At 37.8% G+C, this 280,878-nt stretch overlaps 28 protein-coding genes, 3 non-coding genes and 2 pseudogenes across 43 annotated transcripts in view; 19 read left to right on the forward strand and 14 right to left on the reverse strand.

Annotated features, from left to right (window-relative positions):
* LOC131795297 (thyrotropin receptor) overlaps positions 1–9,240 on the forward strand; it is a 14,178-nt gene extending 4,938 nt beyond the window's left edge. For 2 of the 3 annotated variants that reach the window (XM_059112868.2, XM_059112869.2), the window contains exons 2-5: positions 3,515–3,699; positions 5,752–5,823; positions 6,288–6,359; positions 6,832–9,239. In XM_059112868.2, the coding sequence (XP_058968851.2) occupies positions 3,515–3,699; positions 5,752–5,823; positions 6,288–6,359; positions 6,832–8,278 (1,776 nt within the window). In that variant the 3' untranslated portion in view covers positions 8,279–9,239. Of the gene's footprint in view, positions 1–3,167; positions 3,308–3,514; positions 3,700–5,751; positions 5,824–6,287; positions 6,360–6,831 lie in introns of those variants that run through there. The other variant, XM_059112867.2, reaches the window with a different exon arrangement.
* A 1,023-nt stretch (positions 9,241–10,263) lies between these two features.
* On the forward strand, positions 10,264–17,653 carry LOC131795334 (ADP-ribosyl-[dinitrogen reductase] glycohydrolase-like). Its single transcript, XM_066174387.1, has 8 exons — positions 10,264–10,482; positions 12,056–12,343; positions 13,025–13,213; positions 13,943–14,086; positions 14,632–14,937; positions 15,804–15,962; positions 16,404–16,534; positions 17,393–17,653. The coding sequence occupies exons 1-8, from the start codon at positions 10,393–10,395 to the stop codon at positions 17,421–17,423; spliced, it is 1,338 nt and encodes a 445-aa protein (XP_066030484.1). The 5' UTR covers positions 10,264–10,392; the 3' UTR covers positions 17,424–17,653.
* A 227-nt stretch (positions 17,654–17,880) lies between these two features.
* On the forward strand, positions 17,881–21,922 carry LOC131795282 (probable glycoprotein hormone G-protein coupled receptor). Its single transcript, XM_066174388.1, has 2 exons — positions 17,881–19,088; positions 19,552–21,922. Exon 2 carries the CDS (start codon positions 19,679–19,681, stop codon positions 20,996–20,998), a length of 1,320 nt encoding a protein of 439 aa, XP_066030485.1. The 5' UTR covers positions 17,881–19,088; positions 19,552–19,678; the 3' UTR covers positions 20,999–21,922.
* A 761-nt stretch (positions 21,923–22,683) lies between these two features.
* Positions 22,684–30,284, forward strand: LOC131795296 (ADP-ribosyl-[dinitrogen reductase] glycohydrolase-like). Its single transcript, XM_059112866.2, has 8 exons — positions 22,684–22,904; positions 24,488–24,775; positions 25,455–25,643; positions 26,374–26,517; positions 27,064–27,369; positions 28,240–28,398; positions 28,840–28,970; positions 29,807–30,284. Exons 1-8 carry the CDS (start codon positions 22,719–22,721, stop codon positions 29,835–29,837), a joined length of 1,434 nt encoding a protein of 477 aa, XP_058968849.2. The 5' UTR covers positions 22,684–22,718; the 3' UTR covers positions 29,838–30,284.
* Positions 30,285–31,219: 935 nt separating this feature from the next.
* LOC131795281 (probable glycoprotein hormone G-protein coupled receptor) lies at positions 31,220–34,338 on the forward strand. The gene is made up of 2 exons (XM_059112850.2): positions 31,220–31,504; positions 31,968–34,338. Exon 2 carries the CDS (start codon positions 32,095–32,097, stop codon positions 33,412–33,414), a length of 1,320 nt encoding a protein of 439 aa, XP_058968833.2. The 5' UTR covers positions 31,220–31,504; positions 31,968–32,094; the 3' UTR covers positions 33,415–34,338.
* Positions 34,339–35,387: 1,049 nt separating this feature from the next.
* On the forward strand, positions 35,388–43,452 carry LOC136284068 (ADP-ribosyl-[dinitrogen reductase] glycohydrolase-like). Its single transcript, XM_066173851.1, has 8 exons — positions 35,388–35,611; positions 37,185–37,472; positions 38,154–38,342; positions 39,073–39,216; positions 39,763–40,068; positions 40,934–41,092; positions 41,534–41,664; positions 42,537–43,452. Exons 1-8 carry the CDS (start codon positions 35,522–35,524, stop codon positions 42,565–42,567), a joined length of 1,338 nt encoding a protein of 445 aa, XP_066029948.1. The 5' UTR covers positions 35,388–35,521; the 3' UTR covers positions 42,568–43,452.
* LOC131795283 (uncharacterized) lies at positions 43,438–49,288 on the reverse strand. Its single transcript, XM_059112853.2, has 10 exons — positions 49,173–49,288; positions 48,726–48,767; positions 48,083–48,268; positions 47,903–48,001; positions 47,384–47,480; positions 46,034–46,179; positions 45,418–45,459; positions 44,841–45,041; positions 44,013–44,114; positions 43,438–43,615 (listed from the first exon to the last, which is right to left on the reverse strand). The coding sequence occupies exons 1-10, from the start codon at positions 49,218–49,220 to the stop codon at positions 43,508–43,510; spliced, it is 1,071 nt and encodes a 356-aa protein (XP_058968836.1). The 5' UTR covers positions 49,221–49,288; the 3' UTR covers positions 43,438–43,507.
* Positions 49,289–50,686: 1,398 nt separating this feature from the next.
* Positions 50,687–52,640, forward strand: LOC131795331 (uncharacterized). The gene is made up of 5 exons (XM_059112910.2): positions 50,687–50,787; positions 50,949–50,990; positions 51,380–51,574; positions 51,902–52,000; positions 52,423–52,640. Exons 1-5 carry the CDS (start codon positions 50,743–50,745, stop codon positions 52,525–52,527), a joined length of 486 nt encoding a protein of 161 aa, XP_058968893.2. The 5' UTR covers positions 50,687–50,742; the 3' UTR covers positions 52,528–52,640.
* A 1,404-nt stretch (positions 52,641–54,044) lies between these two features.
* On the forward strand, positions 54,045–61,172 carry LOC131795329 (uncharacterized). The gene is made up of 10 exons (XM_059112908.2): positions 54,045–54,166; positions 54,723–54,767; positions 55,149–55,334; positions 55,869–55,967; positions 56,637–56,744; positions 58,539–58,628; positions 59,387–59,428; positions 59,532–59,738; positions 60,158–60,259; positions 61,053–61,172. Exons 1-10 carry the CDS (start codon positions 54,122–54,124, stop codon positions 61,170–61,172), a joined length of 1,044 nt encoding a protein of 347 aa, XP_058968891.2. The 5' UTR covers positions 54,045–54,121.
* Positions 61,173–61,945: 773 nt separating this feature from the next.
* Positions 61,946–78,458, reverse strand: LOC131795323 (FYVE, RhoGEF and PH domain-containing protein 2). Its single transcript, XM_059112903.2, has 16 exons — positions 78,319–78,458; positions 76,108–77,115; positions 74,314–74,381; positions 72,815–72,845; positions 71,855–72,003; positions 71,190–71,244; positions 70,486–70,587; positions 70,054–70,141; positions 69,240–69,290; positions 69,073–69,131; positions 68,228–68,299; positions 68,059–68,136; positions 66,785–67,471; positions 65,488–65,547; positions 64,623–64,720; positions 61,946–63,056 (listed from the first exon to the last, which is right to left on the reverse strand). The coding sequence occupies exons 2-16, from the start codon at positions 77,089–77,091 to the stop codon at positions 62,954–62,956; spliced, it is 2,685 nt and encodes an 894-aa protein (XP_058968886.2). The 5' UTR covers positions 77,092–77,115; positions 78,319–78,458; the 3' UTR covers positions 61,946–62,953.
* Positions 78,459–79,718: 1,260 nt separating this feature from the next.
* LOC131795277 (E3 ubiquitin-protein ligase ARIH2-like) lies at positions 79,719–89,070 on the reverse strand. The gene is made up of 14 exons (XM_059112847.2): positions 88,738–89,070; positions 88,526–88,593; positions 87,296–87,368; positions 86,954–87,095; positions 86,028–86,143; positions 85,031–85,140; positions 83,455–83,572; positions 82,726–82,776; positions 82,596–82,617; positions 82,122–82,273; positions 81,426–81,569; positions 80,931–80,996; positions 80,509–80,592; positions 79,719–80,110 (listed from the first exon to the last, which is right to left on the reverse strand). The coding sequence occupies exons 1-14, from the start codon at positions 88,966–88,968 to the stop codon at positions 80,039–80,041; spliced, it is 1,449 nt and encodes a 482-aa protein (XP_058968830.1). The 5' UTR covers positions 88,969–89,070; the 3' UTR covers positions 79,719–80,038.
* A 93-nt stretch (positions 89,071–89,163) lies between these two features.
* Positions 89,164–101,722, forward strand: LOC131795338 (protein artemis). 2 transcript variants are annotated; one of them, XM_059112918.2, is made up of 16 exons: positions 89,164–89,465; positions 89,698–89,749; positions 90,896–90,980; positions 91,099–91,158; positions 91,584–91,639; positions 91,966–92,006; positions 92,899–92,959; positions 93,682–93,754; positions 94,173–94,210; positions 94,680–94,782; positions 95,330–95,437; positions 96,152–96,288; positions 96,901–96,961; positions 97,418–97,509; positions 98,356–98,543; positions 99,503–101,722. In XM_059112918.2, the coding sequence occupies exons 1-16, from the start codon at positions 89,357–89,359 to the stop codon at positions 100,300–100,302; spliced, it is 2,064 nt and encodes a 687-aa protein (XP_058968901.2). In that variant the 5' UTR covers positions 89,164–89,356; the 3' UTR covers positions 100,303–101,722. The 2 variants fall into 2 exon arrangements, with proteins under 2 accessions (XP_058968901.2, XP_066030880.1); XM_066174783.1 differs by lacking the exon at positions 90,896–90,980 and having other exon boundaries at positions 89,387–89,465.
* A 700-nt stretch (positions 101,723–102,422) lies between these two features.
* Positions 102,423–124,109, reverse strand: LOC131795298 (uncharacterized). 3 transcript variants are annotated; one of them, XM_059112870.2, is made up of 24 exons: positions 122,333–122,500; positions 121,915–121,977; positions 119,892–119,919; positions 115,394–119,345; positions 114,975–115,064; positions 113,935–114,068; positions 113,194–113,248; positions 112,630–112,731; positions 111,183–111,270; positions 111,050–111,100; positions 110,556–110,614; positions 110,102–110,173; positions 109,455–109,523; positions 109,175–109,258; positions 108,965–109,044; positions 108,033–108,063; positions 107,509–107,586; positions 106,758–106,904; positions 106,090–106,189; positions 105,322–105,512; positions 105,001–105,126; positions 104,516–104,575; positions 103,732–103,817; positions 102,423–103,601 (listed from the first exon to the last, which is right to left on the reverse strand). In XM_059112870.2, exons 1-24 carry the CDS (start codon positions 122,364–122,366, stop codon positions 103,559–103,561), a joined length of 5,823 nt encoding a protein of 1,940 aa, XP_058968853.2. In that variant the 5' UTR covers positions 122,367–122,500; the 3' UTR covers positions 102,423–103,558. The 3 variants fall into 3 exon arrangements, with proteins under 3 accessions (XP_058968853.2, XP_066030351.1, XP_066030352.1); XM_066174254.1 differs by lacking the exons at positions 121,915–121,977; positions 122,333–122,500 and adding an exon at positions 124,008–124,109; XM_066174255.1 differs by lacking the exon at positions 121,915–121,977.
* Positions 124,110–126,127: 2,018 nt separating this feature from the next.
* On the forward strand, positions 126,128–128,868 carry LOC131795284 (ectonucleoside triphosphate diphosphohydrolase 1-like). Its single transcript, XM_059112854.2, has 2 exons — positions 126,128–126,227; positions 127,494–128,868. Exon 2 carries the CDS (start codon positions 127,494–127,496, stop codon positions 128,775–128,777), a length of 1,284 nt encoding a protein of 427 aa, XP_058968837.2. The 5' UTR covers positions 126,128–126,227; the 3' UTR covers positions 128,778–128,868.
* Positions 128,869–142,801: 13,933 nt separating this feature from the next.
* On the reverse strand, positions 142,802–144,492 carry LOC131795348 (G-protein coupled receptor 52-like). The gene is made up of 2 exons (XM_059112927.2): positions 143,553–144,492; positions 142,802–143,250 (listed from the first exon to the last, which is right to left on the reverse strand). The coding sequence occupies exons 1-2, from the start codon at positions 144,327–144,329 to the stop codon at positions 142,984–142,986; spliced, it is 1,044 nt and encodes a 347-aa protein (XP_058968910.2). The 5' UTR covers positions 144,330–144,492; the 3' UTR covers positions 142,802–142,983.
* A 2,142-nt stretch (positions 144,493–146,634) lies between these two features.
* On the reverse strand, positions 146,635–146,718 carry Trnal-uaa (transfer RNA leucine (anticodon UAA)). The gene has a single exon. It is a non-coding gene; the product is annotated as a tRNA-Leu (tRNA).
* Positions 146,719–150,660: 3,942 nt separating this feature from the next.
* On the reverse strand, positions 150,661–150,744 carry Trnal-uaa (transfer RNA leucine (anticodon UAA)). Its single transcript has one exon. It is a non-coding gene; the product is annotated as a tRNA-Leu (tRNA).
* Positions 150,745–154,694: 3,950 nt separating this feature from the next.
* Positions 154,695–154,778, reverse strand: Trnal-uaa (transfer RNA leucine (anticodon UAA)). Its single transcript has one exon. It is a non-coding gene; the product is annotated as a tRNA-Leu (tRNA).
* A 1,625-nt stretch (positions 154,779–156,403) lies between these two features.
* LOC131795317 (uncharacterized) lies at positions 156,404–172,182 on the reverse strand. Of its 4 annotated transcripts, none has more exons than XM_066174376.1 (6): positions 172,107–172,182; positions 170,911–171,092; positions 164,090–164,403; positions 160,898–163,040; positions 160,007–160,237; positions 156,404–159,861 (listed from the first exon to the last, which is right to left on the reverse strand). In XM_066174376.1, the coding sequence occupies exons 2-6, from the start codon at positions 171,086–171,088 to the stop codon at positions 159,560–159,562; spliced, it is 3,168 nt and encodes a 1,055-aa protein (XP_066030473.1). In that variant the 5' UTR covers positions 171,089–171,092; positions 172,107–172,182; the 3' UTR covers positions 156,404–159,559. The 4 variants fall into 4 exon arrangements, with proteins under 4 accessions (XP_066030473.1, XP_058968879.2, XP_058968878.2 ...); XM_059112896.2 differs by lacking the exon at positions 172,107–172,182 and adding an exon at positions 171,556–171,706; XM_059112895.2 differs by lacking the exon at positions 172,107–172,182 and adding an exon at positions 171,570–171,697.
* Positions 172,183–174,342: 2,160 nt separating this feature from the next.
* LOC131795337 (cysteine-rich DPF motif domain-containing protein 1-like) lies at positions 174,343–180,873 on the reverse strand. The gene is made up of 4 exons (XM_059112917.2): positions 180,744–180,873; positions 180,359–180,467; positions 178,825–178,908; positions 174,343–175,422 (listed from the first exon to the last, which is right to left on the reverse strand). Exons 1-4 carry the CDS (start codon positions 180,860–180,862, stop codon positions 175,390–175,392), a joined length of 345 nt encoding a protein of 114 aa, XP_058968900.1. The 5' UTR covers positions 180,863–180,873; the 3' UTR covers positions 174,343–175,389.
* A 78-nt stretch (positions 180,874–180,951) lies between these two features.
* On the forward strand, positions 180,952–184,809 carry LOC131795270 (uncharacterized). Of its 3 annotated transcripts, none has more exons than XM_059112836.2 (9): positions 180,952–181,053; positions 181,126–181,184; positions 181,847–182,036; positions 182,378–182,558; positions 182,756–182,817; positions 183,203–183,239; positions 183,359–183,409; positions 183,765–183,828; positions 184,207–184,809. In XM_059112836.2, exons 1-9 carry the CDS (start codon positions 180,952–180,954, stop codon positions 184,280–184,282), a joined length of 822 nt encoding a protein of 273 aa, XP_058968819.1. In that variant the 3' UTR covers positions 184,283–184,809. The 3 variants fall into 3 exon arrangements, with proteins under 3 accessions (XP_058968819.1, XP_058968821.1, XP_058968820.1); XM_059112837.2 differs by having other exon boundaries at positions 180,971–181,053; positions 181,122–181,184; XM_059112838.2 differs by lacking the exon at positions 181,126–181,184 and having other exon boundaries at positions 180,964–181,053.
* Positions 184,810–184,865: 56 nt separating this feature from the next.
* On the reverse strand, positions 184,866–211,350 carry LOC131795285 (Fanconi anemia group D2 protein). Of its 2 annotated transcripts, XM_066174482.1 has the most exons (46): positions 211,156–211,350; positions 208,609–208,740; positions 208,417–208,484; positions 208,270–208,322; positions 208,100–208,147; positions 207,414–207,471; positions 207,187–207,245; positions 206,542–206,620; positions 205,804–205,928; positions 204,637–204,724; positions 204,339–204,443; positions 203,956–204,056; positions 203,682–203,769; positions 203,510–203,545; positions 202,883–203,023; positions 202,450–202,584; positions 201,810–201,941; positions 201,179–201,286; positions 200,949–200,998; positions 200,660–200,719; positions 199,986–200,067; positions 199,477–199,596; positions 199,073–199,146; positions 198,076–198,201; positions 197,254–197,357; positions 196,752–196,867; positions 195,622–195,730; positions 195,424–195,541; positions 194,955–194,991; positions 194,142–194,281; positions 193,738–193,819; positions 193,052–193,168; positions 192,482–192,610; positions 192,059–192,177; positions 191,688–191,801; positions 191,458–191,591; positions 190,739–190,838; positions 189,963–190,088; positions 189,065–189,164; positions 188,462–188,533; positions 187,834–187,872; positions 187,051–187,125; positions 186,675–186,749; positions 186,136–186,213; positions 185,474–185,665; positions 184,866–185,005 (listed from the first exon to the last, which is right to left on the reverse strand). In XM_066174482.1, the coding sequence occupies exons 1-46, from the start codon at positions 211,205–211,207 to the stop codon at positions 184,934–184,936; spliced, it is 4,368 nt and encodes a 1,455-aa protein (XP_066030579.1). In that variant the 5' UTR covers positions 211,208–211,350; the 3' UTR covers positions 184,866–184,933. The 2 variants fall into 2 exon arrangements, with proteins under 2 accessions (XP_066030579.1, XP_066030580.1); XM_066174483.1 differs by lacking the exon at positions 199,477–199,596.
* Positions 211,351–211,407: 57 nt separating this feature from the next.
* LOC131795347 (coiled-coil domain-containing protein 9-like) lies at positions 211,408–215,353 on the forward strand. The gene is made up of 2 exons (XM_059112926.2): positions 211,408–211,486; positions 212,452–215,353. Exon 2 carries the CDS (start codon positions 212,479–212,481, stop codon positions 214,324–214,326), a length of 1,848 nt encoding a protein of 615 aa, XP_058968909.2. The 5' UTR covers positions 211,408–211,486; positions 212,452–212,478; the 3' UTR covers positions 214,327–215,353.
* Positions 215,354–217,518: 2,165 nt separating this feature from the next.
* Positions 217,519–218,621, reverse strand: LOC131795322 (uncharacterized). Its single transcript, XM_059112902.2, has 2 exons — positions 218,328–218,621; positions 217,519–217,812 (listed from the first exon to the last, which is right to left on the reverse strand). Exons 1-2 carry the CDS (start codon positions 218,532–218,534, stop codon positions 217,702–217,704), a joined length of 318 nt encoding a protein of 105 aa, XP_058968885.1. The 5' UTR covers positions 218,535–218,621; the 3' UTR covers positions 217,519–217,701.
* A 5,230-nt stretch (positions 218,622–223,851) lies between these two features.
* Positions 223,852–234,092, forward strand: LOC131795308 (uncharacterized skeletal organic matrix protein 1-like). Its single transcript, XM_059112883.2, has 5 exons — positions 223,852–224,209; positions 225,958–226,129; positions 227,136–228,138; positions 228,562–228,678; positions 232,431–234,092. The coding sequence occupies exons 1-5, from the start codon at positions 223,909–223,911 to the stop codon at positions 232,767–232,769; spliced, it is 1,932 nt and encodes a 643-aa protein (XP_058968866.2). The 5' UTR covers positions 223,852–223,908; the 3' UTR covers positions 232,770–234,092.
* Positions 234,093–238,694: 4,602 nt separating this feature from the next.
* LOC131795303 (uncharacterized skeletal organic matrix protein 1-like) lies at positions 238,695–245,393 on the forward strand. Its single transcript, XM_059112876.2, has 5 exons — positions 238,695–239,039; positions 240,578–240,749; positions 241,327–242,332; positions 242,757–242,873; positions 243,911–245,393. The coding sequence occupies exons 1-5, from the start codon at positions 238,739–238,741 to the stop codon at positions 244,247–244,249; spliced, it is 1,935 nt and encodes a 644-aa protein (XP_058968859.2). The 5' UTR covers positions 238,695–238,738; the 3' UTR covers positions 244,250–245,393.
* A 169-nt stretch (positions 245,394–245,562) lies between these two features.
* On the forward strand, positions 245,563–248,478 carry LOC131795287 (uncharacterized; annotated as a pseudogene).
* Positions 248,479–251,578: 3,100 nt separating this feature from the next.
* LOC131795316 (protein RD3-like) lies at positions 251,579–253,493 on the reverse strand. Its single transcript, XM_059112894.2, has one exon. The coding sequence runs from the start codon at positions 253,292–253,294 to the stop codon at positions 252,710–252,712; it is 585 nt and encodes a 194-aa protein (XP_058968877.1). The 5' UTR covers positions 253,295–253,493; the 3' UTR covers positions 251,579–252,709.
* A 1,191-nt stretch (positions 253,494–254,684) lies between these two features.
* On the reverse strand, positions 254,685–266,939 carry LOC136284323 (uncharacterized). Of its 2 annotated transcripts, XM_066174499.1 has the most exons (12): positions 266,707–266,939; positions 261,797–262,000; positions 261,171–261,339; positions 260,463–260,611; positions 259,955–260,003; positions 259,039–259,147; positions 258,856–258,938; positions 257,857–258,520; positions 257,201–257,398; positions 256,274–256,755; positions 255,681–255,756; positions 254,685–255,056 (listed from the first exon to the last, which is right to left on the reverse strand). In XM_066174499.1, the coding sequence occupies exons 2-12, from the start codon at positions 261,841–261,843 to the stop codon at positions 254,971–254,973; spliced, it is 2,112 nt and encodes a 703-aa protein (XP_066030596.1). In that variant the 5' UTR covers positions 261,844–262,000; positions 266,707–266,939; the 3' UTR covers positions 254,685–254,970. The 2 variants fall into 2 exon arrangements, with proteins under 2 accessions (XP_066030596.1, XP_066030597.1); XM_066174500.1 differs by lacking the exon at positions 266,707–266,939 and having other exon boundaries at positions 261,797–262,022.
* LOC131782970 (uncharacterized) lies at positions 262,799–264,801 on the forward strand (annotated as a pseudogene).
* Positions 265,206–270,837, forward strand: LOC131795321 (uncharacterized protein C3orf84-like). Its single transcript, XM_059112901.2, has 4 exons — positions 265,206–265,391; positions 265,491–265,604; positions 266,281–266,367; positions 269,328–270,837. The coding sequence occupies exons 1-4, from the start codon at positions 265,350–265,352 to the stop codon at positions 269,775–269,777; spliced, it is 693 nt and encodes a 230-aa protein (XP_058968884.1). The 5' UTR covers positions 265,206–265,349; the 3' UTR covers positions 269,778–270,837.
* Positions 270,838–271,613: 776 nt separating this feature from the next.
* Positions 271,614–276,430, forward strand: LOC131795325 (serine/threonine-protein kinase PAK 1-like). The gene is made up of 7 exons (XM_059112905.2): positions 271,614–272,509; positions 272,618–272,770; positions 273,054–273,183; positions 273,704–273,832; positions 274,082–274,167; positions 274,869–274,961; positions 275,394–276,430. Exons 1-7 carry the CDS (start codon positions 271,892–271,894, stop codon positions 275,607–275,609), a joined length of 1,425 nt encoding a protein of 474 aa, XP_058968888.2. The 5' UTR covers positions 271,614–271,891; the 3' UTR covers positions 275,610–276,430.
* Positions 276,431–277,949: 1,519 nt separating this feature from the next.
* Positions 277,950–280,878, forward strand: part of LOC131795340 (uncharacterized) — a 4,363-nt gene continuing 1,434 nt past the window's right edge. Inside the window, exons 1-3 of the mRNA XM_059112919.2 lie at positions 277,950–278,186; positions 279,801–280,001; positions 280,581–280,763. Coding sequence (XP_058968902.2) covers positions 278,049–278,186; positions 279,801–280,001; positions 280,581–280,763 — 522 coding nt within the window. The 5' untranslated portion in view covers positions 277,950–278,048. The remainder of the gene's footprint in view (positions 278,187–279,800; positions 280,002–280,580; positions 280,764–280,878) is intronic.

Below are 280,878 nucleotides of genomic sequence, written 5' to 3' on the forward strand. Positions count from 1 at the left end.
TCTTTACAAAGCCAGTGTTTTGTTTCTCAAATGTAGTTAAAGGCAAGTTTGGTAATTATTTGTCTGTGTTTTACCCGTAGTATCATCTCATTCAGTTTCTTTCATCAATCATCATTTTTTCTTCCCAGTTAGTTATTATTTGAACAGATTATCATAATACCCCGATGCAACGTAGGAAATGTTTTCGAATATTGTGACGTAACTTCCTTTCTACTTTTGTCTTTTTTCCCTTTTTTTAACACTGTTTCAGTGATAAATATTCCTTTTCCTGTGTAATTGACGTCTTGATTCTTTATTCATGTCTTCTAATGTAGTTCTTTCTGTGTTTCGTTCTCGAGTTTTGGGGTGTTTCGGTTCCTATTTTAGTGGCGTTCTATTTTATGGGGGTATTCCCTTTCAATTCCCAATGCACCTGGCTTTTCATTTCCGGTGATTCGATGTCCTGATTTTATCGGTGTTACGACTCAAACGTAGGTCTTGAAGTATCGCGACTTCCTGTTTCGACTTAAATTGTTTCTGTACCTGGATTATGCTATTTCGAATTTCGATTTTACGAACCCTAGATTTGTCATGGGTTCATTGTTTCAGAGTTTCGCTTTCGAACCTCACTGTTTCTTCCTGTTTCGTGGTTTATCCCATTATATTGTTTTATATTGTAAATTTTATCTTGTAATTTATTGTTCTGACCGTTTCAGCTTTCTTTATTTTGTTCTGTCTCGAGTTCCTGTTTACGGTTTCGCTGTTATTTTTAGCCATGTTTTGACGTCATATGTGATCTGTTACCGAATAGACTCACGGAACAGGCTCATTTTGTAATTTACAGGTCTTAAATATGCTTTTAGGCGCCGCAACGACGGCTTTTAAATAAAAGTTTATTATCAATGTACGTTTTCAATTGTATGCCTTTAATGTTTACGTGTGTTTTCCCACATGTGAAGAGATCAATCTGTAATTAATTACACGCTTTGGAAACGTAAGTGCTTGTAACTAAGATTTTAAGATTTTTTTCCAGGACTACGATAAATTTGACACCAACCGAGTTCTATTTACTCACTGTTGGGTTTGAGCAATATTTGGAGAGGAAGAACTAGGAAACTATTAATACAGACTATTGCAAATTTATTCGAACTGAACGTTGTTTATGGATTTCAGATGTTCGGATGTTCGCCAAAGATCGGTACTCGATATTATTTCTTTGGTCCACTCGTAACAAATTTTCAACGTCTTTGATTTTTAAGGCATCGCGGGCATAATCTGAACTTGTTATTTTAAGCACGCACATTGTTTAGCTCGAGAACAAGATTCCCTTAGAAACAACAGTACCAACAGCCTTTTTAAATACATAGAATTTGGGGATCCTTAATGCGTTCAGTAATTGTTTGGTAAGAAAACGACCGACACTAAATGTGATTAAATATTTAATTCTTCCCACTATCAGCTTTGCATTTGCTTGTCAATTGGTTGAGAGAAGATGACGTTTGATCAAGTAAATATGCATCTCGTCACCTGTTTGTCTAGGTAATCACATGATTTTTCTCGTGCAATTTGGAATAAATAAGCACGAGTAAATTTTTTCAAAGACAAACAAAATTGCATGAGCCCGTAGGGCGAGAGCAATTTTTGGTCTTTGAAAAAATTAACAAGTGCTTATTTATTCCAAATCGCACGAGAAAAATCAGGTGATTACACATCACTAATAAACATGAAGAAATACGAGATAACTTGTCACAATTATGCAGAACCGAAGCGCGCGCATCAAGTGCAAAAATAATTTATTCAAACCCTGCAAGTGACTTTGTCCGCTCGGTCAAAACAACCGCGTAAGATCAAAACAATAATATTTTCACATCTTTAAGGCGCAAAAAAGGTCAAAGTGCGGCTAAACAGTTCAAGGAATTGTTCAGTCTGTGTCCGAGTCACTTTCGATGAAATGGAATCGTTGTTTGCTAGGTTTAACCATGTTTGTTTTTAGTTTCGGCGTAGAATCGCTCGAGTTAAGTGTTTAGATGGATCGGCTCGTATTTTCCGATTTCCTTGGCAATTCCCTTCTTTAAACACCACTTTTTCCAAACTGACAACCAAAAACAATGTTTTTTACAGTGTTTTCGTTGCTAGAGCTGTTTCTCAGCTGCTTTATGGTTGTTGCACTGGCGAAAGAAAACCTACTTAATACGCCGGCCATTGTTTTGCACGCAAATTTTCAGCGCATCCAAATGTTGCGACATCTAAGGCTCGCACTTGACTGGCTATCTGTGAGTTTCTTTGATTATTGACCAATCAGAATGTCTGGTTTGTTATACTTCTTTGCACTGAATTAACCCCCTTCTGCGCTGAATTACCTGAAAACTGCATTTATCTTAACCAATCAGAAATGAGTAATTTTTTTCATGTATATTATTAACGCTGTTGTAGGGTGCATGCGCAAACGGAACGTTTTTTTTCCTGGAAAATTCTCTTTGCGTAATTTTTTAATTGATATTTTAAAATTTTACAGTTTGTAAGAGTTTGCTTATAGTATGAAAGATTAATAAGCATTTATTGCCCCGGAGATTTCATATATTTTGAGCTTTAAATCAACTTAAAATATCTCATGCACTTGACTTAGAAAGATATTAGCACTTTGTCATTACAGTTGTCACAGACGCTTGAAAAACCTCTCATCCTGTGCAAACAAATATCGGAGTAGAACGTAGTTACTAAGCTGCCAGAGTAAATATTGATCATTTCCTTTTTTCTCTGTGTCGCTTTATGAAAAGCTTAGGGGAGAAATCGTAACTGATCAGGCACACTGAGTACATAATTCGATTAAGAAAATTTTTCAGTCAATTCTTGATTCTCCCCAGAACAATATTTTCCAGAGGTATTTACTGTGTACAGTAAATATTATCTTGAGCAGTCAGACGTTAATTAAAAAGGTTTTTAGTTATAATAGCTTCGTAGAAAAATAATGGAACCGAGTGAATGTAAATGAAAGCCATTTAAAACCAACAAGATTTCAAACTTCTTATGTTTCTAGCCAATGAAACACAAATGAGGTTGTATTCCTGATTGACAGGTTATATTAAAAACCTTTTAGAATTAACCTAATTGGATGGATACAAATTGGATCTCACTTTGCAACCCGTTTTTCGATCACGTTGTGTGGTAAATAGTTGTCTTTGGGTACACTGACACGTTCACTAATCAATTTTTGAAACGAGATCAGCTAAGTGCAATATTTCAGCTCGTGTCAGCATGACCAAGCTACCAGTATGTTAGTACTTGATGGGTGATACAACATATGAAGCGAGAATTATCCCAGCCGCAGGTAAACCTTTCAAAATACTTCAAACAGATTTTATCTGTATAATTTCCTGTCCTTTACAGCGGTTGACACGCTTTTAATATAACCACTTGACACTTCTGGCCATTGCCGTTTATAAATTTGTGGGTAAATCACGAAATCCGCTGTTAAGATCACACAATATCTGCTTTAAACGATTACCTGACCCCACTTTTCAATACTTCTCCACAGATGGATCCCTGGCTTGTTCTTGCTATGATTTTTTTCCAAGCTTCTTTCCTCTGCGAAGCTGCTACAAGTAGGAACAGTTCGTGCACGAAGATCTACGGCGAAAGTGGATTGCACGCGAGATGTACTATCGAAAGTGTGGAAGAGCTGTCGACGATTTTGCATAACCCAAATGATGTGAAATCTTTGTGAGTAGCCTTTTTTTTTTTTTTTTTCGTGCTTTATACTCAAAAGCTGTTGCGCTGGGGGTTTTGACTATTCAACCCCCAAATCGGAAATTGCGTGTTTCTTTTTTCTTTTTATTCTCTGTTTATTTTGTTGTGTTTTGCCCCTCACAAGGACTTTTCATGTCTCATTGTCGAAAAATGTTTACCATCTTTCTTTTAGAAATCTAGTAGACTGATATATGCTTATCGAAACTTTATTACTAGAAATTCAGAGTGTTTATTTCATGTTGAAATTGTCTGTCTTTTTTAATACCTTGCAAAGTTTTTCAAGATTTTCTTGTTCCGTTTTGACAAGTGTTTACCATCTCTCTTTGAGAAATCTGCCAGTTTTTCCAAATTTTTCTTGGACTGAGATCTAAGATGCTTGCTTATGCTACCCCATAATAATTCTGATTGTAAACCTTTATCGAAATTTTTGTCGGTTCAAGGTCAGAAAATAGTGGCAATTAATCATCCATAACAACCGTAATATGCTCCTTACAATATCAATGCATTTTCAAGAGGAGAAAGGAAATATAATTGTCGACAAAGGAATATAATTTTATTCACACCAAATTCACAAACTCTCCAAAATGATAAGGAATTGTATCAAGTACAGTTTCCAAGAATGAGGAAAGAAATAAAATATTTTCTTGAAAGTCCAGAGTCAACAGTGGAGTTATTTCAGATGACTTTCGATAAGACATAAAACTATAACGCTACATCGCCATCAGAAAGATTTCCTCGACAAACTCGTTGTGAAAGAAAATTCTTTGAAGGAGACATTTAAGCAGAGAAAACTTCTCAGGACACGTTTCGGAAAAAAACATATTCGAGAAGAATTTTTTCCCTGAAAAAGTAAATTATGTTCTTGCGTGCCTTCTTTTTTTTCTTGACAAGTTTGGTTTGTTCAAAATTGGAATGTACGAGGAGTCGTGAGGTGAACTGAAACCAGTCTCTTTCTCAATTTCATCTACACTACCTAGGAAAAACTATCTAAAGTTTTGAAAGAAAACGTGCCGGCGGAAAAAGAAGAATTAAAAAAATTGTGCTTGGAGCGGAAAATCTATTCATGGTTTGTTTGGTTTGTAGATAGGAAGTCTTCGAAAAAATGTCAAAATTAAAAGCGTGGATAACATTTAACATTCGTATGACGTTTGCTGTAGTATCAGATTCACCGCGAGCCTTTCTGTTGTCAAGATACGTGTTTTTGAAATCGCTAACTTAAATAACTAAACCAATCCAGTTAGCAACGACGACCATGTACGTTTATTGAACAAAGATTTAAACATGGAGCATGGATAGCCCGTAATGCAGAACGAGTCAGCGCCGCAAGCTCGCGGTCGTCCAGGATACTGTTGTGTTTGATTTAGGCTAAGAATGGTAACAGGAAGATGGATCGATCAAAGACGAGGACTGTTGTCTCTTGCCCTGCCCTTCCGTTTTCTTTCCTCTCTCCTAACGCCCATCCTTTTAAAAGAAAATTTTTTCATCGTCTCAACAGTTCGTTGCTTAAAAAATCAAAACGGTGGGAAGCTTTACGCGAGAAAATATTAAGCGCTCGCTTGGTAGAAATACGCCTTCAGCTCTGACATAAGATGCGTGGACAGACCCAAAAATTGCCCTTATTAAACTCTTTCCTTAATTGGATATGAATCTGAACACCTGTCATTTTGAGACCAAACGTTTTGTCTGTGACCTTAGAAACCTGATTTTAAGTTGTTTAGCTTTTTTCGTGCCATTTTAATAATGGAACCTCGGCACAGTCGATTTTGAGACGCGCACGGCGGCCAAAGGAAGAGTGCAACTTCTTCTGGTGGACTTTGACATCAACCAGTGAATTGGAAAGCTATCTTTTTTTGGCATCTTACGCTAAGAGAATAAAGATCTGTAGCAAGCGTTAGGTAAAAGAATCCTCAACTTTGAGCTGCCGTCCGCATCACAACTGAAAGCATCTTTCCTTTTGAGGCGAAAGCGTCAAACTTCTTTCACTTAATTCACCAATTAATGACTTTGCTGCTTGCATTTTTGCAGGAGTATCTTCTCCAGTGACCTGGAAACAATTCCTGAAGGAGCCTTCAGGAATTTCACAAGTCTTGTCAATTTGTAAGTGCATTTTTTTTATTTGACATTTGTCGTTGCTGAAAAAACTACTCTTTTAGGTTTATCTGCTATATTTCACGATCACGCAGTCGTGCACACGACCATGATAATGCCCTAAAACACATCACGTGCGCGTCCTCGTGACTAAAAACCATTCTTGAAAGGCACATGCACATTCTCGTATGCGATCACGATCAAGTGCGCAGTCACGCACGCAATCGCGATAACGCATGTAATCACGATCATACTCACGCTCGCGAAATCCACATAGTCACGATTACGTGCACACACTGATCACCTGCACGTTGTAATTCCATTGAACTTATTTGCGATAAGAAATTTTAGATAGACCTTGCTGATATTCGTGTAGCTTCTGCGTGTTCAACAATCAGATTCGTGAGTTTGACTACAATCAGGTTATTACTTAGTCCAACTGATTTCACTGTCACTTTGTATTAAATTTCCAGGAGTTTACCCAATAACAGCATCCGCACCATAAAAGGTGGCGCATTCTCCGGTCTCAATCATCTGCAGCGTCTGTAAGTAAAATTTCTTTGTTGTCTGTTTAGCAGTTAGTAAAAAATTAAACTATGGCAAAAGCAGCAAAAAATACGTCACGGAAAACACGCGATAACTCGGTCTTACGACTCAGGGATAGGTCGCAACCAAAGTTATCATTGGGCGATATGGTCATTTTTCAGTGAAAATCAAAATTTCGTCACTGTCACAGAATTTTGTTACTGAAAGAAGTCGCTTAAAATCTAACTGGTTCAACTTGTGAGGCTGATCAAAGAATGCCATTTTAGAGTAATCTCGCGACAGTATCTTGCAGAGATCTGTCACACCGGGTATTCGTGTTGTGTGTGTGTGTGTGTGTGTGTGTGTGTGTGTGTGTGGTGGGAAATATATTTTTTGTTTGAATATTCGAAGACAATATTTTGTTTTTCCCAAACAAGAGTGGTGAACAATTTAAGTGATTTTTTTTTTACGTTCAATCTCTCTTGATAACAGAGAACTCTCTGGGAACCAGCTGATAGAATGGGAGGGAAATTTCACAAACAGTCTTCCGTCTTTGATTCTCTTGGATTTATCTGGGAATTCCAAGTTCGTTCTTCCGACCTTTCTGCTCAAATTGCGCATGCTCAAGGAAATTAAGGGAGTGACCTGGAACGACCCATGTGCTAATTGCTCTTTGGTGAAGAACCACACTCTGAAGGAAGGCGAGTTTAAAAACAATGGGGTTAATATAGAGACTTCCGAACTTCGAAAAGGAGATTACCTGGTTGGGAACATGGGACATTGTCGCGTAAACAGACTCGAGGCGAGCCAAGAGGTTGTGGGGTATGCAAAACATGGATTCTTTCCACGATGCCTCGAGATAAAAGCTTGTTTTGACAATGAAATTCGCGTCACCCCTTTACACCGTTGCTGGGACATCGATAACAAAATCTTAAGTATCGAGTTCCTAATCGCACCAATTGCCATGATCCTGAATCTTACAGTGATCGTAGTGACATTAACAACAAGAGTATTACGAAGGAATGTGACTATGTGTCTAACGAGCAATATGGCTCTTAGCGACTTCCTTGTCAGTCTCTACACACTTATCTTGGTCTGCACAAGACTGAAGCCCTACACAGAGTTTATGTTATTCATGAAAAATCTCTGTAATGCCCTTGGGTTTATTTGGCTCTCCAGCGCAATTGTTAGCATCAAGACGTCGCTCATTCTCACCGTGGAGCGGTATTTGGCAGTTGTGTACTGTATGCAACCCTCATTACGAATCACTCGGAAGATAGCGTTCATCCTTGTGTTAATCACATGGTGTTTGGGCGTGAGCATCGCTGTTTTGCCGTTGGTCAATATTTCTGTCTATGACGGCAATACATTCTGTATTCCTATTCGCCCGATCAAAGACATTCCCCATTCGTATGAGCTGAGTATTGGACTTTCCTTGTGGGGAATAGTCCTGTATTTCATCACCATACCCTTCTACATTAAAGTTTTTAAAACTGTGAAGAAAACGGAAAAAAAGGCTGGAATCAAAAGAGACGGAACCCTAGCAAGGAGAATCGGAGCTTTAGTCCTTAGCAACATGATCTTTTTCTTGGTTCCTATCGTCATCGCGTTTCTGTGGCTTACGACGAACATTCAAGAGGTGATGTCGCCGCAAAGTAGAGAAATCCTCACGGGCGTTCTACCAACCATCCTTTTCAGCTTTAATTCACTTATTAATCCCCTTCTTTACGCCTTCAGAGCAGAAAAATTCAGAAAAGCCATCAAGATTAAAGTAGATTATATATGTCTTCGTAAAGGCCGTAGCACGTCGTTGACAAGTTCGCTCTCGGGCAGACTCCGAGGCCCGACAGTAAGCTCCAACAATGGCGGTGGAAGTCCAGGCAGGCAAACCCCTGAGTTGAGGACTTCACGCAGTGTGTTAAGCTTGACGAAGATATAGTTTTCCAGTTGAACTGGCAGTCAAGGAAGGAGCTCCCAGAAGGTCAACTTCCTGGTATATCTAGGCGTAAAAATACTGCGACATCTCTTACGAAGGACCATCAGGAGAGAATATGCTTTCCTCTCCTCAACTCTCCTCAATTTAAAAGACACGGTAGCTTAACTTATTGAAGACTGGAAATGAGTCTGAACCCAATCCTAGTTAGGTGTGATTCAATAATGAAAAGAACAGGAAAATAGTTAATGATGAAGAAATGTTCTTAAAAAAAAACGTTTTGAGCTTAATTATAGGTTCCAAAATTGTATTTCGATTGCGAGACTATATCATGTTGGACTCACACTATGCGTTTGGTTTTCTCAATGTTGGATTTTTCTAAATACTGATTAATTCCAGGTCAAGGGCTTGTAATGATAGCACTGTATTGAATGTTTACCCGGAAAAGTATAACTTAGTCGGTTTCTGGCTACTATGCGCTTAGTTTGCACAAACTTTAGATGGAACTGAATACACTAATCTCTATGACAGCAAGGGCAACGAGTTTTCAAGGGGGTGTTAATATATCCAGCGAATTGAATAATTTTGTTAATAATTGTAAACTTGTGCAGTTTACATAGGTTTTCATTGGTCAAGAAATTCGTGCCTGTCTCCAAACCTTTCATTTGGCGAGTTATTACAGTTGAATATCGTTGATGGTAAATTAAGTATCGTTAGATGGACCAATCAGAATTCTTTTTGGGCTATATCGTGTATAAATGTTTGGGTCTAGTCTCCTAAGCAGCCGCACTTTCTTTAGGTCACGCAGCGCGCGCACCACCAATTACGTTGCGTGACATGTGGGAGCTTTGATGGATTGAGAAATAAAACTATTAATCATTGCATGCCATTAATAATCTGATAAATCAACATAATTAGAATTAATTAAAGTAGCATGGAAAAAGTATTATCTAACGGGCTCCTTTTATCTGCTGTTATTTTAAGAATTGAAGATTGAAAATGTGTTTGTCATCAAGTATTCAGTTGCGCTATTGATACGTTGCAATTAGGGACTGCAGCAAACACACCGATAAATTCTCAAAATTGAATGAAATAACCAGCGGTGTCCTAAATACATAAGAATTAATTTACAGTAATGACATACAAGGTCAATGAAAATCAAACGAAGAAAAGGCAGCAAGAACATGCCTGACGGTTAGGATACTAGTACGAAACCACACTCGAGGAAAAATTCTGACTGATCATAATTGACGCGAAAAGTATTTGATTATACCCATACCGTGCAAAGATTGGAGACTAGCAGACCGCTGACCGATATTGCAGCAGGGACAAAAAAAGTACTGTGATTGTTGACTTAAGGCCCAGTGGTGGGAGAGGGAGAGGTACTCGTTACTTAACCACGTTTTCTACAGGGACATTCTCCCCTTAGGTTTAAATCAACCTTAACATTTCTATCCACAGTCCAGTATCAGGCGGTCAGTTGTTAAAGTCCCGAATTTGTTTACCCATAATCACTGTAATTTTCAGCTCCATTAGCGGTCGCGGTCATCCTTTACCAGGTCCCTCCGGCCTGTTTTTATCGTTCTCGACCAGCTGTACTGAGGGTCACTGAAATTGGTACCACTCAAGTAATACAAAGAATAATGTTTCAAGTAATTTAAATCCATTTTTCTGTCCAAAAATCAAAGTAAGTAGTGTTTTTAAGCGAGTTTTTAGTACATTAAGTGGTAAATTGTATCGAGAATTCTTATTCATTGCATATCTTGAAAGTGAAAGGTTAAAAGACACGCTGTTGGAGGAAGTTCTTCTCTTTTCTTTTTTTCTGTCTTTTTGGAGCGATGTCTCTCTTTTCACTCTTCCTTCCTCCCTTCACCCAGCCGGCCTTCACGTCAATTGAATTTTCTGCAGGTTTTGCTTTTTTCCCCCCCACGTATTAGTTCACATTACATGTAGTCGAACATGACGTACTAAATAGACAATTTCGTTTCTCAAGGCGGAAGTTTGCAGACCATGTCTTCAATGGAAGCGTTTGGCTGCTTCTCTCGCAGTCGTTCGATTATTTGAGACACTCTCTCCATGGTAGATACTTAAGGCAGTCTGCAAAAAGATTTTGACGTACAATGGCAAGTAATCCCCAAGATAACTCCTTACAAACTGCCGATGTAGACTGCAGAACAGACTCTGAAAACGACACTGCAGAAATTACCAAGGCAAGTGACTTGATTTTTCTTTCTCTGTTAAGTAACCAAGCATCTATAGATTTGATTGCAAACGTATTGCTCTCTAGTTTTGACAATTTTCAGCTTCCAAAATCAGATGAAAAATATTTAGGGCATTTTAAGTATAAGCCTCTCGTATTTAGAGCCGTAAGTAAATATATCTACAGTGGAACATCACTCGCTCGATGGCTGTCTCCTCCTCGGACGAAAGTAACGAAATTAGAAAATTGAGTCAGTTGCCAGAGGGTTTCGCCACATGTGAATAAGCACGTAAACATTTTTTCCTCTAAGCTGCATCATTAAGTGTTTAAATTTAATCTTAAGTTCGGTGTGTAACATGCATGAGCAGCCTTTTCTACTTCATCTTTTTGATAAGCTTGTAAGTGCTACTGAAAGCCTTTTTTCAATTTTTGCCGCCAAGTGCCAATCTTTGTTGCGAAAAAAAGGAAATCTCAAGCAATCAATAATAAAAAGATACAATAAAATGAGATAAACAGATAAATCATCTACATTATGTTTTCGCGAAGGATTGTTAGAATTAAAGAAGAGAAAAATGCCAGTAATGAACAGTATGTTATATTTTAAAGAGGTGTGTGAAAATACAGGCTTATGAACTAGCTGGAGGATGTTATCTTGATGAAACCCAAATTCTCCAGTCTTGTTTAAGAGAAAATGTATAGCATTCAGTGTGGAGAATTACTCTATGGATCTTGAGAGTTAAAGCATAAAGATCATACAAGTCATTATGGTAAAAATTGTGGTAGCTTAAGGTTGTGTGCTGTTATCAGTAAAGGGTCCCAGAAAGTTTAAGCCACACCCAGATGGTTTCCCTCAGAAACTAGGGTTTATATTAACCCTTTCACTACCAAGATCTCATTGGTAATTCTCCTTACTGTCCTCCATACAATTCTTATGATATGAGCTTGGAGAATTTGATATTAGATCAACTAACAATCCCCCAATATATATTGTCTTTATTCTCATCTCAATGTCTGCCTGATATTACAGTTTTGATATTGTAAGGAGAAATTCTATCTTGGTCACTTCTGGGAGTTCAAGGGTTAAAACTCTGGTATTTTAAAATGCTAGTCTACCCCATTTTCTTCATGGGGTTTATTTCATTACAGTTTGGTGACAAAGGGTTTTGCTTATGTTATCAACTGAACCAACTATTCTTTAAATCCTTTTTCGAAAGAATTAAGAGTATGTTTCAAATAGAATGTTTTATAGCCAGAAAGAATAATAAACTTGAGATCCATTACAACAAATGGAAACCCCTCCTTCAACTGATAGAACAATAGCTGAACTAATTTATTATTCATATCAATACGTGATGCCTCTTTTTTTTTTTTTTTTTTTTTTTATTCTCGTAGTCCAGTGTAGTGGTATTTTCTTTGTGTAATAGAGTAGTGTAATGTAAATTTATGCATGTAGAAATTTGTGATATATCTTGTGTACTTGTAAAAACTGTAAAAACCCAAAAAAAAAAAAAAAAAACCAAAAAAAACAAAAAATCAACTGAAGCAATAATTTTTAAGATTTATCATTTCAATCTCTGTAACAGCCTGTTACTGCCAGCATCTCAGTTGAACAAGAGTCTAAAGTCACTGATACCAGCATACAAAATACTAACAAAGAAGAATCCTCCAATGTGGCTGGGTCACAGGAAGGTCAATCTTTAACAGAACAACAAGATGAACGAGCAACAGACCCACCCATTTCTTTCAATGTCAAATCTTCTTTGAACAAGAGGGACTTGGTGGATCGTATCAAAGGTGTCATTTATGGAAACTGTATCGGAGATGCTATAGGACTTTTAACAGAGTTTATGACTAAATCTGAAGCTGCAGAGGTAAATTGTAACTCAGCAAATAATGTCTCTATATGTATATATAAAATATATGTAAGTGTGTGTGTGTGTGTGTATGTATGTATAATTATGTATACCTGCAAAACTTCCAGTCAGAGTGAAATGCAAATAAAATTTTTCTAAATTTTATTACCCATATTTCTGAAAATCCAACCATTTCTGAACACCATCAAAGATTTTTCAAGGAAGGGGAAGCCATATATCTTGGTGTCATCTTGAAAACCAAGGTTTTATCCTATAAGGTCTCTTTCTGATTGCATTTAGTCATGCCTCACATGTTAACCATCAGTATGCATATTCTCCATACTGCTCTCTAAACATTCATTTGATACTGTTAAGGAGAATTTGTTTTTATCAAACTGTTGGGAGTCAACCTCCTTTAAGTGACAACTTTCACCTTATTTTGTTATAATTAAAATAAATTTCAAATGAAAAAGCAAAAAATCATTACCTAAGGTAAAGTTGTGAAATTGGAAAATTGCAGCAGAAAATAGTGGAATCAAAGAAAGAGTTTAAAAACTTAAGTGGTAAATCGGAGAATATTAACCCTAAATCAGATATGCCATTCCCTCTATCTAGCCATAATTGCACTTGTCTCCTTTCTTCACCTCCTCAGACTCTATTAATCAGTAATAAGCCTTTATTCTTGTATGATTCTTACAGATTTACAGTCGCAGAGGCATTGTAAATAAAGACAAGGGATATTTCAGTACAAGTCAGAAAAGGATACATTTGGAATATGAAATGAAGAACAATGATTCTCATCGGAGGAAATGGGAAACTGGAGACTGGACTGATGACTCAGATCAAATGATTTTGATTTTGCAGTCTCTGTTGGACAACAAAGGAAAGGTTAAAAATTTTAACATTAATACAGTCATATGATCCTCTAAATTTGGGCTGGTTTTAGAAGGAAACTGATTACAAATTAAATCCTTCTGCTCTGAGTGCCAGTGATCTTCTTTGAATATGGAGTGGAAGCTGTACTGGCCATGTGGTTTAAGTGCAGCTTGCACATTGGGCTCCAGACCAAGAGCTCTGGGTTTGACCCTTTGTGACATCAGTGTGGGGTGCTCTTGGACAAGACATTGCACTCGCACATTGTCCCTCTCTACTCAGAAATTACATTGGGCAGTAAACTGTCTGGAAACTTGATAAAATGCTAGGAGGGGGGCAGAGGGTATCCTGCAAACCTCCATGCAGGGAGGGGGGGAGTAATCCTCCTAGTCACCTCATTCTGTAACAACCGGGATAAGAGATGGACATTTGTAATCAGTGTTGGGGGAGGTTGGGCAAAGGTAAAATAAAACTAATTTTAGTGTAAAATTGTTTGACGAAATTAACATGCCCACACACTTCAACCAAACAAAAAAGGTTACCACTTAGGTGTACGAAATAAAACCACATCCAAGATGATGTGGTCCATCTTGAAGCTCTACTGCAAAGGGCCCCCCTGGTCCAAGTGAAGACTCTAAGACATAAAGAGCTCTAGAGTGACTGAGGTAAACCACCTTAAAAGATAAAATATGTGAAGTATATTTGAATACTGATTGGGAGTATTGGCTGTTTTATTTTTTGCAGATGGTCCCCCTTGATTTTGCCAAAAAAATGAAATATTGGAGCAGGAGGGGTTTTCCAGAGCTGGGTGATATAGGTGGAATGGGAATTGGCAGCACTACACGCCGTGTTTTACATCATCCTGACTTTCTTACTGATCCACACAAGGTACAGATGAATAATCATGAAATAGTCAGGAAGTTGCCCTGGCCTGAGTAATAAACCCTTTCATCCTCAAGATCACATTTAGTAACTCTCATTACTGTGTGCCATACAATTCTTATGATGTTAGTTCTGAGAGTTTGGTATTGGATCAACTGATGATCTCCCAAGTGATAGTTTTCTTTATTCGCATCACTTGTCTGCTTGATTTTGTATTGATATTGTAAGGAGAAATTCTGTGTTGGTCACTCATTGTGGTTTTAATGTTAACAAAGGTCTCGAAAACACAAGCCAGCAAACTATTTCAGAGCAAACTGGCATCACTATGTGCGATTGATACAAAATAAAGATGAAAATTAAAGAACAAGCTGCTGAGGCATCATGGTCTTACGTATCTACAGAAAAATGTACAACTGCGGAATGGACTTAACAACTGGTTGAGGAATAGCCTCAACAATGAAATGGAAGGAGAGACGGAAAAGGGTGGGGGGGGGGGGAAATTTTAGCTTCTCATATAAACTTATCGTTTATCCTCTGCTCTTTGCTCTCAGGCAGCCGAGTACGTTTGGGATTCTTCAGGTCGCTTTGTAGCTCCAAACGGAGGTGTCATGCGCACTTCAATTCTAGGGGTCCATAACTTTGGTGACATTTATGCAGTGATAGAAAACACCAAGGCGGCTTGTAAAGTCACCCATGCAGACCCAAGATGTATTGCGTCTTGTGTCGTTGTGACAACAGCCATTGCAATGATGTTGCAAGGAAAGTGCTTTGTGGAGGAGTCTGGAAGCTATGACGTTGAGGCATTGATAGAGACGGCTTGTAGTTATGCCAGTGCTACACTTGAAACTGAAGAGCAGGTAATTTTCGATAATTTGTTATGGAGCACCTCGAAGAAGCCTCGTGAAAGCTGGTGGGAAATGTAACCGTTGCGCATCCTGATTTTCATATAATGCTTTATGCTACCCATTGAAGGAATAACTAACGGGCTGTTACCGTAGCTTAAAGGGGGTAAGTTTCTAAAGAAACTGTGGTGCTGTGTCGGTGTGAGAGTACAACAAGGTAATTTAGTTTTATTAACTGAGTTGATGAAATTAACTGACCACCTTAAAGACTCTAAAGATGACGTTTGAAGCAGTAGCCCTTGGTCAGAGCGACTAGCTTTATTCAGCCCTTAGACAACCAGGGTATGCACTCCAATTTGTGCAATTTGCCATTGTCCAATTAAACACTCCTACCAGCTACTAAGGCTTCGTGGTTCTGTGGTGAACAGATGCGAGTTCCCTGAAGTACGCATGTAAGAAAAGAGTTAAACACTCCTTCCCTAAGCAATGCTGCCTATAAAAGCGTCTCCGAACCTCACGCTCGGCTTTCTTAGTGACGGCTATTCAGGCCTCTCTTGAAATTGTTCCTCTAAATGTGAATTGTACTCTCCAAACCAATTCATTTTTATTTCTGGCACTTAAAAGTATATATGAAATTATTACTCTAAATGCGTTCTGAGATTCGTTGGAGTAACTAAAAGTGGGGAATGTAGAGAATTGACGTCCAATTAAGTGCCAATGAGGGAGGGGGGGATAAGAAGCAAGTCACAGAGGGCTATTGGTTAATCAGGTAATATGCTCCGACCCCCACTCCCCCCCCCCGGCGACTTAGAGCATCAGCACGTTGCTTGTCAGTTGGTTAAAACCAGAGTGATGACCTTGTCTCGTAAATTGGTTTTTAGGAAGAGGGTTTGAAAAAGCACGTGTTTGCTAAGTCATTGAAAAATCTACAACTTGACGAACATGGCAAAATAGGCTACACTTACAAATGCTTAGGCGCTGGAATTTGGTCATTGAGGCAAGATGATTTTCGTGCTGCTATAGAGGATGTGGCATTTGAGGTACGTCTGACGCCTGGAAGCAATCAATATCTTATTGGATTTTTGTTGTTAAAAATTATCGTTTTGATGAGTGCAAATGAATTGTAGTTTCTACGGAGACTCTGTCTGAATTGCTAAGGGGAGTATGAAACATCCTCTTACTTTACGAATATTGTGTCTCTATGTGTAAAATATTTTAATCTACTACTCATACCACCACTGTACTTAGTTAAGAGAACTTTGGGAGTTTGTAAGAAAAATGTTCACGATACTCAGAAATTTTGTGAGTATCTTTGAAGATACTGGTGCGATTTTATTTGATATATATATAGGAAAGTCATTTAAGCGTAAATCTTGATTTACTGCAAAATTCAGTCAAGGTTAAAGCAACACGTATTTCTAACTGGTTCTGTATATTTTCTTTTTTCACGCACTAAATTACGGACCTACATTTCTTCTCAGGCTGGAGACGCTGACACAAATGGCGCTGTAGCGGGGGCGCTGTTAGGCTGTAAACTGGGTGCCAGTAAACTGCCGGAGTCTTGGCTCAATAACTTGCTAAATAAAGCGTGGCTAGATGAGAAGATTGAGAGGTAAGTAGTACGTTATGGAATCGCTGAAAGGTTCTGAACACTTTTAAAACAGAGCCCACACAATGCAAAGAAAATTGCTGTGCATTTCAGGCAATAAATCCCTCACACTAAATCTCGAATGGTGTACACGTGGAACAAGACAAGCGCGATCAGACGCGCGATCAGACACGCGTGCTGCTATAGCTGGTGCAGTACGTCACGTGCGATGTCACGTAAAAAGTGCAATTAATAAACTGGCTAAGCTGATAACATTTGATAAATCATCACAAATACTTCCGAAAATGTCTGTAATATAAATCTTTATAACTGTGTCAATACTGCCGTGTATACGGGGATAATAATTCGTACCTTACATAGGACGCGAAGTGTACTGTTCCTAGGAGCGCGGCTTACTAAGCTGCGAAGTACTCTTACAAATGGCTCTCGGTTGCGCGAGTGGTGGCGAGCGCGGGAAAAACGCCCAAACGCGGGAAAAATTGCGCTTGCACAGTGTAAGTTTGCGCCTTACTTAAGCCGCGATGCCATTAATACCAATGGTTTCGCGTCTAGTAAAAGCTGCGGCTTGTTAAGACGTTCTCAATCCTTCCCATCCTACATAAGCTACGGCTTTGAAAGTGGGAATGTACCATTTTATACTGTGAGTTTGTGAGTTTTTATGTATACTGAGGATTGTTGTCCGCGTAAAATCGGCCCTAGTGTTGTAAACCTTGCTTATTACACTTAGTTGGCGTAAAGTCGGCGGAAAGTAACGTTATATCATTTATATATATATATATATATATATATATATATATATATTTTTTTTTTTTTTTTTTTTTTTTTTTACATTTTCAAACAAAGTAATTTTACCTTTTTTAGGTTCCTGGCTCTACTTGGTCTGAGTGAGTGAAGAATGAAAAACAGCGCTTTATTGGACACTTAAAATCCAATTTTGGATTCTCTTCAAAAGTACTTCATATTAGATCCGAGCTGATATTTCTAAAATTTAAAGGGGATATGTTTTCTTAACTTTTGACATAATATTGTTTTTGTTTTTGGATTATTATGGAATGCGCATTGATACTATTCATATGTTGATTTGCGCAGTACAAGCCCTAAATTATTATTTACATTTCAAATTTTAACTTATAGGTGTAAAAAATAAAGAGATCAGTGCCTGCGCTAGAAAATCAAACAGTTTTAGCTTCATGTTAATGTTCTAACACACCTGCACACCCACACACATCCCCCCCTGAGAAGTATTATGACAGAAGTCATCAAACTCAGGTAACAGTTTAAGTATGTTCCCTAAAAATGGAACTAAAAATGCTAGATTAATGGGGGACAAAATACGTAAGTAGAGCACTCCCAAATATATATGGAGATGTAGTTAGTGTATGAATATATTAATAAAACTCTGGACGTAACCCAAAGGCAATTATGAAATCAAATAACTTTTCCTCAGTTCAGAAATTCCTCAGGTGAATTGACGACAGTCACCCAAGAAAGCAAAAGGCAACCTATCAAGATTGGTGCGTAATGAAAAGATGGCGCGCAAGGTAAAAGAAAATGTAGACATAGGCGCATAGAGGAGAAAAATAAATATAAATTATAGGCGCAAGAGAGAAGAGGCAATTCGAGGAAAAGCGCAAAAGGGGACACATTCATGGGATAGAGTGCACGAAAAAGAAAACCTTTTGAGCTCACGTTCATTCCATGTTTGCCTCAAGAAGCGCGAGAGAGTTGGGGACGAGTCACAGTCGCACGTGACAAAGGGTACGACGAGAAGGCAGTTATGCCCAGGCTTCCTTTCGGGAAGACTTAGGAAAAGTCAGTCTATGTGTAAGAGACGCGAAATAGAGAAACACACAGCAAAGAACCGTTTTATTTTTATTTTTCTTGCTCAAGCTACTACAGCACTTAATGGTGCTACGTAAATATACGTGTTTACATCTTGACGCACTGCTCAAGAGGAATCTTAATGCCTGGGAAAATTGTAATCTCTGCAGTCTTCTGGCATACTAATCCATCCATACAGCCACAGCGATGTAAATCCTGAAAAAAGGAACACATCCAACAACCTTTTCATGCGATTTACGAGGCGAATCAAAGTCATAGGCGAAAATATTCTAGAATAAGGCTAGCCGTATTTGTGCGTGCGCACTGTAGATGACTTAAAAATGATACCATAAGCGTGCGTTGGATATAAGATTGTAAATCGCCAACCAAGATTATTTGTTGGTCATGAAAAAGACTAATCGTAATAGGTTTTCCTCTCTAGTATAATGTGTCATTTTGTGTTATTGTGGATTAACCGTAACTGTAGACTTGCCAAAATTATAACCGTTAGCCGTAAAAGCCATCACCTTAGTGAGACCCCTAACAATGAAGGGTAACGATGAGAGAAGATTTAAAGAGATTGCAAAGAAAGCCCAGGTTTGGATTTTAGTACCTTGAAGTTGCAGGCGCCGTCTTCTAGGATTTTGGGGAGACAGCGCTGGATCACAATTGGACAACAGAAGTTTGGGGCGCAATCAACGTCGGATTGACATTTCTAGTTTACAAAACAACAAAAGTGAGCCTCGTACTCAATTATACAGTAGGATCTGGGTTTAATAATACCCTACATTAATAAATAGTTACCGTCAAACGTGCCGTTCAAAATGGGCGTGGTTTCTTCTAGGAAAGGAGCTGTTGATGTAGTCTTTATCAGTTCAAAATAGCAATGATTAGTTAAGTTTTTGGCTTTTATTGTTTTGATTTCCATTGGAAGGTAAACTGTCTTTTAATCTTTATTCTCTTCCCCTGAATTCGATATCATCTCGCACAATAGAGAAACACGACTGTCATTTTAGAGTAATCTCGCGACAGTATCTTGCAGAGATCTGTCACACCAGGTATTCGTGTTGTGTGTGTGTGTGTGGTGGGAAATATATTTTTTGTTTGAATATTCGAAGACAATATTTTGTTTTTCCCAAACAAGAGTGGTGAACAATTTCAGTGATTTTTTTTTTACGTTCAATCTCTCTTGATAACAGAGAACTCTCTGGGAACCAGCTGATAGAATGGGAGGGAAATTTCACAAACAGTCTTCCGTCTTTGATTCTCTTGGATTTATCTGGGAATTCCAAGTTCGTTCTTCCGACCTTTCTGCTCAAATTGCGCATGCTCAAGGAAATTAAGGGAGTGACCTGGAACGACCCATGTGCTAATTGCTCTTTGGTGAAGAACCACACTCTGAAGGAAGGCGAGTTTAAAAACAATGGGGTTAATATAGAGACTTCCGAACTTCGAAAAGGAGATTACCTGGTTGGGAACATGGGACATTGTCGCGTAAACAGACTCGAGGCGAGCCAAGAGGTTGTGGGGTATGCAAATCATGGATTCTTTCCACGATGCCTCGAGATAAAAGCTTGTTTTGACAATGAAATTCGCGTCACCCCTTTACACCGTTGCTGGGACATCGATAACAAAATCTTAAGTATCGAGTTCCTAATCGCACCAATTGCCATGATCCTGAATCTTACAGTGATCGTAGTGACATTAACAACAAGAGTATTACGAAGGAATGTGACTATGTGTCTAACGAGCAATATGGCTCTTAGCGACTTCCTTGTCAGTCTCTACACACTTATCTTGGTCTGCACAAGACTGAAGCCCTACACAGAGTTTATGTTATTCATGAAGAATCTCTGTAATGCCCTTGGGTTTATTTGGCTCTCCAGCGCAATTGTTAGCATCAAGACGTCGCTCATTCTCACCGTGGAGCGGTATTTGGCAGTTGTGTACTGTATGCAACCCTCATTACGAATCACTCGGAAGATAGCGTTCATCCTTGTGTTAATCACATGGTGTTTGGGCGTGAGCATCGCTGTTTTGCCGTTGGTCAATATTTCTGTCTATGACGGCAATACATTCTGTACTCCTATTCGCCCGATCAAAGACATTCCCCATTCGTATGAGCTGAGTATTGGACTTTCCTTGTGGGGAATAGTCCTGTATTTCATCACCATACCCTTCTACATTAAAGTTTTTAAAACTGTGAAGAAAACGGAAAAAAAGGCTGGAATCAAAAGAGACGGAACCCTAGCAAGGAGAATCGGAGCTTTAGTCCTTAGCAACATGATCTTTTTCTTGGTGCCTATCGTCATCGCGTTTCTGTGGCTTACGACGAACATTCAAGAGGTGATGTCCCCGCAAAGTAGAGAAATTCTCACGGGCGTTCTACCAACCATCCTTTTCAGCTTTAATTCACTTATTAATCCCCTTCTTTACGCCTTCAGAGCAGAAAAATTCAGAAAGGCCATCAAGATTAAAATAGATTATATATGTCTTCGTAAAGGCCGTAGCACGTCGTTGACAAGTTCGCTCTCGGGCAGACTCCGAGGCCCGACAGTAAGCTCCAACAATGGCGGTGGAAGTCCAGGCAGGCAAACCCCTGAGTTGAGGACTTCACGCAGTGTGTTAAGCTTGACGAAGATATAGTTTTCCAGTTGAACTGGCAGTCAAGGAAGGAGCTCCCAGAAGGTCAACTTCCTGGTATATCTAGGCGTAAAAATACTGCGACATCTCTTACGAAGGACCATCAGGAGAGAATATGCTTTCCTCTCCTCAACTCTCCTCAATTTAAAAGACACGGTAGCTTAACTTATTGAAGACTGGAAATGAGTCTGAACCCAATCCTAGTTAGGTGTGATTCAATAATGAAAAGAACAGGAAAATAGTTAATGATGAAGAAATGTTCTTAAAAAAAAAACGTTTTGAGCTTAATTATAGGTTCCAAAATTGTATTTCGATTGCGAGACTATATCATGTTGGACTCACACTATGCGTTTGGTTTTCTCAATGTTGGATTTTTCTAAATACTGATTAATTCCAGGTCAAGGGCTTGTAATGATAGCACTGTATTGAATGTTTACCCGGAAAAGTATAACTTAGTCGGTTTCTGGCTACTATGCGCTTAGTTTGCACAAACTTTAGATGGAACTGAATACACTAATCTCTATGACAGCAAGGGCAACGAGTTTTCAAGGGGGTGTTAATATATCCAGCGAATTGAATAATTTTGTTAATAATTGTAAACTTGTGCAGTTTACATAGGTTTTCATTGGTCAAGAAACTCGTGCCAGTCTCCAAACCTTTCATTTGGCGAGTTATTACAGTTGAATATCGTTTATCGTAAATTAAGTATCGTTAGATGGACCAATCAGAATTCTTTTTGGGCTATATCGTGTATGAATGTTTGGGCCTAGTCTCCTGAACAGCAGCACTTTCTTTAGGTCACGCAGCGCGCGCACCACCAATTAAGTTGCGTGACGTGTGGGAGCTTTGATGGATTGAGAAATAAAGCTATTAATCATTGCATGCCATTAATAATCCGATAAATCAACATAATTAGAATTAAATAAAGTAGCATGGAAAAATTATCATCTAATGGGCTCCTTTTATCTGCCATTATTTTAAGAATTGAAGATTGAAAATGTGTTTGTCGTCAAGTATTCAGTGGCGCTATTGATACGTTGCAATTAGGGACTGCAGCAAACACACCGATAAATTCTCAAAATTGAATGAAATAACCAGCGGTGTCCTAAATACATAAGAATTAATTTACAGTAATGACATACAAGGTCAATGAAAATCAAACGAAGAAAAGGCAGCAAGAACATGCCTGACGGTTAGGATACTAGTACGAAACGACACTCGAGGGAAAATTCTGACTGATCATAATTGACGCGAAAAGTATTTGATTATACCCATACCGCGAAGAGGTTGGAGACTAGCAGACCGCTGACCGATATTGCAGCAGGGACAAAAAAAGTACTGTGATTGTTGACTTAAGGCCCAGTGGTGGGAGAGGGAGAGGGAGAGGTACTCGTTACTTAACCACGTTTTCTACGGGGACATTCTCCCCTTAGGTTTAAATCAACCTTAACATTTCTATCCACAGTCCAGTATCAGGTGGTCAGTTGTTAAAGTCCCGAATTTGTTTACCCATAATCACTGTAATTTTCAGCTCCATTAGCGGTCGCGGTCATCCTTTACCAGGTCCCTCCGGCCTGTTTTTATCGTTCTCGACCAGCTGTACTGAGGGTCACTGAAATTGGTCCTTCCCCCAGGTATTAGTACACATTACATGTAGTCGAACATGACGTACTAAATAGACAATTACGTTTCTCAATGCGGAAGTTTGCAGACCATATCTTCAATGGAAGTGTTTGGCTGCTTCTCTCGCTTTCTTGTTTTGAGACACTCTCTCCATGGTAGATACTTAAGGCAGTCTGCAAAAAGATTTTGGCGTACAATGGCAAGTAATCCCCAAAATAACTCCTTACAAACTGCCGATGTAGACTGCAGAACAGACTCTGAGAACGACACTGCAGAAATTACCAAGGCAAGTGACTTGATTTTTCTTTCTCTGTTAAGTAACCAAGCATCTATAGATTTGATTGCAAACGTATTGCTCTCTAGTTTTGACATTTTCAGCTTCCAAGATCAGATGAAAAATATTTAGGGCATTTTAAGTATAAGCCTCTCGTATTTAGAGCCGTAAGTAAATATATCTACAGTGGAACATCACTCGCTCGATGGCTGTCTCCTCCTCGGACGAAAGTAACGAAATTAGAAAATTGAGTCAGTTGCCAGAGGGTTTCGCCACATGTGAATAAGCACGTAAACATTTTTTCCTCTAAGCTGCATCATTAAGTGTTTAAATTTAATCTTAAGTTTTGTGTGTAACATGCATGAGCAGCCTTTCTACTTCATCTTTTCGATAAGCTTGTAAGTGCTACTGAAAGCCTTTTTTCAATTTTTGCCGCCAAGTGCCAATCTTTGTTGCGAAAAAAAGGAAATCTCAAGCAATCAATAATAAAAAGATACAATAAAATGAGATAAACAGATAAATCATCTACATTGTGTTTTCGTGAAGGATTGTTAGAATTAAAGAAGAGAAAAATGCCAGTAATGAATAGTATGTATAGTATGTTATATTTTAAAGAGGTATGTGAAAATACAGGCTTATGAACTAGCTGGAGGATGTTATCTTGATGAAACCCAAATTCTCCAGTCTTGTTTAAGAGAAAATGTATAGCATTCAGTGTGGAGAATTACTCTATGGATCTTGAGAGTTAAAGCATAAAGATCATACAAGTCATTATGGTAAAAATTGTGGTAGCTTAAGGTTGTGTGCTGTTATCAGTAAAGGGTCCCAGAAAGTTTAAGCCACACCCAGATGGTTTCCCTCAGAAACTAGGGTTTATATTAACCCTTTCACTACGAAGATCTCATTGGTAATTCTCCTTACTGTCCTCCATACAATTCTTATGATATGAGCTTGGAGAATTTGATATTAGATCAACTAACAATCCCCAAATATATATTGTCTTTATTCTCATCTCAATGTCTGCCTGATATTACAGTTTTGATATTGTAAGGAGAAATTCTATCTTGGTCACTTCTGGGAGTTCAAGGGTTAAAACTCTGGTATTTTAAAATGCTAGTCTACCCCATTCTCTTCATGGGGTTTATTTCATTACAGTTTGGTGACAAAGGGTTTTGCTTATGTCATCAACTGAACCAACTATCCTTTAAATCCTTTTTCGAAAGAATTAAGAGTACGTTTCAAATAGAATGTTTTATAGCCAGAAAGAATAATAAACTTGAGATCCATTACAACAAATGGAAACCCCTCCTTCAACTGATAGAACAATAGCTGAACTAATTTATTATTTATATCAATACGCGATGCCTCTTTTTTTTATTTTTTTTTATTTTTTCTTTTATTCTCGTACTCCAGTGTAGTGGTATTTTCTTTGTGTAATAGAGTAGTGTAATGTAAATTTATGCATGTAGAAATTTGTGATATATCTTGCGTACTTGTAAAAACTGTAAAAACCCAAAAACAAATAAAATACCAAAAAAAAAAAAATCAACTGAAGCAATAATTTTTAAGATTTATCATTTCAATCTCTGTAACAGCCTGTTACTGCCAGCATCTCAGTTGAACAAGAGTCTAAAGTCACTGATACCAGCATACAAAATGCTAACAAAGAAGAATCCTCCAATGTGGCTGGGTCACAGGAAGGTCAATCTTTAACAGAACAACAAGATGAACGAGCAACAGACCCACCCATTTCTTTCAATGTCAAATCTTCTTTGAACAAGAAGGACTTGGTGGATCGTATCAAAGGTGTCATTTATGGAAACTGTATCGGAGATGCTATAGGACTTTTAACAGAGTTTATGACTAAATCTAAAGCTGCAGAGGTAAATTGCAACTTAGCAAATAATGTCTCTATATGTATGTATAAAATATATGTATGTCTGTGTGTGTGTGTATGTATGTATAATTATGTATACCTGCAAAACTTCCAGTCAGAGTGAAATGCAAATAAAATTTTTCTAAATTTTATTACCCATATTTCTGAAAATCCAACCATTTCTGAACACTATCAAAGATTTTTCAAGGAAGGGGAAGCCATATATCTTGGTGTCATCTTGAAAACCAAGGTTTTATCTTATAAGGTCTCTTTCTGATTGCATTTAGTCATGCCTCACATGTTAACCATCAGTATGCATATTCTCCATACTGCTCTCTAAACATTCATTTGATACTGTTAAGGAGAATTTGTTTTTATCAAACTGTTGGGAGTCAATCTCCTTTAAGTGGCAACTTTCACCTTATTTTGCTATAATTAAAATAAATTTCAAACGAAAAAGTAAAAAATCATTACTTAAGGTAAAGTTGTGAAATTGGAAAATTGCAGCAGAAAATAGTGGAATCAAAGAAAGAGTTTAAAAACTTAAGTGGTAAATCGGAGAATATTAACCCTAAATCAGATATGCCATTCCCTCTATCTAGCCATAATTGCACTTGTCTCCTTTCTTCACCTCCTCAGACTCTATTAATCAGTAATAAGCCTTTATTCTTGTATGATTCTTACAGATTTACAGTCGCAGAGGCATTGTAAATAAAGACAAGGGATATTTCAGTACAAGTCAGAAAAGGATACATTTGGAATATGAAATGAAGAACAATGATTCTCATCGGAGGAAATGGGAAACTGGAGACTGGACTGATGACTCAGATCAAATGATTTTGATTTTGCAGTCTCTGTTGGACAACAAAGGAAAGGTTAAAAATTTTAACATTAATACAGTCATATGATCCTCTAAATTTGGGCTGGTTTTAGAAGGAAACTGATTACAAATTAAATCCTTCTGCTCTGAGTGCCAGTGATCTTCTTTGAATATGGAGTGGAAGCTGTACTGGCCTTGTGGTTTAAGTGCAGCTTGCACATTGGGCTCCAGACCAAGAGCTCTGGGTTTGACCCTTTGTGACATCAGTGTGGGGTGCTCTTGGACAAGACATTGCACTCGCACATTGTCCCTCTCTACTCAGAAATTATATTGGGCAGTAAACTGTCTGGAAACTTGATAAAATGCTAGGAGGGGGGCAGAGGGTATCCTGCAAACCTCCATGCAGGGAGGGGGGGAGTAATCCTCCTAGTCACCTCATTCTGTAACAACCGGGATAAGAGATGGACATTTGTAATCAGTGTTGGGGAAGGTTGGACAAAGGTAAAATAAAACTAATTTTAGTGTAAAATTGTTTGACGAAATTAACATGCCCACACACTTCAACCAAACAAAAAAGGTTACCACTTAGGTGTACGAAATAAAACCACATCCAAGATGATGTGGTCCATCTTGAAGCTCTACTGCAAAGGGCCCCCCCTGGTCCAAGTGAAGACTCTAAGACATAAAGAGCTCTAGAGTGACTGAGGTAAACCACCTTAAAAGATAAAATATGTGAAGTATATTTGAATACTGATTGGGAGTATTGGCTGTTTTATTTTTTGCAGATGGTCCCCCTTGATTTTGCCAAAAAAATGAAATATTGGAGCAGGAGGGGTTTTCCAGAGCTGGGTGATATAGGTGGAATGGGAATTGGCAGCACTACACGCCGTGTTTTACATCATCCTGACTTTCTTACTGATCCACACAAGGTACAGATGAATAATCATGAAATAGTCAGGAAGTTGCCCTGGCCTGAGTAATAAACCCTTTCATCCTCAAGATCACATTTAGTAACTCTCATTACTGTGTGCCATACAATTCTTATGATGTTAGTTCTGAGAGTTTGGTATTGGATCAACTGATGATCTCCCAAGTGATAGTTTTCTTTATTCGCATCACTTGTCTGCTTGATTTTGTATTGATATTGTAAGGAGAAATTCTGTGTTGGTCACTCATTGTGGTTTTAATGTTAACAAAGGTCTCGAAAACACAAGCCAGCAAACTATTTCAGAGCAAACTGGCATCACTATGTGCGATTGATACAAAATAAAGATGAAAATTAAAGAACAAGCTGCTGAGGCATCATGGTCTTACGTATCTACAGAAAAATGTACAACTGCGGAATGGACTTAACAACTGGTTGAGGAATAGCCTCAACAATGAAATGGAAGGAGAGACGGAAAAGGGGTGGGGGGGAGGGGAAATTTTAGCTTCTCATATAAACTTATCGTTTATCCTCTGCTCTTTGCTCTCAGGCAGCCGAGTACGTTTGGGATTCTTCAGGTCGCTTTGTAGCTCCAAACGGAGGTGTCATGCGCACTTCAATTCTAGGGGTCCATAACTTTGGTGACATTTATGCAGTGATAGAAAACACCAAGGCGGCTTGTAAAGTCACCCATGCAGACCCAAGATGTATTGCGTCTTGTGTCGTTGTGACAACAGCCATTGCAATGATGTTGCAAGGAAAGTGCTTTGTGGAGGAGTCTGGAAGCTATGACGTTGAGGCATTGATAGAGACGGCTTGTAGTTATGCCAGTGCTACACTTGAAACTGAAGAGCAGGTAATTTTCGATAATTTGTTATGGAGCACCTCGAAGAAGCCTCGTGAAAGCTGGTGGGAAATGTAACCGTTGCGCATCCTGATTTTCATATAATGCTTTATGCTACCCATTGAAGGAATAACTAACGGGCTGTTACCGTAGCTTAAAGGGGGTAAGTTTCTAAAGAAACTGTGGTGCTGTGTCGGTGTGAGAGTACAACAAGGTAATTTAGTTTTATTAACTGAGTTGATGAAATTAACTGACCACCTTAAAGACTCTAAAGATGACGTTTGAAGCAGTAGCCCTTGGTCAGAGCGACTAGCTTTATTCAGCCCTTAGACAACCAGGGTATGCACTCCAATTTGTGCAATTTGCCATTGTCCAATTAAACACTCCTACCAGCTACTAAGGCTTCGTGGTTCTGTGGTGAACAGATGCGAGTTCCCTGAAGTACGCATGTAAGAAAAGAGTTAAACACTCCTTCCCTAAGCAATGCTGCCTATAAAAGCGTCTCCGAACCTCACGCTCGGCTTTCTTAGTGACGGCTATTCAGGCCTCTCTTGAAATTGTTCCTCTAAATGTGAATTGTACTCTCCAAACCAATTCATTTTTATTTCTGGCACTTAAAAGTATATATGAAATTATTACTCTAAATGCGTTCTGAGATTCGTTGGAGTAACTAAAAGTGGGGAATGTAGAGAATTGACGTCCAATTAAGTGCCAATGAGGGAGGGGGGGATAAGAAGCAAGTCACAGAGGGCTATTGGTTAATCAGGTAATATGCTCCGACCCCCACTCCCCCCCCCCCCCCGGCGACTTAGAGCATCAGCACGTTGCTTGTCAGTTGGTTAAAACCAGAGTGATGACCTTGTCTCGTAAATTGGTTTTTAGGAAGAGGGTTTGAAAAAGCACGTGTTTGCTAAGTCATTGAAAAATCTACAACTTGACGAACATGGCAAAATAGGCTACACTTACAAATGCTTAGGCGCTGGAATTTGGTCATTGAGGCAAGATGATTTTCGTGCTGCTATAGAGGATGTGGCATTTGAGGTACGTCTGACGCCTGGAAGCAATCAATATCTTATTGGATTTTTGTTGTTAAAAATTATCGTTTTGACGAGTGTAAATGAATTGTAGTTTCTACGGAGACTTTGTCTGAATTGCTAAGGGGAGTGTGAAACATCCTCTTACTTTACGAATATTGTGTCTCTATGTGTAAAATATTTTAATCTACTACTCATACCACCACTGTACTTAGTTAAGAGAACTTTGGGAGTTTGTAAGAAAAATGTTCACGATACTCAGAAATTTTGTGAGTATCTTTGAAGATACTGGTGCGATTTTATTTGATATATATATAAGAAAGTCATTTAAGCGTAAATCTTGATTTACTGCAAAATTCAGTGAAGGTTAAATCAACACGTATTTCTAACTGGTTCTGTATATTTTCTTTTTTCACGCACTAAATTACGGACCTACATTTCTTCTCAGGCTGGAGACGCTGACACAAATGGCGCTGTAGCGGGGGCGCTGTTAGGCTGTAAACTGGGTGCCAGTAAACTGCCGGAGTCTTGGCTCAATAACTTGCTAAATAAAGCGTGGCTAGATGAGAAGATTGAGAGGTAAGTAGTACGTTATGGAATTGCTGAAAGGTTCTGAACACTTTTAAAATAGAGCCCACACAATGCAAAGAAAATTGCTGTGCATTTCAGGCAATAAATCCCTCACACTAAATCTCGAATGGTGTACACGTGGAACAAGACAAGCGCGATCAGACGCGCGATCAGACACGCGTGCTGCTATAGCTGGTGCAGTACGTCACGTGCGATGTCACGTAAAAAGTGCAATTAATAAACTGGCTAAGCTGATAACATTTGATAAATCATCACAAATACTTCCGAAAATGTCTGTAATATAAATCTTTATAACTGTGTCAATACTGCCGTGTATACGGGGATAATAATTCGTACCTTACATAGGACGCGAAGTGTACTGTTCCTAGGAGCGCGGCTTACTAAGCTGCGAAGTACTCTTACAAATGGCTCTCGGTTGCGCGAGTGGTGGCGAGCGCGGGAAAAACGCCCAAACGCGGGAAAAATTGCGCTTGCACAGTGTAAGTTTGCGCCTTACTTAAGCCGCGATGCCATTAATACCAGTGGTTTCGCGTCTAGTAAAAGCTGCGGCTTGTTAAGACGTTCTCAATCCTTCCCATCCTACATAAGCTACGGCTTTGAAAGTGGGAATGTACCATTTTATACTGTGAGTTTGTGAGTTTTTATGTATACTGAGGATTGTTGTCCGCGTAAAATCGGCCCTAGTGTTGTAAACCTTGCTTATTACACTTAGTTGGCGTAAAGTCGGCGGAAAGTAACGTTATATCATTTATATATATATATATATATTTTTTTTTTTTTTTTTTTTTTTACATTTTCAAACAAAGTAATTTTACCTTTTTTAGGTTCCTGGCTCTACTTGGTCTGAGTGAGTGAAGAATGAAAAACAGCGCTTTATTGGACACTTAAAATCCAATTTTGGATTCTCTTCAAAAGTACTTCATATTAGATCCGAGCTGATATTTCTAAAATTTAAAGGGGATATGTTTTCTTAACTTTTGACATAATATTGTTTTTGTTTTTGGATTATTATGGAATGCGCATTGATACTATTCATATGTTGATTTGCGCAGTACAAGCCCTAAATTATTATTTACATTTCAAATTTTAACTTATAGGTGTAAAAAATAAAGAGATCAGTGCCTGCGCTAGAAAATCAAACAGTTTTAGCTTCATGTTAATGTTCTAACACACCTGCACACCCACACACATCCACCCCCCTGAGAAGTATTATGACAGAAGTCATCAAACTCAGGTAACAGTTTAAGTATGTTCCCTAAAAATGGAACTAAAAATGCTAGATTAATGGGGGACAAAATACGTAAGTAGAGCACTCCCAAATATATATGGAGATGTAGTTAGTGTATGAATATATTAATAAAACTCTGGACGTAACCCAAAGGCAATTATGAAATCAAATAACTTTTCCTCAGTTCAGAAATTCCTCAGGTGAATTGACGACAGTCACCCAAGAAAGCAAAAGGCAACCTATCAAGATTGGTGCGTAATGAAAAGATGGCGCGCAAGGTAAAAGAAAATGTAGACATAGGCGCATAGAGGAGAAAAATAAATATAAATTATAGGCGCAAGAGAGAAGAGGCAATTCGAGGAAAAGCGCAAAAGGGGACACATTCATGGGATAGAGTGCACGAAAAAGAAAACCTTTTGAGCTCACGTTCATTCCATGTTTGCCTCAAGAAGCGCGAGAGAGTTGGGGACGAGTCACAGTCGCACGTGACAAAGGGTACGACGAGAAGGCAGTTATGCCCAGGCTTCCTTTCGGGAAGACTTAGGAAAAGTCAGTCTATGTGTAAGAGACGCGAAATAGAGAAACACACAGCAAAGAACCGTTTTATTTTTATTTTTCTTGCTCAAGCTACTACAGCACTTAATGGTGCTACGTAAATATACGTGTTTACATCTTGACGCACTGCTCAAGAGGAATCTTAATGCCTGGGAAAATTGTAATCTCTGCAGTCTTCTGGCATACTAATCCATCCATACAGCCACAGCGATGTAAATCCTGAAAAAAGGAACACATCCAACAACCTTTTCATGCGATTTACGAGGCGAATCAAAGTCATAGGCGAAAATATTCTAGAATAAGGCTAGCCGTATTTGTGCGTGCGCACTGTAGATGACTTAAAAATGATACCATAAGCGTGCGTTGGATATAAGATTGTAAATCGCCAACCAAGATTATTTGTTGGTCATGAAAAAGACTAATCGTAATAGGTTTTCCTCTCTAGTATAATGTGTCATTTTGTGTTATTGTGGATTAACCGTAACTGTAGACTTGCCAAAATTATAACCGTTAGCCGTAAAAGCCATCACCTTAGTGAGACCCCTAACAATGAAGGGTAACGATGAGAGAAGATTTAAAGAGATTGCAAAGAAAGCCCAGGTTTGGATTTTAGTACCTTGAAGTTGCAGGCGCCGTCTTCTAGGATTTTGGGGAGACAGCGCTGGATCACAATTGGACAACAGAAGTTTGGGGCGCAATCAACGTCGGATTGACATTTCTAGTTTACAAAACAACAAAAGTGAGCCTCATACTCAATTATACAGTAGGATCTGGGTTTAATAATACCCTACATTAATAAATAGTTACCGTCAAACGTGCCGTTCAAAATGGGCGTGGTTTCTTCTAGGAAAGGAGCTGTTGATGTAGTCTTTATCAGTTCAAAATAGCAATGATTAGTTAAGTTTTTGGCTTTTATTGTTTTGATTTCCATTGGAAGGTAAACTGTCTTTTAATCTTTATTCTCTTTCCCTGAATTCGATATCATCTCGCACAATAGAGAAACACGACTGTCATTTTAGAGTAATCTCGCGACAGTATCTTGCAGAGATCTGTCACACCAGGTATTCGTGTTGTGTGTGTGTGTGTGGTGGGAAATATATTTTTTGTTTGAATATTCGAAGACAATATTTTGTTTTTCCCAAACAAGAGTGGTGAACAATTTCAGTGATTTTTTTTTTACGTTCAATCTCTCTTGATAACAGAGAACTCTCTGGGAACCAGCTGATAGAATGGGAGGGAAATTTCACAAACAGTCTTCCGTCTTTGATTCTCTTGGATTTATCTGGGAATTCCAAGTTCGTTCTTCCGACCTTTCTGCTCAAATTGCGCATGCTCAAGGAAATTAAGGGAGTGACCTGGAACGACCCATGTGCTAATTGCTCTTTGGTGAAGAACCACACTCTGAAGGAAGGCGAGTTTAAAAACAATGGGGTTAATATAGAGACTTCCGAACTTCGAAAAGGAGATTACCTGGTTGGGAACATGGGACATTGTCGCGTAAACAGACTCGAGGCGAGCCAAGAGGTTGTGGGGTATGCAAATCATGGATTCTTTCCACGATGCCTCGAGATAAAAGCTTGTTTTGACAATGAAATTCGCGTCACCCCTTTACACCGTTGCTGGGACATCGATAACAAAATCTTAAGTATCGAGTTCCTAATCGCACCAATTGCCATGATCCTGAATCTTACAGTGATCGTAGTGACATTAACAACAAGAGTATTACGAAGGAATGTGACTATGTGTCTAACGAGCAATATGGCTCTTAGCGACTTCCTTGTCAGTCTCTACACACTTATCTTGGTCTGCACAAGACTGAAGCCCTACACAGAGTTTATGTTATTCATGAAGAATCTCTGTAATGCCCTTGGGTTTATTTGGCTCTCCAGCGCAATTGTTAGCATCAAGACGTCGCTCATTCTCACCGTGGAGCGGTATTTGGCAGTTGTGTACTGTATGCAACCCTCATTACGAATCACTCGGAAGATAGCGTTCATCCTTGTGTTAATCACATGGTGTTTGGGCGTGAGCATCGCTGTTTTGCCGTTGGTCAATATTTCTGTCTATGACGGCAATACATTCTGTATTCCTATTCGCCCGATCAAAGACATTCCCCATTCGTATGAGCTGAGTATTGGACTTTCCTTGTGGGGAATAGTCCTGTATTTCATCACCATACCCTTCTACATTAAAGTTTTTAAAACTGTGAAGAAAACGGAAAAAAAGGCTGGAATCAAAAGAGACGGAACCCTAGCAAGGAGAATCGGAGCTTTAGTCCTTAGCAACATGATCTTTTTCTTGGTGCCTATCGTCATCGCGTTTCTGTGGCTTACGACGAACATTCAAGAGGTGATGTCCCCGCAAAGTAGAGAAATTCTCACGGGCGTTCTACCAACCATCCTTTTCAGCTTTAATTCACTTATTAATCCCCTTCTTTACGCCTTCAGAGCAGAAAAATTCAGAAAGGCCATCAAGATTAAAATAGATTATATATGTCTTCGTAAAGGCCGTAGCACGTCGTTGACAAGTTCGCTCTCGGGCAGACTCCGAGGCCCGACAGTAAGCTCCAACAATGGCGGTGGAAGTCCAGGCAGGCAAACCCCTGAGTTGAGGACTTCACGCAGTGTGTTAAGCTTGACGAAGATATAGTTTTCCAGTTGAACTGGCAGTCAAGGAAGGAGCTCCCAGAAGGTCAACTTCCTGGTATATCTAGGCGTAAAAATACTGCGACATCTCTTACGAAGGACCATCAGGAGAGAATATGCTTTCCTCTCCTCAACTCTCCTCAATTTAAAAGACACGGTAGCTTAACTTATTGAAGACTGGAAATGAGTCTGAACCCAATCCTAGTTAGGTGTGATTCAATAATGAAAAGAACAGGAAAATAGTTAATGATGAAGAAATGTTCTTAAAAAAAAAACGTTTTGAGCTTAATTATAGGTTCCAAAATTGTATTTCGATTGCGAGACTATATCATGTTGGACTCACACTATGCGTTTGGTTTTCTCAATGTTGGATTTTTCTAAATACTGATTAATTCCAGGTCAAGGGCTTGTAATGATAGCACTGTATTGAATGTTTACCCGGAAAAGTATAACTTAGTCGGTTTCTGGCTACTATGCGCTTAGTTTGCACAAACTTTAGATGGAACTGAATACACTAATCTCTATGACAGCAAGGGCAACGAGTTTTCAAGGGGGTGTTAATATATCCAGCGAATTGAATAATTTTGTTAATAATTGTAAACTTGTGCAGTTTACATAGGTTTTCATTGGTCAAGAAACTCGTGCCAGTCTCCAAACCTTTCATTTGGCGAGTTATTACAGTTGAATATCGTTTATCGTAAATTAAGTATCGTTAGATGGACCAATCAGAATTCTTTTTGGGCTATATCGTGTATGAATGTTTGGGCCTAGTCTCCTGAACAGCAGCACTTTCTTTAGGTCACGCAGCGCGCGCACCACCAATTAAGTTGCGTGACGTGTGGGAGCTTTGATGGATTGAGAAATAAAGCTATTAATCATTGCATGCCATTAATAATCCGATAAATCAACATAATTAGAATTAAATAAAGTAGCATGGAAAAATTATCATCTAATGGGCTCCTTTTATCTGCCATTATTTTAAGAATTGAAGATTGAAAATGTGTTTGTCGTCAAGTATTCAGTGGCGCTATTGATACGTTGCAATTAGGGACTGCAGCAAACACACCGATAAATTCTCAAAATTGAATGAAATAACCAGCGGTGTCCTAAATACATAAGAATTAATTTACAGTAATGACATACAAGGTCAATGAAAATCAAACGAAGAAAAGGCAGCAAGAACATGCCTGACGGTTAGGATACTAGTACGAAACCACACTCGAGGAAAAATTCTGACTGATCATAATTGACGCGAAAAGTATTTGATTATACCCATACCGCGAAGAGGTTGGAGACTAGCAGACCGCTGACCGATATTGCAGCAGGGACAAAAAAAGTACTGTGATTGTTGACTTAAGGCCCAGTGGTGGGAGAGGGAGAGGTACTCGTTACTTAACCACGTTTTCTACAGGGACATTCTCCCCTTAGGTTTAAATCAACCTTAACATTTCTATCCACAGTCCAGTATCAGGCGGTCAGTTGTTAAAGTCCCGAATTTGTTTACCCATAATCACTGTAATTTTCAGCTCCATTAGCGGTCGCGGTCATCCTTTACCAGGTCCCTCCGGCCTGTTTTTATCGTTCTCGACCAGCTGTACTGAGGGTCACTGAAATTGGTACCACTCAAGTAATACAAAGAATAATGTTTCAAGTAATTTAAATCCATTTTTCTGTCCAAAAATCAAAGTAAGTAGTGTTTTTAAGCGAGTTTTTAGTACATTAAGTGGTAAATTGTATCGAGAATTCTTATTCATTGCATATCTTGAAAGTGAAAGGTTAAAAGACACGCTGTTGGAGGAAGTTCTTCTCTTTTCTTTTTTTCTGTCTTTTTGGAGCGATGTCTCTCTTTTCACTCTTCCTTCCTCCCTTCACCCAGCCGGCCTTCACGTCAATTGAATTTTCTGCAGGTTTTCCCCCCCACGTATTAGTTCACATTACATGTAGTCGAACATGACGTACTAAATAGACAATTTCGTTTCTCAAGGCGGAAGTTTGCAGACCATGTCTTCAATGGAAGCGTTTGGCTGCTTCTCTCGCAGTCGTTCGATTATTTGAGACACTCTCTCCATGGTAGATACTTAAGGCAGTCTGAAAAAAGATTTTGACGTACAATGGCAAGTAATCCCCAAAATAACTCCTTACAAACTGCCGATGTAGACTGCAGAACAGACCCTGAGAACGACACTGCAGAAATTACCAAGGCAAGTGACTTGATTTTTCTTTCTCTGTTAAGTAACCAAGCATCTATAGATTTGATTGCAAACGTATTGCTCTCTAGTTTTGACAATTTTCAGCTTCCAAGATCAGATGAAAAATATTTAGGGCATTTTAAGTATAAGCCTCTCGTATTTAGAGCCGTAAGTAAATATATCTACAGTGGAACATCACTCGCTCGATGGCTGTCTCCTCCTCGGACGAAAGTAACGAAATTAGAAAATTGAGTCAGTTGCCAGAGGGTTTCGCCACATGTGAATAAGCACGTAAACATTTTTTCCTCTAAGCTGCATCATTAAGTGTTTAAATTTAATCTTAAGTTTTGTGTGTGACATGCATGAGCAGCCTTTCTACTTCATCTTTTCGATAAGCTTGTAAGTGCTACTGAAAGCCTTTTTTCAATTTTTGCCGCCAAGTGCCAATCTTTGTTGCGAAAAAAAGGAAATCTCAAGCAATCAATAATAAAAAGATACAATAAAATGAGATAAACAGATAAATCATCTACATTGTGTTTTCGTGAAGGATTGTTAGAATTAAAGAAGAGAAAAATGCCAGTAATGAATAGTATGTATAGTATGTTATATTTTAAAGAGGTATGTGAAAATACAGGCTTATGAACTAGCTGGAGGATGTTATCTTGATGAAACCCAAATTCTCCAGTCTTGTTTAAGAGAAAATGTCTAGCATTCAGTGTGGAGAATTACTCTATGGATCTTGAGAGTTAAAGCATAAAGATCATACAAGTCATTATGGTAAAAATTGTGGTAGCTTAACGTTGTGTGCTGTTATCAGTAAAGGGTCCCAGAAAGTTTAAGCCACACCCAGCTGGTTTCCCTCAGAAACTAGGGTTTATATTAATCCTTTCACTACCAAGATCTCATTAGTAATTCTCCTTACTGTCCTCCATACAATTCTTATGATATGAGCTTGGAGAATTTGATATTAGATCAACTAACAATCCCCCAATATATATTGTCTTTATTCTCATCTCAATGTCTGCCTGATATTACAGTTTTGATATTGTAAGGAGAAATTCTATCTTGGTCACTTCTGGGAGTTCAAGGGTTAAAACTCTGGTATTTTAAAATGCTAGTCTACCCCATTCTCTTCATGGGGTTTATTTCATTACAGTTTGGTGACAAAGGGTTTTGCTTATGTCATCAACTGAACCAACTATCCTTTAAATCCTTTTTCGAAAGAATTAAGAGTATGTTTCAAATAGAACGTTTTATAGCCAGAAAGAATAATAAACTTGAGATCCATTACAACAAATGGAAACCCCTCCTTCAACTGATAGAACAATAGCTGAACTAATTTATTATTACGCGATGCCTCTTTTTTTAATTTTTTTTTATTTTTTTTTATTCTCGTACTCCAGTGTAGTGGTATTTTCTTTGTGTAATAGAGTAGTGTAATGTAAATTTATGCATGTAGAAATTTGTGATATATCTTGCGTACTTGTAAAAACTGTAAAAACCCAAAAACAAATAAAATACCAAAAAAAAAAAAATCAACTGAAGCAATAATTTTTAAGATTTATCATTTCAATCTCTGTAACAGCCTGGTACTGCCAGTATCTCAGTTGAACAAGAGTCTAAAGTCACTGATACCAGCATACAAAATGCTAACAAAGAAGAATCCTCCAATGTGGCTGGGTCTCAGGAAGGTCAATCTTTAACAGAACAACAAGATGAACGAGCAACAGACCCACCCATTTCTTTCAATGTCAAATCTTCTTTGAACAAGAAGGACTTGGTGGATCGTATCAAAGGTGTCATTTATGGAAACTGTATCGGAGATGCTATAGGACTTTTAACAGAGTTTATGACTAAATCTAAAGCTGCAAAGGTAAATTGCAACTCAGCAAATAATGTCTCTATATGTATGTATAAAATATATGTATGTCTGTGTGTGTGTGTGTATGTATGTATAATTATGTATACCTGCAAAACTTCCAGTCAGAGTGAAATGCAAATAAAATTTTTCTAAATTTTATTACCCATATTTCTGAAAATCCAACCATTTCTGAACACTATCAAAGATTTTTCAAGGAAGGGGAAGCCATATATCTTGGTGTCATCTTGAAAACCAAGGTTTTATCTTATAAGGTCTCTTTCTGATTGCATTTAGTCATGCCTCACATGTTAACCATCAGTATGCATATTCTCCATACTGCTCTCTAAACATTCATTTGATACTGTTAAGGAGAATTTGTTTTTATCAAACTGTTGGGAGTCAATCTCCTTTAAGTGGCAACTTTCACCTTATTTTGCTATAATTAAAATAAATTTCAAACGAAAAAGTAAAAAATCATTACTTAAGGTAAAGTTGTGAAATTGGAAAATTGCAGCAGAAAATAGTGGAATCAAAGAAAGAGTTTAAAAACTTAAGTGGTAAATCGGAGAATATTAACCCTAAATCAGATATGCCATTCCCTCTACCTAGCCATAATTGCACTTGTCTCCTTTCTTCACCTCCCTAGACTCTATTAGTCAGTAATAAGCCTTTATTCTTGTATGATTCTTACAGATTTACAGTCACGGAGGCATTGTAAATAAAGACAAGGGATATTTCAGTACAAGTCAGAAAAGGATACATTTGGAATATGAAATGAAGAACAATGATTCTCATCGGAGGAAATGGGAAACTGGAGACTGGACTGATGACTCAGATCAAATGATTTTGATTTTGCAGTCTCTGTTGGACAACAAAGGAAAGGTTAAAAATTTTAACATTAATACAGTCATATGATCCTCTAAATTTGGGCTGGTTTTAGAAGGAAACTGATTACAAATTAAATCCTTCTGCTCTGAGTGCCAGTGATCTTCTTTGAATATGGAGTGGAAGCTGTACTGGCCTTGTGGTTTAAGTGCAGCTTGCACATTGGGCTCCAGACCAAGAGCTCTGGGTTTGACCCTTTGTGACATCAGTGTGGGGTGCTCTTGGACAAGACATTGCACTCGCACATTGTCCCTCTCTACTCAGAAATTATATTGGGCAGTAAACTGTCTGGAAACTTGATAAAATGCTAGGAGGGGGGCAGAGGGTATCCTGCAAACCTCCATGCAGGGAGGGGGGGAGTAATCCTCCTAGTCACCTCATTCTGTAACAACCGGGATAAGAGATGGACATTTGTAATCAGTGTTGGGGAAGGTTGGACAAAGGTAAAATAAAACTAATTTTAGTGTAAAATTGTTTGACGAAATTAACATGCCCACACACTTCAACCAAACAAAAAAGGTTACCACTTAGGTGTACGAAATAAAACCACATCCAAGATGATGTGGTCCATCTTGAAGCTCTACTGCAAAGGGCCCCCCCTGGTCCAAGTGAAGACTCTAAGACATAAAGAGCTCTAGAGTGACTGAGGTAAACCACCTTAAAAGATAAAATATGTGAAGTATATTTGAATACTGATTGGGAGTATTGGCTGTTTTATTTTTTGCAGATGGTCCCCCTTGATTTTGCCAAAAAAATGAAATATTGGAGCAGGAGGGGTTTTCCAGAGCTGGGTGATATAGGTGGAATGGGAATTGGCAGCACTACACGCCGTGTTTTACATCATCCTGACTTTCTTACTGATCCACACAAGGTACAGATGAATAATCATGAAATAGTCAGGAAGTTGCCCTGGCCTGAGTAATAAACCCTTTCATCCTCAAGATCACATTTAGTAACTCTCATTACTGTGTGCCATACAATTCTTATGATGTTAGTTCTGAGAGTTTGGTATTGGATCAACTGATGATCTCCCAAGTGATAGTTTTCTTTATTCGCATCACTTGTCTGCTTGATTTTGTATTGATATTGTAAGGAGAAATTCTGTGTTGGTCACTCATTGTGGTTTTAATGTTAACAAAGGTCTCGAAAACACAAGCCAGCAAACTATTTCAGAGCAAACTGGCATCACTATGTGCGATTGATACAAAATAAAGATGAAAATTAAAGAACAAGCTGCTGAGGCATCATGGTCTTACGTATCTACAGAAAAATGTACAACTGCGGAATGGACTTAACAACTGGTTGAGGAATAGCCTCAACAATGAAATGGAAGGAGAGACGGAAAAGGGGTGGGGGGGAGGGGAAATTTTAGCTTCTCATATAAACTTATCGTTTATCCTCTGCTCTTTGCTCTCAGGCAGCCGAGTACGTTTGGGATTCTTCAGGTCGCTTTGTAGCTCCAAACGGAGGTGTCATGCGCACTTCAATTCTAGGGGTCCATAACTTTGGTGACATTTATGCAGTAATAGAAAACACCAAGGCGGCTTGTAAAGTCACCCATGCAGACCCAAGATGTATTGCGTCTTGTGTCGTTGTGACAACAGCCATTGCAATGATGTTGCAAGGAAAGTGCTTTGTGGAGGAGTCTGGAAGCTATGACGTTGAGGCATTGATAGAGACGGCTTGTAGTTATGCCAGTGCTACACTTGAAACTGAAGAGCAGGTAATTTTCGATAATTTGTTATGGAGCACCTCGAAGAAGCCTCGTGAAAGCTGGTGGGAAATGTAACCGTTGCGCATCCTGATTTTCATATAATGCTTTATGCTACCCATTGAAGGAATAACTAACGGGCTGTTACCGTAGCTTAAAGGGGGTAAGTTTCTAAAGAAACTGTGGTGCTGTGTCGGTGTGAGAGTACAACAAGGTAATTTAGTTTTATTAACTGAGTTGATGAAATTAACTGACCACCTTAAAGACTCTAAAGATGACGTTTGAAGCAGTAGCCCTTGGTCAGAGCGACTAGCTTTATTCAGCCCTTAGACAACCAGGGTATGCACTCCAATTTGTGCAATTTGCCATTGTCCAATTAAACACTCCTACCAGCTACTAAGGCTTCGTGGTTCTGTGGTGAACAGATGCGAGTTCCCTGAAGTACGCATGTAAGAAAAGAGTTAAACACTCCTTCCCTAAGCAATGCTGCCTATAAAAGCGTCTCCGAACCTCACGCTCGGCTTTCTTAGTGACGGCTATTCAGGCCTCTCTTGAAATTGTTCCTCTAAATGTGAATTGTACTCTCCAAACCAATTCATTTTTATTTCTGGCACTTAAAAGTATATATGAAATTATTACTCTAAATGCGTTCTGAGATTCGTTGGAGTAACTAAAAGTGGGGAATGTAGAGAATTGACGTCCAATTAAGTGCCAATGAGGGAGGGGGGGATAAGAAGCAAGTCACAGAGGGCTATTGGTTAATCAGGTAATATGCTCCGACCCCCACTCCCCCCCCCGGCGACTTAGAGCATCAGCACGTTGCTTGTCAGTTGGTTAAAACCAGAGTGATGACCTTGTCTCGTAAATTGGTTTTTAGGAAGAGGGTTTGAAAAAGCACGTGTTTGCTAAGTCATTGAAAAATCTACAACTTGACGAACATGGCAAAATAGGCTACACTTACAAATGCTTAGGCGCTGGAATTTGGTCATTGAGGCAAGATGATTTTCGTGCTGCTATAGAGGATGTGGCATTTGAGGTACGTCTGACGCCTGGAAGCAATCAATATCTTATTGGATTTTTGTTGTTAAAAATTATCGTTTTGACGAGTGTAAATGAATTGTAGTTTCTACGGAGACTTTGTCTGAATTGCTAAGGGGAGTATGAAACATCCTCTTACTTTACGAATATTGTGTCTCTATGTGTAAAATATTTTAATCTACTACTCATACCACCACTGTACTTAGTTAAGAGAACTTTGGGAGTTTGTAAGAAAAATGTTCACGATACTCAGAAATTTTGTGAGTATCTTTGAAGATACTGGTGCGATTTTATTTGATATATATATAAGAAAGTCATTTAAGCGTAAATCTTGATTTACTGCAAAATTCAGTGAAGGTTAAATCAACACGTATTTCTAACTGGTTCTGTATATTTTCTTTTTTCACGCACTAAATTACGGACCTACATTTCTTCTCAGGCTGGAGACGCTGACACAAATGGCGCTGTAGCGGGGGCGCTGTTAGGCTGTAAACTGGGTGCCAGTAAACTGCCGGAGTCTTGGCTCAATAACTTGCTAAATAAAGCGTGGCTAGATGAGAAGATTGAGAGGTAAGTAGTACGTTATGGAATTGCTGAAAGGTTCTGAACACTTTTAAAATAGAGCCCACACAATGCAAAGAAAATTGCTGTGCATTTCAGGCAATAAATCCCTCACACTAAATCTCGAATGGTGTACACGTGGAACAAGACAAGCGCGATCAGACGCGCGATCAGACACGCGTGCTGCTATAGCTGGTGCAGTACGTCACGTGCGATGTCACGTAAAAAGTGCAATTAATAAACTGGCTAAGCTGATAACATTTGATAAATCATCACAAATACTTCCGAAAATGTCTGTAATATAAATCTTTATAACTGTGTCAATACTGCCGTGTATACGGGGATAATAATTCGTACCTTACATAGGACGCGAAGTGTACTGTTCCTAGGAGCGCGGCTTACTAAGCTGCGAAGTACTCTTACAAATGGCTCTCGGTTGCGCGAGTGGTGGCGAGCGCGGGAAAAACGCCCAAACGCGGGAAAAATTGCGCTTGCACAGTGTAAGTTTGCGCCTTACTTAAGCCGCGATGCCATTAATACCAGTGGTTTCGCGTCTAGTAAAAGCTGCGGCTTGTTAAGACGTTCTCAATCCTTCCCATCCTACATAAGCTACGGCTTTGAAAGTGGGAATGTACCATTTTATACTGTGAGTTTGTGAGTTTTTATGTATACTGAGGATTGTTGTCCGCGTAAAATCGGCCCTAGTGTTGTAAACCTTGCTTATTACACTTAGTTGGCGTAAAGTCGGCGGAAAGTAACGTTATATCATTTATATATATATATATATATATATATATATATATATATATATATATATATATATTTTTTTTTTTTTTTTTTTTTTTTTACATTTTCAAACAAAGTAATTTTACCTTTTTTAGGTTCCTGGCTCTACTTGGTCTGAGTGAGTGAAGAATGAAAAACAGCGCTTTATTGGACACTTAAAATCCAATTTTGGATTCTCTTCAAAAGTACTTCATATTAGATCCGAGCTGATATTTCTAAAATTTAAAGGGGATATGTTTTCTTAACTTTTGACATAATATTGTTTTTGTTTTTGGATTATTATGGAATGCGCATTGATACTATTCATATGTTGATTTGCGCAGTACAAGCCCTAAATTATTATTTACATTTCAAATTTTAACTTATAGGTGTAAAAAATAAAGAGATCAGTGCCTGCGCTAGAAAATCAAACAGTTTTAGCTTCATGTTAATGTTCTAATGATTAATGCTAGATTAATGGGGGACAAAATACGTAAGTAGAGCACTCCCAAATATATATGGAGATGTAGTTAGTGTATGAATATATTAATAAAACTCTGGACGTAACCCAAAGGCAATTATGAAATCAAATAACTTTTCCTCAGTTCAGAAATTCCTCAGGTGAATTGACGACAGTCACCCAAGAAAGCAAAAGGCAACCTATCAAGATTGGTGCGTAATGAAAAGATGGCGCGCAAGGTAAAAGAAAATGTAGACATAGGCGCATAGAGGAGAAAAATAAATATAAATTATAGGCGCAAGAGAGAAGAGGCAATTCGAGGAAAAGCGCAAAAGGGGACACATTCATGGGATAGAGTGCACGAAAAAGAAAACCTTTTGAGCTCACGTTCATTCCATGTTTGCCTCAAGAAGCGCGAGAGAGTTGGGGACGAGTCACAGTCGCACGTGACAAAGGGTACGACGAGAAGGCAGTTATGCCCAGGCTTCCTTTCGGGAAGACTTAGGAAAAGTCAGTCTATGTGTAAGAGACGCGAAATAGAGAAACACACAGCAAAGAACCGTTTTATTTTTATTTTTCTTGCTCAAGCTACTACAGCACTTAATGGTGCTACGTAAATATACGTGTTTACATCTTGACGCACTGCTCAAGAGGAATCTTAATGCCTGGGAAAATTGTAATCTCTGTAGTCTTCTGGCATACTAATCCATCCATACAGCCACAGCGATGTAAATCCTGAAAAAAGGAACACATCCAACAACCTTTTCATGCGATTTACGAGGCGAATCAAAGTCAGAGGCGAAAATATTCTAGAATTAGGCTAGTCGTATTTGTGCGTGCACACTGTAGATGACTTAAAAATGATACCATAAGCGTGCGTTGGATATAAGATTGTAAATCGCCAACCAAGATTATTTGTTGGTCATGAAAAAGACTAATCGTAATAGGTTTTCCTCTCTATGTATAATGTGTCATTTTGTGTTATTGTGGATTAACCGTAACTGTAGACTTGCTAAAATTATAACCGTTAGCCGTAAAAGCCATCACCCTAGTGAGACCCCTAACAATTAAGGGTGACGATGAGAGAAGATTTAAAGAGATTGCAAAGAAAGCCCAGGTTTGCATTTAGTACCTTGAAGTTGCAGGCGCCGTCTTCTGGGATTTTCGGGAGACAGCGCTGGATCACAATTGGACAACAGAAGTTTGGGGCGCAATCAACGTCGGATTGACATTTCTAGTTTACAAAACAACAAAAGTGAGCCTCATACTCAATTATACGGTAGGATCTGGGTTTAATATTACCCTACATTAATAAAAAGTTACCGTCAAACGTGCCGTTCAAAGTGAGTGTGGGTTCTTCCAGGAAAGGAGCTGTTGATGTAGTCTTTATCAGTTCAAAATAGCAATGATTAGTTAAATTTTTGGCTTGTGTTGTTTGATTTCCATTGGAAGGTAAACTGTCATTTAATCTTTATTCTCTTCCCCTGAAATCGATATCATCTCGCACAATAGAGAAACACGACTGTCTCTGGGAACGAAACTTGTGGTTGGGGGTATGGTATCTTGAGTCCAAGGTTCGTTCATACTTTCACCTAGTCGTCACTTTTTTTTCTACCCACAAAGGAATCTGGGACGGGGATTAGGGTGCGCTAAGGCGCTTGGGAAGGAGAGAGAAAAAGTGGTTCAGTTTCGCTTTCTCCTTCCGTCATTCCCTCGGTGGAACACGAGCCCGCTTAATCCTTCCCATCAATCACTTCACGAATAAGGAAAAGCGACTGGGTACGAGTCTGAGGCTCGTCACCAGAGCTGATCCACTTTGCGCTTATTCCCCTGGATGTGTTTGCGAACGCCTTGGGAGGCGGCTGGTTTCAATTCCTTCGTATCGCAATGATCTGAAGGAAGATCATTTATTTCATATGAGGTGGTATGTGGACACCCCTCTTAGCTACGCTCCAGTTACCGTGATAATTCCCAAGAAACGCTTGACTCTGTAAGCTGCGTTTGCTGCATTGTTCTGCTCCTCGGGGTCCACGTTGATGGTCTCGATATTAATCTTCTCATCGTCTCCCATGCATTGCTTGACTGGAACAGTTTTGCCATCCACTATCATTTGTTTGGTTAATCTGCACGATAGTCCGGGTTGGCAAGAGCAATCAAGCCCCTGTGGAAGAGAAAATAAACCGCAATCAAAGCTCATTAGAACAGGTGTCGCGGAACCGATTCATACAAATCAGTGCGCCACGACGGCTATTCGCGACCCAGGAAAATATCCCAATGAGAAATCAAAGTAACTTATTGTTAGCGGTCTGAAGCGCGGGAAAGCAGAGGTGTTCAAATTGCGATTAGTTTTACCTTTGGTTTTGATTGGTTGAGGAGATAGTGAGAGTTTCTTAGACCAATCACAGAGCGATGTGACGCATCACCAATGTCATACTGAATTCAGTTTCTTCTTTTTCCCGAAGAAGGAACAAATTTATAAATATCCATTTATCATTCACTTATCATTCTAAGATATTAACCCCCATTTTCAAACTCACCTCATTGTTGCAAGCCTCAAGCCTCTTGAGATTTTCACATGCCTGGAAAATGATGATAACGCAAACAAATTTTTTGTGGAGATAATTTGGCCACCGTAAAGAGTTTCGAGCCTAGCCCTTCGTGGAAGTCAAAAGCAGATATCTATATTGACAATAAAACCTGTTGCACTTTTGAAAAATTAGCAGATCAAAATGAAATATTTTACTTCAGTCCTATTTAAATATTTTGTTGTTAGATATGAATCAGCACGTGATAGAAAAGAAAAGGTTGCAATCTACAGGTTTCGCGTCTTAAAGGAAAAAATTTTTTTTTCAATCTATCTGTAATGATAATTTATTTAAGTCTATGTTCATTTTGCTTTTTCTTAAATGTTGAGGTTTCCAAAGTCTAAATTAGATTTATTAATTCTTGCGCACAATTTGTTCATCATAGGCTGAGCTATTCGATCATCACTATAGAAAGTGAAAGGGACGGATCTTGGCGGTTGTTAGTATTAAAGATAGCCAGCAGATACTGTAGCAAAAAAAGGGAAAATCATGAACTAAGTCTAAAGCAATTATTAGTTTTACGCTTCACAATTAGTAAAGTCTGACATAAAATGATCCGGAAACTTACCGCAGAAGCAAGGGCAAAGCAGATACTTAAAACAACAAAAATCTTCATAATTTCTGACTTGAAGAAATCAACGTAGAGCTTGATCTTGTTGAGAAATTCGCAATTGGTAGAGATAAGCTCTGAAAACTGTATATATAGCTTTCCGTCTCAAAACACAAAGTTGTGCGATTGTTTTTAAATACTAAATTCAAACGAAAAAAAATTTCAGTATGGAATGAAGTTTATACAACTGCCTGGAAAAAGCTATCGTAATTTGATATATCAACAAAACTTTCTCGCAATAATTTAATAACTTCATTGTTGTATTTTGCCACAACACACGCCTTTCACAAACCTTCTCGTTACACCACGTTAAAATGTGTTAGAAAATTGAGCGCTTGGTTTATTCTTATATTTCCAGTGGATTTCTCAACCATTTTAAGCCTTCGGTAATATTAAGCAAGGAAACTCTTCACAAAACAAGAACTTGAAAAACAAGCACTATAATTTTTAAAAGAAATATTAAAAGATAGATTTAATAAATACTTTTATCAGCTGGGAAAATTCAGGTCTTGCCTTCAAAGAAACCGACTTAAAATATACTTCGTGATACAAAGATAATTTTTATTTTATTTTATTTTCAACCCCAGTTTATGCTCAAATTTGTCCAACAATTGAGGATCAATACCATTTTGTTGACATAATCCAATGGCAATTTTGTCAAATCTTTGGTAAGTTAGCACAGATGTGTGAAACAGTTTACTTTTGAAACATTATTTGTTATCAAAAATTTCAAATGTAAATATTCATGATCAGCGATTATGATATGTAAGGCCATCCTTCGAAAACAGAACAGCTCTCTGAATTTTTAGGGATTCTGCGGCCAGAAATTTCATATTTATATCAGTCACACCTCCTTCTCATATATAAAAATATGCTTGGTCAAGTGATGGGTTTGCGTAGCTAATCAGCTGTCACATTAGTGCATCGCTTTATCAAACTTCATATGCTCCCTTTTGAAAATTATCTCTATCTGCGTTATGGAGAAAAAAGGTTTCTGACGAATTCCTCCGCTAAGACAGAAGCCCGAAAGACAAGATTGAAAGGGTATTCCAGTTGCTACTGTAGCTAAAAATTACCCTTGCTCATTTTGGGTTGAAACTCAAATGCGCACGTGCAGAAACGAAAATTGCACGAAACATTTTTCATTGCTCTGAAACTTAAACCACAGTTCATACTATCAGTGGGAAGGAAATATTCAGCCTTTTTTTTTCGGTTTAACACATTTATTTTGGGTTTAACAACCAAATTTTCTCTATCAGTGTTTACTCATCCACAACTCCAGCCAAGCGCCATTTTAAGCATCCATACACTGCCTAAGGGAGAGCTTCGTTCCTGTGATAGGAAGCGTGATGTGAGCAGTCTCCTTACATTCTAGTCCATCTGCACAGCCGCACTTATGTATGCCCTACAGAACAAACAAAAAGCATAATTCTATTACATCACAAGTTTAAGGAGGAAACATTTTGTTGTAGTTGCTATGAACCTTGTTACCATAGGATCAATATTGTAAATTGTGAAGCCAAACGCGAGAGAAACTCATAAAGAACGCGTTCTGCTGATTACTCGACCCAGACTTCGCGCAGAGAACGAATTCCACAGAGAAGCCAAAATTATCAGCGACCAGTTATAATTTATTGCCTGAGGGGGGGAGGGGGAGAGTAAGAGAGTTTGTTAGTTTGTTTTCTATTGGTGACGATTGATCCCCCTTCCCTTCCCCTTGAAAACCATGTGATCCTCCCAAACATTCTCTACCCCCCACCCCAGGAGATAAAATTTGACCGGTTTCAATACGTAAGGAATAAAAATCCTATTAAAGTTATCACTTACCGTTAAAACGCAGGTGAAGAATTTCTTGAGTTTTGGAACACATCGCTTATTGAAAGCGCAGCATCTGTTGTAACTGCAATCTTCTTCGGTGAGGCATCTCTAATTCATGAAGCAAAGAAAATTTCGTGACGAATTAGCGCTACTCCAAATGTTTTCGTTCAAGCCAAGTTTCAAACTTACGTTGAAGAATAGCCAGCGCTTTATCCTCATGGGTGCATCCGCTGCCTGGTTATCAAGGTCGATCGACTCCACTTCGATATCCACATCTCCCGGCATGCACTGCTTGACGGGAGTCTCGATTCCATGTTCTATCACTTTCTTGGTGAGAATGCAAGAAAGACCATCCTGGCAACTGCAGTCTCCTTCCTGGGCACAGAAGAGGAGATGCGAGAGAAAAAAAGAAAACAAAAAGAATCTCAGCTTATGACCTATACTTCAAGAGGAACTCGACATATCGTTCGTCGTATGAAGAACGAGCTCAACGAAGAAAGAGTGTTAGGAAGGCCTTTTCTGTGCCTTGCGTTGTTTCTCTATCTTGGAGGCATCGGTTTTTGTTGTCTTGCACTTTGAAGGTACAATTATAAGTCGCAGAAAAATGGCGCAAAACTATTGTAACCTGGGTCGCTAAGGATTTACTTTTTTATGGTGTTACTGGGCAGGACGCTTCAAAATACAGATCTCTTCGTGACAACTATATGAACGTAATCCGAGATAGAATTGTTGGTAAGTTCCTAAGAGTTGAAGCTAACAGACTTCTAAAAGACAACCCTAGCCTTAATGGTATTGAAAAATCTAATTTCATCTGACTTATATGTTTACTCACCGGCTTGTTACAAACTGAAAGTTCAGGAAGTTTTGAACATCCCTGTAAATTAATAAATATGTACAAATAAGTATGTGGAGGGACTGGAATGGGAAATTTACCAACCAGGATCAAACAAAAACAACAACCAAAACAGAACAAGTAGCATAACCGTTTTCCAAGTTTGCCCAAGTTTCAAAAAGAGTTCGTTTTATCGGTTTTTTTTTTCTAGTTTTTCCTCGAATGACTTCGTAAGATAAAATGGACAGAGTTCAAACGTTAATTGAATCTTTATAAAGTATTTAAAAATGAATTATTTAGAGATTTAGTAAAGAAGAAAAAAACGCGTCTTTCTTACAAACATTCTGATGCAGTTTGATAGAATCAAGCTCAGTTTTAGCGGTATTTGTCTAAAATTGATTTAACAGATGATGCAGAAACATATATCATAAATTCCTCGAAACTCACCAAAGCAAGTGAAATGCTTAAGCTAAAAATCAGGACAGTAGTCTTCATGTCTTCCCCGCTTGACTGGAAGAGCCTAAAGTATAGAAAGATTTAGTTCACACTCTAATGGGGCATTCTGACTGAGACGTTGTTTTTTATACTTCACTATTTTTAAAACAATCTGAAGGACAGCATTTTCACAGGAATCATTCAAAAGCAAGAGTACTTTAAACATCGTGTGTAAACGAAAATTTTTAATGTAACATTGTGTTTTTCCAACTGTTTGTTACGCACACAACGAAAGGGTCATCGAAACGTAAGCGTTTGGAACCGTTGATGTCAGACAAGTGTTTTGCATCGTGTCCGCGCATAACAGTATTATTTCATGTGTCGTAAGACAAAATTAACATTGTAAGGTAGTACTCGACACCTCTGCTATACAAACACATCTGTATATTGGAAAAAAGAGTCCTTTGCACGATAACCTTTGCACCGACTAAAGGTTGTTTAAGCCAAATACCGAAATCCACGGACTGCACTTTTTCAAAGTATCAATCCATATCGAGGAGGTTTTTTTTTTTTGTAATGTCAAGTAATCTAAATGTCTTCATCTGCTTTTTCCTTTAACTCTTGGTACAGAAAATATACTGACCACCAATATCTTTAAAGTAGTGATCATCAAACCTTCCGTGAACATTGTCGAAAACAGCATTCAAAAGGTCTATGAAACGAGATTTAAGTTTGGGCATAAGGATGTAAACGGTACTTGCTCAATGGGATACATCAATTCACATTCTCTTGTCTTCGTATCTGGCTTGTATAGTTTTATCTTTTCATTTTTACAGCATAAAAATGAAAACGAAAATTTGTTGCCACCAAACAAAGGGAGTGTACAACGTTCTCTAAAAAGAAGGAAAAGTTTTTTTAAGAAATAGAACTTTTATTATGAAAACATTCAAAATGGAGCGAAAAACTTCTTTTTTTCATCTGAAATAGGGTAGAGGATTTATGAAGCATGCAGCATACCCGCTTCCACCTAAAATATCCAGGAGTACCCCCACCCTCAGCCCCCTCAACCACTGGTTTTGCTGTATATGCTGCACGCCTACTCCTCAGCAAGTGCGTCTGGCAAACAATGTTTTAAAACTCTGCTCAGTCCCCTCGCCAACACATTTCTCCCCGTTTTTCTATTGTACCTTTCAACACAAAGTTTTGGTGTGTAAAGCTAAGAGGACTGAGTACAAATAACACACGACTGAGGTGGCATTGCAGCTGAACAACTTTGCATTGTTTAGAGACGCATTTTGCGAACATACACAATTTCCCAACACTAACAAACAGAATACGTTCTCCCAAAGTGCTTTACACACCACGCAGTTGAACAAGCTTCATTTCATTTTAGTTTAAACTTGATGTTTTAAAATACTTATCCCCGCTTTGCAGTCCTTGAGTAAACTACAAAACATACCACTTCAGGGTTTTTCTCGAAAACTTTAAAAGCAGGGCACAAGGGTCTCTAGTCACAATTTGTTTCATCAAGACTATAGCCTCTCAGTTGTGAGCGATTCTTCCATTCACTCAAACTCAAGCCATGAAGATCTTTATTTTGCTGAGCCTTTCTGTCACTCTCACTTTGGTGAGTTTTCAAAAGTTGAAACGTTTCATTTCGACGGGTTTAATAGTCTATCCTTCCTCTTCAGTAGAATGAAGAGAACTATTAATTCATATTTCCAACCAAATCACGCGTTTTGCGAACTTTATTTGGAGAGCCAATTAAGATGCATTTGTTTCTTTCAGGGATGTTCAAATCTTCCTGAACTTGCAGCTTGCAACAGAGAGGTGAGCCGAAATCTTATCTTTCAGGGCGTTGATTAATATTTATGGTAATAATACTGATAGTAACTTCGTATGACTGCGAAAATTTTAATTGAGTTATCAAAAGTGTTCCGGGAGTCCTTGCTTCTGTTTAAAGTTTGCTTGGTGATTAGTCCAGAAAACTCCAGCCACTAGTCTTAACAACTGAATTAGACCAAAACTAAAATGTGATGCGATGGGGCTCTTCCTTTCAAATTTTCGTGAAGCAGGAAGGGGGCACCACAGCCCGTCCCACCGCCACCTAAGCTTCTGCCTCAAGGTTGATACAGTATTTTTGTCCAAGAGGCTGTTAGTGCGGGCGTGTCTGTTCATATCGCATTAGTTACACTCACGTCACGTGATTCTTCTACCAGGAGGGAGACTGCAGCTGTCAAACCGGCTTGTCCTGTGTTCTGACCAAAAAGTTGATCTACCAAGGACAAATGACAGACGTCAAACAGTGCATGCCAGAGGGGATGGAGATTGAAGTGGAAACAGTCGATCTTGACGAGGAAGGTGCCGTTGCTCCCATGAAGAAGAAACGCTTTTTGTTTAATGGACTCCTTAAGGTAGGACGGATTGGATTGAATTAACTATATTAAATATAGAGTCATACTTCGCAGTTGAGTCTTTTCCTCTTAAGATTGTAAAACGGCTTTAAAAAAAACAAGGGAAGGCCAGGAATTACACTGAACGAGCGTCAAGCACGTGAAAAGCACGTGAAAATCATACGAAAAGCATGTACAAAGCACGTGAACGAGTCGTGTCTTGCGTCTAATTGCTCTATAAGATTAAGGAATGTTAAATCCGTTAAATTCACTTAATGATAAAGCCATGGTTCGTTCTTGTCTTAAACTTCGAGTTCAATGAATGTTACTATTGTTTTGTAAAAACAGAGATGCACAACTCAAACTGACTGCGCAGAAGACCAGTGTTGTTTGTTCAACAAAAGGTGCGCTCCAAAACTTCGGAAGTACTTCACATGTTATTTAACGGTTAGTATAAGAATGATGGTTGGCATTATTTCGTATAGACCAAGCATAGTATGAGCAAAAACATGGATGATATGAGTTACAATCTCGTTAAGACTATTCTTATCTTTGTTATTATTTTCAGAGTCCGTCTTTATCATGATTTCTCATGTAAATAATTTATAAATAATAACATGATTTCTAATGCAATTTGGTGTAAAGAAGCAATTATAAATTGTTCAAAGATTACACATTCCACTAGCCTTACAGGCTCGTGCAATTTTATTGTCTTTGAAAAACCTTTGCTCGTGCTTATTAACACCAAATTGCACTCGAAATCGTTTTATTACCAATACTTATCATTTTATCATTTTCATTATCGTTTTTATTACCATTTTTTATCATAATAATCATAACTATTATCATTGTCTTATTTATTTTTCCAGCACCTTCACAAGTGCGGTTGCCTTGATGGCCTGGTTTGTACCGAAACAGCCTCCTTCACCATTCCTCTGACTGGGATCAGGGTTGCCCTGAGGCAGTGCATGTAACTCGTACCAGCCTCTTGATCGAGACAAAGTATTCATCAGATGGGAAGACAAAACTAAACATGTAACGCTTAGAAGCATTTAAGTGAATGAAATAAAGAAAGTCTTCAAAATGACTTGGAAAATTATTTGCTGAAGTCTATTAACAAAGACTCTTTTACTTAGAACACTTTATTGACCTGCAGCCTAAGATCAGAACTCGATCGAGATTTTTTTTTCGTTTAGCAAACTAAAGGCGAAAATAGTAAATTTGTATGGGATACTAGTCATATAGTTCTGAGAACTCTCTCTAACTAATTCTCTCCAAATACAATTAAAGCCGAGAAAACGTATATTTTAGATTATGACATCATCGCTCGTTACCATGACAGCACATTCGGACCTAAAAATTGGTTAGAAAAATAAGGAACAGGTGTTGATATCAAAGCAAACTGGGAAGTAAAGTTTGCTGCATAAACGAAAGAAATAGAGGAGCAGATGAGTAACAGAAAAGCACACTTGCTAGATATTTTGATTTTTAATCAGGCAGGGGTTCCAACTAGGATTAAAAAAAACACGAGAAAGCTTTTCGTGGCAAATTACATCTCAAATAATGTACATGAAAAAATTACTCGATACAAACCATAACACCCACCATATTTCAACCATTTCTTATTGCTTAAAAAGTAAACTTTGATTGATGAAATAACACACACTGTTAACTTTTTCACTCCCATGAGTAACCAAGACAGAGTTTCTCCTCACAATACTGATACAGCTGAAAAGGTCGTAGATACATTAATTGACAAGACCAAACGTCTCATAAAATCTTCAAGATTTATATCATTCAATGGTTATGAAATGTTCGCCGTGTAAAAGGCCATAATTTGCCTGTGTGTAAACAATAGACTTTCCTCGTATTATTCCATTCGTCGAAGATTTGTCCAAGGACTTTTTCAGCCTCCTGTAATAGACACTTACGCATTATTATTTACTCTAGCACTAACAACTTAATGCAATAATGTTGGTTGAGCTGTGTTTGTAGACATACACTGTGAACACACCCATAAGTCGTATTGAAGTATTTAGAAATCTTAGAGCGGCCAATTTGAGAATTTTGTACCAGAAAAAAAGATTATAGAAAATTTTCCATGCATACAAACAATTGATTATTGAAGCGCGCTCTGTAAAACATTCGAAATTCTCTCCATAACAAATAGTTTCTTTTGTGTCATTTCTCTGATTCACCATGAAAATTTAAGGCAGGAATATAACTGAATTGTAATTGCGTTGGATATATTTGCCGTAGCTTTCAACATTCAGGGCAGAAAATGTTTATTCTGCTCGAAAGAACATATTGCAAATATTTCAGAATGGGCTCTGCATGTTTTCTCTAATCCTTTCAACAAACAGCTAAGCTAATTTTTATTTTACATGGGCAGTTTTTGTTTGAACGTGTTGTTTAAAGACACTCACATTATTAGTAATGTTGTAAAACCTACTACTTACTCAATGTGCCTCAAAGCTATAAAAGAGACAAGACAGCAGATCACGGCACTCAACTTTACCAGAAGTTTACTTGGATCTGAGAATTTCTATAAATTGTTTCACTGAAGTCATGAAGATTCTCATCATTTTGAGTTTTTGCGCTACAGCTGCTTTGGTAAGCTCACAGCAACTTGCAAAAATAATTAGGTTAATTTTCTTAACCCGTTACCTCTCAAGATCCGTTGTCAATTTTCCTCTCTAGCTGCTATACATTTCCTTGAAATTTATTAACCAGAATTTGGTGCTACATGTAGACCAAGATAACAACTTCTGCCTGATAAGTTTGAGAATTCTCATTACCTGTTTGCGGGATAATGTAAAGATATTATAGGGAGACGTTGTATGTTAATCAACTCTGGGATCTTCAATACATATTTCCAGTAAGGGGAATGTACTCTCTCTCCTAAAGCGGGAGAGGTTTTGAAACAATTCTGTTGGAGGCGTCACAGGAGTTACTTTTCTTTGTGTTATTAGAAGTAAATGTTTTATTTCTTTTTTCTGATGTGTCCAAAATTTCGATTTCCTCCCCTTGGATACATGCCATGTATGCGCGAATAATGAGAAAGAAAGATATTTCTGTGATAACATAGCGTTAGAAGTTGGTACGTACAAGGCAATCTTTCATAAAATCATGTTTAACTGAATGGTTTGCTTTTGTTCTTTACCTCTAGGGATGCGGTAATCTTCCCAAATTAGCGGCTTGCAACATTGCAGCGGTAGGTGACTGAATGGTACTAGAGGCTTTTCAGATTGTTTGGGTGGTTGAAAGTATCAGAGAAGAATAAAAATTTGTGTCATAATGAAAAAAAGACACAGTCTTGGCATGAAGAGGATGTCACGAGAAGGCGTGGAGGAAAAAACGCTTCAAAGGACTAAAAGATTACACAAAATAACAAACACAAAATTATGTGTATACATGAGAAAGAATGGACTGGATATGATAAGCTGAATTATACACACGTTTTGGTTGGTTTTTACCCACAGACGTATAGCATTTTGCTTTTTTATCTTATAAAACAAATTCATTCCATGTTGCCGTGGGTCTGTTTAGTAATAGATCACAGTTGACGTTAAGATGTGTTTTTTTGTTATTTCAGGGCGGAGGAGACTGTAGCTGCCAAGCCGGTTTGTCCTGTATGTTAACTAAGAACATGATCTACAATGGACAGGTTATTCCTGTGAAACAGTGCATGCCAGAAGGAATGGACATTGAGGTGGAAGAGGTTGATCTGGATAATCAGTCTGCAGACGAACCCATGAGGACAAAACGATTTCTATTCAACGTAAGAATTTTAATCAACCCTTTCTTTTTGCCCCAAGGGACCGAGGTTCTAGGAAGCGAGGGGGGGGGGGAGGGGGAAGAAGCTTGAGGGGGGGGGAGTGAGAGAGCGATGTCTCCCAAATTTACATAAAAATAAAATGCAATTTTTACAAAAATGCCCCGCACCTGCGTAAAAGCCTGAACTACCAGCATCGTTTAAGCACCCATCCCTTCCTTGGTCACGATACCGCAGTCCCTAAAATACTTCGAATTTCAAATTAATTCTTTCAATTAGCCATCACCAAAAGAAGGTTAGTGTAAGAGACTTGAAAATTCTTTATAAGAATGGACCTCACTCCAAAGGTTATTTTCGATTCAGGCATTATTCTTTCTCACAATTTGACACACGAAATTTGATCTTTTCTCCAACAATTATCTGTCGTTTTCCTTTGATGTTTCTATGGAGATCGAATTGGGACTGTGAAGGTTGTCCGCGCGAGGCCAAATTTCTCAGACCGAAACAAATTTTTATTCACGCCATGTTGCTTTTTTATAGCGTTGCAGCTCCGAGGCTGAATGTCAGGACAACTACTGCTGTGCCTTTGGCAAACGTTGTGCTCCGAAACTTGGGGAGTTCTTCACTTGCTATCTTGTGGTTAGTAACAATAAATAAGTCTGTGATTTTCATGGGGGTGAGTGGTTGGAAAGATAAGCATTTTCGTTTGCCTCACGATATAGAATCTTCTTTGTTTGGTTTTAGTGCCAGGGTTAATGTATTGTTAATAAAAAACCAGTGTTGTTATAACGTAAGTCACAATAGTTTTACCATGTTAGTGATTGTGTTGTGAAGATGTTGGTCACAATATTGGCACAGTATATTGAGGGTATCAATGGGATGATGGCTACTACATTTAACGGTTAAAATTTTGGCTGTTGTACGGCTAACGGTTAACTTCCTTCGTTTTTGATTAAAAGATAAATTTTTACGGTTAACTTTTTTTACGGCTAACGGTTAAAATTTGTCAAAGTTGATGCCTAACGGCTAAATATTTTGGCCATTTTAAGGCTAACGATAACCCCATGGAGACCATCTACATTGACGAAAGTAGTTCACAAGCAAGCCTGAAATACGACTCAGCTTAATATGGCGTTTTCTGTAGCTCAATAGGTAGAGCAAATTGGCTCAATTTACCGAGGGGAACCTCAACACTTTTTGTCTTGTGACGAAACAAATAACATCTAGTCTTTTGATCTTTCTTTATAATTTCACTATCTGTATGTGCTTCTCATTTTCATTGTTTGTTTTCTTCTTTTTTAACCATAGCAAAAGCACAATTGCGGATGCGGCAATGGGATGACCTGCAAAGTAACAACCACGATCCGATTGCCTTTCGGGATCAAGATCCCTATCAAACAGTGCGTGAAGCCCGAGTAAGCCTTTGAGCAAAAGTGTTACATCAAAGTTACAGAAAAAGTAGTTTTTAATTAGTAATGTAAAGTCTGTAACATCAAACGAAGGAATAAAGGTTCATTGAAAACCTCAAACAGATCTTATTTAGAGTATGACTTTGTCAGCAGGTATCAGCTAGCGACAGGCGAGAGTTAGCTCCACAGACCATATGGTCTGTATCGGGGAGGGGGGGAGGTGAGAAAAGTGGGGGGGTAGGGTAGGGAGACGTCAGTCGGTGGGAAATTTGTGCTGCGTGGCATCGTATAAAACCTTCTTAAGCTGCTAAACGAATCCTAACTTTCCTCGACAATCAGAATTAAACTATGGGTCGTTTGAAGACATAACTAGTTTTGCTTGATACGTTTCCCAGCTCTCATCACCCTTTCACAGTTAATATTTATAAATCGTGTGGAAAATTTCTGTGTTCATCGTTCCAAAGTGTTGACGAGTATGATTACGTGGTTTCCCTGGCTGCCTTCCATCTTGAAACGCCCCATTCTCAGTTTTTTAACCTTGTACACGTTAATATTAGTATGCATAGTCTCCATACTATTCTCTATAAATTTCCTAAGGTGTGAACAACGAGAATTTGTTTAACAATCAAAAGCTTAGTTGGTGATCATATCCCTTATTCTTGTGACCTTAATGTGTGACTCAGTGGTGATATTGTAAGGAGAAATTAGATGCTAGTCAGTATGGTTCACACTGATAGTAACTGAGCCAAAAATAAAGTGGGATTTCCTTGATTTTACTTCGCTTTTCTTCGCCATATGATTGGTCAAGAAACTCAAGCTACTTTCTCAGCCAATCAGATGCTTAAAACCTATCACGGAAAGGAACCTAAGAATCTTAATGGCTGAAGCAAGTTATTTAGTGCAAGGCATGAATAATTACACAATGTTGTTTGAACAACCACTCTCACCAATAAAGAAAGGGGTTAGGGCTCTACAGAAAATTTGGCGCCACGTCGCTAGGTGGTATTACAAAATAATGTGGTTTAATCACCGCAAAATTTTCGAGCCTAAGCCCTTCTTTTCGCTCTGACGAAGGGCTAACGCTCGTGGCTTGTTCAAATGTTTTAAAGGATACAACAGCAAAAGCTGCCAACAGATCAGAGACACTTTGCTTAGATGTGCTGTAAAGTGTTACTTCCACTATATAATAATGGCAACCACAAAAACTGCTTTAAGGTTCCATTAGATTGTTAAATTTGTTTGTTTCTTGTTTGAGGCGTGTTTTCACAGTTGCTCAAGCTATATTACAAGCTCTTTACGACCATGATTATAATTTAAACTTGCGCAAACAGGATACAAGCTGAATTAACAATCGATAACATTTTTAAGAGTTGGTAAGTTTAACTACTACGAAGAGTCTATAGTGATGTTGCTTTGAAAACATAACCAAAATTAAAACTGTTTTATGTTTTATCAACGGCCACTTAGAGATTCATAGCATTGAATCATAGTTATATGCCCTCCCCACTAATTTCTCCAAAGAAAACTAATACTCGAAAAGACATTAGCAATGTTTTCAGTTGTAGGCAAATAAATTTTTTGCGTAAGGCATATATGTACATTTCCTTTTGAAAAGGCTTATAAAAGCCCTGAGTCTCTCTCATGTCCCCTATTAGATTGACATGATCTAGCAGTTTTCACTCAAAAGCTTGTAAAACAGGTTCTCAATGGCGTTGTGTAAAATACCCCATCACGTGACAAAAAAGTATAAAAATAACTGACCTAGCGAACCGTAGATTTATCCAGTTAAGACTGAATTTATTTTAATCCTAAAAATTCACATTTCGATCAGATTCAAGCACTCAAAATGAAAAGCTTAGCAGTCCTAACTCTGTTTTTTTCGTTGTCTGTGGTAAGTTGTCTGTGCTGATTAGCAGCGATAGTTTTTTTGCTTCATTTCAGAAACCGAACGTTCTAAAGCAATCTCTTGGCTCCCCTTGACTCAAAGGAGTGACCGAAAGAGAATTTATCCTAGCAATATCAATGTCAAGCAGATAAGGGATAAGAACGGAGAAATATATCAATTAGGGGATTATTAGTCGATCCAATACCAAATTCTCCGACCTAACGTCGCGAGAAATGTATGGCAGATAGTTAGGAGACTTACTATTGTATTCTTGGGAGTGAAAGGGTTCAAGATGTCATATTTTAGCGGTAGCTATCGTTAACGCTAAGCAGTGCAATGAAACCAAATGCCCTCGTGTAATTCAACTTGAATAACTCCAAATTATTCGCATGCAAAGCAAAACAGCTGATGTATTGATATAGACAGGAAGAAAAGAAAAAAAAAACCAAAGCGAAATGACAAAAAAGATGAGAAATATTTTGCGGAAGGAAAGGAATATAGGGGAATTTCAGCGCAGTTAACATAAAAATTTTATGTACACTCTGACAAAAAACGGTAAAACAAAACAAAACGAAGAATAAAAAAAATTAATCTGTCTTTTTTATTTCCAATTATAAAGTGGATGATCAAAATTGGATTGGACGGTCAGATGTAACGGGGCTTGGAATCCCGGTTTAAATTACGATATTCCTGATCTAGATAAGAGTGAGGCGGATGGTTTAAAACTTTTTTTACGTAGAAATTAAACTTTTTATCTTTTCTAGGCTTGCTCCAATTTGCCAAAGTATTCAGCTTGTGAAACTATGGTGAGTCTCAGATTCATTCAAAATTTGAAATTTGCGAGGATATCGCCTTGTTCTAAAGCTTCTAACGTAAATCTTTTTTTTTTTTCCTTTTTCTCATGCTCAGGAAAATTCCCATTGCAGTTGCGCACCGGGCTTAGCCTGCAAAGTAACTCGGGAAATTGACATGGGAGAACAAACAGCTGAGGTAAAGCAATGCATGCCGCTCAATGAGCCGATCGTCGTCGAAAAACTAACAGAATACGACGCTAATGAAACTTTGGACCCTGGCAGTGCAGCATTGGACCCGGCAGCAAGATTTTATCCTGGAAAGGTGAGGAAAAAATAATGATCTGGGGTAAAAGGAAACTAGTTTTGGTACTTCGTCCTTGCAAGTTTTTCCTTTTCATTTCTCCTGGATCAAGAACTGTTATGTCAGACGAGGGGGACTTAAGTCTCGTACCCAGACCTTCTTCGGCCAAACGATGGTACATAGTAGGATCCAACATTTCAGTTGCACGGTAGGATCTGGGTACGAGATAAGGGGGACCTATTATGGCGAAAATTTGAATCTTTTCTTTCTTTCTATGAAGCGCTAAGGAGAACTTGAATAGAGAAATACGCTGATTGCAGCCAAAATTCTATCCCACAATATGATGCTGTTTCGTTGGATGTATAACAAATTCTGTTGTCTCTTCAAAAGTATGAATTTCTTAATAGTGATTTCGTGCTTCTATTAAACTTTGATTTCAGAAATGCACCACGGCAGCCGACTGTTTTTGGCCAAACACCTGCTGTCTGTTTAGCAAACGATGTAGCCTGAAGTTGCTGAAATACTTTACTTGTTACCTCAGGGTAGGTGTGGCAAGTGTGAATAGTTAAATGGTAATGAAATGTTGAAAGAAATATTGGATTGCTTTGATTTTTTTCAACATCCCTCTGTGATTGGTCCAGATACCTTGCCTATCTTTCTCGCTGTAATCAGATTCAAAACTATTGGTCAGCGGTTGATCACTTGCGTTTCCCGCGGTTCAGGTTGTTCCGTGTGGTGGTTGTTGTATTAACTCTAAGTTTCCTATTGGTTACTTGTAATATATCTTTTGAACACATTGGCTTTGACTGTAATGAAGCGCTCTTGGATGGCAGGCGTGCTCCCTGTGATGCTGATGCCTTTCCACGTGATCTGAGAACAAACTGAGGTCTGTTAACAGACAGGTTCGTGAGCTGAGGTAAAATCGGTTTGGATCAATGAGAAAGCAACATAAGAAAGTGGAATCTTCAGTCCCCAAGGCCCCCCCTTCCGAGGACTGTCCGTCAACTTCAACCATATGATAGGTAAAGCTGCTTTCCCCTAAAAAAAATTGTAACTTTGACCCAACTTCCACAGCTTAGTCGAACCTCCAAAACAAGTCAATGTTGTTTTGGACGCTCTGGAAGGGTGAAAACTTAAGTGGGCTTCGTTAAATGTGAACTATAGAAAGATTAAAATACGGTTTCAACAGTTAAAATGGACCTCTGAAAACTCATTCGATAGGAAAGAGGCTTTCACAATCCCCCGACCTACACCCCCTGGAGACTCTTCGTGTATTCCGCCATAATAAAAGATCTGTTTTCCTGACCAGACAATATTCTTTGGTTTAATTTTTAGAGCGTACATAAGTGCGGTTGTCAGGAACATTTGGTTTGCAAAACCACGACCCATGTGACACTTCCAATCGTCAAGATTCCCTTTCCAATAAGGCAGTGCGTGCCGGAAGACGAAGCATAATTTTGTTCGTGAGATTGCCAATTACCATGGTAAAGTGAAATAAAATCTGATGTGCTTGATTTGGTCTTTGGTCTTGGTCTTGTGACTAAGAATCAGTGCTTCGTTTAGTTCTACGTGGTCCTTTTGCGTGCTTCTCGCCCCTCACGCGCTCCTCACGCGTGTTTCCCGCCCCTTACGCTCTCCACGCGCTTTCCTCCTCACGTAAACCGCTTCTTCTCGCACTTATCTGCCGCTTTTGCCCCGCACTTTCCTGGCGCTTTTTACGCACTTTCCCACAATTTTCCCGCGCCTCACCCTTACCGCGCTTTCCCCCGCAAGTTACTCGAACTTTACCTGCAGTTTGCCCGCACGTTGATCGCGGTTTTCCCGTAAGTAACCCGCACTATTACCGCGCTTTTCTCGTAAATTATCCGAATTTATCCGGAGACTTCAATTGTACTGTACCCGCACTTTTGCCACGCTCTCCCCGCAATCTCCTCGTGCTTATCTTGCACTTCACCTGCACTTTCCTACGCTCGGCAATGACGGGATAAAGTAGGGACAGTTCAGCAGGACGAAGTGTTTGAAATCGAAGCTGCAAATTTAGGAATAGCCTTATTGTGACTCAATGATGGTTTCGAAGAAAAAGAATATAAATTTTTAGAAATTCCGAAAACTCGTGGTGGGATTATAAAAACGTTGAGTTTTTCAAAATGAGAAAAACATTACATCAATCCCCCCTTAGGTAATCTCCTCCAATCGATAATGAAGACATACAACAATCAAATAATAAAGCATTATATTTCTTTCGCATACAAAAAATTCCATGTTACAAAAACATATAGGGAAAATAACTCCACCCTTAACTACAGACACTTTTCTTAGTAAAAATTCTTATAGTGCCTCGACAATTTCAATTCTTTACAATAGCTCTTAAAAACATCTGAACATCTCTCGACGCAAGGAAAACTAATTACATCTTTCAGTTAGTACACACGCTCTGATTGGTCAATTTAGCAGGCCGTATTTCTACAAACGGCGCGCTAAGTTCAAAAGTTTGTTTGAAATTAAATTCTATTCCTCTATTTGAACCCAGATTCATCTTACTAACCTCGTTTTCTCGGACCGTACTGCAAGTTATGCTTTTTAACCTCGTTTTCTCCGCTCGGAAAAAAAACTCGGTTTGTAACTTACAATACGGAACTCGAAATCAGTTAGTAAGCGGTATTCCCCTTTCCACACAAAGATGATGCCTGTATGTAGCTTAAAGTTCACGGAATCATGATGCAACATTGTTTTTTTTTTTTTTTGGGGGGGGGGGGAAGGGAGTGGGCGAAACTTAACAAGGGCAAATCAGATAAAATTTAACTAATTGGGGGTTGAACAGGTCAGTGTCGATAATTTTTACGCCGATTGTAGATTTATCTATGCATAAGAGGATGTTATTGAAAGAAAAACCTCATCTCTATTTTTTTCAGTTTTAAAATTACAAGTGAGGAGAGAACGAGGGTTACATGTACAAAATATGCTATGTAGGGATCTAGAAAAATCTAACTATATTTGGCATATTAGTTGTGCCTTCCATTAACCTACTGGCTCTTGAAAGCATCCCATAATATTCCATAATTTGATCATGTCCCGTATGGGCTAAAAAGTCTCATAAATTTTGGGGAAAATTATGAGCGTGAAATAAATTTATTTAGAATTATTACCTAGTCAGGGGAACGGATGTTTTAAAACTCCTCATTTGAAATAAAATTATCCTGTTGTTAAATATTTTAAAACTACTTATATCGAACGGCTCAAATCACTGTGACTTCTACAGTCTCACTGCTTTCCTGACTTTCCGGATTTTTTTCCTCGATTCCCTCAGCTTTTATTGCACGAGCCAGAAGTTCCATCCACCTAATAAGAAACGAGCATCCATCATTTTCTTTGACTTAAGGTGCGGAGAATTTAACAAAATGCAGCCATTTTGGGTAGTCTAATCCAAGAATGATCACTTGGACAGTTTTCATTATCGACCTCCTATAACATTGCCATGGGTTGAGAAATTATTCCTCGATATATTCTTCTGTGTAAGGATACTGACACACCGCTCGAGATGATACCACACCTACGCACCTACCCCTCCCCTTGTCCAACAACTGTCAACTGATTAAAAAGTCAGGGTTAAAGTTGGGTTAGGGGAAGGGTAGGTGCGCAGTTGCCCAGATATTGACGTTGATCCCTAGTTTCTGTGCCAGATGGCAACAAGAAGCAGTACCAACCCCAGTCCCCCCCCCATCCGCTTCCACACGGGATTCTAATCTGTCGAGAGTTACCCCTCCCCCCCTTTCGTCAGGTTTTCTGACAATGTTCTGGTATATATTTGGGTGGACAGAAGCACTTCACCATTAAACTCACATGTAACTTCTTATAACATCCATATTTTTTACATAATTTGCGGAAATATTAGTTCATGCATTACGAATGGAAGAATAGATTATTGTAATAACCTTCTTTTCAGAGTGCCCGACATTCATTTAAAATAACCCGCGAAGAGTTCAAAATACAGCAAACAGGTTAGTTTGCATTGTTCCTAGATTCTGTCATATAACACCAGCTTTACGTTCTTTGCACTGGTTACCTGTTAAATTGAGAATTAATTTCAAAATTGAAGTAAATACTTTTAAGGCTATCAATGGCTTTGCTTCTAATTAAATATCTAGTCTTATTAAGATAAAACAGCCTTTGAATTATAGTTTGCGCTCTAATAATGAGCTTTCATTACAACCATTAATCACTGAAACGAAGAAAACTTTAGGTAATAAGGCTTTTGTAAGTGCAGCTCCTAAACTCTGGAATGGTCTTCCTAGTTTAATAAGAAATGCATATAACTTAATTAAATTTAAATCTCTATTGAAGACATATTATTTCAACATATTTTGATGCAGGACCGAGTATTTGAATTTTCATCGAGCATTTATATTTACATTTATTTTATTCTATTTATTTTATTCTATTTATTTTATCGCGCATTTGATCATATGCATATGTAAAATGCGCGTTACAAATAATAACCATTATTATTATTATTATTATTATTATTATTATTATTATTATTGTCATAATACATTATCCAGCAGATAGCTTATGAGAATACTCAAACTTATCAGGTAGAAGTTATCATCTTGATCTAACACCAAATTCCCGAAACAAGTTAACAAAGAAATTTGTAGCAGCTAGAGGGGAGAATTAGCAATCAGATCTTGGGAGTCAAAGGTTAAGGACTAAAGAATATTGACCACAACACCTTACAATAATCCTGTCCAGGACTGGAGTCCAGACCTCGCGATTTGAATTCTAGCGCGGAGACTAAAACTTGCGTATAAATATCAAGTCAAAGCGATCCCTGATTCACTGAAAATTCTCACGAGAAACGTATACAAATCATTAGGGAGAGTTTGACATTTTGTCAGTTATCATTACCTTCGCATGCTCTCCTCACTTTCGGCCTGGAAAAAAAACACTCGAATGTTTTTGTGATGCAATTTGAACACATTTTTCTGGCGGTCCACCTCATCTGCCTATAAAGGAAAATGTAAAAAGATACATGAAATAGTATCTGCTTAATACTGTATCTACAAATTACTTTTGAAAAGAACATTACATTGCGGCTTTGTCCAAACGTAGAACAGCACATGCGCAGAAAATTGAGACAGTAGTTTAGGTGAAACTCAAACATTGCCATCCTGCTAAGAGGCTTTGCAAGAATGTCGCTTTAGCGGAAAAGCAGGCATACAAGTAATAAAATCTTGTTAAAAACCGTGCCAAGTTTGTGGCTCAGAAAGAGAAAAACAGCACCGTTTCCACGATTTACATGCATTTTGTGCTCCGCTAAGAGACTTGCAGTCAAAATGCTGTAAAGAAATAAGAAATCGAAGAGGATCTAAAGCACTTTGCTGTTTTTTGGAAAAATGAATACCCAAGTGATCACTACGGCAAATCAGGATTTCATCTAAGGGGAGGCCAACAGCTGTTTTCGTTTATACTAAAACGGTGAGATAATATATCACAAGAAGATAATTTGCACTCGTTTCATGGGTAAATCCCACGCGCGTAGCTCGGAGGTGAACAGTAAAGGACAGTCGGGGTTTGAGTGGCCAATAAGAGTGCGCTTTCAACACTGTCCACTAGTTTATTATAAACTAAAGGAAAGCATCACGAGGAGCCAATCAGAACTTCAAGTAACAACAAGCCCAGCGCCTGAAGCGCGGGATAACGTGGTTGGCTCTGGAATTTCACTGTGCGGTCAACAGAATATTTTTAGGCAGCCATGACTACGATAACTTACCGGGGATAGCTTGTCTACATGATGGCCAGGAAGGGGTAGGTTGAATTCAGCTTTGGTATCCTGTATGGAAGGAGAAAACAAATTTCGCATTCAACGAATTCAACTCCAAGGCCCAATTGTATAAAGGTGGGATAACGTTATCCAACGGATAAATCGCTATCCAGCGGACAAATGACAGCAAAACATACTACACTAACCACCGAATAGAGATTTACCCAGCAGATAGCGTTATCCAACCTTCGAACAACTGGGGCCAGATAAATAGTATTACAGTTCTCAAGTAATTTAGTGTTAACAACTGAGTTAAAAACGTAAATTGGCCACCGTAAAGAGTAAAAAAGCTGATGTTTCGAGCGTTAGCACTTCGCCAACCGCGCTGACGAAGGGCTAACGCTCGAAACGTCAGCTGTTTACTCTTTACGGTGGCCAATTTACGTTTTCAACTCAGTTGTTAACACTCAATTACCTGCTATACTCTCCCACCGACGCAGCACCACAGTTTCTCAAGAAACTTACCCCCTTTTACAGTTCTTAAGTCTGGTTCTAAGAATTACAGGAATTGCTGAGATTGTTGGGAAAAAGTTCAGAGACGAATGCGTAATAATAGAGACCACTCTGTGGAGATCGCAGCAACTGCTCCCTTTTTTCAGTGGTACTCGTTCTCCAGGTGGTTATATCAAATTTAGACTTGAAACTTGAACGTTTGCGAAATGAGGGACTTCTGGCAGAATTACTTTAAGCCCTAAAAACTTACACCGAACTTAAGATTCAAATATATTTTATTCGCTTGCGTTTTTCAGTTTCTCTGTATAAGAAGTCGTAAACTCAATTAGAAAACCTTGCCCAACAAAAGCTTCCTCTTGGTCACAGTTATTTGGTAAAGTTCAAGGAACTATTGGATGTCACCAATACTGGAACAATGTTGTTACTGATACTGCAATAATGTTGGTATAAGAGCGATTTCCAAATTGAGTGTCGAAAGTAATCCGGGATTGTTTTAGTTTTCCTTTACTCCTCTCTATGATTGGTTCGGAAAACTCGCGTCACTTTCTCAACCAATCAGATGCAAAACTAAAACCAATCACGACTTGGTCGCCCGTGTTTTCCCGCGCTTTAGGTTGTTTTTTATTTGCACTCTCATTGGCTCTTAAAAGTATTTCCTTTCTTCTGATTGGCTGTTGTGATTGTTTTGATTTTGGTTTCACGACACTCAACCAAAAAGTGCTCCAATAATGAAGGTATCAGTTTGGTGCTGATACTAATTGCAGTAATATTTTCGGTCAGTATTTTCCTTTACCTTTTTGGCCTTGTACCGAAACATCACAAAGTCACTCGACAGCACAAACCATCTCTTCTGCCAGCTCCTATCACCTTTGGTCTTAAAATTCAAGTATCCACTGTGCCAAATCTTTGATTCTTGGCCGATTTTCAACACGCTCTGTCCTTTTCCTTCCGCTTCCTTCACCGCTTCCTCGCTGGAGCCTTTCATGAGAATCTTGTGACAAATTTCGCAAATCTTCTCCTGTTTCCCATTCTTGTACTCCAGCGGTGCTTTGAAACCAGAACAATTTCCGCACACCACCCTCCCACAGGCGCGACAATGGTGCCTCCGACGAATCCTCGTAAACAGGATGTCACACAACATGCACATGCTCACTGCTTCGTCTCGTACCCAGGCCGGCGCTTTCTTTCCGAGGTCTCCCTCATTCATGACTTCAAGCTTGCTCCCTCTTCGATAACTTTCTCTTTTTGTTGTCAGTTCATCCACGGTCTCTTTCAGTTTATTAATCCAAGCTTCTTTCTCCTCGGCGGACGCTGCAGTGAAATCCATAACTCTTTGTTTGCTTATGATACGAAAGGAGTTCTCTAGTTCCAGTTCCTCGTCGACGTCGTCAACTTCCATTCCATACAAGTCCATTTGTACTTTCACTTTGTATTTGTTGGCGCCAGGAAACTTTGCGCAGCAAAGGAGAATATCGTTGAACTGTAAAACAAATGGTCCAAATCTAGCTTCTCCTTCCCTTTTCCAAGGCTCTCTTTAGGTAGAAAAGGGCGAAAAAGCTGGGGAGCGAAACATTGCGAGAGCGTCGCAAAAAAATGGTTTCCCTGACAACCGCCAAACGTCGTTCGCCCGCTTCCGCTGATATATTTCATGAATGGAATATATCAAAAGAGCATTTTCCCTAGAGCTCATGTCTACGAATTCACTTACAGTTTACGTCACTTTACGCGGGACTTTCACCAAAATACACATTTATAAAAGATAGAAGGGACTTTTTTTCTTCAGATATCACGAATTTCGGATGCTAGTCCTGAATACAAAACTATGAACTTCTAGCCCTACAGGTGCGGGAGACGAGAGATATACTTTCAAGTTCTTATCGGAGAGAGCGACAATGTCTGACATTAAGCAGATGTTATCGCAAAGGCGGAGAATTCTCCACGTCGTTTTATGAGCCCGAGTGTTGGTTCGGTCCGGGGAACGATTCCGCGACATCTCCACGGTTGTCTACCGTTCAACTCGAAATGGGACTAACGCTAAAATTTTTCCTGGAAATACTATTTGCTTACCAACATCAGTGTTCGTTCCTGATGGCTGTCTGTCGTCCTAGCCGCAACTTTCCTAACTTCTCCTTCCATCACAAATTCCTGGAACAACAACAAAGATGCAAATTTAGTTTAAGCCATCGACAATCGATTGGGATAAACCTGTTTCATAACGGTTGAAAAAGATACTTACACGACTAGCAGTTATCAGTGGATAATCATCTCCTATTCTTTCTTGGATTTCCAAAAGAATCTTGAAGCGCTCCTGTTTTTAAAAGAAAATTACTAATAATTATAAATATTGTTACTGTTATTATTATCATCATTAGAATTATTATGGTATAGTGTGGTTTTATTTTATAAAGACATTAAGAATCTCATTTTTATTATTGCAAATATGCCGCTCGTTTATTGGCATTTTTTTCTTTCCTTTTTTAAGTTTAAAATTTATGAAGAAAAATAATGATGATGACTCTTTAATATGTGTAATGTCAAAAAGGCCTTTTTTCAAAAAGAATGAGTAAATAGGACTTGGATTTTAAATCACCGTTGTTATTATTGTTATCATTATTATTATTATTATCATCGTCGTCGTCCTCATCATCATCATCATCATCATTAAAAGACAAAAAATCCTTTGCAACGTGAAAACTGAATAATCTTCAGAGCCATGGAGGCAAAGTTATGTTAACCCTTTCACTCCCAAGATCTCATAAGTAATTCTCCTCGCTGTCTCCCATACAATTCTCATGGAGTTAGTTTAGAGAATTTGGTCTTGGATCAACTAATAATCGCCTGACTGATATTTCTCTTTATTCTCATCACTTGTCTGCTTAATATTGTATTGATATTGTACGGAGAAATTCTGTCTTGGTCACTCGTGGGAATGAAAGGGTTAATTTGGTAAAAGAGAGGAAAGGAAAGTATTCCACAAATTCGTCACGATGTAGAAAAGGTTGACACAGGTTTCATGAAAAAGAAATTACTGCTAACAGATCTGTGCTTCAGGACAGATTCCAGATTTTATTTAAGACTTACCGTTTTCTTCATGCTGTCATTGGCATGCTGAGCTGAAGCTGAGATGATTTTTAAGGCATCTAACAAAACAAAAAAAAGATTTTCAAAGCAGTTCGGCTCGGAAAAAAAGGAAATAGAGAAACAAATTGACAGAGAGGAAGTAAAACATGAAAGACAGGGGCGCATACCTGTAGTATTCTTCAAGTCAGGAGAATCTTCTGGGAGCTTTGCGACATAGTCTGAACAAAAAGATGAGAAGGAATGTTAACAAAGTACACGAACAGACAATTTTCTTTTCACGTCAGACTCGACCGAACAGGACTGAAATACGTCTACGTTTGTCGGGAACGTTTGCGGGCGCACGCATGAAACCATGGCAACACTATAAATACCAGGATTTTTGAAAAATTACAAAAGTTGTGCAGTTTTTTCTTCTACACAGGTTAAGACGTAATGAAAGAGGTAAAGCTTGAAACTTTCGCTTAAGATCCTCCATCATCAAGGGAAAAAAATATCCTTTGCACACCAGGTTTTAATCTTGCACTTTTGCCGCAATTTAGATGTACACTGTTGTATTTTGATCGTGAAAATGTATTCGCGTACATTGGCCTACAATATGCGATATGTGAGCGGGAGCTTTGGGACGGAAAAGATTTATTTTCACGCGCGGCTTCGCCTCTAAGTGCTTTAAAGCACACAAAAAACGCCAGCTACCAGGCAATCGGAGCGCATTTCAAATCACAGCAATAACGACGGCCCTTTACGACAAACAAAAATGTCAAAAAGAGAAAAGGTAATCTGCATAAAGCGCGGGAAAAAAACGAGTGACCAAGGCGCGGTTGGTTATGGTTTTGCATCTGATTGGTCGAAAGCGTGGTGTGAGTTTTCTGAACCAATCACAAAGCGGAATGAAGCAAAACCATTGTAATTCCGGATTATTTTCGACACTCATTAAAAAATTGCCTTATTAAGCTATTAGCAATCTTTAAGCACTAATATTACCTTTTAGGAGCAGTTTGTATCTCGGCACTCTCTGCACTGGTTCCAACATATGATGTTGAAGCGTTAAATGTTCACACTCCTCAGTTTTCTAAGGGGAAGCAGAAATTAAGACAGGGTTAAATTCTTCTGATAATCAAATGACAGCAAAAAACGACTTCAGTTTTTACACAAATTAGTAGTTACCTTATTTTTACGCGACAAAATTGTAAATAAAAATAGTTTCGTGGACATTTATGTGACAGAGTGCTTTTCGATTAGGCGTCGTAAAACTATAACCAAAACAATCACAACAGCCAATCATGGCAAAGAAAATGATGGTTAAGAAAGCGGCGCAAGTCTTCTGGACAAATTACGGAGCTAAATCAAAAACAAAAGTAAAGCAATCCCGCATTATTTTCGACACTCAATTGAAAATTTCGTTGCGTAACGTACTTGGATTTCCTCAATCACGCCTGCCATAGTAGGTGACTTTTTTATCCAAGATGCTAAAGTTTCTGTTGCTTTGTCAAAGTTTCCAACATAATGTGTATACAACTGAAAGAGCACAAAGTGACAAAAAACAACATTAATTGAATTAGCAAAGCTAAAATTATGTATTCTAGGAGACCTCCCAAAACGTAAGCATCAAGCTTGGGAAAATGGAATCAAATGATAGTTTAAAACAATGTCTGTAAGAAAGAATATATCTTTACGGATTCAAACCACCGATTTTTGTTACTGGTTACGAATTCATAATAATTCAAGACAATAACAGGACACAAAGCTATGATCTACTGTGTAACGCTCTTTAAACCTGAACACTCTAACATCAGTATGCATATTCTCCATACTGTTCCCTATACACTTCCTAAAGTGCTGACAAGGAGAATTTGTTGAATAATCAAGAGGTTCTTTCGTCAGTGATCATTCTCTGTACTCTCATGACCTCATTGTGAGATTTGAGAGTGATAATTGTAAGGAGAAATTAGATGCCAATCAATTTTAGGGGTCAAAGTGTTTAATTGAGTTAAGATACAGAACATAAGGGAGTGAGGTTTCATCATGGATTTTGAATCACTTTGAGAAATTATATGACCTAAGAATATGCCAAAAAGATATCAACAATGTATATGAAAAATAATTTTAAGAACACTTGCCTTTAAAAATGGAGCTAGCTCTTTGAGAATGTCCCCAATTTGGTTGTTGGTGCCCCTGATGAAAAAAGAATAAAATAACAATAATAATAATAATAATAATAATAATTATAACAGTTATGATGTAATGATTTATGAATTTAATCAGGCAAATTCATCAAATAATTGTTGAGAATGGATTCACTGACTGTTCAGTAACTGACTGACTGTGACTGATTGACTGATTAACTGACTGAATGTCTGACTGAATAGCTGACTGGCTGACTGACTCATCGACTGATTAACTGACTGACTTATTGACTGACTTATTGACTGACTTATTGACTGACTTATTGACTGACTTATTGACTGACTTATTGACTGACTTATTGACTGACTTATTGACTGACTTATTGACTGACTTATTGACTGACTTATTGACTGACTTATTGACTGACTTATTGACTAACTAGGTGATTAACTGACTCATTGACTGACTGACTGATCCACTCACTGCAGCATTGGAGTTGGGAAAAATTTCTTTCATCTATGGTAAAGGAGCACTCTGTTTCAGTTCACAAAGAAATGAACCTAATAAAGGCTTACTGTGCTTTGCTTCATTACATATTCAGTAAATATCTATTTTTTTAACTTCAGTTGAATACATTAAGCCAAAAAAAAAAACATACCACTCTTTCATCCTTGCCTCCAATTTAGGTAGTAAGAAATCTCTGTGCAGTTGGTGAATAGCTTGTATGTTGGAAAAAATGTCAGTGAGCACCTCCTTAGGTAAAATACTTTTTGCACAGCACTGATCATTAATTTGCAAGTAAAAGACCTAAAATTGACATAGAACAAAATGAATCAATAACAAATATATAGAGCCATTTTTTATTTACCAAAATCAGAATGAACAAAAGAGGTAATTAAAGAAAACTTTAAGGAATTTAAAGGGGAACCAAAAAAGTCTTCTTCACAGCCATTATTGTCAGTGTCTTTTCAGGCAAAGAAGTTTTTTCCCACTCTCTATGGAGGAGGGCATTGCCTGACATGAGTATTCAACAGTAGCAAAAGAGATGAATGACATCTCCCCTGTGTTCTGCTTTGATTCTTGTCTGCAAAGAGTTTGAGACATCTTTGTAAAATTTGTGAGGAAACTTGAATTTCAAGATCTCTCATATTAAAACTATATTGCTTTAAATGATGGTATAGGTAACGAATTAATCAAATGATTCACTAAATAAATGTACCTTGTAAAAAAAAATACTATGAAAAAACTGGTATTGCCTAATCACATTCCAAACTGAAAAGCTTAGTAGTAACAATTATTTATAATTAATAAACACTGAATGCAATAATGAAAGCCAGTTTCACAATAGCAAAAGAAGTTTTCTTAAAAACATGTTCCATACATTGCCATCAAAATGATTGCACATAATACTGACTGAAAATTGAACTAGAATCATATAACAAATCTACAAGATAGGATGTTTCAGCGAGAAACATTGTCCCTTTAAATTTTCCAACTGGATTTGACAGCGATAGATATATCAAGTCTGTTTTTCTCTTCCCATCTTTTTCCATTTTTGTTTCCAAATAGTGCAAATGGTCACAATAGACTATGTGTTACCTGTATTTTCAGGTCTTACCTGATCAAGTAGGTGCAGTCTTCTGACATAACTATAAATGAAATAAATAAATTAAGAATAATAAGTTTTCAAAAAAAAAAAAAGAAAAAAGAGAATAGTGTAGTTATATTTTCAGTGAAAAATCTCAAAATATATCTGAATGATTTTTAATCATTGTGGTAGAGCCCAGAGCTCAACTTTTTTCTGTTGCCATTTAAAAACCTAAAATCATAAAATGGTCCTTGGAAAAAACTCTAAAATCTTAAGAAAATAAAAGGGAGAAATTGGCAGATCTTCAAAAATTAAAACAACTTATCAAAATAATTTTCTGACTGCTACTGATGATAATTGTTTTCCTGGTTCAAACCTTGCTTAATTTCACCAAGAATTTTAATGAGGTCACAAAGTTAACACTTTAACTCCCATGAGTGACCAAGACAGAATTTCTCCTTACAATATCAATACAATATCAACCAGATAAGTGATGAGAATAAAGAAAACTATCATTTTAGAGATAATTAATTGATCCAATACCAAATTCTCTGAACTGACGTAATAAAAATTGTATGGTTGACAGTAAGGAGAATTACAAATTTGGTCTGGGAGTTAAAGTGTTAAAAGAACTGGTTCAATCCCTGATTGCTTGGCTTCAAGGGCCAAACCAACAGAAAGAGAAACAAAACATTTTTGGTTGCCAACCTTTTTGAGTTTGTAAAAGGCTAATGAAACACAAAACAATCCAGATTGACAAATCTACAGACAATATATCTAAACCCAAACAAAGTACAGACCTTTCTAGCCCAAGGGTGCCATATGGCACAGCATGCCATTACATGCTTAATATTTATTCATTTTTTCTGAAATTTTCACAACCAAAGGGTCATTGAAAGATCTGCACATTGAAGGCATAAAATCATGGCCCCCTCCAATACAAGACTTGGTTTACCACCCTTGCAACTTTTGGAACTTTTTGTCTTTGTACTGTTTTGGTTCAGGTGATATGTCACAACAATCAATGCTCTGAGAGCTGCAATTTAGGCTATAGTTTAGTGGTATACCCTATATGTCCAAGGCAATCAAAAATTTTCAACCTTTTTGATTTTCACTTTGGACACTTCTCTGTTTTTCCAGTGACCTCCTCTACACCTGTTGGTGCCCTTTATAGCATACCCCCAAAAAAATGCCTTTAAAATGATATATTATCCATGATCTAGTGGTTTATCATTATCATTTTAGAAAAATATGGCATTTCCCTCAGGCAGGAAAGGGTTGATAAGGAAACTGATTTCTCTCAGGGCTTAGTTCAAATCCAATTTTTTTTCAAGTCACCTGGATTGCACTTTTCTCCACATCAAATAATTAAGCTAGACTAAAATAAATTTTAGAACTATTGACTATAAATTCATTGTTGTTAGAGATTTACATACATACAAAGACTTGATAGTACCTTAAGAAAAATTATAATTCTAATTATTTCTCACAAAATGAAATAATCTTGCAAAAGAGAAACACTTTCTTACGCTCTTTCAGTGGTAAGAATTTCCATGGCAATATTGTAGAGCTTCTTACTTATGGCATCAGGAAATTCCTGTCCAAGGGAAATTAAAAATAGCATCATTTGTTTTGCATAACAGCTCAGTAGGGGATTTAATATCTGCACTTGGGAAACTAATTATCCTGTTAATTTTTTCACTCATCATGAGTTTGGAATGAAAATTCTCCTGTTTACCACCATAGATTTCTTTGTTAGCTGTTCATGAAAATTTGGTGTGATGTCTAAATATACTCCATTCATGAAATTTTTCTTGTCAAATTTCATGTGCTAATGTTTCCAGTCTAAGTGATGATCTGTTAAAAATTGTCAGGCCCTATAAAATTACTTTATTTCCATTCAGATACAGGTATGTCTGGTTTGTCAGATCCACTCAATGTTTGGATACAGGATACAGAGAGGTAAGGAATCAAAATCTTTCATAAATTTGGATAAAATAAGGACATAAATAAGCTTACTGCAGGAGCTAAATTTTTCAAGCTTGAGAGGCCTGTGTCAATATTCATTAGATAATAATCTAAAGTCAATATTGCTTAATAGGGTTTTTGATAATTTTTTCCATAGACAGCTGACAAATGGTCTAATAGGTGGCTGTACCCAGAAAAGGCAAAAACTCAAACATGAGCCTACTTCCAAGCTATGAACAGACAACAGTAGGAAGTCTTATGGGAGGCAATAAGCTGCTGGCAGCTGGCTATAGTTCAAAACCCTTGATATTACCCTTGGTTTAATAACACATTACAACTCTACTACTAATTCCTGTCATCAAAAAGTTTGCAATATTTTATGTCGCGATTTACAACCAAGAACAGCAGTTAACTTTTGATTGTTATGATGACTAAAATATCTCCTGAAAAATAAAATTTAGACAGGAATTGTAGTCTTTAAGAAAGACTGAGGCTAAACAAAGCCGAATTCGATATTGAGAGGGCAGAATACTGCACAAAACATTTCAACAACAGTAAAAATACTCGTCACTCAAACTCAGGTTGCATTTAGATAAAAAAAATATACTGTACTACTGAGAAAAACAGCATTTCATCAGGGACAACATGCACTTGTAAGGTGTGTAGTTCTGTTTGAACACTGCTGTACCATTTGGTCAATTGTGCAAAATTCCAACTCTGTATAAATCATGTGCATAATTTTTCTGCCAAATAGGATAATGTTTCAGCTTGTAGAATCATTTACCCTATTTAAATATTATTTATCAACTGTATATACAAAATACAAATTGAATAACATGATATTACAGTTTCTACAATGATATCATTAATGATTATCATGATATTTATAAGATAATGTTGCAAAAACTATTAAGTAGACCATTTCACTTCTTAGCATCTACAGCTAAGAAGTGAACCTATAACCTCAAACAAAATTCTGCAAAAGGATGAAAGCCTGAAATGTGTTAAATCATTTTCAACCCTTTAACTCCTTGATGTAATTAACAAGTCATTTATCCCTATAATATCCATACATCAACCAACACACAGGTAAAGAGAAGACTCAAACTTTTCAGATTTCTTATTAAAACATGTAGAAGTTGTTATTTTGATCTGACACCAAATTCTTGCAATTAATTTTCAAGGAAATGTATAAAAGATAGAGAGGTGAATCAGCAATCAGATCTTGAAAGTTAAAGGGTTAAAAAGTTGAAATGATTTACATGTGAAATGTGTGACATTCATGATTTTCTGGTTGAAAATGAAAGAGTAAAGTTACCATACTAAACAATTCAATCAAAATGAAAGAAACTTACAAGAGGCGCTGTATCACAAGAACTGTCATTGCTTGACTGTGAGTCACGTTTTAGTTCCTCATCATTGTCGTCAAAATCATCATTATCATCATCAAAATCACTGTCCCAGTCATCATCGTCGGATCCGTCATCATCATGATCTTCTCCTTCCTTGTTACAATCATTGGCATTTTCAAGTTTTTCAGTTTCTGACCTCTGTTGCACTGAATCCTCCTGGTTTGATTCCATCACAGAATGCAAATTATCCTGAGGGAAAGCAAGAACCCTTGACACTCGGTTCTCATCCAAAGGCATGGGGTCTGATTCACCACGAAAACGATTTTTTACATCTTTTGGTAGAGCTCTTGGAGGAGGTCGTGTTGGCATTTCAACCTTGTCTTGTGATGCTTTTGAAGAACACTCATCCATTAATTTAGTTTCTTCTACAGGTAATATTCCTGGCATTACCTGTTCACTAAAAGTAATTTTATCTTCCAGAATAGTCTTTGAATCTCTCTGTTTCTCTCTGTTGGTTTTACCCGTTAAGTTTTTGTTGACTTTGTGCAATGGATTCAAGAAATCAACAGCAGCTCCAATCCCTCTGTCACTTTCAACAAGTTCAAACCTCTTCCTTAGATCACATACTTTTGATTGCTTACTAGTAAGTGATGGGTCAAAGAACTTTGGTCTGCCCTCACTTGTGTCCATAATGTTTTTAGATGTTATCAAACTGTCAGATCCTGGTCTCTGTTCTGTTTTGTTCCTAATCTTTCCTTGAAACAAACCTTTGGCATTTAATATAACTAGTCTCCCAGGTATTTCTGGGTCAGACATGACTCGAGAATGTCTCTTGATATTGGTTTTTTCTTTCATTTTCGTATATGTCACAGGTTTACCATCTTGGCTACGTGCCCTAGAGAGGTTTGACTCCTGTTTCAGTGTCCTGATTTGTGCGGCCCTTTGTTGTGCAATAAGACGATATCTGTTTTCAGAAGACTTATCCATAATGTCTGTGAAATCTCAATTAATCTGAAAAAGGCAAAATGATAGATTACAGTAATGGAGCATTGCGTTATGCAGTAATTTAAGCCTGAATATTCTTATAACTCTCTATTGTAATTTCAGCAATATAGGAAGATGTTAGGAGACATGATTAGAATGATATTGGTCAACAGGAGACAGGAAGTCTTTCACCTGGGGTATGTATATTTACCTGAGGCAGAGATCTAAAGTTAATGAATCTTATTCATTGAAAATTCTACCAGAACTTTTGTTCAGTGAGTAAGAATAGTATATGCACCAATTAAACTTCAGAAACCAGCATATACAGAAGCCAGAGGTTTCTCTTTTAATCAAATCACTTGGGGACATAATAAATGTCTATTGTAAACAATGCCTAGATTAAGATAACACTTCAATTGACGGACTCGGAAATTTACAAACACGATCACGATTAGGACAAGTTGTGGCTTAGCTAGAAGTAGCAGCCTGAGAAACATCCGCTAAACAATCATAGGTTAAAGGAGATACCATAGAAATCATCAAAGAGAGAATTTTTTTTCATTCCTCTAAGGACAGAGGACAAATCCTTCAGTTATAGTGGATTGAAGCAGTGATCTTGTACAGAAACGTCAATAACAAAGGAAAGAAATTCGCAACTCTAGTTATGAAAATCCATCCTGGGCATATATCAAATTACCATTAAGTTACGGTCAACTGAAAGATCTGCCATTCGTAAGCGGGTTACCATGTGCTCATAATCTGACGTCTCGCAGAAATTCTTAACTCATCGAAAGTTGTTATCAGAAATATTAATATAAGCGTTAGTTCCCTTTCGAAAGGGCCTTTGTTCGTGGTTTCGATCACAAAATAACTTCCTCCTACTGAGACGCTCTTTTGTTTTCAAATCGAAGTTCTCGTTCGTTCCCGTCTGATCGAGGAGGGCGCCAAAATCGAAAAGTGAAATTACTTGTTTGATTAAAAATTAAAATATGCATCATTAAAAAGTCTGAAGATTTGAATTGTAAAATGTGTTAAATTAATTAAAATCTACAGAGTATTGATAAAAACATGCTGAAACACATTGTAAAGATGAGAGTGTTTTTCTTAATTGGCCTTGTTAGCTTGATTCAGCATCGCCACTGAAAACTCACACCTGATTTTCTGTATGTTTAGCTCATGATTCACATCATTAGGAAGTTTGGGTAAAAACGTAATGTAGGTGAAACCTACCTTTTTCCTTGTTAAGATGAGATCGCGACTTTATCGAAGAACATCATTCGTAAAAAGGTCACTAACTTGACGAATGACGACTTGTCATCTTGTGCCATTTTGAAAGTTATTTACCCATGTTGCATTTCGCCGGCTGAAATAATACCCGGAAGTCACCTTCGTCCCTGGGGTAGCTAACCTGTAGACGTACCCTCCTCCACAAGGTGAAAGGGAAGGGAGGGGCCTTCCCTCGCCTCCGTTTCATCTTGGCGGGGAGGGTGGGGGAAGGTACGGCTACATGTGGGCTATCCCCAGGGTCCTCACTGTGTTCTGAGGTGTTCCGTGGCCTTACAGGAAATAAAGAATGGAATGGCAAGAGCAGAAAACATTCTACTTGGGGAACGATATCTAATTAAAAGACTCGATTTCTGCCGTGTTATCGCCTCCCACACTAGTGAAAAGTTCGACTAAAGCACGGCGAAGGCACGGCCAGCGTCTGAATTAAACTTTTTAATTAAGTTCAGCGAAGCAATTAAGTATTTTAGTTCGACAAGCCCCGCCGTGTTACACGACTCTAGCGTGACAGTGAATCAGATGTTGGCAATGGGCTGAGGGTGCTTAAGCAAATGCTGAATTTCGCACGACATTAGCCCAACGTCTGAATAAGAGTCGTGCTTCCACCGATCCTATGTCGAACATACTTGCAATTAAGTTCGGCACGGCAGAAGCACAGCGTCTGAACTGTGCCTCTTCCTTTTTCTTCAGTACAGAGCTCAGAATTTACCATCTCTCCTTGTCCATTTACTCGATAACTTTGATTACAGCCGCTGGTCGGCCTGCACTCCTCCCCACACCGGACGCGGTTAAATGGCGGAAATTAGCCTATTGAAAACCATACGTACTCATTAAGACTCGGGGGTGGGTCCTGAAATTTTCATAGAGGGGGGGAGGGGGAGGGAGGGCGTCAAAAATCACTTCCTGGCCAACCCGCCCTCGCACACTTACTACACTCGTAGTTAAAGGGAAAAAAAAGGTTTAGTGGCAGTATGTGATCTAGTCTTTACACGAATTTTGGTGTCTGATTGATAGATTAAAAAAAAATTACATTAATAAAAACAAACAAACAAACGAACAAACAAAAAAGCTGGGACGCTGGGGCCCAAACCCCCTCGACTCTTCCTCTGGATCTGGCACTGAACCATTAAAATGAAAAACGAAAGAAGAACGCTTACTAGAAATTTGAAATACTGGACGAGAGGCTTTCTACTTTCGAGAGAGGGAGAGGAGAGGAAAGGAGAGGAGAGGGAGGAGAGGGAGGAGAGGGAGCTAATTAGAGTGTTTCCGCCAAGCAAACTTAACCATTGCTATTTTTGACGGCTTTTGGAAATAAAATGAGGCACACAATGTACATTGATGTTAGATACAGCATCACTAAAACCATGTTCCGTCTTATTTTATTGGAAAAAGAAACTTGCCAAACGAGGGAGTTTTACTAATAGTATAATCCATAAATTCAAAACTCCTAATTTGAACCGGTCGTACAGAAATATAAAACAGACCTTGACTGAAATTCTCTCCCCAATCTCATTTAAATTTTTCTCCTTTTTTCCCCCCAAATTATTAGCTTCCCAGAAGACCTTCAACCGCATTTATCGCGTGACGCTCATTTTTTCATGAGAGTTCTGGTCACGCTCACTTGTCACGCAAAGTTCGAAGAGAGACTGTCATCTCCGACGTTTTGTCACACCACCAGAAAGTCCTTTAGTAAAGTCAATCTTCTCTTTTCTGCTATGTCCATTTGATTTTCAAAGTCCTAGAGAGAGAAAAGAAAGCATCATCATGTTTTTGTGCCAGAGTGAGTGTTGAGAAAAATTGGTCTAACTACATAGTATGATAACCAGAGCTGCCAACCCCGACGACATCTGAAAAAAAACCCAAAAAAACCCCACAAAAAAATGGGCCCAGGGATGTATTCTCCTACCGGCAAAAGGTTGAGCAAGGGAACTGGTGACTAGTGGACAGCATATAGCGTGTAAATGTTGATTTATAGGCAATCAGATTCGATTACCTCGCTTAAAAAATATTTTCAAAGATGCAATATAAAATAACTGGAATCTTGATTTAAAAAAAATAAATCCCGCGGCGATCTGCCTACATCCCATAATTCTGGATCTCCGAATGCAATCGTCTGTCAAGCCAAGAGCAACTTACCCCTCTACAATAGAGTTCGTCTCGCTCCAGCTTCCAAGACAAGTTTTCTATTTCTAGTTCTAGTTGTGCTTGTTGGTACTCAAACTGTCGATAAATAAAAGGCGAAAATCAATAAAAGAGAAAATTTTGGATTACTATGACAAATGCAAGTTTTGAGGAAAAACCACCCTTAAGTCTTAACACCCTTATACCAGTATGCGTCTTCTACATACAGTTCTTTGTAAACTTTGTAAGGTGCTGATAAAGAGAATTTGTTTTACAGTCAAAAACTTATCTAGTTGGTGACTATTTCCTTGTAGGAAGAAATTAGATGCCAGTCACTCTAAGGGGTCAAACTTTTAAAGTTCTATAGAGTTTCACTTCTGAGTGAAACTCCTTGGAAGTCAAGTGAAAATGTACCGGGGTAAGAGGTGAATAATTACCAGTCTTTTTCTCTCATCCTCCATAAAGTAGGCATATGGATATGTGTACATCATCGTATAACGACACTGCAAACAAGAACATCAAACAGAGAAGCTACAATCACCACGGCAACTAATAATTCATAGTTTGCTGTGAATTCGACGACCGTTGGTGAGGTTCACATGGAGTCAATAGGAACTAAAACTAAAATAAAAAACAAATTGCTTGAGGCGCGGGAAAACGCCAATGACCACGTTGCACTTGATTTTCGTTATGAATCTGATTGGTTGAGGGGATGGCGCAAGTTTCCTCAACCAATCACGGAGTGAAGAGGAGTAACACTGCCCAATGCGCGGGAAAAAAGTGAATGACCAAGTCGCGGTTGGCTTTAATGTTGAATCTAATTGGTGCGAGTTTACTGAACCAATCACAGAGTGCAGTGAAGCAACACAATGAAATGACCGAGTACTTCCGACACTCAACTGGAAATTGTTCTGGACAAGTTGTTTACTTACCTTTGCTAGTAATTGCGCAGCATCTAGAAGATATTGCCAGTCGATCCAAGTGCCGATGTTATTGTTAACTTTTTCTTGTATCTTCTGGTTAATTTTTCGCTTTGTTTCTTCCTCGCGTTTAAGACTGTCCGCGTGATTTTGCCACTGGCAAAGAAAAGATTAGCATGTAAGACTCCTTGTGTATTGATCTCAGATGTATGCAAAAGTCTAAGAAATACTATTAAAACTAGCCTAGTTTCCCAGTATCAAGGAAATTAAAAAAGTTTGCGACAACTTTATAGAATTTCGCTTTACCAAAGAATTTGTGATATCGCGCTTCACGCGACAACCGCTTCATGAATACGTTCGCGTCAAAAGCTTCGCGTTCTGTAACATTTCACTCATGGCCACGCTAAACGAAGATATTCCAGCAACTTGGTAATGAAAGCAAACTAATAATAAAAAGAACAAATAGCTTCGCAAGTGAATTTTTTTAGCTTGTACCTTCCTGGTCGTTCCATGCAAAATAGCAATGTTAAATTGCCACTTGTTGTCTGAGAGCGGGAACATCGACAGAAAATTGATCACGTCTTCATTTGGTAGTCAATCACGGGCACGCGTAGATATGAGTGATTTAACACGATAGCTATCGAGATATCGAGTTGGACACAAGACTACTTAAGTTTCCTACTACTTATTTCGTCGACTAACACATACCCTTTCAAAATAGAAGAGATATTTTTTAAGCGCCTCCCTGGCCTGTATACCTGCGGACTCGTTTACAATGTTTGGATTGGATTTATATCGACTGCATTCATAATACTCTGAGCCATGACTCCTCCAGTCTCCACAACACATCCAGCAAAAATCTACAATTCAAATCAGGATGAAACGTTTTGACAAGAAAACACTACAAGGTACGGTTCAACAGTCAAATCTTGAAAGTGAAACACTTGTCGAATCTTTCAGTTTACTAAACACGCGGTGGTTGTTTTTTTAAGCAGGCTGTGCTCTATTGTACAGTCTATTTGCAGAAATTCTGCGCTGTGCAACTACAAATCGTTTCCTAAACCTGTCAGACACAGGGATGAGATGCAATAAATATCTTATCAACCTCCTAATCAGAGTTCGAGCAAAGATCATCCTTGTTGTGCAGAAGGTACATCTATGGACTACAAACTAACAACTTACCATGTTTACACTTGATACATTGCTGAAAATTGACATAGGAACACAAAATTAGTAATTGAATAAGAATTCCTTAACTGCCTCGATGGGAGTGCAGCAAAAACAACAAGACATCAAATGAAGGTAGAATTACCATATGATTACAGCCTCCATTCTTCTCGATGCAGCTTCCACAGTTTGGACACTGTGTGAAAAGCAAAAGGAGCACAGTGGTTAAAATACCAAATACTCACATATAAGCAATTTTACCTATCAAAGATTGGGGGGCAAAATTGATTTACAAACGTTTTGTTACTGAGTAATGATCTGATAAACAGTCTGTAGGGTACAAATAGTTATTGTTCAGAAAGGCTTGACAAAATATTTGCACTAGTGTAATAACTGATAAGATTAAAGCTCACTGCAAATTGAAGGGATCTATTGTAGGGGTTTCAATAACGTTTTCCATGAGTGGCTGCCAATGGTGTCATAGGCAGCTGTGCCCAGTCTCCAGTGCTGGGGGCCCCTCCCAGAGGAAAAAAAATTGACAACTACAAAGTGAAAAAAATAATTCCCAGTATTCTGGACATCTGCTTGCAGCCCTAACCCTTTAACTCCCACAAGTGATTAAGACAGAATTTCTCCTCACAATATCTATACAATATCAACCAGATAAGTGATGAGAATAAAGAAAAATATCAATTTGAGGATAATTAGTTGATCCAATACTAAATTCTCTGAACTAACATTATAAGAATTGTATGGTTGACAGTAAGGAGAATTACAAAATTTGATCTGGGAGTTAAAGGGTTCACAGACTACCTACACCTCCCTCCCTTAGCTACACCATGGTCTGTAAGTGAGTATCCTAGATTATACTTACATCTTTAGTATTGGCTGTGATATAATTAGCTGTCTCTGAATCATCTTCACATTTTGTAAGCCATTTCTTAATTGTATAGCAATCTGTTGGTGCATGGTATTTTTCACCACACATAAAACTAAGAGAAAGAAGGAAAATACAAAAGGAAATATATTAATTGTTGAATGGGCAGGGATTAGGAAGGCCGTGCGCCATGCGCGTATGGCGCATAAAGCTACAAAATGGCCCGGGCCTGTGATGCGCCCTGACCGCACAAAGCTAGTGAAATATACACTATTTTGTGAAAAGGATTTTAATTTGTAAAAGTTTCACTTTGGTGAGACAAACAAGCGAAAAACTACAGTGCCTTCGCTCTTCTGATCATGCTCACTTCATTCTTGTTCCCAGATCCTGAACTCGGACTTTGCATGCAAACGAGGCTATTGCTCGGAGTTTCGTTTTCGAGCAGAGTTCGAGCGTTTTCGTCGCTTTGAATGTATTTGCATCGATTAGCCTCATGCCTCCGAAAAAAACATCTTGAGATTGGACAGCTCGCAGAGAATGCTGTCTACATTTTTCAACACAACAGCGGAGCAGAATTGTGATACTGTGAGCGAAAACGACCGTGAAACGGACGAAACAGATATAGGTATAGACTGTAATACACAAGCAATAAACCTTTGTTAAAATTTTTACTGGCCCATTTATTTACCCTAATGGCCCAAACGTTTTATAAATGGCCCATAACTTTCCAATGATAGGGGCCATAGGCTCATTTGCCTGTTAAACCTTCGTAATCCCTGAATGGGTGGGAAAAACTATACAAGGTACTGCATATGCAAATCAACAGGCAGTCTCACTTAGAATTTACACTCCCAGACACATTTGTTGGAACAACCAGTGCCCCCCCCCCTCCCCTCCCTGCCCTTCTCCATAATAATCTGCAAGATGGCATAGAAACAATGGCGATTTACAACACTGGGAGGGGTAGAGGCGCAAAAGACCATCATAGATGCAGTTCTGGAAGAAGTGTCTTAACTAAATATGTAGCAGAATGTGGAATTATCATAAATTAAGTAACAAAACACACTCACAAGATTAGTAAATTGTTCATCTTTGGGGAAAAAAATTAATCTCAAAATTCTATGATTAAGAGTAAGAATATTGAATATTAGAGCAATGTCTTTTTTTAAAAGCCTTTTATCAATATTTTCTTCTGCCTCAATGCTCAAACATCAGCTAAAAAGTTTCCAATTTTCAAACAACCAGAAATTTTGACAAATTATAATTCAAACATTCCCCCACCTCTTAAACACAGTCATATACTGTGCATGACTTTCCCTTTAGCCCTTCAACACCTATGAGTAACTAGGATCTACTTTCTCCTTACAATATCATCCTTGATACACATATTAAGGTAATGAGAATAAAGGATATGATCACCAACTAAAGACGCTCCTGATTTTTAAACAATTTTTCTTTGTCGGCAAGTTAAGAAAGGTGTAGAAAACATTGTAAAGAATATGTAAGGTGATGTTAGGGTGTGCTGGGTTAATGTTGTTATAGTTATAACAGAGTGGAAAAAATTCTAACTCACCAAAATATTGAACTGCAATTTGAACACCATATTCTTTTAGCTTTAGGCTCCAACACCTTCACCAGGAAACCACAATCATTGCCAGGACACCATCTTATTAAAGGATGACACTAAAAAAAAGAAAAAAGCAAAAATTTATTTTTAGATTAGAAAACAAAGTCATGCTTGGACCAAAAAAATTATTTTCTTAATACAACTTAAATAATTTAACAGAAGTAGGGTGGAGATGACAATGTTTTACATGGCATGAGGTGCTTACAATGTACATATATACATACTTACTTTCCTAGATGGGATAACTGTCCATTGCAGGTCCCCCCCCCCCCCCCACCTCACCAACTCACACTCCTGGGTGGAGAGGCAATGTGACAGCAAAATGTTCTTCTGACGGCAGTCTCTACTCATGAAGCCAAGTGGCCCACCCAGCCCCAGCTTCTCCTGGTTTCCTTAGCATGAAGTAACTAGTAGGGCCATGGATGGGATGCTCATTACACAAGGTTACCCCCCAGCATTTGATCAGGTTCCCTGAAAATTCATTGGCATCCATATATATCCAGGGGTGGGAAGACACATTGTTAGAATAAAGTAATTTTCCCAACAAATTGTCCTGGCCAGGTCTTGAACCTAGACCTCCAGACTCAGAGTCCTTCTGATGACCACAATACAATAACCCACCAAAGCTCCCACCTGGATTTCTTGATCAGCCATCCATTATGAACACAGACCATTAAATATCCACTTTTCCCTTGCCCTTTTCAATACAAAGTGCTATTGCCAAATTTGAGTTCAGTTGCTTCAAAACTGAAGAAAACAAGTGTTGACCCATCCTTATTTGCTCTGATCAAGAGCCAACGCTCCAAACATAAGCTTGTAAACTCTTAATGGTGGCCAATTTACATTATCAACCCAGCTGATAATACCAAATTACCCTATTATACTTTCCCGTTTACGCAACACCACAGTTTCTCTAGACACTCACCCCCCGAGTCATAGTTACCTTAACTTCATCATTAAAAAGAAACTGTCTATATTTTTCTCTAGCAGCCACATTTTTTAGTATTTTAAGAGCCATTTCCTCTCCAACTAAGAGATTACAGTTCATACATTCAATGCCTGCAAAAAAAATCAATAATCACCGTATTAAATTCCTAATTGTTTATCACATAGGTGCACAGTAATTCAAACAGAGGTTAGGAGCTTTTTTTCAAACAGCAGTTTTCAGTTTCTGTATCAGTTTTAAAAATTCAACACCAACAGTATATTAAATTATCACAATGGATACTTTCATTGCTCACAGAAGGGAGCTACAACTGGACAAAAGAGTTTTTTATTGTGCAGGAGGGATGGAACAATTTATAAGAGAGTAATTTTTCCTCAGCATTATTGTCTACATACAATATGCAGATAATTGTTTTGCACACTAAGTAAACAATTTTTTTTGTGCCCCCAGAAAAAAGAAGATTTAGTACCTTCTTACCCTTTTCACTCACAAGGGTGACCAAAAAGACTTTTCTCCTTACCATATATTAAATACATTTCAAGCACAAGGTTTTGCCAAGAGAGAAAAATAACAACTGAGGAACATTGTGTGATTCAATACCAAATTCTCAGAACTAACAAACTAGAAACTTATTCCAGACAGATCAGAGAATTTATATATTGATCTTGGGTGTGAATTTGTTAACCCTTTAACCCCTGAGAGCGACTATCATATAACTTCTCCCTAAAGTATTACTCCTGCATCGCACATCAAGGTCATAAGAATCGAGGAAATGATCACCAACTATACATCCTCTTGATTGATAAACAAATTCTCCTTGATAGCACCCAAGGAAATATATAAAGAGCAGTAGGAAGAGTATGCATACTGATATGAGGGTGTAAAGGGTTATCGGACTATGTGAGTTACCCAACAGTACTTACCAGAAGATAAACCAATCTGTAACTGGGTAACACAATATAGCATCCAACAGTCATCGCAAAATGAATGGCCACATGATGCACTGCTTGTGTTGGATTTTGTACAACGCTGAAAGCATACTGGGCAGTAAAGAGATCTTGATGTCTGAAAGATGCGAGAAAATTCATTGAAGATAACATCATCCATACTATTACAACTCACACAATCTGCAAGATTTGTGGGAAGGATGCAAACCTACATGCATATATCATAGAGTACAACTTAAAATCTTTTAAGGAAGATCTGACAAAATATAGTGGCACAACAAAGTAACCATGACAACATATTCATACATCATTACTCACCGTTTGAGTGGCAACAGCTTTTTCTGGAATGATCCTTCCTTCCACAAGAAGTCCTACAGGATCGACTCTGTGCCTGTATGTACAATGACAAATGTTTTTTGAAATATGAGGGCACTCATAGTATCATATTTATTCAATAAATTCAATATTAAGAATTGGATCATTGGATAATGCAATCCAAGAGTTTTCATTGGCTAAGCCATCATGGGTCATGAGCTATTATACAATGCATGTGCATGAAGACAAGTTTATGCAAAGGTGTTTTTTTACATTGTAACATTCCATTTGTTCTTACAAATAGGGTTGGGAAGATTTATCTATATTTTTAGGTGTTTTTAATAAATTAAGAATTTGTTCATGCTTAGCATGCGTATATCAAGTTATGAATGCACGCAGGAAGTTTGGAGAGCACAAAAATTACATAAGAGTAGCTCAAGGTGCAGCCAAGAGCAACTCTAGCTTTTTGAGTGCTCTCTAAACTTCCCAGGTGCATCCATAACTTGATATACGCACAGCTAAAAGCATGAGCAAATTCTTTTCTAACAGAGCAACAATGAACAAAAAATGCTCACGTCATCTTATTTACGCACGGGTGTGCGTAAATAAAGATTTTGTTCATAGCAGCTCAATAGGACTTACATAGGGCAAGCATGCGCGCTATGTTATAAATAATTATTACACCTATGCTTGTTGGATATGAGATGATTCAAGCCTTATTGACTATATATCACATCATATCCTATGCATGCTCATGGAATAATTGTTTAACCCTTCAACCCCTAGGGGTGATGAGCATCTAATTTCTCCTTACAATATCAACCCTGAATCACACATTAAGGTCATGAGAATAAAGAAAATGACCACCAGCCAAAGAAGCTCTTGATTTTTAAACAAATTCTCCTTGTCACCATCTTAGGAAATGTATAGAGAACAGTATGGAGAATATGCATACTGATGTTAGAGTGGAAAGGGTTAAGATTAGAAGACTACAAACTTGTACAGTACCTTGTATGGCAAATTTTAAATAGATACAGATGTCACAGGAGACCAAAATGTTTTATTGAGGAATATTTGCCTTTTTAGAATAGTGGTGTTCAGCCAAAACATTTGGTTGTTTAATACGCTTTCGAGTTAATTATTAAACATGATATTGCCACCATTAGCCCTAATTAGTACTACCACAGAAATATTCCATTACGTTTTGATTGCGTAAATAGGACTGTATGTTACCTTTCCAATATCTTCTCTGTGTTCCAATCGTGTTGCATAAGAAGGATTCGAGACACAGATTCCGATACCTGGTTATAAATTCAAGAAATAAGTAGAATCGTTAAGAGCACAGAAATTGAAATTCTTCCAGTATTGGAAATCGCAATTTTAGTCAATGATGGAATTGCTGAACAATTTTCGTACGCATCAGCTAGTTTTCTTAGCGATTTTACCTTAATTTCCTGAGAGATCTTGGCTACTAAAGCGTCAAAAACTTCTTGTGCTTCATTAGGATCAATGATCTGGAATTCAAAGGCTTCAGGATCGTCCTCCTTGTCTGATGCCATTCCTTCGTCTTCATCACCATTATTATAATAATAATAATCATCGTCATCTTCATCTTCGTCATACTCACTCGATTCCGGCTCTACAGAGTCTTGAGATTCAGTATCAATGCCAGACATCTTTAACTACAGGGCCACGGTGTTAGAAATTGCAAAACACGAATAAAACTACTAGAAACTTCTTGAAGTCTTTTTCGTTGATCAGGACGGCAAGAGCAGTTGTTAATGTGATGCCATTCATCCAAATATGGCTATGATGGCCAAATATAGAAAGTAGTGGGACTGGGATCTACAATAGACAAATTGCCGCCATATTTGATTATTTTCGCTTTGAAATCAAAAGTTGGCAATTTTAGCCTAGTTTTAGGGTTTTAAAAGTTCCTGTTTGCCATAATGTCTCGTATCGTTCAGATATGTAAAAAGAGTTTTTATTTTTCTCGCTGAGAACACTTCAAATCATGGAAACTACGTGAGAAATTGAGCCTTGCAGTTCACCTCAGCAGAAACGATGAGTACTTTTGCGGGAAAGTTCAGAGAGTATCCGTTGATTTCGGCGGACAATTTTGAAAGAGAAAACCTCGATAGCTTGGCTTTTTTTCTTTCGCACTGCCATAAAGGTAAGGATATGATTATGTTCTATTTATTTTATTTCTGTGGTGGGAAAATTTATTAGAGCGATGTACAGTTTTCAGGAATTTATGCTAAGACTTGTGATGCAATTTTTTGTTAAAAAAAATATTACTTTGTGCATAGCATGCACACTTCATAAGTGTCTGTGAAACAAGAGAAAACCCCAAATATATGTTTCAAAAAGCCAAGAATTTGTTTCATTTTTGTATTCATTTGTAGATCACATGGTTGGATTAGATTCTGCAGCTTTACACCATAGACTAAAGGCCAGGTATGTGAATACAAGATTCTGAACTGGACTAAGATAGCAATCTTTTGATGCACTTCTCGATTCAAATTTCCATCATGTAAGCCTGACTCAAAGGAAATTTCTAAGCCACTTAATATGATTTTATGAAATGTTGGAACAATTTCCGCATAGCCTCATATTCATTATGCATGCACATCTTGCACTGAATAATAAAGCCCCATATATGTATGCATAATGAATGAAGTATGGCGCTGTGTGGAAATTTTGCCGAAATGTTTAGGACAAATGTTACTGATTAACTTATATTTTCACAAATACAAAACCCTTACATAAAATGCAAAAGGTACAAATCAAATAATACACAAACATATCATTAAACAGAGATAATTTAGTGTTATTTGCTGAGTTAGTAAGGTAAATAGACCACTGTAAAGAGTTTCTAAGTTGATGTTTTGAGCATTAGCTCTTTTTCCTAAAGAAATGTCTACTAAGAAACTCTTTGTAGTGGCCAATTTACCTTTATTTAGTCATCAACTCAGTTGATAGGACCAAATCATCTTGTTATGCTTCCTCGCTGATGCAGCACCACAGTCTCCTTAGAGATTCCCTCTATTCACTAAACGGAGTGGCTGTCTTATAGAAAAACCAAACAGATGCTAGAGACCAATGTAAGACAATACTGAGAGGGTTGGGAAGAGAAAAAAAAATGGCTTTGAAGAGTACAAATAAGCTAAGCAGTTAAGCAATAGAACTTAAATGATCCCTTAAGTATCTTGCATGACCATAATTTTTCTAGCTTTAGGAGAACTAACTAGCAGTACAAGTATTCACAAGTGAATACTTTGCTGATATTGAATTACTTGTACTACACGTACTGTAAGTGAGCTGGCTTTATTGCAAGTATGAAGTAAGAATGTTTCCATGCTAATTTTTTATGGTTGTAATTTAGAAGTACATCACCCAAATAATAGGTGATGATTTTCCTTGTGGATTATGCAGCAGCCAAAGCACAAACGTTTCACCAGTTATTTCAAATAATTAATTATAGTCATGTGCTCAATGGTCACTTTATTAAAAAGGAAAATTGAGCACTGCACATACTTTGTAGTTCTTTTTTCCAACAGTATTCCCCTCTCATTGGTTTCTTTTAATTCATTTTTTCAACAGCAAAACTGTATTCCTGTATTGTTCAGAAACTACAGAGAACTTGTTGATGTGCAACCCAACATACAGTCATCTCAAAGACTATATTGTTAATATCTAAAGTTTTTGTTTCATTACATACACTGTCATTTCTTTTTCAATGTTTTTCTCTTTTTCTGTTGTTAAACATAAGAGCATTGAACCCAATATCATTCTCCTTATTACAGCGCAGTATACCTGTGGACCAGCAGACAATGGTTCCACTCGTTGATGACAAGACAGGACAGGTAAATTGTTTCTTCCTGTTGTACACTTGCCCTTTAATTTATGATCTAGCTTTCCATTAACCCCTTAATCCTCAGAGTGACTGGCTTCTAACTTCTCCTTACCATATAGCCTTGAATCAAATGTAAAGGTAGTGAGAATGAAGGAAATGATCAGCAATGTGAGAAACTCCTGATTGTCAAACAAATTCTCCTTGCCATAGGAGATGTGAAGAGAGCTGTGTGGCTGTGTGGAGAATATGAATTCTAATTTTAGGGTGGAAAGGATGAACCACAAGTTCTGATATTTAAATGGTCCATTACAGATCTGAAGTTATTTGGTTTCTTTGTGTTTTTATACCAGATCAGCTTTTAGAATTCTTGTGGTTTTGAAATCTTATATTTCTTGAGGTAATAAGTAATTCCTGTTCGTCTTGCTCTTTTCATAGGAAAGTTCTTTTTGTGTAACGTTGTTGCCTGCTGGACATTGTGTTGGATCTGTCATGTAAGTAAGATTTTATGCATGTGTTAGTTAAAAAAACAAAGGTCAAGGTATATGTAGCTGGATTTCACCAAAAATTGAAGTTGATAACCTTTAATTTGAATCTGTGGGGAATTTTTCTCAGCCTTAAAAAATATTACTCTAAACAGAAGGACTTGCCTAAAAGTTACAGTGTTTGTGAGTTTGTAAGCTGGCTACAATAACTTTTACACTGGATCAAAGTTACCTTTGTTTCAACCCTGCCAAAATTACATTTCTTCTCATGATCAAATTGAAAGAGAAAAACTTTCATGTGTATTCACTACATCACTTATGTGTACACTCTGTAGGTTCTTATTTGAGGGTCCAGGTGGGAACGTGCTCTACACAGGTAATCTCAACCTTGGCTAATATAATAATTATAATTGAAAACTCTGATTGGTCAAGAGCATACAGTACAACAGCGTGGGAAATTAACATGATAACCCAGGATCTGTAGGAGATATTGAGTCATTATGTTGCATTAAGGTCTGCCTAGTTTCCAGGCACCTTTTCCATGTTGGGTTCTCAAAGTGTCTTTTGCAGATTGTTTAAAAAGTGTAGAATTAAGTAACGATAAAATTTGGTCCTCACATGATGTCATGATTTATCAAACCTTTGAGTCTGTGTTATCTGCCTCGGCCTTTGGCCTCAGTTGATAACTCAGACTGCAGTATTGATAATTCATGATATCATGTTCAACCTCATATAATAATTGCTTAATGTATGGATTGTTGGGTTGGAGTGGGAGTTGTAGTGATAACTGGTGAAAATTGAACTGACAGAATCCAAAGATGAGAACTGAATCCACTTGTGATTCCTGCATATATGCTGTATATGATCTGCTAAAAATTAAACTGTTGAAGCCATATGCATTTAGAGGGTTAAAATCATGCAGCAAGATTATATGGTTCACTGCTTATTTTGAAAATTGAAAATCCAGTTTTTCACTGGATCTAAGTGTTCAAATTGTTAGGATAATTGAAAAAATTTGATTCATTATCATTCTTTTGATTCCAGTACCATCAAGCCTGACTCTGCTTTTAACTTCAATTTTCAGCAAAGCATAATTACTCTTATGTCTCCAAAAACAACTTCAGTTCTGCGACTAAAAAAAAACAGCTCTCACATTTATGAAGGGAAAGATGAATGTAGTGTAGAAGGTGCATTTCCTTCAGAAAATCCAATATTTGGATTCTTAAATCATATGATACACTCTAGTTTTTTTTGTATCTGATTGGCAGGTGATTTTCGTTTATCCAAGGGAGATGTGAAGAGAATTTCTTTCTTTCATACCAAAGAAGGGTTTGTACGTTTACCTTTAACGCACTTAGCCACAATATTTTCAGTTATTTTTTACTTGTCTGTAACAAGTCATGGCAAAGAGAAATAAAGAAAACTTTATGTCTTTGAGGAACACTTTTTTTTCACTCCCTTATTTTTCCTGCAAAAGGTAGTAACAGATTCCAAACCTTACAATTTGTAAAGCATTATACACAGCAGTGTTCACATGGGAACTTCTTAAAAAACCTTTGTGTAGTTTACCACCAAGTCATCTGCAGCTCAGTTGATAATGCATCTGACTGGGAAATTATAAGTTCTCAGGCTTGAATCCTCTTAAGAAGCTCTTGGTAGTGTTCTAACTTTTTAGGGGAAGGGAGGTGGCTAATTTGGTTTTATCAACAGAGTTGATAAATAAAAGAAAACTGGCCACTTCAGAGAGTTTCTTAAGTTTCAGAGTGAATAAAATTGAAGGGCTAACACTTAAAATATCAGATTTAGAACCTTTCTGCAGTGGCACATTTACATCTATCAACTCAGGTGACAAAACCAAAATGGTTATGACAACTATCTTGTAATACCCTCCAATGTCTCAGCACTGCAGTTTCTTTAGAAACTCACCCCCCTTTTTTATTTAGTTCTTTTGGTTTGGGCTATTATCACAGTTTTAAACAGCTTTCATTTATCTCAATTTTGCTGTTTTCTGCTGTATAAACTTTTCAAGAAAAGCCTTTGTTTTTTTTTAGAATTAAAGACATCAAAAGCATTTACATTGACACAACATTTTGTCTGCCAAGAATGAAGAGCCTGCCTAGTCGGGTGGGTATCATGAAATTTTCTTTCAATTGGTTGTTTGTGATGTTAGAAGTGGCTCTATTTATTCCAAATACCTCAGTCATATTTATTGCACAATTAATTGTATATGTAAATGTTGTGGCTGGAAGCATAACAATTTGGAATTCCCGTTTGAGCCATGTCTAGGGTCCAATTTCTTGTGTTCTTAGGAAAGACACTTTACTCTCACTTTGTTTCTTTTGACCCTGGTTGGCGCAAATGAAATGTAACTGCATTTAGACTTTATTATTGCAAAAGAAATTCAAAGAAAATTGCTTCAAAATTATTGATGTTGTTTTTTAAAGTTGCATGTCAAGTGTGCACGTAATTCAAAGCTTTTTAGTGCTTGATTTTGATGCTATGGTTTCCCAAATAATTAATTCATTCTCTTTTAAAATTGCAGCAACAGAGTAGAGATGCTGTCATAAACCTCATAGACAGGTAAAGTTTAGGAGGTTGTGATTGATAATCTTAAGATAATATTTTGGAATGCTATCCAACAATTTAGGGATTCATAATTATTTATTGTGGGGGGGGGGGGGGAGGGACAGAGAATTTTGGTTGTGTCACAGTAAAATTTATCTGATCCCTCCCTTAGGACTCTGTATTATTCTACATTGGTAGTTATAATTGTTATGTGCCTTTCCCCCCCTTCCCATGGTGGTTATTATGGATAAATAATGACTAGTCCCTAAGGGTACAATCTTCATGAATTAAAATCTTCAGACTATGAATTAATTACTTGGTTTTGCTGGAAACAGTAAACAGAAGGAGACCAAAAACAATGACAGCAGCAAAGGTGGAAAAAAAATGTCATTGTTTCCTTGTCATTTGAAATCTAAGGAATGCTTTATGAATATCAGATTTATTATTTTTTTTTAACCATTTTAAATTTATGTCTATTTAACAGGTGGTTTTCAAGAGGTCCTGAATATGCTGTTAGCCTGTTATGCAAAGGAATGTATGGATTTGAATATTTATTGAAGGAAATAGCCATGAATTATAGAACAAAGGTGATTGTGTTTTTTGTCTTTCATTAAGCCTTTAACCCCTAAAAGTGACTGGCATCTAATTTCTCCTTACAATATCACTACTGAATCAAACATTAAGGTCACGAGAATAAAGAAACTGATCACCAACTAAAGAATCTCTTGATTGTTAAACAAATTCTCCTTGTCAGCACCCTAGGAGATGTATAGAGAACAGTATAGAGAATATGCATACTGATGTTAGGGTGTTGCTGTGGGGAAAAAAGTGTGAGGCCTTGAGCAACACAAGTTGGCGAGAGGTCTGCAAGGGGCCTGGCACTGCCAATGACTCATCATTTGTGCCAAACCCTTGGTAACCTCTCCCTGACTTGACACAAACCTCCCTGGAAGCAAAGAAACACACATTCTGCAGCACTATTAATGAGGGACTGCTTGCTGATTATCTTTCATTTTGAGAATTTTTCCATGATACAACAAATATGGAGCATTATGTTTTTAGGCTCTTTTGACCTTGATCTGGTTAGACTTTGAATTAACTTGTGTTTCTTGAAACCCTTTGCATTGCAATAAGATCCATGTCAGTTCTGAACGGCTGGCCATGTACAGATATCTGCCGGACATGACTCCTTATTTCACAACTGATGGTCAATCTACTAAGATACATGCATGCAAGTGGCAGGTATTAAATTACTCTGGATTTTTTTATCTTCAAAGTTATTTTTCTTTGGGAGTTGTTGAATATGGGAAGAGAGACTATCTCAATAGAACTCAAATTTGAAGAAACTTCTGTTATTGACACAAAGTGAACCATTGAACATAACTGCTTTTGTCACCAATCCTTAGTAGAATTTTGCAAACCTGGTTACCCACAGTGGCTGAGGTATATTGGTTTTTTCCTAGCATGAAGTTAACAGGAAGGGGAGGAAGGACTCTGTTTAGTCTCATTAACAGCCTTAACTGACTTGTCTTGGGTACGGTGTTCAGCACCAGATGCATTAGTGTATCCCATGCATCATTCCAAGCGGGAAAAGGTGTTCTCTGCGATAAAATTTTTTTTAGCTAGTTCAAGCTACAGAGAGTTTCAGAGCTGCCGTTTTGAGCGTTAGCCCTTTATCATTCGCTCCAACGAAGGGCTGACGCTCTTTACGGAGGCCAATTTACGTTATCAACTCAGTTGATAATACTAATTAATTTACCTTGTCATACTCTACCACCAAAGCAACGCCACAGTTTCTTTAGAAACTTACCCTTACCCCCTTTATTCAAGCTACATAGACTGAATCTAGAATAGATGAGACACAGTAGTAGGCCCTTGTTCAGGTCACCCATCTCCCCCACCTCCCTCCCCCTCCTTCAAATGCTGTTATCCATATTTCCATGTTAAATTCCTCAGGCCAACCAAAGGTGTGACTCAGACCTCCCTTGTGGTTCTTCAGTTCATCCCTCTCTCACGACAAAGGTTCTGCGTATAAAGCCAACAACCATGTGGGTAGCACGTAGTACAGAACCAATGCCGGAGGATTTCAAAAGGTGAGAACAAATACCAAAGCTTATTTTACGTCCTCATTGATCTGATCACCTTGTAGTTTTCACAATATCTTCAAGAGAGTTGCATTGGCAAGTTCCCAATAAATTTCCCTCTTTTCATTAAGAACCCTTCGAAGTAATTTCCCACAGGAAAAAATAGCCAAATATAAAACGCCGAAAAGATTTAACTCAAATAAAAAAAGCTTCATAGAAGCATAGGCCCCTTTGCATTCTTTCTACTTGTGCTCTCGAAATATGGCTATCCGTCTACTGTATGACCCCTTAGTACAACTCGATAAGGAATAAAACTTGACAAAATTACCTTCCCTTCCTCGCTAGTGTGGTGCTGTTTGAATAGAAAATCTCCAAAGAAGATTTTTTTCCAGGCGTAAATTTCAGTCATCTTGAAATGCAAAACAAAAACAAACACACACACAGAAAAATTGCTTTCTGTCCCTAAGTTTTTGCGGGTCGATGATGCTTACATTGCCGTTGTACACGTCACAAAAACTCAGCTCTTTTCAGTCAAAATAAAAGGTATCAGTGAAAATGAAGCACTTTTGGTGCTATCCACACCATGCGTGTATTTCAACCAAAGATTTTTTCCATCCTCAGGTATGACAAGGGGAAAAGGCTCTGGAGAGTTGTTCATTCAATGCACGCATCAATGGAAGAGGTACTGCAACCTTCAGTTGCTAATAGTTGAACTTCCTCTGAAGGGGTTAGGGGTGTTTGAAAAATATGCGGCTATGAAAATTTGGCCATAAAAATCATGTTCTGGGTTCCAGATTAAGAAAACCTTAAGATCGTTTCCAGGCTCAAAATCGCTAGCTCAGTCGCTAACGAAAAAAAAGGAAAGCGTGTAAAGCATGCGGAAGTTTTGTCGCTCAATGATGCTAAAGCCGGTGGAGTAGCAACGAAGGTTCTTATTGAAAACCTTGTCATTTTCCGACGCAAGCTTCTCACGGCTCGGCCGCTTAACGCTTCAGAGCGCCCGCAAAACTGCCAGCTGCGCGGGCTTAAATGAGTAAAGAAATGAATGAATTAATAAATGAGTAAAAAAAAAGGAGACTGTGTTATTTGAAGCTTAGTGAGGAGCAGGCTTTTGTGATACAACTTGGGTGTCTTTCAGATCGAGGATTTAGTAGGCTACTTAAGGCCTTATCATGTTTTCCCCAATGTACCGCCAGCAGGACTGGACACATTAGAAGATGCTTTTGAAAGGTAAGCTAACACCATGTTAGGTTTGGTAACCAAGTAAACACGAGCGCGGGCGTATCTTGGTAATAGTTGTTGCCAGTTTCAATTTCTGACCAGCGTGTTTTAAACGGCAAGGATTAGTTAATTAACTCTATCAATCTTAAGATCTCATTAATAATTCTCCCTATTTTTTACCATACAATTCATATGATGTAAGTTTGGAGAATTTGGTATTGAATCAACTAATAATCCCCTTACCGATATTTTTCTTATTCTCCTCACTTGTCTCCTTGATATTGTATCGATATTGTAAGGAGAAATTCTGTCTTGGTCACTCATGGGAGTTAAAGGGTTAGGGAGGTGTCGTGTTATCTTGGTAGCGTGTTACATATGAACGCAGTATGTGGCCTAGCTCACCATCCTGTTCTCTGTAGCTTAGTAGTGGAGCATTTTAATGTGAAATTTTAAGCTTTGGGGTTCAACTTCAAAAAAAGGGACCTAGCCTGATTTCTTTCTTTGTCCTCAGCTCGTTACAACTCGAATAAACAGTGTTCTTTATCCAAAGTTCTCGCTAGTTTCAGGCCCTCAGTCAGTGGAAAGGTGCTTAAAAGTGGGTGTGCGAAAACAGTAAGGGTCTGGAAAGGAAAAATATTACAGCCGTTTCTTTGACAACCATGCACAGCCGCCGTTTTTGTTCGCCTTTTCTTTAGCTGGCCTTCATTGACTACTTAAGGCCTGGAACAAGCCCTCGACGACTGAGTAGCAGTATTTTATTAGACCTACAATTTTGCCTTTACTTCAAGTAAATTTCCTAACAATGATTGAAAAATAAGATTGCATCATTTCGAAAATAATTTTTTTTAATCGCAGACTGAAGGGCCTCACTCGCATTCAAGATTGTGATTCCTGTAACCAAGAAGAGTCTGTTGAGGAGAGATTCAAACAACACGCTGCTCATCTCAGCGGAGAGGGTGTCACTAAAGACAAAAAATTATTAGAGGAGAAAGCTGCCTTGAGAAAGATTCAGCTTTGCGCCCCACCAAAGCCTGACGAGAGGGGTACGTAGAATTTCGTTCACGTTGGTCGATCTCCCTATTCATGTGATCCGATGAAATGATCACGTTGTTCTTCGCCGAGCAGTATGTTTCCAATTTATTTTTTCCCTCCCATCCTGTGTCTCACTTAACAGGATCTGTATATTAGATTAGTTTGCAATTCCAAGGTTTTATGTAGAATTAGGAATGAATGGCGGAATATTTCAGATCACTTCTCCGTAGCGTTGCAATGAAAGCCGCTGACCGGCACGGTACCTCCAACCATAAGACCTCTCACCACCGTCAGTTCTTTTATCATCCGTTTATAGGAAGACGTATTGAAATCCTAGCTTACGTCCCTTAAATCAATCAGTTGGATTTTTATTTTGTTCTTTTCGAAAATGTTTTTTTTTGTATCTTCTTATGAGCGCTGAAATGGATTTTTCCTCTTCATCCTTTCTGTCTCTTCCTATTCAGTTCTTTTCTAGCCGCTTTGTGTCCATTCTTCCCGCTGGTTATCACTCTCTGTGTCCTGCCAGTTTTATTATACCTTTCTCTCGATGTCTTTTTTTCCGACTGTCAAGTCCATCGTTGAGGTCCTCGTGTGTCATTTCTTGATTCTGTTACAATGTCATTGCCTCCATGAGCATTCAGGAGTTCTAGATCTGTATCGACTATCTTTTTTTTTCCTTTCCCACACGCAGTTTCCTTGTTTCCAGTTTGCTTTTGAACACTTAACGTTTCTCCGTTTGCAACAGAATTGAAATCTGCGAACAAGGATTAAGACTTGGAAAAAGTTCGAAGTTTTACCAGTTAACGAGCTACAAGTTGTCAAACCAGAGAGAGGGGGGGGGGGGGGGGGGGCTTGGGCAGAGTCCTGTCTTGTAGTAACGGGGAATGTTCACGAGCAATTTTCATTTGTAACAATGCTTTACATAGAACAGCCGCTATACATAAAGTTAGTTTCTCTATGTATTTACTAGTCCTTGCCCAGTGTAAGGAGCTGGGACTAATTGATGACGAGAACCTCACACCACCTCCAAAACGACGTAGAAGCAGACGTCAAGGTATAGCTCTGGAGGAGAAAATCACTGTGCCACAGGACACCCAAGGAAGCTCTTCCAGAAAGGTCATCATAAGCGTGTCACAAGAAATCCAAGGGAACTCCCTCGGTGAGATAAACACAACAATACAAAAGCAATCTAATGAGAAATCTTTTGGTGAAGTCACCACTGTTTCACCGCAAACCCGCGAGAAATCATCTAAAGATGTTGATAGAAGTGTGTCACAGCACGCCCACACTAACGGATACGAGTCCATAACAGAAGGAAAACCCATGATTTGTCCAAAAGTTGAAGATGTCCAAGACAGACCGACGGAATTTTACGAGAATTCATGTTGTCCTCCTAAAACTGGAAAGAAAGCTGAGGATGAAAAACCAGCGGAATGTAAAGTATCTGAAGTTTTGAGCAACACAGTTGTCTTGGAACGCACTAGTCATGGTCAAAAATCTTTAGATGGTATTGCTTCTAATAAAATTGACCACAATCGTACTTTGGACACGGGGATGACATCGAGTATTCCAGTCTCAGTTGTAGAGCTTTCAGGGTCAGATGAAAACTATGACCAGGGACCAGTGGGTGGGGAGCCAAGATCGAAACCAGACTTTGATATCCCTCCCTCCCCGGGGCATGTAAAACCACTCCCAGACAAGCTGTCTGCGATTCACAAACTGCTAGGAAATGGCGAATCAACGTCGATTACAAATATACTCAAATTTTGAGTCGGAAGTACGTCAAATCTCATCGATAACTATTTTTTTTCTTTGTTCAATTTTTTTCTGGCAATTTTTACGATAAACTAAGACCAGAAAAATAAGTCGTATGCATACGGCTCATCTACGAAAGCAACCAAAATTTTAAAAGCCTGCTTCTCTATCTACACATGAAGCCACTTTCTGAATATATGGAAGTTTTTAGGGACTTGGTATAGAAGAAAAAAAGGAATCAATATTGCAAATATATTTCTTATTGCCATCTTCTGTTTTAGACATGCAACACATACCCAATTTTTTTGACAGCAAAACGGAACCATAATCAGTACTACCAAAAAATTATCGTTATAAGCTTCCCGATCAGCCGTCGTTTGATTAAGTCACCCATTCGCCTCCTCTCCATTGTTTTTCTGAACAGCATAAAAGAAATAGTTTAGGTGCTTTTTAATTATCTGTCTTTAAGGATAGCCACACAACACGTTACACTCCCTAATGTGTACGTAACGACTAAAAAAAGAGTTTTAAAGAAAATAAGTTTTGCTAGAACAAATGCTACTGCTGTTGCCAAAGGAGATTAGTTAATATGTTATTTATTTATTTATATAGGAATTTATCACAGCTTAGTTTTCACATTGCATTACTTTACATCAATTTAATATAAATTTAGAGATATTTACAGAGTCGTAGAGATTTTAGTCTCTTATTATGGCACTTGTTAGATTTTAACGAAAATGTTATCTTAGTATGAGTTACAATGCTTATTCAGGTATCAACTTAATTGATTTCGGCAATGCTCGCTACACCTTGCGGATCAATGTCATATTTAATTTTTAATTATTTATGATAGTAAATTAATTCATATATAATTTACTATCATTTTAATTTATGAAAATGTATGTAGATTGTTCTAATACGTCACACATTGAACATATATTTATCGATTATTATCATCATGACTATAATTGTCGCTTTCATTATTATCTGTAAGAAAGTTCATCGTGTATTATATTTGATGTGTTCCCGTATGGCGCCATAGTATAATTTAACCCCCACTAAGCAGCACCTAAATAGCAAAGCTTGTTGACAATTGAGTTTATTTGGGATGGGCCTGGCAAAAACCAACCCAAAACACTGTGCGACAGTATAAAATCTACAAGAGCTTAATATGTGAATTAGGTAAAGTAAATTGATGAGTGTTGGTCCTGAAGTGGTATAACACTCTATCACGGCTACTTGGGTGACTTCCATGCAGAACTTGCCGTTATCTGCGCAATCTTTCCGTCCCACTGCCAGTTAAGCTGGGAAATCAACTACTATGAACTTAAATCTAAAAATAAACCTACGTGTATGATGAATCATGCCAGTTGGACTGTTTAGGCCATTGGGCTGATGAACCTGTAAATCAAATAAACCTGGCATACAAATACCAGTTAGGCTGGGAAGTCCTCTACTTGAATCGAAAAAAACCTTAATGTAAAGGTATACGAACGCAACAAGCCCGTTAGGCTTAAAAACAGCAAATAGGGCTTCTAAGCAAGTGCTTAGTAGTGCTATACTCAAGAGCAACGGTACCGATCAACGAGTCACCGAAATCGAAACACTTAAACTTAAAGATTTAGTTAAAGACGTAAAATACAGAAAACAAGAAATGTTGCATTCTTCTGGTAGACGGAGCTAAGTAGCCGCTAACAATAGAAGAGCGATTAAAGGCCAGAAAAAGCCTGCTCAAAAAACGCAATGAGGAAAAACTAGGCGGGAAATCTGAGTAGGGGCTGAGGATGTAGCCCCGGAAACTATTTGCCCATCCACCGGAGGCTTCACAAAGGCCGTGCAGTGTTTCGTGCCGACAAAACAGTAGCATTTCTGTAATACCGGGGCAGTGGACGGCAAATCCGGGGCAAACCGAGAAGCTTAAAATTACAGGGATTTGAGATAAAGGGGTGGGACCCCTAGGGATTAAAATGTCCCTCCCCCCTTGCTCCACTACCCGCCAGAAACCTCCCTGTGCTTAAGAATTGGAAGACGCTCCCTCTTACGCAGCCCAATGTTGCGTTACTCAAATTCCCAAAGAAAATTCCTCAGCTTTAAATCTCCTAGCAGACAAACTAATCCAATACTACTTGCAGTTCTGAGATAAACATTTATTATACAAAAAAAACTATATTTCTAACAATATAAAAACTTTGTCTATACAGAGGGTTGGTAAACAAAAAAAATAACGATCATTTAAGAGCAAAAAACATAAGTGGATCAATAAAAAAAATTAAACCTCTCCAACAAAAAGCCCTTCTATTTCCTCAAGTGAATTAATTTGATTAAACGTAAGTAATCCTCCAATCCATGCCTAAAGACACATATTTTTTGCAAGTGATAGAATATTCACAAAAAATAGCGAAAGATAATATTGACTTCTTAGTATATCTATAATTCCATATATTCTGCATTATTTGTCGATATTGCAAGCAATAGCAAATTTGATCGGTAAACCTCTACCGTCTTCTGATTGTCGAGAGCTTCGAGTTTGTGGTCGGCCGTTCGTAAGTAGGCCTTGAAAAAGTGATGGACACCAACACGAACTCGTCAAACATTGTACGAGTAAGTGAAATATTTGCAATAAGTTCGTTAAAAAATCGCCTGGTAATCGTGAATGAATAGGAAAGCTTTTAGAGAACCGGTAAAAAGTTCGTAATGTTTTGTGAATCGAAGACAAAGATGAACAAACGAGGAATAAAGGAGCAAAACTTGTGAGGCATGTTCACCTCTACAAATTCTGACCATTTACAACGTTCTTAGACTAGAAGCTTTTGACATTTTATCTAACAATTTTAAAATAGGACTAAACACTAACTATGGCCAGAGCTGTTGAGTGTCATTGTGTCCAAAATTTGTCCAAAATGTTCGTGAAAGCTTGGGTCTGCTCTTAGTTGCACGATTGAAATCGGAAAGTAAGCCTTGTTTACCCAACTGAAAAATCAAGTTTAATTATACAGCGGTAAATTTTTTCTACCAAAACTATACTTTTCAAGTCTTTCTCTATATATATAACGGTAAAACTTTGTAAATTTATAATAATTCTAAAGCATTTGATATTTTCCTAGGCACAGATAATATAAGGTATTCCAATTAGTAAAATGTCCTTCTTAACGTTCTCCATCTTTCGCAAAGAAACCTTGACATTACGTCCAACATCTTTGCGTGACTTGCACAGCGTGACTCGGACCTAACGCCCTGGACGGCGTTGCTTCAGTGCGTGACAACAATTATTTCATGATTGCATCGTGGTCGCTTTCTTAAGTTCGCGTACCCACCTGAAAAAGTCAAACAAAATAAAGAGTTATTGCACAACCTATAGTAATAGTTATCTTTATGTGACACAATCATAGATAGAATTGAAAAATATTGTTTCCGTTCGGAAAAGAGGTAGATCTGTTCATTTACCTTGATGCAGAGTTTTCGTTATCTGCCTTGAAAACTAACGGTGAAATACCATGGTGTTTGAGTTGAAATACAAAATCATTCCCTTCCTGAAAACCAGTGACACACATAAACACACGTGAGAAAAAAGTATCAATTCCATCTTAACGGATGCACAGAAAGTCATCGGTGAAGTCAGAGCGCTTTTCGATTGAGGGTCATTAAATCGAAACTAAAGTGATTGCAACAACCAATCAGAAGGAAGGAAAATACCCTGAAAAGCCACTCAAATCTCAGAGTAAAAACAAGCAAAAAGGCTAAAGCGCGGGAAAACGCGGACGACCAAGTCATGATAGGTGCTAGGTTTGCATTTGATTGGTTTAGAGCGTGGCGCGGGTTGTTTGGACCAATCATAGGGCAAAGTTAAGCAAAACCAATACGTCTGGATTACTTTCGACACTCAAGGTTATTGAACATTACTCTAACAGCGTATTGGTTTCAACTCGACGTTAAATCACCCCTCTGATTGGTTTATAACTGCGAGCCAATCGCAGCTTAGTGCACTACTATTAAGCCAATCACAGACGAGTGCTGTGTCAGTCATACCTTGACCCCTAGCAGTTTTCCCGCCCTTCTTCACTCGAGTTCACCAATAATTTTCATTGAAATTCACTTGACTTTCAGTTTCCATATCCCAGTACAATGATTTATATCTTTCTAAATTATCTCAATAGCTTAAAAGACAATGTCTGATTCTACTAAATTTTCATAAAGTCGCAAAATACTTAATTAAGATAAGTAAACGCACCTTGCCAAGATCTTCAATTTCATAACTCAAGACTGGTTGACTTTCCAGCGCCACAACATCCTACAATTTCAAATTGATCAGAAAAACCAAACTCAGTAGTTAGACACGGTAATCACACAAACAAGTTCATCAACAGCCAGCAACTATCCAAACAATTTATCCTTTCCTCTCTTGGGTATTCAATTATTTCTCCTATCTGCGTTTTAGTCTTGAGGTTTTTTTCACATTTCCTCCATCTCATATTTATCACATTCCCTGCCTTAGACGCGTACCACAGATTTCCCGCGCTAGCAACCTGCGTCTCGTTTCCCGCTTTTTTTCTACTTTCGAGATGAACACTTTTTTCCTTTTTTTTTTGGCTTGTTTATTTTTTAATTGTTTGTTTTCTCTCATAATACTGACTGAAAACGAGATTTCATATTTTTAGATGTAAACAAACGGTAACTTTTTGTGGTTTCAAAACTTCGTTAACATCTTTAACTTACTGAGCTGGCTTTGTACGAATACAAAACATTGTCCTTCAGCACAAACCACGACTTCTTCCATCCAAATTTTCCTTTCTTGTATTTTAAGTAGCCACTCATTTGACTTCCTTCCTGATTAGCGACGACCTATTGAGAGACAAAATATTTCAGATGTCAAATAAAAAATCCTTGTATCAAGCACGGGAAAAAGATTGACAAGGTCGTGCGCAATTCTAGTCTTGCATCTGATTGGTTGAGAAAGCATTTTTCTCCACCAATCAAAGAGCAAAGTAAACAAATTAAAACCAAAGCAATCCCAGAGTACTTTAGACATTCACTGACCTCTGTTAAGTGCGACGGATGCATTATTGTCGATTTTCTTTTTGTTTTTCTACTCTTAAATCGTCGCATCATTTCAAACTTGGTCGGTTTTCGTAGCAGCTTCTCTGCGTCTTCTGCCTCTTGAAGCAACGGGGGAAGCGTAGACGTAGGCGATTCTTCCTCTACTGGTTTCATTTCAGCGGTGTGGAAATCTGGAAAGGAGGAATTGGCGTTGTAAGCTGTCCTGCACAGAGTAAATTGTTATCCCGTGTGTTTTGCATTGGATTTCACTATAACGCGTGTTAGACACAATTAGAGTGCTTTTGGATTGGGTGTCGCAAAACCAAAACTAACGTAATCACAACGGCCAATCAGAAGAAAGGGAAATACCTTGAAGAGCCAATGAGAAGTCAAAGTAAGAACAACTAAACTGCCTAAAGCGCGGGAAAAACGCGGGCGACCAAGTCGTGGTTGTTTTTCGTTTTGCATCTGATTGGTTGAGAGGATGGCGCCAGTTTTCACAGCCAATCACTGGGAGTCAGAAAGTAAAACCAATGCAATCCCAAATTACTTTCGACAATCAATGGAAAATTGCTCGAAACTGCAATTCTCGCGAGGTCATTATTTTTTTCTTTTCGTTACATCGTGAAAGTTGACGAGCATCTTTATCAGTATCGCACTGAGCCAATTTGAAAAAAATCAGTTGTTGAAAAGGGGTGCTCAATAAGGGAAATAAAATGGCTGCCGTATAGGGAAGGAATTATTCTTAAAAACATTTCTTGCGCTCACCTTTTAAAAGCAGGTCATAGCACTTGTCGCAAACCCTAGCCTGGTTGTACTCCAAGTATGCCAGTGGAGCGGTACTATCCGAACAAGCCCCACAAACAACCTGAAACAATAAATAGACGACGTCCTCTTCTCAGTCCTAAATTTCAAATGAACCGTCACGCACTCGAAAATCCGAGTTAATATTTCCCATCTTCGACTGCCGCTTTCTTGTCGGTTTTCTTTTTATCGCTCAGGTGCGTTTCTAACTCAGAAAAAAAAGCAATTTTAACTCTTTGACCTCTTAGAGTAACCAGCATCTAATTTCTCCTTACAATATCACCACTGAATTGCACAGCACGGTCAAGACCATAAAGGAAATGATCACCTACGAAAGAAGTTCTTGATAAATTCTCCTTGCTAGCACGTAAGGAAATGTACGGAGGACAGTATGGAGAATATGCATATTGATGTTAAGGTGTAAATAGTTAAAGAATTAAGCGTAAAAAACTTAACATACACAAAACATGAAGTGTCTTTTTAGAGCCTAACCTGTCGTTAACTACGCAAAACTACCAAGCACAGTTTTTGTGGGGAAGAGGGTGAGGAGGTCATTGACAAAATACAATCCATGGAATCTTGAGTTCGAGATTGAACGATATGAAACTGAATTTTCAGCACCCTGTACTTACGTTTCCACAAGCTCTGCAGTGATGCCTCCTGTTGGTGAGAGTAAATGGAGACGTACAGCTCATGCACATTGTAACACGGTGATCCGGAATCCACACAGGGGCTTTCTCTCCGAGTTTCATGACCTCTTCGTCCCTCTCTTGCACTCCCTTCGCAATAACGAGAACATTAAACGGATTCAGATTGTAAAAATTATGAGACTACAAAGCCTCGTAAATGTAAGTGGAAAGATGGAGAAAATACCCCTCGTCAAGGAAACTCTGAAGCCAAAGAAAAACGGCTGAGATACTGAGGGGGTTTGAGTTATCCCAGGGGTAAACGAAAGCGATTGGGAAGTCAGTACTCGGAGACGCAACCCAAAATTTGGAATATTCAGGGTAACATCAAGCGAGAGGGGAAAAAGGGGGGGGGGGGGTTGTGGGGGGAGGAAATTGGGCAGCCTCGACCGGAAAACTTTTGAGAGTTGGGAAATTCAACTGAGAGATGGGCACTATTCAAGAAGTTTACTCTAACAAAGAAAAAAAATGAATCGCAATGTCGAACGAAATCGTTTGAAGTTAACTCTTTTTTTGTTGCATTTCACAACTTCAGTCCTGGAAATATGAGATCCGAAAAGACAGCGTAAGGGCGGGGAGAGGTTTCTTCATTTAATAATAAATTCTCTTGGCTAATTTAACCACTTGTACCAGTTAAAGTGTAGAATCCTGAAAACATTTTCAGAGAAAAAGCTGTAAAAGAACAAACTATTTTTACCACTCCTGTTGCATCTCTTGTCTTGTTAAAAAATGTGATTTTCCTTTTGGTGACAACGTCTATGGCGTTATTCAAAGTCTGAAAATGAAGTTACAAAGTTGGTTAATGATCATCACCTTAAATATCTAACTTGTTAATGTGTGTACTGTGTATTGTTGAAAAGAGCTCTAAGCTTGATACTTAATGTTAAGTCTGAATAGGACTCTGAGTCGCACAGGTGCAAGAGGTTACCCCTTCAACCGTTCAACTGCCAAGATCTCATTAATAATTCTCCTTACTGTCTGTCAACTAATAATCTCCTGATTTCTTTATTCTCGTCATTTCTCTTCTTGATATTGTTTTAATGTTGTAAGGAGAAATTCTGTCTTGGTCATTTATGGGATCGCGTTAAAGGGTTAACCCCAAGGAGTGACCGGCTTCTAATTTTCCTCATATTATCATCCTTGGAACAAGTGTTAAGGACATAAGATCAAGGGCAAAATATCTTTTATTCATAAGTTGCGACTTTTGGCAGTACTACCTACCTCGACCCACTGATCTCTTTCTTCTGGAGTGCTGTTTTAAAAAAAAATAGAACGTACTAATTATGCAATTTTGCACATACAAAAAATTCCCACAACACAGAAACTAACTTCAAGGCTGACGGTAACAACTAGAATTAGCATTTTTATTTATGGTCAAACAACTGCGAAATAATTTTATATTGTTTTTCTTTCAACTGTACTACTACTGACAGTACTGTGATGTTCCGTTACTATTCAATTAAATTGGCGTTTTTGCGTGAGGTTACGTAGGAATTACGTAACGCCGGTAGCTGTATATTTATTGCCAGTATGCGCGTTGTTTTCAATAGATAAGTATCACTGCTAGTCAATTTCAACCAAGTCAGTCGCTTCGTTAGTTTTTGCTCGCGACGTGTTTCTTTTATTTAAGAGTTTTGCTGCCTGACCTGGTTACGCCACAAATTGTAAGTTTGCTTCTTTTTCATAAAATTTTTGTCGTTGTTGTTGTTGTTGTTACATTTTGTACTCAGATATTTGTATTAATTATTCACTTTAAGTCGAATAACAGCTACACGTATTTACATCTAAATACACTTCTATCTGGCAAATATATTAAATGCGCATTCATTTTGTGGCGTTAAACGTATCTACATGTATTTACACTAACAACTTAAGGACAGGAGTCAAAAGTGCACCATGAAAAAATGCCTGCCCTCGAACAGTTTACCTGAAATTAAATGAATGAAAAATTCAAAGGGCTCTTAACTAAATTCTCCTTACAATAACAACCCAAAATTAAACATTAAGGTTACAAGGATAAAGGAAATGATCACCAACTAAAGAAACTCTTGATTGTTAAACAAATTCTCCTTGTCAGCATCTTAGGAAATGTATTAGGAGAATATGCATACTGATGTTTGGGTGTAAATGGGTTAACAACGTGCAGAACTAACCTCGCTGTGAGAGTAAATGATCTTGTGGTGCTTATGATACTAAATTCATTTACAAAATCTGGAGAATCTGGAACAGTCACCTGAAAAATAAAATAACACATATATCTGTAAGAAAGCATTGTTCCTATGCTGCGCTTTCTTATGTTATTAAAAACATCTTTGGTTAAAGGCAAAAGACAATCTCCTAGTCAGTACCAGTCCTACTCTTACCTGCATTCCCAACAGTGGGAGTGTTTTATTGAGCTTGTACTGATTACCGCCTACTGGGGTTGTGTACAACAAAACATCTGTCAGCTGAGAAAAAGTAACAAATAAATATTAATAATCTTTAATTTTGACCTCTACAGAGAAACGTGATTTCCTCAGAATAAACACCAACAGTGCACCAAGGTCAACATTTGAATCACTAAGTTATTATGAACATCGAAAAAGGACAAAAAAGCAAAATTGATCTTTTCTAGAATTAATAAATTAAGAGTTATTTACAAACCAGGAAAAACATTCTCTCTTGCATGTCTTTCCGACACAATTTCATCAAAGTCCCTTCTTTGATAAAGTCCTATAAAAGAAATATATAATTATAAACATGTGTAAGAACTACATTAGGAAAGAGTTGTTATCAATTGGAACAGAATTCCCCCCCCCCCCTTCCTTTCCTTATCAGACCTGCAGGCTTTGTAACAAAAAGTAGGTGCATTACTAATTATTACTCAACTGAATTATTTTTTAGATAACGAAAAGATGTTTAACCCTTGAACTCTCAGAAGTGATTAACATGTAACTTCTCCCCATAATATCCATACATTATCCAACAAACAGGTAGTGAGATTATTCATACTTATCAGGTATGATAGTATCTTGATTGAACACCAAATTCTTGCAACCATTTTACGAGGAAATGTGTAGCATTTAGAGGAGAGAATTAACTATCAGATCTTGGAAGTTAAAGGGTTAACAGAAAGTGAAGTAGGGGGTGAGGGTGGGGGTGGGGTGGTTGGTATATATTAGCTCAGACAAAAAATTCTGTGTTTCCAAATCAAAGTTTGAACTCCTTATTTGGAATTCATCAGTCTGCCCCTGAAAATGATGAAGCTCACGTTAAATGCTCTTAAGCACACAACGACTGTTGGTACATACCCGTCCAGCTTTGACAATCTCTGGGTGTCCCACAAGACTCCTCTGAACCTTAAGCATCTGCTCAAAGCTCTCCTGTTAAACAATAACAATGACAGTATTTATTTTGTGCTCTATATTGCCTGTTTTATAAATTTAAATAATTGTTCACATAATAAGCTAAACTACATATGCATCTTGACTGATTCTTATTTATAATCTTATGGAATGTGGACAGATGCATGAATGACTTCACCATTAACAGCATTTTGCCTTTTTTTATAAAACAAATCCATTCCATGTTGTCATGGGTCTCTTCAGTAAAAGATAACAGATGTCAAAGTGTGGTGAGAAAATCAGTGAAACACTCAGCACTTTTTGTGGCATGAAAAAAGTCCTGTTATCTCTAATGCAATTTATCTTTAGAAGAACGGAGGAATTTTTTCACTCTGATGATAACAGTACAATTCCAACCCACCATTTTCTTCATGGACTCATTGATGTGTGTCGCAACCTCTGACACAATCTTAAGGGCAGCTGATAAGAAGAAAAGAGCCAACAAATTATGATCAAATGTTATTCATAACAGTGCATATCATTAGGTGCTATTTTGTGTATTGAAAAAATCAAAAAGAGGTGTTGTTTTGTGTAGCAATTTGCAATTTGATAATATTTCAAGGGGTCCATTGAAAAATCCTTTCAGTGACTTCTGATCAGCAGAAAGATTCTCTTTCCAAATTGTCTAGTTTTCCCTTGCAAAACAGAGGGAGAAGTAGATATCCTATCAAGAGTTAAATGCATGCCTCTTTTCCACCCAACTTTAAAAAATTAAAAAATGTGCCAAAAAAGAACATGAGAATGCACTTGTTTTCAGTCAATAGGAAGCATATAATCTTTTCATGTACATTATTATACAGTTAAATAAAATACAAAATACAATTATGTATGATTGAGAGAAATCCTTTAAATTACCTTCTGTGTCCTTTGATTCCTCTGAGTCCTTTGGCAAATGCTTGAGATAGTCTGGGAAAAAGAAACCATCATAAAATATTCAAGCAAAAAAAAAATTTGATCATCGCTCTTAACAACAGAAAATTTAACTCACCAATAAGAAGAAGTCTGTAGCTTGGTATGCGCTGTACAGGTTTCAGCATATAAGATGACAATGCCATTCCATGACAACGTTCACTTGCCTGTAAACAGAAAACAAAAGTTACAATAATTCTTCAGATCAATGTGTTATATTTTCACCTCTGATTCTTTGTTGTTCTATCTACATTGTACATGAGTCGATATGATGCAGTTATCAACCTTCTGCTTTTCCACTCATCACTCCTGTTAACTGAACTTTTTATAAAACTTTCTCTAGAACATGTGAATATTTTTTCAACATCATATGGTCTTGACCATAGTTAAAATTCTTTGTCAATACCTTGAACTTAACAAAAAAGGTATCAACTATATCAGAATGTAAGATGTAAGTTTCTAAAAAAACTTTGATGCTACATCGCTGTGGAGGTGTTACAAAACAATTTGGTTATATCAACCAAGTTGATAAATAAAAATTGACCACCATAAGGAGTTTCTAGAACTGACATTTCAAGTGTTACCCCTTTATACGATTTATTTTTTATTCAACTCAACAAAAAAAAAACTGGTTGTTCCATTCAACATTTAAGGTGACCATCTGACACCTGCTGACAAAAAAAATACACTCACTTTAACCCTTAAGTCCTACTGGTGACCAAGACAGAATTTCTCCTTACATTATCAGTACAATATCAACCAAACAAGTGATGAGAATAAAGAAAAATATCAATTTGGGGATATTTAGTTGATCCAATACTAAATTCTCTGAACTAACTTTATAAGAATTGTATGGCAGACAGTTAGGAGAATTACCTATGTGATCTGAGATTGATTTAAGTGTAGAGGTACACCATACCAATAACTGGCTGCCACCCTCACAATACTACACCAAAGATTTTTCAACCTTTGACATTTTGGACAGCTGTCATTCAACAATAGGGTGAATTACATTGCAGTATTTAGTAGCCTTTTTCTCATCACCAGATTGGGCTTTCTGTGCATTTTGCTGCATATCTGCGCAATTAAATTTGCCCTGATGAAGGAGTAATGCTCGAAATGTCAGCTTTGAAACTCTGTACGGTGGCCAATTTAAATTATCAACTCAGTCCAAATTACCCTGTTATACTCTCCCACTGACAAGCACCGCAGTTTCTTTAGAAACTTACTACCTTTATTCAACTGATAACATGTCAGGGTTAATGCTAGATTAAGGGAGGGGTAGATGTGCAGTTGCTGAGATACTGACATTGATCTGTAAACTCTACTATTTTTTGTCTGATAACAAATAATCACTCACACTTTAGTTTGATGATGTTGTCCAAAATTTCATTTTGGGGTTATAAAACAGCATTTCTCAAGTAGTAAGAAATGATAGAGTCAGTATGTACATCAACAGATGCACAAAAGTTTGGTTACGATACAGAGTTTTGCTTTTAATAAATATTCTGCATATTATGTCCTACCTGAAATTTAGCAACCATATCTGCAAACTCTGAATTTTCTTTCATAGTGTCTTGAAACACACCAATAGCTTTGTCGTAGCCATTCACAAACTGAGTGTACATCTGTCAAACAAGAAATATAAACCCATCAAACTTTAATAAAAAAAATCCAAAAAGTTTCTCAATCGTGGAAATGGAACTGAAACCAAAATAAGATGACATTCAACAATTACAATTATTAAAATTTCAATGTTACAAACTGAAGTTTAACTCCCAGATCAAATTTGTAATTCTCCTTACAGTCAACAATACATTTCTTATAATGCTAATTCAGAGAATTTAGTATTGGATCAACTAGTTATCCCCAAATTGATGTTTTTCTCTATTCTCATCACTTATCTGGTTAATATCATATTGATATTGTAAGGAGAAATTCAGTCTTGGTCACTCATGGGAGTTAAAGGGTTAAATGAAAGGTTTATTACAAAACAGACACGCATTTCTCAGCCATTTTTACATTAAAAGATTTATTAGTGCATCAATAACTATTGATAACAATGTTAACATCAATAATCATTATGTTACCTTTAAGAAGTGGCTGTATTTCTTGATAATATCACCAATCCTCTCGTGTTCTTCCCTGAAGGAAACAAGATGCAAAAGTAAATTTTTGGTAAAGGATGACAAAGAGGAATTCCATCTTTTAAACCCATTGTTTGTAATGACCTGTACATTTTTTTCTCGCAAATAATGATGTTCTGTTTCTCTTCAAGCTGAGATAGAGGGGAGGAGAGGAAGTGTAACTAAAGTAGCATTCAGGGAGGGGTAGGTCAGGCCCAGTTTTTCAAAGGGCAGAAAACTCTATCCACATATAAATCATTGTCCAGCAGAAATGCATTAATAAAACTTAGTGTACTATCCAAGGAGTAGAGATTTATCCAGTGGATAGGAGTATCCACCCTTCAAGTAACCCAAGTCCTGGAAAATAACTTTTACATGTAATCCTATTGAGAGAACATGGAAAAATTCACTCTTAAGGGAGACCAGAGTAAGGAAATAGACAACATACAACATAACCCCCCCCCACCCTCCTCCTGCATGTTGTTGAATGAGGAAAAATATTTTTATTTTATTCCCAAGTGATTGGTAGAAAAACTTGAGTTTCCTATGAGGAATCAAAACTGTAGTAGAGCAAAACGCAAAGGGTCCGAGGTTTACTTCCTCACACAGCTCACTTTTTTCCCTGCTCCCATGCTCGCCACCAAATGGATAACAATTTCTTTGATTAAAATTAATTATATTTGTATGTTCGAAAGTCATATTTACCATGTTTTCATTCGTTCCTCTAGTTCTTGGAGGAATCTAGAATCCAGCAAATAAATATTCTCTAGGTCACAAAAGATGTCACCCAAAGTGCTATCAGCTACAACATTGGCTTGCTTTATTGTTCCATAACATTCCTACAGAGAGTTGAAAAAAAAAAGTCAAATTCCTAATGATCTAACAAATGTGTAAAGTGCATTCTAATGTAAAGTACAATGGACTATTTGTGGAAACAGTGCCATGGAGATGTCTGTATATTTATTGACAGTCAATATTCTTCTCTCCCTAAAGTAATTAACATGTAGTTTCTCCCTTTAATATCCATACATTATCCAGCAAACAGGTAATGAGAATACTCACACCTATCAGGTAGAAGATATTTCCTTGATCTGTATCTATCACCAAATTCTCATAACTAATAGGCCACTTTACAGTTATGTACTTAGTTGCCAGGCCTTTGATTTGGAGTGAGGCTGAAGGTGACCTTGTTGTGATAGAGACCTGTATCTAGTTAGCATGATAACAAAGTAATTTGCATTTGAAAAGCAGCAAGGTTTGTATCATCACAAGGTCACCCTCGGCCTCATTCCTGTTCAAAGGCTTGGCAACCAAGCACACAACTGTAAAATGGACTATTTAACACAAGGAAATGCATAGCAGCTTGAGAGGCTCAATTCACTTCCCCACCCCCCCCCCCCCCACTCCTTCTGTGATAGTATTTTTGTTGCCATCAGCAGTTTTAGCCAAGCTGCTGGCCAGGGTTATTGTCTCCAGTTTCACCTACTTTACATTATACATAGCTGCAAAAAACATGGCACCAGCTTTCCTGCTACAAAACATGTTACCACACATGCTTAAAATTATTAGATTAATGCCAATATCTGAGAAACTGCACACCTACCCCTCCCCTTATCCAAGTTAGAATAAATGTTGGGTTAGGGCAGGGGTATGTGCCCGTGCCCATGCAATTCCTCAGATACCAATACTGATCAATAGATACCAATACTAATCAAAAGAATCTCCCTCTTCCTTTTTTCCTTTACCTCAAAGACAAGTTTTAAAGCATCCACAAACGTCTGCTCAGTTGAGAGAATTTCATGTGCAATGTAGTATGTCTTTGACTTTGGTGGACCCTACAGAAGTAATCATGGCAATTATAAACATTAAACAAAAAGATAAGATAGCAATGATGCTATAAATATTAGGGTAAATAAATTTGGGGAGAAATTAGATGCTGGTCTCTCTTAAAATAGTCAAAAGAGTGACCAGCATCTAATTTCTCCATGCGATATCACATTTGAATTATTCATTAAGATTGTGAGAATAAAGGAGACGATCACCAACCAAAAAAGCTTGGATTGATCAATAAATTCTCCTTGTCAGTACCAAAGGACATGCAAAGAGGGGGTATGGAGAATATTGATATCAATGTTAGGATGTAAAGGATTTATTTAATAATTACCTTTGATGATGCCTCTTCTCCAACATCAGAATCCGTATCAGAATCGGCCTCGTTTGCAAACGGCCCAGGTGTCAGGGGAGGGGCTTCATTTTCATTGTTTATGATGCTTGTGCGGCTGCTTGGAGGAGGTGGGCGTGGCGGGGGTTTGCGTTTCAGGGTTTGCTCCTCCTCCGTGGTCTCCACCGTAGAGATGTCAGAAGATGACAATGTAGAGAGCTCTGATGAAGATTCATTTGAGATGGAAGGTTCAGGCTGAAGAGCATTCAGACGAGTACGAGGTACAGGAACTGGAGACTCGCTACTTTGAGTTGAAGTAGACTCGGTTGATGAAGCGATTTTCAAGCTTTTCCTTGGTACAGGAGTTGGTGAGTTATCACCACTATTAGTTGAAGATGAGTCTGTTGACATGACAAGCTTGGAGTTCTTCCTTGGTACAGGACTTGGAGAGTTTTCACTGCTGTGGGTTGTTGATGATTCTGATGATGCAGCAGTCTTTGAGCTCTTTCTTGGTACAGGAGTCGGTGAATTCTTCAGCTCTCTCGTCCTTGGGACTGGTTTTGGTGATTGCCTTGTTTCTGTCTCTGTGCTTGCTGAACTGGATGTCTCCTCCACACTTGCAAAGACATTAAACTCTTCTTTTAATAAGCTTGTTCTCGGGGGTTTTGGAGGTGGAATGGCTGACACAGGAGCTGACATCACTGGTTTTGCCTGAACAGGCACAGCATATTCACTATCATTCTCCTGTGGAACTGCCTGAGAGGGAAGTCTACTTGAAGAATCAGAGAATTTTTCAACCACAGGTACAGGTGTTACTTGACCAGGAACAGAATATATTTCTCTGTCATCAGCACCATGACTATCTGTTACTGCACATGCTTTTACTATGATTGACTTGGGCACTGCATACTCATCTTGCATAGTGACACTGCGTGCTCGAGATGAAATGGGAAGTGGAACACTGTACTCGGATTCATCAGTTCCAAAACTTTCAACTGGAATGACCTTAGCAGGAACTCTGTAAATAACCTCATCATCAGACACACGCTGAACAGGGCGTGATATTGAGAGAGAAGCTGTTTCATATTTACTGAAGGACTGAGTTTTTCTCAGGGAGTCTCCCTTAATTTTAATCTGCTCAAGTTGTCTTGAAGTTGCAGCAATATTTTCATAAACATGCTTTTGTTTCTTAGCCTTGCGACTTCGTCTCTCTGGGGGAACTGGCTGAGACTCTGGAGAAAGTGAATTGTCGCCATCTACATTTTCCTGCGTTGGTGGTTGCTCCACATTGACAAATTCAGATGAAGCAGTTTCTGGATCTTCCGCTGTAGAAATAGGGATGGCATTCACAATGCACACATTCTCACCCTCTTCTACTTCAACTTGCACAATCTCTTTATTGGCCTGTGAAGGAGGTTGCTCCACATCAACAAATTCAGATGAAGCAGTTTCTAGATCTTCTTCTCTGGAAACAGAGATGGCATTTACAATGCTCGCATTCTCACACTCCTCTACTTCAACTTGCATAACCTCTTTATCGGCCTGTGAAGGAGGTTGTTCCACATCAACAAATTCAGATGAAGCAGTTTCTAGATCTTCTTCTCTAGAAATAGAGATGGTATTCACAATGCTCACATTATCACCCTCTTCTACTTCACCTTGCATTACCTCTTTGTTGGCCTGTGAAGGAGGTTGCTCCACATCAAAAAATTCAGATGGAGCAGTTTCTAGATCTTCTTCTGTAGAAACAGAGATGGCATTAACAATGCATGAACTCTCAACCTCCTCTACTTCAACTTGCACAACTTCCTTGTTGGCCTTTGAAGGAGGTTGCTCCACATCGACAAATTCAGATGAAGCAGTTTTTATATCTTCTTTCAAATTAGGGATGGCATTGACAGTGCTTTTATCCTGATCTTCCTTCATCTCAAATAGCACAGCCTCAACATTTTCCTGTGAAGCAGCTTGCTCCACATTAACAAATTCAGATGACACAGTATCCAGATCATCTTCTATAGAATCAGGAATGACGGGGCTTTCATCCTGATCATCACTCTCCTTATGTATCAAACCCTCAGTGTTTTCTAAACTTGATACATCTTCTTCTACTTTAGGTTCCTCCTCATTGCCACTAGTACACGCAAATTCCATCTGGCCATCTTTTCTCTCTTCTTGACAAAAATTTTCAGGAATTGAATTCTCAAGCAACTGTTCTCCAAATTGTTCAGTTTTGTCCAATTCTACTGCCATGTCTTGGCAGGATTCCAATTCCTCTGGTTTAGTTGAAACAAACTCAAGTTCATTTTTCTCCATAAATCCTTCATTTTCATGTTGACCCTTAAACCCTGAGTGATCTTCATTCCTAACATCTTCTAATTTTTCTTCAGCAGGTTCCTCCGAATTATTTTTATCTTCATCCACATGTGAAATTTCCTTGAAAATGACACGATCAGTAACTGATAACAAAGTACCTTCTCTTATCGGTTCAGCCATAATCACCTCACCATTTTGGTGAGATTCATTTTGCCGTGCTTCTTCCATAGCTGCTTCATGGCTTTTATCAGTTACGTTTTCAACTTTGTTTTGTCCTGTTGAATCTACACAAATCTGTGAACTCTCTAATTCAGTTTCACACTTAACATTCTGGTTAACTGATAGTTCTTGTACTTCAACTGGAGAATCTTCCTTCATAGCAATTTCTTCTGAATCTTCACTTAGATTTTCCAAAACACTGTCCACTCGCTCTTCAGCTTCAAAATTAGACGCCATTTCCTCTTGATGATTGAAAAAATTAACCACACTAAACTCTTCTTCCATTTTTTCTTTTTCTACCTCATTAGAGGTTAGTGAAGCATTCTCCCCAACCAAATTTTCTGAAAGAAGGTTGCTGGCAATTGATTCACCTTTACCGACTTCTATAACTTCATTGTTTTCTGCTCTAATCTCTCCTTGTACTTCCAGCATTTTTGTTCCTTTTTCATCACTCCTCGTATCATTTTCTATCACAGTGACAGAACATTCTTCCTCAAGCTCAACACTGTATAATATATGAACTTTATCTTCTGGTTCTTCTACACCATCAACTGGTTGAAATTCATTGCAAACTCCGTCATTTGAAGCATCATCCACACTGACCTCCATAGGCTCAGAAAATTCCCCAACTTCATTCTTTCCCTCAGGTGGCATTGAAGAAATGTCATCATCCTCACTAATATCATCAACTGTTATTTCAAGACCTTCCAGAGGATCTGCCATGTCCTTTTCAAAATTTATGTTCCCAGGTTGAATAACAAGACGCCTAGAAGCTATCCCATTCTCATGAATGCCATTACTACCCACAAAGCCATTTTCAACATTAGTGAATTCACTATCTTCTGAAGCATGCTCAAACACAATATGTCCTTTTGAATTGTCTAACTCCTTAGTATTTAGGCTGCCTTTACTAGAAGTTTGTTCTTCCAAAGAGACAAAAAACTGTGAAGATCTTTTTGACTCGTGATTTTCAGATGATGCCACCTTAGAAGTGTCTTTATCTAGCGGGGCAAAAAACTGTGATTCGTGTGCACTGTTTGTGGGAGACTTTGGCACCAAAACAGATCCATCCTTTGCTGGCTGACTAACAATTTTTTTCACACTTTTGACACTAATGTTCCTTTTCACATAAGCTTTCTTAGGAATGTGATTCTTGGGTTTTGGAGGGACAGGAGGTTTTTTCTTTTTCTCACCTGATGACTGTAATCGCAAATTTGACAACAATTCACTCTTACGTCCCAAAGAACTTCCCCTTGGGGGTGGAGGAGGTCTTGGGGGTTTTTGACGCCCCTTGGTCTCCTTGACACTTGTTGGAATATTTTCTTTTCTTTCTAAACTTGGACTGTATTCTTCAGATGTTTTTATTTTGCCATTCTTTTTGGATTTTCTTGGTGGTGGTTCAGGAGTTTCAGATGATGATTCTCTGCATAAAAAGGAGGAATGTAATTAAAGTGACATTTTTGATGGTGAAATCTTGGATATTACACTGAGCAGCTTGTAATTAGAGTTGTGGTGATTTTACTGAGAGCAAATGACTGTTTGATTCCAGCAAATAATTATTATAGAGCTTCTAGCAACAAAAGAGAGTTTCCTCAACTCCCTTTTGGGCACATATGAGTCAGAGGAGACTCTCATAGAACACTCCTCAGACTCCTATGACCATGCTCATGCTAACAAACCTGTTCCTATGGACCAGAACACAGGGCTGTGCTCTTGCGGCATCTGGTAGTCCCTCACACCTGTATTCACTCTAGGGCAACTCGGAAAATATTAGTTTTTTCATAAAAAGCATGTGCTTGGCACCCTGGATTTCACAATTTCAGAGAAATGGGCTCCCTTTAATTTTTTTCTTGGAGCACAGCCCTGTGAACAGTTCACTTTTCATATCTTGCAGAATTCAACAAAGGATAATAGGAAAAGACCCTCATTCAAGGCGACCATTTGCAAGTTGTAATCTACTTGAACTCACCTTTCCAGGTCGTCGTTGCCACTGCCACCTGTGAAAAACCATTGAGAACCAAAAACAATTTTTAGATACAAGCCATGTAAATAAAGAACTATTAAATTCCACTTAATAGTCCATTTTACAGTTGTGTGCTTGGTTGCCAAGCCTTTGAACAGGAATGAGGCTAAGGGTGACCTTGTGATGATACAAACCTTGCTGCTTTTCAAATGCAAATTACTTTGTTATCATGCTAACTAGATACAGGTCTCTATCACAACAAGGTCACCTTCAGCCTCACTCCAAATCAAAGGCTTGACAACTAAGTACACAACTGTAAAATGGCCTATTGTCCTGTAGCTATGAAACAACTGCACTGAAAAAAATGTTCCCTTTTGGAGATGCTTGTGTTAGAGTTAAGCTTGTCCAGATTATTAAACAAACTTTTTCTTTCAGTGTGCATATTCTGCACACTGCTCTATAGACATTTCCAATGTTACTAACAAGGAGAACTTGTTTAACCCTTAAAAAACCCCTATGAGTGACCAAGACAGAATTTCTCCTTACAATATCAATACAATATCAAGCAGACAAGTGATGAGAATAAAGAAAAATATCAATTTGGGGATAACTTGTTGATCTAATACTAAATTCTCTGAACTAACATCACAAGAATTGTACGGTTGACAGTAAAGAGAATTACAAATTTGATCTGGGATTTAAAGGGTTAACAATCATGAACTTTTTAGTTGGAGATAAATTTCTCTATTCTTGTGACCCTAAGGTTAGATTCAGAAGTGAAATTACACTAAGAAATAAGATGTGAGCAATTTTTAAGGGATCAAAAGTTTTTAAAAGTCAAATCTACCCCAACATACACCTCCACAGACAGACATTAAAAAATTAAAAAACACAAGAGGGTTCACGACTTTTAATGGCATACAAAATCCCATGCCAAAATCATGTCCAATGTACAAGAACAAAACAATCTCCTAATGCTCCTTTAATTCCCATGAGTGACCAAGACAGAATTTCTCCTTACATCATCAATACAATATCAAGCAGGTAGGTAATGGGAATAAAGAAAAAAAATAAATAAGAGGATAATAAAAAGTAGTTGATCCAACACCAAATTCTTCACACTAACATGATAAGAATTTTATGGTGGACAGTAAGGAGAATTACTTATGAGATCTTGGGTGTGAGAGTGTTATGCACTGTTGTTTCCTTTTAGGAAGTGAACAGCCTTGAAAAGATTACATCACATTTAGTAGTGACTTGAATTGTGACCACACATTCTTTAAAAAAGTTGTGTTAGTAAAGTCTTCGTTTTAGTTTTTATTATTCATTTTTATCATTTAACACCAATGAAATAAAATTTGCCAATGAAGCCTTCAAGAGAGGCTTGCTTGATGAATATTACACACTAACACATCATACCATACATAGTAATGTTTTTTTTAATAAAAAATTTCAACAGTTTTGAGACAAATAGACACTCCATGCCTGTAAAGCTTCAGAATATTACTGACAATGACATGGTCATTGCACCTGCTAGCATAACAGATGTCTTTCTACAAAGAAGCTTCAATAGACACATCTCATTATGCATTGTTGGGCTTCTGTCATATTTCATGGAGTAAACTCAAGTTGATCTAAACATGATGTTTATGATAAAAATAAACAAAACATTGTTTTAAGAGTTTATCTGTAAAAGCGCAACATGTTGTGAGCATGAGGGTCAATTACATTGTCGTGAAGCATTTGGATAACTCGATTGATTTGCGACCGTGGGACTTGATATCAATCTTTATCGTTTCAACTGTCAATCAGACTATCTCTTGAGACCGGCAATCCCTTTTCCTTCTAGGAATACGTAATCGAATTGTGCGGAAATCAAACCGATTCAGGAAATGGGCGAAAAATCGTAGCTGAAATAAAACTAAACAGCCTAAAATTGAGAGGATCAGAAACCGCTCTTGGTGATCTTAATATGAATGGACCCTTCTAAGCGTGTTATCACAGTGAGTACATTAAGCTCATGTCTTACCGATGCGTTCTTCGCGGCTTTTCTTTTTCGGTGGCGGGCTTTCTCCAATCACAGAGGAACGTCCTTTTGTAAAACAGAGGAACATATGTCGAGAATAAGAATCTACATCCTTCCAAAGGAAAGATTTATTGCAACGAAACTCGATCTCTACATCACTTCGACAATACGACGACATGTTGATTCCAAAGACGGAAATGCCCAAAACAATATATTTCGCACGCTTAAACTTGTCATCGAAAACCACGTTTGTGCCGTGGTGTATTCTGATCTTGAATAAACTTAAACATTTTCAAATAAACTCTGAGTGTTTAAGAGACTAGTAAAGTAAACTCATCATGGAACACCCCCAAATATTCCAGTTATTTCTAAATCAACCGATCACACACAACATTGCGCTGAAATAATTCACACAGTGTACCTTCGAACGCCTTGGCCTTTTCCTTGACACTCATTCTAGCGGGAGCACCAGACAATCAACTTTCCAGTTATCATTTGTTGCGATTTCAATAGCGTTTCCCCGCATAGTATTGCTCGTCCTTTGTGATAAAAACAATATATATGGACTGCAGACTTCACTTCCTCTGAGTTGACATGATCACATGATTTGCATACAGTAGCCGCTGACCGGGAAATTTCGTGTCTTCTGAGAACCATTCAGGAAAATTTCTCTTCCTAATTCCCGCTCTTTTATTTTCACTGTTATTTTTTTAATATTCTGTCTTTTTATCCTCCTTTTCTCTACATTTCCCACCAAATTTATGTCTTTTTTTCTTTTTTACACTAGTTACCAAATCATGCGGTCTAACAATTCTATTTTCACAAACAGATTTTTGTTTGAAACGAATCAACGGAAGTTGCCGGAAGTTGCCTCCTCAAACGTCACTTCCTCTACATTGAAATTTAACGAAACCGCGGAAATTTCAGTGTACGTAATAAGCCTTTCCTCACCTCTGCTAGTGCGGAAAAGCCCTATATGCTCATATCTTATACGCAAAATACTTCCTGTCAGCTTTGTTAACAAAGAGTCAAGGCCCTTTTTCACAACTACTCCGACACAACCGCTCATGTGGAGTCTCGGGGTCAATTAGTCGTAATCAGTAAAGATAACGAAAATCATTATCATTTTCGTTATTTCTTGCTTTTTTATATTATTGTTATTACCATTTACAATATTGCTTTTTTGAATTTTTATATAATTTTTTTTCTATTTTTATTCTTTCCGAGTTTATTATGATTACTGCGTCATTTTTTACCGTGTATCGTTTTACGCAAATTGCATTCGGTACCGATTTAATGTATCTAACAAATTCTCTTCCTTGGTGATACAACAACCGAGGTTAACATGTAAATTTGAGTCTGAAAAAAAAAGTCCTTAGTAGGTCGCGTGGAGTTATGTCACGGTACCCAGAGTCAAACAACTGTCTGTAAAAGTATGGGTTAGATCATCATTTCTCCGATAATATAAGATAAACTGAATTCAAATATTTATTACCATCATAAAATATGCTTACTTGCTATGGGATTACTTTGCTGCATGAGCTACATGATAAATCAAAGTCGTCGTAGAATCAAAGAAAAAAGACTAAATAAGCATCTGAACAACCTTCTAAAATATTACAATAAATTTCAGATATATATTCCAGGGATTTTTTTCAGTTTCTTTCCTTATTTTTTATTTTTTCGTTTGATTATTTTTTTTTCCGAAGTCAACGGTCACGTCAGCGATGAAAGGTTGGCACTCGCGAAATATTATATTTATCTCCTTAAATGTTGGTTGGCATTTTCTGTATGTTTTCTTGTTTCTTTTTAGCTTTTCCCGAAACAAATTTAAATCATTTAAGTGAATATTTTTTTGAGAGAGACAGAGACCGTCTGAGACGAAAATCCATTAGTGTAGTGTATGTACTGCTTAGCGTTTGAGACCCTTTAAATCTCGTGATTACGATCATCGTTTTGTTGACGATTTGCGATGAACACACTTACCAACGCACGACGATCACCGAATCGAAAGCTATAATTTCTTAAGTGTCACCATAATTAACCGTGTAACTCTTAAAATTTTATAACCGATTTTACAAATATTATTGATTTACCTTCAAGCCGTCGCCGGTGTCTCGGTGGAGAACCAAGAAAGTAAAACGTTAAAATGCTTAATAAGTCCATAAATAACAACAGACAATCACTCAGTGGTTGTTCCAAACCCTTTGATCACCAAAATGATCTTTTTTTCCGATTTTCACGTGGTTTTTACACGTTTTATTAGATGTACCGCCTGATCAGTTGTTCGACAGTCACGTGGAATTTGGTTAAGAGGTTAAAGTAAGCTGTGAGATATACGGTACTCTTTTACTTAATGAAGATCGTATCTTACTCTGAGGCGTGAAGTAGACGATTAAAGGTCATCAGAAAACGACAAACAGGTTATCCGACACGGGGGGGAAATCGGGATCGGGGTTCTGAGAGAACAGCGGCACATCCCCAGCAAAAATTGATCCAAGTAATCCCTTATCCAATTATCTGATAAAGGTTTGACGGGAGAAAACAATTGCTAGGAGGGACAGCAACTACCTGGAAGTAGTATATCTTTTTAACTTCAGAATTGTTTCCACTTTGCCCATTGTGAGACATTTAACTGTTTAGGCTTCCAACGAGTGAAACGAACTCAGTGGCTCTCGACTACTGAACAATGGGTCTGAAAGGTGAAGAAAATTTGACGATCGAAGCACCATCTTGTCCACATAAACTGCACACTCTATATCTGTACCCTACCCCAAAGAACTGCCTTTTTTTCACGGTCAGGGCCGGGCTCCCTCAAGAAGCTGGAGCCCGACCACACCGAAAGTTTTTAGGAGTTCCCCATCAGGTGGGTGAAGTGGAATTGTAATGCTTCAATTAATTCCTCATGAAGAGCATTTCATCAAAGAGGCCTCAGAAAACGACATATTTTGAGAACAATTGCAGTGCGGTAATGAAGTTCATACACCATGGCAACAGGTGATTCTCCGTCACGGCCGTCACGTGTTCTCTGTCACGGGTGATGTTTGTCACAAGATAAAAGGATTGATGTCAATTATTTTTTTTTATTTTAATTTTTTAATTTTTTAATTTATACATATATACTATTCGTGTCGCTTCTTTCTGGATGCTGTGCGATTTCGGGGTTTGAGCGCCATCTCAGACTGGCTGATCACTCGCCTCGATTTCATGTAAGAACCTTGAATCCCGCTGGCTAAGTGGAAGTCCCATGGATTGACTCCGCCTCGGTCTGGATCATTTAATCGAACGAAATGATTTACTGTAGAAAAAGAGCTTTGAGCTGCGCCACCAATCGATATTCGTAGGTTTCATTATGAACTGGATTTTGTTGCGCCAGGACAAAAATATCCATTTTAAGCAAGATCGAACGTACGTTACTCAGTCATCTTTTACAATCACTCTTTTATTTAATTTTCACACACAGTGAAGCCACTTTCAACCTAAAGGACTACAAAATTTCATTTTAAGAAGATTTAAGGGGGGCACTGTAATGATTTTAGTTTTTGTGGGATGCGAATCATTCTTCTTGATGCATGAACCAGCAGGCGTCGGAAAAAAATGGCTAAAACAATACATTTCTTTTGGGGGTACTACGGCTTTGTTGATAGGGCAGGGCTGCACAGAAATCATACCCCTTTTTTCGCGATTGAGGAAAGTGTTTCTCAGTGATTCACCTTTTTTGTGTGCGAACTGTGACACAGATTCCTCGTAAAGCTCCTGGTTCGACCTTTCTATTGTAAACCTGTAATCTAAAGCACCCGACCGTTGATTTTGAACCAGGTCCAAATGCTGTTGGGTCAGTTCAATCCGAGGGAATCACTTTTTTTCCTTAATTATTAGTAGCTCTTGTGATTTCTTTTACACAAGTTGCCTTCAAAGAAAAGTCAAATTTTCTTGATTAACCGCATTCTAATTGACATCCTCAAGGGATTTCATTAACATTTATTTATTTCAAGTCGGTATTTCCTAGTCCTTAGTTTAATTTGCAAAAATACTTTTGTTTTCTACAAAATAATTCAGGCGGGATTGATTCGATTCTTTTCTGAGAAGCGGCCGTAGATATCTTTGGATCATGCTGTGCATTTTTTTCACAAGCATTCTTTTTTTCCCCTGTGTAATCAAATCATTTTTAAGTGGGCGAGGTTAAGACGGCGAACAAATTCGATGTTTAATTCGACAGCACCACAGCTAGAAATCACGTACACTTGCCAAGACAGCATTACAGAACTGATCACTCAGTATACATCAAAAGTCGTGCATAGGAATTCACAGTCAAGGTTTGTGTGAATCTTTTTTAGAGTGTTAGATATCCATCGTCACAGTTTGGATACGAAGTTGTGTACTTTGGATTGTCCATTTACTGATAAAATCACATTTGGTAAGGGAGTACTCTGAATAATGAAGATAACTGTCCAAACAAGTTTGCTGCGCTAATGCAGAAAAAAATTTGTCAGCGTGAGCACAATGCGAAGTCAAACAGAATGCACTCAGCGGCGGTTTTTTTGCTTTTTCTCGGTGTTAGGAAGTTTGCCTTACAAATCGGAGCCCCTTTTTAGCTGAATTCTCCGAATGAAAGCTACTACGTTGATAAAATGTTGTTCTTGTCGGCTCTCAGTTCTGATCTGCGTTTGATTTCCATCCGAATATAAGATTTGCTCATTATTGCGCCTAAATTGAGTATACAGCTCTCGATTATGTACATCCAAAACTAGCTGGATTCAAGTCTTTAAAAAAATTTACTCGTGCTTATTTATTCCAAATTGCACGAGAAAAATCATGCGATTACGTGTTAATAATATACATGGAAAAATACGAGATGGCTTATCATAATTAAACATAAGCAAAGCGCGCGCATCAAGTGCAAAAAATAATTTATTCAAACCGTGCGTTCGGCTAAAACAACCGCGTACGATCAAGACAATGATATGCAATGATATCTTCACATCTTTAAGGTACAAAAAAGTTCAAAGTCCGGCTAAACAGTTCAAGGAATTGTTCAGTCTGTGTCCGAATCACTTTCGATGAAACGGAATCGTTGTTTCCGAGGTTTAACCATGTTTTTTTTAATTTCGGCGTTGGACCGCTCGAGCAAAGTGTTAAGCTGGGTCGGCTCGTAATTTTCGATTTCCTCGGCAATTCCCTTCTCTAAACACCACTTTTTCCAAACCGACAACCAAAAAGCAGTGCTTTTTACAGTGTTTTCGTTGTTTAAGCTGTTTTTCAGCGGCGGTGGCGAAAGAAAACCCACTTAAAACGCCGGCCATTGTTTCGCTCGCAAATTTTCAAATTTCAATTTTTTTCTTTGCACTGAATCAACCCTCTTCTGCACTGAATTACCTGAAAACTGCATTTATCTCAGCCAATCAGAACTGAGTAATTTTTCCATGTATATTATTAATCATGTTAATTAAAACTTTCCGTGTGATTGCATATATTGTTTTGTTTATATTGTTTGTTTTTGTCCAATTTTGTTAAACGATTCATACCAGAAAAATGGAACGGTAGATCAATATTGAAGAATCAATTGTTTCTTTCCTTTCCAGATGGCACCCTTGCACTCTCTGCTTCCATTGGCTATTTTCGTTTGGCTCCAGGCCTCCTTTCCATGTCACGGCAGTCAGGTGCAGCTAAATTCAAATTCAAACTCCCCGGATGTTAGCTACGTAATTCTTATCGACGCTGGCTCTACTGGAAGTAGAATGTATATCTACAAATTCCACTTGAACAAACAGGAAAAACTAGAGAGTGTGTCAGATGTTGAGGAAGTGGACAACTCGCTTGGTAAAGTCAAACCTGGCCTGTCCTCGCTGAATAAATTGGATGGAATTTCAGAATACCTGGAAAAATTCATCACGGCGGCAGCAAGAATCATTCCTGAAGATAAACAGACTTCAACGCCTTTTCTTTTGCTGGCAACCGCTGGGATGCGTCTGCTAACCGAGGCGGATCAAGAAGCCATTATGAACTATGTGAAACAGGTCTTGAGTAGTGATCGCTCACCATTCCTCTTCAAAGAGGACTACGTGCAAATCATTTCAGGCAAAGAGGAAGCCATATACGCTTGGATTACAGTGAATTTCATCCAGGGAGTGTTAACCTCGAAAAGATGGACCCCATCATGGGGTGTGTTGGACATGGGCGGGGCCTCTACCCAAACCTCAATGCGCCTTCCCAGAAAATCTGAGCTCGCCACCATCCTGAGACTGGGAAAAAAGAATTACAAATTGTTCGCTAAAAGCTACTTAGATATGGGATTGGCTAGGATTCATGATCGCTTCTTGGAGTTTTTGGACGAGTGGGAAGACAAAACAGTTGATGATAAAGGATACATCAAAAGCCCTTGTCACCACAAAGGCTTTAGCGAGACCTTTAACGTTGGGGGCCAGGAGATGAGTATCACTGGGGAGCCTGACTCGGAGATGTGCCGGAGGCTCATCGACGATATGGTGTTCTGTGCGAATAAACATCCAAACCAGGAATGTCCCTTTGATGACCAACCGAAGCTCAATGGAAAATTTGTTGCATTCTCTGCTTTTTACACAATAATTGAGCGTATAGGCGCAGTAATTTGTGAAGATAAGCCCGTTAGTATTGAGCAAATCGGCTGCGCTGCGAAAAAGTTTTGCTCCAAGCCATACAATGTTGTGAAACCCATCGACGAAGGCTATGTTAAATTTTCATGTTTGTGGGGAAACTATGTGTACGAACTTTTGCAAAAGGGTTACAAGATGCCTGCGAACAAGAAAATTTTTGTCGAGAAGGAGCTTAAAGGTTTCTCGCTAAGCTGGATCATGGGCGCTGTTTTGTACAAAACCGACCTACTGTGATAGCCTACAGAACGTCAAAAGCATACTGCATGTAAGCCTTCATTAACTGTCATGAAAAAGTTGTTGTGAATCACAAACGTACTATTTCCATTAAAAAATATTTGACTGAATACTTGACCAGCGTCATCTTTGACTCTGATATGTTTCCTGTTTATAACTTGATCATGGTTGCTGAAATATGGTGGAAAGTGGTAACGTTTTAAGGGCGGATCCAGGACTATTTGATTGGGGGATGGTTACTTCTAGACCAATCCATGCGCACCCCTCCCCCTGCTCCTTCACTTGCCTTTACAAACACGAACCCACTCATGAACAGGAAAACGCATGCACTCGCACTCAAACTCACAAAAATTTAGCCATTTGATTACTAATATGCGATCCTGTTGTGGGCTTGTGGCAATAATTTGGAAATTTTAGATAATAGATAAGCTACAAAAACTCCCAGAGGTCAGATGGGAGGAGGGAAAAGGGGTCTGGACCCTAAGACCCTTCCCCGTGTCTCTCTTTTAAAACGCCATTCTTATAGAAATAGTTTTTCATCAGAGAATGGGGTTCAGAGGGCTCAAAATTCCTTTTTGCGTAGGAAAACGGATTTTTCAAAAACTCCACCACCAAAAATTCACCGCAGAGGATGGAAATTAGCTGAAGATGCCTCGAAACTCGCAAATTCCACCTCCTCCTCCCCCCCCCCTTTCTGAAGGAGACAACGCAAAACCGTGCTTTCGTCCGGTCGAAAAATGCCTAAACACAGCTGTTCGTCCATCTACTATGACGTTTTAACCTCGAAACAGATGCAACTTGAGGTAAAGAATAGCTTGCGAGAAGGCTCTTATTATTATTATTATTATTATTAGCGCTGTAAGACGCGCATTTCTCCCGCCGCGGGGAGATCTTCGGCGAGTCGAGGTTTTGCCGGGGGGTCTTGCAGTCATAGACCCCTTGCTGACTTCTCGTAGATTTGCATCGTTCAAGGCCTCAGACTTTCCCTGGGCGAAGAAACACTCATGCCGTAGCGTTCCTGGCCAGTTAAAGAAAAGCCCACCTAATTCAAAATGCAAAGCAAATGCAAATGAACGACAGATTAAATTACGAAGGAACTCTTCGAAGGAAATGTTTCAAAACTCAAGTTCATCTGGAGTGATGTTTCTACAATTACGAAGATATTTGAATATAAAAACAACTTCTGACAGGTCAACCTTTTTCGTATGACATTTTAACGAAAGCATCCGAAGGGTGTGTCGATCCGACATTCAAAGTCGGAAAGCTTATTTGAATAACAAACAATCGTTTAAATTAATATTCATGCACCAACTTGTCCTGCACGTGGAAAGAGCTTACAAACTACGAGAAATTCAGCGTCCTTTGCAGCTAATTTGGAACCAAGAAACACTTAATCTCAGAGTTATTAGCTTGGATATTATTGGTTCTGTCGTGGCCTCCGTTTGTTTCTTCGAAGCTGCTGAATCGAGCGCTTTAACTCGATGTCGAGGATTAATGCATGCCATAAGTCGCACATTCTCTCAAGGTAAATAATCGTACGAATTGATAGACCGTCAGAAATACAGTTTTCATATTCTAGTTTGTTTAATTGTGGCCCTTGAGAATCAAATTACAGAGTTAGATTTAAAAGGAGTAGTGCGCTAAACGTTGTGCGCTAAAAGACAATCTTCGATGGCAGCCGCCAAGACAGTTGCTATTGAACCTCGTCAGTTTAAAGCAATATCGAGGAATTCGCACTTATTATCCGTGCATCGATCGCTTATTTCTAAATTTCGTTCTTTTCTTTTTTCACTTTTTTTCTTTAATATACGCAGCTATTTTATCTTATGGAGTCTTCGAAATAAGTTAGTCATAAATCCGCATGTTTTATCGCCACTCCTTACCCTCCCCCCCAAAAAAAAATAAGGGGGGAGGGAAAGTGGTCGAAATGGGACATAAGACCCCCTTTTTCTAGATGCCAGACGTTTTTTTTTTCACACCTCTATGCAGAGGCCATGGATGATAGAACTTCTAGTTCTCTCGAATGTAGTGTCTCTCACCGAATTCTGGGCGGAAATGTCCTGGGTTGATATGTGTTGTGTTCTTAGGCGTGTCTTTACTCTTACAATTACTCTCTCCGCCTAAGAGTACAATTGGGTACCGTCGAATTGCCACGGAAACATGACAGGGGTATGCAGCCATGGACTACAATCCCACGTAAGGGGGGAAAGGGGGTAGCGATATGCCTCCTATACAGGAGGCATAACGACACTCCTGAGACTGGCACTAGTGCCAGACTAGTCTTTTTTTCACTCTTTCGAAGATCGTGAATATTACGGTTCTCTACTGTAACTGAGAGGCAATGTTTATGTTTAGGTTATCAACATGTTTAAGAAGACTCGCTTCAACCAGATTATCAATATCCAATTTGGGATTATGCAGTTTCTGACGGTTTTTTTTTTCCTCTTATAATAAATTGATTCGTATCTATAAATAAGAATACTTATCTAAAGATAATTACTTGATGTACGATCGCGGCCCCATGTTAAATCTCTCTTTTTCTCTCTTAGACATTAACCCTGATGAGATGGAAAAATCTAGAAATCAAGAACTACAGGGGAGGAAAGAAAAAAAGGATGACATTCTGAAAGGTTTGTTACGAAAATTGTAATATAGGAACGCAACTGTGCTTGTAAATCTCGTCTGCTTTTTACTCGTTCGCTTGGATTTCGCGAGCATTTGCAATTCAGAAACAGCCAAAGTAAAAAATAAAAGGGGAATAAGAAGAAGAAAATTAACCCTTTTTTCCAAGCTCTCAATTCTTCGATGTTCAGATAAAGATGACTAATCTTCGCAGAAATGACATTCGTTTGATCAAGGTAACTTGTAATTTTTTTCATGGCTCTTTTGCTTCAATGAAATAGTAGAACTACTTTTTGACTCATCATATGTTGGAATCAAAGAAATAATCAGTGATCGTTGTAATATTTTTTCTATTTTATGGTTGTCGTTGGTAACACAATAGTGTCCAAAAATATACTTGACAAATAAAGTTGCCATAGCAACGGTAAATTTTCCGATTTCAATAGCAACTGTCAATGATCAAAATGAGCTTGGGTGTTTTTATGAATGTGCACAAGAAAAAATTTTTATGGCACAGCTCTTTGGACGCTTTGACTGGCGTGTGTCTTGTCCTATCCAAGAGACTCTTTTGAAGCCTAAGAAATTCGTGATCGAATATAATTCCTCACCAATGTTCGAATCAAATCAAACTAATCCTGATGTTTATGATAAAAAAAATTAGAAAATTAAAATGTTGGTTATTAAAAACTCTCAGTGCCTCAGGTGCAGGTCACTAATTTTTTTTCACTCCTTTTTTGAGAGATAGAACCACCTTGATATTGAATAGTGAGAGGTTAAAACTAAACGAGTATGCTACAACTATCGATGGTTCTCGAATTGTTTCTAGCTAATCATTTTCAGATCTCTTTTTCTATACTTCCTTTTTTGTATATTTATCTTAGATAAGTGTAATGGTCTTCTACTCTTTTTCAAAATTATAAAAACTTTCTATTCAAGTCACTTGAAGGAATGGAGTTTATAACTTTCAAATATTTTAACTAATGAGACAGAAACCAGAAACATTTTTTTTTAAATTTCTGATAAGGTTGATGGTCGTAAACACTTGATTTTAGCTTTCACAAACTTTCGTTTCCAATAAAAAAATCTCTTTCAAATTTCCTAAAATTATCAGATTTAGAGATTAAGAGATTGTTTAGAAATTTCGAAATGATTACAAAAATTGGCCAGAAATAAAATGTATATATGTATATATGTCTATACATACATATATATTTAACAATTGGTTCATATGTCTGCGTGCGTTCATCGAGATATGAAGCACGCGGGAAGTTTGGAGAGCACGAAAGATGCGTAAGAGTTGCTCGAGGCGTAGCCGAGAGCAAATCTTGCTTCTTGAGTGCTCTCCAAACTTCCCAAGTGCTTCATATCTCGATGAACGCACAGCTGACGTATGAACCAATTGTTTTATAACATTTTCAACCCGAAGGAAAATTTTTTTCTCGAGGGATTTGTTTGCTGACGTCATGAGCGGGCACAATAGGAATATGAAGCACGCTCGCGCAATTGAATTTGATTACACAAATTTACTAGCTATGTTATAAATATATATATAAATGCTAACGTCGTGTGCTCATGCAAATTATTTCAAATTTTCCTCTTTTTCCTTTCTGCTTTTTTCCTATGACAACGTTGCTGCAACCAGGTGTACATTAAATTGTTCAAAATTAGAACTTTTAACGCCTTGAAATCTTCTTGTTCAATTTGCTTACATTTAAGGCCTAAGATGAAACTTAGGCCCGGTTCATACGTCGCATTTCTGCCGTGTCGAATTCAATTCAACGAATTAAATTCGGCAGAAATTCGACGTCTGAATCGGCTGCCGCATTTCTGCCGCACGTTCGACTAGTCTTGTCGCATTATCCGACAGAAATGCGACACCGATTCAAACGTCGAATTTCTGCCGTGTCGAATTTAATTCATACATTATGTTAATGTATTGAGCATGCGTAGACTGAGGCTAGCTATAAAAAGATGGCGTCACGAAGGGAAGAGACTTCAGATTCAGAAGAAGAAAGCTCTTTTTCTTTGTCTGACAATGAAAATTTGGCCCCGCCGAATAAAAAGAGACGAGGCAGAAAAGCGCAATGGCGAGATTGTCACGTCGCCGACAGGATCGATAAACTTGTGTTGCATTTTGATGAGACAAAATGAGAACAATCAACAGCAAAAGTTGAATTATTAGTCTATGCTTTTCCTGAAGACGATGCAGCATATACTGTTGCATTGTCAGCCTCCTCCTTCGCCTTCCTTCAAAAACTTTTTGAAAAATAAAGAGCCTCCGTTTAGTATCTTCGTCCGCCATATTAGATAGTTACGTAACCTTTGTAACATTTTTCCGCTGACGGACCTGCACCGCAGTATCAATTCAAAGAATTAAATTCGGTAGAAATTCGACGTATGAATCAGCTGTCGCATTTCTGCCGCACTTAATTGAATTGAATTCGACACGGCAGAAGTGCGACGTATGAACCGGGCCTTAACGAGCACGTTCCCCGAAAAAAATTTTAAACAAAATCTGGTTTTGAATGAGATTTAAAAAATCAGCAAATGATTAAAAGACATTTACAGAGAATAGATTGCATGACAGAAGAAATAGTTTACCTGATTTCATATCGAGGATTTTTCAAAAGATTTAGCTTTGCCGCCAAGAAGTCTCAACTAAAGCCTTTTATTAAGCACATTTCGTCGGAGCTATTTACCATAAGAATTAACACAAATTCTGTCTCTGAGATACCTCGCATCTTTCCAGTTTCAAAAAACTTAGCAGGAGGATTTAGCCTTTTATTAAGCAAATTTCGTCGGAGCTATTTGCCAAAAAAATGAACACAAATTCTGTCCCTGAGATACCTCGCATCTTTCCAGTTTCAAAAAAACTTAGCAGGAGGATTTAGCCTTTTATTAAACAAATTTCGTGGGAGCTATTTGCCAAAAGAATTAACACAAATTCTGTCTCTGAGATACCTCGCATCTTTCCAGTTTAAAAAAACTTAGCAGGAGGATTTAGCCTTTTATTAAACAAATTTCGTGGGAGCTATTTACCAAAAGAATTAACACAAATTCTGTCCCTGAGATACCTCGCATCTTTCCAGTTTAAAAAAACTTAGCAGGAGGATTTAGCCTTTTATTAAACAAATTTCGTGGGAGCTATTTACCAAAAAAATGAACACAAATTCTGTCCCTGAGATACCTCGCATCTTTCCAGTTTCAAAAAAACTTAGCAGGAGGATTTAGCCTTTTATTAAACAAATTTCGTGGGAGCTATTTACCGAAAAAATGAACACAAATTCTGTCCCTGAGATACCTCGCATCTTTCCAGTTTAAAAAAACTTAGCAGGAGGATTTAGCCTTTTATTAAACAAATTTCGTGGGAGCTATTTACCAAAAAAATGAACACAAATTCTGTCCCTGAGATACCTCGCATCTTTCCAGTTTAAAAAAACTTAGCAGGAGGATTTTGAATTATTTAAATTTCGCTGATTTTCAAGATCAACATTTCCCGCCAAAGAAGCCGCGGCTCAATTCCTTAAGAAACATCTGTTATTAAAAAATACATGCCAAATAATTTTATTTAAAATACGTGTTATCACTAAAATAGTTTGCAGCTTTTTATTTTCCAAAAAAATTGAAGAAGGATCCTATTTTGAATTGTTTGTAAAATTTCCCTTTTTTTTCAAGATTGGAATTTTTCCGCCAAAACACTGCAACCTTATAAATCGTTCGGGAAAAATTGTTCACAACAAAATGATTGTAGAAATGCATGTTGCCAGAATATAGTGCATTTTTTCATTCTGAAAATCGGTGATAGGGAATTGCATTTTTATTATACTGACAACAAATTCACCATTTTACGCGACGGGATTTTTTATTTTTCGTTTTTTCGTTGAGAATGGAAGCTTTTGAAAATAATTGTTTTTATTGACGAGGCTGGGGTTTTCGTCGAAAAGGAAAGATTGTTGTGAATTTTCATGCTTTTCAAGTAAAACGAAGCTGTAATCGCAAAGGTGGTCTATTATTTTCGGCATTTTTTTTCTTTATCCAAGAACTGTCTATGTAAAGAGGTCTGGGGATTAGCGGAAATCGTGCCGTCGAAATTAGAAACAAGAGCAACGCATTTCTTCGTCTAGCGCTCAATTAAAACAGGCTTAGCAAACGACACAAAATAAATGGTTCAACCTTGCACAACCTTAATTTCTACATTCGAATTCCGACTTGATCTCAGGAGAATTGTGCGCTTTACCAAAGCTATTTTCAATGTAGCGATTTTAAAAACGTGTGAGAACGGGAATAGCTTTGAAGTTGCATTCTTGGAAAAGTCGCTGATGAATTTCATTTTGAACTGTTGTTGAAATATTTACCATTTTTCAAGCAGCGTGGTTTATATCTATCTCCGCGGACAGAAGATTGCAAAAGTAATTAGATTCTTTAGCTTTTTGGTATTTTGGCATTGCCGTTACGAATGAGAGCAAGAGAGTGTTGTTTTCACGATTAAAATATTAATGTCAAGTGAGAAAAGATAGGAAATATCATAGATAGTTTTACAAACTTGAGTCATTATGCAACTATTTTCAATTGTTAGAATTTCATCTGTCGTGATCTCAGAGGAATTGCTGGCGAGAACGGAAAGTAACTACTTGTTTTGGCTTAACTGATTAACTGTAAAATGCCATCTTTGAATCAAATAGCTCAATTTTGAACAAAAGGAAGATAGAACTTGATGCTAGGTAATTTCGACTACAAAAGCATCAACAGATCCTCGAAATTAGTAAAAATTATTCATTAGCGATCGTTCTTAATTGTCAGTAACTCCGGCTCATTTGGACGAATATTGGACCAGATTAAGGGCATAAGTAGAATTCCTAAATAAGTTTCCCCATTTCTTTTTTTTTTTCCTTCCTGTTTTAAGAAATGCTCATTCTATCATTATCGCTTGAAAAAGTGAGGCTTAAGATCTATTTCATTTGTTGGTTTATTGTGTATCGATTTATTTTCTTGCAGACTGACCGGTGAATATCCCTGATGTTTCAAGTACAAACCAGACATGAAGGACTAAGCTCCATTTGAAAGACAACATTTATTCAGAGGAACAAAACAGATCGATGAGGCGCAATCAAGTCAAGATTTATTTGCCAAAATCAAGGACTGAAGCCAACCGTAGAAAAATATCATTTCACAATTTTGGAAGAGTTTAAAATTTTTTTTTTCGTAACTGGTTGTTTAAAGATGTGAAATTTTCCCGCTGAAAAACTTGGAAGAAAAAATGGGCGCTTAAGGTACACATGTGCCATATTTCTTTATTGATTCTGTAAGTAACATCTGTTTATATGAATGGCATTTTCCCGCCAAAAGACTTAGGGAAAATACAGGCGCTATAATACGCATGCGCCAATTTTTTTTTTTTTAAGTAAAACATTGTTATTGATAAAGTTTACAATTCTTTTCTGTGTCCTCTTGTGTTTTAAAGTTTATTATCTTACCAGTTTTCTGTCTCGATATGTGCTCAATAAACCACACGTGTTTTGATTGATACTTTATTTGTTTCAAATACTATTTAGTGATAAGTGAAATAAGCGATTTTCATTTTAAAAGGTGTCAAGAAAAAACTCTTCGTATATATACTAAGACTTTTGGCGGGAAAATTTGAAGGAATTTGCACAGCGTTTCCCCTGGCAACATTTTCGACAAAAATTTAATAGGAGTTTCTTCTATATTTCCCACCAAAAATTATCAAGATTAAATCTCGTGCCAAATAAAAATTGAAAGTTCCAATGTTTTCCTTCAAACATGATCTTACATCAGTTGTACCTTTTTCGAAATATTGTGGACAGCAATTCTTTTAGCACGAGACGAAGTGCTAAACAAAAACACCCTGACAAGGCATAGAGAAGTCAATCAGAAGTAATCGTTTTGTTTTTTTGTCGTTTTTTTGTCTGTTTGCTTATTTTAACCCACCAAATCAAAACTTTTTATCCTAGGACTTGCCATGGTGTTTTGCTTTGTTTTTAGAATAAAAGATCTTTAGTGAAGATCTCTGAGTGTAACACAGGATGGAAGATTTAAGTGAACCGAAAACATCATAAGGATTTAAAATCCTGAGGCAATTTGTTCGGTGAAATATAATCATAAATTTGAACCAGTTAACAGAAAAAAGGTTTACCTTGGTTTTTAGTCACATGGGGTTACCATATCCGGAATATTTTACTTTATCAGAGCAAAAATAGCTATTTTTCATGAATTTAGAAAATCCGGTGTGGAAATAATGTAGACATGAAATGATATGATACTCAACGGGTTCTGTTTTAGCCACTGGAACTTGGAAATTAGGATCTGAATGCTTAATTCCCAAAGAAATTTGAAAAATAATATTAAAGTATAAATATTGAAATAAAAAATTTCAGCTTCGAGAGCCGAGCCATTTTATATCAGGCTTAAATTTCTTTTGGAGATTCTACTTAATTATCGACGCTAGTTCAAAAATGTGTTAAGTGCTGGAGCATGGAACGAGATTTTACTTCAGCTGAGAGGGCTAAGAAATTTCACAATTAGGCTCCAAGTTCCGCGATGTTTTTGAAGATCAAAGCACAAAATTTTGAAAAAAAATTTCTCCTTTTTTCATTTATTCCTGTGTTACACCAAATAACAGCACGAAATATCTTTCCTCCACCTAATAATTATATAACTAGATAAACTACGTTTCGTTTTAAACCCAAATTCCTGGTCTTGAGTTCATAGTTGATAAGAGGTAGTCGTGTCGAGTATAGCCTAAATTTAACATTTAGCCAATTAACACTAATGTTCAAACAGTAGATAATGTGGTACATAAACCAGAAAATGGGCAAACATTTGATATATTATAGAGTTTGAGGACAAGAAAATTTTACTTATGAGTATGAAATTTGAATATACTAACTAGCATTTTGAATTGGCGTGCTTCACAAACCTGATGTGATTTTCTTCAAACTTTATCACGATTGCAAGAAATTCACAAACTCATTCAATTTACTCATTCTTCATTATTAATGTGTATAATATCGTACGAAATTTTAGCAGGTAATAAAATTTGAAGCTAGAGATGATTTGAATCGCGCTTATGTTTGATCGAAAACACACGAGTGCCCACGAGAAATTAAACACGGAAAATATTCCGTACAAACCACATACTACTCCAAAACAAAGCCGAAATCCCTAAGGCAATCTATTTTCTTCGCCATGAATTGTTTTCTTTATCCGAAAACTGTACGCAAAATGAAGGGCGGAAATCTTGCCAAAACACGCACCATCTCGTTATTTTGTTGAAAAAAATTTGAGAAAACACAATTATGCTCTCAACTGGCAGCATGCGCTTGAATTATTCATACTCACTAATTTGATTTTTAATGGTCAGCCAGCATAACAGCAAGAGTTGTGAATTTTGCATATTCTTTTCCATAAAGAGAGATGAAAATAAAGATTTATTCGTGATGAATTAACAGCCACAATCGCATTTCAAAGGTGTCATTCATTTTTTCATTAACAGATGAACTTGTTTAGATCGTTGCTCGTCCTAAGAGATATTCACCTTTTCCTCGATTTAGAAAAAAAATATTTACCACAAAATGAAATCAGAAATCACAAAAATCTACATTTCTTAGCCGGTGAAATGAATCCACCCTTACTGGTTTATGTAACATTAAATTCTGAATTGGCGATTCTATTTTAAAGAACTCAAGACCAGGCATCAGATTTTTAAAGATGTTGCTTCCAACGTCGCAAGAGAACATTGGTGCATACGTTTCAAACAACAGAAAAAAAATCTAAATAAAGCCCAATTACATTGTACTATTACTTAAATAATGGCCCCTAAGTTAAAGCCAATGTCCTCTTGCAAACTGGAAATGGCCTCAGTTGATGGGACAGAAGGCTTAGGACATACGAGTTTAGACGGCACTGTACTGGTTTCTATTTTTGAATTTGACAGCAAATGGCTCTTTTTCGAGCAAATTAATTCTACATTGATGTCGAGAATGAAATATCATTAACATCAATTCCGCTTTTATTTAGCCAATTTTCCTAAAATTTCTCAAGTAATGCTGAAAGTTGTTTCAAAATGAAAAAAAAATTATTAAAGACTGAAAATTTTCGAATATGCAGTGTGATCGGTGAGTGTAACTGTAAGTCTGTTTGTGAAACCAATTGGTGATTGGTGATAGAGTCCGTCCTGGGTTATTGTAATTTAATCAGCTTTCTTCACTCAGCCGTTGAAAACAGCTAGTGTTGCAGTACCCTGTACTGTCCCAATCAATAACGTGGTTTTTTAAATCGATGGTGTAACAATGCGATGTAAAATAAAATGAGTAAAACTAACTGATTTCAAGATTTAAGTTGAGACTTCTATTTGGTCTTTGTCGGACGTCTTTTGTTACAGTGCCACCTTAACAAATATCACCATTTTGCAACATCAACTGAGATGTAACCGAGATACTTCTTGTTCCGCCAACCAAAATGAGCGATCTATCCCACGAGATCAACAATTTTTTTTCCAGTTTTCAATTTTTATCTCGGTGTTCTTGAGCCAATTTTAATTTAATTACCAGCTGCTTCTATTGTAAAAGCATCGTCACGAAGTTTTCAGTGATAGAGAACACCAAATTATGGTGTGTAGCAAAATAATGTTCAACTCATACTGTCGCTCGTGGTCTGCAAAACAATCCGTACCCTTACAAATATATCCGAAAAAATGGTGGCTAATTATAAATTGTTACTATTCGACACTTATCATACCCAGGGACAAGACGGATAAAGTCAACCCATTCATGAATAGGGACTTCTTCTCACAAAAATAAGATACCTAGATAGCCACCATTTTTGCTAGTCCTACGTAGTAATTAAAAAGTTCTTATCTTTGTAGTATCCTCTTCAAATCCCATGGCTCTAATGTGTTCTTCTGATTATATCCTTTATCCTTCCATCCCTCTGTCAAAATTCCTCTTCCTGGAAAAAATAGATGTGATCAGGGACAGCTAAGTGGTTTAAGTCAGCTCTAAGACGAGATAATACCGCTTAACTCTTCACACCTTAACATTAACATACATAATCTCCACACTGTCCTCTCTACATTCTCTGTGGTAATAACAAGGAGAATTTGATGGACAATTGGGAAGTTCTTAAATTAGAGATCTTTTCCTTTATTCTCATAACATTTACATTGGATTCAAGCGTTACACTGTAAGGAGAATTTAGAGTCTAGTCACTCACGAGTGAAAGAGTTACGAGGACTTGTGACAAGGGAAATTTGAAATAAATTTTGAATCATTTTATTTTTTTGATTATTCACTCAAAAGTTTGTAGGGAAGGTATTTGGTAAAGAAGTGTTGAAATTTTTATCAAAGACCCAGTTTAATCAAAATTAGATAACATTAGCGCTGGACCTAAAGATAATTGTACATTTTCCTCAAAATTTTCCACAGCCAAATGCTCTGCTTTTGCAGAGGCCGACATCCTTACTCACTCGAACTACAGCTGAAGAAACGCTTAGACCAAATACAACTGCCACGTGTTGACTCGTGTAACCAAGATGCTGCAACTCGTTCAGCTTTTTGAAGGATTTTAAGGCAATATTTTCAAAACAAAAGCTCACCTTTTGTTAGTTTTGCAACGACTGCCTTCGTTGCTCTTCATTATCGGTCAAGCGTTTTATTTCTTCCAGAGGCTTAATTTTCTTAAGCACAAATGTACGACACATCTTCACTCTGCGACAGACAGCGTGGTTTGTTGAAAATTTTGCAAATTCTGATGAATATGGATTACCTATTCTAGCCAATCATGTTGACGGAACGTCACAGAGTTGGCGAAAAATTTTGTTTGCACGCTCAACCGGCTAATTAGGAATCAAGAAGAAAAAGAGAGGCATTGTTTGTAACTAGTTTGTATGTTAAAGGAAAATTAGTAGCAGTTTTCAAACTGCCTTGCAAAAACTACTCTGTTGTTTATTGAAGAAATGTAGAATGGTTTCCGTGTTTACAAAGCCTGATGTAAACACGTGGGAGGTTGGGAGAACACGAGATAAGCGTAGGAAACCACGACGCGAAGCTTTCCGAAGGTTTCTCGCGAAGGTTTCCAGCTTGTCGATAAGCTGGAAACCACTCCGCTTCGCGTCGTGGTTTCCCACGCTTATCTCGTGTTCTCCCAACCTCCCGCGTGTTTACATCAGGCTTTGTAAACACGGAAACCATTTTACATTTCTTTTATAAAATAACTAATGAAAGAGGAACGAAAACCGTGTTTACATACGCTCATGTAAAATGGTTTTATGGCCAATCAGAGCGCGCGTACTATTTGAATAATAGCGTACTATTTTATAAAAAGTATTCTTGAACTGTGAAAGGATTGAATTAATTCGCCATGTAGTCAGAATTGGCGGCTAGATTTCCGTAAAGCCCCACTCTTCATTATGCGAACGGCTTCTTGCTAACACAATAAGAGGAAGAAAACGTTAGACTGCCTATGGGATTAAGGATTTGCGCGAGATTTCCGCACGGCTAAATACTTCGTTAAGCACACAGTTCTTCGAATAAGAAACAATGGAAAAAAAGAAAAGTTTGCCTCTAGGACTACCGCTTTGTTTTACAATTAGTATGGATGGCACGAAAATATTACCAGGATTTTTTTTTTAGAATAGGTTGGTGTTGTATGGAAATCTCACCAGATCTTGCTTGTGATTGTACAGAAATCTTTTTTCTGACTTAACGCAAAAAGGGTTAAGGAGGAACAGGGTGCTTTGATTCCCTGAGAAAGGAATCCAAAATGAATAGATGGCTGGTATTCTCTCATTTGGGTAAATTACGTCGAGGGCAATCGGGTTCGTTGTTATTCCTCGTGTATTCTAGAACCAGGCGTATTCATCATTGTCTCAGGAGTCCTAAGAGCAAAGATTGATCAAAGGATAAAAAAAATAAGTAAATAAAAAAAAAAAAGGAAAATGCATAAGGAATAGTGCATACCAATTTTGGTCTGAATTTTTTAAAAATTCTGATCCACACACCTTTCAAAGATGGCTGCTCTTGTCCCATAAATCTTGTTACGAGACCAGGACAACAAGGTCTTCCCCGGCGAGAAATGGGCATCCGATGAGATTTCTTTGTAAGACGAAGATATAAGATGAAACTACACCGCGTCAAATAAAAGGCGTAAGTTTAATTTTCATTTTTATCTAATAATTTTACATAACATTTATTTTCCCGCTTCTTCCTGTGTGGAGGAGGTAGGCATGTGTCCCGCGCGTGTGAAGTACTTCCACCTTCCGCGCGCGTATTTTGGGTCAGTTTGGAGAATTTTGCGTAAAATCACAGAATATCCTGAAGTTAATATTTTTCTTTGGTTTCGTCACCACCCTGTTTGACATTTTATTAATTTCACAGGGAGAAATAACTTATCGGTCACTTTAAGGAGTGGAGGGTTATCTATTTTTTTTTTCAATGTTATAAAAAAGTAGTCTTTCCATGAAATCTCAAGTGTAGACAAACTTTGGGGTCCTTGTGCCTTCAAAGATGAACACTCGTTGCCCTGACTTGTTATTTTTAAGAAGGAGAGGGTTCTTAAGTTTTATTTGTTAAAAAACTGTAGTCTCTCCTTGACATCTCAAAGTGTGGACAGGTTTTGATGTCCCTGTGCCCTCATAGAAGTACACTCGAGTTATGCCCTTCCGCTGACCAAAACAAAAAAGTCTCAGTAGGCTCCGTCTGTAGCGTCTTCTGCAGGCGACGTAGATAAAGGGATTTGCCAAAGTGTTTAAGAACATCAAGGCCATTGTTAGGGTGTGTTCCAAGCCGAGGTCTTCATGAGAAGTCTGTTTAAATAAGTCTACCGCTATTCGTATCTGTGGGAGAAAAGAACGTTCACATCAGTTCCTTATAAGTGTGCCCTTTAAATTATTTAAAGTGAAATTAAATGGCTGTGTAGAATTTGGGAAATCGATGTTGCGATAGTATTGATAAATTTCTGCATGGTCGACCGACGCTCGAAATATTGTCGGCGACTTCTCGATGTGTGATAAGCATCGGATCACTATCGGTCGATTGTCGGTCGACCATCGACTAACAAATTCATCGGCTATTGTCCGATATCGACTTAGGATACCTACAGAGTGCATTATGCAGATTTTTTTGATACTTTACTTACCAAAAGGGGGATATTGCACAGACAGAACACGAAGGCCACAGCTTTTGTCAATGACACGAAAGTGGCTGTTGTGTCCTCCATTGCGCGCCTAGTGCTCCCATGAAATGGCGTCCTCCTTGTTTTTAACGATTCTACAACGTGTATATTGAAAACAAGGACCGCAGACACGCAAGTAACACCCTGCGTGACGAGTATTCCAAGAAAAATCGTGTCTGATTTTCCAGTTGGTGTCAAACTCAAGCTGCAAAATTGGCCTGTGTCGTAATAGACAAACGCACCTACGCCAAAAAATGGCGGCGTGAAGAAAAAGCAAAGCATAAAGAAAATAAAGACCACAGCAGTTTTAATTTTCTTCATCGTGAAATTGCGTTGATGTTGGAATGGAAATGCAGTCGCAAAAAATCTCTGAAAGCTTAAAAGTGATACGATCCAGGCTGACCATAGAATGAAAATGGCGTTGACGTAACCAAATATGCCGCAAGTAATACGACCTCCCCACCAGCCACAGTTTATGAACGAAGCTACAGGCATCACACATTGCAAACCCAGTGATGCAGTGTCCGAAACAGCGAGACAACAGATGAGCAGGTGAATTTGCTTGGCTGAGGTTGGCGTTGAAATTCTTGGTTTTGCCTTGAACACAGCGATGAGGGCGAGAAAATTGACCACGAAAGCAAACACGAACAAGGGGAAAATGTCCACCTTGAAACACACTTTTTCTTCTTCGAACTGTACAGGTGTTGTGTTGTTCATGTTGTCCACAGAATATTCGTCCATACAATGTTGTACACGGCAGATTTTTAGGCTTCTGACTTTGTTTCAGAGGAACATCGTCGAACGATTGCAGCCTCAACGAGTTAATTTTGATGCGCGCATGTTTCTTCACATTAATCTGCTTTAGAAGTGTTTTTTTTTTCACCCGGTCTTTTCGATCGTGACATTTGCCGCATTACTAAAAAGCATTCCAGGTACTTTACAGCTCTCGCCCGTGAAGTTTTTAAATTTTCATGATCTGTTCGGTTGCCGCGATAACAAAAAAAAAAAACATTTCGTTTAAAACTGATTTCAATAGAAATCTAAATAACAGATATGAATGGCATTTAACATCAGGATATCAAAAGAAGCCACCTGGATAGACGTTAAAATCAAGCCAAATAGTCCTTTTGTTCAACGTTTCCCATTATCGTTGTGATAATTCACACTATCTCGAGCCTATCTATAGTAATATTTAGTTCTGGAGTCCATTAATCGACGCGCGCACTGGCCTTACTATAGATGTGTAATCTTAGCTATTGTTCGGCCTGTGAGCCAGAGTTTTATTGCTCCTAAAGCGAGCGATAGTTCGCGTATTTGAAAGCAAAACAGTTCAATAAAGCGTTATGATTTCTCTATTAGAGGGACAAAATTTTCTGCTACCCGCCGCCATAAAATGAATTTTGTGACCTTTGAAAGAAGGGCCCTTGTTCCGAAAAAAAAAAAAAACCTTTAGAACCACCTTCAATTTAGAATTGTGTTTCATGGTTACTAAAGATTCATTTTTATGAAAGGAGTCAAGCCGGCTTACAGCTAACAATAAAAAAACTTTCACGTACTCAACCAGATGTCTCCTGTGAAGAATTTAATTTCCATTTTTTGTCAAAAGCTGAGCCCTAAAGTAGACTTCCTACTGAAAGTACTTGGAATAATCCCTTGGGACATATAATGGACGAGAAAAAACCAAAAATTAAGAAATAGACATATGGCCCAGATTTTTTTCTATGGATCAATAAGAATTTTAGGTTTTTTCATTTAATTGTGTCTCTAAAAATCGCAGGAAACCTATCTTCCTCTCGTTACCCTGGACTTTCAGTGAAAATAAAAGTTGCTAAAGTAAAATAAAAAATCGAATTGAGAGAAAATTTTTAGGTCGTTAAGTTCAGTAACTTCTGCAGATTTTACCGGATTTACGTGCATTTACGAGACTAATTGGCTTCCAACATTTCCACGTAGCTTTTCTTGTTGCTAATGACATTTTTTAGTCGTTTGAATGCACTTTTCAGGCCAAAAGTTGACAGAAATGACGCACTCATCTTTAAAATGCGTTTCCACGATAATGCACGAGGTAAATAGATTAAACCCTCAGTCAATGGGTTTCTCTCGCTCACACACTATAAAAGGCGACAAAAAAACATGATAGACAAGCTAAGACATTTTTCCTTACTCGGCTTTCAAAAAACTGAGCTGTGTAAATATATGTACTCATGATTCCGCTTAAGTGTATTTCAGAAGGTAATGAATATCTTCAGTGAAAAATGGAAAGGAGAAATGACCAAATTATACTTGTGACGTCAACTGGGTAAAAAAAGAAAATTCCAGAAGATTGAAATGGTTGATTTCGAAGGTCAATTAATGCTTAGAACAAATTATCGATGGAGATAACGAAACAGATAGGATTCTATTCAACTGGGTGCAACGGTAACAACAGAGGGTAAAAAATGGGTCATTTTCGAAAATCAATAATTCTGTGCCTTGTTCGCGTTCGGGAATACAATTGAAGAAATAATAGATCGAGAAGATAAAACATATATGACTAAATTCAGTAAGGCGCTCAGAAATCGTTTATGCCTTGGGAACGATTAGGATCTGTTTTGTGAAAATAGACCCCTCTGAAAAGAATGTTTCTAAAACTGCTTACATTCCATTTTCGTAGTGGCGTCCGCCATTTTGAATTTTTATGAGAATTACCGCTGTACCTTCGGCGTTCCGGTTTCCCATTCCATGTCCTTCGTTCTTGGTCTAAGTATATAATTTTTCAGAAGTAGATGATCCACATTGCAAAAAATAAACATTTCATATTAATGTATCTTATCCGTCAGACACTTCTACGAATAAGGTGAGGGAGGCAGACTCTTACATGAGGAGGCAGTATGATATACTGCTACTCATGCCGTCAATACGGTACTATCATTTTTTTTCCGAAATTAGAAAAAAAAAACCAGATTTTCTCGGCGGTCATATAACTTTGCAAGATGTTTAAATATAGAGTTTCCTTCCTACTTAAACCGTGAAATTATGCTAAGAAATTAAGAAGAAAAAAAAGACTTACCAGGAGTGGGGTTCGAACCCACGCGGACAATTCGTCCATTGGATCTTAAGTCCAACGCCTTAACCACTCGGCCATCCTGGCCCTGGTTGATAAAAACGGCACTTTGAAGATACGAATTTTAAAAAATATTATTTCGGAGAACGAGTGCTACCAAGGAGATACCGCGGTGTTAAATTAGTATAAAAAAGGTGAAAAACAAAATAATGAAAAAGGAAGAGTTTCACTACAGCCACACCACAAATTTCTGCCCGGTGTTGTCCAAGATGCGACTATATCTGTCAAATTACTCAGTTATCACACACCTTCAGCAACCCATTCATGTAATTACAATTTCTAAAATTGCCTAAAACTACGCGTGTGAAATCAATCCACTGAATAATTTACATGCATTTTGTGCATTTGTTCTCTCCAAGGAGTTCTCCCTCTAAGTGATGGTTAATGTTTTGACACACGCTCACTCGAACTTAACAAGGCTCTCCGATGTAAGTCGACTCGTTGTGGATTACGCAAAGGCAGTGCGATGTTAGGCCCTTCAAGCTCTAAGATCGACAAGCATCTAATTCCTCCCCACAAGATCACCCCCCTGAATCAGGCAAAGTCATATAAGGTTATCGGACGGAAATTATCGCTAACTCTAGAAGCTCTTGATTGCCAGACAAATTCTCTTTGTCAGCACCTCAGGAAATATATAGTATGACACTAAGGTCAGATTGTGAACATAAGTGTTCAATTTTAGACATTATGTCCAATTTTAGACACTAATGTTCGACTTTAAACACTAATGCCCGATTTCAGATACTAGTGTCCGATTTCAGACATCAGTGTCCGATTTCAGACACTAGAGTCCGATTTTAGAAAGTAATGTCCGATTTTAAACAATGGTGTCTGATTTTAGACTCTGGTGTCCGATTATAGACACTAGTACATGATTTTAGACAGTAGTGTCCATTTGTTCAAATTCGTAAAGAAAAGAACATTATTTGGCACTGCAGCTAACACCCAACCCCCAAGGGTGACAAGCATCTAATTTCTCGCAACAGTATTAGCCTTTAATATAACACTAGGGTCATGAGAATACTGCAAATGATCGTGAAGTCAAGAAGCTCTTGATTGTTAGACAAATTCTCCTTATAAGTAGTTTAGGATATGTGCTCAGAACAGTGTGGAGAATATGCCCTCATATGTTGGGGTGTAATGGGAGAATAACTTTGTGATCACTCTAAGCTGCTGCCCCATTTAAACTGCTAATAATGCGTCGAACTTCTCAGAAATTGTAAGGAATGCAGGCTTCTTGATTTGCCGACTTTTACACTCGAGATCTTACTCAGCGTGTTTAGGTTTATTGCTGCGTGAGTATCTCCAAATATCGCAATTGCAAAAGACCCCATGATGCCGTGTGAAAGGTATTCTAATGAAGAAATGTAAAATGGTTTCCGTGTTTACATAGCCTGATGTAAACACACGGGAGGTTGGGAAAACACGAGATAAGCGTAGGAAACCACGACGCGAAGCCAACTTGATGCACGTGACAGGTTCCACGCTTCTGATTGGTTGGGAAAATGGCGCGAGCGTTTCTGAACCAATTACAACATTTTTCCGACACTTCACTGGAAATTACTCTGGCTAAAACAGACTCAGGCGCATACACATAGTCGTCTTCCATACGTTTATTTAAATTAAGTTCACACTTGATACATAAAAACTCCACCTTTAGAATATTTTTCCTTTAGCTTTACAACTAGATCTCTATAAATACGACATTTGAAACTAAAATGCCAAAAAATAGATAAAATAATCAAATTACAAATATATTTGAAAATGTATCAACACGCTACAAACACGCTATCAAACCAAGTTCGTCTTATAGGGATGAATTCCCCTTTTCGAACTCATTGTTTTTGAATTGGTTACCGGGTGCTTTTCAGCAAGAATTTGTGTCTGCTTGAAAAACATGACAGTAATCGAATTAAACTCCTTTTAAAAAGCTCTAAAGATTTTACTGAGGTCAAGTTGGAAATTCTTAGGTTCCTTGTAACGCCTGCGCTATTATAATAAAATGTTTGAAGAACAAGGCAAGATGAACAGTTAGACACTGCTCGATAACAGTACGCCTTCGGGCAAAATTTCAAACGAGTGTCAAGAAACTCAAACCGAAGTAATCCCAGGGACCAATCAGAACAAAGGATGATGTTATCATTAGCCGATGAGAAATCAAACTGGAAACAAGCAAACAGCTTGAAGCGCGCGAAAACGCACATGACCAAGTCGCGATTGTTTTTTAGTTTTGCATCTAATTGATTGAGAGGAAGGCAAGAAATTTCTGGACCAATCAGAGAGCAAAGTTAAAAATTCAAAGCAATCTGGGGTTACTTCTGACACCCAAATGAAAATTGCTCTAAAATCATGAAATACGAACGTAAGTCAACAATAACTGCCATATTAAATCTACCCTTACTCAACTATAAATGATAATTCCATGAATATAACATCTTAACGTAATCACTAATTCACACGCAAGTCCTAATTGACTCTTAATTACATGACTGCATATTTCACTTATTCCTTAAGATATTTCATCTGCATATTGCCCTAAAGTAGACTTCCTACTGAAAGTACTTGGAATAATCCCTTGGGACATATAATGGATGAGAAAAAACCAAAAATTAAGAAATAGATATATGGCCCAGATTTTTTTTCATATGGATCAATAAGAATTTTAGGTTTTTCATTTAATCGTGTCTCTAAAAATCGCAGGAAACCTATCTTCCTCTCGTTACCCTAAACTTTCAGTGAAAATACAAGTTCCTAAAGTAAAATAAAAAATCGAATTGAGAGAAAATTTTTAGGTCGTTAAGTTCAGTAACTTCTGCAGATTTTACCAGATTTACGTGCATTTACGAGACTAATTGGCTTCCAACATTTCCACGTAGCTTTTCTTGTTGCTAATGACATTTTTTAGTCGTTTGAATGCACTTTTCAGGCCAAAAGTTGACAGAAATGACGCACTCATCTTTAAAATGCGTTTCCACGATAATGCACGAGGTAAATAGATTAAATCCTCGGTCAATGGGTTTCTCTCGCTCACACACTATAAAAGGCGACAAAAAAACATGATAGACAAGCTAAGACACTTTTCCTTACTCGGCTTTCAAAAAACTGAGCTGTGTAAATATATGTACTCATGATTCCGCTTAAGTGTATTTCAGAAGGTAACGAATATCTTCAGTGAAAAATGGAAAGGAGAAATGACAAAATTATACTTGGGACGTCAACTGGGTAAAAAAAGAAAATTCCAGAAGATTGAAATGGTTGATTTCGAAGGTCAATTAATGCTTAGAACAAATTATCGATGGAGATAACGAAACAGATAGGATTCTATTAACCTGGGTGCAACGGTAACAACAGAGGGTTAAAAATGGGTCATTTTCGAAAATCAATAATTCTGTGCCTTGTTCGCGTTCGGGAATACAATTGAAGAAATAATAGATCGAGAAGATAAAACAGATATGACTGAATTCAGTAAGGCGCTCAGAAATCGTTTATGCCTTGCGAACGATTAGGATCTGTTTTGTGAAAATAGACCCCTCTGAAGAGAATGTTTCTAAAACTGCTCACATTCCATTTTCGTGTTGGCGTCCGCCATTTTGAATTTTTATGAGAATTACCGCTGTACTTTCGGCGTTCCGGTTTCCCATTCCATGTCCTTCGTTCTTGGTCTAAGTATATAATTTTTCAGAAGTAGATGACCCACATTGTAAAAAATGAACATTTCATATTAATGCATCTTATCCGTCAGACACTTCTATGAATAAGGTGAGGGAGGCAGACTCTTACATGAGGAGGCAGTATGATATACTGCTACTCATGCCGTCAACAAGGTACTATCATTTTTCTTTCCGAAATTAGAAACAAAAAAACAGATTTTCTCGGCTGTCATATAACTTTGCAAGATGTATAAATATAGAGTTTCCTTCCTACTTAAACCGTTAAATTATGCTAAGAAATTAAGAAGAAAAAAAGACCTACCAGGAGTGGGGTTCGAACCCACGCGGACAATTCGTCCATTGGATCTTAAGTCCAACGCCTTAACCACTCGGCCATCCTGGCCCTGGTTGATAAAAACGGCACTTTGAAGATACGAATTTTAAAAAATATTATTTCGGAGAACGAGTGCTACCAAGGAGATACCGCGGTGTTAAATTGGTATAAAAAAAGGTGAAAAACAAAATAATGAAAAAGGAAGAGTTTTACTACAGCCACACCACAAATTTCTGCCCGGTGTTGTCCAAGATGCACCTCTATCTGTGAAATTGCTCAGTTATCACACACCTTCAGCAACCCATTCATGTAATTACAATTTCTAAAATTGCCTAAAACTACGCGTGTGAAATCAATCCACTGAATAATTTACATGCATTTTGTGCATTTGTTCTCTCCAAGGAGTTGTCCCTCCAAGCAATGGTTAATATTTTGACACACGCTCACTCGAACTTAACAAGGCTCTCCGATGCAAGCCGACTCGTAGTGGATTACGCAAAGGCAGTTAGGGCTCTTCAAACTCTAAGATCGACAAGCATCTAATTCCTCCTCACCCCCCTAAATCAGGCAAAGTCACATTAAGGTTATCGGACGGAAATTATCGCTAACTCTAGAAGCTCTTGATTGCCAGACAAATTCTCTCTGTCAGCACCTCAGGAAATGTATAGTATGACACTAGGGTTAGATTGTGAACACAAGTGTTCAATTTTAGACATTATGTCCAACACTAACACTAATGTTCGACTTCAAACACTACTGTCCGATTTCAGATTTTAAACACTAAAACCCGATTTCAGACACTAGTGTCCGATTTCAGACATCAGTGTCCGATTTCAGACACTAGAGTCCGATTTCAGAAAGTGATTTTTAACAATGGTGTCTGATTTTAGACACTGGTTTCCGATTGTAGACACTAGTACATGATTTTAGACAGTAGTGTCCATTTGTTCAAATGCATAAAGAAAAGAATATTATTTGGCACTGCAGCTAACACCCAACCCCCAAGGGTGACAAGCATCTAATTTCTCGCAACAGTATTAGCCTTTAATATAACACTAGGGTCATGAGAATATTGCAAATAATCGTGAAGTCAGGAAGCTCTTGATTGTCAGACAAATACTCCTTGTAACTACTTTAGGATATGTGCTCAGAACAGTGTGGAGAATATGCCCTCATATGTTGGGGTGTAATGGGAGAATAACTTTGTGATCACTCTAAGCTGCTGCCCCATTTAAACTGCTAATAATGCGTCGAACTTCTCATAAAGTGTAAGGAATGCAGGCTTCTTGATTTGCCGACTTTTACACTCGAGATCTTACTCAGCGTGTTTAGGTTTATTGCTGCGTGAGTATCTCCAAATATCGCAATTGCAAAAGACCCCATGATGCCGTGTGAAAGGTATTCTAATGAAGAAATGTAAAATGGTTTCCGTGTTTACATAGCCTGATGTAAACACACGGGAGGTTGGGAAAACACGAGATAAGCGTAGGAAACCACGACGCGAAGCCAACTTGATGCACGTGACAGGTTCCACGCTTCTGATTGGTTGGGAAAATGGCGCGAGCGTTTCTGAACCAATTACAACATTTTTCCGACACTTCACTGGAAATTACTCTGGCTAAAACAGACTCAGGCGCATACACATAGTCGTCTTCCATACGTTTATTTAAATTAAGTTCACACTTGATACATAAAAACTCCACCTTTAGAATATTTTTCCTTTAGCTTTACAACTAGATCTCTATAAATACGGCATTTGAAACTAAAATGCCAAAAAATAGATAAAATAATCAAATTACAAATATATTTGAATATGTATCAACACGCTACAAACACGCTATCAAACCAAGTTCGTCTTATAGGGATGAATTCCCCTTTTCGAACTCATTGTTTTTGAATTGGTGACCGGGTGCTTTTCAGCAAGAATCTGTGTCTGCTTGAAAAACATGACAGTAATCGAATTAAACTCCTTTTAAATAGCTCTAAAGATTTTACTGAGGTCAAGTTGGAAATTCTTAGGTTCCTTGTAACGCCTGCGCTATTATAATAAAATGTTTGAAGAACAAGGCAAGATGAACAGTTAGATACTGCTCGATAACAGTACGCCTTCGGGCAAAATTTCAAACGAGTGTCAAGAAACTCAAACCGAAGTAATCCCAGGGACCAATCAGAACAAAGGATTATGTTATCATTAGCCAATGAGAAATCAAACTGGAAACAAGCAAACAGCTTGAAGCGCGCGAAAACGCACATGACCAAGTCGCGATTGTTTTTTAGTTTTGCATCTAATTGATTGAGAGGAAGGCAAGAAATTTCTGGACCAATCAGAAAGCAAAGTTAAAAATTCAAAGCAATCTGGGGTTACTTCTGACACCCAAATGAAAATTGCTCTAAAATCATGAAATACGAACGTAAGTTAACAATAACTGCCATATTAAATCTACCCTTACTCAACTATAAATGATAATTCCATGAATATAACATCTTAACGTAATCACTAATTCACACGCAAGTCCTAATTGACTCTTAATTACATGACTGCATATTTCACTTATTCCTTAAGATATTTCATCTGCATATTGCCCTAAAGTAGACTTCCTACTGAAAGTACTTGGAATAATCCCTTGGGACATATAATGGATGAGAAAAAACCAAAAATTAAGAAATAGATATATGGCCCAGATTTTTTTCATATGGATCAATAAGAATTTTAGGTTTTTACATTTAATTGTGTCTCTAAAAATCGCAGGAAACCTATCTTCCTCTCGTTACCCTGGACTTTCAGTGAAAATACAAGTTGCTAAAGTAAAATAGAAAATCGAATTGAGAGAAAATTTTTAGGTCGTTACGTTCAGTAACTTCTGCAGATTTTACCGGATTTACGTGCATTTACGAGACTAATTGGCTTCCAACATTTCCACGTAGCTTTTCTTGTTGCTAATGACATTTTTTAGTCGTTTGAATGCACTTTTCAGGCCAAAAGTTGACAGAAATGACGCACTCATCTTTAAAATGCGTTTCCACGATAATGCACGAGGTAAATAGATTAAACCCTCGGTCAATGGGTTTCTCTCGCTCACACACTATAAAAGGCGACAAAAAAACATGATAGACAAGCTAATACATTTTTCCTCACTCGGCTTTCAAAAAACTGAGCTGTGTGAATATATGTACTCATGATTCCGCTTAAGTGTATTTCAGAAGGTAATGAATATCTTCAGTGAAAAATGGAAAGGAGAAATGACCAAATTATACTTGTGACGTCAACTGGGTAAAAAAAGAAAATTCCAGAAGATTGAAATGGTTGATTTCGAAGGTCAATTAATGCTTAGAACAAATTATCGATGGAGATAACGAAACAGATAGGATTCTATTCAACTGGGTGCAACGGTAACAACAGAGGGTTAAAAATGGGTCATTTTCGAAAATCAATAATTCTGTGCCTTGTTCGCGTTCTGGAATACAATTGAACAAATAATAGATCAAGAAGATGAAACAGATATGACTGAATTCAGTAAGGCGCTCAGAAATCGTTTATGCCTTGGGAACGATTAGGATCTGTTTTGTGAAAATAGACCCCTCTGAAAAGAATGTTTCTAAAACTGCTTACATTCCATTTTCGTGTTGGCGTCCGCCATTTTGAATTTTTATGAGAATTACCGCTGTACTTTCGGCGTTCCGGTTTCCCATTCAATGTCCTTCGTTCTTGGTCTAAGTATATAATTTTCAGAAGTAGATGACCCACATTGCAAAAAATGAACATTTCATATTAATGTATCTTATCCGTCAGACACTTCTACGAATAAGGTGAGGGAGGCAGACTCTTACATGAGGAGGCAGTATGATATACTGCTATTCATGCCGCCAACAAGGTACTATCATTTTTCTTTCCGAAATTAGAAACAAAAAAACAGATTTTCTCGGCTGTCATATAGCTTTGCAAGATGTTTAAATATAAAGTTTCCTTCCTACTTAAACCGTTAAATTATGCTAAGAAATTAAGAAGAAAAAAAAAGACTTACCAGGAGTGGGGTTCGAACCCACGCGGACAATTCGTCCATTGGATCTTAAGTCCAACGCCTTAACCACTCGGCCATCCTGGCCCTGGTTGATAAAAACGGCACTTTGAAGATACGAATTTTAAAAAATATTATTTCGGAGAACGAGTGCTACCAAGGAGATACCGCGGTGTTAAATTAGTATAAAAAAGGTGAAAAACAAAATAATGAAAAAGGAAGAGTTTTACTACAGCCACACCACAAATTTCTGCCCGGTGTTGTCCAAGATGCGACTATATCTGTGAAATTACTCAGTTTGAAATCAATCCACTGAATAATTTACATGCATTTTGTGCATTTGTTCTCTCCAAGGAGTTGTCCCTCCAAGCAATGGTTAATATTTTGACACACGCTCACTCGAACTTAACAAGGCTCTCCGATGTAAGCCGACTCGTTGTGGATTACGCAAAGGCAGTGCGATGTTAGGGCCCTTCAAGCTCTAAGATCGACAAGCATCTAATTCCTCCCTACAAAATCACCCCCCTGAATCAGGCACAAGTCACATTAAGGTAATTTAGTGTTAACAACTGGGTTGAAAACATAAATTAGCCACCGTAAAGGGTAAAAAAGCTGACGTTTCGAGCGTTAGCCCTTCGTCAGAGCCCTTCGTCAGTTTCTTTAGAAACTTACCCCTTTATAAGTCACATTAAGGTTATCGGACGGAAATTATCGCCAACTCTAGAAGTTCTTGATTGTCAGACGAATTCTCTCTGTCAGCACCTCAGGAAATGTATAGTATGACACTAGTGTCAGATTGTGAACACAAGTGTTCAATTTTAGACATTATGTCCAACACTAACACTAATGTTCGACTTTAAAAACTACCGTCCGATTTCAGACATCAGTGTCCGATTTCAGACACTAGAGTCCGATTTTAGAAAGTAATGTCCGATTTTTAACAATGGTGTCTGATTTTAGACACTGGTGTTCGATTATAGACACTAGTACATGATTTTAGACAGTAGTTTCCATTTGTTCAAATGCGTAAAGAAAAGAATATTATTTGGCACTGCAGCTAACACCCAACCCCCAAGGGTGACAAGCATCTAATTTCTCGCAACAGTATTAGCCTTTAATATAACAATAGGGTCATGAGAATACTGCAAATGATCGTGAAGTCAGGAAGCTCTTGATTGTCAGACAAATTCTCCCGGTAAGTACTTTAGGATATGTGCTCAGAACAGTGTGGAGAATATGCCCTCATATGTTGGGGTGTAATGGGAGAATAACTTTGTGATCACTCTAAGCTGCTGCCCCATTTAAACTGCTAATAATGCGTCGAACTTCTCAGAAATTGTAAGGAATGCAGGCTTCTTGATTTGCCGACTTTTACACTCGAGATCTTACTCAGCGTGTTTAGGTTTATTGCTGCGTGAGTATCTCCAAATATCGCAATTGCAAAAGACCCCATGATGCCGTGTGAAAGGTATTCTAATGAAGAAATGTAAAATGGTTTCCGTGTTTACATAGCCTGATGTAAACACACGGGAGGTTGGGAAAACACGAGATAAGCGTAGGAAACCACGACGCGAAGCCAACTTGATGCACGTGACAGGTTCCACGCTTCTGATTGGTTGGGAAAATGGCGCGAGCGTTTCTGAACCAATTACAACATTTTTCCGACACTTCACTGGAAATTACTCTGGCTAAAACAGACTCAGGCGCATACACATAGTCGTCTTCCATACGTTTATTTAAATTAAGTTCACACTTGATACATAAAAACTCCACCTTTAGAATATTTTTCCTTTAGCTTTACAACTAGATCTCTATAAATACGACATTTGAAACTAAAATGCCAAAAAATAGATAAAATAATCAAATTACAAATATATTTGAAAATGTATCAACACGCTACAAACACGCTATCAAACCAAGTTCGTCTTATAGGGATGAATTCCCCTTTTCGAACTCATTGTTTTTGAATTGGTTACCGGGTGCTTTTCAGCAAGAATTTGTGTCTGCTTGAAAAACATGACAGTAATCGAATTAAACTCCTTTTAAATAGCTCTAAAGATTTTACTGAGGTCAAGTTGGAAATTCTTAGGTTCCTTGTAACGCCTGCGCTATTATAATAAAATGTTTGAAGAACAAGGCAAGATGAACAGTTAGATACTGCTCGATAACAGTACGCCTTCGGGCAAAATTTCAAACGAGTGTCAAGAAACTCAAACCGAAGTAATCCCAGGGACCAATCAGAACAAAGGATGATGTTATCATTAGCCGATGAGAAATCAAACTGGAAACAAGCAAACAGCTTGAAGCGCGCGAAAACGCACATGACCAAGTCGCGATTGTTTTTTAATTTTGCATCTAATTGATTGAGAGGAAGGCAAGAAATTTCTGGACCAATCAGAAAGCAAAGTTAAAAATTCAAAGCAATCTGGGGTTACTTCTGACACCCAAATGAAAATTGCTCTAAAATCATGAAATACGAACGTAAGTTAACAATAACTGCCATATTAAATCTACCCTTACTCAACTATAAATGATAATTCCATGAATATAACATCTTAACGTAATCATTAATTCACACGCAAGTCCTAATTGACTCTTAATTACATGACTGCATATTTCACTTATTCCTTAAGATATTTCATCTGCATATTACTGTGAAAACTCTTGGGATTATTTAGGCAATACCAAAGCTTGTTGAATGAAGGTTCATGCGATTTTCGACTTTCGACTTTTTCGACTGCGCTGTATAGTTGGCTTTGAGAATCGGTCTCGACAAAAAACGCCCTAAGTATGTATCAGTTCTGGTCAAAGAGAAACTTGAAATTTCTTTTCTTTGAGAACAACCGCTTTGAATATAATCAACACTCGGGAAAGAGTTGTTTTTCTTTCTCCGTGCAGTGGACTTTAAAAATCTTTCAACTAAAAGGGTACCAAACGAGGCGTTTACTTGCTCTAAGGTTTTCAGGGTTTTTAAACGCAAACACTAGAAAAAAATATTCTTAATTAAGCTTACCAACACAACAAACTACACAAAGCTTCTTATGCGAAGGAAATCACGCTAGTGCAAACAGATGATAGACTCGTCCCAAAAGTAGCAGTATCGCTGATGTCACGGTTGTCACGTATGTCATTCTCGTCACGCACGTCCGATATATATCAAAAACATTTTTCAAGTTTCATCTTCAGCCATCCGAATTAAGTATCTCCTACCTAAACCCACCGAATCGCTTGTGTTTCTGATTTAAAATCGTTTCTTTTCGTGCTGTGTAAGAAACCTGCCTTCGTTGACAAAGTCTCCTTGGTTTTTTCCCGAACCTTAGTAACAACGACATGACTTCTTTGATATCAGTACACTATTCCGCTGGTCTTATTGTTTTTCAAAACTTATTTGGCAGTCCAACAATCTGCATTATCTAGACCTAAAATACTTTTTTAATATAGTTTTTTGACATCAAACCTGACATGACTGATCCTGAAAATTTTCGTGAGGATTTAAAGATCAAATTGAAAAAAAAAGGAAGGAATGTTTTTGAATAAGTTTCAAATTCTGTTTAATTTTCTCGTTCATGTTGCTCAGCGTGCGAAAATTCTACAAAAACAGCTTATTCTTTACTTCTAAAAAGTCTCTACGACTATCTGGACATTTATGCACATTAGTGAAATGCGATTTCGTATTAAATTTTTGCTGTAATCCCGTAGCAATCGAAAAAATACATCCGCGTGGAATACTGAAATCGTAGTCAAAGTCTCCTTTCTTTTGATACGTATCAAACACATTGGGTTTAAACAGTTCAAATCTGAAGACTTTCTTCATATTTAACAACAATTTCCATTGATCAAAAGACCTAATTTCAGCGTAAGGCGCCATATTTCATGAACATAACTACGCAATGAAGAAATAAATGTAATATAAAAGATTCGTAAGAACAACCTCGAAGCTCAAAGTTACCGGCGAAATTATGATGGCGCCAATAAGCTGTAAAAAGGTCTGCGAGTTCGGAATTAAATTTACTCAAAGCAACTCACCACATATTGTTAATCAAACTGTGTAAATAGGGATGTATGGACATTTAAATTAGACACTCAAATATAATCTTGCCATTATTCAATTTCGCCTTTGATTTAATTCATTACAATTTAGATCAATTGTTTTCGCTTCATATGACAAACCCGGAAGGTTAGCCTTTTTCTGTCCGGATCAAACCTACACTTGTTGTCATATATCAAATAAAACTTATTAATTCAATTTCTCCTTGAATATTATTAACCCCAAAATAAAAGCGAAATAGTATCAACGATATTAACAATCTCTGGATCAATATCAGTACCTGGGTAACTGCCCACCTACCCCTCCCCTAACTCAACAACAGTCAATTGATTACAAGTTAGGGTTAATGTTGGGTTAGGGAAGGGGTAGGTGGGCAGTTGCCCAGATACTGATATTGATCTCAATCTCTCTTGCGTATGTAACATCTTACTGACAATGGTAAGACTTTTATGGATAAATGGTAATCAAATAAAAGATAGGAATGTTTCATTGGTCTATGGCTGTTCATAGAGGACAAATTCGAACGCAGTATTCTTAAATCAAGACTCCCGTATATGACGATTTTCCTTGCAACTCGTGAATGTAATTTCATGTTTCCTTCCCTATACTTTTAAAGATTATGAGTTTTTTTTTTTGGTAAATTTGGGTTCGAACACATTGTTCTTACAAAGACGCCGCACTTCCTGATTTAGTCGGGCTTCGTAAACAGCCAGGATACATTAACTCAGCGATATTTCGATCGATTTTTTAACATTTGAACACCCGATAAAATAAGATTAGTGGACTGGACTGAAAGATTCATTTGAAACTAACAGATTACTCACAAATTACTTATTATGAGTTTTGAGGAGCGCTTCATATTTTCCTCTCGCTTTAACAAATCGTCAATTTTCTTGGTCTGTTCGTTGTTCCGGCAGATAGCAACAAACCTGGATCCATTTAGGGGTGCTCGACCGCGTATCTCCCGGAGGGCTTGGACCGGGCTTGACGGATCCATATGGAACACCCACTGGGGCTCCGGGAGGTCCAGTCCCTCCTCGGCTAAGCTTGTAGTGACGACAATCTGAAATTTTCCCTCGCGTGTTTGTGCGACTGGGTCTATTTCCAAGGGATAAGTCAGTCCTGTACGACAAAACAAGATATACAGTCAAAACATTTTTGTTTCCCTTTGAATTTTTGCGCGTGAAATTGGCGCCAAAGTTGATCTACTTGCACATACCCGACGTTTGACCGCGGAGATCGAAAAAATATGAGAACAAGCCCTCACCTTTATCCACTGATCTGCCAGCATTTATGAATGTGGTCCTTACACCGCGAGAAATAAGCTCGCCTTGATTTGAAAGATACTCCGACAAACATCGTGCAGTGTGTTGTCGTTTGACGAGTACCAGGGCAAGACAACTGCTTCGACCGATAACTCCGGTCCAGTTTATTCTCACTAACTGTTCCATGAGCCGCTCTGCTCCTGAGTTTCTACATTCAATGATCGATGGAAAACCTGCGGAAGACATACATAAAATTAATAGTGCATTCCGAATATTTAGATCATTTTGTGTGCATTGAAATATCTAGAACAGGCTATAAAATTTCCTGACTTTTCACGACTCTACTGGGGCCCTTTTAAACGTTTTCCATTACTTGCGATGGAGAACTAACAACCATTATAGCATTATATTTCTTTTCTAGTTGTTATAAATAAAATAATAACATTTCTGTTCATTTTCCAAGACTGATTCCACGCCTCTATGGGAGTGGGGAATGACGCGTCTTTTGTTCATATGTAATAAAAATGAGTCTTAGGCTCACGGTTCATGTCTATATTATAACCAGTACCATTACTATCATAATGCGATTCCTTTTTTCAAGTTTCCATAACGCTTACTGACCCTATTGCAATAGAGAATTTTCAATCGAGTGTCGACCGTAATCAGGATTGCTTTGTTTTTTCCAGGAAACTCGCGCCACTTTCTCAACCAATCAGAATCAAGTTCTCATTCAAGTTCTCATTGGTAATATTTTCTTTCCTATGATTGGCTGTTGTGATTGCTTTGATTTTGGTTTTACGATACTCAATCATAAGGCACTCTAATGGTAACAAAGGCTAGGCTAAGTAAGGCGATAAATAGTGATACCTAGAGTTAACGTTAGCACACTTCACCTTGTCTGAGATAATGCTCCAAATATGCCCTGACTTCGCCGCAGGGAAGACCCATACTTTCTGCCCAATGGAAGCCGTGAGGACACGCCTCTTGTGCAAGCTCTGTCATTTGATACAACGCTATTTGTTCACCACACTCCTGCAAAGTGCATACAGCCTCACAGAGCAGCTGGAAGTGAAGCAAGGCGTTCAACGCGTTGGACTCAGGTTGCGAGAGTAAGATATTGTCAATGACACCAAGAACTGGGTAGATGTCATCGAAGCTGAACGGACCACCAGAGGAAGGTTGAAAAATGTCTTTAAAGTCCTTCATGTCGCTCAAACGAACGGTCAGGTTGAACGCTTTAGTGACATATTTCACGAGAATTTCCAAGAGATTACTCTCTTGAGTGGTGTACGAAGCAGAGATGCAGTCAGGAGTTGCCCTGTTGGTCTTCTCTTCCAGTTCTAGCCCATTCCTCGTCACGACTAACAGCTCCGCCTCTCCGAGGTTTCCCAGTAGCCTTTGTAATCTTCTGGTGGTTTTTTCCAAAGACGTCTCCCCAGCTGGAGATGCTGTCAGTCCAAGGATCTTGGGTCGATGCCCCAGATGGACATCTTCCTGGAGATAAAAGTCCCGAATAATGACGTTGTAGGGATGATCCTTGTTGCAATGGTGTGCTTCATCCAACACAATCAAAGACACGTCGTCAAAGCGAAGGGTGCCATTATTCAGATGATTCCGATAGCAGTCGGCTGTGATGATCAGCACGTCCTGCTCGTAAATGCGTGCGTTTCCCTCCAGTTTCCTCATTTCCCCGCAGACCGCTCCAATGCGGATAGACCTGGTGCTCTCAAAAGACCCTCGCTCGTCTGCTACTCGAATATGTCCCATTTCCTTTCTAAGGTAGTCGCTTTGTTGGAGAACAAGGAGAACTCGATCCACCAAGAACACCACTTGTCGAGATGGGTTTAACTTCAGCATGTGGGCAATGACCTGAGCAGCAACAAGTGTTTTCCCCGTTCCAGTTGGTAAAAAGCAAACTCCATTGGTCAACATAGCTTTGCTATACAACTCTAACTGGTAGTTAAACGGCTGGGTGCTTGTGAACTGCTCCATGAAAAATTCCTTGGAGGCTTTGATCAGTGGCAGATGTTGCTGTGGGGGTGCTTTTTGCGACTTGGCCACAGTCTGTTCGTGTCTAGCGCTGTTGAAGTGCTCGTTGGCTTGCGACTCGGAATTCAGGTTCACGTTGCAGAACTCGCAGTACTTCTTGTAGGAAGTCGGACTAAACTTGGCCACTTTGTTTTGATGCTTCGTAGTGCGAAGGTGCTCCTCATATTGTGATTCCGAGGCAAACGAAAATTTGCACAATCTGCAGTAAGTCCAAGAATTCTTTTCAACTGGTGTTGGACTGTGTCCATTAGAACGCAGCCATACCTTCTGGCCATCGATGGCACGTGGGGCTTTCCTTGGTCTATTATCGTATCCAAGAACAGAAAAATTCCTCCTTGGTAGCCCGTAGAGTTCTTCAAAAGAACCTCGTCCAAAAAACTTCTTGTTTCTTTCGCCACCGATGACCCCTGGACTCGCTCGCCAATCACAGGTAGGTTGCGAAATCAAGGCCCATACTGTCGTCCCATTGGTTTGGAAAGCTTTGACACGTTCCTTGGTATGGAGTGCACAAAGCGCCTGGTGAATCTCGTCCCGTGTCCCACGGCCCAAAGCTTCGACAATCTGCAAGGGTGCCAGCGGTTCATGCATTTGCAACAGTTGAAGAATACTTTCTTGAAGGTCTCCAAGTTTTGGCTGGGATCCCAAAGATCCTTCTGGGACATTTCTGCGTAGAATTTGCTGACGTCCGTTCAGGTTGGAGCCTGATGAAACGACTTCGCTTTCGGAATGACTCCTGACGGACGCCCTTTGAAGGTAGCCTGGAGCTTTGCCATGCAAAGGTGGAGATTTCGATGAATACCTTTCAAAACTTACATCGGACCATCTTCGAGGAATTGGGTCTGCGATACCCTCCTTGCCACCAAGTCTGAAGGCGAATGATGAATTGAGACCCGAGAGCACTTGCGAGTTGATAACGTCGGCTGTGCCCTGTCTCTCGCTGGTCACACCATGTCTTGGAGTTTCAATTTGCTTCAGTTTGTCGCTTGTCTGCAAGAAACACACAAAATCTTAACGTTTGCGGAAGTGTTCTCTGTAATCGTCCAATCTCAGAGGACAAGTACGTCAACAAAAATAAATCGATACTATTCGCACCTATGAACTGTTTGACGAAATTGGGATCAAACGTATATCTATTGTTAGTACAATCTACGCTGCAATCTGATGAGCCAACTACTCACTATCCATTCCACGATGGATAGATGTCAAGTGAAATGAATAACCTAACAGTGTGACGCATTTGTATCATTATTCAATTAAAACACGAGCCTCTCTTATGCTTATGTTTTGAAAGACTAGTAGATTAATACGAAGATCATGATAATTGGATTATTCGCTTTTGATTTCTATGCGTGATAGAGGATTTAGGTCTCACCGTCTTCGACTATCACGCAATAGAGAGCTCGACTGAATTCATGATTATCGAGTCAAACATTTGGAACAAGTAGAATTTACATGAGCAGACACAAACATAATCTTGGTCACTTGAACCCTTTAACTCCCATGATTTCATCAGAAATTCTCTTTAATGTCTGCCATGATAGTTCTTGTGATGTTATTTTGGAGAATTTGGTATTGGATCAACTAAGAATCCCCTAATTGATATTTGTTTTTATTCTCATCACTTGTCTACTTGATAGTGTATTGATATTGTAAGGAGAAATTCTATCTTGGTCACTCACTGGAGTTAAAAGGTTAAGACATGTTCAGTTTTCATATCTGTACGAGGATGGTTGAATAATCTCGCCTGCAGCACCTTAGGGTCACTTTGAGATAGATTGTAGAGGTTACGTGTTGTGAAGGCCTTTTTAACCTGGAAGGGTGTGGGGTGCGAGGAGGCAAAGAGAACCCACATTTAGGGTTGAACCGCAATAGAAATCGTATAGAACAAGTTATGTTTCAAACTGTGGCCAGACAGAGAACTAAGCAAAGAGAGAGAGAGATGTAATGCACACAGCGAGGGCAATAAAGAGAGAACAAAAGAACCGCGCAAATTAAGCTTAAAAGAAAGCATCACAATGGAGATTCCGTGTATCTACCTCTGGAGTAAACGGGAATAAGCCGTAACTCAAATTCTCGCCATTTTCAAAATCTGAGCCGCTTCGCTTCTGTTGCCTCGGCGAAGACTTTGGTCTCCCGTGACCGACCGTCAATTCTGGGCTTGGTTCACGCTTCTCTGTTCCATGAATACCATTGCGAGATATCACTTGGTAATCAACATAACCATTGCTTATGGCTGTTACATCATGGGTCTTTCCGAGGCCATTTGACAGCCCAAAGCTAGGAATCCCATTTGTCGAGGCAAATATACCATTAGTGAAGAGCTCTGAATTGCTTGTTGGAGCAGAACGAGCTGTAGAAGGAGAAAAAAAAGTTGTACACTCATGTTGATCATAGATGTGTTCTCTGACTAAAATACACTCGACGCAATTTAGCTTGAGCCTAAACATTAGATCTTTGTTACCAACATTTTCGACCACTCTAGTCTCGCCATAGAGAGATAGTTCACCTTGGGAAGATTGCGACAATCGTGATTCTTCGTAATCAAGTCGCCTCCAGACTAACGGAGCGCTTTCACTTTCTGGTTCAAGTTCCGGGTTTCAGGAGCTAGAACTTTAAGATGAGATATCTAAACTTGGAACTACTGCAAACACAATGACTCTTTGTATCTTGCTAAGGGAAGATAATTTGCGATGGAGAATTCTGGTTTTGAGAACTGAACTACACAAACCTCCGCATTTCATGAGCGATAACATTGTCCTCTGACCTCACCATCCCTCCATTACATTTTTGATAATAAATTGTGCCTAGAACTTCCTATCACGTCTCAAAGCTCTTATTCCGACGAATCACACTTCCTGGTAAGCTGGATCTTTGCTTACAGATTTCGAAACATAAAAATAGCCTTTTTTAAGCGCGAAATTTCGCTCTTATATTTGTGCGCAGAACTGATCTGCTCTGAGAAGCGAATAGTAAACCACGAGGAATTGATCCATGCCTCCTAAACAATATAAGCGCATAATTCCGCTCCACAGGAAAATTGGTATGTTTACTTTCCATTAGATCATTCATGCAGAGCGCGAGAAGAAGCTTTCGCAAACAGCTTACCGTCAAAAATGTTCACAGAGAAAGATGTTGACCCAACGAAATGCTCTGGTAGCGCATTTTGAATAAACGAATAAGCCGCCTCTTCTGTTACAACAACAAAACGCTCTTCCATCTTATATCAACATTAAATCGAATAATTTCATTGTATTAGACGAAAGGCTAAAAAAATCGGGGAATTTAACATAGCTTTTAGAACAATTCCGCCCAAACAGAAGCATTTCATTGATTATGAAAATGAATGGCTCTCTTCAGCGAAGGCGGAAGTTTTACTTTCACTTTAAGTTCTTGTTTTTCCATTCATGAACGATTATCATTTAAAACTCGACTGGATCTCAAACAACTTTCCACGTAATTTAGCAGTAAAAGAACCAAGCCACGCCAAGCGGCAGTAAACAGGATTGTTTCAATGAATTGAAGTGTTCATGGCTTCATCGAACACGAGGCATCTATTAACTAAAGCGAGCCATATAAAAATACATCTTCCTTCATGGCTTGCGAGAAAACAGTAGCAGATAGGATTGTTTCACGCCGGTATATCGAATACTGCTCGAGGGTTTCTCTGAAAGTATGAAAGAAAAGGTACTTCAGAGATCTTCCAATTACCCTCTGGCGAGATCGGTAAATTTTGATGCAAACAAGCTCATCAAGGGTCTTTGTAGCGAGTGTGAAATTCACGCGACCATGCGATTTCTAATTTTTCTACAAAAGCCCTTAGTTTAAGGAATCCGACGAAACACGTTCATATCTTCATCGCTTCCATCCTAAAAAAGATCTACAAAGGAACACGTACGTCGACTGATTTAACAAGCGGTTACAATCTCACACGACAACAACGTTTTCCCACCCGTAGCTTAAAAAGGAAAATAACGAGGACCCTTGAAGAAGTCATTCATGGCAAACCGAGTTACATATATACTTACTAAAAGATTGTTGCTCATCTCTTGAAGAGCAAAAGGAGAGGGTAAACCTTTCCAAGTCCATGCTACCGATGTTTAACCCGGCCGATCGATCTGATTACGAATGTAGTGTTTGCGGAATTACACTCAGACGTTTCTTAGAAGACGCGGTTTCTGGGAAATATTATTCTGTATATTGTTACCAAACAAACATAAAAATTCAGAGAACTATTCAGGTGTGTAAGATTTATATTTCGCTGATTTTGATAACAATCCTTTACAGTAGCAGGAGCTGAGTTAAAAGATCCTAAAGCCGCGAGAGCTTTCCACTGTTAAACCAGTCGCTCACTCACAAATAAATCTTCTGATATAAACAGTACACACGCACCCACCCCCACTGAAGTACAACGATCTTTGTTGGGGAGGGGAGGGCGTATAACACATGGAACATCTAACAGCTTCATCCGAGAACATTTACAAACGTAGGATCAGAGCGAATCGTGCACCACAGCCATCTCTGGGGCCGATTTTTAAAAGACGATCAGGAATAATAAGGCAATTTAAATCTATTTTTGTCGGAGTGGATCAAATTTTCAGCTTGGAAAGATAACCTGTATTGGTAATAAGAGCATCGAAATTTACTCAACGATTTGTTGTCAGTTGTACATGGCTCATTATCATCAGTTCGCTCACCAGAATGAATTTTCAGCTGTTTAGAAGATTTGCGTAGGCCCCATTTCTGCAAGTTTCATGGTTTCAAAGATTTCCTTTTCCTATTGGTCGAGCAACGCAGCCAAACTCAAATGAAAGGAGTGAGATCATTTTCTTAAGAAGAGGAGCAATTTATCATTAGGTGCTAAGAGTGGAATAAGCGAAAGCACACGGATAATAAAACAGTTTGTTAACTGTTCCATAACGTGATTATCAATTTGCAAGGTACTTGGGCAATAGACGTCAAAGGCACAAAGAGCTAAATGTAAATTCACAACCGATATGATTCAAAAACATACTGATTAGTTCGAAAACTGCGCCTCATAAAAGCTTTTAAACGTCTCCTTAATCCTGTTTGTCTCATTCTATTGTTTCTACATCCGTATGACGCTGTCTTGGTATTTTGTTTTTCCTGTTAGATCAAAAAGATCTGGAACAGGCAAGGGGCGATCTGCCCAAATCTGGCATTTCCAAATGCATTCTTGGCTTGATTCCATTCGCAAAGTATGTACTCGTAGGAAAAGCAACTCAAGAAAGAAAAGCACTTGGAGGCCGGCATAGCTGAGAAGAGTTGAGCATGCGTAAATAACGTTATTCTGTCGCAGGGCCGACCTCTTCTGTCAATCAAATGGCCAAATAAGGAAAAACGTCACACGTTTCTCTTCATGCGTCACGTGAAGAGAAACCAATGAGGGCTGCTGCCCCACCCAGAACACAAAACAGCTTTGGGCGTTTTTATTCATGAAATTTTGCATTTAAAATTCATGCTAAATTTCTGCCTAGTGAATACCTGGACTGATCTGCATTTGGTTTAATGATAGCATACTTTGGCTCTTGGTAAACATGTAAAAGCTTTGCAGACCGAACAAACGTTGACAATTCAAAGAAAAGAAAAGTGACGCAAATTTGCAGGGAGTCACAGAGAAACTATTAGACATGTTTCACAGCTGAAACTCATAATTAGCATTTTCGTGTCAACTTTAATGAAGTACATGCTAAGAATTGCCGAAGGCGATGCATTTTGGGAAGGATTAAAGATGGCGTTTGCTCCGAGAATTCAGTTAACAAACAAGGCAAAAATTAAAACTATCCTAGATCCTTCTACAGAGTCTACTTGACGCGAAATAAACTGAAACATTTCATTTCACGTGGCAAGAAGGATAATTAATGCTGATTTAATTTTGCATGAGAGAAATTTTCGTATAGGCTCAAAACCGGAATAACTACACGAATATTTACGAAAGCAATCTGCTTTACTTATCGTGCATGACGCACCTTTCGTCTCCAATCGCAATAATCATGAAACTTCCATCGGTGTACCCGTAACACCTTCAAATCTTTTCTCCAACATTTCTCCCAAATCTTTGATCACCTTTGCAACGTTTTTTCCAAGGAAATTATGCCGGACGATAAACAATAAACTTCTGCACTGTCATTTTGTGCAATATTCTCTTTCAATCCGAGCAAATATCACAAATAACAAGCTGATTACGGTATTGTTAACGCCGTCTTAATTCATATTCTTACAAAAAGTGTTGTTTCCCAATCTCCGATCATTTTATAGAGCACAAACTATCTATGGCCTTATTCTACAACTTCAAATGATAAATCAGAGCTTAAATGAGATTTTAAGATGCGACAGACGGTTTTCGATAATGTTAATCTGTAATCGATAGAATAATTACGTTAACGTCATAACAAACATGAAGGGTTTGAAGTAATATGCAGGGAACTTTTCTGTTCGTGCGCAGCGATCCTATTATGTAAGACAATAGAAATCTTGACACCAATTTCAGTCAGAGAATGTTTTAGATAATTGTTACGTAGCGAACACATCTTCTGCAGTGGAGGTAACACCGAAAATATCCACAACGTAAACAACACGGGATTTTTCGAGATAAAAACTTCATGAGTGAGCTGAAGTCCTTAAATTCCTTGTCATAATTCAGAGAGAGGAAAAATTACAAGCTGCCAGGTTCGTTCCTCAAAATTATTGGTCGAAAGGTTACTAAACCTAGTTTATGAGCTTATTATGCTGCATATAAGGAGACCCAGGAACTGTGAGTTGATTTCAAGGCAAGGAGGTAGAGCTCTGAGATTGAGATTATCATTATAGTTAATATTTTTTTCGGTAGTACTATCACAAATTTCCATTATTATTAAAATCATTTTCAATATGATGATGTATCCCCATTACTTTTGTTTCAATACGGCCTCATCTCCCTCTGAACTGAAGAAGTCGAGGTACAAAAAGTCTTAGCATGAACTTCTAGAGTTCAGAGCAAATTTGAATTTTTGATACGAAGTTTTGAGACCAGAAACGTTTTGTACGCTTAGGAAAAAAAAACCAGCAACCTTGATTCTTATTATTAGGCAGACTTTTCATAACTAAGAGATACAAGTTTATAAAAAGATATACCGAAGAAATTGAAATTGAAACTAAAAACAAGATGTGTAAACTTGAAGGTCAAAGACAAAATGCTGATGGTTGCATACGGGATTCCTCGGTTCGTGACTACCCCGTGACAAGCTCAGAGGGCAACCAACAAAGAACTTTGGTATTTTCACGTGAAACAGTGATGACAAGTAGCTGGTAATAATGCTGATGCGTCCCAAGTTGTACGTGATGTCGTGATGGCTGTGCTATTTTGGCGGGAAAAAAAAAACTTTGTTTTGGTTTAGCTGGGTTTGTTTCGCCAAGAGGTCACGTGCCCATCCACGGGACTGAGTCATTAAAGGTCATCATTTTTAACATCAATTTTTGCGGAAAAAAAGAGGAAAAAAAGTCTTAATATCAGAATGAATTTGCAATTGCACCCAGAGAATCGAAATTTGTTCTTGTTTCGAACCAAATGCTACATCGTTCACTTTGACAGAACGGCAATATTTGTAAAGGAAGTGGAGATCAGTCTGTCTAGGGGATAACTTGAATATTAGCGCTCCAAGTAAATACAAATACGTTTTATCGTTAGAATGACATATAAGAGTATAAAATTGACTCTCTAACAATAACATGGACATTGAAACCATGAGATCTGTCTTTATGGACTAGGGAGAGGTTGCATGCATGCAATATCCTGGCATTTACAAGAGCAACTTGAAAGTATTGCACGCGTAATTCTCGAGGAAATTATTGCCAGTTAAGTCCTAATCACGAGAAGAACTCGAGTCGCGTTTAAACTATTGTTGAGTTTTTCCTGTTCTCAGTGTTTGATTATTCATTTGATATTCAAAGTTTCTCGAAAACCAACGTAACCCGCTTGTGTGAGGCGATTCTTGAAAACAAACAACTGCAGGCCACATGACCGAAATCGAATGTTTTGAAGCGTATTCGGTGTTTCAAATAGTTTCTATACCCTTAACACTTGCTGAATGAAAACGCTCCGAACTCACTCCAGGCGGAATATATGAAAAAAGAAAACCGAGCATTAACATTTCCGTTTCGAAAGACCTCACAATTCTAATAGTTATTTCAAAAATCGATCTTCATTAGATTTTTTTGAGAACTCCTACAGCTTTGAGCCTGTTCTACGCCTCTACAAGTCAGAAGTCAAACATTGAAGCTATTTTCAACTAAAGCTAGTAGCTTTAGAATGAAAACCGATGTTGTCAACGGGTTATTGAATAATCGAAGCCAATGTTGGGAAGGAATGTTTGCATATGATTGTTGTTGGTTTTTTTTTTTAACCAAACAGCCGCAGTGCCTCTTTACTTAATACAAAGTTTCTTCGGAGGTTCTGCCGTAGCCAATTGAAGTCAAACGAAAACGACGTCACAGACTGCTCAAACTAGATGAAACCGGCTTCAAAACAAGATAAATTGCGGTTCAAAATTAAACCAGTTCCAAATTAATTGAAAGGACCGCGATCGACAGAGAGATATGGCGTTCTCGCAGCCACTGAATAGCACAGACACTTCTGCGCTGAATTTTTAAAGCTTTCACAAATGTTGATTCGATTTAGAGCTCTTTGAAATCCTAGTCCGTCAAGGAAAGTTTGCAACTTAAAGCGGCGAACGAATACCGCGCGTCAACTCTGTGAGAACACGGAAGTGGAACTAATTTACCTCGCAAATTAATCTTAGGACGATACGGCACGCAAGCGGTTTAACTTAAACTCTTCGTAACATCAACCGGAGTAGCTCACCTTCTAAAATGTTCGCTCTATCGTCAAATCCAAACGGTTGAGGAAAGCCATTGAAAAACTTCGCCGTTTGTTGACCACAGCTCTTGTCAAAGAACGATGTACTCTCCATAAAATTCAACATCTTCAACTGAGAATTCGTGTTTACATCAAACAGTTGTGGAGAGTAATGCAGCGCCATGACTCTGTATTGAGAAAATAAAAGTGTGAAAACAGTTTCCCGTCCGCGCTGAGAACCGTTACAAAGCTGCTTATCGATTGCGCCGATTAACAAAACCTTCCTACACGAGACAGATTTTCCGCATTAATGCTCAAATTATTTATATCGATCAATTTTAAATTGCAAAACGTGTCTGTGACTTGAAATTAGCTGTGTAATCATTGTAGCAGCATTTTGGACTAGCGGTTCTGTGATTCTAAAGTATATTCTAGTTCGTTGTACGATCATTTAACTAATAGAACCGCACTAATTTAAATGCGAAATTTTGTGCCAAAAAGCTGTGTTCCTAAACATATGCCAGGTCAATTTTGCCTTCTTGTGTAATTATAAACATTGACTGTGAATTCTGCGACGCGGTTGTCACGAATAGTCGGCAAAATATTATTTAAAACCATGGCAATAATTCAGCGATTTTAGAAATTACTCACACAAAATGGCAGACCTTAAACCAACGTGAAAATCTCCTCGATCAAGTTGTTGTGCGTTGGTTTCGTTCTTTAAGAGAAAGGTACATCACATGAAGTACGCGTAGCATTTATAGAGAGTCGAAGGGCAACAGAGATCGTCACTTACTAGCGTTACGCTTTCCAAGAATCGAACTCAACTTCCGTTTTTCTCAGAATTTGGATGAAGCAAGCCATGCGTAATGAATTATACCTATTTCACACAATACAATATCAGGTTGTCGAGTACAAAACAAAACCTTCAGAAAGACAGGATGTCTAAATACGTGACTGGAAATTCGTTTTTTTATCGGTAAATTTTACAAAAGTAGCGTTTTGCTCGAAGGGTGGCTTTCAAGGGTACGCTAAAGTGACGCAATTCATTTTCATTTCTCAGAATCTTGCCGCTCTTTCAGTGGCAGTCATATTCGAATCACGAGAGTGAAATCGAAAGTCACACGACTCTTAACTGAAATTTTGCGAGGCTAGAAATTTGCCATTTTGTGGCCTTAAAGCAGTGAAAAAAACGTCCTAACCTTTACCGAGCGTTGTGCTCTCCTCTGGTTTTGCGAATCTCCCATGTCAACATTGTTTATATCAGCTCCTCTGGTTTCACTTTCATTTCTGTTGCGTTACTCTGGGCATTTCACCCAGATGTCAAAGTAAGGCGTGACAAATATTATGAAGAGCACGAGTGCATGTGATTAGTCGATTTCACACGTGCTTGCGTAGACTTCAATTTACTTTTGAAGATTAAAAAAATTTAAGCACGATCGCATGAAAGCATCATGCCTGATTTTTCTCAGAAAAGCCAAACTGTCTCATTACGTCAATAAAGTTATGTTCGGTAACCAGGGAGATCCCCCCCTTACCATAACTTTGCTCAAATGCAAATAATATGAAAACAAACTAAGCGTTGGAAATTTAATGTCCACTTGATGTCACATTTAACCAGGATAGAAGTAAAAAGAGTTGAACTTCAAAAACTTTAGGAAAGATTTTTCATATAAAGACACTAGACCTGGCTTTATAATCGTTCAACAGTCGGAATAGGGCAACGAGGGTTTGTAAAACATTAAACATAGGGCTATTAACCAAAAGATTCGTTGGAAATTTTGTTTCAATTTATCGGAGTTTCAAGTAAGTTTTTATAAGAATTTGTACAAATGCGGCCATAAGTATACTTTTGTCTTGCCACCTCTAACGGACGAAAATAACTTGTTTTCATATTTTTAATTTCCGTGACTCTGCGTAAGATTTTGTTGTGCCCAATTTGGGTTTTTCCTCACGCCCTAGCTAATTATCTCTATGTCTCTGGGGAGGATTTTTCGTCTTCAATCAGAGTGTGGCACTGAAAAATTTATCTCAGCTATTTTCAGCGGTATATATATATATATATATCTATACACCAACACTGAGGAGCTAGATTACACCTTGTATTACGAACTCACATATATGTATCCTTCGTAGAAAAACAGCTATGAACAAAGAGTCTGAAAATATAGCTTTCGTGCAGACAGTCGTAAATATCCCAGATGATTGGGAAAGAACAGACAGAGCTGTTCAGTTTGAACTTATGTACCCAACATGGGGTGTGAATTGTGGCTCACGTATGAAAAGCCCCTCTCTCTATTCTTGATTTTTGAGGGAGGGCAAAAAAAGATCTTCACAACTTAAATGAAAACAATTGATGACTGAAAGAATTTAACTCTTTCTCGGTTAAGGTTAACAGGAGAATCTTCTTTATTTTTGTCGAAAAAACACATGATATTTTATTTTTAGTCGGCTGTGGTGTTTACAAAAATTGATGACACGCGATGACTTCGAATTGAAAACTGAAAAGTTGTGGCAGATTGCTTTTCATATCCACAGATGTGCAAAATGTTGCTTAATTCAAATAACATGGAAGAAAAGAAGAAACTTTTTTCTTCTACGCAACAGGTACCTACTTAATATTAGTATATCGAAAGTAAAGCACTGTAGCTGACTTTGGAACCTTTTCGAGGAAATCGAAGGCCAAGTTCCGGTTTCGATTTGTGACTTCCGCTGGTGTCCAGGCCCTCATACTAGTATCGTGCCTTCTGACTTTGCCTCTTCGCGCCACTAAGAAATGGCTAAAAAAATTTAAACTTCACGCGTCGTGACTTGAGTCCATTCGCAAGAGTGACGAGGAGTTCTTGGATAGCACCGAAAGCAGTCGCTTAAGTTTCACCTTTCATACGCTGGTCGCAAGAATGATTTAATTCTATTTTCTGGTTGTTTCAGGGAAATGGGAAGCATAACGCATTTAGCTTCAAACATAACACCTGACTTTGAAGTTATTCGACAGGAAAAAGGTTCTAGGGATTTTCGGAAGGCTGATGAATGTCATTTCAGTCTAGTATACGCCATGAATATATATTCTCTGCATCAAATTAATCTTGCCTTGAGCAAAATTTGATACATTTAAAATGGTATTTTTTTCTTAGCATAAATCATGACCAATGTCTTCTCTTCACCCAGGTGTACAAATGGGTACCAACAAATGGGCTGGGGGTAACCCTGCGATGGATTAGTATCCCATCCAAGGGGGAGTAGCAATACTCCTAGCTGCTTCATGCTAAGAAAACCGGAGTTGAGCACCGGCCCTATGGGCCACTTGGGCTTTATGGGGGAAAAGGTTCTAAATGCAAAAAAAGGCTTTTGATCGCTGGAGACCTTTATTTATTTAGTTAATGTCATAAATTTCTTTCCGCTCCTTCGGTTATATTGTGTTGATTAAAGACCAATACACTTAGAGCAGGGCTGGTTTATTTAAGCAATTACTTCTTACATACAGCACGCCATATTCTCTATCATCAAACAAACACAACAATGTTACGTGCTTCACACTCCCTTTAAAAAACAAAAGCTCTTAAGCCCAAAAAATTGGCTAAACTGACTGATGCGACAACACGGCAATATAAAAGTTACAATTTTCCATGTGACCGCTGTACACAAGTCTTGGTGTCGGTCCCTGACACCAACGGTCCCACCTTGGGGTGATGCAGTGTTTTAATAAGGTAGAATAATCTCTAAAGGCAGTTTCCTACCCTGATGGTTGTAAAATTAGTTCATGTTATTCAGTGAACTTGTTATAAAGAATATTTTGTCAGTGTATGACAAACTGGAACATTACTTTCAATCCTTGATCGTGTACTCAAGACTCACTAAAAATGCAGATAGCTGAAATATTATTTTTGCACGACCGGTGACAATGTTCAACTCTGTCTTTTAAAAACCACCTCATGACTTTCCAATCCCTCAGAATCAAGGGAACAGATAAGTAAAAGTCCACGCAAATTTATGGCCGGCATTGAACTAAATATGCAATACTTCAGATTTACCTTAGACGTGCGAGAACATCACATAGATTACACCGTAGCTTGTGATACGCAAAGATCTGTAAGGAATCACTTACTACTACCACTACCTCTTCCCTTTAACCTTTGACCCCTGTGAGTGACTAACATCTATTTTCTCCCAACAATATCAGCCCTGAGTCACACATTAAGGTCACGAGAATAAAGGAAATGATCTCCAACAAAAGAAGCACATGGTTACTAAACAAATTCTCCAGGACAGCACCTAAGGAAATGTTTAGAGAACAGTATGGAGAATATGCATACTGATGTTAGTATGTTAGGGGTTAAGTACAGGTTTTTTTTCCTCTCAGAAGCTGCCTTTTTTCCACCTTCTCCCTAACTTCTCAGGCATTTCGTTTTTCTTTCCCTTCCATCCGGTTTGCGCTTTGTGTTTGACAACCAGTCTCTCCTCCCATTGCTTTCCATTGAATGTTCTCTAGCTACAAGAGGAATCTTTCTTTTGCAGATCCTACAGGTACAAGAAGAAATCAAATAACGCGTCAACGCAATTCTCTTACCGCCCGGAATTTACACAGCTCTCCAAAGCCTTGCGTTATCTTATCTGAATCAGACTACGCCATCTTATATCGACTCTTTAATCCCGAAGTGACTGGCATCTAATCTCTCCTTACAGTATCATTGCTAAATCAGTCATGATAGTATGAGAATAAAAGAGATGATTACCCACTAAGGAAGCTCTGGTTTGCTTAGCAATTTCTCCAAGTCAGTACCACAAGACATAATGAGAACAGCGATACTATGCTTAAGTCGAGAATCACCTTGTTACGGCGGAATTTTTAAGCCTTCAAACTAAGAAAAGAATCCAGTGAAGGATCCTGCTCTCGCTGGATACTTAATTGCAAGACATTTAAAATAAAGCATGAGCTTTATAAACTTTCTCCGCTAAAACATGTGCAGTCAACAATACAGTTATCGTGTCACGTCAATAGTCACGCAAGCGTGACACATGACGTTACAAGTGAATTTATTACATCCCTGCATCTTGTCAAGTCCTTACACCAGCTGAGGTTTTCCTATTTAAATTTCCTTCTGGAATTCGAATCAACTTTCAAAACTTCCTTTCCGTATTTTTTTTCAATCTCTACACGGTATTTTAACGTTCTGGTAACGTCGAAAAAGAAAACTTGTCCGCGCACCGTCTCTCAAATTTGGTTATTTGATGGTGGTTTTCAGGAAAATTGCAGTTCCTCATCGCATCTATTCCGGAAGCAACTCGTCAAGTTATTATCATAGTTTGCCAGAACCCGTGTATTCTCCACCCAGGAGAATACACGGTAGGCACTCTAAAGGCAAAGAACCTTACCCCCCCTCCCCCCACCCCTTACCCGAAAAAAAAAAAAACCATGACCGGGAAATGGTCGAACCCAGACCTCTTGATCCCGAGACTTGCAGGGATGGTCATAACCTGCGCCATTATTCGCGACACTGAACTCGCCTCTTCAGCCATGACCAGCGTTATGAGAAGAAAAAATTATTTACGACGAAGAATGCTACAATACGGTACAATTATTGAAAGGGGTTTAAAAAAAACCTAAAGAAATACTTCAATGTGGAAGTTAGCAGTTGTAAGCCTGGACATGACAAAACTTTCTCTCCAACTTTCTATCACAAAGGCTGGTCTTCGAATGTTCGGAAAAGAAAAATAAAAGACGATCGAGAACTTCACTCCTTCGCGATCACTTCAAATTTTGCAAACCGTAATGGAACTTGAAATCGTCACCATTTCTGATAGTTGGAAATGGTTGGGAAAAATTGGGTAAATTTGATTTAATTTCGTCGTGTCCAAGACTTTAGCCATGTTCGAATTCAGCATTGCTTCTACATTAAAACAAGAAAACCCTAGAAATGGTTGTTTTTCAGGCCGATAACCCAAAAATCAAACCCGTAAAAACAAATTTAAAGGACCGAGAAAAAAAAAACGGTGACATATGCGTAGTATGGATTGCGAAGAACGAAAGTAAAAAACTTAGCGACATTTCTTTCAAGTTGGATACGCAGTAAACCATCCCTAGGAAAGGATTGAATTACACAAGTGTTACACACTTTGAGATCAGAGAACTTCTACGATGGGTTTTTAAAATTTCTGGTGTTCTCTTCTAATTATAAATATATTGATTTTTCCAATAACTTATGTAACAAAATGCTCACGAGGCAATTTTGCCTTATTCAAGTCCGTTATATCACACCCTCATGATCTGCGCGCGTTTATTTTGGCCGTGTGAACTTCAACTTCCTAGCATTGAACCACATTTCACAAGTCCACGTGTAACAATGAACAACCTTGACCCTGTCAACTACTGCGTCACGAAACACGTGTGACTCCAGCAGCGAATCCTCTGGCTGCGCGTGCGAACAAGATAAGTGTACTATGCCCCTCTCCAGAAGGTCCCCATCTTTCCCGCCAAAAATAAAAAAATTTGATGCAATGTTTTGACGAATACTAGTCCATCAGTCAGTGCTGCTTGAGATGTAAACACGCGAGAATTATAAAGAAGTTTATCGTTCTCCAACACGTGTCAAGCCTCGGATATGTTTAAAATTCCCAATTTATTATATAACTCAGAATGCACGAGAGACAGGCCTATTAACCCATGATTTTCGCGCGCTGATAATAGTGACGTAAGCCGTGAGCATAGCCAAGTACGGAGCGTGACTTGAAACGTGCGATGGATAAATTCACTTCACGGCCAGACAATCACAGCGCGAGAGGTGATCCCTACGTCACGCACATGTGAAATATGTACCGGTATTACTATTCTGGGGAGCACACGCAAATCACGAGACACGTCTTAGCTTCACTTGCGCCTCATTTTTGGCGATCTTCAAAACATGGGGATTTGACCCACGGAGTCTACAACGTTGAAAACGTACTTTAGACTGCCTATGATATCTTCGTCCTGGCAACCCCTACGAACTAAGTTAAAACCTGTGCCCTTAAAAATGTTTGCATTTGGATTTTTTAGATTGAAATTAGGTTTCATCGTTTCAATTACGACTATGGTTTTCCCAAGTAAGACCTTTAATATGCCCTCCATCAGAGAAGGGAAAGATGGGGGAAGAGAGCCTGCTCAATGCTCATCGTACTGAAAAATGGTCAAATAGCCGATGAACCATTATTTATTAAAAATTTAATTTTTAATTCTTGTAACGCCAAATCGAGGTTAAGAAAGTCAGAGATTGTTATTGAGCATATCAATAATAAATAATTCAAAGTATTTACCAAGCCACACGATTCTTTGAAAATTCTATCGCTTCAGTTAAATTATTTCTGTTTATGTTCCTCGTCCCATAAGGTAATGCTACTTTTTCTGTATCTTGAAGACGTCACTCGTATGTTTTTGCATTTCAGTTTCTTGAGGGTCAATAACGTAGCTTGTTAAACGTTTAACCTTGGCATTAACCACTTGCCCGTAGGTGCTCTTAAATGAGTTTGGAACTTTCAAAACTTTCTGCTATCTACTTTCCATTTAGGGAGATCGTGCACAAGTTCAACTTAAACTTAAAGTGACCAAGAAAATTTCCAATTCAGTCCAAATTCAAACAACTGACCAGCAATCAAAATGGATAACATTTTAAGACAGTTGATCCAAATGTGTAAAGGAAACCTCTCATGTAACGACGATACTTGTAAATATGCACTCTTCCGGAAATTTTCAGACTATTCAGTAAAGGCAAAGTTTAAGCTTTTTAACAAACAAAGTAATTTACACAAAAGTTCTCCTAAACATCGATTCATTGTTAAAAACGCTAGAGTCGTAGTTTATCAGCAGGGGGCGTTACTTTGGCACTGAAATCCAATTCTCTTAACTAAGTAGGGAATGGATATTAGGCTGTAAACATCACAACTTACCTTGAGTATTTCATCTGGAAATTCTTCTTTGTTTTTCTGAACACACGAAATACAGAACCGCTCAGTGTAGAAAATACTGCATGTCTGATAAGAAATAGAAACAGTTTTCAGTTTTTAAAAATTGTCAGCTTGCAAGCAATTACAAGATACTCCTAAACAGTATTTGGTTACATAAACTCTGAGGGAACCAAACTTGAGTATAAATTCCCAGCGTCTCTTTAAGCAGAGCACAACAAGCCAAGAGCGCTAAAACATGAAGACTGCAAATAAATATAGAGTCCATCTCCTAACTACATGAAACATTCACTGAACTGTGAATCATCAGAGTTCAAAGTCCACCTTCTACAGCAATGCACCAATGTGCATTGCTCTTAACAGCATGCTTATATTGCTTCACCCCATCAATAAGTAAAAAGAATAGTTAGTTAGCTAAGTACAAAAATGCATTCCCTTCAAAGGGATTGAAATTCCCTGCAGGACAAAAGAGAGTGCAGAATAAGCTTATGCACAAAGTGGCAGATGCTGCTTAGCATGCTCATTCTACTAATAAATTGTTATCCAGCAGATAAGAATTAACAAAAATTTCTACTCTACCCTTAGGCATTAGCACCTAGGACTGAATCTTTTCCCCTGTATCCCCCCCCCCTTTCACCCCCTCTCGACTGGGGAACAGGGATACAGGGCAGTAAGAGGCCAATATAATGTCCAGCTTACCAGTCGGGGAGGGGGGGGGGTGTGTTATGGCTAAATCTCCCACTCACCATGACTCCACAACCTTCTACAGTTGACCTTCAATCAACTTTTTCCAATTAGAGAAGGCAGAACTAAAATAATGTTGATGCAACTACATTAATGCAAGTTCAAAGAATAGTAGAATTGCACATGTGGAGTAGCTTGAAGCAAACTGCATTTGTAAATACTTTGGCAAATTTTTAAAAGTGATGCACAGTTATTTGAGACTGTCCTCTAATATTCACACAAAATTCATCAAATTATACATATTCAGTTTTATTTTGGCTCATTAATAATCATATTTTTTTAATCAGCCCAGTCCCCACAGTTCCATTTAATTGAGGTTCAACTGTAATCGGGGATGACAATGCAGGGGCCTGAACATAGCTCTATAAATTATGCCCTTCTGAAGCTCTCCACCCTACAAAGCTTTCTTCTATTAACACTTAACCCTTTCACCCCATGATCTAAATAGTAATTCCCATTACCGTCTGCAATACAATTCTTATAATGTTAGTTTGGAGAATTTGGTCTTGGATCAACTAATAATCCCCTAATTGATATTAAACTTTCTTCTCATCACTACTGTGCTTGATTTTGTACTGATGTTGTTAGGAGAAATTCTGTCCTGGTCACTCATGGGAGTGAAAGGGGATGAAGCCCTCCCCGCTTCACTCCACGTCTGAGGGGATAGGGAAACAGGGACTTAGGACAGGAAAGCCTGCATAGAGAAAAGATGGGAAGGAAAAAAAAGTTGAAATTATGTAGAGTCAAACAATATCATTGAAATATGCGCATATACCTGTGAAATGCAAATGTGTCTTGTACACAAGCAGCACCGTCCACCTAATGTTAAATGCCCAGCATTTGGTGAGAAAGGATCTCGAATAACAAATGCATCTTCCAGAAGTCTGTCATAAAACAGAGGTGAAGAAAGTTATTGTTATCAAAGGAAAAGAATGCCACTTTCTATCTGTAGCCTTAATCACTATGTCGGCTGATAGTCATTCAACATGCTGATGGTCAGGAAAATCAGCTTGAAAGCTCTTGGGGTTTCCCTGAGGGGTTTTTGAAGCTTCGAATTGATTGGCGCGTAAGGGAGCGCGCAAATTGCGTCGTGACACGCGGAAATAACGTTCGGCAACAAAAAAATAAAAAACCACGGACAAAAAAAATAATATACGTACACCACTGATTTGGAGAAAGGCGGCTTTTTCCCAAAATATTCATAATTACATTCAAAACCACATGATGCGCACGTAAACGTTAGTTTTTCAGCAGTACTTTCACTCGTGTCGGCCGCCATCTTGATGTTCCATTCTGCTCTAAAGTTAAGCCCGCACCTCTTAGAGCCAGCTGCAAAATTGGTTCTTATTGATATTATATGAAAAATACATGAAATGTCCAGTTGGTTCAAAACGTAAAATGGCGGACGATCATCAAAAAGTAACCCAATTTAGACCGTGTATCGATCTACACGATGGAAAAGTTAAACAGGTTTGTTTCCAGGAACAGTGCATTTTGATTTAACTAAAGGTAAATTTCTCACCATTCTTGGGTTCTAGTCAGATTGTCGGTGGCACTTTGACAGACAACGAGGGGCATCTCCAAACGAATTTTATTGCCAGGTAAATGTTGAAGAAATCTGAGATAGATAAAATGTTGTTTTCAATCCAATTCACGTCTTCTGTCGCCTGAAATCTATTAAAATCAAGATCGGGATCATATCCTGGTGAGAATGAGATCTGGTGACCAAGATCCAGTATCTCCCAACCAGTTCAAACATGAATACATTGACCTTTCACTTCCAGAAGTGATTAACATGTTACATCTCCTTATTATATCCATACATTACTCAGCAAACAGGTGATGAGAATGTACAAACTTATCTGGTAGAAGTTGTTACCTTGATCTAACACCAAATTCTCATAATTTATTTACAAGGAAATGTGTAGTGGCCAGAGGGGAGGTTTAACAGTCAGATCTTGTAATTTTATATACTTCCCAATGCCAGTCTCCTGTTACTTAAAGTAAATTACAATCAAGATTTGGATAAAATCTCAGCAGGGATGAAATCTTTTGACCAAAATCTAGAATCTCCTGCCCAGAACTAGCCCAACTGTTATGCAGGGCATTAAGGAGAGTTTAGATGTAGGTATATTGCCTTCAATGTGTGGAAAGGCAGACTGTTCTGATGTGGCTGAAAAACCCTTGACATAAGATTTTCATAAGAGACACAGTTTGTCAGTAGATTTTTTTAGCTTAGACATTTGCATCTTCTATTTTACAGTCATAGGCCAGGTTACTTTGCCTCACTGTACCGAAAAGACAACCTTACTGGAGGTCATGTGATCAAACTGGGTCCTGGTAATGATGCTGCTGCAGAGGAAGCCTTGGCAGCCTGGCCTGATGGTCTTCAGATTGGAGGGGGAATAACCATTGATAATGCAATATCATGGCTTGATAAAGGAGCTTCTAAGGTAATGGAAGATTATCGTGAAATAGACAGGTATTCCTTGTGGTGAGAAGACTCACAAGAAACCCAGTGGTAGATCTAGGGGAGGGGCCTGGGCCCCCCCTTATTCTGGGTAAATAAAAAAAAAGAATCGCAGAAGAAGAAAAGCCAGCAGGGCAAGCGACAAAAAACAGGGTCCCCCCCTTAGCTCTAGGTCTGGATCTGCCACCGAAACCAGCTCAGTGGTGGAACAGTACTACTAATATCACGGTGTGTAAGGCAAGCTACTGTTATCCCCGCTACCACAGTAAACTGTTAGTCATATCAATAAATAATTGCTAAATGGCTTTTATGTTATAATTCCAGGTCATTGTCACATCATGGCTGTTTCCTTCTGGTGAATTTTCTATGGAAAGACTCCATCAGTTAAGCAGTTTAATTGGCAAAGAACAACTGGTCATTGATCTAAGTTGTCGTCGTCAAAAGAATTCTTGGTTTGTTGCCATGAACAAGTGGCAAACAGTTACCAGTTTAGAAATATCCAAAGGTGAGCTGGGTATTCTCAGTGTACAGTGAGATCAAGTTCATAACTTGTCTGCACCCTTGTTTCCCAAAGGGTCAAAGTTAACAAACAGACTTTCCAATAGTGGATCAAAAGATGCCATTTCTGATATGTCCATAAACTGATATGCATTGCTCGTACATACTAAGATCCTCTTTGTTTCAATTGACTATCATTTTTAGAAATATTACACAAGATGTCTCAGTTTGCATCAGAGTTTCTTGTACATGCTGCTGATGTAGAGGTAAGAGTTATGTTTGACAATTTTCGCTATCAGTGATTTACATGAAGAATAAAGGAAAGGTTAACAAAAAACTGCCCCTGTTGACCCCTATGAGTGATTAGTATCTTATTTCTCCTTATGGTCTCATCCCTGAATCAAATTTTAAAGTCATGAGAATTGAGGAGCTGATCACCAAATTAAGAAGCTCTTGATTCTTAAACAAATCCCCCTTGTCAGCACCTCAGGAAATGTAAAGAGAACAGAATGGAGAACTTAAATTTTAATTTTAGGGTGTAGAGGGTTGATAAATAAATATTAAAAATCAGCCATCGTTAGCAATGACACAAGAAGCTAATTTTACTTAAAACTAGAATTTTTACAATTTAATTCCTTCTCTCTCTTGAAGGGCCTTTGTAAAGGAATTGATGAAGATCTTGTAAAAGGTACAAATTTTTTTTTGTGTAAAAGATGGGGAATTCAAAGTTCATTAATTGCTTAAAAACCTTTAACTTTTGTGCAGTCTGTCATTCTTGCTCATTTCCTTTACTTTTTTTTCTTACAGCTCTTGGTCAGTGGTCTCCAATACCTTGCACTTATGCTGGAGGTGGGAAAGGTTAGAAATTTGAACCTTTTTGAAGGGATTCTTATTAGCAAAGTAGATGCTTAAAAAAGACCAGGCTGAAAGTTTGCAGCAAGCCTTGATCTTTTAGCCACTGAAAAAAAAGCGTTATCCTGAAAGAAATAAAGGTGTATGGAGAAAGGATGGGAGGGAATACCTTCTTCCTATGACTCCCATGATTGGTTGTAGTCTTAAATTTTTATTATTGAAACAAAGAGGTTTTGCTATTTGTCTACAGATATTGAAGATCATTTGCATTGGAATTTGTGCACTTGCAACAAAAATTCAAGAATGATTATTCTGTTTTGTCCACCTTAAAACCTCTTTAATTGATTTTACCCGTCTATAGACATCAGTGATTTGGAATTGGTGAACAGGCTATCAGGTGGAAAGGTGGACTTAACTTTTGGAAGGTAAATAAGTCATTTATTTTTGCCTCTTAATGAGACCCAATAGCATCACAATATGCCCAGATTAGGGAAATAATCTGCGATTCAGTTTTCCCTATGAGATTGAATTGAAAGTTGGCTTGTCTGATACCGAGAGGAGAAAATGTTCATTCACTGCATGGAAAATACTTTCCTTGAAGGAGAAGATAGGATTTTAACATTCAGAACAAGATTCATGTTCTCATTGGACTTTAGCTCTTTAACCCTTAATGGAATAAAGGAGTTAATTGCCAAATGAAGCTCTCCTCAGCATAAAGAGAGTGAAATGATTATTCAATGGGTTTCTTTTTCAAAGTACATAGCTGCTTTATGTTGAATCACTCTGTATTTTTTTCTTAACAGTGCTCTGGATTTGTTTGGTGGAAATGGAGTCAGATATGCAGACTGTGTAGAGTGGAATAGGATGTATTCAAGATAATATGCACATAATATTAGTGATATACACAGTCACATAGAGAAAAGGCTCATAAATAACATTTTCTGCTGTACTGTTAGCTATTCAATAGCACCAAGAGATATCAGCCATTGTATTTTGATCAGTCAGAGGCTGTAGAAAGATGGGCAAGAGTGATCTCTGTAATTAGGGTTCCACCTATTTCATAACAAGTGATTAACCGATTATCAGGGTTTACCATTAAGATGATGAACAAGTGTTATGCCTTGATGGCAGTCATTGCAGCAACAACCAAATACATATTGCCCCAAAATAAGTTATCTATTTAGTGTTTGAATAAAGAGGGTGAGTTTCTAAAGAAGCTGTGGGTATTTCAAACTAATTAGGTTTTATCAACTGAGTTGATAATGTAAACTGGCCACCATGTTAGCCCTTCATCAGAGCAAAATTATTTATTTATGGTGTTTGGCAATCATAAAAGCAACACCAATACTTGCCTTTGAATTCTAAAATGAGAAATAAAATTTGAACTGATTTTCAGTTTTTGACTATGCCAGTTCAAATTGTCATTGGTAACTTAGACATGAATGTACAGTTCGTTAAACACATTAATGATGGCAGTTGACTGTGTTATCAACCATCTCAAAACCGAATTCATTGTAATGCTGATCATGGTTAGAAACTTTCACTGTATGACTCTGCACCATCATGTCTTGATTCTCCATCGTTACTTGCACCTTCATCTCCCTAAAAACAAAGACAAGGCACTGTGAGAGTAAAGAAAAAAACACAATAACTTGTCTAATGCCCCATTCACACCAAAGCTTAAACATGTTTAAAAGTTGTTTTGTTAAACACAGTTTAATTTTTTTTTTCTTCATAGAAACTATTTAACCGAATATTTTTGACTTGAATGTAGCACATTCAAAATGCAAGTTAGCAAGTACTTGAATCCAATGGAAAATCAAGTTTTTCAGTTCTCTGTTTATAATTTTCATTCAATGAAAACCAGTTTAACAAAACATGTTTTGCTGGTGTGAATGGGGTATAAGTCTCCAATCTGGAAATCCTTGACCTGGAGTCCAGTCCAGTCCAGCACACTGAGTACCAGGCCACCATGTTATCTCTAATCAGAACTCCACAAAATTCCATAATATTTCTGGTGTTTTTGGTTTCCTGAGTGTGACAGTAATTGAATCATGAAAGTGAACTTACATTGTCTTTGTCAGCATCATCATCGTCATCATCATCCTCTTCCATTTCTTCAGCTTCGTCCTCATCCTCCTCCTCTTCTGTGGGTTCTTCTCCCACAGACTGCTGCGACATGATCTCTTGCCCATGTATGTCTCTGTTCTTGAGCGTCCCAACCCAGAAAGCCTCATGGCATTTGTTTAGTGTAAGCATTGCCTGCAATCCAAGAAAAACAATACAGAAGCTAGAGTCAGTCATTCATAGAACTGTGAGTATTTGACTTTATACATTCACCTCTTTACACAATGTTCAACATTCTGTAAATCTCAGACCTAGAGCCCCATTACAGGCAGATTTACAACCCTAATTCTTCCAGAAAAAGCCACAACGAGTGTTATGCTACAACTCTTGGTAGGAATGCTGCCTTATGCAGGCTACCTCCTGGCATTTCGTTGGGTTTCCCTGACAGATTGCTGGCACCCATTTATACTCCTGGGTGGAGAGATGTACTGTGAGAGATAAGTTTCTTACTACAGGAACACATGATCCACTTAGGGTTCAAATGCAGAATGTATTGACTAAAAAAAGGATGCTGAAAATGACTGCCAGAAATGGAAGGTTCCCACCTAATATTGAAGAGTTAGAACTTTGTAGTTTTAAATCTTAACAAACTTAAATATATGCACCTTGACTCTAAAGACAAATGTCTCCAGACACTTCTTGACTGCTGGGACATGATTAGTGAGGGAGAGATCTTTTGTTACCTGAAATAAAAAGAAACAGTATCATCAGATAAGGTGTCAGAAACTGTATACAATAATTTTATTGTTATTGCATGACACGAAGAGACTGGAAGCACATGAATAAGGTACCAGAAACCTGTGATTATGATCTTTGCTTTATTAGTGAAAACAATGGTCTTACATGCTCAGCTCGTTAGTTGACCTGCAGACATAAATGCTGAATTTCTAGATTATTAAGAAGGTGATTTCAAGGGAAACATGTTGGTCCGTTCTTGACAATGTTGTATCTTGCTCTCCTTTTGAAGTCCTCACCAGTTAAATTTATCACCTGTAGTACCTCTCATTACTGCCTAAACTCGCTTGGAAATGTTGAAAATTCAACAGGTAAAAAAATTGCACTACAGGTTTGAAAAGTTATTTTACTTGTCTGGCTTAAAATATGGGAGAACGCTCCATAAAGCACATGTTTAGGATAAACTGACCTTGCTGTGTCCACAAATGTGTTGAAGAGATCTTGTGCTCTGTTGCAAGTTTTTCAACATTCCATTAATGTCATCCTTTTGGGAAGAAAAATTTAAGGTAAGAAACTTAAAAGAAATGTCATTTTTTGTCACAAAAAACTTAGCAGTAACTTCTCACTATTTTCCAGAAATTCCTTAGCACCTATTGTACTAGGATCTATTCACACTGCTTTTAATTACTGTTTTCTTTCCAGTTTTAATCAAACTTTTGAGGGCACACAACAAAATATGTTTAAATTGATTTCAGATCAAGACTATGTTCCACTACTACTTAGTAATACATAAAATGAAAGGGCAGGGTTTTGAGAAGGGGTTCAATTTGTTGATTCACACTAACCTTGTGTGTCCTGAACATTAAATCCAGTACTGGCATTCCTAACTTAAGGAATGTATCCAAAAATAAACGTCCAAACTACAAAAGAAATGAAATGAAGATCAAACTTTTAGGTTATTTTGGATGATGTAGTCCTCAGGTAGTTCGTGTATTGGACTCCAGTTATAAACGTTTGGGCTCAAGCCCTGATCATGTGACTGTGTTGTGTTTTTTTAACACCACACCCTACCCCCACAAAGTAATTTGGTTTTAACAACTGAGTTGATAATATTCTAGTTTAAAAAAACCAAATTGTCTTGTTATACTCACCCACTCATGCAGCACCACCATTTTTTTAAAAGAAACTTATCTCCTCTACCTACACAAAGCCTACCTGCCTACTGTGGCAACCTTTCAAGGAAATGTGATGACTCACTGACTGCTTTCCCCCCCCCCCCCATGGACAACTGTGCTGTTAAAGTGGAGAGGAAATACTCATACATGTCATGTAGTTGTTCCATGATCATGTAACAAGTACATGTATGTGCTGTAACAAAAGAGGGCCAAAAAGCTTATGAGGAATCACCTTGAACAGCACATATCTAGTAAGCACCTGTCTTTAAAGTACAGCAAGTAGAACTCTACAATACAGGTAGCTATATATTTCATAGTGCATAACGATGAGTCTTAAATACTAAACTTAATTTACCCCTTTTGAAATAAGAGGGTGTAAAAACAATGCAACAAGCTGAGATGTTTGACAAAAATTATTAAAATAACTTCAGGAAAAATTTTAAAACATCGTACCTTCAAAGATGCTCCAATCATAGACCTTTGATCAAAAGCCTGACAAACATCAGGAAAAAAATTACATCATAACTCAGAATTGCATTCATGGCATCAGAAAGTGTTTCACTAATGTGTTTTAACCCTTTAACTCCCAAAATCTGATTGTTAACTAGATGTTAGATCACGATATTACTTTCTACTTGATAAGTTTGATGATTTTTGAGCTCACTACATGTATTTGCTGAATAATGTATGGATATCAAAGGGAGAAGTAACAAGTTTATCACTTCTGGGAGTTTAAGATTTAAAAAGTTATTCAAAGCAGCTTTTTGTCAGTAGTGTTTACCATGTTGAGATACTAAGAAGGGATCAATATCAGTATCTGGGCAACTGCCCACCTACCCCTCCCCAGTTGCCCAGATACTGATATTGATCCCTAAGCAGATATTAGGCTCATTTTGGGGGTAGTTGGTTGCTTTTCAACAACTGTAAATTATCCACAGACAGAATCTTGTGGTTTCCAATTCATGTATTTAAATGGCTCTCCTGGTTTTGATTTTCACTTGGTACTGAGAATGTTCCAGTATCTATTTATTTAACTTTCTTACAGCAGCAAAATAATCTGAAATCAATATCTGTAGCTCACCTTAACTAGATTTATAAGAATGTGAAAAAGTCGAACAGAAATGTTCAGTTTCACCAGCCTTTCATTGTGACACTAAAAGGACAAAACAGACAGATGTTCCATTTAGGGCCAACTCATTATTGACAATTAGAGGATCCACGGCATAACAAATTATTAAAATAATAAACATGTACCTTAAATGTTACAACCAATAAGATTTAGCCCAACGACTTTAACAAAAAAATTTTTAGTCACAACTGAACAACATTCCCATTTCATCTAACCGCATCCATGGACAAACAAAAGCCTTCTTTAGATACATCAAAATCTAGCTTATAAGCTAAATTAAGAAGTTAAAAAGAGGAAATAAGCATGCTTCTTTAATTCTACTTTGAAAAGTTTGTTTGTCACTTGCTTTTTGTGTTCTCCTAACATCCTGCAAGGGTAATTAAAGGGGTATTCTGATAAAAAGAGTAGTGTATTACTCGAATAAAACATGAAAGGAAAACAACAACAACAACAACAAAACAACACAACACAACACAACACAAAACAAATGTAGCTGAGCACTCATATTAACCTTCAAATTTACAAGAAATTACAGCTACTATATATAGTATATACCTCTGGAGAGTCTGTTTTTTTGAGTGGCACTGAATGAGTTTGTTTGAGGTTTCCTATTAACTCTTCCATCATTGCACGGTAGTAACAAGGCAATGACGATCTAGCCAAGTATAATGAATAGAAAAAAAAGTATGAGCAAGTGAGATCTAGAGTACTCAGTCATTTACAGGTACACATTTCAACTGCAAAGTTCAAAAAACTGTGAACACTGGTAAGAAACGTACATTTTGAATGTTATCATGTTGAATAGAACAGGCCTACCTGATACAATCTTAAATGAACACATCAACATTTACTAGCTTGGGGTTCTGTAGTTTGATTGCATATCCTTATTGCCAAATAGCATTGGTTGTAGTGCAATTAATATTTTGAACCTACTTCAGGCATCAATGGTTTTTCCTGAATTTCAAAGTAATAAAAGCTGAGTTTTTCATTTGTCTAATGATGTAGTCACGTGTGATGTAGATCGCAACGTTTTGACTGCATACTGCTAGTCTTCTTCAGGCAAGAAAGTAATACCAAGATCAAGCTGCAGAGGAAGTTACAATTTGGACATACTGGTAACCTCTTCTGAATATCATGAAGTCTTTGGATCAATATCAATATCAGACCAACTGCACACCTACCCCTCCCCTAACCCAAGAACTGATAGCTGAAAACAAGTCAGGGTTAAAGTTGGGTTAGGGGAGGTGGGGATAGGTGTGCAGTTGGTCAGATATTGATGTTGTGGTTCAATTTTATCCTTAGTTCAAATTTTATAATTATCTTTTGTTTTTGGGTATCATAATGTATGATAATGAGTTTGAAACAAAGGATAATAAAATTTGAACCAAGGATAAAATTGAACCACAACATTGACATTGATCCAAGCCTTCAAGCCATTGTTTAGGTTAGTCACCTTGTAAGAGTTTGATATGTGGTGGAGGCTGCATTTTTGTCGTCACTCTCAATAAGTTCTGTTACTGCTCCACCTGCAATTTCCTCTAATGTGGCAAGGGTGTCCTCGGCACAAGATAGATGAAACCTACAGAGAAATTAACAGTGTTCACCTTTTCAGGCTGTGACCAGTAAAATTTACCACCTGTACTACCCTATATTACTGCCTAAATTCACTTGGAATTCTAAAAACAGAGGTGAAAAGGATTGCTCTACTGGTTTGAAATTGTCTGTCAACCTGTCATGTTTAAATAAGGTAGAACATTGCCTTTTATCATACACTGAAATCTTTGTGATCTCAGTTTTAAAATAGTTGGTTCATTGTGTTGTGTTCTTGGGCAAACACTGTACCTTCACATCGCCTCCCTTCAACCAGGAATTTAACCCTTTAACTCCCAGAAGTGATTAACATGAAACTTCTCCCTATAATATCCATACATTATTCAGCAAACAGGTAATGAGAATATTCAAACTTGTCAGGTACAAGCTGGTATCTTGATCTAGCACCAAGTTCTCATAACTAATTTACAAGGAAATGTGTAGCAGCTACAGGGGAGAATTAACAATCAGATCTTGGGAATTAAAGGGTTAAATGGGTAATAATATTCTTCATGCTACAGAAACTGGCAGGATGGGCCACTTGGCTTGAGAGAAGACTTTACCTACTTACCCTTACATATACTTTCTCATAGATATCTCCCCTCCCTCCCCCCCCCCCCCAGGATATCCTCCTCTTACCTTAGTAAGAACTGCAGGGCCTCATTATATTTTGCACCACTCTCCCTTTCCCCATCAGGTCTAAACCACTCACGCTTGAGAAAATTACCGGTTAATTCAGCTACAGAAGAGAAAAATATGTACTTCAATGTTCACAAGATATAATGGAAATACTGTTGGAACTGTATTAACTCATGCAAAAGGACAATTGTTATCAAGTAGCCAATCAAAAAGAGCTAGGTACTAAGTCTTTGAGAAAGAGAAAAATGAATTGCATCCATCTCTAAGAAATAAACATGTCATGTTTTAACCCTTCAACTTTAACTTTAATTCCAATCAGTGACCAAAACAGAATTTCTCCTTACAATATCAATACAATATCAAGCAGATAAGTGATGGGAATAATGTTTCAATAAGGGGATAACCAGTTGATCCAATACCAAATTCTCCACACTAATATCATAAGAATTGTATGACCGACAGTAAGGAGAGTTGCTGATCTTGAGAGTGAGAGGGTTAACCTTTTGACCTCTAAGAGTGACCAGCATCTAATTTCTCCTTACAATATCACCCCTGAATTAAACATTAAGTTCACAAGAAGAGAATGATCACCACCTTAAAAAGCGCTCGATTGTTTAACAAATGACAATAAGTTTGCTAAAAAACCTCCAAAAAATTGAATTTGTTTACAATGTACACTTCTCTGCCATTCAAATGTCTCAAAATAAAAGTTTCATTACCTAGAGAAATGCTCATGCCATTGTCACCATCTCTTCCCTTCTCACACAAAACTACTAACAGTTTGGTAAGGCTAACAGCTGTTGCAATGTTTGGAATACTACTTTGGAACTGCTCAAGATAGTGGAAGCTTTGTCTGCAAGTACAAATGAAGTAATATGACGCAAACAGAAACAAGAACCAACAAACTTTTCAACTGAAAACCAAAACATGTATTTACAAAGGAGCTTACTCAAGAAGTGCATGAAATCCTGGCTGTGTCTTGCTGGAGAGTGTAGTTCTTGAGGACAGCACAAAAAGAGCTTTTTTGAAAAGGTTTTGTTGTTCACTTGTCACAAAACCACTCCTGAGAAGTATGTTAAAAAAAAAAAAAAACTTTTGAAATTATTTTTTTAGTTGTTACTCTAGTTCTACAGCTGTTCACAATGATATTAAAGCCCTAGGACTTGTTTATTCCCAGGCAGACATTGCATTAGTATTAAATAAATAGACTTTATAGACATGTCAACAAATTCCCAACATTTGCAGATGCATAATCCATTTATGATAACATTTAAGTTTTCTTCAGTAAGCTAGACAATCTTAATTTTTGGTGATACCAACCATGCAAATAGAGTCTGCAGACAGTTGAAAAGCAAGTGATAACATGAAGCCATCACTTGTGCCTCAGCAGTGTTGTGACCTGGACCATCCATCAGGCCATCATTTTGGGCAACTAAAGCCTGTAAGTTGAAAGTAATGAAAAAAATTAAACAACAAAATAGGGATCTAATGAACATTTGGACCATGCACTAGACATTTTGTTTCTAGGAGTGACAGGCAAATTTAGACAGAGGTATCAAAAAAACTTTTCTAAACAACAGAATGCAGGAAATTACATTTCCAAGCTTCTAGATTTCAAATTTTTTTTTCTGAAGATGGCAAGTTATGAGGTTCAATTCCTTGTGGGGGACACAAATGTTTTCTTTGTTCCACATCCATCCCCAGCATGCCAAAGACAGCTAGTCAGAATGTCAAAACAATTACCTGAAAGAAGCCACTGGTGGCTTCTAAATGCTCGCATAAGACTGGCAGCAGCTCTACAACGTATTTGGCCACTTCTTTTGCAGGATATCTGGACAAGTTAGAGAAACCCACCAGTTTATCCTGACGAACCTTTAAGATATAACAAGATGTCATTCACCACAGATTAAGGAATGGCTTAAGGCAGATCTCAATTAAGTTAAATTAATGCTTACAGTTCTTCCCTTTTTAAGAATCCCACACAGGTTTTTAAAGAGCACAGTTTACCATATTTACAAAGACTTAAGGCCTGGTTATCATTTAAATTGAGAGTAACAGTAAGGGTTAACTTTTTTTATTATGGTCAAGGTAGGCTCTCTTTCAAGGCTGGTTTTCATATGTTGCAAAAATCCCAGACAACCAGCTATTTCACTATTTCACAACTGTCCCAGATTTGCCAATTTACCCGAAGTACTAGTCCACCCAATGTTTTTCTTGGTGAATTAGAGACACCATTCTATTTGGGACTTGGAAGTACTGGAACCAAGCAATTAGAGAAATGATTACTACTAAGCAGACTCTTTTATCTCTTACCTTGAGAAAGCTCCTCCTTGAAGAAGCAGAAGCTGAAAGTGAATACTGAAGTTTTCTGGAAAGGTCCTCCAACAGAAACTCAAGCTGGGGAGCCTGAAGTTGCACTATAGTAGTCTCCTGCGCACAAACAACATGTTTTTGATTCAGGTGAATTATGCATATTTAAAAGAACATTTACCAATTGAAAGTGGCTCAAAATATTGTGACAAAAGTACCTAAGCAATAGTTGATTCTGTGCCAATAGACAAAAGACTAACTCTTTGTTTGTCAACATTTTGGCCTTGTGCAAGGGAAGAAAACTTGTTTAAGGTTTTTACTTTACAAACTCATAAACTTCCACAACTTAGCATGCCCTTTTCAAGAGTTTTTGATATTTTCCATCATCCATCATTAAGCTGTTCATTTCAAAACCATCTGACCCAAAATAAATCATTACATCATAGTATTTCTTGCTTTGTTGCTCACAGAAAAAAATCAATTAAAGAGATTTCCTTGACTATCCATGAAGCACAATTGAACTGCATGGGTTTCTGGGTCTGGAAATAATTTTGCTAAATTCCATGTTTTTCTGGATTTCCTTGACCAACTAGAACTCTGTTATCAATCAATAAAGATCAGTTTTCAAACATGACTCCAAAGTGACTTTTCAACTTCTTATGACTTGTAATTTACAGCTATCTACAAACCTCTGTATTCATTTCAGAATCCAAAACTGCACGAGAGACCAGTCCACATTTCAAAATACTAAATGTCTTGAGATCTAACTCTCTATGAAAAATAATTTAAAAAATTAAAGGAGAGACGAGAACCAGGGACAAAATCTACTGGTAATGAAAAGTATAATTATTTAGTTACTAAGCTATGTCTTGCAAATTGTACATAGTTTTATTACGCTGTGCCACAGTTTTACATAGCCACTTTCCATATGCCCATGCGCTGTAACCAAAAAATGTTTCAGTCATTCATTGAACTAAGAAATGAAAACACAAAAAATGGGTTGGTTCTTTATCAGGCCGAGATCTGTTGGTAAAATTAAAGCCTTTAGTCTGCATTCAGCCAATAGATTAAAGTATAGAATACCAGATTTTACCTGAGAAATGCTTGATACTGTGACATAGATATGGTCGCTGGCTTTTCCTTGTCCTTATCCTTTTCTTTTGCATCTTTGGAGCTTTCTTTTTGTGTTTCACTTTCTTTGTCATTGACATTTTCTTTTTCAAGATCTTTTATCTGCAACCAAAGTCAACCAACATAATATCATGTAAAACTCTAAAAGACCTATAACATTTGTTATACGTAAACACAGAAAGACAGAGTATTTTGGAAGATTTTCCAAGGATTTCCTTTACTTTGGAATCAATAAAAATGCTCACAAGGGTGCTTTTCAAGTGAGTGTCATAACACCAAAACCAACGTGATCACAATGTCCAGTCACAAGAAAGCAAAATACTTAAACAAGCCAATGAGAATCTAAACTAACTAAAGTATAGGAAAAATGCTGGTGATCAAGTTGTGATTGGTTTTAGTTTTGCATCTGATTGGTTAACAGAATGGACCAATCACAGAGTGAAGTAAAGCAAAACCAAAGCAATCTCAGATTACAATCAACACTCAATTCAAAATTTCTTTAACCCTTTTAACTCCCAGATCAAATTTGTAATTCTCCTTACTGTAAACCATACAATTCTTATAATGTTGGTTCAGAGAATTTAGTTTTGGATTGACCAATTACCCCCAAATTGATATTTTTCTTCATTCTCATCACTTATCTGGTTGATATTGTATTAATATTGTAAGGAGAAATTCTGTCTCGGTCATTTATGGGATTTAAAGGGTTAAGAGAAATATTCAAATGCATACATGGGCATTGCTGCTACCATTAATTCCATATCAAATTCTTTACCTTTTCTATAGAATCATCTGGTTTTTCAGTGCTTGATCTGGAAACAAGAGAAAAACAAATAAACGTGCTAGTTAGTCATACATATCATTTATGTTTTGATCCTGTCAATCCCTCGGAAAGTATAAATAACAATCATTATAATAACAATTCATTCACTCTTTATCATAATTGCTGACAGAGAAATAACTGTGAGTTCATGTGCATTTAAAAAGAAAAACTAAATTTTCTGTGGGGAATTAAAGTGGATGTCTAGCCTTGCAGCAGAGGAAAGTTTTATTTTTGTTAGCATTAAGGACCTAAAGAAAAATTATGGAATTCAAGAAAGGCAATGACATTATACATGTACAACCTAGCTACTGAACTAAACTGAATCCCAGCCAAACTTTAATGCTGAATTTTCCTGATTCTTGTAAAAAGGCTGCAATGTCTGGATGCAAAACAAAAAGTAAAGCAGGGTGGTATTGCTTACCTTTTACTAGTTTTCTTCCCTTTCTTAGCCTTGGACTTGTTCCCATTTGAATGAGGACTTGTCACCAATGAGTCTTCAAAGTCAAACGTAGCCAGTGGAGGCTTGAAGGAAGGCGTGGCTGTAATATTAATTGATATAAAATCAATAACTTATTCAACCTTTGAGCATAACAAATAACAAGAGAAATTTCAATCAAACCTGCAAGACACTTTTCTAAAACAGCACACAATGCTGTTATGCCTTGAATCCTTGCAATGCTTTTTCCTCTCAATTCAGGGCTTTCTTGGGATGCAAATGCATTCACAACCTACAATGTGAAAGGTTTCAGTTATTGTTCATTACCAATCAAATGGTTGTTACAATGACACAAGACTACAACTCAAGCTTTAAAAAATGCAGCTAATACAGTACTCTACTCAAAAAAGACTCTAATTGGTCAATCACATCAACCAGATATGAAAGGAAGAAAGAACCTTTGTTATTCAAGTTAAGCAGCAAGTTTCCTTGGGAAAGATTGTGAAAATTACTATTTTAACCTTACTGGTGAAGCAAATAAGTTCTCAGCCCTTAGGATACCATACTAAGTGGAGCAATATTGAGGTGCAAAAATCATACATTAAGCACCCCACAGGGAAGAGCACTTACTTGAGTAAAAACTGTAATTGTTTTAAACAACTACTCACCTTGGAAGCTTTGATTGTTAAAACCAATTCTCATTGTAAGTACCAAAGGAAATGTATAAATAAGAATGTTGAGAATTTGGATACTGATGTCATGTGGTAAAGGACTACATAGCTATACAAGGTACTACTGGTCAGTCTTTATATGATAGCCAGCTGACAAATGCAGCAACACAACAGTATTAACCCTTTACACCATAAAATCAGTATGCATATTCTCCATACTGCTCTCTATAAATTTTGCAAGGAGCTGACAAGGAGAATTTGTTCAACAATCAAGAACGTCTTTAGCTGGTGATCATTTCCTTTATTCTCATGACCTTAATGTTTGATTCATGGGTGATATTGTAAGGAGAAATTAGATGCTAGTCACTCTGGGAGGTAAAGGCTTAACTCAACTCCCAAGATCTGATTGTTACTTCTCCCTTCTAGCTGTTTGACATTCCCTTTCAAATTGGTTAGGAGAATTTGGAGTTACATCAAGATAGCAACTTTTACCTGATAAGTTTGAGTATTCTCATTACATGTTTGGTGGATAATGTATGGATATTTTAGAGAGAAGTTACATGTAAATCACTTTGGGGGGTTGGAGGGTTAAACACGTTTTCTGTAGTAAAAGGGTCATTCTTTTATCAAAAACATGCATACCTCTCTGAACCAGTTCACAGTGTGGAACAAAGTTCCACAAATGACTTCTCGATCTGCTTGGTCCAAAGAGGTTATTTCTTTGATCATCTCTTCTTTAAAACTAACAAGTGGACACCCTAAAAAAAAGAGATCAAGCATACATGTTCTAAAACATTTGCCAATTCAATTTTAACCATCCCCTGATTAAAGAATGCAGCTACACATTTAAACTACTGTCAGTCATAACAACTTTGGCTGACGTTGGTTTTGACTGAATTTTTGTTCTAAGAAGGTAATTGCATCAGATCTTTGAACTCTACTGGAAAAACCATTTCAAACAAGATTCTTGGAACAACTTTCTGAGGATTTTTCCCTGAGTCTTGAGAAAAATTAAAGAAATAATGAATAATTAAGGATTGTTTTAAGATTCTCCCATAGCTGTGAAAATCAAATGAAAAAAAATGTATTTGGTTCTGAATTGCACAATTTGTTGCATTCCAAAATCACACATATTGTAGTTTACCTAAGAGAGCATCAATTCCTTCAAGATCTCCCTTGTGTTGACTTTCTTCACAGACCCGCAGAAGGCGGAAATGGGGTGCAAGGCATATGAGTGAGGCTGGTCCACTATTTAAAAGAGAAAATGTTCAACCTCAACATCAAAAGTGCAAACATCCAAGTTGATATTAGTTGAAGGTCTTGGTACCTCAGTTAACAAAGTTAATAACGAATTTTAGCATAAATAGAATCTGAGAGATGGTAAGTTTTGAGCTCAGTTTAAAGAAATGGGGAAAGATGTTTTTTGTTTGTCACGAGTGTGGAACAAAGAAAAAATAATTTGGGGACTCAGAATTTTTCTTTATCCAATGCTCATAATAGATGAAAAACATCTTTATTTCTTTACCGAGCTCAAAACTCACCATCTCTCTTATTCCATTTACAAACATGATGCTATGGACATTGCTGATCCCAGCAGTTTGCAGGACATGTGTCATATGAACTTTGTAATAGACCTTGCTCACCACAGTGTCTCTGTGGTTCAGTGGTAGAGCATCAGAACACACAATCCAAAGGTATGAGGTTTGATTCCTCATAGGGACTCGGACTCAGACTCAGAATTTTTTCCCACACTCGTGACAGACAAAAACATCTTTCTCTAGATTTTAGCATACATGTAAGTTTCTTTTCTCTCACCTTCTCTGTGATGTTTTACAAGTAGTCCTGAGGAAATGGCTGCCCCAAGATAGGGGCTAATAAAATTGGGGAAAGCACCCTACCAAAAACTTAATGACCTAACCAATCCTTTCAATTGTAATCGTATACTTTCTTTCTTTCTTTCCCTCACCTGTCAATTTTGTACTTGCTTTTTGCACCATTTCTGGAAGCTAAAAGTAATGGCAGCATATTGACAGAAATGCTGCCTTCCTCTGCCTCATCCAAGGCATATGATAATTCCATGGGAACACCAAGACTAAAAAAATAAATATTAAAAAAAAAAACTTTGTTCATAGTTATAACTTCATTTATCTAAAAGGGGGGGGGGGTCAGTTTCTAAAGAAGCTGAGGTGGTGCACCATTGGGGGGGGGGGGTGGAGGGGGGATTACAAGATAATAAGGTTTATCAACTGAGTTGACAAATACATGACCCCTGTGGAAAGTTTAAAAAGTGTTTTGAGTGTCACCCCTTCATCAAAGGGATGCTCTAATGCAATGCAAACACTAAAAATGTCAGCTTTAGAAACCCTTTTTAACACATCACTGGCAGTGCTCATGGGGAATATGAAGGAAATCCTGTGTTCTGATTGGCTACCTCATTTTGCTTGCTTGAGATTGTCTGCTTTGTTCCCGTGCGTGAAAAATGTTGCACAGAGCAGACTCACAATGATGTAACTTTTGGACAATGTTGGCGATGGAGTTGCAAAAAGCAGCAGAAGACAGTCAAAACAAACAACTCAATCTCCTGGCTTTATAGTGTTACAAACACAATTGCCTTTCTTTCATGGCTCTCCAATTAAACAAGTCATTCTTAATTCTTGATAAAGAGAAATCTTTTTGCTATAAAATTTATCTTTTATTGACCAAGCTTGTTTGGTCATGATTGCTGGATATCAGCCTCATTCTTGTTTGTGTGTTTTTTAAAAACCTCAACTTCGTCTCAGTCCATAAAAAGTCACAAAAAAGAATTTGGCCAATATTCAGGCATCTTGACCTCACCTTTGGTTAATAATGCATATCTACCATGGCCAATTAACATTATCAACTGATAATAAACCAAATTATCTTTATTTATTTATTTTTTTAGTATTTTCCATAGATTGATGCAGAAACAAATAGTGTGTTACCTTTCTGTGGGTGGTTCTCTATCCACAAGGAAGTCATCTTGAAAATCAGCCACAACTGTTTCACTTATCCAGGCCTGCAATGAAATAACTACACTTTTACATAAATTGAACAAAATTGAGTTCCAAAAACCCTAATATCTTGTATCAGAAAAAGGAGCAAAACCTTTGTTTTGAAAAATTAGTTTTATTTGCAATACTTAAGCTAATGTTTGAATATCAAAGGTGTATCTCTTAGATTAATTTTTAAAACAGAGACTTTGGGCATTATGAAAATAGCCCATTTTATTTTTGAACAAACTACTATTAGCTGCAATAATTCTTTTTTCTTGTTATTGCTTCATGTACTGTAGCATTATTCAAAATTCTTGTTCACTCTTTTAACAATCCCTGACAAGTAACAACACCTCAATTTTTGGATCAATGCCTCCAACTTGAATAATTCTTGCCAGCTCGTCATAAAACAATGCTGCTGCTTCTGGATTCTGATTGGTGCTGTTACGTATCATTTCTAGCATGCTACAAATCTGCAGAGAAATTATCACAGCAAAAGTTTAACATCACTCAAAAGAACTTGCTGTCCTGTTTAAAGCTGAATTGGCGACAAGTCACATGAAGCATGGGTCAGTTTCTAAGAAGAACCAGTGTTTGGGAATGACCTGTCACCACTATCTGTTTAGGCTGTAAGCAGGCTTCAGTGTTTGGGTTTTGTCCTATCATTAGCAACCACGAATAGAAAAAGTTGTTGAAACCTCTGAGAGGAAGTGACTGAAATTACAACCACACAAGTAGAGGTCATCAACAGAGTCACAGGACTCTAGTAATGAATTACAATCAGGTGATCAAATCATCATTCTCCATCTCAGATAAGTCTCATGAACACCATCCCATCCTTCACCTCTCTGGTTAAACTTACCTGTTTGTAAACTTCATTAGAGAGAGTGGTTCTTGGTTGTGACTGAGTGTCCATTGTGTCTTCTGAACCCTCATCCTCAGATCTGTTTTATAAACAAAAGACAAAACATCACATTTCATCAACTCTCAACGAGATTTTCACTGACAAGCATAACTTTCCCAATCATCAAAGCCAAAAAATGCTACCAATAAATCAAAGCTTTGACAAAATTTGAGAAAAATTTGAGACGTCAGTAATACATTTTCATGAAAAATTATCAGTTAACTCTGCAAAATGCCTGACAACAGCCAGCGCACATGACATGTACTACAGGTACTACAGTAGTACTACTACTGTCCTATTACACTGTCCAATTACAAGCTTGATGCATACACTGTCCCATAAGTGCTCAAATCAGGCTGGTGATAACCAGTCACATTCCATAGTTTTGGTATAGTTGCGATTAGTACAGTAACAGAACTTTGTGTCATGTGATTCATAATGGTAAATTTATATCATAATTGTGATTAAAAAATTAAACTCCCACTTTTATGATCACTCAATTAATTTGAGACAGAGTCAGACTCCTGGGTCCAGCTTGGCTTTCCAAGATAGCATATGCAGAAAAAGTGACCTCCATATGCAACACAATAAATGAAACCGAAAAGATAAAATGTAATAAACTAAATGGAGACCTCTTCTTTGCCATGCTGCGTACAACCATTATAGCTCCAATGATACCAATTCTCTTGTATCTGAAAGAAAACAGAGAACAATTTTGTGAAAATGAGTGTAACTGTTGTCCAAGTTAGTTATCAATGGTGGAAGTGACATTTCAGTCATACTGAACACCAGTAACTTTTGCTCTTTGTCCATGAGAAAGGTGTGAAGGTTAATTTGCAATGAAAGGTTATTGGATCAGCAAAGTTTACTTTTCCTTAAACAAAGTGTACAAATCACAAAAATTAAGACATTCTATCTTACTTGGCAGAATTACTTGACAGCTGTTTCCTGATCACAATATGCATGTCATCCTTGAAAAAATATCAGTAGATATTAATAATTCTACACTCTGAGAAAGTATGTGCACAAACTAATCAGTCAAATATAAGGTACAAAACAGATCAGAGTTAATTAGTTTGCAGAATTTAGTATCACGTCGAACAGTCAAATAACTTTCTTCTTTAGATAAAGATTACTTGTGTAGTCAGTACCTGAATAAGTCCTCCATCTTGTTGGTTGGCAAAAGCCAGGGTACTTAGCATACTGAATAGCTTTCTAATCTGTAATACAGTGAGATTGTCCAAGTAATCCAACAGACCCTTAAATAAAACATAATTATGTAAATATTGTTATAAGATTCACTAGTGTAGCAAAATCTTTTAGGGTTGAAAACTGGTTTTAATCACTCAAACATACAGGGAGCACTTACAAGTTGAAACCGCAAAACTAACAACCCCAAAGGAAACAAAAGCCACCAACATATGCACATGCACATGAACTTATCACGATGAACACACTCTGAACAATCTAACAATAATACAGGTTGCATAGTTCCAACAGTATTTAATTACCAAAGAAGGCATAAAACCTTTTCTTCTTTCCAAAGTCAAACCCTTGTTTTCATGCAAACAATTTCCAGTTTTCTGTTAATTTTTTCAATTTAGTCAACATGTTGCTAAGAAAAAGTGTATGTCATCTGCGCATATATTTCCTACAGATTTGGAGGAATGAGCTCACTGCTCTCCCAAGTTCATTGAAGTAAAAAAAAAAAATGGTTCAGTGTTGTATCAATCACCTCAAAACTGATTACAAGTAAAAGTCCTAAAAGCCTATTGCACTTACTTTAATAAATATAGCAAATGGGGCCATAATATCTGCATGGGATTCAACAAGATCTGAAAGAACATCTAATGATGCATCTGCTTCTGCTGCAAATCCACTGCCTATGTGGGTCACTAATGTCCCTACCACTTCCTACAAGAGGAAACAGAATGGGAACTATACTGTCAGTAGCAGAAGTATTCTATTCACCAACATTCATAATATATAGATTTAGCCAAGCCTAAAAGCAGAGCTCACATTTTTTTTTTCCGTGCATGTCTCAAGGGCAAAATGCATTGCCCTGGCCAGGACTAGAACCCAGGTCATCCAACTCAGAGCCCAGTGCACTGACAACTGGACAAAGCCGTAGCGTTGGCGTGCCCGCAATACAGTTGACCACGCATGTTAAAAGTAGCACGGTCATACGGTCGTACAACCAAATTTTTTCGGCTTGATGGGTTACTACTATTTTGCATAATTATGGGGCTACGCTCTGCAAGTTCCGCTATTAATGCTCAGTTGTAATAGGGTATGGGAAAAATGATTGATCAGCAGGCTAAGCCAAGCTGGGATAGCTTGGCTTAGGAAGTGTTCAAGATACAACCCATGCAATTTTTGGGTGGGAGTGTGGGCAAATTGCAAAAAGAATTTCATTCAGTACCTGCTGACAGTAAAGGTCAAATAAAACAAATGATAACTTGTACATAGAACAGGCATATGAACAGACAGATGGATCAGGAGACCTCAGTAGAATTTCTGCCAAGGACAACAAGTCAGGGAAATATTCCCTCAGAATCTGAAAAAGAAAAAGGCAGTCAGAAAAGAGAGTTATTAATAGTAATATATCTGAATCAGGGTGCAACAAAAGTGCTCATACAAAGCCTGGGTTTAGGGAAACTTCTGTTTTCATTGCAAGTTGCCCAACGGGTGAGCAGCTATCTAAGAGGGTATAGGTACCAATCCTCCTCTCAGATTGTACTCTTTGTCTCAGATAAAAAAAAAGGACTCTAACATGCATGATCCCCTATATAAAACATGTGCAAATAACTGCACTTAGCTCACTCTTGGTACAAACAACAGTTGCACATCCTCACCTGTGAGTGTGAACTAAATGCTGCACTCAACATTTCTTCTGTAAAATGACCATTCTTTATTTTATTCCTTATCAAGCTTTCCATGGCCTTCTTTCGATTTGCAGTAGAGTGGAGAATAAGCAACACAAACAAGTCCACAACCTGTAAAGAAAGAGTGACTAAAACTTTCAAATACACAGCTGCACCAGTGACTGCTAGGGAAGTGTTTGAAGGATACAAAACTGCTGATTGATGTAATGATTAAGCGTAGTGGAATCATGGTTAAACTGAGTAGAGTAAAAACACTCCGCAAATGTCTAAATTTCCAGAAGGGCTTTTTTTTTTCCTTCTTCTCCTTCCTCTTTCTTATCAATGTTATTTCTGATGTTTGCTTCCTTTACAAGCAAATCTTGTTGAGTGAAGAAATGTGGGAACTACAAACTTATCTATGAAGTTGGTGTAGACACTTGCTTTAAATGTGCAAAAGAGACAGATTTTCTGTTCATCTCAACAAGTTTTTTCTGTAATTAGAAATACACAATGTATAATGGGCCACAATTTCTACCCCCATTACTTTTTTTATTAGTTTAAGCATCAATGGGTACCTAGCTGTATGTAAAGTGCAACTTGGTTTTCTACATTACTAACCTTGTGTTTCACAGGAGAGTTAACAGATTCAATGGCCTGCAATTCAAAACAAGAGGAAAATAGTGTAATTACTTATTTCATTGCTACAAAATTTCAAAACTAAGTTTCTCATCATGCCACATAAAGATAAATCAAATTTAGTCATCAGCGGTAAATAGTAAAATACACTTGCCTTAATCCAACCCTCTGCAACTGATCTCTGGAAGCGAATTCCTGATCGAATTGCTTCAAGTGTAAAAAGCTCCCCATCACTTGCTGATCTAATTGACAGATATCATTGTTATATATAGTGTAGAAATAAAACATAGGAGCACATAGATATGGAATTTATTTCTCTTTGAGTGTTAAACTCAATATCTCACAAGTGAGTATCATAAAAAATAAAATCATTCATCCGTACTGTTTACAGATGTGGTATTCATTGACAAAATACAAATTGTACCCACCCTCCACTTGAAGATAGTCGTTGCTCAGCAGGAGTGGAGCAGGCTGCAGGTTGCAGAGAAGTAGATGTGAAATCCAGGCTTGCACGTAATTCACTAATCACCTGTGTGTACAAGACAAAGGCATTGTGGGGACAATGAATGTAAATCATCCAAAGTGGAAAAAGATGAAAAAAAAAAAAAAAAAAGAAAAGGAATCAAGCAAAACTAGAATCTGAGAAAGAACTAAAGGTAGCAACATTTTTTACAGTATTTTTTTTAATGCCTCTTTTTTCCCTGTGAGGATTCCTTTAAGCAAAGCATAAAAGTACAAAAACTGCAAAATTTTCAGTCACACTGCAAAATTTTCCCAGTAAATTTACTGCACAACTGTTAGTATATCATACCTCAAACGCATCATTGTCACCAACAGACTGAAGTATAAATTTGACCACAACTGGCAAGTCACTGATTTCTGCAGAGGGTAACATCTGTATCACTGATGCACGCACCTGAAACATCAAGATTATATTACCATCAAAAATAATCAATAATTATGTGAATAACAGTAGAAGACTGTTGCATATTTTATGACCAAGCTCAAAGTTCACCACCTTCCTTAGTCATTTATTCACATAGTGCTTTAACAGTGAAATACATGTACACTGTGCAATTTTCTCCAGAAATACAGATGTAAATATATACCTCAGCCAGGAGATCAGAGCGCAGGTTGAGGTTAGACAAAGCATCAAGGATTGGAACTGTAAGTCCTGTGTTCTGACGTAGAAGTTCGCTAAACAAAATAAATACCATACAGTTTACATTTATGTAAAAAATCAAACATTACAAAACAGCTGGTGCACAGCCAATGACAAATAAACAAAACATAAATCAAACCTGATACATTAAACACAGTTTACTGAGATCAAATTTCCAAACCAGTTTTGTCATAAACTCTGATTTTGGTAAGTAAAGTTTATTGTTGAGAATTTAATGCTGAATAAGTTCTGTTTTTTCTAAATAATTTATGAGCGTGGAGTGTTAATCTCTTTGTAAGGCTTCTAGGTGGAGGCTTATTCAGTCTCCGAAACAGGTGTTAATTTCTTATTTATCCATTTTTTTTTTGATTTTCAGGCAAGGATAGCAAGTACAGCACAAGTGTGAGGTCCATGCAAATGAGAGGTGCAGCCCTACAGCCACCTTGCTCTTGCTTCCAATCACCTAAAATTCATGGATAAAAGAATGACACCAGAACTGCAGGCTAAGGTTTATTAGAGAAAGGGAGGGGAGGGAGGGGAGGAGGGCTTGTACAAACACCACCAATCCAGATGAATAACAGCACCATGCAACAACACCCTTGCATTTTTATATAGCATTATCGTTTAACAATTTGCTTCTCTCCTAGAGTTTTATTTATTTATCCTATTTTGGTGGGGGTGGAGGGGGGGTTGGTGAAGGAAGAACATTGTGAAAGTGGCTGTGGCAGGACAATAAAGAAACTTGAAACATTAACGGGGAAGCCTATTTGAGACAGGAAGATTCTCAGAGGAAATTAAACCCTTTAATTCCCCTGATCTCATTAGTAATTCTCCTTACTGTCTACCATACAGTTCTCATGATGTTAGTTTGGAGAATTTGGTATTAGATCAGCTAATAATCCCCTAATTGATATTTTTCTTTCTTCTCATCACTTGTCTGCCAAATATTGTATTGATATTGTAAGGAGAAATTCTGTCTTGATCCCTCTCAGGAGTTAAAGGGTTAAAGTTGCCTTAAATCACTATGAAGCAATTTCATTATATAGAAGTGTGAGCACAAACATCCATGCCCCCCCTCCCTGCCACAAAAAAGAAAAATTAAAAAATTCATCACCTAAGTTCTCTTGCAACTTCAGTGTGTTCTGCATCATCCAGTACTTCAGGAATACATGTTATAATTTCACGCTGAATTTCCACTGATGTTATTCCCACGATCTCCAGCATCTTCTCAGTCAACTCCTAAATTTCCAGCAAAATACATGGAACAATTAAATTATACCTCAAACTTATGTGGATCTCTTAACAGGCCACATCTGACAAGCCTAAGAGAACCCATTAATCTCCTTGCCTATCCCTGTGGCATGAAGAAATTAGCTGTTCTGCTCCTTGATCTAGATTGGATATGCTTGTTGCAGGTGTAATTAATTCAAGTATTAGGAAACATTTAGCTTGAATGCAATTGGAATCAATTGGAATATCTTAAAATGAAGGCCAAGGACAAAATACTCTTAGCATCTAAAGATCCAAATTAAAGTTATATCAATTTCGCAAGTACACCAGACTCAAGAGTGAATTATTTTTAGATCCCAGTATAGTCAGAGGTTCAAGGGACACCTGATGAACAAACAAAAAAGGGGGGGATCAGGGGTGGGGCTGATTAGTGAGGGTGTTGCCTTTAATTCAGGCATTCCTTCTAGACAGAGCAGCAACACTCTTAGAGGCTTTATGTTGAGAAAACCAAGATAAACTCTAACAGAGTGGGCCACTGTACTCAAAAACCTCATAACTTTTTTGTTTACTGATAAAAAGTAAGGAGATCAGTTCCCTAGAATTAACAGTTTTGTACTCTCACCTTACTCTGGATGACACAGTCAAGCCATCTGAACTGGTTTAGTACCAAACGAGGGATGTTGAAATCATCTGTGCCATTGCTGTATGAAAACCAACATATGATTAAGGGAGTTCTTGAAAAATAGGTGCAGTGATCTTAACTCTTTAACTCCCAAGATCTGATTGTTAATTCTCCCTTATAGCTGTAACTCATTTCCTTGTAAATTTGTTATGAGAACTTGTTGCTAGATCAAGATGGCAGCTTCTACCTGATAAGTTTGAATATTCGCATTGCCTGTTTACTGAATAATGTAGGGATATCATAGGGGGAAGTTTTATGTTAATCACTTCTGGGTGTTGAAGGGTTAACTCCTGAAACTTTTAACCCTTAAACACCTGAGGGTAATTATAATCTAATTTCTCACTGAGGTATCACCACTGAACCAAACATAAGGCTCACTGATGGGAATTAAAGAAATGATCCCAAACTTGAAAGGCTCTTGATCTTTAGTACAATTCTACTTTTTAGTGTCATAGGAAATGTATGAAGAATAGTTTAAGAGAAAATTCATGCTCATATTAGGGTGTAAAGGGTTAATCATTCGGAATAAAACAACATTTGATACACAAAAGTTGTGTGTAGCACAGAAAAAATGGTGTTTCATACTTGCAATCATCTTCTGTAAACTCTGGAAGCTTTTCCAGAAGCATACTGGCAATCTTTGGCTATGCACAGAAAGAGATGAAAATAACACAGTTGAATGATTGTTAATCACTAGTGCTTTCTCTAAATTTGGCTTACATATTTATAGATAAATTCAGAGCAGTCAGAGAATAAAAATTGTAATAATTTATACCATTATTTGAATAAGTTCTACCTGCACTGAGGATTACCTGAAGTACGTCGATACCCAAGAGCATTCTAATCAAACTCTCCTGGCCCCCAACATGCCTGAAAAAAGAGAAAAATTGTTTTTTTGGACCTTTTTTCAGCATTCTAGTAGAGGTATTTAAATGATTTTGAGTGTAATTTGGTGTTAATAAGCTCAAGTAAATTTTTCAAAGACAACAAAATTGTGCAAGCCCATAGGAAGAGAGCAATTTGTAGTCTTTGAAAAATTTAGAAGTTAGAGCTTTTTAACACCAAACTACACGAGGTATCATGTTGTTACTTGTTAATAATTTACATGAAAAACGCATCACAAAAAGTCACTACAGATGAAATTTAAATGGCAGCAGGTGCACACTATTTGTAATTTTGCACTCAGATTACAGCTTTGTATTTGTGTTTCAACTTTGCACTTGTGTTACATGAAAAATGCACTCCTTTTTAGCCAGTCACAAGCACATAACTTTTTCATGTATATCATTGATGTTTCATTATTTAGATAACAGCTCATGGTATACAGTACCACTTAATATTAAGTTGACAGTCCCTTAAAACTTGATCAGCAAAAGCTTCGAGGATTGAGGATTGAGGATTGAGTTTTGAGTCAACTTACTTTTGAGCTGTACTCCATATTGTGGCATACAAGAATTTCCTGGTTTCAATAAGCAATTTTTAAGCATATCATACCAACCCTTCAACATCCTCTGCCAAAGAAACTGGAAGCAAACTGAGGCGAAATCTGTTAACAAAAAAAATAAACAAACAAAGAGGGGGCAAATAAGAATTCTGTGAACAATTGAATTAATTAATATAAAATCTCATCTCCTTGACGATCTAGTACAATTTAGGTACAGTCTTAACCTGTCAGCATCATCCAACCTATTCTGCAATCCTTCAAGGAAGTCATCTATGACCTGAAGGTGCAAGATCAAAAGAGCAAATTGAAGCAACACAATAAAGCATTATGTAGAATAGGGAAGGTTATTTTCTATTTCAAAAATAAATTACCTCTGGATAATTTTCATGAGTTTTAAGTGCATTTCTGACTTTTTTCTGGAAGATAGCACGATCAACCTCTGGAAGACAATAAAAGCATAAGTCAAACTGGCGAGTAATGACGTTTTGTCACCACTTCTTAATAGATGGGAGAATTAACAATCAGACTTGAGAGTTTAAGAGTTAATACATAGATTCTTATACCTAAAACATCTTGCACCAGGCCCGAGTTCACTTGAAGACCAGCTTTTTGCACTACTGTATCAAAAAGTGTTTCCTCCACCTCAGCCTTCTTGTTTGTTCTGGGAGTGTCAGCAACATGTCTGGATCGTTTAGCTGGTGACAAAAAAAAATAAGAGACAGAAAAACAGTAAAGAACAAGGACTTAATTTTTACTCAAGAAAAATTCGGTTCCAATGATATAATTGAAAAAAAAAAAAAAAAAAAAAAAAAAAAAAATATGTGAGCTCTTTGAGTTAGATTATACCCTGGGAATCTCCCCATAATTGTATGGATCTTTTAACTCTTTAAACACTTTAGAATGACTAGCATCTAATTTCTCCTTACAATATCACCCCCTAATCACACATTAAGGTCATGAGAATAAAGAAAATGACCACCGACTAGAAGCTCTAGATTATGAAACAAATTCTCCTCATCAGCACCTTAGGGAATGTATAGGGAACAGTATGGAGAATATACATACTGATGTTAGGGTGAAAAGGGTTAAAGTCATGAGGATAAAGGAAATGGTCACAAACTGAACAAGCTCTTCTCATAAGAATTATCAAGTGTAGATACAATTTCCACAGGTATGATTATTGGTGCAGCTGATACAAACATGAAGCATGAGACTTCTAATAAATAGGAATTTCATATCTTCATGTTATTATCAACCACACATGTTCATGAAAATTTATTGGAAAGTGCAATACTATGATATTTTCTTTATTACACATGCAATCTTCATGTTAGAAAAGTAATTTTATAACACTGAAGACCCTGAAGAATTTTTTCAAGGTATAGAACATTCATGATGTAAGTTTTGCCTCAGTCAACAGGAAACAACCTTCTAGGCTCCAATAAACTTTCTAGCACCTTATCAACTAGGGAAAACTTTCCATTTCACCCTCTCACTCCCAGATTTAATCTGTAATTCTCCTTACTGTCTTGCACACAATTCATCTTATGTCAGTTTGGAGAATTTGGTAATGGATCAACTAATCATCCCTTAATTGATATTTTTCTTTATTCTCATTACTTGTCTGCTTGATGTTGCATTGATATTGTAAGGAGAAATTCTGTCTTAATCATTCATTGGAGTAAAGGGTTATTAGTGTTACTTTTAAGAAAATAAACAAATATTGTCCTTTTAAGACAAATTAAGTGCACTTACAGTTTCCACAGGTGTAATAATTACAATTAATGCAATTATTGCTGTCATGGCTAATGCCAACATAAAGCATTAAACTTCCAATAAATAGAAATTTAATGTGTTTATGTTATCATCAACCACACATGTTCAAGTGGTTTACAATTTATTAGAAAGAGCAATACCATGACATATTTTTTTAATTACACATGCAGCCTTTCTTTAAGAAGACTTATTTTATCAATACTGAAGACCCTGAAGAATTGTTTCAAGGTATAGTACATTCAAGATATTAGTTTTGCCTCAGTCACCAGATAAAAAGCCTCCCTGGCTCTAATAAACTTTAAAGCCCTTTATCTACTGGAGTAAAGTTTCCATTTCACTCTTCCACTTCCAGATCTAACTGGCAATTTTCCCTACTGTCTTTTATGTGATTTTGGAAATTTTGGTATCGGATCAATTAATAATCCCCTATTGACATTTTTCTTTATTCTCATCATTTGCTTGCTTGATTTTGTATTAATATTGTAAGGAGAAATTCTCTCTTGATCACTCATAGCTGTGAAAGGGTGAATGGTGTTACTTTGACTTCTGTTTACTTAAGTCGATAAACAGATATTGTTCTCATAAGACAAATTAAGAGCATTTACAGTTTCTGCAAGTATGATTGTTGTCATGGCTGATGCAAACATGAAGCACTGGACTTCTAATAAACAGAAATTCAACGTCTTCATGTTATCATCAACCACACATGTCCACATGGTTTACAATTTATTGGGAAATGTAATACCATGACATTTTTTTTTTTTTGCATTCCCATCCCTCATGATGCACCAACTACTTTCTGTTTTCCCTTTGGGTGTTTCTTAAAGTCAGGATGAGGGATGCTCCTGGAGGATTAATTCTGTCCCTCCATCATCAACCCCTAGGGTACTTCACAGAGAACTCCCTTCTCTCTGAAATTCAAAACCCCCTTACATCAATCCCTTGAAATCCCAAGATGCAAAAGGTGCCATCTCCCTACAAGCTACACGTACGTTCGATCTGTGCTTTGAGAGGAAAAAAAGATTAAAGAAGATATTCCCGTTAAAGTAGGCCGACAATACTATAGAAGAGTACTTTCTTCGTTATATATGCGTGCAATGTAAAGAAGAGCCTGAGAGAAGTAAAGTGGGTGATTCCAACCGCACCCCAGCCGGAAGCGAAAAATACTAGCATTCCGCCCGCTGGGAATTCCACCTGCCCCTTCGCCTTCCTTTTGTGTTCGGAAGTATACATTCCTCGCCTTAATCTATAACTCTCACAATTCAAACTCAAAAAGAGACAATCAATACAATGCCCAAAATGAGCAAAACAGAGTGCAACTTGATTGTGCGCACCTGAAGGTTCCTCGCCAACTTGCTTTGAAGTCTTACGCTTCGATCGCGCCATTACCAAGACAACATGAATGGTGTTTCACTCTTTCGTGACATACATATCTATTAAATGGAAGAATCAGCTGTTTCCTGGACGAAATCTACGTGAAAATCAGCAAAATATTCGCGCCACGATTCGCGCTCCCAGGACCATCTCGATTCCCGCGTTTCAATCGTGTGAAACGCATGCGCTAAATTTCCGCTGAAACAATGCAGGCGCACGGTCAAAATGGCGTTTGTTTTCTTCTTATCAATGCGAACAATGATTTTTCGTTGGTGATTCTGGAAAGAAAAAGTAAGTTTGGCTTTTAGTTTTACTCTTGTCACATGCTAACTCTTTATTTTCAAAGATTTTGTAAGCGATTCGCCGATCGGTAAGGTTTTAGAGACAGTTTCCATGTTGTTCTCAAGCTTATAATTTTGGCGAGCAAGACCAGACAAAGACTGGTCATAATCGAATTAATGATGCTTTCGATCAGATCGCTTCTTCGTAAGATCCTTCAGAAACTGAGAAAAGCGAAATCTGATTTATTTCCTTGACCCGTGTTAAGAAATAGAGAAAGTAAGCAACAAGGTATCGTTTTCCTAGTATCGTGAGTGCTCATCATCGATTTGCCCCCAGTTGATCGAATTTGTTTGAGTAATCGACTAGTAAATAATTTTCTATCCATTGGGTAGCACAACACCTTTTATTAACGTTTATCCGATGGACAGCGATTTATTCGTTAAATAGCGTTATGCGCTGGATAGCGTTATGCGCTCCTTTAACAACTGGGCTCAGATCTTTAGTAAGTTTCTGCATATGAAGAACTCACTTTTTTAAGGGCTAAAAAAGTAAACAAGTCTCATTGATCTCAGGGAATTAGACTGAAATCGTGTTTTATATCTACGTGTGTCATTTGCGGAAAAAATGCCGCCTTGCTTGTTACTGTGTCCTGCAAAACGATCTGTAGTTCATTTGGAAAGCCAATTTTGTCTTTGTGGCTGGTGATGCCACTCATTGGCAAAGCTCAGTTTTGTAACGTCAGCAATTAATTTTACCAATAGTCTAAGGCCATCCTTGAATTTCAGTACTAAAAACCTTTTTGCGTGCTTTACTGAATTGCTCAACAATGGTGCAAAATCGAAACATTATCCCCTATTCCTAGTATCTTCTTTATATGTTTCCTTGATAGTGTATTGATCTTGTTGCGATAATTTAATGTATGATCACTCCTGGAAGGGAAATGATTACTAGAGTTTGACTTAAATCTATTTTAGGTGGTTGATGAAGATAAATTTTCCACAATGACTTCAAAAACTGATCCTAATAATGCTGAATCAGATGCCCAGAAGGCAGAAGAAAAGGCTAGTAAAGAAGAGTTAGTGGAAGCCAAGATGAGAATAATCCGAAAGAAAAATGAAGATCTCATGAGAAGACAAAAGGAGATTGAAGAAGACCGTAAAAATGCCGATGTGTACAGCAAGTTAGTAGAAATAAAGAAGCAACATGGGAGTGGTACATCAGGAGTGAACAAGGATTCATCACAGCCAGGAGGGGTGGCTGGAAGAGGGAGAGGTAGAGGCAGAGGGCTAATGTTGCAGGAAATGCGGAAAGAAACACTGAAAGCAAAGCAGTGGGAGGCCAAACGGAAAGAAAATGTTGTAAAGGAAGAGGAGGAGAGGAAACAAGGAAGTAGGAATCCCAACTCTGCAAGTAGGTTTCTGATGGATGACAAGCGAGTAGACATGTCCAGAATGACAGGGCGGAATGAGCACTCTTGGGGTGGAGCTAATTTCAACAAAGTTGCCAGTCGAATGCAAAGGGAGAAGGAATTTCGACCAGGCAGAAATAGAGATAATATGGAAATTACTATGTCAGGGAAAGAGCGGCAACAGTATCGTGAGTGGAAGGATGAGAGAAAGAAGATTGATGAAGAAAGGAAAGCTCGTCAGAAGAAGGCTGGAAACTGGAGCCGTACATGGGATCAGAAAAAGGTCTGGGATGTAAGACGGAAGATGTGGGTATTTGAAGAATCTGGGGACAATGGGAGGAATATGAGACATCATGATGGTCATGGTCGTGCAGAAGACTGGGGCATTGATAGTAGGGGGAACAACTACCACAGAGAAAACAGAGGTCATTATAAAGGAGGAGGATTTAGACAGTATGACAACCATGAAACCCGAGCTTCTGAAATGCAACAAGGTAGCAGTCAAAGTGAAGTTTTGGAAAAAAAGAGTACCACATCAAAAACTGAAACAGAAACTAGAGCAAGACACAACCAGGATGGCACAGCTAATGGTGAGGGCACTGGGGAAGAGAATTGGGATGAAGAACCAACTGTACCTCTGCATCAAAAGAAAGAAGAAGAGAGTTTAGATGCTGTTATGGAAACATCAACTGACAATTCACAAAGAATTGATAAACCCAAACCTCAAAAAGAACGAAAGGAACATAAGCATGGTAATAGTGAAGATAGTCAGAAAAATCAGCAATCTGCAGCAGAAGTGACAAGTGACAAACCACATAGTGGAACTTCTCAGCAAGAACTTCAGGAAAGCTTACAAGATGATTTTGCTGTTAATGAAGATTCTCAAGTGCAGCCTGAATCCACAACTACCAAAGATTCATCCCTGTCAGTCATATCAGCTCTGCATGAATCTCCAGGAGATAAGAAGGAGGCAGCAGTTGAATGCAAGGATCGAATCAAAAACTTGCATGAGGAAAGTGAAGGGGCACAAGTCAATCTAGAAGATGTAGAAACTGGTGAAAGAGCTAATGACATAGTTACAACAGACAGTGATAAAGATAAACAAGAATGCTCACCACAAAATCCAGCACATGAAAAACAAGATATTTCTATTGATCATTCAGCACAGCAAGAACACAGAGATGACAGTGCAAACTCTGTTCATAACGATACAATGCTTGCAGAAATGGCAAATTTGCCTAAACTTAAGACAGACAAAAAAGTTTCTGACACCAAAGAAAACAATCAGGAAATGAAATCAGATACAGAAGTTGCCAGTGTGATACAAGCATCTGCATCAGATGCTGACACTCCACCTACACCTGATTTTCTGAAACTGGAGCAGGACCTTGACTGGGGTGAAATTGAGATTGATGAGGAAAAAATTGTTGAGAGATGGTAGTTTTTAAAATCGAACAGTTTAAGTCACAGGTAGTCACAGGTAGTGTTTTGCTCTGGACAACCCAGCTATAGGCATACCCTTTGCTCAAATTTCCTAGAATTTCCTTCACATTGTTTAAGGGCACAATCAAATCTCCATTTTTGTAGTGTATCTGGTCTATTTGTAACCATGGGTAAACAAGTATTTGTAATCAGAAAAAGTCTTACAATTTGTTATTACACCAAGTGTAATCCTAACAAGACAGTTTGTGAGATAATCATGGCAATTAATATTTTGCCAAGTCAGTTTTACATTGCCCTCTCCTGGGTAAGTTTTTTTTTATTTTTGTGAGGCTACAGTTCCCTTGTCCTCCCCTCTTCAGGCTCTGAAAATATTCCAGCTTCGATGCCTGTATACCCTTCCAACAAAAATGAGTTTGGATATGAAATTAGAACAGTTTTTAGCCCTGGGGAATGAAGTGGCCACAGCCTTTCTATAAATCATGGTGTGTCCATGTATTGAGATGTATATTTCTTATTAGACAATTTGGTTTGCAGTATAGCTGAGTATTTTTACGAGTTCTGCCATATTTTGACAAGCCCTTGTAATGAGTGAAAATGTAATGCACCAAACATCTAATAAGTTATTTATTATTCAATTGCCTTATTTTTGTGCGTTTCGTCAAAGGTGGTAAAAAACAAAGCAGATAGAGAAGCTTTGCACATGCAGTTGACCATCAAATAGGTTTTTTTACAGTTACAAAATAACCAACTGTTCAAATATTGTGTGATATTTTTACTAGATGGGTGTATTATTTCTACTCTACTCAGTGCAGTTGGATAATAGTGCTGGTTAAATAATAATGAGATTTTTATTTCACTTTTAATCACAGTATGTCTTTTCAACACGCATAAAATATTTGTTACCATTTTAATTAAGAGATGAAAAGTAGTTTGCTAGTCTGCAACAGATCCCAATAGAATTGTCAAAATTGTTAAGTACTTTTCAGCTTAATTTTACACCAATATGATATAAAATAAATTATAGAAATGTCTGGTGAAAAACTTTTGCTCTTCACTGAATTGGGTAGCTTTTAAATACAATATGGCTCAACTTTTGCTCTGTGGATGGGTTAATGCCCAGTCATGAAATAGTGTCTACTTGTTAACCTTTTCCACCCTAACATCAATATGCATATTCTCCATACTGTTCTCTAAACATTTCCCAAGGTGATGACAAGGAGAATTTGTTTAACAATCAAGAGCTTTTTTTTTATAGGTGATCAGTTCCTTTATACTCCTGACCTTAATGTTTGACTCAGGAGTGATGAGGTAAGGAGAAATTAGATGCCAGTCACTTTTACACCCAAACATCAACAAGCATATTCTCCTTACTGCTCCCAGCTCATTTCCTATGGTTTTGATGGGGAGAATTTCTTTAACAATGACAGAAGCTTCTTTAAGAAGCATTAATTTCCCTAATGTTTGCAATTTTTTTGAAACCCGGCATTTGAAAGGTAGTTTAATTTTACATCTGACCGATTTTTAAACAATATAACCTAATCAAGATAACACCACTAATTACGTCTATTCTTCTTCTATGAAAAGCGCTACGTTTTGGTTGTCTGCACAAGAAACAATACTTTCGAACACTGCGTACACGGGGATTACATGATTGACAGTCGGATTGACAGGCCTGCGTGAAGTTACGCCTGCTCTCTTTCTCTTTTCTAGCTTATTTGCATTTTCCCGTGCGACGTTTTTCGATGGGCGCGATTCTGTAATGTTCAGCTGTGATAATCTAACAAGAAAATAGATGCTGGTCACTCTTTAGAGTAAAGGGTTACACTACTTTAAGAGAAAAGAATGTCATTAGTGGTACAGTTAAAATGCCCTGAAATTTCTGCATGGCAGGCTAAATTGAGACTGAAAATTGAGGCTCCTGAGCTTAGTGTGTACCCTTGACACCCTAACATCAGTATAGATAATCTCTATACTATTCTATAAAGATTTCATAAGGTGCTGACAAGGAGAATTTGTATGAAAATCAAGGGCTTCTCTATTTGGTGATCATTTCCCATATTCTCATGACCTTAATGTCTGATTCAGGCATGATATTGTCGGGAGAAATTTAATGCTGGTCACTCTTGGAGGTCAAAGACTTGATCAAAGAAAATTATTGGTTTGGAATTGCTGCATTTTACTGGGTGTACTAAGAGTTCAATGTGCATATATGATCTTTAATGTTGATCCATAATGTAAAATATTGTTAAATAGACTTGGAGCAATTATGGTCAGTAGCGTTTTGTTCGTGCCTTGGCCAACTGTTAGCTATCATGCAGCATTTGTTGCATTCTGTAGTGTTTTGCAGCAGTGCTGTGGTCATTGAAGCCCTAAGGCTGTCCTTGTCCAGCAGTATACCTTACAAGTGCATGAGTTGTTCTATTTGTTATTTATGTTTTCCTCCACTCAGCCATCTGGCTCTAGTATGATAGGTGCTCATAGGGGGCATGGCATGGGAAACTCATAGCTGGATTATGGGTTGGGCAGGTGGACAGGCCAGTCAGGTGTTTAAGTGCCTTGGGGTGCAACTGCAGTTGTGGTCCCTGGGCCCCTTGGGCACCTAGCCTCCATGTGCAATGTGGGTGTCAAATGGCACATTGTTATCCAGTTCTTAACACAACCATTTTTAAAACTAACCAAAAATAAACTCCTGATGCAGTTCGCTGAGGATGTTAGAAAACATTTTGATCATCAGGTGATAACCCAAAATGCAACATTGTTTTGACCACCAAGCCATAGGTTTCAGAGAATGTATCATTACTTTTCACCTTTTCTTATCATTTCACATTTGATTTGAAACTCAATTCTAACCTTTAAGGAAATTTATGTACCCCTTAAACCCAGAAGTGATTAACATGTGACTTCTCCCTATTAAATTATCCAGCAAACAGGTCATGAGAATATTCAAACTGATCAGGTATAAGTTTTCATCTTAATCTGACACCAAAATCTCTAGCAGCTAGAGGAGAAAGTTTACAATCAGATCTTAAGGGTTAAGGAGCCATTCTAAAACAAGGAATCATTTTCAACAATGTTTAACACAAACAGATAAAGACTACGTAAAATATGGGACTTGATGTGTCCCAAAAGTTGCTCTCAATGGCTACAGATAGAAAGTGAAAATCAAACATAAAATAAAGTTGCAAAGAAATTTTTGTTGCAAATTCTTTATTACTGACTTGAATCTGCACATAATCAGGCTGTTACAACACATCAAAAAGACTTGTGACTGGTGAAACTTCTACTAATAGTACTGTTTCTTGAAAATAAACAACACTCTACGCAACTGTTACATTCCGTTGAAACATCATTTGTTTACAACTGAATTTGATTATTACAAAGCTCCTGCATTCTCTAACTTTGGCTTCAGTTGTCCTTTGTTTTGAAGCCCCTGGACATCATCTCCTCCACCAACAAAAGTACCTCCAATGAACACTCGTGGAACCTGAAAAATAGAGAAAAAGTTGTGAAGTAGGGCCAGAGAAAATCTTGCTTCACTCAAAGCTTTTTTTTTTCAAAATAAACAAAAATAAGAAAGCCTCCTGATCTTCACACGTCTTACTAAAATGAGATCTTCGCCCTTCATAGAATACAAGACTCGTGACTGCTCGATCATTACGAACCGCTAAGAATTGTAAAACGTCAGTACTAAAAATACCATTCCTGAAGAGAACACACAAACATCTTACAGAGTTTGAAAGACCGAAAAAGAAATACCCAACCCTTTTCAAGACGTTTTGGTGATCAATTTACCTTACTGACGGAATAAGTATATTTCAGAAGCGTTCGCGCGTTTAATTATGCATAATTCATTCGACGATCGACTAGACGATTAGTTTGCAATTTCGGTCGAGGCATCAAACAGTCTTTAATTCCGAAGAGAGGTGATTCCTATCAGATTTTCATTGTGTATTTCTTAAGCTCGTAAAAACGCAAAGAAACGAATGTTTTGAAGCTTACCGATCTGCCTCCAGTAATTTTTTGAAGGGCGTCTTGAAATTCATCCCCGTCATCGCGTTCGTCCAACTCAACCAGGAGGTAGTCTTTCAATCCAGCAGCCTTCAGCGCGTCTTTCGCCTTTTTACAAAAAGGGCAGTAGGTCTTGGAGTAAACAACGACCTTGTTATCCTTCACTTGCGCCTTAATGAACTCTACTTTATTCGACATGATGTACTTCAATAAAACAACGAGTTGCTTTTCTTCTTGACACCAGATAAGTTGATGGGATAGAACCAAGGCGACTTGAATAGAAGTAACCCAGAGCCCGCGTTACCTTTGTACAGATGACCGCAAATAAGAAAACTGATGTGTCATGTTTGCTTGTCATTTGTAATTATGTATGCAAGTCACGCAACCTCTTAGTGTTTTGAGTAGGTTTTCATCTCAAAATTGCGGACGTCATGATTAGAAGGGAAAATCTACATGTGGTAAACACGGCTATTATCCTGTGAGTTTCAATGAACAAAACAGCAGAAGCATCAATCTTTAGAAGTCGATCAAATAAAAATATGTTTTCCAGAAGCATGATAGAGAAAAGTATCTTGGTCCCAATCACTTAGTGGTTAAACTTAAAAAGTGAAGATCTTAAAATTGAGCTCACATCAAAAGGTACGACCCATTTTACCATGACAAAAAGAAGCACGGGTTTTTTTTTTTTTGTTTTGTTTTGTTTTTTTTTAAGACAGTTCTAGAAAAAGGGTACCTGATGAAATATTTGAACACGGAAAAAAACTTAAGCCTTGCGGTCACCTTACGCATATCTCGTGAAACCAAACTCGTTACCAGGGCTTTTCCCTTGCAAGTAGGGAAAAGCCCTCATAACGAGATTGCCGTGAAACTTGGGCTAAATTCGAAAGGTCCATGGCGATGAACTTTCGTATTTTTGTAAAAGAAAGGCAACATGAGAAGTGAAGTGATAATTCTTGGACTGATTTAAGGGAGCAAAGTTTATTCGTATAAAGGAAAGAGTGAGATCGATCCTATTTTTCACGACAAGTATTAACTACAAAACCAAGAGGAGTCTAGCTCAAGGGGTGGTCTTGCGGACCGTTACAAATGAGCCGATTTTGAAATTAGGAGCATGATTATGAAGAATTCCACACCACAAAGTTCTCTAAAGTTCTCTCACCTTTGAATTTTTTCAGAGTGTTTTTTCACTTGAAAGAGAAATTGAAACATTGAGAGTAATTGCCAAATTTCTAGCCTCGTTAAAAAAAGTGGGCAAACTTATTTCAGACATAAAATCAATAAAACTTGATGGTTTGTATTGCCATGGGGGGGAGGTGGAGATTTTTGGGGAATAACATGGTTTTCATTGGGAAACGCGAACACGAACGGAGGGGGTCAGTTGTCGCCAAAGTATTAAGGGGGGATATATTAATATTGACGGCCAATTAACTGCCAATAAAGGAAACGGGGTCAGAACCTAACGGGGAGATCAAATAAATTTTATCGCGACACAAACGAATTCCCCTACCCCCCTCCCTGGCGAAAGATAATGACTCCTCTCGAATATAAGTTGTAGTTTTGGCAGGTTGGTGACTTAAGTATACGTTGGATAAATGTAAATTTGCAGAAATAACATGTTTCCCACTATGCCAGTTAGTAAGTAATTCATTCGTGTATGTTATGAATTATTGTTAGAGGTTTAAGTTAGGCCAGGTTTGCAATCAATCATTCAGGTACGTAATATTAGCAAACAAAGTTTTGTTAGCAATGTTATAATCGGTAATCTGCATGTGAATAAACGTGAAGTATGAGTATTTTCTGTCCGAAGGAATGGTGAGGGGGGTGCTTGTTGGAAATAGGCTAATGGGGATGTGGTTGGATGGGGTCGTATTTTCACGACTGGATTGACTATCATGGGGTTGCATTTTCGATAGTTACAAGAACGGGGTCGCATATTTGCGGGAATTTTGGGGGTAAGAAAATTCTGGTAGGTGGGGATACTAAAAATAAGAAGATTTGTGGTTAAAGAAGTTGTTATCTTATTATTAAAAGTTACTAAGATGTGATCTATGATTGGCCAAAGAATAGACTGTAAAGGGGCAGGGTTCTGAGAGGCCAGTGGCCCATACCCAACGAAAATTTACCCAAGTATCCCCCCCTCCCCTTACCCGGGTTGTCATTCAGATCAGAAACTGAGACATGAGATCAAGCTTTTGCGGAAGGACTGGAAGATCTCAGTACAATAAGTTGACCTCTCAGAAGGATCTCAGCAGTCGTACATCGCTCTTTCGACAGGCTCTTTCGCAGTCACGGATAGTTTGCCAGAACGCCACAAGGAAGAGGAAGCTATGGGCAACTATAATCTTCTAGAGAAATATGAAACGTTTTTAGGAACACGTTCGTCGTTTCGGTTATTTTGCTGTTGGCGTGTGGGGTCATCCTGGCGGCAAACTTTGTTGACCCAGGAAAAGCGACGTTTGGGGCGCTTGGTGGAGGTAAACTAGGAACCAGGAGAAAGCCTGCTGTACTAAGTCCAATTGACTAAACAATGGAATTTCGGAGAGCCAACTCAATTCAAGAATAGTACTGTAGCTTACAAGATGAACGTTACATCTTTTAACACTTTTCATCGACGTAAAATCTCTGAGAAGCTTTCTTAAGGCTGAGGAATTATCTAACGTTAACTACACTGGCTTCGTGAAATTCGTCGCCCTAACTAATGACCCATAATTCAGGACGACCTCGTTCCCAGGGTCTCTCATCTTCCCGCTCTCTCCTCGCTCGCTCCAGGGGGCGGGAAGATGAGAGACCCTGGGAACGAGGTTGAATTCAGGATAAAAATTCCGAGGGAGAGACCTTAAACTAAACTTCCGCTGATTAAAACGCATAGAGCACCATCTCCAAATATTCACCAGTGAACACTTCCACTTCTGTGAATAGTTGTTAATTATACTCGGGAGTATGTTAAGCTGAAACAAAAATATCTATCACTAGTATAGCTAATAATTGAAAGCTGCTGGCATTTTTGCATGACTTCAACATTAAATAAAGGTTTTGTGCGGTAAATGATGGTAAGTGATGGTAAATGACGATGCAGACTCTATTCTTTGGGCTTGGCAGAACCTTTTTCGGAGCATTTGTGACGATCATGCTCCCTAGAAAGAAGTAAAAAGTAAGAAGTACTGCGGTATCACGGATATCGAGCCACCTTAGACTTAAAATGTATCCGAAATACAAGTTATTCAAGACAGTGAACTCAACCAAACGTTCAAAGCCAAGGGGGGAGTGTAAAATGGTCGGAAATTAAGTTACCCTGGCCCTAAGACGAGCAAAAGCATCCCACTTTGTGAAAATGTTTTAAGAAGTTAAGAAAACGAGCGCTTATTTGAACCTGTTGAATGAAGACGCATGTCCCAAAGTGCACACGAAAAATATTGGCCTTCTGAAGAGATACGATGGCGCTCCTTGTGCTTGCTGATGAGGAGAAAGCGTAGCTGATGAATTCATATTTTTCAACGATAAGGGAAAAACTGGCCAAAGAACTCCCACCACCTATGACTAATGGGCAACAAACCATCGAGGAAATAGCCAACACAATGTATGAGCCGCCAACACTCACAGAGATTACCGTTTCTACGCAATCGGTTCGAGACAAAGTTAATACGCTTAAAATTAATAAGTTTACGGGCCCTTATGATACTCCTCAAAAGCTTCTAAGACTTGCGGGAAACGCCACTGTCTCTTATCTGGTCTGGCTTTATCGCAGTAGCATTGAGTATAAAACAGTTTTCTCCGGTTGGAAAACAGCTAAGCTTACGCCTATTCATAAAAAAAGACGATGAATGTGGAAACCACTGTTCGGTTTCTTTGCTTCAAGTCCCAGTATTTTGTGAGATTATCCACCACTACCAAGTAGACGTCTTTCTTCACATTGAAAAGATCAGTACTGACTATTTGACATCTTCTCTTTGGAATAGGCTGGCTCTGCATGGTTTCTTTAGGTTGATCTGGCTTAGCTTCCTGGCATATTGAACAGTTATCGCAGAGATATTTTATATCATGATGAATCGATGGCCAACACAATGTATCTCTCACGAGTCTCATGCATCCCTCTGCTCCTAGGTGGCTAACATCTGTGGGCGCATAGCCGTGGGAATGAGCACCCTCGTTCCTGTGTAGATTATTCCATCCTGAACTGCTAGTTCATCTCTATACGGTCAGCAGTCTCGGACATTGGGCGGTACTTGCGTCTTGTCCCCAGGTCATCCATTAGCTATAATTTCAGCTAAAGTCATGAAATTTCCATCTTTTGGGGTTGCTGTTGCTACTTTCTGAAGGGTTGCATCTGTCATGTTATGAAAGATATTTGGATCTGTACCTTCGATCTCTTTCATGAGAAGTTCTTCTGCGTGAATTGCAAAGACTTCATAATCACCTATTTCCTTCTTTTGCGTTCGGCCGTTTGGGAGGGCAGATCTTGACAGATGATCACTTATGTACATCTGAGTTCCCTTTTTGTACACAATATTCAGGCGGTACCTTTGTAGTCGTTGCATCATGCGTTGTAACCTCTTAGGCGCGCTGTTGATACTTTTGGCGAGTATGGTTTCTAGAGGTTTATGATCTGTGACTGCTGTAATCTTTTCCACCAGTGCGAGGTATTCCTTCTCGATCTGAGAGTAACGTCTCTCAGTCTCAGTCATAGTGCGACTAGCAAATGTAGAACAGCTCCTAGTCCATAGTCACTTGCATCTGTCTCAATCGTTACTTCTTCCTCCAAGTCGTGGTAGCGGAGTAGTGGCGGTTCTGAAATCAGCTGAGTCAACTTGTTAAAGGCATCTTGATGAACTTTCGACCAAATGAATTGGTTTTGTTCCTTGGTTAGGTTTCTGAGAGGTTCAGGTACGTCAGAAAGCTGAGGTAAAAATTTTCCCAGTCTTACTGTGTGGTCTCGGCATCTGAGTGATGGCTTCAACTCTGGCTGGGTCTGGTAAAATACCCTCAGAAGTCAAGATATGACCACAGTACTTCAACTTCTGTTGTTTGAAGACGAACTTGTTTAGTCTGAAGTATCGCTCCCTGCATTTCTGTAGCAACGCAATCAGATTTCTGTCATGGTCTGCCAAGGCTTCTTCATGGGTGTTTGCTGCTCCAGTTACTAACAGGTCATCAGCCAGAGCAGTTAATCCTTCCAGGCCCTGTCTTCGCTTGGATCGACGAAATTTATCTTCAATTTTGTAATCCACTTCCTAACACCATGAAGTGTGGACGTCTTGTATTCTGCAGCATACACCTTTATTGATATCTGACGGGCTATACCAGCAACTAAACTACTCGCTACATCTAGTTACAAGCTCGGCTTTTATAGGTACGGTTGAGGATCTAGAACGTTCGGGGATGACTCAGCAGGACACAGCTACTTCTAGAACATTCTTCAAGGTCACACTACAAAACCTAAAAATATCGCACTGTCATTCACTGCTAAAAAACAAAAGATTAAGCTATGGCGGATGAACAAGAATAATGCAAAGGATCATACAATACACTGAACCTTCAGAACGGACGGAGTGGTCGTACAGCTTCAAGCTCGATCATGGACGGTTTTCCAGAGAAAAAGGAACAACACAATAACAAGGGAACTCTAGTCAACGGTTATGTCGAAGATAACTCTGAAGGAGGAAAACCTGCTTCAAGAAAACGAACCATTATGTGGATCACTGCCATCTTTGCGGTTATAGCACTTGTGGTTGGTGGAGCCATACTCACAGCAACTTTGTTGAATCGGAAAGAGCAAGTTACTGAGCGTTTAGTGGAAGTCAACTTGGAACCAGGTGAAACTTTGTTGTATCAAGTTGAGCAAGTCCTTGAAGTACGAAGTGGAGAGCTTCAGAGAGGTATTTGATGTCGCTACTAATTAAGCATTTGATGCTGTCTTGAACTGCCTTTCGTCGCTGGCTAAAACTTACGAATTTTCTATTTTGAAATAGCCTTTTTGGTCGCATAGGCAATTTTTTCGAAAAAAACCTTTAACGTTAAAGATGACATTAGGTAACAATGCATTTTGTTAGATTTCAGACACATTCTGAAATTTACAAGATAATTAAGAACAGTGAATGTGCTTTCCTAAAACATTGAAAGCAGGCAATCAAAATGGAAATCAAATCTCAGGTTAAGAATTCTAATTCGGGCCGTACAGAGATATAGAATACGGGGTTTATATAGTCTTGTGATCATCCTAAGTCTTCTGTTGCTGTCCCTTTTCGGTGACTTTGAGGCGCTGGATTTGATTTTGCGCGGAAAATCATGTTTATTTGAAATAGCATTATATATTTGAAGACATTTGCATATGCATACTTCAGTGTGGTTTTTTGGAAATTTTTTTTCTCGAATTTTTCGTCTCAATAAATTGTTTTTATCAAATTCATCGTTAGAACGCTAAACCCAGCATACCCACATAATTAGCTCAACTCCGAATTTACTTCGGCATTGGACATATCAATCTACTTTCGAATGTTCGGGGTAGACATAATAGACTTTTGTGCAGGCTAGGCGCATTGAATTTGCATAGTAATCCAGTTTGGCTATATCGTGAATATATTTTATGGTCGAACTGGGTAAGTTTTGTTGATACTGCCATACGGAATTGTTTCTTCAGAAATTTAATAAGATCAGCACCAGCAGTTTAGTCATCAGTTCCAGAGTTACTTGGAGAGTACTCGTCCATTTATTCTCAATTGAGATTTCGGAAAGTGGCTTTTCTCTTTCCAGTCTTTAATATGTCAGTTTGAAAGGCATTTTGGATAATCGAAAGGCACTTAAATATCCATCAATAGCCACCTCCGTTTCGGTGAATAGTTGTTAATTGTTCCACGGTTGGTTGATGCACAGGTTTTTTTAGCCTGATATCTATTGTCTAGTTCTGGTGGTGACATGTAGACAATTGGTTCTTCATTAACTTAATAATTTGCATCTAAAATTGCCATTTCATGCTGGTTCTTATTATAAATCGTTTTATCCTCGACTCCTATTAAATTAAAGAGTCGTGTCATAATTGTTGTGTAAGAAAGGCGTCTATAGTTAGCATTTAGTCTTGGAAGTTCACCTCTCATCATCTGGTATCTCGACGCGTTCTTTTAGAAATGGGCTGCAAATTTGGTATAGCCTTTTGGTGTCTTCTAAATCAAGACTCCCACCAAAAACATTAGGACCTCCGATTTTCTAGTTCGGAATCCAAGAAAAGTTTCTTTTTTTTTTTTAATCCAGTTGATTGCTTGAGAGGTAGCTGAGCAACAAAGTACTTTTAATTTTCCCACAAGGTTAAGTCAAGGTTAATGAACCGTCAACCTACCAAAGACACTGATACGGTGTTTTACTTTCAAAATATCAACCGGGAGGTTTATTGAGCTGCCTTTATACTTCCGGTTTTTTACGACGCAAAATCAGCATCCTTCGAAGAATGAATTTGCTGTTTAGATATTGAAGTTGCATATTCATCAAGCTTGATGTCTTGCTTCCTTACAATTGTCAGGAAAACAGGCAATCAGATCGAATTTAACTCAACAAGGATTGTTTATCAGCTGAAAGTGCCTTAGTGTGCTAGATTTCTATATTTTCTATTAGCTAATTTGGTCATTTTTTTCAGGGACACTAAGTACCATCGTTGCTCTTCAAGTAATAAACAAGACATCAGAGGAGTATTGGTTTGTTTTTAAGATCATCAGTATTGATGCTGAAGGAGAAAACTTGGAAAAAATCGGTAACGTGACCCGAGGAAGATCGTTATATTTTTTGGTTAGGGTTGAGCGCACTTCAAGGTAGGTAGCAAGAAAGCATTTGAAAGAATTTGTCTTCTGAGTCATGTCGATAATACCAGAGAGCAATTAAATAGGCATGATTGCTTGCCCTGATGGAGGTTTTTTTTTTATAAATATCATAGTGAAACCAGAAAACCATTCAACTTACCGCTACCTTAGCCTGAGCAATTAAGTCAAATAGTTTCATAATCTGAAGAGCCAGACGAACAATTACTGACAATTGCTACACTTATTACTCAAACTAATAATGTATAATTATGATTCACTTTGATTCGGTCACGAAATTTCAGTTTGAAATAGTATCATTTAACTCTCTTATCGGTTAATTGGGGTTGAGGTGGGAGGTGGGGGGGGGGGGGGTGGCTGATCACGGAATTGTCTGTAAAAATTACTTTTAAAGCCAAAAATGTCCAAAAGAAATTCAAACTTCCCTCTCTAAAATGATTCTTTCTTTCCTTAAGATATGAAGCAAGAAAACATGCTTTGTTATTAGAAGTTATTTTCATAAAGCATTCACAACATTTATTTTTAGACAGGAGTATATCTTCACCATCTGACCGACGGTGGGTCGTATTGCAACATTGAATGCTTTGTCTAAAAGAAGCGTTCTTTTTCTGATTCCCAATTTTAAGCCTTTTATACATCGCAAACCACATCCCTTTAGATACGGATATCAGTTCTTAATTTTCACGTAGAGATATCGGGTAAGTTTCTGCTCAATTAGAGAATAGAGGACAAAATTTTCTCAAAAACTTCTTCCAGTGCTATAATCTGTGTTTCTAATTTCTATCAGCAGTTGGCTTTGAATTCCTCAGGAGTTAGCAGGATAAGTAGCTATACTCTTTTAAAACATGAAGTTCCCAATTCCATTTCCCTTCCTTTTACTTTTTTGTTAGTCATATTCATATTCCACAATTTTGACTCGTTTGAAAATTGTTCAGGAACCTGAAATGGACCTTCTTGAACACGGTATCATGCTAATTGCCAATTGGGATGTTTTCAACAGGTCTGAAGTAAAGAAAACGTCAAAATCCACCGAAGAAGATGAGTCCTTTGAATTATACGGAAATCCAGAGTCCGACGAGGGGTTAACACGCTATGCCCGAGCCATACTTACCCAGCTTCTCCCAACTGTTGAGCGCAACCTTTACGAACGTGTAGACGGACAGAAACCAGACCCAAATTCCGAGCCAAAACCTGAAAAATCTTCCATGTTTCCCGGAATTGTGAAGATGCACAGAGAAGCAAACACATCGCAAAATGACAAACTTTTTATTAAAAACAAATTCAATCGGTCGGATGTCACCAATATGACATCTGACATCGACTTGGACTTGTTATATGCTGATTCATCAGTTCTTAACAAGAGCAACGGCGTGGTAACAAAAGGTGAAGTCCATTTAAATGAACAACTAAATTTCGGAGAGCCAGTTCAGTTTAAGAAAGGATTCACAGCCGACATGATGAAAGTTTCTTTCACGAGTAAGGTTACTCTTCTTGATGATGAGAAGTACCGGAAAAGCTATCTTGAAGACGAGGAACTAGCAGATGTTAATGTTCGTGATTTCGTCAAACTCGTTGCACCAAAATCTGACCAAAATTTCAGGGTGAAAACCTCTGAGAGAGAGGCTCTGAATGAGCCTTCGGTTGATTCAAAGGAAATGAACAGCACGTCCGCTGACGATGAGCGAGAGACAAACTTGACAACAGCAGCGCACGACTCAAGACACCAGCGAAGTCGCAGACAAAACTTTGTTCAAAAATTCCTTAATGCTCCTCGAAAGATTTCGTTCACACTCTTTAAGAAAAAAGTTATAGGCATAGATATGAAAGTGGAGACCACTGTTCGAATTGAATCAATTAAAAAGCTAGTCAACCTTAAGCTTGACAAGACCGAGTTGTATTTAACTCTGCATTTGGGAGCCAGTGTAACAGCGCCACTTCTCCGAGAATCCATTGACACCACTAAGAAAGAAACAAAGAAGATAAATGGACTAAACGTCGAAGTTGTAAGTGCTTGAATTTAAAATGTCGATGTTAGATCGGGCCTCTATTTCGGCAGGTTTTTTCTGGGAGGCAGCTCACGGTTTGCGAAAAACAAGGTCGACAAAAGCACTAGCATGGAAGAAAGTAAATTGCACCAGTGGCTCGTGTGCCTTCATTTACGTGTATTAGATTTTGAGTTTTACTTATTTCAATAGACGCTATAATGACTGCTTTTAAACGATTCTACGATAACAGGATAATATTGAAACCTTTAGCCCCACATAATTTAGCCGTAAAAAATTGCCTGTCAGGGAGGTAGACGACGACCACGACCGAATTATAAACTTAGGCTTTTTGCGCAGGAGGCCCAAGTAATGACCGAACTGTTTGAAAAAGTTTATGTACATGTAATGCAATTTACTGGTTTTTTTTTCTCTTTTCTACAGAGCCACAGTATTCCGATATTTTGGGTCGTCAGTCTTGATGTGGATTTTATTCTTAAGCCATCTTTTAGCATCTCAGTGGACCCAGGCTCACTCTCACCATCCCAGTTGAACGTAATGGTGAGTAGATATAACTCAATCGATGGTTAAAATGTAATGTAAACAATGATTGACATATCTGGGCGCATTGCGTGTTTAATCATCAGATAAGAAATTTTTCTGTTACTCTAATATGCAACGATGTTGTTGTTTTAGCATTAACTTTGTCGTAAGAGTATTTACATATATTTGCCGTTCAAACTGGAACACCATGATGTATGACGCAGAGTCAAATAGGCAATGGTTATTTTAACCTCATTTGGCAAGAAAAAAATAGGTGGAATGGTAAAAGAGTCTAGTTCTTGTTGTAAGGATTAGCTTCCGAGGATAAGTTACGGCTTTTTGTCACCATTATGGAGAAGTACATCCTGATTTTCGTGTACGTTTGGGCTGAGAGCAGAAGTGTTGGTGTTCTTAACTTCTCCACACCTTATTTCAATAAATACACCTTAGGGCGAAGGTTTCCAAATAATACGTGCGGATGTTTTGCGAATTGTACGGCGAACTTCCGAGTGCCGCTGGGGTGAAGAGTAATACGAGCGATGAACAAAATATCCGTTCATATTTTTTGATTTCTTAAATGCATCAGCACTATATCGATTGAATAAGGCGTGCGCGAAAGACGAAAACAACACAAACGAAAAGCGCTCTTCATGATAAAAATCTACGCACTTTAAAAAATCATACATATCGCGGCAAGGGTGAAAAATTTGATTTCTTTCTTATTTTAATGTTAGATAGGCTAGGCTATAACTAAAATCACTGGATACTTTTTTTTAGCAAAATATCTTTTTATTTCAGAGAAAAATACAAATAACGAAATTCCGTTAAAATCGTCATTTTTAGCAGCAAATTATTGCACGAGTTTGAGGGCTTCGCGTGCAAAAACGAATCACTATCTCGTCTTTTAAGCACTCAAATCTTCTTTTTTGATCTCATAAGACCTCTCAAAATTATTTTTGTAAACATTGCACTCTTCTTTGCGCTTAAAATAATTTAATTTCGAAAGCATGCATTTCTCTTCAGTAAAAATACTTCGTGAATAAAATTAATTCTCACCATGTGCTAAACCTTCAAATGGATTAAGTTTTTGGTGGTTGAATTTCGAAAAGATGTTCTCAATATTACTGTAAAAATTTGTTTGGGCAAATGATTGAGAGAGTTACAATAGCTTTTCAAAGTCCGTTAAAATGCAGTTATTTGACCTTTTGCGGTCAACATTCCAGTTGCGAGTCACACATATTTTAATGTTTCCACCCATATGAGGCCGAAAAATGTACATAGAAAGATATTTCCAAATGCTCTAACCTCATTTGCCGCAGAAGACCGATCCAGAGACCATTTTAGTGTGATTCTCTTGTCGATCGTAGTATTTAGGTCTGTATAAATGATAACGTCCGATGAAACCATCAACCCTGTCGAACACCATCCTGTTGTCAAACGTTCGATATCTTTCTTCACTGTCGCGTCTTATTCAACGGTTCAGTTGACTGCGAGTATTGCTCAGTTTACAAGGCACTAAAAGATTACATCTGACAGTCTAATTCAATGCTAAACTGAGCTGACTACAAACATGTAGGCCCTTTGAGTCTTTGGGTTGTCACGCAATACCGGTGACAAAGGAACTTTAGGGGGTAGGTGAAGGGCAAAACTCCATATAATTAAGCACTATCAGAATTGAACTCTTGGAACCTACAAAATATTTTATTCTGTAAACATTTTTGTAATAGTGTCATCTTTGTCTGGTGACAAACAGTAAAATACATTTATTTATTGCAGGGAATTATTCTTGTTTTTTTGGCGCTCTGTGCCTGTCGTACTTATTAGGGGTGTTTTTCTTTCCACTAAAATTGCAAGAAATACTCTAATAGCATGAAAGAGAACCTTTTGTACATTTTTAAAACACCATGCTTCAAAACGCAGCGGTGGGGATGTGTGGCTTATGTGAGGCTGGGGTGCTATGTTCCGTGGCCAATGGGTGGGGCTAGCATAAGGGAGTGGTATTATTAACCGCTGTTAACAGACCCAACTACCGTCTAAAACCTTAAGCTACAGAGGGGCCGACATATGTGCGCTCGGCACAAAATAAGGTCGATCTTATCTTCAGGACCGGTAAATTTGAAAGCCGACTCACGACTTGCGATATTCTTGGTGCATCAAAGCAAAGGAACAATTTCCGTTTCACGCATTCGATCTCTAGTGTTGTAACCACAAACTCTGCCAATAAGCGACTTGAACGAACAACAACCTTCCATTTTTTATGTAACAAAGTTGACAGTGTAAGTTAATGTATTTGTGAAAAACAAAGTCCGAAGCCCCGCCTCTAAGCGAACAATAGGCATCGTGTAATTACCATAAACCAGGTTTTGTTTACTAAGGCTTAGTATTTTTAGCAGTTACTAAATTTAGCTTTTCAACGAGTATTAGCCAAAGGTCCGATCTCCGCGACTTTCTCAGCAGCAGAGTGAAGTATTTTTGCTTTCCCCTTCCCCTACCCCCTAAAAAATAACTTTCCATCGTATGATTTGCATTGCGTGACGACTCTCCGTATACAAAACTACGTTGACTGCAACATATGTGTAGTGCCACTTTTAAAAGCATCGATCAGATCTACTGCACCACAAACTGAACAACACTCACAGTCAACTGAACCGCTGAATAAGATGCCACAGTGCAGAAAGATGTCAAACGTTTTATAACGAAGGTTGGTGACAGTTCGCAGATTGACAGGCAGTTTCATCGGACGTTATAAATAAGACGAGCGACAAGATAACCATAGACTAAGGCAAATGAGGTTAGAGCATTTGGAAATGTGTACCATGTACATTTTCCGGCCTCATATGGGTTGAATCATATTAAAGTATGTGTGAGACTCGCATCTGGAATGTTGATCGCGAAAGGTCAAATAACTGCATTTTAACGGACTTTGAAAAGCTTTCGTATCGCTCTCAATCATTTGCCCAAAGAAATTTTTACAGTAATATTGAAAACGTCTTTTCGTAATTCTACCGCCCAAAGCTTAATCCATTTGAAGGTTTAGCACATGCTGAAAATTAACTTTACTCACAAAATACTTTCACTGAAGAGAAATATATGCTTTCGAAATTAAATTATTTTGCACGCAAAGAGGAACGCACTGTTTACAAACATCGTTTTGTGAGGTCTTATGAGGTTGAAAAAGAAGATTTGAGTGTTAAAAAGACGAGATTGTGATTCGTTTTTTAATGTGAAGCCCTCAAACTTGTGCAATAATTTGCCGCTAAAAATGACGATTTTAATGGAAGTTTGTTATTTGTATTTTTCTCTGAAATAAAAAGATATTTTGCCAAAAAAAGTATCCAGTGATTTTAGTTATAGTCTAGCCTATCTAATATTAAAACAAAAAAGAAATCGAATTTTTCACCCTTGCCGCGAAATTTAGAATTTGTCTGATTTTTACAGACAAGCGCTCTTAAAGATCAATGCTCAAAAAGTCAAACCTCAAAAAAAAATACCAAAAAATCTGAATGTGAATCGTTCATTGCGGCCATGTTTTTTGCTCCGCTTTCCATCTTATTTTTTGACATGTTCTACAGTATAATAATGTGGCATAATTTTCGGGTTCCGTTGTCCTTATAACGGGTAAAATGTCTCACTTGATGAATAATAAATCGCTCTCTCTGTCAGCAATAACTTCGATGATGTAAGAGACAGGTAAAGAATGATGGATTTCATGAAATCATACAAATATATAAATGAATTAATAAAATAAAAGCTCTTACATGTCATTTCAGGTAACGCCCTATGCATCAGTAACAGCCACTTTGCAAGGATCTGTATCCGTATGGCTTATAAGGGCTGGGGTATACGGCGACGGACACTTGATAAGCGGAAGTCTTCCAATCAGCGTGTCGTATGATGAAAATCGCCCTTCCTACAGGGATATCTGCGTAGATGTTTCAGCTGACTTACGGATCCTTGAACTGGAAGCCGGTGTCTTCTACCAATGGAAGTCATGTTGGTGGGACTGGTGGAGGCTTAGATGCAAGTGGGGTACTCGACGCACCTTGCACAGTTTTGGCCGATGGTCTGCCTTCAGTTTGAGGCAAAATATGATTAATGAATGTTTCTGATAACACTTTCCGAGGCGGTCCGAGTGTTGTGAACTGTTTAGTTTTTAAAGAACTTTTTAATTGAGTGTCGAAAATAATCCGAGAATGCATTAGTTTTGCCTTACTTTGCTCTATGAATGGTCTAAAAAACTCCGCCACTCCTTCACTGGCGATCTGATGCATAACTTACATCTATCACGACTCGCGGTCACCCACGTTTTCCCGCGCTTTTAGGTGGGCTGCTTGTTTTTACTTTGAGTTTTGTTAGCTCTTCAGGGTGTTTTTATTTGTTCTGATTGGCTTGTGTAATTATTGAGTTGTTTTGGCTTTACGACACTTAATCTAAAAGTGCTTTAAATAAGATTTAGTATTTTCCAGTGTGTTTTTAGAGGTTTGGTTTTTTCGGATTTTATTAATCTTAAAGTCGAAGTACCTTAGATTAGAGAGAGCATGCGTGGATTCTATTTATGGTTTCCAGTCCAATATTGTGGTCGTATGATCATTATTTCCTAGATCATTTCTACGCGAGATCGAAGCGATTTTTTTTCACCCATTCTGCATTAACAGTGTCAGCGATCGGCAAATCCAAACATATCAGCAATTAAGGTATCTAGGTCGTCAATGATTGTACAAAGCTCTGGTACCATTCTGTTGTTAAAGGGCAGGAACGGAGAAGATGAAGCTTATGACGTCACAAGTCACTTGCATCAACAAATGCTTGTCGACCGGTGATTGATGGCTCTTCATCAGATTAGTTGGATTAACCCTTTACACCCTAACATCAGTATGCATATTCTCCATACTGTTCTCTATAGATTCACTAAGGTGCTGACAAGGAGAATTTGCTTTTACATTTAAGAGATTCTTTAGTTGGTGATCATTTCCTTTTTCCTTTTGACCTTAATGAGTGATCCAGGAGTGATGTTGAAAGAAGAAACTAGCCGCTGGTCACTCTTAGACTTTAAGGAGTTAAAGAAGATCCCATGTAGTTTCGTAACTATTCGTCTCAGCATTGAGATGATTTATGTACTCAGTGCTTCTCCAAATTGATTAAAAAGCTAAGCAAGTTAATTAAATCATTTAATTTGGGCAAAAAAGAAAAAAATCTTACTGTTTTGACAGCTTAAAATCTTTCATCGTCATTTTGTGCCTTATGACGGAGTCGGAAACCGACACGATGAACGGCAAAACGAATTGCCCGTCTAAAAAAATGTAATGCTCCTTCTCTTTTGGTTAGGATAGCTGTAAAAGTTCCAATCATACCATGGATAACTAGTCTGTATAGTAATGGACCGTCTATATAACCAGAGTGTTTCGTGTGCAAGAACAATAAACTACTGTTAAAACGCAAGCCTTGAATTGATAACTTAACGTTGCTCGATGTTGTAGCCAATAATTAATGTCACAGTGGGAACCTTACACATTGTGCATTTTGTTCGAGATCTTCTTGATCATCTCCATCATGGCACAATCAGGGGTGGCGGGGAGCGGGTTAAATTGAGTGCCAAATGATTTTCGTTGTGAATAAATTTGCCATTAATAATATGGCCCAAATTAAAAAAAGCTTTCAAACCTTGGATAACTACCTCCCTCTTGTAAACTGGAGGGTTACACCACTAATGGCCTTTGTGCGATTTCTCTTTACGTTCCCGAATCAAATTATATGCTTCTTCCCATCTTGAAGGAAAACATGGGCTCCAGATTGCAAGCTCATCAGAATGTTTTTCGTCGGCTAAACTAAATTGAATTGAAATTGTTAATCAAATGAACCCCAAATAAAACGATGAAGCTGATCTTGAAAAGCTTGATTCGTTTAAGCAACAAGCATAGCAATCAATTCCATTTCCTTTTTGGCAGTCACCGCAAAAATAAGCCAGTAAGGTAAACAAAATGAAGATGGGAAAGAGACGTTTTGTTTGAAGGCCTTGTGTGATTCCCACCTGGCTACTGTGCAAGGATTTGTCATTTGCTGGTTCTTCTGTTATCAATAAGCGCAATGGATCAGTCACTAGAGACCTGGTCCATTTGATTGAAAAATGGAATTTCGGATAGCCAATTCAATTCCATAATGTTAATGTAACTTAAAAGATGAGCGTTACATCTACAAGTAGCGTAATACTGTTTATCGACGTGAAATCTCGAAGAAGCTATCTTAAGGATAAGGAATTATGAAACGTTAACTGCACTGGCTTCGTAAAGCTCAACGCCCAAAATATGACCAATAATTCAGGATGAGAGAATTCCGAGGGAGAGGCAAAAAAGCGAACCATCCGCTGATTCTTACGCATCGAGCACTACCTCCGCCAGCAATGGTGAGCAAGAGACAAACTTGACAACAGCATCGCACGACTCAAGCACCGAAGTGCAGAATCGCAGAAAGAGCTCTTTTCCAAATTCCTCAACGCTTAACATTATAGGAAAAAGGTTATTGGCATAAATATGAAAGTGAAAGCCACCATTCATATCGAATCAATGAAAAAGTTCTATGTAGGAGAGCTTGACAAGGCTGAGTTCGATTTAATTCTGCAGCTGGGATCCAGTTCAACAGTGAAACTTCTCCGAAACTCCATTGACACCACTAAGAAAGCAACAAAGAAGAAAAAAGGATTGGGCATTATAGTTGTAAGTGCTTAGAAAAAGAATGCTGAGGTTGAATCGGTCCTCCATTTCGACGAAATTTTTTAATAGGGGAGCTAATCTGCGGTTTGTGGAAAAGCAGGGTTAATATTAACGTAAATATTGTGGGAAGTAAATGATAACTGTAAGATGACCCTGACAGACTCATGCCCAGTGCATCAAAAATAAAATTGCCAACGATGACGGCATACATGCATCCATCTTCTGATAGGTCAAAGGTTGAATCCTATTAAAATCAATTTAAATCCATATTTGTATTCAACATTTACTTAACCTTGTAATTTATAAGGAGAGGAGTGGGGATGGGTTAGTCAATATTTGTATATATTTCGCCTTTCTGCACCCTTTCTGCCGCCGCTGCCTCTATTTCCAAATAAAACAGGGCCGGTTGAATAAACGATTGCGAGATTCGTAACGTTAACTCTCCCTAATAAGACGCCTGCACTATGCAGGCTACGTGACTTCAGGCATTTTGGCAGAATGTGGAAACATTCTGTGAGTTCCTCCAACACTCCGCACGCATCCTCAGCTACTTTCAGTAGGTTATAGGTGTCAGTAAACTCCACACTTTGCTGAAGCCAAAAGAAAATCTTGAACACCTAGTCACGTTGACTGAATCTGGCATCAAGACTAAATTTCAGTTGCAACTCTATGATCAAGTATATTTGCTTTGAATCCGTGCTCGCTGATCTACATGCCATCAATTTACCGCCACAAAGTTGCCATGTGGGGCTTCCTATATCTTTATCTATATCTGCTCTCGTTTGACAAAGAACTAGTTTGGTTCTGTTTAATAAGGTTCTCTTCGGGCAAGCAGCAGCAATGAAAGGAACGATTACTGTTTTAAAAAGGTTTCCCTAAAAACTAAGCATAGAACAATGATAAGAAATCGTAAATTAGACAAAAACAGGAGCCCATAAGTGATGAACTCCTGACGACAATGGTCGAATAATAAACAGAAAGATTAACAGCATCGTCAAAAACACAAAATGGCGATTGGCAACTGATTTAGCGGCAAATCAAGATCATCCCATACACTTTTTAAATCGTGAATCGCGCGCATGCGCAAGAGCAACTCTATGGTCAAGTATATTTGCTTTGAATCCGTGCTCGCTGATCTACATGCCGCCAATTTACCGCCACAAAGTCGCCATGTGGGGCTTCCTATATCTGTATCTATATCTGCCCATAAGTGATGAGAAAGAAGCCAATGATAATCTTAAAAGAGTTTTTTTTTCGTTTTAGTTTCAACAAGCAGCGCCAGCGACTGGCAGGCATGCAAGGATTCACACTGAAATAACAGAACAACCTTCGTTTTTCATAAAATTGTAATTCACAATCCTTGAACTTGAAAACAATCCGAAGATTCATTGAAAATATCACTTACCGCGAAGCGCACGGAGTTTACAGATGTTCAAAAGCTTTTTCTGTTATAGCGTGAGATTGAGGACAAAATCGATCATTACGTTTCGTATCGTGTGTTTTTCCTGTGTGAAGCAACAAAAGATGCCGGAGACTGACGAAATTACAAGTTAACACGAAAATCATAGCTAGCGATTTTCAGTGAATTTTTAACGAACAATTTTCTTGTAAGTTTCAAGACAATTTGAAGATTCAAAATACGTATTACGTACTAAAATGTGAAAGTTATACACCACAAAATTGATAAATAGGCCTGAAATGAAATTCTATCTTGTTATTGATTATACGTTGCTTAGCACGTGACTAAAATCTACCCAGGCGGAGATCATTTATATCACTCAAAACTCGTTCTCGTTTGTCTCATTTGATAAAGAGGGAATCGTTAATGTTTTCATTAAGAAGTTATTGCCTTGATTTTCTAATTTTTACAACGATAGACAGTAAATTTCACTTTTCACCCACATTTACTTTCAACCTTTTCTTTTGAACCAGAAACAAAAATGATAGACGTTTAAAACACATGACATCATTCACCCTTGTCAAATGTAATAGCACGATCATTTCAATTTCAATTACTTTGTTTTTTTGCTACATTAGCGAACACTGAACTACTGCTTGCACTCTAGATACGACAATCAACCAAAAAATTCCCTAAACCAGTTAACATTAAACATAATCCAAAATATCATGTGTCAATTCACGAGTTTGCTCATAGAGCACTTTGATTTACAGCAGTTTGCATCCTCAAAGAGATTGAAGATCAGTTCCATAATTTTTTTGACCCCGGAAAAGTTCATTTACTAACCTAAACTTCAGGGTAAAGTTGTAAAACAAACCTTAATTAAAACTTTTCATTTCAACTGTCTACTAAACCTAAAAATATCGCGCTGTCAGTCACGGCGAAAAAACAAAAGATTAAGCCATCGCGAATGAACAAAAATACTTCAAATCAAAGTGCTCTGTGAGCAAACTCGTGAATTGACACATGATTTTTTAGACTATATTTAATGTTATCTGGTTTAGGGAATTTTTTGGTTGATTGTCATATCTAGAGTACGAGCAGTAGTTCAGTGTTCGCTAATGTAGCAAAGAAACAAAGTAACGTTGGGATAAGAAGGCATTACAATTGAAATGATCATGCTAGTACATTTGACAAGGTGGATGATGTCATGTGTTTTAAACGTCTATCATTTTTGTTTCTGGTTCAAAAGAAAAGGTTGGAAGTAAATGTGGGTGAAAAGTGAAATTTACTGTTTTTTTAATTGTTCTTTAAAAATTCAAATTGAAAATCGGTAGCTAAAATTGTTTGTTTAGGTGTTATTTGATTTTCGTGTTAACTTGTTATTTCGTCAGTCGCCAGCACTTTTGTTGCTTCACACAGGAAAAACACACGCGACGAAACGTAATGATCAATTTTGTCCTCAATCTCACGCCATGACAGAAAAAGCTTCTGAACATCTGTAAACTCCGAGCGCTTCGCAGTAAGTGATATTTTCAATGAATCTTCGGGTTGTTTTCAAGTTCAAGGATTGTAAATTACAATGTTATGAAAAACGAAGGTTGTTCTGTTATTTCAATGTGAATCCTTGCATGCCTGCCAGTCGCTGGCGTCGCTTGTTGAAACTAAAACGAAAAAAAAAAACTCTTTTAAGATTATCATTGGCTTCTTTTTCACCCCACCACTATTCTTAGCAACAAAGGTCGCCATTTCGTCTGTTTATTGCTCGCCAAAAACTGTCAAATGCACTCAAAAGCCTAAAATCTTAAAAGAAGTTTACAGGAATCGACCAATCGAGCGAGCGAGCGAGCGAGCGAATGGCGTTCCCCACATCGTATCTATAACTCGCTCTTGCGCATGCGCGCAATTCACGAGTTAAAAAGGTCACTCATTACACTGCACCTTCAAAAAGGACGGAGCTTCATCCTCGATCATGGATGGTTTTCCAGAGAAAAAGGAACACCACAAGGAAAAGGGAACTCAAGTGAAAGATTATGTTGAAGATGATTCTGAAGAAGGGAAGCCTGTTTCAAGAAAACGAACCATTTTGCGGACCATCGCCATCTTTGCGGTTATATCACTCGTGGTTTGTGGAGCCATACTCACAGCAACGTTGTCGACTCGGAAAGAGCAAGTTACTGAGCGCCTAGTGGAAGTCAACTTGGAACCAGGTGAAACTCTGTTGTATCAAGTTGAGCAAGTCCTTGAAGTACGAAGTGGAGAGCTTCAGAAAGGTATTTGATCTCGCTACTGATTAAACATTAGTTGCATTCCTACGTTTTTCCGCTTCATCGCTAAGTGAAAGAGACGATTTACTGCTTTAAAATTACCTTTTTGGTCTTGAAGGTCATTTTTTGGAGTAAAAATTATCTATTTGAGATGATATTAAGCCAGAAAGCATTTTAAAAAATGACTATGAAAGCGATCTTGGCGTTAACGAACACTATTTAAACAGTAGTGAAAATAGGGCCTGAAAAGAATTGATGTCAGAGCTTCAGAAAGGTATTTGCTCTCGCTACTAATTAAACATTAGTTGCATTCATATGTTGCCACGCTTCATCGCTAAGTGAGCGAGACGATTTACTGCTTTAAAATTACCTTTTTGGTGTTGAAGGCCACTTTTTCGAGTAAAAATGATCTATTTAAGAGTAAATTAAGCCAGAATGCATTTTAAAAAAAAATGACTATGAAAGCGATCTTGGCAGTAACAAACACTAAATAAACAGCAGTCAAAATAGGGCCTGAAAAGAATAGATGATTTTCATATATTCAGAGTCAGAGAATGCATTTTGTTCCGCGGTTCCAGACAAATTTGACAATTTACAAGATAGGATCAGTGGAAAGTTTTTAGTTAAGAAACATTACAGGTAGGCGATTGAAATGGAGATCATTGAAAAAATGTCAAAGCTGCACGAAAATGAAAAAACCGAGTCGTAAATAAATAAAATCTTAGGGAAAGAATGGAATTGGCCATTGCATATGCAAAACATACCAGGTCGTGCAAAAACAGAACGCGATCGCCCGCTCAGGTGTCCCGTTACAATATCTTTATTTTGCATGGTTTGTTTCATCTTTTAAGAGGCGAATTTGTTATTGCGCGGTTAATACCAACATCAGAATTTGCCTGATATATTCTTAGTGATTAGCATATGAATGGTTCAGTGAATTATATCAGTGTTTAGGCGCCTACATCATCCAAATGTTTGGCCTTATGATTTTTTAAAATTCAATTAATCGTTAGGACGTTACACCCAGTATATCTTTAACAATTAGCCTGGATCTGAATGCATAGCGACATTTTGCTGCTCATCTTCAAATTGTAGGGGGATTATGGTCGTGTGACGTTAACTTTTACCTGAACCCTTCCCCCCCTCGACAGGCTCTCAAATATTCTTATGATTCCCTTCCCCGTTGGTAGTCAATTTTCAACCCCCCCCCCCCTCCATTTTTATTCCGTTGACGAATTATTCCCGATTATTTTAATGGTCACTGAACCCTTCGATATATTTCAAAAAAGTGTTGGCAAAGACACTCACTATCAAAATGTTAACACTGACGGTTTTGAATCCGCCTTTTTTCATACGGTTTTCTACCATGCAAGATCGAAGTCCTTCAAAGTATAATAATATTTGGTGTTATGATATTGAAGTTGTATATTCACTAAACTTGATTATTGTTTTATTTCCTTCTATATGCCAACCAAAATTAAACTTAACGAAGATTGTTTCCTGGCCAATATTTTTTCATGATAGCAGATTTTATCATTTTTCAGGAACACTGAATACCATAGTTGCACTTCAAGTAATAAACAAGACTTCAGAAGAGTATTGGTTCATTTTTAAGATCATCAGCATTAATGCTGAAGGAGAAAACTTGGAAAAAATCGGTAACGTGACCCGAGGAAGATCGTTATATTTTCTGGTTAGGGTCGAGCGAACTTCAAGGTAAGTAAAACCATAGTCCTGAAACTTGACATTGACTTGGCAGAATTTATCTTGTCCGTCACGTCGGGATTACCATAGAGTAATTAGGCATAATAAGTCCGCCTGATAGTGTTTTTTTCATAAATGTTATAGTCGACTTTCACTTTTGTTTAACTTCGTTTCTCTTTGTCATATGCAACTGTTATTAAGCCTTTTCTACATCTTAAACCACATCCCCTTAGATTCGGATATTAGTAATTAATTTTCAGGCTGAGATCTCAGGTAAGTTTCAGCTCAATAAGAGAACAGTGGACGAGATTTTCTCAAGAACTCCTTCCAATGCTGCAATCTTTGTTTCTAATTTCTATCAACAGTTGGCTTTTGAGTCCTCTGGAGTTAGCAGGATAAGTAGCTATACTCTTTTAAAACATGAACTTCCCAATTCCCCATCCCTCCCTTTACTTTTTTTGCTGGCCATATTTATATTCCATAATTTTAACTCGTCTGAAAATTGATTAGATCCCTGAAATGTCACTTGTTGTATCATGCCAGTTGCTTATTGGGATGTTTTCCTTAGGTCTGACTGTTTTTTCAACAGGTCTGAGGTAAAGAAAACGTCAAAATCCACCAAAGAAGATGAGTCCCTTGAATTATACGGAAACCCAGAGTCCGACGAGGGGTTAACACGCTATGCCCGAGCCATACTTACCCAGCTTCTCCCAACCGTTGAGCGCAACCTTTACGAATTTGTAGACGGACAGAAACCAGACCCAAATTCCGAGCCAAAGCCTGAAAAATCTTCCATGTTTCCCGGAATTGTGAAGATGCACAGAGCAGCAAACACATCGCAAAATGACAAACTTTTTATTAAAAACAAATTCAATCGGTCGGATGTCACTAATATGACATCTGACATCGACTTGGACTTGTCATATGCTGATTCATCCGTTCTTAATAAGAGCAATGGCGTGTTAACTAAAGGTGAGGTCCATTTAACTGAACAATTAAATTTCGGAGAGCCAGTTCAGTTTAAGAAAGGATCCACAGCCAACATGCTGAACGTTTCTTTTACGAGTAAGGTTACTCTTCTTGATGATGAGAAGTATCGGAAAAGCTATCTTGAAGACGAGGAACTAGCAGAGGTTGATGTTCGTGACTTCGTCAAACTCATTGCACCAAAATCTGACCAAAAATTCAGAGTGAAAACCTCTGAGAGAGAGGCTCTGAACGAGACTTCGGTTGATTCAAACGAAATGAACAGCACGTACGCTGACGAAGATGAGCGAGAGACAAACTACACAACAGCAGCGCACGACTCAAGACACCAGCGAAGTCGCAGACAAAACTTTGTTCAAAAATTCCTTAATGCTCCTCGAAAGATTCCGTTCACACTCTTTGAGAAAAAAATTATAGGCATAGATATGAAAGTGAAAACCACTGTTCGAATTGAATCAATTAAAAAGCTAGTCAACCTGAAGCTTGAAAAGACCGAGGTGTATTTAACTCTGCAGTTTGGAGCCAGTGTAACAGTGCCACTTCTCCGAAAACCCATTGACACCACCAAGAAAGAAACAAAGAAGATAAATGGACTAAACGTCGAAGTTGTAAGTGCTTGAATTTAAAATGTCGATGTTAGATCGGGCCTCTATTTCGGCAGGTTTTTTCGGGGAGCAAACTCACGGTTTGCGAAAAACAAGGTTGATAAAACCACTGGCATGGAAGAAAGTAAATTGCACCATTGGCTCGTGTGCCTTCATTTACGTGTATTAGATTTTTAGTTTTATTTATTTCAATATAATGCAGTAATGACTGCTTTTAAACAGTTCTACGATAACAGGATGATATTGAAACCTTTAGCCTCACATAATTTAGAGGTAAAAATTGCTTGTTAGGGAGGTAGACGACGACCGCGACCGAATTATAAACTTAGGCTTTCTGCGCAGGAGGCCTAAGTAATGACCGCACTGTTTGAAAACGTTTACGTACATGTAATGCAATTTATTCTTTTTTTTTTTCACTTTTCTACAGAGCCACAGTATTCCGATATTTTGGGTCGTCAGTCTTGATGTGGATTTTATTATTAAGACACCTTTTAGTATCTCAGTGGACCCAGGCTCACTCTCACCATCCCGGTTAAGCGTAACGGTGAGTAGATATAACTGAATTGATGGTTAACATGTACTGTAAACAATGATTGACATATCTGGGTGCATTGTGTGTTTAATCATCAAATAAGGAATTTTTCTGTTACTCTGATATGCAACGATGTTGTTGTTTTAGCATTAACTTTGTCGTAAGAGTATTTACATATATTTGCCGTTCAAACTGGAACACCATGATGTATGACACAGAGTCAAATAGGCAATGGTTCTTTTAACCTCATTTGGCAAGAAAAAAAATATGTGGAATGGTAAAAGAGTCTGGTTCTTGTTGTAAGGATTAGCTTCCGAGGATAAGTTACGGCTTTTGGTCACCATTATGGAGAAGTACATCCTGATTTTCGTGCATGTTTGGGCTGAGAGCAGAAGTGTTGATATTCTTAACTTCTCCACATCTTATTTCAATAAATACATCGTAGGCGAAGGTTTCAAAATAATACGTGCGGATATTTTGCGAATTGTACGGCGAATTTCCAAGTGCCATTGGGGTGAAGAGTAATACGAGCGATGAGCAAAATATCCGTTCATATTATATGCTAATCCAAAGAACAAGGAATTCATTATTCCATTGTTATTTCATTGTCTAGTATTTTGGGTTTTGATTTCTTAAATGCATCAGCACTATATCGATTCAATAAGGCGTATAAGAAAGACGAAACAACACAAACGAAAGCGCTCTTCATGACCAATAAAAAAATCTACGCACTTTAAAGATCAATTCTCAAAAGGTCAAGCCTCAAAAAAAAGAAAAAAACCAAAAAAATCTGAGTGTGAATCGTTCGTTCGTTCGTTCGCTTTCCATCCTATTTTTTGACATGTTATACAGTATAATAATGTGGCATAATTTTCGGGTTCCGTTGTCCTTATAACGGGTAAAATGGCTCACTTGATGAATAATAAATCGCTCTCTCTGTCAGCAATAGCTTCGATGATGCAAGAGACGGTTAAAGACTGATGGATTTCATGAAATCATACAAATATGTAAATGAATTAATAAAATATAACCCCTATATGTCATTTCAGGTAACACCCTATGCATCAGTAACAGCCACTTTGCAAGGATCTGTATCCGTATGGCTTATAAGGGCTGGGGTGTACGGCGACGGACACTTGATAAGAGGAGGTCTTCCAATCAGCGTGTCGTATGATGAAAATCGCCCTTCCCACAAGGATGTCTGCGTGGATATTTCAGCTGACTTACGGATCCTTGAACTGGAAGCCGGTGTCTTCTACCAATGGAAGTCATGTTGGTGGGACTGGTGGAGGCTTAGATGCAAGTGGGGTACTCGACGCACCTTGTACAGTTTTGGCCGATGGTCTGCCTACAGTTTGAGGCGAAATATGATTTATAAATGTTTCTGATACTATTTTCCAGGGCGGTCCAAGTGCTGTGAACTGTTTAGTTTTCAAGAACTTTTCAATTGAGTGTCGGCTCTTCAGGGTATTTTTATTTCTTCTGATTGGCTTTTGTAACTATCCAGTAGTTCTGGTTTTACGACACTCAGTCGGCTTTAATAAGAGTTAGTATCTCCCGGTGTTTTTTTTCAAGATGTCGTTTATTTTTCGGATTTGATTAAACTTACAGTCGAAGTACCTTTGATTAGAGAGGGCATGTGTGAATTCTATTTATGGTTTCAAGTCCAACATTGTGGTCGTATGATCGTTATTTCCTAGATCATTTCTACGCGAGATCGAAGCGATTTTTTTTCATCCATTCTGCATTAACAGTGTCAGCGATCGGAAAATCCAAACATATCAGCAATTAAGGTATCTAGGTCGTCAATGATTGTACAAAGCTCTGGTACCATTCTGTTATCAAAGGGCAGGAAGGGAGAAGATGAAGCTTATGACGTCACAAGTCACTTGCATTAACCAATGCTTGTCGACCGGTGATTGATGGCTCTTCATCAGATTAGTTGGATTAACCCTTTACACCCTAACATCAGTATGCATATTCTCCATACTGTTCTCTATAGATTCACTAAGGTGCTGACAAGGATAATTTTTTTTTACATTTAATAGATTCTTTATTTGGTGATCATTTCCTTTATCCTTTTGACCTTAATGAGTGATCCAGGAGTGACGTTGAAAGAAGAAATTAGCCGCTGGTCACTCTTAGAGTTTAAAGGGATTAAAGAATATCCCATGTAGTTTCGTAACTGTTCGTCTCAGCATTGAGATGATTTATGTCCTCAGTACTTCTCCAAATTGATTAAAAAGCCAAGCAAATTAGGTAAATCATTTAACTTGGGCAAAAAAAGAAAAAATCTTACTGTTTTGGCAGCTTAAAATCTTTCATCGTCATTTTGTGCGTTGTGATGGAGTCGGAAACCGACACGATGAACGACAAAACGAAATTGCCCGTCTAAAAAATGTAATGCTCCTTCTCGTTTGGTTAGGATAGCTGTAAAAGTTCCAATCATACCATGGATAACTAGTGTGTATAGTAATGGACTGTCTATATAACCAGAGTGTTTCGTGTGCAAGAACAATAAACTACTGTTAAAACGCAAGCTTTGCATTAATAACTTCACGTTTTTCGATGTTGTGACTAAAAATTAATGTCACAGTGGGAACCTTACATTATGTGCATTTTGTTGTCTCATAAAAATGTTTTTCGTTGGCTAAACTAAATTGAATTGAAATTGTTAATCAAATGAACCTCAAATAAAACGATGAAGCTGATCTTGAAAAGCTTGATTCGTTTCAGAGCAACAAGCATAGCAACAAATTCAATTTCCTTTTTGGCAGTCACCGCAAAAGTAAGCTAGCAAGGCAAGTGAAATAAAAATGGAAAAGAGACGTTTTGTTTCAAGACCTTGTGTGATTCCCACCTGGCTAATGTGCGAAGACTTGTCATTGGCTAATTCTTCTGTTATCAATAAGGGCAATGGATCAGTCACCAGGGGCCTGGTCCATTTGACTGAACAATGGAATTTCGGAGAGCCAATTCAACTCAATAATGGTACTGTAGCTTACAAGATGAGCGTTACATCCACAAGGAATTATCAACGTTAACTGAACTGGTTTCGTGAAACTCATCGCCCAAAATATGACCAATAATTCTGTATAAAAAATTTCCGAGTGAGAGGCTTAAAAGTGAACCTTCCGATATAGTTCTATAAAGTGGAGCTTGACAAGACTGAGTTTGATTTAACTCTTCATCTCCATGTCCATCTCCTGTTTGAGTTCTGTTTGTCCTCCTCCTGAAATCCATCTTGCTCAGCTATATACAAAGGTGTTACTTGAACTTCAGGTCTTGGATTTCCTTCCACAATTGTTGTTGTCTGTTTTTTTCAGGACAAAGGGAATTTGTCCTGCGTGGACTGTGCGACTGAGGGAAAGTTGCCATGTGGGGCTTCCTGTGAAATATCTAAAAAGAGATATTTGGGATTTAGAAAAACAAAACAGTAAAAAATCCAGACAATCCAAAACAGTAACAAAGTATGATATGATGTTATTACATATCATGATATATATGACATTTTCAGTTAACTTTGAGATAGAAGTATATACAATATGGTTGGTACAGGCATAGGTTTCTGAAATTCACTGACAATTCACTTGCTCGAGGTTGTAAACTTTAGAATGTTCTGTGTGATTTAGATCAGGGAAGGGATCTTTTTTCGGGATATTTCTTTCCGGGATATTTTTTGCGGGGCTGGGTGTGGGTGTATTAACCAAGTAGGGGACTTATGTCCTATTGTTATGCACCTGTACTTGTACTTGTGCGAATCCATTAAATAAAATAAACAAATAAGGTAAGCTAGGTGACCCTGGAGAGCATAAAATAAAAAGAAGACAATCATATAGAGAGCAACGTGATTTGTCATCAGATGTAGAAGTTATATTCAGAAAAACATTCACCACAATTGTTTTAGAGAGGAATCAACTTCACATTCTGACCGACGGTGGGTCGTATTGCAATATCAAACGCTTTGTCTAAAATAAGCATTCTTTTTCTGATTCCTTTTTTTTATAAAAGCCTTTTATAAATCGTAACGAACATCATTTTAGATTCGGATATCAGTTCTTAATTTTCACGTAGAGATCTCGGGTAAGTTTCAGCTCAATTATAGAACAGTGGACGAGATTTTCTCAAGAACTCCTTCCAATGCTGCAATCTTTGTTTCTAATTTCTATCAACAGATGGCTTTTGAGTCCTCTGGGACTAGCAGGATAAGTAGCTATACTTATTTTTTTTAGTCATATTTATATTCCACAGTTTTAACTGGTCTGAAAATTGATTAGATCCCTGAAATGTCACTTCTTGAACACAATATCAAGCTAATTGCTCATTGGGATTTTTTTGCTAGGTCTGACTGTTTTTTTCATGCAGGTCCGACGTAAAGAAAACGTCGAAATCCACCAAAGATGACGAGTCCTTTGAATTATACGGAAACCAGAAGTTCGACGCAAAGTTAGCTCGTTATGCTCGAGCCATAATTACACAGTGTCTCCCAACTGTTGAGTGCAATCTTTACGAACGTGTAGACGGAGAGAAACCAGATCCAAGTTCTGAGCCAAAACCTGAAAAATCTTCCATGTTTCCCGGTATTGTGAATATGCACAGAGAAGCAAACACATCGGAAAATGACTAACGTTTCATTAAAAACAAATTCAGTCGGTCGGATGTCACCAATATGACATCTGACGTTGACTTGGACATGTCATATGCAGATTCGTCGGTTCTTAATAAGAGCAACGGCGTGGTAACAAAAGGTGAAGTCCACTCAACTGAACAACTAAATTTCGGAGAGCCAGTTCAGTTTAAGAAAGGATCTACAGCCAGCATAATGAAGGTTTCTTTCACTAGTAAGGTTACTCTTCTTGATGATGAGAAATCTCGGAAAAGCTATCTTGAAGACGAGGAACTAGCAGATGTTGATGTTTGTAAAACTCTTTAGGCCAAAATCTGACCAAACATTCAAGGTAAAAACCTCTGAGCCTTCGGCTGAAATAAACGAAATGAACAGCACGTCTGCTGACAAAGATGAACAAGAGGCAAACTTAACACAGCATCTCACGACTCAAGACACCGAAGTCGCAGACAAAGCTGTTTTCCACAAATCATTGATGCTTCTCGAACGATAAAGTTTAAGCCACCATTCACATCGATTCAAAAGTTCCACAATGTGGAGCTTGACAAGATTGAGTCGGATTTAACTCTGCAGTTGGGATCCAGGTCAAGAGTGGAACTTCTCTGACACTCCGTTGATACCACTAAGAGGGAAACAAAGACGATATTCGGAACGAACATGAAAGTTGTAAGTGCTTGAATTAAAAATATTGATGTAAGATCGGGCCTCCATTTCTGATGTAATACAAACCAGACACACAGCATATGGAATCAATCTGTTAAGTATACCACAGCATTGGTTAAAAATTTTGATTCATTTTAAGTAACCTCATTGTTTGTGAAAATTAGTTTAACGCAATTTGCTGTTTTGTTTCCTTTTCTACAGGGCTATAGTATTCCAATACTTTGGGTGGTCACCCTAGATCTAGAATTTCTTCTTAGGACACCAGCTAGTATCGTGGTGAACCGTATGTACGACAACTATCAAGGTATCGGATCATGTGTACTATAGGTGGCCTCGGTCGACATATCGGCCGATACATCGGCCGACATATCAGTCGACTATCGACCGACTATTGGTCGACTATCGGTCGACAGTCGACCGACTATCGGTCGATAGTCGACTGATAGTCGATTGCCGACCTATAGTCGACCGATAGTCGACCGATAGTCGACCGATATATCGGTCGATTGTCGGCCTATATGTCGACCGAGGCCACCTATAGTACACATGATCCAAGGTATCTAGGTCGTCAATGATTGTACCACTTTACTCTGATGACAAGCGGCAGGAATGAAGTAGGTGGAGGATATGAGGTCTCAGGATTACTTGCATCAACTAATATCCCACTTGCCTTCGTAACTATTCGTCTCTGTATTAAGATTGTTATGAGCTCAGTACGGCTCCAAATTGATTCAAAAGCTAAGCAAACCAAATTAATCATTACCGTTTTGGCAGCTTAAAATATTTCATCGTCATTTGCGTTATGATGGAGTCAGAAACCGACACGATTAACGATAAAACGAAATTGTCCGTCTAACAGAATGAGGTGTTCCCTCTCGCTTGGTTTGGATAGCTGTAAAAGTTCCAGTCATACCATGGATTACTAGTTTGTATAGTAATTGTTATGGACTGTCTATATAACCAGGAAATTTAGTGTACAAGAACAATAAAACTATTGTTAGAACTCAAGCCTTGCATCAATAGCTAATCGTTTTGCGATTTTTTAACTTTAAATTACTGTCACATTGAGAACCTTACACATGGTACAATGGGGGGAGGGGGGTGGGCTGGAATTCAGTCCCTATTGATTTTTGTTGTTTATAGTGCTCTGTTAGATACAAAGTTCTGATAAAGATAATGCACGTTTTTGGTCCATAAACGAACCTTTTCAGCTTTCCATGCCCTTGTTAAACAGTTACTTCCTTACATTTGCCATACATGACATGGCCAAAATTTGAGAAAAATTCAAAACTTGTATTACTCCCTCCCTCTTGTAAACTGGAGGATTAATTTAAAATTGGTCTTTGTTTTACTTTTCTTTACATTCCAAAATCAAATTATATGCTTCTTCCCATTTTGAAGGAAAACATGGACTCCTGATTGCATGCATTTGGCTTATTGAATTTTTTTTGTGGGCTGAACTAAATTAAATTGAAATTGATTATTCAAATGAACATCAATTAAAACAATGAAGTTGATCTTGAAAACTAAGCTTGAATCATTTCAACGCAACAAGCATAGCAATCAATTCCATTTCCTTTTTTGCGGTCACCGCAAAAGTAAGCTAGCAAGGCAAGTAAAATAAAGATGGAAAAGAGAGTCATTTTGTTTTAAGACCTTGTGTGATTCCCATCTGGCTACTGTGTATGGCTTAACCAAATGGATAAAAGACAGAAAATATCTTAGGCAGCCAATGGGCGCTCAGAGTAGTTGAATGTTGAGTGTGTATACCTATGGCAAAAATAACATGAATGACCAACTCACCATTGTTTTTTTTTTTCATATCTCATCAGTTTATAAACTGACATTTAAGTTTTCTAGACCAAGCACAGTGCAATGACAGGTAAAACCAGTGCAATCCTGCATTACTTGTGACTTTCATTTGAAAGTTACAGAAGGCAAGATAACTTTAAAGCAATGTAAATCTCCAATTACCCTTTCAGTACTCATAATTTTTATTTTCACAGACACTGAACACGTTCTTTTTGGGCTTAGGATTTTACAATTCTATAACCCAGTGAGAAAAAAAGTCTAAACAATCACAATTGATGTCAAAGATTCCATGCTGTTTTTGTCTTGCAGATTGCTGAAATTAAAAAAACACAATAAAACAGTAATAATTGAAATGATGACATCATTTCTGCAAAATTACAGTTCATAATAATTTTGTTTCAAAGTCATGCAAGCCTACATTAAGTAGGAAGATATTACCATTCTTTGATTTAAAATACACAAAACAATAAAAGGGATGAATAATGTCAATTGAAATAATTCAGAGTCTTTGATTGAGAATATGATACAGCCATCAAAACAATGTGTGAAAAATGCATACTACTGGCAATGGTACTTGTTTAATGGAAAATGTTGTGCTAATGTACAGTGTAGATGAGCCATTCAACAATATTGACTAAAAGAACAAAAGTGTAGCAAATTTAGTAGAGGGGTGTATACCTTCTAACTCTCAATCCACGTATAAAGAAACTAAGAACGTTTATCATTTCAAGTACACAATTTCCTTTTAATAAAGTTCCAAACCAAACTTAAACTGACACATTGACATTTTGAAGGAGCTGTTCCAGGGATATCTAAGGTTGTTTTAAAGAATGATAATGTGAAGTTAATCTCAAGATCTATCTTGCTATTGTTAGTGGTGCCAATGATGTTTCAATACATGAGAAGATAGCGATGATGGCTGAAGACTGGAAAGATAACCATGGATTGAAACTCATGAAAAGCTAGAAAAATTTATGCTTCATTTTACAAGATGTACAAACTGCTGAGCTGCTCCTGTAAGACAAGTATGATGACAACCTGTTCACAATCACTCTCCCCCCTTCCCCAGTTGAAGAAAAAGAGCAACATATTACAACTATATTCAACCAAACTGATAAATTACATCAGACATTCAGGCAGTCATATGTTTGCATGGTTATGAAAACACAGTAAAATTAAACCTACCATGCTCCTCTTTTGCCATCATAACTCAATGAAGCAGTTCTGTGAAGTTCACAGATTTGATACATATGTTCGATCAGTTATAGTAATAGGAACATTCATTGGTGGTTGGAGAAAAGTAATTATGTAAATTGAATGCTTTGATTTACATTCTTTCTTGGTTAAACAATTTTCAACCTTTTATTTTTTCATTTTCCTTTGTTTCATATTGAGATATAGAATATAAAGCAAAGGAAAACAAAATTATATTGACATGAAACCTAGATAAAATGGAACCACAGAACACTGGTACACATGAGGGAAATCACCAATTAGTGGAGGGCAATGTCACATGAGTTTCTATATACTCATTACGAAATATCAATGAAACTACAACTAAGATTTACTGCAATTCATTGACAGCACATATCTCCCAAGAAATAACATTAAGCCATCCATGTACCCAATAAATTTATTTTTAAAGTAGTTATTTGCTATTTATAAGCATATAATTATATCAGTGTCGGCAACATTCAGTGTACATAATACCCATACATGGATCTTTGTTGCCTAGTGTTTGCTTGTAGGTAATACAAATATGACAATATAAATTGAAAATCATTTCCTTAACTGTTAACCCTTTAACCCATTAGGATTGACAAGTACCATATTTCTTGCAGCAGTATCACCCCTGAGGCAAATGTAAAGGGACTTCACTGTCAACTAACAAAGCTCTTGGTGGTTGAAAAAATTCTGCTTATTAGTAACAGAGGAAATGTATAGAGAACAGTGTGGAGAATTTTCATACTGATATAGGGGTAAAAACAGTGAGCTGTATCAATTGGAATTTACATAATGACTCTTAACCCATTAACTCTCAGAAGTGATTAACACAAAACTTCTCCCTGTAATATCCATACATTAATCAGGAAACAGGTAATGAGAATATTCAAACTCATCAGGTAGAAGCTGCTATCTTGATCTAGTACCTAATTTACAAGGAAATGTGAAGAAGCTAAAGGGGAGAATTAACAATCAGATCTTGGGAGTTAAAGGGTTAAAGCAAAATTTATCACAAATAAGATGACCAAGACTTCACAGAAAAAAATCAAGTTGACCAGTAAATAGTGATATCTTTACAAAAACAAAATATTCATCCACAGGACTCTATTAAAACATAAATAACAATACTCTCATGACTCAGACAGTCCTGTAATAAATAAATAATTTTGTTACCACCACAAAAGCAATTTTATGATCACCTTAATTTTTGATGCATGTACACTGCCAATTCTATTCCCTTTTGATATGATATAAAAATCTTTGAGCCAATGGAAGAGGTAAAACAAATATATCAAAGAATGGCACCTATCGCAGTCAACAGCACTATATCAAAATATTTGCAAAAGGCATTGTTGTAGGTTTAGGTATGTTTCTTTAAATAAATCTACCTCAATAGTTAATCAAATACTTCCTTGAAGAATTGGGTTACACGAAAAAGAGGCACGATTTTACGGATCACCATTAACAGTCACAGATAACCGAACGACAATATACTATCAACATTGAACATCGAAGTAAGCAGTTATACAGACATATTTAGTTCTCTCGAACGGGAGAAGTCAGACATACTTTTCACTCGCCTTGGTTCAGGACGTTCTTGAAGTTCAAGGTCGTCTGTAGCTGGGTACACTTTCCCTGATGTGTGGTTCGATAAGGTTCTTAACTGCGACATGCTACGCGTTAACCATCGAAATGTCGACTCCTCGCTATGTTGCGATCTCTCTAACAAATGCTTATCGATTATACACCGCATAACTTGGGGTATCTCTTTAACGTCTCGCGGTATACCTTCAACAATACCTCTGAACTCGGAAATTACGTTCCCGCTGTCCTCGGGTCGAACTTTTGAGGCTAACTCCTCAAGAGCAAGGCGCTCCATCTGAGGAATTTCAAACGATTTTTGAGGCGTCGATATGAGCCAAGAATAGTCCGCTATGTTCGCCATTCTCTTCTTTTCTCTTTCCCCTTCTCGGTTAATCCTCTCGATCTCTTTGATTTGACACTCCAACTCCATCATCAACGCCTCGCAAACTACATCAGAATCTGCCTTTGCCGGCGGCGAATCTCTCGATTTGAGCTTAAGCCCAAGGCTTGTTAACGATACCATCTGTGTATGTTTTGTTCGTCGGTGTCACTTGCTAGTTTCAAATAGTAATGGGCTGATTTCACCGCAATTTGACCGAGAAGAAGGTAATAGAATGTTACTTATCAACGTCATTATGGTAGCCAAAACAGCTGATAGCGCGCGCTGATTGGTGCATTTTTGAAAATTAGTTTCCAGTCTCTAGAGTAACAAGTTTACTTTAAAATTACATTTGAAATTCTAATTTATTTCCGATGTCACAGTGATATGTGTACCCCCGTGATATGTGTACCCCCGCACACATATCACTAGTGATATGTGTACCCCCTCCAAGATGGCGGCCAGTGATATGTGTATCCCCCACCCCCCTCCCCTCCAAAAAATAAATAATTACGGCTAACTTGTGTTAATGGACGCAAATCGTTCACTGAACCATCTTCCACAATCAGAACTGTAAAGACACGACTCGCGAGTCCGACAGTTCTTATGGGCCAGTAGCAAACATCAAACAATCTATTGGAAATATAAAGGAATCGAAATTGTCATTTAAACAAAAATATATCTTAGGGATTCACATATCACTGGTGACTACAATCGTATCGGCTTTGTCGCCTGTCTAGCACTGAAATTACTTGCTACTAGCTCCTTTACTGGCTAGTACGTAAGTGCATGAAATATTTCACCAACTGACAGCAATTTTTATTGATTCCCAATCATATGTGTCATTGACAAATTTAAAAAGTACACAGACGACATCGTACTAGCCAGGGGATACGTATATCACTGAGATCTCTCGTTCAGTGATATGTGTATCCTCAACATATCTCGGGGTTACGCATATCGCGGAAATCGTAGTAAGTGATATGTGTATCCCTTGGTAAAGCAAGCGCTGTTGTCTTTCTAGCAAATTACTAGCTAAGCTTATATATGGCTAGTAAGTGTATTATTGATTCCAAATTGACAGACGACAGCGAGTTAGTCAGGGGATACACATATCACTGCGATCGCCGTTCAGTGATATGTGTATCCCCAATACATCTTGGGGATACAATGTGGATACGCATATCGCGGGCAATAGCAGTCAATATGTGTATCCCTTGGTAAAGCAAGCGCTTTTGTCTGTCCAGCAAATTACTACCTAAGCTTATATATGGCTAGTAAGTGTATTATTGATTCCAAATTGACAGACGACAGCGAGTTAGTCAGGGGATACACATATCACTGCGATCGCCGTTCAGTGATATGTGTATCCCCAATACATCTTGGGGATACAATGTGGATACGCATATCGCGGCAATCGCAGTCAATATGTGTATCCCTTGGTAAAGCAAGCGCTTTTGTCTGTCCAGCAAATTACTAGCTAAGCTTATATATGTCTATGGGGCACATGTTTTCTTTGAAGCTCTAAAAGGCCCGGGTGCAAAGCTTCAGTGTTTTGTGTATCCCTACCAGGGGTACACATATCACTAGTGATATGTGTGCGGGGGTACACATATCACGGGGGTACACATATCACTGTGACACCGAACGTTTGTAGGTTAACATATGTATGTCTTTAAATATGCTATTTAAATATGTTCCTTTGAACAGAATTTGTGATAAGTAATGAAATAAATTTGTTCATAGAGCAAGCGCTCTACTTTTCCAAGGCGAGCAGAAATCAAGCTGAAAAATTGTCCGGATGAGGAGAAGTTCCGTGATCAACATACATTGGGAGCTCTTCTTTTTTGAGTGTGCTTACGGATGCTCTCAGTGATTTGCTGTATGTTTTCATCTTCTTCCAAACCTGCAACAGAAATGATTACCTCGCTTACTTCCTTGAATGTTATAGTTCTCATAAAAGGCGCGAAAAAGCTTCGCAACCGTTTGCTGTTAAAGAAATCTTTAACGGCAGAAGAGGATATCGACTAGCATAAATTATTTTCAGCTTAAAATTTTTTTTTTGCAATAATCTTCAGATATTGAAAATGAAAAAAGTGCAGCTTACCACACCCTAGTGGTCGAAATCAATGTGGGCTCAACTGCGACAGTTTCTACCTCAGCTCATGTGACAGTTCTTTTTCTACTGTTAAAAGTGGAAATCCCCAAGTACAAAGATAACCCATCATTTGAGAATTTCGAAAAGGGGAGAAGATTTCTCTTTTTTCGTTGCTTTTTTTGAAAATTTTACATAAGTTTACGTACAAAAGGGTATTCAGGTATCGGCAAAAAAAAAGGAACTCGACCTCAACTGAATGAAAATAAACCAGGGTTGACAATTTCTAGCTTTCCAACAGGCTATACGATTTTTTCTGAAGTGTTTTTAACCTTCGCTAAATTTTGGGTACGCCCTAGAAGTAAATCAATTCAAATTGATACAGCACTCCTTTTGGTTAATCAATGTAACAAATTTCATTCGAATATCACCAACCAACAAATATGGACGCATCAAAGGATAAGACTCTTTTTGCAGCAACAAGGTTTCGCTTAAAAGACATCTTGGACCTCTGAAATGAAAAGTTGCAAATTATTTTAGAAATCAACAAACTTTTATCAGTAGAGTAACATATAAGGTTGGTTGAGGTATCATAGAAACGTCAGTAACCACTACCGACAACAGTCGCTCCCAGGACTACTCTGACCCTAACCTGCCAAGCAGGCCTAATTTTGACGGGCGAGTGCTCATTATCATCTTGGTGAAAATTATAGCCGCCATCTTATCTTTAATCAAGCCATTTACTGTAAAGAACTCTCCTATATCAATCCAGCAGTGAATGCAAATATTCTTTAGAGCGCAATATATACGGTTTTCTTATACTTGATATCTGACCAAATCAAGTGTGTTTCTATGAATTGTATCGATGAACACACTTTGTAGTGCCTATTACACGGAATTTAATAACGATCTATCTCGAAAATAAAAGAGTTCCTTAAAAAGAACGTTAAGTTCTCATGCTAACTTTATTCATACGACACCCGTGCTCCGTTTCGCGAAGGGTCAGAAAGCTGGCAATGTTTGATTACCTGGAACACACGTTGCGCCACTTTGGATCGTGGTACACCATTTTCCATGCTGGCTTTGACTGGGCGGTCTGGTGTGTTGCTTTGAAAATTAGGAGAAGTGTCACTGCGTCCACGAGATTTGTGATCTGTACCATTCTTCTCCTTACTTTTCAAGGCAGGAGTTACTTTCCCGCGCAAACTGGAATCACTTGAATTTCCTTTTACCACTTTGAAGGTCAAGTTGCCTTGCATCGAACCTCCTCTGTTTTGGTCCACTTCCTTAACATAGTCTGTATCTTTTTTTGACCCCTGCATTTTCTCTTTCTTGGATCTCGTTGCATGTACTTTCACTGGTTGTTCAGGGACGTTCTTTGTTGAACTGACGTCAATTTTCTGAGCATCAAAGCTTCCTTTATCTGGAGAACTTGTCAAGTTGAAGACAAAAATGTCTAAAGGATCTTGCTTTCGAGCCTTTTTAGCGCAAGGGGATCCGGGAATTATTACTGCGACAGAAAGAAAATAAAAAATGTTAGGCCCTGTCTAGGTGACAGGCTGAACATAAACCGGATCGGATTAGAAGTCAGCTCTAAGACTAAGGCGTCCTTTCATCTAAGCTAAATTAATCTCAAAGGCGAATCAGTAGCAGAGATGCATACTATTATCATAAGCTGTCTCCAGGATGGAAACGCTCGCAAGTGGAGAAACCTGACAACAGTGGATTTTGTTAACTTGTTCTGGACCAGAAGAGAAGTCTATAAACGCTGACGCCAAAAACCCTCTCTTTTGATTTTAAAGAGCTATGATAAATCGAGATTTGTGAATGATCGCCTAACTCAGATTGAAGGAAATTCTCTGTTAGAAATTTGATAAGGATTGGCCTTTGGTAGTTTTGGTCTTTAAATAAACATTTGAGGTAAAAGCCTGTGCATACGAAGTCGATCCCTGTACCTTTCATCTTTTCTTTTTCATCTTCTTTCTTGATACGAACCTGTGGATGCACGGTAACTACAGGGGACTGCTTTGGTCGAGCTGTTTTTGTAAGATTAGAAGCTGCACAAGTCGTCGGAGAGGTAAGATAAGCGCCTTTGTTCTGTTTTGTTACAGCAGAAACAACATCTTCAGATTGTTTCAAGGTCTCTTCTTCATCTGAAGAAAGTCAAAAGTGTGTTAGGACCACGCCCCAAAATGAACATTGGAAATTCATGACATGGGAAAATTATGCTCATTGCAAGAAAGTACATGGTCCAAGTGGCTCGTACAGAAGATTTCATGTCGATGTAACTGAGATTACCGGAAAAAATGACAGTCTTGAAGTAAATCATGTTTGCGGTTTGACTTTTGCTTAATTGAGGAAATAGGTAGGGAATATCGCCAACACATAAACTGTCTTTCTTCCCGAATAGAAAATACTTCTCGGGGAATACTCACAATTGGGTGCTGCTATCAATACTTTGTGACCGCCCGTATCCCTTTTCAGTGAAGGAGTTATACATCCTTCACTGATAAGTAGCTTGTCAATGTAACGCGAGTGTATTTCACTATGCAATCACGTAGCAAATATGTTTTTTCCTAACAAGAACCTTCAACACTTTAAATATCACTACCTTTCGATACCATGGCTAATATGATGTCCTTTTCTTGTGGGCTAGCAGACCGCTGATCCTGATCAGAACCAGAGCGCATCGGAGCGATCGTAGCAGTTGGATGTGTAACGACGTGGTGATTCTGTGCTGAGGGCAGAGGCTGCCTCTGAGTATTCAAAAAAGGAACTATGGCATCCGCATCCTGTCGCTGCTGAGGAATATGGTCAGATACTCCTGTACCTTGTCCGTAAGTTGGAACTTGGACATTTAAGGGAAGCGCTTCTATGGCGGATGGATTCTGAAGGGTTGACTGCGGTGCTGGGTGAATGTGATGCAGTGGGATAGAACTGGACGGATTTATCTCAGCACTGTCCCAAGCAAGCGGTGTCCGGCCAGAGAAAGCGACGACTGACGGGTTCTGAGCGCCATATGTTTGATAGGGGTACTGCAAAGGCTCAAACGCTTGACGTTGATTGGCGAAGGACTTTGGATTTAGTGGATTAAAGACTTGTGGATGAGGTTGTTGCTGACAGCTGATGTCATCCAGCTTTTGTAGCAGCTTGTCTTCTCTCTCCAAAAATTTTTCTTGTTTTTCTAAAGCTTTCGCTTCACGTTTTCGAAAATCTTCCAACTGTGCGTTTAGCATTTTGATTTCCGAATCTTGTTCCGCAATCTTTTTGTTTTGCTAAATAAAATAATGGAGAAGGGATCTAAGAAAAGCTTTCACAGCAGACCAGTTCGTGTTCTCTTGATTTTTGGCGTTGCCTACTTTACTCGTAATACCGATAGTCGTCAATTTGCTATGGATATTCTGAGAGTTAAGGAATTCAACGGCAACATTTTCATCGACCCTTGCGAAAATTGTATTTTTAAGCAAGTTTTTATTGATATGTCTATTCAAGAAAAGGTAAGGTTCAAGGCCTCATCTCCTGACAACTATGATCACCAAAAAAGGAAACAGCGTTACTAATAATATCAATTTTAATGAAGAAAGTGCACTCTATTCTTGGCTCTCCTTACCTTGGCTATGATTTCTCTTAACTCTTCATTTTCTTTCATATCCTTCCTAAGACACCCAAAACCCTCCAGCAAGTCATCTTTCACTAAAGAAAATAAAACAATTCACATTACCCTTACCATTCAGTCAGTACGACACGAGTGAAGACGGTAGCGAAAAACACAGAGTATCGCATGGTTACTTACATTTCTTAATCAGATCTGCTGATTCACTAGCGGCGGAGGCAAGTTGTTCAGCTTTGGAGGCAAGTGTGGTATCAATGCTGTCTTTGAATGAATCCATCGCTGCTTTCACCTGAATCGATATAGTAGCAACTTATTCTTTAATTAAATGTAATTTAGGTTTGATATACATAGTATGTAGTAATAAAAATGATGATAATAATAGTAATAATGATAATAATAACAATAGTGGTAATAACAGCAATAAGAAAAACAAATACAGCAATAAGAAAAACAAATACAACAATAATCCTAACCATTACAATTTCTTCAAATGTGATTGGTGAATTAGCTGCTTTGTTTTTCACTAATCATTCTGTAAAGTCGTAATTGGACAGTGTAATTGGAGATGTTTGTCGTAAATGTATATTTTTTTTCGGAAATTGTAATAGTTATGATTGATTGGTCGTCCGATTTTGTTAATTACTTGTACGATTACAAACCGAATTAGACTGCACTATTACCATTATCAATAAATGATAGTGATAATAATGATAATCATGAATGAGTGTAAATACTCTAAAGGGATACACCAAGGATCAAGGATGGATACTCTTTGCGATTCTACTATGCCTCTTTGCTGATTCTGAACTTATATTAACCTGGACCCAGTTGTTCAAAGGCCGATTAGCGCTAACCCAGGGTTAAATTTTAATCCAGGTTTCTATATTTCTCTGTTCAAAAGCCGTTTTGGAATAATTTTACCCATTGTTTTTGGAGCATTTAATTATCAAATTGTAGTAAAAAAGAAATAAACTGAATTGGCTCTTCAAGCTTTCAGATCTAAAATCAAATTTTATATACTAACCCCAGGTTATCTTAACCCAGCTCTGAACAACTCGGCCCTGATCATCTATAATAAGTATGAATGCTCTCTTACCTCTTTTGTGTAATCCTTGAGTAGAGATATAAAACTGTCGAGAACATCCCTGCGAGAAGCAATAAATAAAGGTTTACAGAAAGTTTTAGTCCAACTCGGTTAGCAGGCACGACACTTGCAAACAATGTGACTGCAGAAAGACTAGTCGTAAGGCAGGAGATTATATTCTTTTGATGCAAAGTTATACATCATTTTAAGTCTTTAGTTTGTATATTAAAATATATATTTTCATACTCACAGGTAAAATGGTTTTAAAAACTATTATCTAAAACATGAATTTGTTTGACATGTTTAGAACAATTGCAATTTATGATATTTTAAATTATCAAAAACTTCTCTCTAAAAAAGTTGAATTCAATGTTTCTTTTGAAACTACTTATTACTCTTGAAGTATTTTCTTTCTGTGAACACGAACCGAAATTTTGACTGAACTGCTCGCTGTCCCACATCTCTCGACTGAAAAACAAAAAGATTTGTAATGATTAAGACAAAAAGAACATAACCTTACCTGCCATCTCTCTCAGCTGTTTGTTTCTTTTGACTTTCAATCAATTCTTTGTAACTCGCTGCAGTCTGCTGACAGGACTGTCTATCAGACTCAGATGAAAACAAGGGTGGCTTACTCATGTACTTCATATAATACTTAACTGATCCGTCCTGTACGGTAAAAGCAATCAACAAAGTATGTTAACAATGTACAGTAGTGTTTATCGAATTTGATCTTTCAAATATTCAAGGCCAACTTCAGAGATGAAATCATTCCATTGCGATGTAGAAAGGGTCTCTCTTTTGAATTAGAGATCTATTTTATCAATAGTAAGGAGAGTAGTTATTGAATGTGAAAAATCTCACTCAGCTAAGATCGTTTATTCATTGTGCAACGTCCATTGAGAACTGAGTTTTGAAGGAGCAGTGAGATGAGAGATTTGAAGAAATCATGATTGAAAGAATATGGAAAGCAATGAAATACGATGATGAAAGAAACCAGGTTGACAAAACCGTGAAAGACGATAAAATAAAAACCAAAAACAGAGACAAAAAAACAGAGATAGTAAATAAATGAACGTTCAATCGTTTGTCTTACGATGTAAGAGTCAGGCTATCAATCGTGTTTTTATTGCAGATATTGTACACTTCAACTTCTCAATTTTTTGACAAATGCATAGTTTTCGAACAGAAGTCATATTTAAGTCTTTCTGTCTCCAGATAAACGTACCTCAGGTATTTTTTGTGAATTTGTCGGTTGTGACCAGACATCAATGGAACTAAACCCCTTATGTTGGCTCATCTTAGACTGTGAAAATAGATCATTTGAGCTGTTTTGAGAACCCTGTGAACACGAACCGAAATTTTGACTGAACTGCTCGCTGTCCCACATCTCTCGACTGAAAAACAAAAAGATTTGTAATGATTAAGACAACAAAACTTCCTTTCCTGGCTATGCTTTACTGTCTTTTAAACACCCCACCGACGGTGCATGATTTTTTTTAAGTTTAAGCGTCCTTGAAAGTGGCAAGAGCTCTTGAATCGACTTAAATTTTCCCTCGTGAACAAAGTAATGAAGAGATCTCAGAAATTTCCCAGTGTAAAGGAAGTTTCCATATTTTCCGTCTAATTGCTACATGCAACTTGCACATCTTATTTTAACATGAAGGCGATTCTAATAAACTGCGAAAATTTAAGCTCACTTCGTTCAACTTCACAACAAACATGTCGAAAGCTTAATGAATGAGCTTTGTGGGTTTCACGCGCGACAAAAAAATTGAATTTAGCTCGTAGCCAGAGACCAACAAGCTCCCCAGAAACTAACAAATAAAGTTAAAATAAACCTGAGCAGCTTACCAAGGATTGGAGTTGTACAATTCACGGGCAGGAAAAATATTTTGCATCAGAGCTGACACTCTTGGAGTGCTTCAGAATCCACTTGAATTGTAGTTTGCAGAAATCAAACCCTTAGAAAACAATCTCTTGATAGTGTCGTGGTGAAACAATTATTTCCCCGTTGCAGTCAACTATTCGTTCTTTCCAAGGATTTATAGAAATTTTCTAAGAAAATTTAAAAAGCTGATAAATTATAAATCAAAATCAAGGTAAACCCATTAAATGGAGTGACTGTCACGAAGATTCTTAAAACGCCTTATGTAGCCGCGTCTAGTTTCCCGCCCTTTTTTTCCTTGCGCGCGGTCGTCAGCGAGGGGGTGGGGGAGAGGAAATGAAAATTGTATGAAAGAACAAAGCTGGAGAAACGAAAAACACCTTTCCGTAAAAGTAACATAAAGCGTTTCCCAAGATTTAACATTTAATATAGGAGTTTTTTTCCTTTTTTTCTCGAAGGGATATTCACAGCTAGCCTTTAGAGCTCTCTTAAGTAATTTCTCCTTAACACGCGTCTGCTTACAGGGGTGGGGTACCTGTGGTCTTCATTGCAGCTTAAGGCGGGGGTAAACCTGAAATTTGCTCAAAAATTGAGTTTTTTGTTTTCCTCGGAATTTGCAGCTTTGGGTATTAAACTTTGCTATGGAAAAATAATTTTCCACTTATTTTCACTATTTTTGCCTTTTTGAGCGATTTTAAAATTCCCGCTCTGACTAATGGCGTGGTTACCATGGCAACGAGAAGAGCATTTTTTAATTTTTCAGTTGTTTATGACGTGTTTTTCCGGCAACCAAGCTCCTAACGGGCAGGATTTGACGAGAGATACTTTATTTAGTCTTATCTGAAGGGTTTTCTAGGGTCAAAACCATTATGGGATACATTTAGAGGCAGTTTTGGTCGAATGTGACACTCGGTGTACTCGGAGCAATCAAAGGAAAAGTTATAATCAAAGGAAAAGTTGTATCGAAAATGGTCGGAGAGAAAAGTAGATCTGTCTACAGGAAGAAAAGAAAGAGAAATTTTTCTGGAAGGCGAAAACAGAAAGAAGAGTCTGAAGAAACAGCTCCTGATGTTGACGAAATCGCCGCCTCAACTCCGAGCACTTCGCGGGATGAAAATCAGCTCTCCGACTCGGACTCTAAAGAAACCGTTGGTTCCTTTAGAATTTATCCAAACATCTGTTGAACCTGAAGGCTAGAACTAAAGGGAAACTAGCTGATGGCAAACCTATTGGTGGTATAGGGAGACTGTCTGACACAAGAATAAAGAAGTTCCAGAAAGATTATGGACTTGCAATTCGGCAAAATACCATCAGGAAATCCAATCCAGGAAGAAGGGAGGTGGAGGTTGCAGTTTATGGAATGAAAAAAAACATTATTGCAATACTCCATCACAATGTTGAGTCAAATGACCCAGCCAAACAGCATCGATTTTGTCCACCAGGGGAATCCTCCTGGTGTAAATTGAAGCAAGACAAAGCAACAGGAACATCTACATACAGTAGTGGTAACTGTTTGCCAGAGGTCTTTCTTGATGTCTTGAAACCCACTTTTATGACTCTAAGTGACTCGAAATTGCTAGAGAGGTGTGTGTTGGGAACAACGCAAAATCCCAATGAGTGTGTTAACTCAATGGTGTGGGTACGGTGTCCTAAACATAAACACCATAGTGTGAAAGTAATTCGGTGTGCTGCGGCATCAGCAGTCTGCCACTACCATAATGGAACTTCTAGTAGGCTAAAAATCTTGGAGAGGCTTTGTATCCCTGGTGGTGTTTGTACAAGTGTGGCAACACATGCAAAAGACAGTAAAAGATTGGCTAAGTCCGATTTGCAGGTTATGCAGAAGGAAAAGAGACGGCGTCAAGGGGAGCAACTTCTGAGGACTCGTCGAGAGGAAGCCCCTTGAGAAGCTGAAGGAGTTACTTATGAACCAGGATGTTTTTAAATTACTTTTAGATACTCCTGTGGACAAAATATGGACACTTGGGCCACTATAGTGGTTACATATTGTAAAAAATTAAGTTTGATTGCTATCTGTAAGTTTAAAGGCCATTTTCTCATTACGCAATAATTTTGTCTTCAAGAAAAGATATCTTGACAACAATTTATCCAATTGATCTGAAATTTTCAGCATTTGTTCCTTTTGATAAGTTTTGTGTTATAAGCAGAGCAATTTTCCATATGATGTATGTACTTAAAGTTATGAAGTGAAACACTCCTCTGATTTTCCATGTCAAATTTAATTGATCATCATTTAAAATGTTTTCAACATATTAGAAATCCCTCTGCTTATAACAATAAGAAACATGTCTTCTTTGTATTGATACTAAAAACGTTATTTTTCATTAATTCCAGAAGGAGTCATCTTTTCTTAAGTAACCCCTGGTAGAACCCAGCAGGTGGCTCAATTAAATGAGTGGTATCCTATTACAATTGACATGTTGAGTCTGAAATATTTTTTTTCATGATCTTCAAGTCATAAGCTTTCCAGGGATATATAGTTTGCCTAAGTTTTGAAGTAAGTCCTAGCTGTGAAAAATGAGTGAAAAATGGGCATTTTTTCAGGTTTACCCCCGCCTTAAGGAGGGTCCCAATGGGGTTAACCGTTAGCCGTAAAACGGCCAAAATATTTAGCCGTTAAACGTAAAAATTGACAAATTTTAACCGTTAGTCGTAAAAAAAGTTAACCATAAAAAGTATCTCTGGTGGAAACAATGGAAAGGTGTTAACCGTTAGCCGGATATTGGCCAAAATGTTAACCGATAGCCGTAAAAGCCATCACCCCATTGAGACCCTCCTTAAGCAACACTCGCAAGAAAGTCATTGGTGTACGCTATTCGTATAATCCTATATTTTAATATATATACATATATATATAATATCATATCAACTAAACTGGTTTTACAAGGATTTTCAGCCCTGAGAAAAGCTTCGAAATGTTGATTGTTCAATAGGTGATTTTAATTTTAAAACCGTGCAGTTTCAGAATTTTAAATACTTTCGACACGAATCTACGCAATTTTCTGGTATGTGTATTCGCATGGGCCCGGGTTGAAGTTTAATTTTATTTGCGTTGTCACTCAATAAGCTAGAGATGCTCTCAGCCGGCTGCGCCTCCACCAACTCTTACCCATCTCTTGTCCTCAACATCCCCAAACTTCCCGCATGCACTCGACATACGCACGCGCTTTATTTTATAGCGTTGGCGGTGAGATTGCAACTCATTTTCGTCTGATTTGTTGTCTTCAGAGTCTTATTGATTGAACATCTCCTACCAGCACGCGTTGCTTCTAAAATTAGAATAATTACCTCAGAGCGTTGAAGTGGAACGAAGTTCCATTGGTTCATTTCTCTAGGGGCTTTCAATTAGTGTCAATTACAAGCTCCGTGGTAACGAACACAACATCGACCTTGGGTTGAAGGTAATCGGAAACCTCTCCAACAAATTGACGACTATCTTCGAAAATTGTGAACGAAACGCAGCGTTTTTTACCTGAATAGTTTCCTGATGAATTCAAGATGACAAGAGTTTTCGACAATAACGACATTCGTGGAACTTGGGTGAGTTATTGAGAAGCTTTTTACGAATTCGACTCTCATGTGTCTTCTGTATAAACGATTGAAGTCCAAGAAAATTTATTTACACGGATAATTTCCCAGTTCCCTTCAGGTTTTCATGGACATTTTCGAAGCAAATCGCGCTCAGAGTTTACCATTCCTTATCGTCACAGAGCTAAGCCATGTCCTCCGGAGAAATTTATGAATTATGCGAAGGTAAGTTCTGAAAATAAAACGGACGCGCAGCTCCCAGCTGACATAAACATTGTCATTACTCTCATGTAAACAGCTGCTTGTGAAACTTTCAACAAGTACTGATCTATCAGGTATCTGCCTTTAATTTGATGGTAGACAAGAACTAGCAGACGACTTCTACGCTCGGATAGAAATCACACATTGACTTCGTTATGAGATATCATCACCAGTTGAACTTCAGAAAACTTTCACAATTTTCTCCATGTTGAATTTTAATGATGCATTCGCTGTTTCGTTGAGGGGTAATTACTAGTGATACGAATTCCAGGCCACATCAGAATTGACCAAGATATCTCTCTAAAAAACCCAAACAGAAACAACCAGTGGGACAGCTAACAACTTCTCACTGATACAATGTTCCTCGCGTAACAGAGATGAAAAAATTTTATCTGAAATATGATCAACAGCACTTGAAGTTCGATTTAACCTTTCATATAATCTTGCAAATATATCTGAAACAGGTGTGACATTCATCGCTTTTTTTAATTGGAACTATACCAACAACAGTGACCTTACGTTATCAATTACGCTATACATGTCACTTCCCAATGTATGAAAATTATGTTACTTGAAATGATTTGGTGGATATTTTTTTGTAGTAATTAATCTGAATATTTTTCTTGTATGAATTTCACAGGAAAGATCTAATAGACACCTGTTCTCGAGACATGACAACAGACATGCACACAGTGATATGGGAGATCTTGAAACTTATTTTGGAATGGTATTTATTAATCAGCTACTATTTTGAATCTTGGTGTTATCTTTTTAATGTGAAATATTTGTTTTAACCCAACCTAAGTTATAGTTCTGGAGGCAATGATCTAATTAGCAGTCACAGCAAGGGCCTGTGGTTGAAAGAAAAACTGGAGTTTTTTCAAATTCTTATCCACTTTTTTTTTTCATCTCACAATTGATCAACTGTCAGAGTACACCATAGCAAAGAGGGAGGGGGGAGGGGGATCATAATCCTGTTTCACACCAACTTTTAGAAAAAGTCACCAGCATTCACAGTATTCAACATGTCACAAATTTAAAAGGAAAAACTTAAAATCTCACATACCTTGGCTGTCTGTAAAATTTTTACTTGACAAATTTATTGTGATGCATTAGGTATAAACACTTCCAGTATAGGGCTGGCATGATGTAGGTCTCCAAGTTCTAATTTGATAATGCAGAGAGTAGTACCTGCAATGTGAAAATGACTTATCATGCAGCCTCTTCCGCTGGAAAATCCTGTCACTTTACATCACTGCCTTACTATGGGACTTATTCCTGTATATGTCAGATTTTCAATCAGAGCTTAGGTGCATACCAGTATGTAATATTTATTATCTCGATGGCAGAACCTATTGATTGATTTGGAGGTCACCTGTTAAAATTCGAGGGATTCTAAAGTGAAGGAGAAAATAATTATATCTGTGAGTGTTTTAATTCTGCTGAATCATTTCCTTGCAACATTTAATGTCTGAGAAAATAAAATTCTTTAATCAGACACCAGTGGCATTTTCATAGCAATTGAGTGATTTTCAATTCATAATTTATTGCTCTTTCACAACTGTTTTCAAAAAGTTTGAAATATTGCTGTTACATATTAGAAAATCCACTTTTTTTATTGATATAACCAGTCAAATTATATTTACTGATGATAAAAAACTTCAGCAAAATTGTTTAATGTGATTGGTTAGCAACAGCCCAGGTTATAGGACAGTGAAGGTGCCATGCTTGTAACTGAACAGCATAACAGACAATTCATTTGTCATTTGCCTGTGCTTGTTATGTAGACTATAGGTTTGTTTTGTTTTTCATGTTTATATATTATGAATATCATCATCAGTTCAGCAGATTGTTGTTTTGTTTCTCAAATTTTGTTGCAGTTTTTAATAATTTATTAGGTCTTTTTTGTTGTCTAATTATTTCTGTAATCATACTCATGATTAACAAATTGAAGTCTTGATTCGCTGATGTTTGAGTTACAAATGGATTGCTTGTTGCTATGCCTCTGTTTAGTACATGTAATAGATCACAGGTGAAATCAAAATGTGGTAAGAACAAAAAGGTGGCAAATTAAGGTGCAGCTGAGTGTGCCACTGATATTCTTACTGCTTTTTGATACCTTTTGCGATTTATTACAATTTACTATACACATCCTCAGCTACAAAGAATTTGTTTTCTTTATAATTAACATGCAAAATGCTGTTCAGTTGGTGATACACAGTCAGTGCATCCGTCTCCACTAGATCATAGGCAAGAACCAATCAAACTGCATTATTTTACAATACAACTTATCATAATATTTTTTTAAACCATCACTATGATTAAAGACTGCAATGGACTCCACCTGATGATTCTAAGTTTGTGAATTGCTCTTTCAGTTCAGTTTAGTTTTATTAACTATCACTTATGGTCTATTGCCTTGTCAAGATTTAATGTGCCATAACATTTGATCCTTCATGGTGTTATTTCACAAGTTCCTTTTGATTGTTTTCCTTTTGTTTGTTTTTACAATGTTTATACCATGGGCAGGATTTCAATAAAATCCAGTCAGCCTGGGAGCAAGGTCTTTTGTTTGGTTTTTCCCAAATGGCATGGCTGCCTGGTGCACCATTGGCAGCCATTTTTGGAAAAAGCTCTGCATGAGTCATTCCTGTAAGCTGGTTGCAAAATTTTAATTGTTACCAGATCTTTCTATACAGTATGTGTTTGTTCCAGTGCCAGACTTACGTTCATTTTTTAGGATATTAACTTGAAAAATAGGCTTAGATTATCTACAAGGCTTAAATATTCAGGCTTACTGATAAACTGTCAGGTTAAAAAATAACAAAAATTCATATCCATACATTATTCCACACAAAAGTAATGCTAAAACTGAAACTAATCAGGTAGAAATTGCTATCTTGATCTAACACCAAACTCTCGTAACTAATTTACAAGGAAATGTGCACCAGCTAGGGGAGATGATTAACAATCAGATTTTGGGACTAGTCTGAAAGGGTTAATACACAGTTAAGAGTCATTTTTAGAGAAAATTTGAAGGCAAGCAGAACCTGCCTTAAACCAAAACCTTGCATGTAAATGACAGGGTTCTCATTATAGAGCAGGATCTGAGTACCAGCACCAAGATGCACAAGTGTCAGTACCTACCCACACATGGGTCATGAAGGAATTCACTTCTTCTTTGTGTTTTTTTGCCCAGAAGGATGCCCAAGCATTGAAAAAAATAACGACACCACTGGGATTTTGGGTGGAAAGTTACACCTTAGGCGTAAACCCACCTAGTTGGTGTGGCTAGTTGGTGTGACATTGTTAACAATACCCCATGAGAGCGTGGTATGTGACCGATGCTGAAGCATATTTAGCTTGCGTGACAGTTTTAAGAGTAACGGTAATCTTTAAGAGAATTACTGTGACATTTTGTGCTCAAATATAAGGGTACCGAGACAAATTTTTTACATTATTTTCTTATAATAAATAAACATTGACGTAAAATTTCTGCACAGCCCCATACTACATTATGCATTCAGTTCTTGACTAGAGAAAACAATGAAAAAAACAATACATTTCCATTGGGAAAACAGATTTGTTTTGACAGTAGTATGGGGCTGAGCGGAAACTTTACCAAACATTGATACCAGACTAACAAACCTGACTGTAAACGTTTCATATCATTGTTTTTCTTCGCAGGGAATGGGAAAAAGGAAGTATGTCCAGCCAGGTCAAACCCAACACACAAGGAGCACTCGAGACTTACTAACATGGCGAGGAAATGAACCAGGCGACCTGAATTCAACTTACCGTTCACAATATTCAACTTCTCGTCCATCTTCGTGCAGTTTTAACGAATCCGAGCCAATCCACGTGAGGTCAAACCTTGAGCTTAGACGAAGACATGTTCGGGCATCTTCGGCACCTCCGTCGCAGCGCCGGACAGCTCCGTTACTCGCCTGGAATGAACCGGACGAATCACATCATGGAAAACCTGGTGTTGGTATTCGGCAGACCATACGAAATCAAGGCGGGTTTGCTTCCGGGACGCCCTTCGCACACACGGCGCCTGCCGCCCCAGTGCACTCGCCGAATCCCGGCCAAAGTTTTACAGTATCAGAAACTATAATTCCTCTAAATACCACGTGAATTCAAAGCATTCAATTTTAAAAGTTCTACGTCATTATGTTTTGTATCGTTTGATGCCACGTGTAAAATTACCTTCACTACAAAGGAAACCACAAATTATTAGCATAATAAGGTGGCAAAACACTTCTATGGAAGGAAGAAATGAAATGGGAAAAAAAATGGGAAAGGATGACAAAGATTTAAACGGATTAAAATGTCAGACTATAAAAAAATTGACGCTTAATTTTTCGAAATGGTTGCTACAGGTCAAGAAAAAGTCAGGGCAAAATGCAATTCTTCAAGGTCAAGGAAAAGACAGGTAATTTCATTTTGAGTCAAGGAAAAATTTACGTATTTGAAAGAAGTTGTGGAAAAGTGAAACTTCATGTACGCTGTATGTGACTTACTGAAAGCATAAATCTATGGGTAGAAAGTCTGACTAAGGGGGGAAGGGTGGAAGTCATTATCAGGACTCGTTTGTGAAATTGTACATTCAATTGATCAAGGAAACTTTACGTATGTCAGAAAAAAGGCAGGAAATTTCAAGAACTCATGATTGTGGTAACCACGTTCGAGATACATCAGATAAAATCAGGTGATAAAACGTGTCATCGACACCATCAGAATGTGATATAAAACCAACGTAATTTTTTATTCTTCAACCAATTCGAGGAAATGCTGCAAAAAGCCGAAAAGTGGAAGCCAACATTTACAGCTTACCATCAATAGTTTTTCTCTTCGACCATTCAGTCTATGCCAAATGATTTGTGAGGCGAGAGTTAAGAGAATTTAGTGACGTCATTTTGTCATGAGCGTGAATTGCCGAAGAATTGGGAAAAGCAAAAAAATTCAAGATACACTCACTAGAAGCAAAAATTGGAAAATCGCGTTTTTTGAAACCTCTCAATAAGTGTTGATAAGTCGAATTTCATCTCACGATATTTAACAAAACTCAACAGAGTGCATAAAAAACAAGGTGAAAATTTAAGTGTTAAATAAGAGGCCACCGCTTTCAGTATGCAAAAAAGGAAAAAAGAGCGGAACGGCATATGTACGTCGCATTACATATATGGTAATAAAGTGCAGCTTTTTCACAAGTTGTTGTCACCTAGCTTCTATCTTCTAACTTTGCAGCATTGGCAGTTCTTTCAACCCAACTGGAGGAGTTGTGGATCGTATGTCAGTGTCTGAATTATTGCGCTCCTACCCCTCCCTTAAGCCAACTTAATTAGCCCTAATTTCATTTCAGTTGACTGTTTTGGGTTAGGGAAGGGGTAGGTGTGCAATTGCTCAGATTCTGACATTGATTCGGAGCTCTTCACGAGACTAAACACATTCTAAGTTGGAGTTGTCAAGGGTAGAGGAACATTAATTGGATGATCATAAATTACAAAAAAACAAGGATGAAAAATGCTGGCAAAACTCTTGTGTAATGTTAATCTAGTGGTACTCTGCATGTGCGGTGTTGGCGAATCAGAAACGCTGCTTGACACCACAAGATTATACCGTAAGGAGTTTGATATAATAACTAAGATATCAAGCGCGCTCTCAGAGTTTAGACGCATGTTTTTGACACAAGGATGTGACACGCGCTACTATATATGCGAGGATTTTTAGCCTTACTCTAACACTCGAGATGTCTCAAAAGTTACCCGCGAAAATATTTCCAACCCTCCGAGTGTTAAGATGAGACCAAGTGAACACAGAAAAGGTCCTTTATTTACTGCTACAATGCAACATTACAAGCCATTTTCATCGTAGTTGTAACCGCCATCTTGGATTTTAACGCTTGAAAGACCCTGGGAACGAACATAATTGTTTATACCCACAATTCCTCGAATCTGCTGTCATTGTTGTTTGGCACGTATGGAAAACATACATCGTACGTCTATAATGTAAAGAAAATATCACCTAAAATGTAAGCGATTTATCGCATTCTTGTCCGTAAATTTATTGGCAAAATATCCCTTATACATCTCTGTTGAACGAGAAGGGTGATCGTGGCACAATGGACTTACACTTGTAATCGATGTTTCTTCCGGCCTGTTGATACAGCCATGTCGTCGTTGGGTTACAAATCTTCTGGATTGGTGTGGTTTGTGTCGCGAAGGGCTTGATTCAGTCGCTGTTCTGCAATGGAAGATGAACATGAACCGATCAAAGCTATAGAGAAGCCCTCTATTAAAAGGGTAACAAGTGAGATTTACAACAATAATAACACTTCTGGTTACGTCAGTGACTCCAGCGAAAATGATGTCATCGTCGATACAGAAGTTTCTGAATCTGTAACTTCACAGAGAAGTGTTTTAAACAACTCGTCGAACCAGTTCTCTGGTTTGACAGCAGGAGGGTCAACAAGCGGTAAATGTGATGAGACCATCGATGCAGATATTTCAAAACCCGCAGTCCCAGAGAGAAGTGATTTGGAAAATTTATGGAGCCAGCTCTCTAGTTTAACAACTAGTGAGTCACAAGCACCACATCATGGAACCGTCTCATTGCTGAAGCAGCTTTCTGGTAACAAAACATCCAGTGACTTAGAAGGCTCACTTCAATTTCCTTCCCCGCCGAAACACTCTCCTATATACAATGAAGAGTACAAGTCAGCTTCGCCTATCGAAATGGATGCCATCGATTCAATGTCGTCGCAATCGAGCCTTTGTTCCAACAGTTATTTGTGTAGTCTGGCGTCATTCGATCTTCCTTCCATGCTTCGAAACGATGATGAAGAGAACATTCTCTGGCCGCTTAAGGTATAATTAAGATTCTGAGAATTTGTTGTTAAGCACTCAGGGCTAAGCCTGTTGCTCACTTGTTGAAGCTTTCGATTAAATCCGGCCATCTTTTCTTTTGGTTTACAGGAAGAATTCTCCCTCAATGATGAGTGTAAATTTGAGGAGGGTGTTGATTATCATCTTTCCGTAGACATAGGAACAGGAGCATACGGAAAATGCTACCTTGCCACTGTTCGAGGGGTTGATACCGAGGAAGAAAGGGTTGTTTGTGTCAAAAAGGTAAGGCCAAAGTCTATAGAAAAATCAGCTCCGTGAAATGAAACTCAGTTAATGTAAGGGTTATCATTGGCGGGTTGGGAAAGAAAATAATGATCGTGGACATCAATGTATTTTAGGAGAGAGCTAAGCCTTAATCACTTTCGGTGCCCTAAATTAATGTTGTCCATTTATCGATGTAAGTCCCTGAAATCAGCTCGTTCAAGAGTAAAGTAAATCCCAATGTACTCTTTATCGTTTATGTTGTTTATGCCACTGATATTTTGTTTTATCTATTTATTTCAAGTGTGAATATAAGAGGAATGAACTTCTGGCCCTCAGTCTTGCAAGGACGAATAAGATTGCAGAAATTGTTGAGTTTTATGGTGCTATAATGAAAGGAAAAACTGTCTGCATTTTTATGGAGTATATGGCAGGTAAACAAAACATGGCCAACTACTCAAGCTTTCTCTCGTATTCCATAATAATTAACACATTATTTAACAGTAGAAACTCGAGAGAGTCTGAGTGACTCAACTGCTGCCAGACCAGATCTTTTTCCGAGAATAGCATGGCCAATAGAAACCTTAGTCTAAGGCTCTCAATGAATAAAAGCTGCTACAGTTCTAGATTGCTACTACTGATACAGGAGTTGCCTGCACGAAACTGGCGAATACGATTGCAAGAAACGAGCTGTCAATTCTAAATACATGTAAAATCTTTGTCATCTTCATCTGATTTGGTCCTGACCACGGACTGTATTACAATTAAATCCATGCGAGATTATTGATCGACTGATTTAAAAATTCTGTTTAATGAAGCATTATTATGGACGCAGTGGTGAGACTGCACTTTCAGTCCTTAAATTTTTGGAAGAACGTCATCATGGTGTTGTTTAAAAATTTCAGGATAGATCTCGTAGCCCTTTTCTAAAATTCTACTTCTGTTTCTTAATAGGCGGAACCATTGCTGAGCTGATTAAAGATCGGAAAATTAGTGAAATGGAGAGTCTTCGTTTCTTAGAGGTCGTTCTTAAAGCTCTAGAATTCTTACATTGCAAGGGGATCGTACACAGAGACATTAAAGGTATTGCACGGACTATCTTTGTTTCAATGTTCTATATTTTCATCTTCATTGTCATTTTTTGCAAGCTTGAAAGACTAGCCTACTTCAAAAGTTGAGAGAAGAGTGTCCATTGGTTGCACGGGAACTCCTTCCCATCGTCCACTGCGCACTTCCACCCTCTCCCTTTCCCAGACTCCCAATTTATCAGTAACAAATTAAAGGAGTCTCTATAAAAGGAGTGCGGAAGTAACCTTGAATTTTTCCTTGCAGGAGATAATGTTCTTTTAGACTTAGAAGAAAATGGATTTCTTTCTGCTAAGTTAGCAGACTTTGGATCTGCAGAAAGTGCAACTATGGTAAGCTTAACAGGGTAATATTAATAATTAATATTTAATTAATAAATTTACTAATAAATAATAATAAATAATTTATTTAATAAATATATTTAATTAATATTAATTAATAATTAAGTATTATCAACGAGTTGATAACGTAAAGTGGCCACCGTAAAGAGTTTCAAAGCTGACGTTTGGAGCGTTAGCCCTTCGTCAGAGCGACTATGGTAAGCTTACCTGACAAGAAAAGTACACCTTTCAAAGCACTGAAATCACCAATCTTTGTTTACCAAATGTGAACAAAGAGTGGTCTCTGCAGTCTAAGCTATGCCACCCACACCGCAAAAAAACATTTAGATAATGTTATTGGTTATATTGTTAGGCGAATTGTAAACCAATACAAACCAAAGTAGGTTTCGAAATAACATGAGTTCAGTTCCATTCATCGCCTGGGTGGGGGGAGGAGGGAGGGTTGAGGATGTTGGGTGTGTCACGATGAAATTTACCTGATCCACTAATAAGGCCTTGTGACTTTTTATGATCCCCTTCATTGGCGGTAAAATGGCTGAAAATTTTCTATAGTCCTCGCTTTATACTATGTCGCCGACGAATGACCTTCCCTCCACTCTCCCTGAAAACTATCTGATCCATCCAAAATCCTCCGGCTCCCACCCTAGTCGTTAAAACTGACTGGTCCTTAAAGTTTCCCTTCTTCTTGGCAGGAACGCGAATACAGACGTTCATTCGATGTCTGGAGAACTGGCTGCCTGCTGTTGGAGATGTTGAATCGTGAAAGACCCCTTCGTTTGATCGACGTGAGTAACCATTCGATTTAAAAACATTCTGGTGTAGGTAATTATTCGCTGAGTGGGCGGGAGATAATTTGGTGTTATTACCTGAGTTGACAATGCATATTGACCACCGTAAAGAGTTTCTGAAGCTGACGTTTCCAGCGTTAGCTCGTGGACAGAGTGAATCACAAGGGCTAACGCTAACGTCAACTTTGAAACTCTTTACGGCGGCCAATTTACATTATTTGCCCGATTGGTAAAAGCAAATTAGCTTATAGCTGGAAAATGGCTTAAACCATTGACGAAACGGGAGACGGGAGGAAAGCTGCTTGCCATGGACTAGATATGCAGCCCTTTCAGGCAAAAAAGAAATAATCCCAACCCAAAAGCAGGCAATGTGAACCATTCAGTCCGTGTCCAGACTGATGCGGTAATTTTGTAAATTAATCCATGTAGGAAAGAGCTCTTCAGAGACAGAACTCCTGCAAGCCAGAGGAATTTATTCCCTCTGAAGCCATGGACGTGACGAAGGGACTCTTACGACTTTTGTTCGGATTGGATGGCAGTTTTCCTACAGCTGCAGCGGTGTTAAGGCATTCAGAAGCTTTTCCTGTGACAGAGTTACTAAACCGCCTTACTAAGGAATCACAAAGTCTAGAAAAATCCACTTAAAGGACCACGGATCTCTTTTTTTTTTCAATCTTTTACAATGTTAACATTATTTCAGAACATGAATTCTAACTGCCAAGGACATACTACTAACGTCACATACAATACTTACATTCCTTTTTCATTCTTATTATTGAAATACAAAATGAAAAACAAAAACAATACAAAAAACGAAAAAAAAAGCCTAAATATTGGAGCAGGAAATTTTGAGTCCATTCCTTATAGAAGGTTTCTCCCATATTATTTTTTTAAGGCAGTGTATTATTTTGTTTGATAATTAATCTTAACTTGTTGTTTAAACCCTCAATATATGGACATACACATTTTCTGCTGCAATCCCAAAAAGGTATTTTTGTATCTCTTCCTTGTATTTGGTCCAGAGTCGTGCCCGACGATTCCAGAAGAAATCTAAGACTCAGGTCTATTTCTTGTATTTGTCATGAGAATTACTGGGCGCCCACTCGAGAAATTCAAACTCAGATAATGCTTCATCTGGCCTCGCCATCATGATGACGTCTGGTCATGTGAAAGGGAGCCCGGAGGATTCGTCATCTCAACGCCAATATGGAATTCTACATCAACAAATCCTTTATATCGCTCAGAAAGACGATGAAAATTTATAAGAACATCTATGGAGAGTTTATTGAATAATGGTTATATGTGGATAATGCCAGTTTACAAAGTACATGAAATTTTTTCACGGAATATCGTTGAATACAGTTTTGTACAACAACAAATGACATATTTTTGTCCGCAATTTTGTGACACGAACCTGTAACCGTAGTTATTACTTTTTGTAAAATAAATAAATCAAAGACACTCTACTATATTGGTTTTTCTTGCCACTTTCTCATTCTTTTCATAATGATACTGATTAAGTGAATGATTTCCATTCTGTTCACTATTTTTCATGGAGGACTACTACTCAAATCAATTTTTTCGCTTGTTTTTCAGCCGTTCACTTTCCCATCCGTATTTTTTTCGAATTTGGATTGATTGTTCCCTCGGCGTCGTATCACTTAACCGGGCATTGTTCCTTTCGTAACTTCATTTGCCTCTCTGTTATCCGTCAAAAAACAAAATAAGATCGTCGTAATTCGCATTGTAAATTAGTTCATGTTTGTATCCGGAGAAGTGTACATATCTTTTAAGTAATAATTTATTTTCTTGTATCTTTATTGCAAATTTTGCTTATTTTCGTTCAAAAAGCTGTATATTCGGTCCTTGGTTAAGTGTTTCGAGCACTTGTATGTTTCCTTTCTAAATATATTTGTTTTATTTAAACGTTACTTGACAATTGTACGCATGCTAGTCTGTACAAGGAGTCATTTTCATAATTTTTTGCAGAGAACTGAACAAAAAATTACTACCACTGGAAAATTCACCTTTAAGGGATCCAAATTAGTTTCAAAAATAAGTTAGCATGTTTATGAATGTCGGCTTTAGTCAATGTGTTAAAAACTTCTTTAAAATAATTTACTAATAGAAAACAAGAATTTGGAGTTATTTAAAATAAAATGAATTGTTTTTCTAAATTGGAAAAAAATTAACAATGCAGCAATTTTTTTTTCATGGACTATCATCTAATAATTGTACTTTAATCTGGGAGTTGTTCGTCGTCTTTTAGTAAATTAAGATGTTCCATGTTATTTTATGTTATTTTTTGTTTAATAACAGTTGTATCCGGAGTTTTAGAAGTGAATTCGTTTTACATAATACCTTTTATACCACTGACAAGTTTGACAGTTACCAATTTAATTTTTTTTTTAATGTTTGTACAGCTGATTCTGCAAATGAAAACTTCCGATCGACTATCTTCAAACTTTTAGTTCTTTACACCTACGTATTATACATATTGTACGTATCTCAGTTGAAAGGCATTTCTTGCAAATTTGTCGCTGAAAAATGGTCAATATTTCTGGTTGGGAAAACGAATTTGAAGAGATATTTGCAGACACTCTTACACCATTGTTAATTATAACCTGGCTTAAAATCATGTTACGACTTTAAGTGGAAAAAAAAAGCGTTACTGATTTGGTCGCTAGTCCGAAAAGAAATCAAGAGGAGGAAAGAAAAGAAAAGATGACCATCAGAAATTCGATGTAACAAAGCGAAGAATACTTTTCTTATGTAAGTATGTTTCCTATAAATCGTCACGTTTTTAAACTTTGGAAGTTCATATTTGATCTTCCCCATTAAAATACCATTTTTTAATAAAACAACAATTGTAAATAAAGTCTTTATGTTGAGAATAGTGTATACTTAGAAACGATGTCAATCGGCCAGAATATAACTTTTTAATGTTCTTTTGACAGCATCGAAAGTACACAACAAGAAATTTTGCGTGGTCAGATTGTGCAAACAGGGCAGTTACTCGATATAAAGCTTACCAGACTGTCAAGGCCCTACAAAGGTTTTCATTCGTTCGTTGAATCATTCAAGATGAGGCTAGAGGTGTTGCTTTTGGCGTTCGTCGCTACGGTTTACTGTGAACCGTTCGTTGAGGAGCAAGACCCTTTGTTAATGGATCAGGAGGATCACGCAACGGAGAAACGGCATCATAATTATTATTGTTTGGCGGTAAGCGGTCTGATTCTAAATTGAACGCTAGCTCCTTTTGGAGAAAAGCTTTCACAAGCCTACGTAAAATTTCCTTTTCTTATTATTGTTAGTGGTAAGTGGTGAGCATTTCATTCCCCTTCTTTCCATTGCCGTGAGGACAAGCGGAATTGCAAAATGTTCTCGCGTGAAACGTGAAACGTAAAACGTGTTATGAGCACAGTTTTTTGTGATTTGTGATAAGCGTCATCCGTCCAACTTCGACTTTGACTTCCATTCCTATTTTTATGTCAAGATGAAGAATAGTACAATATAAGTAAGTAGATTGATTCAAAGTCTAAAAAACCTACAGTAACTCTTTTAAGCGTCATTCTGGTCCTAGAAACTTTTGGGAAAAAAGTTTGAGTATCAGTTTACGCGGTGAAAACAGCTTAGAATGTGTCTCGTAAGAACGCCAAGTTCCACCAAAATTTAAGAAAAGATTGTATAAAAGATTAATTTTGAGACAAAAATTACTTGTTCTGTTGTCCGGTAACTGGATCGCAAAAAAACGAGACCGTCCCTCCCCCGCTTCTCCTCATCATTTTCCGCCCTTAGGATGTGGGGAAAAATCTCGATTGTTTCCGTTACACGTGTCAAACACCCTAAGGAAGATTACTTCTTGTCGGTGTGTATCAAGTCGCAATATTAATCTGACAACCACACCTACACGGAAAAGATATCGTACGTACTTTACTTGAGTAGTTTTACATCACTTTTATTTGTCAACCATAACAATATCAATTAGGCACATATCTTTAATTTGCTTGCTCTAGAGAAAGCGAGATGTATCATTTTTGGTTGTAACTCTGTTGGATGAGAAAAGGGTTCGGTAGCAGATCAAAATCGAACATTATGATCAGCCGGTAAAACTTCTTAGTAAGCAACGTTTGTTTGCTTATATACCGCGAACAAACTTCAAAATTTGTTTCAGATTAAAACGTTTCAAAAGTCAAACAAAAAAATGTTTTCAACATCCGCAACTTTAAGCCTCACAGCTTAAGATGTAAACAGATGAAAGGTAAGGGGTATTTTCTTTAAATGTTGGACGGTAACTCCCTTAAATTGTTAACCGTGTAGATTTGTAAATCGTGCATTTCTTTAAATCGTGTATGGACGTTTTATTCGAAAAAAGTGAAAAATTCAAACAACAAAAAATGAAAAAAAAATTAAAAAACACCAAATGAAAACAAAGCAAACCAAACATAACAAAATAAAAAAAAAAAAAGATAAAAAGCAAAAAAAATTTAAAAAAAAGGTAAAATAACAGCAACAACAAACCAAGAAGAAGGAATAAGACAAGAACAAATAAAGAAATATCAGAATATATATGAACTAAGCATTGAAAAAAATATGCAATTATTATGCGTTATAAAACAACTAAGATACCACGCGCGCCCTGATTGGTCAAAAACCGATTATGTATTGCACCATACAGAATTAATTTATCTTATTAAATTTATCATATAAAAACAATGGACCTCACTTTCTATTGGTTCACTGGCGTGATAACCCACTTGGCATGTTGGGAGAACACGAGAGAAATTTACAAAGAACAGTATGAAAAATATACAAACTGATGTTTGTTTTTAACAGAGAGGATGTTACTACAATGGGCATTGCCCAAGCGGTTATTACTGCCATAGATATTACCGCCGCTGTTGTCGACTTAACCCGCGTAGATGCTCTCACAAATCGCACTGTTCTAGCTCGCAGTGCTGTGCAAAGTACTCGTACCAGTATTATGGATACTGTAGAAGCTTCAAGCAACCGGGAGGATGGTGTCCATGGAAGGGAGTGAGTTAGATTTTGATATAATTTGTCTTTAATAGAGACCTTTTTCATGTCCTTGAAAATGTATCGCCCAATTCGAAGGCGCTTTGAATAGAAAAGTATACCTTTGAGGACAAAAGTCATTAGTCTAGAATAAAACAGTTGATAGCGTTGAAGGCGCCCTCTGATTGGCCACTCAGACCCTGAATATCCTTTGTTATTCACCTCCGTGAAATGCGCAAGGGATCTGCGCCTGAAACTGTTGTAATCGTTACAGGAATATTGAGTTAAAATCATCTTTTTGTATTTTATCATCTCACTTCGTTTTATTTGATTCTAAAACAAACATTCTCCTCAATAACGGTGGCTAGCGGTGGATATTTACCTTACCGCCTCACTGCCTGATCAATATTAACCCTTAGCCATCTCGGTTAATAGTTGTAACTATTTTCCAAGGGAGAACGACCGAAAACAGAGTTACATTCCTAGTCAGAGCCCCTGGATATGCGATTTCCAATATACAATATATCGGTAGACCGTGCGCAGTGGTTCGGTTTCCTTCAAAATCAACGTATTTAGAATTTTTTTTTTGGATTTTCGCAGCCTGACGGTTACAACTGTGGCTGTGGACAAGGATACACTTGTCAGAGATATGGGTCGAATTACTATTGGGGGAAGTGCGTGGCTAGTTGTTCCAGCGACAGTAGCTGCAAGAAAACAGAGTGCTGTTCTGGTCGTCGTTGCAAACCACGGAAGGGGGCAGGAAAATACTGTCCGCGCAAAGGGGTAATTAAATTGTTTTTTCTTAATCAAAGCTTTATATTCATTTTTCAAAGATATGAATTTACCTTCAGTCTGCGTCGGTCGAGGTTCTCTTGTTCTTAGTCCCACTCTTTCCCTT

The sequence above is a fragment of the Pocillopora verrucosa genome, chromosome 11, assembly GCF_036669915.1.
Source record: "Pocillopora verrucosa isolate sample1 chromosome 11, ASM3666991v2, whole genome shotgun sequence".
NCBI lineage: Eukaryota > Metazoa > Cnidaria > Anthozoa > Scleractinia > Pocilloporidae > Pocillopora > Pocillopora verrucosa.

Coding starts and splice junctions, on each gene's coding strand:
- LOC131795334 (XM_066174387.1), top strand. CDS start 10,393: ATGGCAAGTAATCCCCAAGATAACTCCTTACAAACTGCCGATGTAGAC. Junction 10,483..12,055: donor ACACTGCAGAAATTACCAAG/GCAAGTGACTTG, acceptor TCTCTGTAACAG/CCTGTTACTGCCAGCATCTC. Junction 14,087..14,631: donor TTCTTACTGATCCACACAAG/GTACAGATGAAT, acceptor CTTTGCTCTCAG/GCAGCCGAGTACGTTTGGGA.
- LOC131795282 (XM_066174388.1), top strand. CDS start 19,679: ATGCTCAAGGAAATTAAGGGAGTGACCTGGAACGACCCATGTGCTAAT.
- LOC131795296 (XM_059112866.2), top strand. CDS start 22,719: ATGGAAGTGTTTGGCTGCTTCTCTCGCTTTCTTGTTTTGAGACACTCT. Junction 24,776..25,454: donor CTAAATCTAAAGCTGCAGAG/GTAAATTGCAAC, acceptor TGATTCTTACAG/ATTTACAGTCGCAGAGGCAT. Junction 28,399..28,839: donor TAGAGGATGTGGCATTTGAG/GTACGTCTGACG, acceptor ATTTCTTCTCAG/GCTGGAGACGCTGACACAAA.
- LOC131795281 (XM_059112850.2), top strand. CDS start 32,095: ATGCTCAAGGAAATTAAGGGAGTGACCTGGAACGACCCATGTGCTAAT.
- LOC136284068 (XM_066173851.1), top strand. CDS start 35,522: ATGGCAAGTAATCCCCAAAATAACTCCTTACAAACTGCCGATGTAGAC. Junction 38,343..39,072: donor TGTTGGACAACAAAGGAAAG/GTTAAAAATTTT, acceptor TATTTTTTGCAG/ATGGTCCCCCTTGATTTTGC. Junction 40,069..40,933: donor CACTTGAAACTGAAGAGCAG/GTAATTTTCGAT, acceptor ATTGGTTTTTAG/GAAGAGGGTTTGAAAAAGCA.
- LOC131795283 (XM_059112853.2), bottom strand. CDS start 49,220: ATGAAGACTACTGTCCTGATTTTTAGCTTAAGCATTTCACTTGCTTTG. Junction 46,180..47,383: donor GAAGCTCTCCCTTAGGCAGT/GTATGGATGCTT, acceptor TTGTGTTTTGAG/ACGGAAAGCTATATATACAG. Junction 45,042..45,417: donor TTGAGGCTTGCAACAATGAG/GTGAGTTTGAAA, acceptor TCTCTTCCACAG/GGGCTTGATTGCTCTTGCCA.
- LOC131795331 (XM_059112910.2), top strand. CDS start 50,743: ATGAAGATCTTTATTTTGCTGAGCCTTTCTGTCACTCTCACTTTG. Junction 51,575..51,901: donor TGTTTAATGGACTCCTTAAG/GTAGGACGGATT, acceptor TTGTAAAAACAG/AGATGCACAACTCAAACTGA. Junction 52,001..52,422: donor ACTTCACATGTTATTTAACG/GTTAGTATAAGA, acceptor TTATTTTTCCAG/CACCTTCACAAGTGCGGTTG.
- LOC131795329 (XM_059112908.2), top strand. CDS start 54,122: ATGAAGATTCTCATCATTTTGAGTTTTTGCGCTACAGCTGCTTTG. Junction 56,745..58,538: donor AACAGTGCGTGAAGCCCGAG/TAAGCCTTTGAG, acceptor GACTGAATTTAT/TTTAATCCTAAAAATTCACA. Junction 59,429..59,531: donor ATTCAGCTTGTGAAACTATG/GTGAGTCTCAGA, acceptor TCTCATGCTCAG/GAAAATTCCCATTGCAGTTG.
- LOC131795323 (XM_059112903.2), bottom strand. CDS start 77,091: ATGGATAAGTCTTCTGAAAACAGATATCGTCTTATTGCACAACAAAGG. Junction 72,004..72,814: donor GACTGCACCTACTTGATCAG/GTAAGACCTGAA, acceptor TGTCAATTTTAG/GTCTTTTACTTGCAAATTAA. Junction 70,142..70,485: donor GCGTGATTGAGGAAATCCAA/GTACGTTACGCA, acceptor GCTTCCCCTTAG/AAAACTGAGGAGTGTGAACA.
- LOC131795277 (XM_059112847.2), bottom strand. CDS start 88,968: ATGTCTGGCATTGATACTGAATCTCAAGACTCTGTAGAGCCGGAATCG. Junction 87,369..88,525: donor ACAGAGAAGATATTGGAAAG/GTAACATACAGT, acceptor TTGTACATACAG/GCACAGAGTCGATCCTGTAG. Junction 82,274..82,595: donor ATGTATCAAGTGTAAACATG/GTAAGTTGTTAG, acceptor TTTGAATTGTAG/ATTTTTGCTGGATGTGTTGT.
- LOC131795338 (XM_059112918.2), top strand. CDS start 89,357: ATGAGTACTTTTGCGGGAAAGTTCAGAGAGTATCCGTTGATTTCGGCG. Junction 89,466..89,697: donor TCTTTCGCACTGCCATAAAG/GTAAGGATATGA, acceptor ATTCATTTGTAG/ATCACATGGTTGGATTAGAT. Junction 98,544..99,502: donor ACCAAAGCCTGACGAGAGGG/GTACGTAGAATT, acceptor TGTATTTACTAG/TCCTTGCCCAGTGTAAGGAG.
- LOC131795298 (XM_059112870.2), bottom strand. CDS start 122,366: ATGAGTGTCAAGGAAAAGGCCAAGGCGTTCGAAG. Junction 108,064..108,964: donor TCATTTACTCTCACAGCGAG/GTTAGTTCTGCA, acceptor TTTTTAAAACAG/CACTCCAGAAGAAAGAGATC. Junction 105,127..105,321: donor ATCCGTCGCACTTAACAGAG/GTCAGTGAATGT, acceptor GTCTCTCAATAG/GTCGTCGCTAATCAGGAAGG.
- LOC131795284 (XM_059112854.2), top strand. CDS start 127,494: ATGGCACCCTTGCACTCTCTGCTTCCATTGGCTATTTTCGTTTGGCTC.
- LOC131795348 (XM_059112927.2), bottom strand. CDS start 144,329: ATGGACGAATATTCTGTGGACAACATGAACAACACAACACCTGTACAG. Junction 143,251..143,552: donor TGTGCAATATCCCCCTTTTG/GTAAGTAAAGTA, acceptor TTTCTCCCACAG/ATACGAATAGCGGTAGACTT.
- LOC131795317 (XM_066174376.1), bottom strand. CDS start 171,088: ATGGCGCTGCATTACTCTCCACAACTGTTTGATGTAAACACGAATTCT. Junction 164,404..170,910: donor TAGAGCGAACATTTTAGAAG/GTGAGCTACTCC, acceptor CTCCTTCTACAG/CTCGTTCTGCTCCAACAAGC. Junction 163,041..164,089: donor TATTCCCGTTTACTCCAGAG/GTAGATACACGG, acceptor TGTTTCTTGCAG/ACAAGCGACAAACTGAAGCA.
- LOC131795337 (XM_059112917.2), bottom strand. CDS start 180,862: ATGGCGGCCGACACGAGTGAAAGTACTGCTGAAAAACTAACGTTTACG. Junction 180,468..180,743: donor CCTTTCTCCAAATCAGTGGT/GTACGTATATTA, acceptor GTTTTATGACAG/ACTTCTGGAAGATGCATTTG. Junction 178,909..180,358: donor GACACATTTGCATTTCACAG/GTATATGCGCAT, acceptor ATTTCTTATCAG/ACATGCAGTATTTTCTACAC.
- LOC131795270 (XM_059112836.2), top strand. CDS start 180,952: ATGAAATGTCCAGTTGGTTCAAAACGTAAAATGGCGGACGATCATCAA. Junction 182,037..182,377: donor TTGATAAAGGAGCTTCTAAG/GTAATGGAAGAT, acceptor TTATAATTCCAG/GTCATTGTCACATCATGGCT. Junction 183,240..183,358: donor TGATGAAGATCTTGTAAAAG/GTACAAATTTTT, acceptor TTTTTCTTACAG/CTCTTGGTCAGTGGTCTCCA.
- LOC131795285 (XM_066174482.1), bottom strand. CDS start 211,207: ATGGCGCGATCGAAGCGTAAGACTTCAAAGCAAGTTGGCGAGGAACCT. Junction 207,472..208,099: donor TTGGCAGAGGATGTTGAAGG/GTTGGTATGATA, acceptor CTCTTTTTTCAG/GCATGTTGGGGGCCAGGAGA. Junction 190,089..190,738: donor GCCCTGCAGTTCTTACTAAG/GTAAGAGGAGGA, acceptor ATTTCTCTGTAG/GTTTCATCTATCTTGTGCCG.
- LOC131795347 (XM_059112926.2), top strand. CDS start 212,479: ATGACTTCAAAAACTGATCCTAATAATGCTGAATCAGATGCCCAGAAG.
- LOC131795322 (XM_059112902.2), bottom strand. CDS start 218,534: ATGTCGAATAAAGTAGAGTTCATTAAGGCGCAAGTGAAGGATAACAAG. Junction 217,813..218,327: donor AAATTACTGGAGGCAGATCG/GTAAGCTTCAAA, acceptor TCTATTTTTCAG/GTTCCACGAGTGTTCATTGG.
- LOC131795308 (XM_059112883.2), top strand. CDS start 223,909: ATGGACGGTTTTCCAGAGAAAAAGGAACAACACAATAACAAGGGAACT. Junction 224,210..225,957: donor AAGTGGAGAGCTTCAGAGAG/GTATTTGATGTC, acceptor CATTTTTTTCAG/GGACACTAAGTACCATCGTT. Junction 228,679..232,430: donor CATCCCAGTTGAACGTAATG/GTGAGTAGATAT, acceptor ATGTCATTTCAG/GTAACGCCCTATGCATCAGT.
- LOC131795303 (XM_059112876.2), top strand. CDS start 238,739: ATGGATGGTTTTCCAGAGAAAAAGGAACACCACAAGGAAAAGGGAACT. Junction 239,040..240,577: donor AAGTGGAGAGCTTCAGAAAG/GTATTTGATCTC, acceptor ATCATTTTTCAG/GAACACTGAATACCATAGTT. Junction 240,750..241,326: donor AGGGTCGAGCGAACTTCAAG/GTAAGTAAAACC, acceptor TTTTTTCAACAG/GTCTGAGGTAAAGAAAACGT.
- LOC131795316 (XM_059112894.2), bottom strand. CDS start 253,294: ATGGTATCGTTAACAAGCCTTGGGCTTAAGCTCAAATCGAGAGATTCG.
- LOC136284323 (XM_066174499.1), bottom strand. CDS start 261,843: ATGCAAAATATTTTTCCTGCCCGTGAATTGTACAACTCCAATCCTTG. Junction 259,148..259,954: donor TCAAGGATTACACAAAAGAG/GTAAGAGAGCAT, acceptor ATATCGATTCAG/GTGAAAGCAGCGATGGATTC. Junction 255,057..255,680: donor TGATGCGTCCATATTTGTTG/GTTGGTGATATT, acceptor TTTCTGTTGCAG/GTTTGGAAGAAGATGAAAAC.
- LOC131795321 (XM_059112901.2), top strand. CDS start 265,350: ATGACAAGAGTTTTCGACAATAACGACATTCGTGGAACTTGG. Junction 265,605..266,280: donor AATTTATGAATTATGCGAAG/GTAAGTTCTGAA, acceptor TGAATTTCACAG/GAAAGATCTAATAGACACCT. Junction 266,368..269,327: donor TTGAAACTTATTTTGGAATG/GTATTTATTAAT, acceptor TTTTCTTCGCAG/GGAATGGGAAAAAGGAAGTA.
- LOC131795325 (XM_059112905.2), top strand. CDS start 271,892: ATGGAAGATGAACATGAACCGATCAAAGCTATAGAGAAGCCCTCTATT. Junction 274,168..274,868: donor CTGCAGAAAGTGCAACTATG/GTAAGCTTAACA, acceptor TCTTCTTGGCAG/GAACGCGAATACAGACGTTC. Junction 274,962..275,393: donor GACCCCTTCGTTTGATCGAC/GTGAGTAACCAT, acceptor TAATCCATGTAG/GAAAGAGCTCTTCAGAGACA.